This window comes from Salmo trutta, chromosome 18, assembly GCF_901001165.1.
Source record: "Salmo trutta chromosome 18, fSalTru1.1, whole genome shotgun sequence".
NCBI classification, from domain to species: domain Eukaryota; kingdom Metazoa; phylum Chordata; class Actinopteri; order Salmoniformes; family Salmonidae; genus Salmo; species Salmo trutta.
This window is the reverse complement of record NC_042974.1, coordinates 19,949,695-20,202,153: the sequence shown is the minus strand read 5'-3', so window position 1 is coordinate 20,202,153 and position 252,459 is coordinate 19,949,695. Positions and strand designations below refer to the sequence as shown.

General features: G+C 42.7%; 2 protein-coding genes across 4 annotated transcripts; one reads left to right on the top strand and one right to left on the bottom strand.

Annotated features, from left to right (window-relative positions):
• The first annotated feature begins 15,990 nt into the window (after positions 1–15,990).
• On the top strand, positions 15,991–211,691 carry wdfy4 (WDFY family member 4). 2 transcript variants are annotated; one of them, XM_029697915.1, is made up of 65 exons: positions 15,991–16,294; positions 21,105–21,437; positions 22,548–22,659; positions 23,478–23,689; positions 24,180–24,308; positions 24,675–24,864; positions 43,555–43,744; positions 44,151–44,311; positions 45,737–45,969; positions 46,272–46,402; positions 50,851–50,966; positions 51,071–51,172; positions 51,410–51,600; positions 53,392–53,625; positions 53,749–54,272; positions 55,684–55,774; positions 56,023–56,237; positions 56,490–56,593; positions 56,934–57,183; positions 57,399–57,475; positions 57,659–57,877; positions 68,211–68,389; positions 68,602–68,833; positions 69,108–69,253; positions 79,309–79,420; positions 82,216–82,406; positions 82,720–82,875; positions 83,476–83,549; positions 83,680–83,841; positions 84,015–84,103; positions 86,603–86,699; positions 86,809–87,011; positions 88,569–88,735; positions 88,985–89,110; positions 89,300–89,452; positions 89,559–89,696; positions 103,974–104,100; positions 104,297–104,448; positions 104,808–105,046; positions 107,166–107,287; positions 107,398–107,580; positions 107,856–107,965; positions 118,876–118,953; positions 119,154–119,345; positions 126,114–126,180; positions 126,435–126,643; positions 132,422–132,570; positions 132,739–132,859; positions 133,024–133,109; positions 133,237–133,299; positions 153,956–153,998; positions 154,228–154,347; positions 155,916–156,033; positions 156,170–156,279; positions 160,540–160,690; positions 160,772–160,863; positions 165,400–165,624; positions 165,791–165,911; positions 192,067–192,224; positions 192,405–192,563; positions 192,656–192,835; positions 193,706–193,909; positions 194,526–194,616; positions 210,267–210,393; positions 211,103–211,691. In XM_029697915.1, exons 1-65 carry the CDS (start codon positions 16,280–16,282, stop codon positions 211,164–211,166), a joined length of 9,915 nt encoding a protein of 3,304 aa, XP_029553775.1. In that variant the 5' UTR covers positions 15,991–16,279; the 3' UTR covers positions 211,167–211,691. The 2 variants fall into 2 exon arrangements, with proteins under 2 accessions (XP_029553775.1, XP_029553774.1); XM_029697914.1 differs by having other exon boundaries at positions 15,992–16,294; positions 21,099–21,437.
• Positions 211,692–216,603: 4,912 nt separating this feature from the next.
• LOC115152960 (V-set and transmembrane domain-containing protein 4) lies at positions 216,604–238,583 on the bottom strand. Of its 2 annotated transcripts, none has more exons than XM_029697913.1 (8): positions 238,527–238,583; positions 231,349–231,807; positions 219,565–219,615; positions 219,288–219,398; positions 218,908–218,941; positions 218,565–218,704; positions 218,210–218,283; positions 216,604–217,462 (listed from the first exon to the last, which is right to left on the bottom strand). In XM_029697913.1, exons 2-8 carry the CDS (start codon positions 231,758–231,760, stop codon positions 217,280–217,282), a joined length of 1,005 nt encoding a protein of 334 aa, XP_029553773.1. In that variant the 5' UTR covers positions 231,761–231,807; positions 238,527–238,583; the 3' UTR covers positions 216,604–217,279. The 2 variants fall into 2 exon arrangements, with proteins under 2 accessions (XP_029553773.1, XP_029553772.1); XM_029697912.1 differs by lacking the exon at positions 238,527–238,583 and adding an exon at positions 237,950–238,440.
• Between the last annotated feature and the right edge of the window lie 13,876 nt (positions 238,584–252,459).

Sequence of the window (252,459 nt, the reverse complement as noted above, 5' to 3'; positions counted from 1 at the left end):
AGAGGCAGGCTTCTCCATACACACGGCACTAGTATTACAAATGTATAGCAATTATGTGAGAGTTAAAGAGTGACTGACCCTAAAAAACAACTAATCCGTTTGAAAATGGCCAATATGGCATCGGCATGAGTCAGAAAAATGTATTAAAGTGTCAAAATTGACTACAATGTGTAAATAGGATAATATTGGTCCTAATGTCAGTCTCGTCTAAAACTGAGTTTGGAACCTGAGTGTGTCACAACGAGTAAATGAAGGTTGGGTTTGGATTACAATAATAACAACAATTTATGCCCTCCTTTGCCAAGTTCCATGTGCAAATCGCCCCTCCGCCCACAGTTTCCCTCTGGCTCCAGTTCGACAATGAAGAGGTGGATTTGGCACATGCGCACTTGTTTAAAAACAATACTTAGATTATTTCCAGACAAGGGATGGGCATTTTACCTTTTTTGACTGTTCGAGTACTAGAGTACTCAACAACAAAAATATATACATAAAAATGTGCGCATTTATCTATATGTCAACAGTGAGCAGCAATGCCTAATTTATCATAACCATTACAGATAGTGAATCCTAATTGCTAAATTGCCTCATACTGTACATTGTGCTCCAGTCCATACTGTCAAAAACAAGTTTAATTTAAGAAAACCACAAGTGGGGCTCTTATTGCTCAATCTAATTTGTGCTCATAGGCCTAACAGACACATGCTTAAACTCGCAAACTTTTGATAGACTTTAACAGCTGCATATTATCAAGATATCAAAGCACAAAGTTAACAATATGCCTATACCTAATTTCTTGAAAAGGCCTATAGCAGTATTCAGCAAGATTAAGGAGTATTGCATTAATTGGAATGACTGCAAATCTGACAGACTTTTGTTTTTATTTAAAGATATAGCCTAATTGTATTATTACCTGTAGTAGAAGACAATGGGTTAGAAGAAGCCTACATTACCAACCCAAAAAGTAAAATGCAACATCCATTTATGTCCAGCTATGTAAACTCTTAACATTGATTTACCCTGCAATAGATGTTGTTCAATTGGTAAAATTAATTTGTGTCTTCTTCTAATGTCTCTTAATATGCAACTCCACCACTTTTCAACCAAATTTGTATTATATCCAGCACAATACCGGTGTCTACATACACAGTTTATTAGGTACACCCATCTAGTACCTGGCTAGTACCTCCAGAACAGTCTGAATTCATTGGGGAATGGAAATGTTTCTCAATTGGTATCAAGGTACCTTACGTGTGCCAGGAAAACATTCCCCACACCATTACATCTCCGCCACCAGCCTGTACCGTTAACACTGGGCAGGATGGGGCCATGGACTCATGCTGCTTACGCCAAATCCTGACTCAACAGGAACCGGTATTCATAGAACCAGGCAAAGCTTTTACACTCCTCAATTGTCCAGTATTGGAGCCGCTTCTTCTCGTTTTTGGCTGATAGGAGTGGAACCCGGTGTGGTCGTCTGCTGCAATAGCCCATCCATGACAAGGCTCGACGAGTTGTGCGTGTCGAGATACCATTCGGCGCACCGCTGTTTTACTTTGCCGTTATTTGTCTGTTTGTGGCCCGCCTGTTAGCTTGCATGATCCTTGCCATTCTCCTTCAACCTCTCATCAATGAGCTATTTTTCTCCCACAAGACTGCTGCTGACTGGATGTTTTTTGTTTATAGCACTGTTCTCGGGGAACCCTAGACACTGTAGTGTGTGAAAATCTCAGAAGGCCGACCGTTTCTGAGATACTGGAACCGGCGCGCATGGCACCGAAGATCATACTGCGCTCAAAGTCGTTTAGGTCACTCGTTTTTGCCCATTCTAACGTTCAATTGAACAGTAACTGAATGCCTCGATGCCTGTCTGTCTGCTTAATATAGCAAGCCACGGCCATGTGACTCACTGTCTGTAGGAGACTGTCTGCTCCTACAGGAGAGTATGTGAACTGGCCAGGAGTGTATGTGAAAACGGTGCATTTCTACGTTTTGTAGAATAAATATATAAAGTTAAAAAGTTATACGTGATGACATAATCAAAAGTAAAACAAAAAAACTTTTTCAAACATTATGAGAGTTGCAGTGATGTGGGGAAAAAGGAAATACCTTCCCTCTGGATAGAAACTCGTTTATAAAAGAACAATTTATAAAATACATTTTTTTCTGTATCTATTTTTCTTACTTCTAACCCTACCCTGTAATGTCACAGATAAGCATTTTTTAGGACCGTTCTTATCCTTTCAACCACAGATCATAGAACTGTGCAGTTTTCACATAAATAGACACTGTTATTGTGCTGGAGACAAGGACTATAAAGTTGAAGAGTAGCGGAATTCCCCTTTAAGGCGAAGTGCGGTTCTCCTTTAATTACTTCTCCACCCTTTGAGAAAGCTACAACTGAATGAAAAACTGCAGCATTACACAAAGTGATTGCCTTTGATGTAGACTACAGTCACTTCTAAACTCTTACATAGTTCCTGGAGTGCATATTTAGTGTGAATAAACAACCAGTACTTGTGAAGTAATGATCATTACTATGGACATATTTCCTCAGCTTACGTGTAGAGAACAGTGGCATGAATTCATGAATGCCAAGGGAAGCCAGGCTTTCCCAAAACAATTGACCAAGAAAAAAACATACAAAATACTGTATCTTTCGTCTCTCTGTGTTTCATAAATGTACTTCAATTCGCAAGAGGCTGAATGTATCTTCCCGGAGAAAGCATCTGAGCGAACAAAACAGCGCCCCTCTGTCTCAGTAGGTGTAGATTTATTTATCTGATACTGTCTGGTCAGAAAGAGTAAGACATTGTTGCCACCAATAGCATTGAATGCAAGGGAAGCCAGCGAGCATTTGGCCTCCCTTGATGAAAAAATAATAGCCAATCAGCGTTGAGCTAAACTGAGTAAGCTCAGCTGTGAATGGTCCTGGCCCATCAAAAAAACGTGTCAATGGAAGCCAGTTTGGATTTGGCTTCAGACCAATCACATAACAAGCCAAACGTCATTATCGACCCCCAAAAAATGTATTGTTGTATCTTGTGTTGTTGTCTTCCGGTATCTAGCTAGAATTGTCCCTTTCCTAAATTAGACATGGATGGAGATAGGGATTTGGTATTGTGGTTTTACTTAATTCTTTGTACTGGCCAATGATTATAATGGCGATTCTGATCCAACCATAAATTCATACATTGTGCCCCTTGGCTGAGAAGATGGAAGTTCAACATGAATCTAGGTGTACCGTAATTTCCGGACTATTAAGCGCACCTGAATATAAGCCGCACCCACTGAATTAAAAAAATAAATATATTTTGAACATAAATAAGCCGCACATGTCTATAAGCCGCAGGTGCCTACCGGTACATTGAAACAAATTAACTTTACACAGGCTTTAACGAAACACGGCTTGTAACAAAAATAAATAGGCTTTAACGAAACATGGCTTGTAACAAAAAATAAAAAATTAGCAGTAAGCTTTAGTTGTCTTTTTGCACTGAGTCAATTCCTCACGCTGCTGTTTCCAACGTCTTATCATCGACTCATTAAGACCAAGCTCCCGTGCAGCAGCTCTATTTCCTTTTCCAACAGCCAGATCAATCACCTTCAACTTGAAAGCTGCATCATATGCATTTCTCCGTGTCTTTGCCACGATGAGGGTGACAAAATCACTACCGTAATCAGAATGATGGGAAGTTTGAGAGCGCTCGATTTAATCTAAACAGTAAACCAAAAAGTTGTTTGACCTTAACCCGTTCGGCAATTTCATTGGTCTAATGAAAGCTTCATGCCGGCAAAAAACTGAGCACGTCACAGAATGTGTTTTTTTGTAGAAAAAAAAATTGAAAGTGGGAAAAATCCATATATTAGCCCCATCATTGTTTAAGCCGCGAGGTTCAAAGCTGGGAAAAACGTTGCGGCTTATAGTGCGGAATTTATGGTAGTATGCTAATCTTAACTAGCTGGCCTGGTGCATCGTCGCCCATGAAAGGTAGTTAGGCTAGCGTGCAAGCATTTTAGCCAGGTAGCCTAGGATAACAAAAATTAAAGGTGTGTACTATATGACAGTCATAGACCATATAGTCAACATGAAAGAGGAGGATTACATTGGTGTTTCTCTACAGGCAGGGTGAGTCAACATGTTTTTTCTACTTGCATGTACACACACGTACACACACACACACACATGTACACACACACACACACACACACACACACACACACACACACAAATCAGTACCATGGACAGCCACATCATATTTACCTGACGTTGATTGGACTAAATCGTTTTTGGCATCTTTTAGTTATCACTGTATTAGATTAAGCATAAGTGATTCGATTATGTTAAAACGGTGCTGGAATAGTGGCGGCAGCTCCTGTTTTCTTTGCGACTTGCGGTAAACATTACCTTGCTTGACCATGCTGTAGGTCATGTAACTGTTAGTTACATGCAATATGTTTTGTAGACTTCAACAGACAGATGTTGTTGCTCTCCTGTTTTGTAATTAAACATATATGTGGTTGAATTTATTCTGCAATTGTGTCTTCTTATTGTCTCGGCCTTAGGCCTATTAAAAAAAACAACTATGTTTTAAGCACAGGAGGTTGGTGGCACCTTAATTGGGGAGGACGGGCTCGTGCTAATGGCTGGAGCGGAAACAGTGGAATGGTATCAAATACATCAAACACAGCCTCCACTGGTTCTAAGTGAGAATAGGCATTGGTCTGAAGCCGAAAAACAAAGGAAATTCACATGAGTACTACAGTGCCTATTCCACCAATGCTCTACCAAGGTTTTCCAGCACACAGCTTTGACTTACTGCAGTAGCTCTATTGGTATTGTACTTCAAACTATGTGTAGGCAAGTTGCTTGGGATTCAAACCTTCTCAAACATACTAATTAGAGCAGGTGTTTCCACAATAATGTGATTTGTACCGCACTCAAGGTAAAGTATTGGATTCTTCACACATTATCTCCTTAAGACATTATCTTGGTTCTAGGGGGCAGTATTTTCACAGCCGGATAAAAAACATACCCGATTTAAACTGGTTACTGCTCTTGCCCAGAAACGAGAATATGCATATTATTATTAGATTTGGATAGAAAACACTCTAAAGTTTCTAAAACTGTTTGAATGGTGTCTGTGAGTATAACAGAACTCATATGGCAGTCAAAACCCTGAGACAAATCCTAACAGGAAGTGGAAATCTGATGTGTGGAATCACTTTCAAGCCTTTGCCTATGAAACACACAGTGAGATAGGATTCATTTATTCATTCATTTAGTGGGTACTCTTTCATTCCGAAACGTTTTGTAAGACAATGCAATCGTCCGCCTTGAATATTATTGAAGTTCTGATTGAAAATGGCCCTAAAGATTTATGCTATACAACGTTTGACATGTTTGAACGAATTACTTTCGTGGCGACATGTTCCGCGCGCTTCGTACATTTTGAGTAGCCTTCGGAACGCGCTAACAAGAAGGAGCTATTTGGACATAAATTATGAACTTCTTCGAACAAAACAACATTTGTTGTGGACCTGGGATTTCTGGAAGTGCCTTCTGATGGAGATAATCAAAGGTAAGGGAATATTTACAATAGTATATTTGATTTTAGATGGTTCCAAGATGGCGCTAGTCTGTATCGCCTAGCCTATTTTTCTGAGCATAGTGCCTTGTTTATTGCAAAGTGTGATTTCCCAGTAAAATTATTTTGAAATCTGGCAATGCGGTTGCATTCACAAGATGTTAATCTATAATTCTTTGAATGACATTATTATATTTTACCAATGTTTTCGAATAGTAATTTTGTAAATTGTAGCGCTGATTCACCGGCAGTTTTGGAGGCTAAATATTTTCTGAACATCACCGCCATTGTAAAATGCTGTTTTTGGATATAAATATGAACTTGATAGAACAAAAAATGCATGTATTGTCTAACATAATGTCCTAGGAGTGTCATCTGATGAAGATTGTCAAGGGTTAGTGCATAATTTTAGCTGGTTTTCTGCTTTTGGTGACGCCTGTCTTTGCATTGAAAATAGCTGTGTGTAATGTTTTGTCAATGTACTGTCCTAACATAATCTAACTTTATGCTTTTGCCGAAAAGCCTTTTTGAAATCGGACAACGTGGTTAGATTAAGGAGATGTTTATCTTTCAAAGGGTGTAAAATAGTTGATTGTTTGAGAAATTTAAATTATTAGATTTTTGCAGTTTTGAATTTCGCACCATGTATCTTGTCAAGCAATCCCGTTACCGGGATCCGAACGGGAAGGGGTGGCCCCAACAGGTTTTAAGCTACCTTTTCATGCTTTTTTAAAAATAAATAAATGCAAGCTTTGCTTTTATACTTAGACCTTCAGGCTTGATTGAGCTGTTTTGTCGTGTAGTAACGAGTTTCATGCCCATATTTCTTTATTTTAGCAAAACATGTAATGAAAAAATAATCATAATAACATCCTTTTTTGATAAGTAGGTGCCCAACATAACAACAGGTGGTGGTGTGTTGGACACAGTAGCTCAGATAGATGAGCTACTATGCCTGCCTGCATTCCTGATTTCTGTTATTGTTAGCTTACCTATAGTATGTAATATTGAATTAAGCTCAGAACCACTTGTGTTTCAAACATGGTCCTGTTTTATCAATTGCTGTGCTGATCAATGGATAGTTTTTTACCTCTGTCAAAATAATATGTAGCTTAGCTATATTTGTACAATAAGACACATTTACAATAGGCCTATATCTAAAAATACATACAGCCAAATTATATAGATACAGTGCCTTCGGATTCAGACCACTTGACTTTTTCCACATTTTGTTAGGTTACAGCCTTAATCTAAAATTAATTAAGTAAATTTTTTTCCTCAACAATCTACACACAATACCCCATAATGTTTTTAACCCTTTTTTATAAATGTTGTCTAATTTAGATATATTTTTAAATGGAAGTATTTAATTTACAGGTGAATGTTTCTTTTTATTTATTTATGATTTATGATGTAAAACAAAAAAGCTAGGAAGGTGTGTTATGTTGTCGTGTCACACTAATGAAGGGTAGAGTATTTTTGTAAGATAATTTTATACTACCTGTATCTATGAAGGTGGCTGAAACCAAGGCTCTGAAGAAGAACATCCAGGGGGCTCTCCCACAGGGTTTAATTTGCCCATCCACCTCCCCTGCGACGGCTGGTTTCTTCTTCGTGGTCTTTGTCCGTGTATAGACTACAATGCCATCACCACCAATGCCATCACCACCAAGTACCGCTACCCCCTCCCGGCCACCATTGAACAGCTCCCCGGGGCCTAGGTTTTTACCAAGCTGGACCTATGGAGTGCCTACAATTTGATCCGCATCCGGGAGGGGGATGAATGGAAGACGGCCTTCAGCATGGTGTCTGGGCACTCTGAGTACTTGGTGATGTCTTATGGTTTAGCCAATGATTCATCGTTGTTCCTTGCATTCTTAAACGAGATGTTTCGGGATATGCTTGGGCGCCAAGTGGTCGTGTATATTGACTATATCCTGATCTACTTGGCCAACTTGGAGGAGCACATCGCCCACGTCCGGGTAGTCCTGGGATGCATCCTGGAGAATCATCTGTACGTGAAAGCGGAGAAGTGCCAGTTCCATCAGGTCGCTGTCTCCTTGGGATATCAGATCAGCCCGCAGTGAGTAGTTATGGAGGAAAGGAAGGTAGATGCAGTCAGGTCATGGCCAGTCCCAACCACCATAAAGGGTTTGCCAACTTTTACCGCCGCTTCATCAGGAACTTCAGCACCATCACCTCTCCTCTCAACTCTCTCCTCAAAGGTGATTCCCGTAAGTTGGCATGGAATCCTGCAGCTGATGAGGCCTTCTGCCTGCTGAAGGGGCATTTCACCTCTGCCCGTTGCTGAAACATCCAGACCCTACACGGCCCTACGTGGTGGAGGTGGACAGCTCAGAAGTGGGCGTGGGGGCCGTCCTATCACAATGCCAAGGTAATCCACAAAAACTGTATCCATGTGCAGACTACTCTAAAAAACTGTCTCCTGCAGAGAGGAACTATGACATCGGTGATCGGGAGCACCTGGCGGTGAAGTTGGCATTAGAGGATTGGAGACACTGGCTGGACACGGACCGGTTTCTCATCCTCACCAACCATTGGATCTTGGAGTACATACGGACAGCGAGACAGTTGAACTTGCGCCAAGCAAGGTGGGCCCTTTTCTTTACTAGATTCAACTTCACCTTGGCCTTCTGCCCAGGTTCAAAGTACATCAAAGCCGATGCCCTGTCCCAACTTCACGATTCAGGAGAGGTTCTTGTCCTGAGTGGTCCCATCATACCGCCCTCCTGAATCGTTGCCTCCATGCTCTGGGACGTGGATATCCGTCAGGTTCTGAGGAGGGAACCGCCACCGGCTACCTCTCCTCCGGAGCGCACCTACATTCCCACAGAGGTAAGGGATCGGCTTTATACCTGGGCGCACACATCCCTTGCTGCTGGACACCCAGGTATCACCTGTACCACTCAGTCCATCTCCATTAAGTACTGGTTGCCCACCTTGGTATTGGACGTCTCCTGCAATGTCAACTCCTGCTCTGTATGTGCCCAAACCAGTTTTCCCTGGAACGCACCAGCAGGGAAACTCCTTCCCCTCCCCGTGCCTCAGCAGACTTGGATCCATCTGTCGACACATTTTGTCACTGATCTTCCCCTGTTTGATGGTTTCACCACTGTTATGGTTGATGTGGACAGATTCTTCAAATGCTGTCATTTTATCCCTCTCTCTGGTCTCTGTACTGCTCTCCAGGACGCTGAGGCACTGTTTCAGCAGGTCTTCCCACACTATGGCCTTCAGGAGGATATCGTCTTCGACTGTGATCCCCAATTCACGTCACGTGTATGGAGACCCTTCATGGAGAAGATGGGGGTTATGGTCATCCTCACATATGGGTACCGGCCTCAGTTCAATGGGCAAGTGTAGTGGACCAACCAGGAGCTGGGGAGGTTGCTGAAGAGTCACTGTCAGGACCGTCAGAGGGAGTGGGCCCGATTTCTTCCCTGGGTGGAGTACGCCCAGAACTCACTTCGTCACTCCTCCACCTTGTTGTCTCCCTTCCAGTGCGTGTTGGGGTACTAGCTGTCCCTGGCTCTGTGGACCCAGAGCCAGACCGAAGCCCCTGCAGTGGATGAGTGGTGCCGGCATGCAGGAGAGGTTTGGGAAGCTGCCCACTTGAGGCTCTAATGCACCATCTGGTGCAAGAAGGAGCAGGCGGACCGCCACCGCAGTGAGGCACCAGTTTTCCATTTTGGTGATCACATCTGGCTCTCCACCAAGAACCTCCTGCTCTGCCTGCCCTGCAGAAGCTGAGCCCCCAGTTTGTGGGGCCATTCAAAGTCCTCTTGAGGGTCAATGAGGTAATTACCGATTAGAGCTTCCCAAAGACTATAGGATCTCACAATTTTTTCACGTTTCCCTCCTCAGGCTGGTGGTTCCTGGTCCCCTTGCTGATGCCGTCCCCCACGACACCCCTCCACTTCCCCTGGACATCGAGTGTAGTCCTGCCAATGCTGTCAGGTCCCTTCTGAACTCCAGACATCGTGGGGGTCGGCTCCAGTACCTGGTGGACTGGAAGGGGTACGGTCCAGAGGGGAGGTGTTGGGTTCCAGCGGACGTCAATCTAGATCCCAACATAATCCGAGACTTCCACCTTTGCCGTCCGGACCAGCCCGCTCCTCGTCCTTCGGTGCCGTCCTCCTGGTCAGCGTCGTCCTGCGGCTTGAGCTACGCATCCACTCCCGCTCCTCCTGTCACGTCCACTCCCTCTTCGGCGCTCTGTCGCCGGTCTACTAACCACTGGTCCTCGCAACCCATCCATTATGCACACCTGTGCCTCATTAGGTACACCTGGACTTCATCACCTTCGTGATTACTTCCCCTTTATATAGCACTCCGTTGTTATCATCCACCAGGCAATATTGTTTATGTTTCCATGTTTAGACGCTTTTCTTGTTTTATATCGTTCAATGTTCTTCGTCATTAAACTCACTAATTGCTCTTGCTCTCTGACTCCCTGCATCTACGTTACACTGACAGATTTTCTATCTGCGTGATCTCAAACAGCCTACTGTCACTCACAGATTCACAGATTAGCAGCAATTAAACTTTAACAAAGCGGAATCAGGAAATGAATGCCCACTCTCCATTGCTATTCATTGCAGATCCCGCCTTCATTCTGCTTTGATCAACCTTATTTTGCCTCGGTGTGTGAATCTGGTCCGGCGATAGGCTACTTTGTTTTATAGAGGAGCCGGTACGCAATTCCCCCCAAAATTTGAAGTGCTAATATGGCGCTCTGGACAGCTCCATGTCATAGTCCGTGTATGTAGGTGGCAGGCGCAGGAGAAAAACAGGGTGGTTTAAAAAATGGAATATTTATTTCCAAAACCAACGTAGAAAAGAATCCGGGTAAAACAATAACCCGTCGCAAACCGATATAGAAACAACACGTACATAATAAACAAACAATCACCGACAGAGAAATGAGGGGAATCAGAGGGTTAAATACACAACATATAATTACTGGGATATGAAACATGTGTGTAAAGAGACCAGACAAAACCAATGGAAAATGAAAAACTGATCAATGGTGGCGAGAAGGCTGGTGACGTCGACCGCCGAACACCACCCGAACAAGGAGGGGCATCAACTTCAGTAGAAGTCGTGACAGTACCCCCCCCCCTGACGCGCGGCTCCAGCAGTGCGTCGACACCGGCCTCGGGGACGACCCGGAGGGCGAGGCGCCGGGCGATCCGGATGGAGACGATGGAACTCGCTCAGCATGGAAGGATCTAACACGTCCTCCACCAGAACCCAGCATCTCTCCTCCGGACCGTACCCCTCCCAGTCCACGAGGTACTGAAGACCCCTCGCCCGACGTCTCGAATCCAGGATGGATCGAACGGAGTACGCCGGGGCCCCCTCAATGTCCAGAGGGGGCGGAGGAACCTCCCGCACCTCGGCCTCCTGGAGCGGGCCAGCCACCACCGGCCTGAGGAGAGACACATGGAACGAGGGGTTAATGCGGTAATTGGGGGGAAGCTTTAACCTATAACATACCCCTTTCAATCTCCTCAGGACTTTAAACGGCCCCACAAACCACGGACTCAGCTTCCGGCAGGGCAGGCGGAGGGGCAGGTTTTGGGTCGAGAGCCAGACCCTGTCCCCCGGTGCAAACACCGGGGCCTCACTGCGGCGACGGTCTGCACCAGCTTTTTGACGTTGTACGGCGCGCTGAAGGCGGACGTGAGCTGCGTCCCAGGTCTCCTCCGCGCGCCGGAACCAGTGGTCCACCGCAGGAGCCTCGGTCTGGCTCTGATGCCAAGGGGCCAGAACCGGCTGATAACCTAACACACACTGAAACGGAGTGAGGTTAGTGGAGGAGTGGCGGAGCGAGTTCTGAGCCATCTCTGCCCAGGGCACAAACTCCGCCCACTCCCCCGGCCGATCCTAGCAATAAGACCTCAGAAACCTACCCACATCCTGATTAACTCTCTCCACCTGCCCGTTACTTTCGGGGTGAAAACCCGAGGTAAGGCTAACCGAGACCCCCAGACGTTCCATGAACGCCTTCCAAACCCTTGACGTGAACTGGGGTCCTCGATCAGACACTATATCCTCAGGCACCCCGTAGTGCCGAAAGATGTGTGTAAACAGAGCCTCCGCCGTCTGTAGGGCCGTAGGGAGACCGGGCAAAGGGAGGAGACGACAGGACTTAGAAAAGCGATCCACAACGACCAGGATCGTGGTGTTACCTTGTGATGGTGGAAGATCGGTTATAAAATCCACCGACAAGTGCGACCACGGCCGCTGTGGAACGGGTAAGGGTTGCAACTTACCCCTGCGTAGGTGTCTAGGAGCCTTGCACTGGGCGCACACCGAGCAGGAGGAAACATAAACCCTCACGTCCTTAGCTAAGGTGGGCCACCAGTATTTCCCACTAAGACAGCGCATTGTCCGACCAATCCCAGGATGACCAGAGGAGGGTGACGTGTGAGCCCAGTAGATCAATCGGTCGCGGACAGCGGACGGAACGTACAGACGCCCAGCTGGACACTGAGGGGGAACGGGCTCTGCACGTGACGCCCGCTCAATGTCCGTGTCCAGCTCCCAGACCACTGGTGCCACCAAACAAGAGGCTGGGATGATGGGAGTGGGATCCATGGACCGCTCCTCTGTGTCATACAGCCGGGACAGTGCGTCTGCCTTGACGTCCTGGGAACCTGGTCTATAAGAGAGGGTAACCACAAAACGGGTGAAAAACATGGCCCACCTTGCCTGGCGAGGATTCAGTCTCCTCGCCTCCCGGATGTACTCCAGATTGCGGTGGTCAGTCCAGATGAGAAAAGGGTGTTTAGCCCTCTCAAGCCAGTGTCTCCACACTGTCAGAGCCCTGACGACAGCCAACAGCTCCCTGTCCCCCACATCATAGTTTTCCTCCGCCGGGCTGAGCTTCTTCGAGAAGAAGGCACAGGGGCGGAGCTTAGGTGGCGTACCCGAACGCTGAGAGAGCACAGCTCCTATCCCAGCCTCAGATGCGTCCACCTCCACTATGAATTGCAGAGAGGGATCCGGATGAGCCAACACAGGAGCCGAGGTAAACAGAGCCTTCAGTTTCCTAAACGCCCTATCCGCCCCAGCTGACCACTGCAAGCACACCGGACCCCCCTTCAGCAGTGAGGTAATGGGAGCAGCTATCTGACCAAAACCCCGGATAAATCTCCGGTAGTAATTGGCAAACCCTAAAAATCGCTGCATCTCCTTTACCGTGGTGGGAGTCGGCCAATTATGCACGGCTGTAATACGGTCACTCTCCATCTCCACTCCTGACGTAGATAGGCGATATTCTAAGAAAGAGATGGACTGTTTAAAGAACAAGCATTTCTCAGCCTTGACATACAGGTCATGCTCCAACAGGCGACCAAGCACTTTGCGCACCAGGGACACATGCTCGGCGCGTGTAGCGGAGTAAATCAGAATGTCATCGATATACACCACTACACCCTGCCCGTGCAGGTCCCTGAAAATCTCATCGACAAAAGATTGGAAGACTGATGGAGCATTTTTTAACCCATACGGCATGACAAGGTACTCATAATGCCCTGAGGTGGTACTAAATGCTGTCTTCCACTCGTCTCCATCTCGGATACGCACCAGGTTATACGCACTCCTGAGATCCAGTTTTGTGAAGAAGCGCGTGCCGTGCATTAATTCAATCACCGGGGCGATCAGAGGTAGCGGGTAACTGTACCCCACTGTAATTTTATTAAGACCTCGATAATCAATGCACGGTCGCAGACCCCCATCCTTCTTCTTCACAAAAAAGAAACTCGAGGAGACGGGTGAGATGGAGGGCCTAATGTATCCCTGACGCAGGGATTCGGAAACATATGTCTCCATAGCCACCGTCTCCGCTTGCGACAGGGGATACACGTGACTCTTGGGAAGTGCAGCGTCTGCCATGAGATTTATCGCACAATCTCCCTGTCGATGAGGTGGTAATTGAGTCGCCTTCTTTTTACAGAAGGCGAGAGCCAAATCGGCATATTCAGGGGGAATGTGCACGGTGGAGACCTGGTCTGGACTTTCCACCGTAGTAGCACCAACGGAAACCCCTACACACCTACCTGAGCACTCTCGCGACCACCCCGTAAGAGCCCTCTGTGGCCAAGGGGTTATGACTAGTTAACCAGGGAAGACCCAGCACCACCAGATACGCAGGAGTGTCGATAAGGAAAAGACTAATTTTCTCCTTGTGACCCCCCTGCGTAACCATAGTCAATGGAGCCGTGGCCTCCCTAATCAACCCTGACCCTAATGGTCGACTATCTAAGGTGTGAATGGGAAAAGGTACTTTCACCGGTACAATAGGGATCCCTAAACTATGAGCCAACGTTTGATCAATAAAGTTCCCAGCCGCGCCTGAATCTACTAGTGCCTTATGCTGGGAATGAGGGGAAAAATCAGGAAAAGTGACAGACACAAATATATGAGCAACAGAGGGCTCTGGATGAGAATGGTGCCTACTCACCTGGGGTGGCGCCAGAGCGCCCTGCCTGTTACCTCGATTCCCAGAAGAACCTGCCCGGCACCGACCAGTAGTGTGTCCTCTGCGGTCACTGATGGTACGCGAGCGGGAACTCCCTCCGGTCTCCCTGTGCACCCTCTCTCCTGGCTCCATGGTTATAGGAGAGGGGGTGCAGGAGGATGAAACCACCAGACCCCGATCTGGACGTCCACGAGCAGCCAGCCCGTTGTCCAACTGGATGGACAGATCCACCAGCTGGTCGAAGGTTAGGGTGGTGTCTCTACAGGCCAGCTCCCGACGGACGTCCTCCCGCAGACTGCAGCGATAATGATCTATCAGGGCCCCGTGATTCCATCCTGCACCGGCTGCCAGGGTCCTGAACTCCAATGCGAAATCCTGGGTGCTCCTCGTCTCCTGCCTCAGATGGTAGAGGCGCTCACCCGTCGCTCTGCCCTCAGGTGGATGGTCGAAGACTGCCCGGAAACGGCGGATGAACTCCTCATATCGGTCCAACGCCTTATCTCCTCCTTCAACCATAGCGCTGGCCCATTCCAGGGCTCTCCCGGTGAGGCACGAGACGAGGGCAAAAATCTTCTCTCGGTCTGATGGTACTGGGTGGACCGTGGCCAGAGAAAGTTCTAATTGGAGCAGGAAACCCCGGCAGTTGGCAGTACTTCCGTCGTAACCCCGAGGCATGGCTAGACGGATACCACCCGGTTCAGGTTGACAAGGGGTGTTTTGGATCGACCCCGGTTGGGCTGGTGGAGGTGCTGGCTGAATCTCCCGTCTCTCTAAGCGGTCCATCAGCTGAACAGCGCGATCCATAGCAGCGCATAGATGTAATAGTCTTTCTGCATTCTTCTGGATGCGCTCCTCCACCTCCCTGTCCGGGATCTCTTCTCCTGCTGACTTCAAAAAATTGGTCGGTGATTCTGTCATAGTCCGTGTATGTAGGTGGCAGGGAAGTCAGGCGCAGGAGAAAAACAGAGTGGTTTAAAAAATGGAATATTTATTTCCAAAACCAACGTAGAAAAGAATCCGGGTAAAACAATAACCCGTCGCACACCGATATAGAAACAACGCGTACATAACAAATAAACAATCACCGACAGAGAAATGAGGGGAATCAGAGGGTTAAATACACAACATATAATTACTGGGATATGAAACAGGTGTGTAAAGAGACCAGACAAAACCAATGGAAAATGAAAAACTGATCAATGGTGGCTAGAAGGCCGGTGACGTCGACCGCCGAACACCACCCGAACAAGGAGGGGCATCAACTTCAGTAGAAGTCGTGACACTCCAGCCCAAGTCATGCACTGACCATTACGCTATGAATCCTGATTTTAACACCTTGACTTCGACAGACCAGAGTTAGTTCCAAAATTATTTTGTTCATTCACTCAATAGTGATTGCATGTTTATTTATCTTGTTTGGATAGAATATAATAGTGTAAAACAATTGATTTGTTGTAAACATACTAATTTCATCAAGAAGTTAACCATGTTAGCAAGCATTTTTTTATATTTTGACTGCACGCTGCTGGCTGGCTGCAACCTGATCTCATAGCATTTAGTATTATTCTGTATGTAAATCTGAGACACTCCATTTAGTATGATATGTTACGCAATTATCACAACACAGGTTGTAATATGGCTTTTTTTCTGGCGATTTTACCCACACATCGCTACTGGTAGGGAAGTGCTAATCATAGGAAAAAATATGTTGTTGATGTTTGGCAACACGTTTGTCCTGCTTTCATTACTCCTCATCAGCACAAGTAACATGACAGGTCTATAAAAAGCCAAACAGGTCTCTATTGCAGTCAAAATGTGGAGTGGCGAGAGCTGGGAGGGTTCTGCTATAGTTACCAGAACAACAGGGTTTTTCACTTCTGCTTTCGGCTCGTAGGAAATGAAGCACATGACCTGGCCCTGCTGATGTAAGACGGAGCAAAGTTCAAATCAGCCCACTCTTGCTCTCTCTCTGCAGATTACTGAGGGGACTGCTGTAGTGGAGGAGACACAGATTAGTGAGAGGTTTGAGGACTCACACACTGTACTAAAGGGCTAGAGAAGTCATGTCCCTAATGGTCAAAGCCTGCATGCCCTGACATGGGAACAGAGAGAGGGAAAGAGAGAGAGAACCCTTGTTTGGATTTAACAACTCCGATCCCCCTGGCTGTCAGTGGACTCATAGATGACTCTCACACAGGTAGGTACAGTTACAGTATATGCTATGGGCCTGCTCTGAGACTAGACTTGTCAGGCTGTCTTTGTACCAGGATGAGGTTTTATTACAGTGAGGTTGTATTATAGTGAAGTTTTTACTTTTTTTGTGTTTGGGAGAACAGGTTTATGTTCTCGTGAACAGACATATTGCTCCTCCACTCAATACTGCTTTGCTGTACTGGAACAAACCAGTTCTGTCATGGTATGAGGAAGAGCTCAGCAAAAGGGAAAGAGAGAGAGAGGGCTAGAGAGAAAGAACAGCGCTTGGTCCCCTTACATGGTTTTCACAGTTCAACTTCATGTGAAGCTCATTCTCATTACTCAGTTATGTTTAAATCTGTCTCTGTGTGTACCAATAGAGCAGGGATAATGGGCAGCACAAAAGGCCCTGTGTGTACGTGTGTGTGTGTTCGCTCGATCACCGTAGTTCCTAAACACATCACCCCCCCCCCACACACACAAACACACGGGACAACCAGTATGAGCAAACAGAAGCAGATTTCCTTCCCTTCAGCAAGCCCAGTGTTACATCACAAGACAACAATTACATCCTAATGTGACTGTGAACAGCTGATAGGGAGAGGGTGTGCGTGTGTTCCCTCACCGCTGTGTGGGAGACTAGCACGAGCTGTAGAAGGATTAGTCAGTGATGTCATAAATCTCAACATTCTTCAGAAATTAAAGTGCCGGTGATCCAAAAGGTGAGCTACACTCTCAATGAATTGAACCAAATGATTTGAACAGTTGGCTGGCTCCCAGGTATACGTTTGTGTTGCATTTCATTCTAACCCCTTACTGTTCTTATCTCTTTATAGTGCACTTTCAAATCACACCCTTAAGGAGTTCATTAGGCACACTTAGTTCCTTTGGCGTGTTCCAGTTTGTCTTTATTGTGAGTCACATGGTGACTATATGTTACACTCGTCGTTTGAATGAGGAGACCAAGGTGCAGAGTGGTAGGCGTACATAATTTCCTTTAATAATGAACACCAACAAAACAAGAAAATGCAAAACCGAACATAAGGTTCTGCAAGGCTAGACAGCACAATGCAAAAACAAGATCCCACAATCTCAGGTGGGAAAAAGGGCTGCCTAAGTATGATCCCCAATCAGAGACAACGATAAACAGCTGCCTCTGATTGGCAACCATACTAGGCCAACAACAAAATATAAACATAGATTTGCCCACCCAAGTCACCCTCTGACCTAACCAAATAGAGAATAAAACAGACTCTCTAAGGTCAGGGCGTGACAGTACCCCCCCAAAGGTGCGGACTCCGGCCGCAAACCTGAACCTATAGGAGAGGGTGCGGGTGGGCATCTCATCTCGGTGGAGGCTCTGGTGCGGGACGCAGACCCCACTCTGCTTGAGGCTCCCCCCACTTCGGTGGCGCCTCTGGTGCGGGGATCGTCACCGGGGACTCCGGACCGTAGATCGTCGTCGCGGACTCTGGACCATAGATCATCGTCGCGGACCATGGATCACTGGTGGAGGCTCCGGACCGGTGGAACGTCGCTGCAGGCTCCGTACCGGGGACCCCCGCTGGAGGCTCCGGACCGGGGACCCCTGCTGGAGGCTCCGGTCCGGGGACCGTTGCTGCAGGCTCCGGACCGGGGACCGTCGCTGCAGGCTCCGTACCGGGGACCGTCGCTGGAGACTCCGGACCGCGGACCGTCGCTGGAGACTCCGGACCTTGGCTCGTCTCTGAAGGCTTTGGGCCATGGATCTTCACTGGAGGCTTCGTGCCATGGATCATCACTGCAGGCTTCGGGCCATGGATCATCACTGGAGGCTTCGTGCCATGGATCGTCACTGGAGGCTTCAGGCCATGGACCGTCTCCGGAGGTTCTGGACTGGGAACTGTCGCCGGAAGCTCTGGACTGGGAAGGCGCACTGGAGGCCTGGTGCGTGGAGCAGGGACAGGTGGCACCAGACTGGTGACACGCACCTCAGGGCGAGTGCGGGGAGCAGGCACAGGACATACCTGACTGGGGACACGCACTTCAGGAAGAGTGCGAGGAGCAGGCACAGGACGTACTGGGCTGTGGAGGCACACTGTAGACCTGGTGCGTAGAACCGGTGCAGGATATACTGGACCATGGAGGCGCACTGGAGGTCTGGAGCGTAGAGCTGGCACAACCCATCCTGGCTGGATACTCACTTTAGCCCGGAAAGTGCGGGGCGCTGGCACAGGACACACTGGGCTGTGAAGGCGCACTGGCGACACAGTGCGTAGAGCTGGCGCAGGATATCCTGGCCCGAGGAGGCACACTGGAGACCAGGAGCGCTGAGCCGGCACAACCCGTCCTGGCTGAATGCTCACTTTCGCACAGCAAGTGCAAGGAGCTGGCACAGAACGCACCGGGCTGTGGATGTGCAATGGAGACACATCTCCGCAAAACATGGTGCCTGACTGGTCCCACGTTCCTCACGGCGACTGTCTTGCTCCAGACAACAATGCATCTACTCTACCTCATCACCTCCCCTCAACTACCTCACAATACTCCTCGCTCAGTCTATCCCAATATTCCTCCTCGCTCTCAGACTTGCCCCTCGGCTTCGCCGACCAACCCGTGTGCCCCCTCAAAAAAACATTTGGGGCTGCCTCTCGGGCTTCTGTCATGGTCGTGAACTTCGGAGTTGCCGTTGATCCTCTTTCGCTGCCTCCGCCTGCTTCCATGGCAGGGTCTTGTCCCCTGCCATAACTTCCTCCCATGTCCATGATGTCCTCCACTCCCTTTTCTCCCGGGCCCAGGATGTCTGCTCCTCCTGGCCACGCTGCTTGGTCCTTTGGTGGTGGGATGTTCTGTTACGCTCGTCGTTTGAATGAGGAGACCAAGGTGCAGCGTGGTAGGCGTACATCATTTCCTTTAACCTACTCAACAGCCAGTGTAATCCCATGGCGCGATATTCAAATACCTTAGAAATGCTATTACTTAAATTTCTAAAAACATATGACTATTTTACACCATTTTAAAGACAAGACTCTCGTTAATCTAACCACACTGTCCGATTTCAAAAAGGCTTTACAACGAAAGCAAAACATTAGATTATGTCAGCAGAGTACCCAGCCAGAAATAATCAGACACCTATTTTTCAAGCTAGCATATAATGTCACATAAACTCAAACCAAAGCTAAATGCAGCACTAACCCTTGATGATCTTCATCAGATGACAATCCTAGGACATTATGTTATACAATACATGCATGTTTTGTTCAATCAAGTTCATATTTATATCAAAAACCAGCTTTTTACATTAGCATGTGACTAGCATGTGACTAGCATTCCCACCGAACACTTCCGGTGAATTTACTAAATTACTCACGATAAACGTTCACAAAAAACATAACAATTATTTTAAGAATTATAGATACAGAACTCCTTTATGCACTCGCTATGTCCGATTTTAAAATAGCTTTTTGGTGAAAGCACATTTTGCAATATTCTGAGTAGATAGCCCGGCCATCACAGGCTAGCTATTTTGACACCCACCAAGTGTGGTACTCACCAAGCTCCGATTTACTATTAGAAAAGTTTGATTACCTTTGCTGTTCTTTGTCAGAATGCACTCACAGGACTTCTACTTCAATAACAAATGTTGTTTTGGTTACAAATAATCCATAGTTATGTTCAAATATCTTCTGTTTTGTTCGTGCGTTCAAGACACTATCCGAAGGGTAAAGAAGGGTGACGCGCCCGACGCGTTTCGTGACAAAAAATGTCAAAATATTCCATTACCGTACTTCGAAGCATGTCAAACGCTGTTTAAAATCAATTTTTATGCTATTTTTCTCGTAAAAAAAGCATTAATATTCCGACCGGGAGTCGTTGTTTTCGTTCAAAGAGAGAGAAAGTAAACATGGTGTCGGCTCGTGTACGCGCCTCCAGTCTCATTGTCCTCGGATCGACCATTATCCAAATGCGCTAATGTTTTTCAGCCAGGGCCTGCAAAGCCACCATTCATCGTTCTGGCGCCTTCTGAGAGCCTATGGGAGCATTAGAAAATGTCACGTTTTGCCAGAGATCCCCTGTTTTGGTTAGAGATGATCAAGAAGGCCAAGATATAGTCAGAGAGAGCGCTTCCTGTTTGGAATCTTCTCAGGTTTTGGCCTGCCAAATGAGTTCTGTTATACTCACAGACACCATTCAAACAGTTTTAGAAACTTTAGGGTGTTTTCTATCCAAATCAAACAATTATATGCATATTCTACTTACTGGGCAGGAGTAGTAACCAGATTAAATCGGGTACGTTTTTTATCCTGCTCCCTATCCCCAACAGGTTAATAATGAACACCAACAAAACAAGAAAATGCAAAACCGAACGCAAGGTTCTGTAGGGCTAGACAGCACAATGCAAAAACAAGATTCCACAATCTCAAGTGGGAAAAAGGGCTGCCTAAATATGATCCCCAATCAGAGACAACGATAAACAGCTGCCTCTGATTGGGAACCATACTAGGCCAACAAAGAAATATAAACATAGATTTGCCCACCCAAGTCACACCCTGACCTAACCAAATAGAGAATAAAACAGACTCTCTAAGGTCAGGGCGTGACACTATATCTCATTAAAAGAAAATTGAGAATACTCAGAGGTCTGCGTTTATTGTTGGAACTAGGGTTGTGAAATTCCAGAAACGTATCTCCCGCCATGATTCCCGCCAAGCTTATTTGCTCCTGATTCTGGGAATCCTCCAACCTGTTTTACCCCCCCGCCCCTTCCTCTTTCCGTCTCTCTCTTTCTCTATTTCACCCTGTGTCTCTCCTCTCTGTTTGTCTGTCAGGAGCAGATGGCTGACGTGGAGAGGATCAACAAGGAGACAGGGGAGCTGAGCGCTTCAGGGGAGCTAGCTGCCCCCCTGGATCTGAAGGAGGGAGGGGGGGAGAGAAGAGGTGGAGGACCCCAGCCCCATCCCCTACTGGTCCTCCGAGAGATGCTCCAACAGATGGAGACACACACACACAAGGATAGTATGAACACCTCTGGCCAGAAACACACACACCTCTCCCCTGACCACACACATACCCAAAAGGAAACCATGGACCAGAGCGAGATAGACACACCCCTCCCCCTCGACCAAAAAGAGGAACACTTGCTCCGAGTCCTGCCTCTCTACATACAGGTACAGTACTGTGGTATCTCTGGTCCCATATGTGTTTGTGCGATCTTGCCAACTTCTGTGGTTATTGTCATGCCAAACAGCCACAGGAGTTGGCTATATGTCACAAACAGATGTGGAAGCAGGCTAGGTATCCCCTTGCTATCTTTCTCTCTAACTATAGGAAATGGCCATTATCAGATCATGTTGGTTGACTGATGATAAAGTCACTTCTTTACTATAACCCAATCAGAGACCCTTTGACCATGCTTATAGACAAACTGATAGGATTTATCCTACGATTTGCTCCCATAATAGCAAGTTAATGACAATGACAATCATCATGGCAAGTACTGTCCTTTGGCTGAATTCCAGCACTGATCTGTGTGCCCATTGAGCAGGCTGCTGTGTGTGTGCATGTGCTCGCGCGACGAGCGTGTGCGCACGCGTGTGCGCTTGTGCGTGCGCATTGATCTGGTTAGAACCATGGTGATAACTGTAGCCACAGGCGTAAGCAGTCTCTGAGTCTTTCCCTTGAACTAAAGGAGTGAGTTTTCACGTGTGACTGGTGTGTGTATGCGCACACACACACACACACACACACACACACACACACACACACACACACACACACACACACACACACACACACACACACACACACACACACACACACACACACACATACACATAAACACACACACACATAAACACACACACAGGCTCCATGATCTGCGCAATGGGATTTCACCAGTATATAGGGGCCCATTCAAACACATCACCCATATCCATATCTTCTTACAGGTTTCAATACATTTGGTGTTGTGTATTTGTATTGTTGGTATTGTATGTCTGGTATTTGTGTAGTTGTTATTTGGTGTATCTGATTCTGCAGTGCATAAAAAGAGAAACGAAACCTGCATCTGTACTTCTGCTGAATACTAATTCGTTGCATCCACTATTCCAGTCTGCCTCGGTTCAGGTTTTTATCTGTATCAATACATTTACTGCAGTAAGACTATTCACTGTAAAGTAAACTAGCAGCACTCAATCCTAGCCAAACCTAACTACAGTAACCATCTCTCCCTCTCTCTCTCTCTCTCCCTTCCCTCTCTCCCTCTCTTTCTACTGTAGGTATGTGAAAGTGGTGGTGGAACAGAGGAGCTGGATCTGAGGAGTCTAGCTGCTCTGACTGCAGACACTGTGGTCTCCAACATCCATGACATACTGGCAGAAAAACCTGCAGGTATTTTATGGTCATCATGCCTTTATTAGGGTTATGGCATGACTTCCCTCTGTGTTCTGCTCCACTAGAGTTCTCTTCAGTCATATTTCTCTGATAAGCTTTACTGGGTTACTGCAGGTTATTAGAAGGAAGTGTGTGCGAGCGTGACTGTTTGTGTGTGAGCATGCTTGCATGTTAGTACTACCTGACTTCTTAAGAGAAGTGGATACTTCTGTTTTTAATTCCAAACTATGTTTTAGTGTTGTACTGTATGTCATGTTTCTCTGTTAGCTGTGTGTTTCTCTGCTGTACCAGAACCTCTATACAGATAACATAGTGTCTTGAAGTTATTGGTTTAATAGTTTAGTGTTTACATACCAGCACAGTACAGTAACTGTACTAGAGCAACTCTTTAGAAAGTCACCAATACAGTGTGGTTTAGAAACTCAGTCAAACTGAATAACAAAACAGAAATATACCACATGCAGACCTTGGTGTTTGAGACTAGAAAGTGAGAGTAGTTTCAGTGGTTGTTAAAAATACTATTACTATTTTTACCCTCTGCGTTAGAACAGGCTCTCTGAGAACTCTGTTAGTAAGTGTGCTTTCAGTTTGAAGGTAAGGGTTTCCTTTCCTATCCACTAGGCCCTTCAAGTAGATCTAAAAGGAATGGCTACATACAGTGTAAGAAATATGGTAGTAGCTACTCCACCTTGCCCTTTGATAAGCTTCAGTGTCTAAGGTTAGGTGTTATGGGGTTGTTCCTGGACAGATTTGTATGTGTTTCTAAGCCTTGGGTGTATCTGTGATTCGAACCCCTGTTGTGTCTCCTCTCCTAGAGGAGGCTCGCTACGAGGTGCAGCAGTTCTTCCAGAGAAGAGACGAGACGGACAACACAGAAGAAATAGACAACAGTGAGATAGACAGCAGGGAGACAGACAGGACAGAGGAGACAGACAGGGGAGAGTCACACAGCCAGACAACACAGACAGACAATGCAGGATGGCTTCTGTTGAAGACTCTGTCTTTCCTGACTGCTACAAACTCTACCGTGAGTGAAGTTAAACACGTTTGAATCTAAAGCATGGCTACCCTGACCCTTTAACAGACTGACTGTGGTTTATCACATTATAGTTTATCCTGTGTACTGTAGTCTGAAGTCCTAGGTAACTGGAAGTGAAACCATCTGGAAACTCCCAGTGTTGTTTAGTTAAATGATGATTCAGTGTGTGTTAATTAGTTAATAAATCAGAGTTGGCCCAGTGGCAAGCCCCTCACAGACAGACATCTCCTTGGTGGCATATTTTTAGTAAGCAATGCAATGTCTGTGTTTTTGTTGACAGTTACAAGTTTTAAAGGCAAGTCATAAAAGCTTATCAGATTTCTAAGAGTAAAAGTTCCTTCTGTTTTATTTTATTTTGTTTTTTTCTCTCTTTAGGAATTGCTGTCTTCAATAAAGCCAGGTTATATTGTGTTCTCTTTCTCTGGGAGGTGATTTGGTCAGTAATATCAGATTGTTGTGTGTTCTTCATTATTTTTAGGAATTGATGTCTGTAGTAAAGCCAGGTCTGCCGGCGGCCCTGGTGAAGTGTCTCTACTTGCTAGTGTGTCTACCGGCCCGGAAGGAGAGAGCAGCAGTAGAGGAGACCTTTCAAGAACTGCTCATACAGGTGAGTCCTCTAGTCTATTTCAGCGGTATCCTCAAGGTTAGAGAGGCTGGCCAGTAAGAGAATGGTTGTCTGTTCGAATCCCAGTGCTGATAGAGAATATCAGTCCATAGTGAACAGTGCTGGCAATAGAATCTCAGGTGGTCCATTGTAGCTCAGTTAGTAGAGCATGGCGCTTTGGTGCTTACAATAGTGGGTTTGGTTCCCGGGACCAACCATATGTAAAAAAAAGGTATGCACACATGACTAAGTTGCTTTGTATAAATGCGTTTGCTAAATGATGTATATTATTATTAATATACAGTGTGCCACCTACTGTCATGTGACCTTGATCAAGGCACTTAACCCCTAACCTCCTCTCCTCCTTAGGTCCTGTTACAGCTGTGCAGTCACCCTTCCAGTGTGGAGGAGATGGTGGAGACTGAGGAGTTGCAGTGTCTGATCATCTCGCTCACATCACTACACGACCAGACTAGTGCCCCCTGGAGGCACCAGGCATCACGTGTCCTCAGAGCTGTCTCTGCTGCTAAGACACCCAATACCGTCCCCTTCCTACAGGGTGAGCTGAAGTGTAAATATTCTAATTTTAGTAGTCAATTACACTAATATATTCAGTATTAGTGGCCCATGCAAGAATCAAACCCACAAGCTTGTTGTTGCAACCACTGTGTTCAAAACAAAAAACATGGTTCTCGTGTAGGTATTGAACAGGAGTTGAGTTGAGAAGAAAGGGCTGACATTATCATCAGAGTCAACCAACATGATCTGATCATGGCCATTTCCTATTATTATTATTTTTTAAATGTTTGCCTAATCAATGCAACACTGGTTTTTGATTGCAACATACAATTCCTCAATTGAGAGTGGTAGAGAGTCTGTATCAGTTTAGCTTCAATTATTGGTTGGATATTTTTCCCATCAGTGATGTAAACCAAAATTGGTTCTGTGAAAGTTCCCAGAACATTCCTTAGGTGGTGGCAAATGTTCTCATAACCAAATAACTGACCAGTTGTGGTGATGATTGTAGAATATTTGTATAAAACATTCACCTGATGTTGCAACAACGCTCCTAGAAAACATTAATTCTGTTCTTTAAAGGTTCCCAGAATGTTTAATTAGGTTGTGGGAACAGTCTGCTGAGAACACTGTGTGAACATCATATTAGATATGTTCCCAAAACATCAAAATTGTCCAGTTGGGCGGACGATTCTGCAATGTTTATTTTTGGGTGCAGAAAAACATTCACAGACTGTTTCATTAGGTTGTTGAAACATCATGTGGACATGGCAAGAGATATGGTCCCAAAACACAAACATTATTACAATATTTCTATTAGGTTGCAAAAAAAGATTTGCCTGATGTTGCAAGAACATTCCCAAAACACATTTTTTCTGTCCTTTAAAAGTTCCTAAAACATTTATTTAGGTTGTGGGAATATTGTGAAGATATGACAAGAGATATGACAAGAGGATTCCCAAAACACTAAAACTGTTTAGTTGTGCTGACATTCAGATAATGTTTGTATCAGGGTGCAAAAAACTTTCCTTTGATGTTGCAAGAATGTTGACAGAACATCCTTTCTGAGTTCTTTAAAGGTTCCCCGAATTTTTAATGAGGTTGTGGGAACAGTGTGGGTACATTACAAGAAATAGGTTTCCAAAACACAAAATATGCTCAGTTGCGATGACATTCATACAATGTTTAAGTTAGGTTGCACAGGATATTATCTTAATGCTGTAAGAATGAAATACATTTGTATGCTGTTCATAGCATATTTGTTTTAGATTTAACATAATGTTCAATTGATGTTCGGGCAATATACATTTTACCTGGTCTTGGAGGTCCTCATAACATTTCAAGAACATTAAGAACATTATATATTTAAGTTTTACCTAATACAGATGTAGGATCTTAATTTGATCACTCTTCTGTTGCTGAGAATTTTCCAGCACTACAGGAAACGCAAACTTGTAGTGTATTTGAGTTTTGAAAAGGCTTCTTAAGTTTGTAATTTCCACTTTGAAATGTCTGACTTTATTTGCCCTAATGAACCATTTATCCACCCCTACAGAAATGTCCATTATTTATAATGAACATAAAAATTGACATTTCCTGTTGCCACAGGATGATTTTCCTGCTGTAACAAACTGGCTCAATTAAGATCAAACATCTGTATAACCACAACATTCTCAGCATGCGAATTTGTTGCTCCATAAAGTATAAGAAAGCAAATTGGAATGCCTCCCCAAATTATGTTTCTCTCCATATTTAATAGTAATTCACATTTGAGGAATGTATTGTCGATGATATAGGGACACATGGCATTTTAATTTAATTCATAGAACATTCGAATAGCATTTAATCATACAAATGCAACCATATTTTCTTACACTTCATACTGATGTCAGATCTTAATTTGACCTTTTTTGTCACAGAAGGAAAATAATGCAGCAGCAGGAGGATTTTAATGAATATTGAATATTTAGAATTGCCTGGGGGGGCAGCTGGGGTATGGTGTATGGTGTTTGTAGGCTTTACAATAACTTAGACTGCAGGTCCACTGGGCGTTAGTTCAAGTAGCCTATTTAGGCTACGTGCAGGCTACGTGCAGGCTACAGTGCGTCTCATGTGGATTATAATACATTTACATATTTGTAGGGGGTACATGTATTTTTCATTAGGGGAATTGTTTTTATTTGTATAAATTGTTTTATTATATGTTCAATGCAACCAATAGGCTGAGTAAGGTGTTGGTTTCTTCAGTGCCTGTGTGGTCCACCGGTTACAGCTGGTGACCCTGACACTCATATGCCAGAGTCGGCATGGGTTTGAATCTAACTCACTACCATCAGATTTTTTTTGTGGAACTAGTACTAGTTACGCTCTGTGGGTTGTACTGAGTGCTCTTACTCAAGTAATTTCTAAAGGAAATTTTTACTCCATTACATTTTACCAAATAACTTCAGTTACATAGATTTATATTATTATATCATCACTGTCGGATGAAAACCTCACAACTCAACATTTGATGATTTACATTTTTTTGCATGAATGTATACTATTGGTTCCCCTTTTCAAGTTTTATGTTTATGGCACGTCTGTATGAACATTTCATGACCCCTTGACCAATGAAATGTATTCAAATTTGCTTGTCATCAAAACTCTTAAATCAATTGGCTCTGTCGTGGAAATTCAACATTTCCATCACAGCTCTCAAAGTTGTTCATCAAACCCTGTATCTCCACCAAGGCTCTTGAAGTGAAGCGCAGGTGTTCACACCTGAGGATATTTTTGTTCATGGGTTCTTACAGTTTACAAGAAGTTGTAAACAATTACCAAACTAAATTTGTAACTAGTACTTAATATGGCTAGGGGTTCTGCTAGCGGAACATTTCCACAACATCCGGTGAAATTGCAGAGCGGGAAATACAAAAAAATGGATTAGAAATATTTAACTTTCATACATTCACAAGTGCAATACAGCAAATTAAAGCTTACCTTCTTGTTAATCTAGCCACCGTGTCAGATTTCAAAAAGGCTTTACGGCGAAAGCAAGCCATGCGATTATCTGAGGACAGCACCCCATCAAACAAACACATATGACAAGACAATCACATTTCAACCCGCCAGGCGCGGCACAAAACTCAGAAATAACGATATAATTCATGCCTTTGAAGAACTTCTTCTGTTGGCACTCCAATATGTCCCATAAACATCACAAATGGTCCTTTTGTGTAATTAATTCCGTCGTTATATCTCCAAAATGTTCATTTATTTGACGCGTTTGATTCAGAAAAACACCGGTTCCAACTCGGCCAATATGAATAAATTACCTGTAAACGCTGTCCAAACATTTCAAACAACTTTCCTAATCCAACATTAGGTATTTTAAAACGTAAATAATCAATACAATTTAAGACGGGATAAACTGTGTTCAATTCCCAGATAAAAACAACATGAAGCGCGTGACTTGGAGCGCACATGAAAACAGTAGAGAGCATAAGGCTGGAACCTCGTTCTGAATAGCCGTACTTCTTCATTTCACTAAAGAAAAACATCAACCAATTTCTAAAGACTGTTGACATCTAGTGGAAGCAATAGGAACTGCAACCAAGTGCCACAAAAATCTAGGTTCCCATAGAAATCCAATTGAAAACAGAGTCACCTCAACAACAAAAACATTCCTGGATGGTTTGTCCTCGGGGTTTTGCCTGCCAAATAAGTTGTGTAATACTCACAGACATTATTTTAGCAGTTGTAGAAACTTTAGAGTGTTTTCTATCCAAATCTACCAATTATATGCCTCTCCTAGCTTTTGGGCCTGAGTAGCAGGCAGTTTACTTTGGGCATGCTTTTCATCCGGACGTGAAAATACCGCCCCCTATACCAAACAGGTTATTAAGTAGTTTTCTGACCGTATACTTTTTTACTCTTACTTGAGTAGTTTCTTAAGCGGACTACTTTTACTTGAGTTCATTTCAAACTAAGTAATAGTACTTTTACTTCAGTACAGATTTTCAGTACTCTACCCACCTCTGCAAATGATATATATAAAATGTGTGCAAGCATCCACACTGGAAGAAATCTTATCGTTCCACAGTAGACCTACATCTGTCAATCATCTGATAGCCCAAATCAGCTCATCAACTCAGCCAGGGAAACACAAACAGTAGCCTATTATCAGTTTTCACACCTTTCATTATGTGACAATGGATAGGTTAACGGGTTGCCTACAAAATGTAGACTATTGGAATATGATCAATTAACAAAGGGCCTATTGCAACCATTGATGGCACTAGATTATCACCGGCTGATGTTTCATTAACTATTAATATGCGCTAAATTCACCCGCACAGCTGATCTCAATTTCAACCATTATAGGTCACCTCATTACCGCTCCCTAAAAGCTGATGTCAGTGATACCTGTGGTGGTTCATTTCTTTACTCTCAAATGAGGAGAGACAAACTTATCACAGAAGTCAGAGTTATACTTAAACTAAATCTTTAATAGTGAGAGCTTTGCAATGGCGATGTCTGGTCTCTGATGATTCGTTGCGAGCGGTGAGACAAAAGTACAAAGGTCTTTTATAGCCAAGATACACCCCTTTCAACCTACATGACGAACAACAGATATATAGAATGGGTCACAAGGTTAAGATCTGTATGAAAGATACCTATAATACATAGCAGACAGTATCTGCTGTGTCAACAGTTTTCATTGTATAGAGCAGTGTCTGGCCCTCCGACTCCAAACTGGAACCATCTCTCCCTGGTGCGGTATAGAACAGAAACATTAACCCATGCTCTGGAATGCTCTTTAGGTTTTATCACCCAAAAGACATCGTAAATCTCCTGTCAGTGTTATCTCCCAGAGGCCCATCCTCAGTAGAACACACACACAATAGTTAAGAATACTCTATTCTGTTGAATAAAACAACCATTTGCTGCAATAGAAGTATTATAACATAATCTTGTAATTTTGCCACCATATACCTTAGTCAAAGATCTGTATATAATGACAAGATGCTCATGTCTATAACAATGGGAGTCGTTGTCCCAAAGGCAGGAAGGCAGGCGAGAAGTTTAGGTCTGCATATTAAGCCCATAGAAACGCATTGGGCTTATTCGCCTCTTCCTCTCTTTCTTAGTCCTGCTTGCAACCAAAGTCTTTCAAGATATGTTCGTCCTCTGGTTGGTGTTGTCATTGGAACAACTTAGTAATTTTTTTAACAGACTAAGGGCCATTTATCTATTTGACAAGCATTCCGTACAAAATAAATAAAGTATTTCTGCGTTTACCACGGCTAATCTACTATAGCAATTTACCCGACAACTTCTATGAATGAAAACTGTTGGTGTAGCCTGCTGTTATTATTTTATTTGTTTCCTATTTATGTTATCCAAAGTGTCTGGTATGGTAGTTTCTTATCAATATCGGGGATAAAATATCCCTGGACTGTCCATATTTGAAATGTGTAACTAAATCAAGTAAATCGGTAGGATTGAGTTATTTGTGCCAGAAGGTCATGGGTTGGAATCAAACCCATGGCAAGGCTATATTTACGCACTGAAGACAGCGGCCCTAACCACTAGACCACACCAGGCCACGATTAAACTCAATTTGGACAGTTAATTCGTAACTTTAGGATACACTTCACACTTGTATGTCGTAGCTTAGTGGAAACCAATATCTATCTTGTGATATTAAGATATATTTAACGATGGTGGTTGATGTGTATGGCTGCATTTCAGATACATTTTAGCACATTTGAATGTTGCAGTAATAGGACCTAAGCCTAGTGTTTGAGCGAGCGAGAATATTACTCTGATAGCAGGCCTGATCCCAATGACTCGACTGCCCCTGCACGGAGAGAAAGATAACTGCTCATTTTCAAGGAATCACAAGGCTCAATAGAATTTCCTCATGCAGCAAGAAAATTCTCTGCAACAAGAACGATCAAGTTAAGATCCGACATCTGTATGTTGACAAACTGCACAATATTTAATTCATAGGACATTTGAACAGCATTTAATCATACAAACAAAAACATACATTTTTTACACTTCATATGTTGACAATCTTCACATATGAGGTTTGAACCCTTAATGGGTTTTTTCTCAGTATATAGCCACGGCAGTATAGTCAATCAGGAATTCCATGCTTCATTTTTAACCTTATTAGACATAACTAACCCAGGAAAATACCAGTAACTGGGTTATTCACCATCACTTCACCATCCTCTTTATACAGTGCTTTCAGAAAGTATTCACACCCCTCACTTTTTCCACATTTTGTTGTGTTACAGCCTGAATTTAAAATGTATTACATTTAGATTTTGTGTCACTGGCCTACACACAATACCCCATAACGTCAAAGTGGAATTTTGTTTGTAGAAAATGTGTGAAATTAATAAAGTACCTAATGATGAAATGTCTTCAGTCAATAAGTATTGAACCCCTTTGATATGGCAAGCCTAAATAAGTTCAGATGTGCTTAACAAATCACAAGATTTGCATGGACTCATTCCGTGTTTAATAGTAGTGGTTAACATGATTTATGAATGACTACCCCATCTCTGTACCCTACATATATACAATTATATGTCAGTTCCCTTTAATTGAGTAGTGAATTTCAAGCACAGATTCAACCACAAAGACCAAGGAGGTTTTTCAATAGCTCGCAAAGAAGGGTACCGATTGGTAGATTTGTAAAAATATAAAAAGCAGGTGCTGAATATCCCTTTGGGCATGGTGAAATTATTAACAACACTTTGGATGGTGTATTAATACACCCAATCACTACAAAGATACAGGCATCCTTCCTAACTCAGTTGCCGGAGAGGAAGGAAACTGCTTAGGGTTTTCACTATGAGGCCAATTCTAAAACACTTACAGAGTTTAATGGTTGTGATATGAGAACTCAGGATGGATCACCAAAATTGTACTTACTCCACAATACTAACCTAAATGACAGAGTGAATAAAAATATTCCAAAATATGTATCCTGTTTGCAACAAGGCACTTAAGTAATACTGCAATAAATGTGGCAAAGAAATACATTTTTTGTCCTAAATACAAAGTGTTTGGGGAAATCCAACACAACACATACATTTCAAGCATGGTGGTGGCAGCATCAAGGGTATGCTTGTCATTGGCAAGGGCTAAGGAGTTTTTGGGGATAATCTCCACTGGAGTTGCTTACCAAGATGACATTGAATATTCCTGAGTGGCCTAGTTGTAATTTTGACCCAAATCAGCTTGAAAATCTATGTCAAGACTTGGAAATGGCTGTCTAGCAATGATCAACAGTCAAATTGACAGAGCTTGAAGAATTTTTAAAACAATAATGGGCAAATATTGTATAATCCAGATGTGCAAAACTCTTACGAGAATTACCCTAAAAGAGACACAGCTGTAATTGCTGCTAAAGGTGTGCCTACAAAGTATTCACTTTGTCATTACGGGGTATTATGTGTAGATGGGTGAGAAAACAATCTATTTAATCCTTTTTGCATTCAGGCTGTAACAAAACTAAATGTGGAATAAGTCAAGGGGCATGAATACTTTCTGAAGGGACTGTATGCTGCACACTTCTGGGCCCATCTTTACAAGGTATCCATGACTGAGTGCTGATCTAGGATCACTTTTGCAATGGGGGACTATTTCAAGCATCTCAAAGTAGGAATTATATTTGGTGCATTTTCTTAAGTGGAACAGTACATTTTTACACATTTTTCTTTTGTTTACAGTTAGTCTAAAATCTGCATTTCTGACTGGATTTACAAATATGAACGAAATAAAGACATCCTCTTTTTTAGTATACACTACATGACCAAAAGTATGTGGACAGCTGCTCCTCAAACATCTAATTTCAAAATCATGGGCATTAATATGGAGTTGGTCCCCCCTTTGCTGCTATAACAGCCTCCACTCTTCTGGGAAGGCGTTCCTGTCACGTCCTGGCCAGTATAAGGTTAATTGTTTTGTAGTTTGGTCAGGACGTGGCAGAGGGTATTTGTTTTATGTGGTTCAGGGTGGTGTGTTTTGTTAAAAGGGTGGTTGATTTAGTAATTCCGGGTGTTGGTTTATGTTTAGGTATTTCTATGTGGAGTCTAGTGAGTGTATGTCTATGTTTGGTTAATTGGGGTTGGGACTCTCAGTTGAAGGCAGGTGTTGTCTATCTGCCTTTGTTTGAGAGTCCCATATAGTAGGGTGTGTTTGTGTTTGGTATTTGTGGGTGATTGTTCTGTGTTGAGCTTTGCTTGGCCAGACTGTTTGTAGTTGTTCGTTCGTTCTTTTGTTTTTGTTATTTTGTACGTTCATTATTGGAAGTTAATACATCTCAAGATGAGCATACACATACCTGCTGCGTTTTGGTCCTCCTTCACCGACGACAACCGTGACAGTTCCACTAGATGTTGGGAAATTGCTGTGGGGACTTGCTTCCATTCAGCCACAAGAGCATTCGTGAGTTTGGGTACTGATGTTGGGCGATTAGACCTGGCTCGCAGTCGGTGTTCCAATTCATCCCAAAAGTGTTTGATGGGGTTGAGGTCAAGGCTCTATGCAGGGAAGTCAAGTTCTTCCACACCAATCTCGACAAACCATTTCTGTATGGACCTCGAATTGTGCATGGGGGCATTGTCATGCTGAAACAGGAAAGGACCTTCCCCAAACTGTTGCCACAAAGTTGGAAGCACAGAATTGTCTAGAATGTCATTGTATGCTGTAGCGTTAAGATTTCCCTTCACTGGAACTAGCCCGAACCATGAAAACAGCCCCAGACCATGAAAAACAGCCCCAGACCATTATTCCTCCTCAACCAAACTTTACAGTTGGCACTATGCATTGGGGCAGGTAGCGTTCTCCGGGCATCCGCCAAACCCAGATTTGTCTGTCGGACCACCAGATGGTGAAGTGTGATTCATTACTCCAGAGAACGCATTTCAACTGCTCCAGAGTCCAATGGTGGCGAGCTTTACACCACTTCAGCCGACGCTTGGCCTTGTGCATGGTGAACTTAGGCTTTTGTGTCGCTGCTCGGTCATGGAAACCCATTTCATTAAGCTCCCAACGAACAGTTCTTGTGCAGACTTTGCTTCCAGAGGCAGTTTGGATCTCGGTAGTGAGTGTTGCAACCCGAGGACAGATGATTTTTACGTGCTACATGCTTCAGCACTCGGCGGTCCCGTTCTGTGAGCTTGTGTGGCCTACCACTTTGCGACTGATTCGTTGTTGCTCCTAGACGCTTCCACTTCACAATAACAGCATTTACAGTTGGCCAGGGAAGCTCTATCAGGGCAGTGATTTGACTAACTGACTTGTTGGAAAGGTGGCATCCTATGACAGTGACACGTTGAAAGTTCTTCAGTAAGGCCATTCTACTGCCAATGCTTGTCTATGGAGATTGCATGACTGTGTGCTCAATTTTATACACCTGTCAGCAACAGGTGTGGCTGAAATAGTAAAATCCACTAATTTGAAGGGGTGTCCACATACTTTTGTATATACAGTGCCTTCGGGGAAATATTCAGAACCCTTGACTTTTTCCACATTTTGTTACGTTACAGCCTTATTCTAAAATGGATTAAATAAAAACATTTCCCCAGCAATCTACTCACAATACCCCATAATGACAAAGTGAGGTTCTTAAAAGGTTCTTAAAAATGTGTGTTAATAAAAAATAAAAAAACTTATTTACATAAGTATTCAGACCCTTTGCTATGAGACTCGAAATTGAGCTCAGGTGCATCCTGTCTCCATTGATCATCCTTGAGACGTTTCTACAACTTGATTGGAGTCCACCTGTGGTAAATTCAACTGATTGGACATGATTTGGAAAGGCACATACCTGTCTATATAAGGTCCCACAGTTGACAGTGCATGTCAGTGCAAAAACCAAGCCGTTATGTCAAAGGAATTCTCCGTAGAGCTAGTGTCGAGGCACCAATCTGGGGAAGGGTACCAAAAAATGTATGCAGCATTGAAGGTCGCCAATAACACAGTGGCCTCCATCATTCTTAAATGGAAGAAGTTTGGAACCACCAAGACTCTTCCTAGAGCTGGCCGCCAGGACAAACGGAGCAATCGGGGGAGAAGGGCCTTGGTCAGGGAGGTGACCAAGGCCCGATGGTCACTCTGACAGAGCACTAAAGTTCCTCTGTGGAGATGGGAGAACCTTCCAGAAGGACAACCATCTCTGCAGCACTCCACCAATCAGGCCTTTATGGTAGAGTGGCCAGACGGAAGCCACTCCTCAGTAAAAGGCACATGACAGCCGACTTGGAGTTTGCCAAAAGGCACCTAAAGACTCTCAGACCATGAGAAACAAGATTCTCTGGTCTGATGAAACCAAGATTGAACTCTTTGATCTGAATGCCAAGCGTCACGTCTGGAGGAAACCTGGCAGAATCCCTACAGTGAAGCATGGTTGTGGCAGCATCATGCTGTGGTTTGTTTTTCAGCGGCAGAGACTTGGAGACTAGTCAGGATTGAAGGAAAGATGAACGGAGCAAATTACAGAGAGATCCTTGATGAAAACCTGCTCCAGAGCGTTCAGGAACTCCTCATACTGGGGTGAAAGGTTCACCTTCCAACAGGACAATGACTATAAGCACACAGCCAAGACAACGCAGGAGTGGCTTCGGGATAAGTCTCTGAATGTTCAGGGCCTGATCTTGAACCCGATCGAACATCTCTGGAGAGACCTAAAAATAGCTGTGTAGCGACGCTCCTCAACCAACTTGACAGAGCTTGAGAGGATTTGCAGAGAAGAAAGGGAGAAACTCCCCAAATACAGGTGTGCGAAGCTTGTAGCGTCATACCCAAGAAGACTCGAGGTTGTAAACGCAGCCAAAGGTGCTTCAACTGTCACGTCCTGACCAGTAAAAGGGGTTATTTGTTATTGTAGTTTGGTCAGGACGTGGCAGGGGGTATTTGTTTTATGTGGTTCGGGCTGGTTGTGTTAGTAGTTGGGTGTTTGATTTATTATTCCGGGTTTTGAGCACTGTTCTATGTTAATGTATTTCTATGTTTAGTCTAGTCATTTGTATTTCTATGTTTAGTTAATTGGGGGTTGGACTCTCAATTGGAGGCAGGTGTTTTCTAGTTGCCTCTGATTGTCCTATAAATAGGTATGTGTTTGTGTTAGTATTTTGTGGGAGATTGTTCTTGTTTAGCTATGTGTGCCTGACAAGACTGCCAAGTTCGTTTTGTGTTTTGTATATGTTTTTTGGTGTTTTTCCTTCTTCACATAAATAAAAGAAGATGAGTGTACATTTTCCCGCTGCGTCTTGGTCTCAACCCTACGACAACCGTGACAGAATCTCCCACCAACCAAGGACCAAGCAGCGGGGTAAGGAGCAACGGAAAAATTATATGGACTATCAGGGGAATTGGACATGGGAGGAGATTCTGGATGGGGCTGGACCATGGCACCAGGCTGGGGACTACCGTCTCCCACCGGAGGAGATAGAAGCAGCCAAGGCAGAGAGGCGCCGGTATGAAGCGATATATGCGCTGATAAAGCATGAGAGGCAGCCCCAATACTTTTTTGGGGGGGGTCACATGGGTAGGTTGGCTAGGCCAGGCAGTAGACCTAAGCCAGCTCCCCGTGCTTATTATGGGAAGCAGGTGGAGAAGAGAGCGCCGGAGTATGCGGAAGTGCGCACGATTTCGCCCATGCGCACACGCAGTCCGGTGCGATTGATCCCAGCCTCTCGCAAGTGCCGTGCTACAGTGGGCATCCAGCCTGGAAGAAGGATGCCTGCGCAGCGCATCTGGCCACCGGTGCGCCTCCTAGGTCCAGGCTACCCTACGCCTGCTCTACGCACTGCAACCATCAGGCCCCTGCACAGCCCAGTTCGCCCTGTGCCAGCACTTCTCTCGTGCAGGGCTACTAGTTCCATCCAGCCAGGACGGGTTGTGCAGGAGGTGCGATCGAGACCGCCAGTGCGCCTCCACGGCCCGGTATATTCAGTACCAGCACCACGCACCAGGCCTCCAGTGCGTCAGTCCAGTCCAATTCAGCCTGTTCCCGCTCCTCGCACTAGCCTTAAAGTGCGTGTCTCCAGTCTGGTAGCTCCACTACCAGCCCCACGCATTAGGCTTCCAGTGCATCAGTCCAGTCCAATTCAGCCTGTTCCCGCTCCTCGCACTAGCCTTAAAGTGCGTGTCTCCAGTCTGGTAGCTCCACTACCAGCACCACGCATTAGGCTTCCAGTGCATCAGCCCAGTCCTATTCAGCCTGTTCCCGCTCCTCACACTAGCCTTAAAGTGCGTGTCTCCAGTCTGGTACCTCCACTACCAGCCCCACGCACTAGGCTTCCAGTGCGTCAGCTCAGTCCAGAGTGTCCGACGACAGTACTCCGTCCAGAGTGTCCGACGACAGTGCCCCGTCCAGAGTGTCCGAAGACAGTACCCCGTCCAGAGTGTCCGAAGACAGTGCCCCGTCCAAAGTGTCCGACGACAGTACCCCGTCCAGTGTCCGACGACAGTGCCCCGTCCAATGTGTGCGGCGACAGTGATCCATCCAGAGTATCCGGCAACAGTACCCCGTCCAGAGTATCCGGCAACAGTACCCGGTCCAGAGTATCCGGCAACAGTACCCCGTCCAGAGTATCCGGCAACAGTACCCCATCCAGAGTATCCGGCAACAGTGTATAGTCCGGAACCAAGTGAGACGGCCTACAGTCCGGAACCGAATGAGATGGCCTACAGTCCGGAACCGAGTGAGACGACCTACAGTCAGGAACCGAGTGAGTCTGCCTACAGTCCGGAACCGAGTGAGTCTGCCTACAGTCCGGAACCGAGGGAGTCTGCCTACAGCCTGGAACCGAGTGAGTCTGCTACAGTCCAGAGCTCCTAGAGTCGTCCTACAGTCCAGAGCTCATAGAGTCGTCCTACAGTCTAGAGCTCATAGAATATAGTACAGGGTCTACAGTGACATGTGTCAGGCCGAGGTATTTGGGAGGAGTGGACTGGTCTGGGGGTGGTCTTAGGCCCGAGCCTAAGCCACCTCCAATGTAAGAGGTTTGGGGAGGGGTGGGTGTATGCACGAGTGCCGTCGGTGACGGCAGCCACCCTCCCTTCCCTCCCTTTAGTTTAGGGGATTTATTTTTGTTTTGGGGTGATTTTTGTTTATTTGTGGGGGGGGGGGGGGGGGGGGTACTGTCACGTCCTGACCAGTAAAAGGGGTTATTTGTTATTGTAGTTTGGTCAGGACGTGGCAAGGGGTATTTGTTTTATGTGGTTCGGGCTGGTTGTGTTAGTAGTTGGGTGTTTGATTTATTATTCCGGGTTTTGGGCACTGTTCTATGTTCATGTACTTCTATGTTTAGTCTAGTCATTTGTATTTCTATGTTTAGTTAATTGGGGGTTGGACTCTCAATTGGAGGCAGGTGTTTTCTAGTTGCCTCTGATTGAGGGTCCTATAAATAGGTATGTGTTTGTGTTAGTATTTTGTGGGAGATTGTTCTTGTTTAGCTATGTGTGCCTGACAAGACTGTCAAGTTCGTTTTGTGTGGTACTAAATTTTATTGGTACTAAATTTGCAAAGATTTCTAAAAAAACGTTTTTTGCTCTGTCAGTATGAGGTGTTGTGTGTAGATTGATGAGTAATTTTTATTTATTTAATCCATTTTAGAATATGGCTGTAACGTAACAAAATTTGTAAAAAAGGAAGGGGTCTGAATACTGTCCGAATGCACTGTATATATTTCCATTAATATGTCTTCATGTAGTTAATCCTTTACAATAGTTTATGCACTATTTATCAAGCATTTATCAAGCCCATCAGGACATAGAGCATAATTTTGGAGCTATTAAAATTTTCCTATTCTCTTCATATGCTGTGTACTTGTAACACTGTATTTTATGATTGTCCTTCTTCATCACGTTTTGAAAGTCTAATAAAATGTGATTTGGAAATTGAGAAAAGGTTAAATAGTTTTCTTATTTATACTGAACAAAAATATAAACACAACATGCAAGAACTTCGAAGATTTTAGTGAGTTATAGTTCATATAAGGAAATCAGTTAATTGAAATAAATTCAATAGGCTCTAATCTATGGATTTCACATGACTGGTAATACAGATATGCATCTGTTGGTCACAGATACCTTAAAAGAAGGTAGGGGTGTGGATCAGAAAAATAGTCAATATTATGGTATGACCATAATTTGCCTCATGCATCATGACACATCTCCTTCGCATGGACTTTATCAAACTGTTGATTGTGGCCTGTGGAATGTTGTTCTACTCCTCTTCAACAGCTTTGCGAAGTTGCTGGATGTTGGGGGGAAATGGAACACACTGTTGTACACAATCCAGAGCATTCCAAACATGCTCAATGGGTGACATGTCTGGTGAGTATGCAGGCCATGGAAGAACTGGGACATTTTCAGCTTCCAGGAATTGTGTACAGATCCTTGCGACATGGGGCCGTGCATTATCATGCTGAAACATGAGGTGATGTTGGTGGATGAATGGCAAGACATTGGGATCAGAATCTCATCACGGTATCTCTGTGTATTCAAATTGCCATCGATAAAATGTAATTGTGTTTGTTGTCCGTAGCTTATTCCTGCCAATACCATAACCCCACCACCACCATTGAGCACTCTGTTCACAACTTGACATCAGCAAACTGCTCGCCCACATGACGCCATACACATGCTCTGCGGACATTCCTGCTGTTAGCATGCCAATTGCACGCTCCCTCAAAACCCGATACATCTGTTCCATTGTGTTGTGTGACAAAACTGCACATTTTAGCCTTTTGTCTTCAGCACAAGCTGCACCTATGTAATTAATCAGCTTCTTGATATGCCTAACTGTCAGGTGGATGGATTATCTTGGCAAAGGAGAAATGCTCAATAACAGGAATGTAAACAAATTTGTACTCAAAAATTGAGAGAAATTAGCTTTTTGTGCGTATGGAAAGTTTCTGGGATCTTTTATTTCAGCTCATGAAACATGGGACCAACACTTTACATATTGGGTTTATATTTTTGTGTGGTGTAGTTTGAAGGTTATGAGTCTGTATTTAAGAAGGATATGAAAACACAAGAATATGAGTTAAAGGCTTTCAACATCTGTGGTGAAGAAAGAAAATCATAAAATACAGTGTTATAAGTGCACAGCATATGAAGTGAAAAGGGACATTTTAATTACAAGGCCACAGCTATCCTCTTGTGACGCAGAGGGTTCATGATCTGGCTGCAGATCCAAAGATTGCAGGTTCAATCCACCATTTTCTTTAACCATGTTTCTTTTGAAAAAAAAGTGAAATAGAGGCTCAGATATACTCTACTAAAAGAGTATATTTCGTCCAGTTGTATAAATCCAGTCAGAAATACAGTGGTGGAAAAAGTATCCAGTTGTCATCCTTACAGAACCTTACAGAAAATGATCCAGTAAAATACTACTTGAGTAAAAGTCTATACGTTTTTGGTTTTAAATATACTTAAGTATCAAAAGTAAAAGTACGAATAATAAAAAAAATCCTAATATTAAGAAAACCAGATGGAACAATTTTCTTGTTTTTTTTATGGATAGCCAGGGGCACACTCCAACACTCAGACATAATTTACAAACAAAGCATTTGTGTTTAGTGAGTCTGACAGATCAGAGGTCATTTTTTGTGTAAAAATTGACTCTTCAACTTTAAAAAACGCACCCTATATAATTCCTACTTTGAGATGATTGATATGGTCACCCCTGGCTTATTTTTCATGATCTGAAAAGCGAGAGCAAAAGTGAAACCTGAAATCAGCACATAGTCTTGGATACCTTGTAAATATCGGCCCAGAAGTACACAGCATATAAAGAGGATGGGCGAAGTGATTGATGGTGAATAACCATATTTCGATGGGTTTGTTTTGTCTAAGAAGGCTAAAAAGGAAGCATAGAATTCCTGATTGACCATACTGCCATGGCTATATACTGATAAAAGAAAATGTAAGAGTGGTCCCTGGTGGCGCAGAGGATAAAAGACCTGGTTAAACATTGTGGGAATAAATGATGTTCAAATGTCCTATGAATTAAATAATGTGCAGATTGTCAGCATAAGTGTAACATATATGGTTGTGTTTATATGATTAAATTCTGTTCAAATGTCCTATGAATGAAATAATGTGCAGGTTATCAACATATGAAGTGTAAAAAATATGGTTGCGTTTGTATGATTAAATTCTATTCAAATGTCCTATAAATGAAATTAAAATGCCATGTGTCTCTATATCACCTACAATACTGTCCTCAAATGCAAATTGAAAACAAATCTGGAGAGAGAATTAATGGGGATGTAGTCCAAGGTCAAACGTAAATATAACATTTTATAAATGTTCTTGAAATGTTTTGAGTAACAAACCTCCAAGACAAGGTAAAATGTATATTGCGTGAACATCAATGGAATAATATATTAAACCTAAAACAAATATGATATGAACATCATAAAAACTGACTTATTTAATTCTTACAACATTAAGGGAATGTCCTGTGCAACCTGGGGTGTCAGGCATCCTAGTGGTTAGAGCATTGGACCAGTAACCAAAAGGTTGCTGGATCAATTCCCCTGGCTGACAAGGTAAAAGTCTGTTGTTCTGCCCCTGAACCCACTGTTCCCCGTTAGACCGTCATTGTAAGTAAGAATTTGTTCTTATTATTGTACATAATAAATTGTTCTTATCTGACTTGCCTAGTAAAATGTTATCACAACTGAGCATATTTTATGTTTTGGGAACATATCTCTTGTAATGTACCTACACTGTTCATACAACCTAATTACATGTTCTGGGAACCTTTAAAGGCTGTTCTGTCAACATTCTTGCAACATCAAAGAAACGTGTTGTGCACCCTGATACAAACATTATCTGAATGTCAGCACAACTGGACAGTTTTTGTGTTTTGGAAATATACCTCTTGTCACGTCCCCGCAATGTTACCACAATCTAATGGAACATAATGGGAATACTATGGATCATTTTGCTATTTGATTTTGAATTTTAGGACCCATCTAGGTATCTATTTTTTGTAGTTATTATTTGATAAAATATTGAATTTTGAACCATCTAAATATTGAACCATCTAAAAACAATTCTGTATGTTAGCTTAGACGACTTAGATTTTTAGAGGTTAATTTGGTTATAGAAACGTTCTTCCAACATTGGGCGGATGTTTTATACAAACATTCTATAATCATCACCACAAATTAACAGTTTTTGTGTTATGAGAACATTTGCTGCGACCTAACGAATGTTCTAGGAACTTTCACAGAACCAATTTTGGTTTTCTGGTAAAACATTACTGGTACATTGTGTTATTACGTAAACAGGAAACCTAACAAGAACTTTTGAGGAATTTTATGTGGTGGTTGTTGGACAAAAAATACTAGAACTTAATGGGAATCTTAGGTAATGTTATAGGAATGTTCCCAGTTTGCTGGGATGCAGTAATCACCAGAACATTAAGACCACTCACCTTATTGATGGGATGATTTTCCTCTCTCAGGAACGTGGGTAAAGATAAGCAGCAGTCACCAGAGCCCCAGGTCTCATGACAAACACAGAAGTAGACATTCACATGATATCCACTCAGACCTCATTATCTACTTAGCTGTTCCCATACACAGCCCAGAGCACAGAACATGACTGTTGTCTGGTTTGTTTTGGCGATCGTTATTAGTTTGTTTTGGTCATGGAGGACATATGTAAGGGATAATCAACGAGGGGCTATGCATTCTATGGAAAGTCAGGAATGTGCGAAATGTGTGTTCCGCAACGCGCTAGTGGAGTGAAACGGAACTTACATTCCACAGAGCTGCATATTTTCCAGAGAATGCAGAGCCCATAGTTGAATATCCTTTTTATACCATGGCTATAATTTAACACATTTCCGCAAGAAATGTGTTCATTTACAGGTAGAAATGTGTTCAACATCCACTGAAGTAGCTAGCAAGTTTACTAGATACAGTAGCTACAGTAGTTGCCTTGGTAACCAAGTCTGTTTGCTAGTTTAGCTAACCTAACCATCAGTCTTAGCTTGCTATTATGAAAATCGAATTCAACAATGTCAACAATGTTTACAATTTAACTTTTGCTTTCAAAAATAGCTCAAACAATGAACATGTAAGATTGAAATAGCCATTGAATTCTACCGTGCTGATATACCGGCCGTTAGAGGAAAATAATGTACGCTTTAGAATGCCCTTCAAGCCAATCAGAAATGAGCATTTAATAGTGCCACTGTATTTTTTATTTTTTACTTAACCTTTATTTAACTAAGCAAGCCAGTTAAGATCAAAGTCTTATTTACAATGATGGCCTACCCCGGCCAAACCTTAACCCGGATGACCCTGGGCCAATTGTGCACAGCCCTATGGGACTCCCAATCACAGCCGGTTGTGATACAGCCTGGAATATAATCAATGTACTGTGCTAGTGTTTTATTTAATTCTATGGTTTTGGTAATGATGAGCAGTTTGCTTTGGTGATGATTATCAGTTTGTTTTGGTGATGATGGGTGATTTGTTTTGGTGATGGTGGAGGCATTCAGGCAATGTGTCTGGTGTGTATTTTTGAATTACTCAACGTATGACTCATTGACCCTGTAACCCCTTCTCTCTCTCTCTCTCTCTCTCTCTCTCTCTCTCTCTCTCTCTCTCTCTCTCTCTCTCTCTCTCTCTCTCTCTCTCTCTCTCGCTCTCATATATATATGTATATATATTCTATTTTTCCACTCTCTCCTCAGCTAAGAACTGTGTGCGTATCTGTATTCAGAACCTGCAGCGTATCAGTGATCGTGCCCCAGCTCCAGTCCTAGCTGAGGTGGCTGTCACAGTGTTTAGCTTCATCAGAGACTCCTACCAGCTCAACCCTGCTCTGTTCACCGAGCTTGAAAATAACAATGGGTACACTGTCTTACAGGCCATCATGACCCGGTGAGTTAGAGAGAAGGAGATGGGGGAGGGAATTGAGGGAGAAAGAGAGGGTGAGGAAGGATGATGGTGAGGGAGAGAAAGTGAGTGGTTGAAGGTGGGAGGGAGAGGGACAGAGTGAAAACATCTGTCTTTATTGAAAGCGTCAGTAGGGGAAATTATCCAGATTTCTTGGAAATAAGGCTTCCTGGAATGAAGGTGCGTGCAACAGACATAATGTAATTTGATTTATTTTGGGATTAAAGCCAATTCTGCCCACAACACAATGCTATTTATGTCTCTGCAGTTTGTCTGCTTACAGATATATGGCTACAAATAATATTTTATCTTTCACTTTACATCTAAACCCTTTACTGTGTCTCTTTCACCCTCTCTCCATACCATTAATTCCAACTTTTCACTATGGCAGGTGTGAGGAGGGTGTGCCTGCGGAGGAGTTTGGTCCAGTAGAGGACCTGTTATCTCTGCTAGCATCTTTGTGTCTCTTTGGGAGGTCAGAGCTGAAGGTGGCTCTCTGTGTCACCAACCCTCAGCCACCTGGCTTCAAGTTTGACCCCTCACTCACCACAGGTAAGAAAACACTTCCTTCTATTCTCCCCCCTCCCACCCCCGTTTCCCCCACACTTTTCAAGAACAAATGTAGGTGGGTTACTGGGAAACCTTGTGTGCCTCCCACCTCCAAACACTCTCTACCCCTTCTAACACTCTTCCCTTGTACTCCCCAAACAGTCTCCTTCTCCCCTCCCTTGCTCCACCTCTCAGGTTAACTGGAGCCATGAGGTGATTATGTCTAAGATGATGAAGTGGAGTCTGCAGTCCTAACTCTGTTAACAGACACACTGCATTCATAAAACACCACCACACAGAGGCTACCCATCTATCACACACACACACACACACACACACACACACACACACACACACACACACACACACACACACACACACACACACACACACACACACACACACACACACACACACACACACACACAGAGCCCATCTATCACTTACAGGAGCACCTCTCTCACCAGCGTTGAGACAAGGGTGTTTTAGGATGATCTTATTTGTCTGTGATGTGATTTTCATTACAGGTGAAAATTAATCTTATTACAAACTACTTATATATTTATTTACCACAAACATATCCATGTCCCCGCTCCTAAATCTAAGACCATCTCGGAATATTCTGACAATGCTGTGCTTCCAAACTTTATCAGTCCGGATAATGATGTTTTCCCAATGTTTTTATGCAACTTAACATATTCGTTTTCTATCAATCTATGTGAGCGTAACTCGATTCCCTTGGTTATTTTCTCCCGTTTAGGTTAATTGTTCAACCATCTATGGAATTGGAATTATGGAATTGAGCAAAATATGATAAATGGTTCCTAAACTAAAACATAACTTTGCTTAAATTGACCTTTGAGTATGCCATAAGATTATTTTCACATTGATATTACTTTGTCAGCTGCATAAGAATGTATTTCCAGTCCCCTTCTCAGTCAATATCAAACACAAAACAAACATATTTTTCCAGGTAGGGAAAGTGGTCATAGACACTATAACTAACCAGCCCAGCCAGTGTTTTTCTATTTGAAACAAATCCTCATTGACTGAACCTTTTTTGGGGGTGTCTGTCTCTCTTCTTCTAGCTAGGGGAAACACTGCTCCTAGTTTATTACACTTTTACATATCTGTCTCTATCTGAGCCTAGTTAACCTTCTGCTTCAGGCTTTGTGTCCTTGTGTCATAAGATGCAGTGCAGAGGGGGGAGAAGGGTATTCTTCAAGGAGGTGACCAAGAACCGGATGGTCACTTTTTATATATATATATATATTTTAAATAAATCCCACAAAAATATTTTCCTATGTGTTCTCAGTTCCTAACAAATTACAGGAAGGAGATGATGAGAGGATTAAGGCACTTAGTATTTTGAGATTCCCACAATAATGTATAGTTTTTTTCACTCATTTTTAACCCCTGTACTTCCAGGCTCCGCGGTAAGGAACCTATCAGCGTTCCGTTTGCTCCAGGGTTCCTTCCAGCGGTCAGAGGACTGTGTTTTCTGCTGCCAGATCCTAAGCACCATCAGGACTGTGTGGTCATGGAACAGGGCCAACTTCTTCCTGTTAGAGTGGACTGTTCAATCACTGGCTCAGCTAGCTCAGTGTGTGTCGAAGAAACCACCTCCTGTACACAGACTGTTCTTCTCTATGTTAGAGATGGTGGGTTGAGTGACACATGCACGTGTGGGCAAGCAGGCACATACACACACATGCGAGCACAAGCACACACACTTGCATGCACGCAAGGAAACTACACTTGTTATGTACATACACACAAAATCCGCATCAGAATCTATCAATGTCCTGTCATTCAAGAAAGCTATCCCCTTAACAAGCTCTACATTTATAGTTCTCCATATGTCCATTATGTTTAATTAATTCAGCAATTGATATTTTGGTAAAATACTTATCTGTTGATTCACCACTATTGACTGAACTATCCCGTTAATGTGTCTGTCCAGGTGGCATTCCATCTTAACTACATCCCCCACGAGGCTGTGTGTGCGGTGCAGGCTGTGCTGAAGCAGGGCTGGGCAGGGGCCGTGGCCAGAGAGGCACAGTTTGGAGTGGCTGCCCTCGGCTGCTTCCACAGGTTTAAATTAAGCAATAAACTTTATTGATCCCCAGAGGTTAAATTGGATTCGTCCCCAGTATAAGACACATTGATTATTTTATAAATGACTCTATGACTGGGATGATACAATATGCACTCAGTGGACAGTTTATTAGGTACACTTCCCCACACCAGTACGCCACCAGCCTGTACTGTTGACACCAGGCAGGATGGGGCCATGGACTCATGCTGTTTACGCCAAATCCTGACTCTGCCATCAGCATGAAGCAACAGGAACCGGGATTCGTCGGACCTGGCAATGTTTTTCCACGCTTCAATTGTCCAGTGTTGGTGATCGTGTGCCCATTGGAGCCTCTTAATCTGCTGTAATAGCCCATCCGTGACAAGGACCGACAAGTTGTGCGTTCCGAGATGCCGTTCTGCACACCACTGTTGTACTGCGCTGTTATTTGCCTATTTATGTCCCGCCTGTGAGCTTGCATGAGTCTTGCCATTCTCCTTCGACCTCCCTCATCAACGATCTGTTTTCGCCCACAGGAATGCAGCTGATTTTGAGCATCATACCATGCTCAAAGTCGCTTAGGTCACTCGTTTTGCTAATTTCAACGTTCAATCGAACAGTAACTGAATGCCTCGATGCCTCTCTGCCTACTTTATATAGCAAGCCACAGCCACGTGACTCACTGTCTGTACGAGTAAACCATTTTAGTGAATGGGGTGGTGTACCTAAAAAACTGGCCCCTGAGTGTATATTTCTAGTACTTTTTCACAGTATACAGTGCATTCAGAAAGTATTCAGACCCCTTGACTTTTCCCACATTTTGTTACGTTAAAGCATATTTTGAATATTTATTGAATTGTTGTTTTTCTCATCAATCTACACACAATACCCCATAATGACAAAAGCTCAACTTTGGATTCATCAGACTAGAGAACCTTGTTTCTCATGTTCAGAGTCCTTTAGGTGCCTTTTAGTAACTCCAAGCGAGCTGTTATGTGCCTTTTTCTGAGGAGTTGGTTCTGTCTGAAGACCATAAAGGCCTGATTGGTGGAGTCCTTCTGGAAGGTTCTCCCATCTCCACAGAGGAACTCTGGAGCTCTGTCAGAGTGACCATCGGGCCTCCCGTGTGGCACAGTGGTCTAAGGCATTGCACCGCAGTGCTAGCTGTGCCACTAGAGATCCTGGTTCGAGTCCAGGCTCTGTCGCAGTCGGCCGCGACCGGGAGACTCGTGGAGACAACTGGGCACAATTGGCCCAGCGTCATCTGGGTTAGAGGAGGGTTTGGCCGTCAGGGATGTTCTTGTCCCATCACGCTCTAGCAACTCCTGTGGCGGGCTGGGTGCAATGCACGCTGACACGGGCACCAGGTGTATGGTGTTTCCCCCGACACATTGGTGCGGCTGGCTTCCGGGTTAAGCGTGCATTGTGTCAAGAAGCAGTGCGGCTTGGTTGGATTGTGTTTCGGAGGACGCTCCGCTCTCGACCTTCGCCTCTCCCAAGTCCGTACAGGAGTTGCAACGATGGGACAAGACTGTAACTACCAATTGAATAACATGAAATTGGGGAGAAAAATAAATATATTAAAAAAAGTGACCATCGGGTTCTTGGTCACCTTCTTGAAGAATGCCCTTCTCCCCCGATTGCTCAGTTTAGCTAGGCGGCCAGCTCTAGGAAGAGTCTTGGTGGTTCCAAACTTCTTCCATTTAAGAATGATGGAGTTCTTGGGGACCTTCAATGCCGCAGATATTTTTTGGTAGCCCGTGCCTCGACACACACAATCCTGTCTCGTCGCTCTACAGAGAATACCTTCAATCTCATGGCTTGGTTTTTGCTCTGACATGCACTGTCAACTGTGGGACCTTATATAGACTGGTGTGGGCCTTTCCAAATCATGTCAAATCAATTGAATTTACCACAGGTGGACTCCAATAAAGTTGTAGAAACATCTCAAGGATGAAAAATGGAAACAGGATGCACCTGAGCTCAATTTCGAGACTCATAGCAAGGTTCTGAATACTTATGTAAATAAGGTATTTCTGTTTTTAATTTTTAATACATTGGCAAAAAACTGAAACCTGTTTTCCCTTCGTCATTATGGGGTATTGTGTGTAGATGAGGGAAATACATGATTTAATACATTTTAGAATAAGTGTAACGTCGATGCAGGGAGTCAGGAATCATGTGCAGTTAGTGAGTGTAATATGAACCAACATAGAACGATACAATACAAGGAAACGTCTGACAAGGAAACATAACCAAAACTGCCTGATAACTGATAACAAAAGAGTGCTATATAAAGGGCATCAGTGAGTAATTAAGTCCAGGTGTGACTGATGATGAGATGCAGGTGTGCGTAAAGATGGGTTGCCAGGACCGGTGCTTAGTAGACCGGCGACGTTGAGCGCCGGAGAGGGGGAGCGGGAGTAGACCTGACAGTACAGGCGGTGCAGGGGCGGGTTCCCTCCCCAGAGCCTGGCGGATGTCCATAACTACGTCCCAAAACACTGGGCCAATGATACGGGAGGACCGATTGATGAGCTGGCGGACACTCACAGGGCCCTCTACTGATGTGGAAACACAGGGAGCGGGAAAGCAGGTCCTCCGACATCCTGGTCCCCAGGTGGTAATCCTCCTCTCTGACCAGGAGATGGTGGGATTATGGAGTTGGAGCCACAGGAGGCCAAGGATGACTTTGTGCACGGGTGCGGAGGTGAAGAGGAAGGAAAGGTTTTCCTGGTGCTTTGGTCCCACGGTGAGGGTGAGTGGAACTGTGACGTGCATAATAGTGCCGGATCCCAATGGTCGTATATCCAACGCTTGGACCGGAAATGGAGAAGAGAGCGGGTATGAGGTGATGTGCAGGGAGGAGGCAAAGGTCTTGTCAATAAAATTCCCTGTGTCACTAGAACCCTTTAGAGCTGTAGAAACAATAGATGAGGGACAGCCTCCTAGTGAAATCGATACTGAAAAAGGTTTGACGGAAATTGATGATGATGGAGTACTCACGCCTAACCCAGGAAGTCCCTCTGCTCTCGTGGATTCCGGGTTGGGACGTACCAGACACCGTTGAAGCTGGCCGCAATAGGGACAGAGCTCTAACTGCCTCCAATGGCGTTGCTCAGCCGCGGGGAAGCGTGTGGCCATGGGTTCAGGCTCTGGCCAACGAAGGAGGGAGAGAGGCGAGGGGGTGCCGACACTCCCGAAGAAGGTTATCCAGACAGATGGCCATCGTGATGAGTGTGTCCAAGGTTAGATTTTCATCTCAGCAAGCCATCTCCGTCTGGACTTCTTTGCGCAATCCTCTTCAGAATAGGGTGCAGAGCGCCGGCTCATTCCATCCACTGGATGCTGCCACTGTCCTCTCTGCCCTCTAGTGGATGGTGGAAGACCCCTCTGAACAGAGCCATGAACCCCTCATTGGAACCCAGATCCTCTTCTCTCCCAGACGGCCATAGCCCACTCCAACGCCCGTCTGGTCAGCAGGGAAATAACCGTGGCAACCTTGGACCTCTCCATGGCAACCTTGGACCTCTCCATGGTGGGAACTCCCAACTGATGAGTGAAATAGAGGGAGCACTGGAGTAGGAAACCACGGCATTTGGAGGGAGACCCGTGATATTTGTCCGGGAGGGACAAACAGGCATCGCTGACCTCGGTGGACTGTTGGATGGGCTGGGGTGCTGGCACGCTGGGTCGAATTGTGGTAGAGAATCCTCCACTTGTTGGAGATGGTGCCTTTCCGGAAATGTCGAGATGTTGAAGAGCGTGGAGGACCTCATCCATAGCCGTCCCCAGTTGTGCCAGGTGTTCATAGTGTTGGCGAAGTAGGTGTCCCTGTTCGCTGACTATCTGGGAGATGTACTGATTAACTGATGCTTCCTTATGTTGAGGCAGTATTCTGTAACGTCGATTCAGGGAGTCAAGAAGCAGGTGCAGTTAGTGAGTTTAATATGAACGAACATAGAATGATACAAAACAAGAGAAACGTCTGACAAGGAAACATAACCAATACTGCCTGATAACTGATAACAAAAAAAATTATATTAAGGGTAAGTAGTCAGGGAGTAATGAAGTCCAGGTGTGACTGATGATGAGACGCAGGTGTGCGTAAAGATGGGCTTCCAGGACCAGTGGTTAGTAGACCTGTGACGTTGAGCGCCGGAGAGGGAGAGTGGGAGTAGACGTGGCAAGGCTGAAACGTAACAAAATGTGGAAAATTCAAGGGGTCTGAATACCTTCCAAATGCACTGTATATCCAGTTACTCATTGTGCATTTATAACTTGTGTAATAATTTTTATATTACTTTTTATATTACTCTTTTTTTTACTCTGAATTGTTGGGAAGGGTCCGTAAGTAAGCTTTTCACTGTTAGTCTTCACCAGTTTACGAAGCATGTGACAAATCAAATTTGATTGGATTTGACTTTAGTTTAAAATATACAAAATCTCTTCCATTCCTCTTCAGGTTGACAGTGCGTAGTGGTCTGCTAGCGGAAGTTCTCAGTGATGGAGGTCTGTTGGATCTTCTGCTTGGAGAACTACGTAGGAGGGCCAAGACACTCAGGAAGGCTAGAGGAGCAGGTACGTGTATATTATTGTAACAATGATGTTACCACATATAGACTTATATAGAGCCTATAGAGCCTTTCACTCTTCCTCACAGTGATCTCTTCTCTCTCTGTCAGGTCCCCATGATCAGTCAGCTGTAGAGGACAATGAGAGAGCTCTCACCACCAGCATGCTCACAGTAGTGGCTGCCCTCACCCTACGCTCCATCAGAAACACAGGTAAGTGTCGGAATCTGGTCTAGCGGTAGTACAACCAACATTTCCCCCAAAGGCACTGGTCCGATCCCTGGGTCCACCACTAGCCACCTTCCTCTCTGTATTCCACTCTCATCTGTCTCCCCTCGCTTTTATATCTGCGTCTATCCAAAGAAATGCTATGATCTATCAGGTACACACATCCGATCACTTTCCAGCTCTCCCCCGCTCTCTCGCTTTCTCTCTCCCCCTCTCTCTCAGTGTCAGTCCGTGACCTTGGGATGGTTCCCTACATAAAGATCTTTCTAGATGAGGAGCAGTACAGAGGACCAACCCTCAGCATCCTGGAGCAGCTGTCAGAGATAAACCCTGACGAGTTTATGTCTACGGCTATAGGAGCTCTCTGTTCCTCTACACAACAGGAGCTGGGGCTCAAACAAGACCTGCTGCAGGTACACACATTGATCTCTCTCTAATGTTTTATGGATTATTGTCAAAAACACATTTTGCTAAAGCATGAGGAGAAACGACAGCCAACAAAAACACGTGAGGGTCTCGACTAATCTGCAGATTTCATTTTCACGTCAAATTTTAACAAATTGTAACATGTTTAAAACATAATAAGGCAGTGAATTTGTTATCCCATCCTCCAGGAGCCTTATTGCATTATAGACAAATGCAGATTGATTAGCTGATACAGGTTTAGCTGTTAGCCGGGGCGCTATTTGATTACCCCTCCAGCCCTGTGCTGTAGCTCTATGAAGATTAGGACCTCTATCACATCAGAGAATGCCTGATAAACCTGATTAGGTCTAAGTGAGTTAGCGACTTACTGTTCGTGTCTATTTTTATAGATCAGAATGAGAGGGGTACTAACTCGCAGACGATATATGTGTGTGTGTATGGGTGTGTGTGTGTGTGGTGGTGGGGTGTTTGTGTGTTTGGTGTGTGTGCGAGTGTGTGTATTTGTATACGAGTTTGTGTGTGTGTGTGTGTGCGAGTGTGTCTATGTGTGTTAACTTGATTAAAGCAGGTGGCAGTCAGATTTAGTGTGACCTGGTTTGGCGTGTGTTGAGAGCCATTGTGATTAGTCTAGTTCTTGTTAATCACATTTCTCTCTGCGTTCTGCCACACACATTACCTATCAGATGGATTAGACCACTAAATTAGATGAAGCTAATCACATTTAGCTTAGTCCTCAACAACGGTTACCCCAAATAATTTATGATTTTTTTATTTATTTATGTCAGGACTATTTTTCATCCCTTCATGACCTGCTTGTTTTAATTGGCTGAATAGAACGGAAGAGATAAGCTCGCATTTTGCTTTGTTTACTTCTTGATAGGCAATTGAATGCATTATACATTATTACTCAAAATGTTTATACAGTGCCTAGTGAAAGTCTACACACCCCTTGCACAGATTCACATTTTGCTGCCTTAAAAAAAATATGTCTTGATTGGGTATGTCCCCACACCCCATAGTTTATACTTGGTGGAAGCACCTTTGGCAGCAATTACAATGACTTTCCAAGAGGCGTTGAGTGTTCCTGAGTGGTCTACTCTCAGTCCTGACTTGAGTCTGCTTGAAAATCAAAGACAAGGTTTCAAAATTACTGTCCATCAATGATTCCCAACCAAATTTACTGAGCTTGAGCAATTTTGACAAAAACAATGAACATATGTTGCCTTAAGAGTTGTGCAAAGTTGGTAGAATCTTATTCAAAATTCAAAAATACTGTTTACATTTTTTATACATTTAGAAAATGTTCTACAATGTTTCTTTCACTTTGAAAGTGGAGCAGGTTGTGTAGATAACTAGTAAAAAAGGCAACAAAAAAAACAGTGCAAGACTTTCACTAGGCATTGTACATATCTAGATGTTGGTCTCTGATGCCTTTGTGACAACATATTCCCAAACCTCAAACATCTCAAACATCTCAAAGAGAATACTGTGTGTGAGCTGAATAGTTTGATCCAGGCTATTCTGTTTGTGCTGTCTGTAAAGGGTTAATTCTGTATGGGTCAAGTTCAAGGACCTCAATCTATGTCTGTAATCTTGTCATATAATCTTCTCAATAGCCATGTTAACCGGACTTTCTCGATCTGCCTCATCCATAGAACTGTATAATATAACATAGTCTACCTTGTTTGTTAGATAGTCAGAGAGGACTAAAGCACAAATGGAGCGAGACGTGTGTGTGCATATTTTCTGTAACTGAACTCTCTCTCTCTGTTCTCCAGTCAGTTTTGAAGGTTCTGGAGAGCCCTAACAGTTGGGGGGCGTTTCGACGTGCGAGGGGCTTCACCGGCCTGCTGTCCCTGGTGGTGGACATGGAGGGGGCTCTGAGTGACCCCCCTCAGGGTGGGGTGTGGGGTGCTATGGGGCAGCAGGGGATACTAGACCTCCTCTTCCTCACCCTACACACCCTCGCCCTAGCTGTCCACGTACACCCTGTCAACTCACACCAGTTCCAGGTATGTAACACCACTGTACTGTGATGTCATTCATTCAAATAAGGTGTCAAATAACCTCATAAGCCAAAGGATGGGTTGTATGAATGTGACCAGAAATGAAAATAATTCATTAATTTGTTCCAGGCTGAAGGGTTCTACGAGAGGCTGGCTGAAGCCTTACTACGGCTGGGTTGTTTCCAGACTGAGGGCCAGGAGGCGACAGAGATGATGGAGGGCCACGCTGGGGGTATGATGAGTAGGGGCCTGGGCCAGAGATGGGGTCAGAGAGGAACAGAGGACAATCATTCTTTTGGGAGGAGCTTCCACCAGTTTCTGGAGCTGTCTGAGACCCCTGTGCTCACCTCCCTCTCTTCCACCTCCAAGCCACCCCTGCCTCCCCCTTTACAGACCTGTATCAGGCTCCTCTCCTACCTGTACCAATTAGCTACAGGGACCTACGCTGCCCTTGAGATGACAGCTGGACATGTGGGAGAGAAGAGAGAGGAGGGGGGAGATGGGGAGACCCAGGGGGATGGTGGTGGAGGAGAGAGGCTGCAGACTGTGCCACCAACCCCACAGACTTCACAGACACCAGAGGATGAACTACAAGGGGGATCCAGACCTGCAGCCCACAGCGTCGCTGTTGTCTGCTCTGAGACTAACTACAGGTGGAACTGTTGTTTATTGTTAAAGAGATACACTATTGTACCAGAGTATCTCTATTTCAATGTCCATCTATATCTCTCTATCTCCCTTTCTACCTCCTTCTCCTTTCCTTCTCCTTCTCCACCTCCCTTTCCATCTTCACCTCCCTACATATCTCAGTGGTTTTCTTCTAAGCTTTTAGAGTGCATTCAGAAAGTATTCAGACATCAGATCTGGGGAAGGGTACCAAAAACTGTCTGCAGCATTGAAAGTCCCAAGTAACACAGTGGCCTCCATCATTGTTATTTTGGAACAACCAAGACTTTTCCTAGAGCTGGCCGCCCAGCCAATCTGAGCAATCGGAGGAGAAGGCCTTGTTCACGGAGGTGACAGAGCTCCAGAGTTCCTCTGTTGAGATGGGAGAAACTTCCAGAAGGACAACCATCTCTGCGGCACTCCACCAATCAGGCCTTTATGGTAGAGTGGCCAGACGGAAGCCACTCCTCAATAAAAGGCACATGACAACCTGCTTGGAGTTTTCCAAAAGGCACCTAAAGGACTCTCAGACCATGAGAAACAAGATTCTCTGGTCTGATAAACCAAGATTGAACTCTTTGGGCTGAATGCCAAGCTTCACATCTTGAGGAAACCTGGCACCATCCCTACAGCGAAACATGATGGTGGCAGCATCATGCTTTGGGGATGTGTGTCAGCGACAGGGACTGGGACACTAGTCAGGATCAAGGGAATGATGAATGGAGCAAAGTACAGAGAGATCTTTGATTAAAACCTGCTCCAGAGCGCTCAGGACCTCATACTGGGGCGAAGGTTTACTTCCTAACAGGACAACAACGTTAAGCACACAGCCAAGACAACGCAGGAGTGGCTTCGGGACAAGTGTCTGAATATCCTTGAGTGGCCCAGCCAGAACCCGATCGAACATCTATGGAGATGCCTGAAAATAGCTGTGTAGCGACGCTCCCCAACGAACCTGAAAGAGCTTGAGAGAATCTTCAGAGAAGAATTGGAGAAACTCCCCAAATACAGGTGTGCCAAGTTTGTAGCGTCATACCAAAGAAGATGCGAGGCTGTAACCACTACCAAAAGTGTTTCAATACTTATGTAAATGTGATATTTCATTTTTTTTTATACGTTTGCAAAAAATTCTAAAAACCTTTGTTTTTGCTTTGTCATTATGGGTTATTGTGTGTAAATTGATGTGGGGGGGAAAGTATTTAATCCATTTTAAAATAAGGCTGTAACGTATCAAAATGTGGAAAAAGTCAAGGGTTTTGAATACTTTCCGAATCTACTGTATGTTCCAGGTTGTTGCATGAGTGTTAATTTCTCTCGTATCCAATGTACCAGAGGCCAAGCAAGATTGCTTCATATTATAATCACTTTATAACTATGTGATACTATATATCTGTCCAGGTTTACCTGTGACCAGACCATACTGCATCCTGGAGCCCTCAGGGTCATCATGATTCTCCTGCCTCATGTCTTTACTGCAGAGGATCCACAGGTAACCTATCAGCAGACCGACTACACTGCTCTGTCATATGCAGGAATCAATTCAGGAATCAACTCAGTTCAGTTAGATTTAATTCACGCTGTATTGCTCTTTCATATTATGTAGAATCAGTTAATTGTAATTCAACTCAGTTCAATTGGATTACTCATAGCTCCTCTCTTCTCAGACTGCTTTGCTGTCATTTGAATTTGACTCAATTTGGTTAAATTGAATTCTTCATCACTCCTCCTCTCCCCCAGCTGTCAGTGGAGGTCCAGTACTCAGTAGCCCACCACCTGCAGGTGATGGTAACATCAGAGAAGAACCGGCAGATCGTCTGCAAGGGGGGTTTGGTGTCCACTCTACTAACCCACTGTCGAAGCATCCTGCTCAGGCCGGACCACCCACTATACCTGCCTGACACACGCATTCTGGAGAAAATCTCCTCACACTCCATCTCCCACATAGACCTCAGGTCAGCTGCTTTTCTTGGCACCAAGCTTGGGTGTGTATATTAGGCACCAAATGGCAGAAAATTTACTGAAACAGGGAAGGACTATCTGGATACGCGTTTCCGTTTTCTGATTCAAGAAGTTTTAAAACATTGTCCCTCTGTTGATCTCACTACCCACCGTTGAGGAATCTTTTTTGTATTTAAAATGGATAGTTCACCCCAAAATCAAAGCTTGACGAATGTTATCTTACCTCTTATTTCCTTCTTCTTCAGGCGTTTCTTGTGTCTTTGTGATCCTCTGATGTGCCAAGCTAACAAAATTGCTGCCACCTCTGCTCCAGAATCCAACACACAATGCCCCTTTTCTCCCTCCAATGGTAAAGATACAGAACTTTTATCTGATTTTAACCATTTAATTTGAGTCCTGCACTAGCACTGTTGATTCAACTAATAAGGGCATAATTATATGACCATTTGAATCAGCTGTGCTAATTCTAGAATACATCAAAGAAGTGGACTGGCTAGGGGTACACGAGGAGAGGTTTGGGAAACACTGGTCTAGAGGAAGCAGACAGCATTTGAAATGTTGCACATCTGTGTTCCAAAAAGTGTAGCTTTTAACTTTAGGCCTACACTGTGTGTAGTCTTTACATGTAATTCTGTAATTACTAATGAAATAAACATGGTTGTAATCGTATAATTAATCTAATTTTGCAGACCACAGCCCAGAGAAGACAGACAGCTTAACAGACAGTGAGAGCACCACTCGCTCCATCATGAAGACATTGAAATGCTCTTTTAGCCTGCTGAGCTCCTCTCCTCCTATTGGCTCTCCTGTCGGCCAGCCCCTTCCCCTGCACCAAATCATTAGCCTTGTCTCCATGACGTCATCAAGGAGCTTCCGACCACACCGAGTCTCCACCTCTCCGGCCTTTGTGGAGTTTGATATGACTGAGAGCGGCTATGGGTGAGTCCACTGTACTGGGTAGGTTGGAAGTGGGATGGGTTCTGGTAGGTTTGCATAGGATTCCAATGATTCACTAACCTGATCCCAGATCTGTTTGTGCTGTCTTGCCAACTTCTATGGTCATTGTCATACAAAATGTTCTGTTGCACACCATTGATTTGACAATGATGTGTGTCTCTGTGTGTGTGTGCATGTCTGTGTGTGTGTGTTTTCAGCTGTCTTTTTCTACCATCCCTGGCTACAGTGAAAGGTGTCAATGCTGACTCCATCCCAATAGGGGGAATAGGAGGAGGTAAGACAGGAGGGGAGGGAGTTCACCTAGTACTGTATCAACTACGTTTTACTTTTAACAACTATATGTTTACCTATTTTACTTGTTTAAATGGATTTGCTTTGAAAATGCTGTATGACCTATGTTTGGTTTACTTTATCTCTGCTTGTCCCCTCTCCTCCTCCTCCTTTTCCATTCAACCAGACTGTCGTGGTTTCCCTCCGGCAGCAGGCCTGTCATATTCCTGCTGGTTCCTGATCAGCAGGTTCAGTTCAGCCTGTGATTCCCACCCGATCTGGCTGCTGTCTATAGTGCGCCATATGTCCCGTGCCGAACAGCAGTACGTCTGTCTGTCTGTCTCCGTCTCAGCCAGCGACGGATGTTTGGTCATCTCCACTGAGGAGGAGCCCTTCACCTTCCTGGGTAAAGATATGCTAAAGAGACATTGGAATGACCTAAACCTGTGCTGTAATGTTTTCTTTGGCACAATATGCTATTTACTCAAAAATACACCAATCTCAAACCAACCTCTAGACCAGGGGTGTCAAACTCATTTTTGGAGGGCCTAGTGTGTTGGTTCTTGGTGTTTCCTTTCAATTAAGACCCAGACAACCAGGTGAGGGGAGTTTCTTACTAATCAGTGACATTAATTCATCAATCAAGTCCAAGGGAGGAGCGGAAACCCACAGACACTCGGACCTCCGTGGAATGAATTAGACACGTGCTTTAGAACAATGTTCCTGCTAAGATGTGCGTGTGCACGCATTTCCTCCAGGAATGCCATGCAGAAGAAAGGCAGTGCCACACAGAAACGCAAGAGATTGAACTTCACTGAGTTCGCCCCATTAGTTTACACTATATACACTACAACACCTACACAATCAAGGGTTTTTCTTTATATTTTCCTATTTTCTACATTGTAGAATAATAGTGAAGATATCAAAACTATGAAATAACACATATGTAATCATGTAACCAAAGAAGTGTTCAACAAATCAAAATATATTTTAGATTGTTGATTCTTCAAATAGCCACATTTTACCTTGATGTCAGCTTTGCACACTCTTGGCATTCTCTCAACCTTTTTCATGATGTATCAAACAATCAATCAATCAAATGTATTTATAAAACCCTTTTACATCAGCCAATGTCACAAAGTGCTATACAGAAACCCAGCCTAAAACCCCAAACAGCAAGCAATGCAGATGTAGAAGCACGGTGGCTAGGAAAAACTCCCAAGAAAGGCAGGAACCTAGGAAGAAACCTAGAGAGGAACCAGGCTCTGAGGGGTGACCAGTCCTCTTCTGGCTGTGCCGGTGGAGATTATAACAATACATGGCCAAGATTTTCAAACATTCATAGATAACCAGCAGGGTCAAATAATAATAATCACAGTGGTTGTACAGGGTGCAACAGGTCAGCACCTCAGGAGTAAATGTCAGTTAGCTTTTCTTAGCCGATCATTCAGAGTCAGAGACAGCAGGTGCGGTAGAGAGTCGAAAACAGCTTATCCGGGACAAGGTAGCATGTCCAGTGAACAGGTCAGAGTTCCGTAGCCGCAGGCAGAACAGTTGAAACTGGAGCAGCAGCACGACCAGGTGGACTGGGGACAGCAAGGACTCATCAGGCCAGGTAGTCCTGAGGCATGGTCCTAGGGCTCAGGTCCTCGGAGAGAAGAGAAGGAGAGAAAGAGAGAAAGAGAGAAAGAGAGAAAGAGAGAGAATTAGAGGGAGCATACTAAAATTCACACAGGGCACCAGATAAGAGGAGAAATACTCCAGATATAACAGACTGACCCTAGCCCTCCGACACATAAACTATTGTAGCATAATTACTGGAGGCTGAGACAGGAAGGGTCAGGAGACACTGTGGCCCCGTCCAACTATACCCCCGGAGAGGGCCAACCAGGTAGGATATAACCCCACCCACTTTGCCAAAGCACAGCCCCCACACCACTAGAGGCATATCTTAAACCACCAACTAATAGCCCACAAAGATCTCCCCCAAGGCCTGATCCCGAGGGGGGCGCCAACCCAGACAGGAAGATCACGTCATAGCCTCAACCCACTCAAGTGATGCACCCCTCCTTGGGACGGCATGGATGAGCACCAGTAAGCCAGTGACTCAGCCCCCATCATAGGGTTAGAGGCAGAGAATCCCAGTGGAAAGAGGGGAACCAGCTGGGCAGAGACAGCAAGGGTGGCTCGTCGCTCCAGTGCCTTTCCGTTCACCTTCACACCCCTGGGCCAGACTACACTTAATCATAGGACCTACTGAAGAGATGAGTCTTCAATAAAGACTTAAAGGTTGTGATCGAGTCTGCTTCTCTCACATGGAAAGGCAGACCATTCCATAAAACTGGAGCTCTGTAGGAGAAAGCCCTGCCTCCAGCTGTTTGCTTACAAATTCTAGGAATAATAAGGAGGCTTGCGTCTTGTAACAGTAGCTTACATGTAGGTATGTACGGCAGGACCGAATCGGAAAGATAGATAGGAGCAAGCCCATGTAATGCTTTGTAGGTTAGCAGTAAAACCTTGAAATCAGCCATAGCCTTAACAGGAAGCCAGTGTAGAGAGGCTAGCACTGGAGTAATATGATCAAATATTTTGGTTCTAGTCAAGATTCTAGCAGCCGTGTTTAGCACTAACTGAAGTTTATTTTGTGCTTTATCAGGGTAGCCGGAAAATAGAGTACTGCAGTAGTCTAATCTAGAAGTGACAAAAGCATGAATTAACTTTTCTGCATTATTGTTGGACAGAACGTTTCTGATTTTTGCAATGTTACATAGATGAAAAAAAGCTGTCCTTGAAACAGTCTTGATATGTTCGTCAAAAGAGAGATCAGGGTCCAGAGTAACACCAAGGTCTTTTACAGTTTTTTTTAGAGGACTGTACAACCATCAAGATTAATTGTCAGATCCAACAGAAGATCTCTATGTTTCTTGGGACCTAGAACTAGCATCTCTGTCTTGTCCAAGTTTAAAAGTACAAATTTGGCACCCATCCAATTCCTTATGTCTGAAATACAGGCTTCCAGTGAGGGCAATTTTGGGGCTTCACCATGTTTCATCGAAATGTATCGTCCTCATAGCAGTGAAAGGTGGAGGGAGTCTGGAAAGGCATCTTGGAATCTTTGGGTTGTCTGAGAATTTATAGCACTGCTTTTGAAGATCCTTGGTTGGGGTCTGAACAGATTATTTGTTGTGATTGCAAACATAATAAAACGGTGGTCCGATAGTCCAGGATTCTGAGGAAAAACATTTAGATACACAATATTTATTCCACGGGACAAAACTAGGTCCAGAGTATGACTGTGGCAGTGAGTAGGTCCGGAGACATGTTGGACAAAACCGACAGTCGATGATACCTCCGAAAGCCTTTTGGAGTGGGTCTGTGGACTTTTCCATGTGAATATTAAAGTCACCAAAAATGTGAATATTATCTGCCATGACTACAAGGTTTGATAGCAATTCAGGGAACTCAGTGAGGATCGCTGTATACGGCCCAGGAGGCCTGTAAACAGTAGCTATAAAAGGTGATTGAGTAGGCTGCATAGATTTCATGACGAGAAGCTCGAAAGACGAAAAGACAGCCAGTTTTTTTGTAAATCGATATATGGTATTTTAAATGTTAGCAACACCTCCGCCTTTGCGGGATATGGTCACTAGTGTAACCAGGAGGAGAGGCCTCATTTTACACAGTAAATTAATCATGCTTAAAAGCCATGTTTCAGTCAGGCCAATCACATCAAGATTATGATCAGTGATTATTTCATTGACTATAACTGCCTTGGAAGTGAGGGATCTAACATTAACCTCTCTAGGGGAGGTGGGACGAAATCGTCCCACACTATTCAACAGCCAGTGAAAAATCAGAGCGCCAAATTTAAAACCACAAAATGTCACAATTCAAAGTTGTCAAACATAGGACTATTTTACACCATTTTATAGATACACTCTCCTGAATCGAACCACGTTGTCCGATTTACAAAAGGCTTTACAATGAAAGCAAAACATTAGATTATGTTAGGAGAGTACATAGACACAATTAATCACACAGCCATTTTCCAAGCAAGCATATATGTCACATAAACCCAAACCATAGCTAAATGCAGCACTAACCTTTGATGATCTTCATCAGAGGACACTCCTAGGACATTATGTTATACAATACATGCATGTTTAGTTCAATCAAGTTCATATTTATATCAAAAAACAGCTTTTTACATTAGCATGTGACGTTCAGAACTAGCATACCCACCGCAAACTTCCGGTGAATTTACTAAATTACTCATGATAAACGTTGACAAAATACATAACAATTATTTTAAGAATTATAGATACAGCACTCCTTTATGCAATCGCTATGTCCGATTTTAAAATAGCTTTTCGGCGAAAGCACATTTTGCAATATTCTGAGTACATAGCTCGGCCATCACGGCTAGCTATTTTGACATCCGCCAACTTCGGGGTCACCTAAAAATTGTATTACCTTTGCTGTTCTTCGTCAGAATGCACTTCCAGGACTTCTACTTCAACAACAAATGTTGTTTTGGTTCCAAATAATCCATAGTTATATTGAAATAGCTCCGTTTTGTTTGTGCGTTGAGGTCACTATCCGAAGGGTGACGCGCGAGCGCATTTCGTGACAATAAAATTCAAAATATTCCATTACCGTACTTCGAAGCATGTCAAACGCTGTTTAAAATCAATTTTTATGCTATTTTTCTCGTAAAATAGCGATAATATTCCAACCGGGCGACGTTGTATTCATTCAAAGGCTGAAAGAAAAAAATGGAGTAGTCTCGTGGACGTGCATCTCCAGTGTCACTGTTCTCAGCCTGTCCACTCACAAACAGAGCTGCTGTACTTAGCCCAGAGACTGCAGACACCCCATTACACTTTCTGGCGCCTTCTGAGAGCGGTAATCTGTTTGTTAACTTGGCTTTCGAAGACCTTAGAAAGGCAGGGTAGGATAGATATAGGCCTGTAGCAGTTTGGGTCTAGAGTGTCTGACCCCACTTTGAAGAGGGGAATGATTGCGGCAGCTTTCCAATCTTTGGGCATCTCAGACGATATGAAAGAGAGGTTGAACAGGCTAGTAATAGGGGTTGCAACAATCTCGGCAGATAATTTTAGAAAGAGCGGGTCCAGAATGTCTAGCCCGGCTGATTTGTATGGGTCCAGATTTTGCAGCTCTTTCAGATCATCAGCTATCTGGATTTGAGTGAATGAGAAATGGGGAGGCTTGGGCGAATTGCTGTGGGGGGTGGAGGGCTGTTGATCGGGGTATAGGGGTAGCCAGGTGGAATGCATGGCCAGTCGTAGAAAAATACTTATTGAAATTCTCAATTATAGTGGATTTATCGGTGGTGACAGTGTTTCCTAGCCTCAGCGCAGTGGGCAGCTGGGAGGAGGTGCTCTTATTCTCCATGGACTTTACAGTGTCCCAGAACCTTTTTGAATTTGTGCTACAGGATGTAAATTTCTGTTTAAAAAAGCAAGCCTTAGCTTTCCTAACTGCCTGTGTATATTGGTTCCTAACTTCCCTGAAAAGTTGCATATCACGGGGGCTATTCGATGCTAATGCAGAACGCCACAGGATGTTTTTGTGCTGGTCAAGGTCAGTCAGGTCTGGAGAGAACCAAGGGCTATATCTGTTCCTGGTTTTAAATTTTTTGAATGGGGCATGCTTATTTAAGATGGTGAGATGGTATTATGTGTACAGCGACTGCAATTAGAAGGCATAATGTTAATGTTACTACTTAGCTTTGGCTGGTGGAGGTCCTGTAGAACCATGTCAAGATAAAGCGTCCAGGGGGAAAAAGTTGTATGAAAAAAGTCGAGCGAGGGAAAAAAATAAATATATAAAACAGTAATTAAAAAGTAAAAACCGTGAAGTTGGCAGGTAGCAAAGTAACGCTAGCAACAAAGCGCACAGCAGCACGTAAACAAGTTCCCAAGTTGTGACAGGAAATTACGTCAGCAGTGATACCTGTGTGTCAGGCGCACCTTCTTGGAAAGGTTTACAGAATGTAGTCACCTGGAAGTTCATTTGTGGAATTTATTTTCTTCTTAATGCGTTTGAGGCAATCAGTTGTGTTGTGACAAGGAAGGGGGTTATACAGAAGATAGCCCTATTTGGTAAAAGTCCATATTATGGCAAGAACAGCTCAAATAAGCAAAGCGAAATTACTTTCAGACATGAATGTCAGTCAATACGGAAAATTTCAAGAACTTCGAAAGTTTCTTCAATTTCAGTCGCAAAAACCATCAAGCGCTATGATGAAACTGGCTCTTATGACGACCCTCACAGGAATGGAAGACCCAGAGTTACCTCTGTTGCAGAGGATAAGTTCATGAGAGTTACCAGCACTGAAATTGCAGCCCAAATAAATGCTTCACAGAGTTCAAGTAACAGACACATCTCAACATCAACTGTTCAGAGGAGACTGTGTGAATGAGGCCTTCATGGTCGAATTGCTGCAAAGAAACCACTACTAAAGGACACCAATGAGAAGAAGAGATTTGCTTGGGCCAAGAAACACGAGCAATGGACATTAGACCGGTGGAAATTTGTCCTTTGGTCTGGAGTCCAAATTGGAGATTTTTGGTTCCAACCGCTGTGTTTTTATGAGACGCGGTGTGGGTGAACGGATGGTCTCCGCATGTATATTTCCCACCGTAAAGCATGGAGGAGGAGGTGTTATGGTGTGGGGGTGCTTTGCTGGTGACACTGTCTGTGATTTATTTACAATTCAAGGCACACTTAACCAGCATGGCTACCACAGCATTCTGCAGCGATACGCCATCCTATCTGGTTTGGGCTTCGTGGGACTATCATTTGTTTTTCAACAGGACAATGACCACAATCACACCTCCAGGCTGTGTAAGGGCTATTTGACCAAGAACGAGAGTGATGGAATGCTGCATTAGATGACCTGTCCTCCACAATCCCCGACCTCAACCAATTTGAGATGGTTTGGGATGAGTCGAACCGCAGAGTGAAGGAAAAGCAGCCAACAAGTGCTCAGCATATGTGGGTACTCCTTCAAGACTGTTGGAAAAGCATTCCAAGTCAAGCTGGTTGAGAGAATGCCAAAAGTGTGCAAAGCTGTCATCAAGGCAAAGGGTGGCTATTGGAAGAATCTCAAATATAAAATATATTTTGATTTGTTTAACACTTTTTTCGTTACTACATGATTCCATATGTGTTATTTCATAGTTGTAATGTCTTCACTATTATTCTACAGTGTAGGAAATAGTAAAGATAAAGAAAAACCCTTGAATGAGTAGGTGTTCAAAAATGTTTGACCGGTAGTGTAGATCAATGTTTTTTCTGTGATCGGATCAACATTATATCAACCGCTTTTCAATGAAACAAACCAAAACAAATCTAAATTTGCAAGATTGAGTCTATGATTTTGTTGTAGGCAGAGCCAAAGCGCAACGGAGTAGAATTCTATTGGCTGGGGTAGCTGACTAGCAGGCTTCAATCATGCTTTTCAGATCAGAGCTGCGCTTGTGCGCATTTGTTCATATTCTTTGCTAGTTAGCGAGTTATTAGCCCAGTTTTATCTAAGAATAGAGCAGCAATGGGGAAATACGGCTTTTCTAAAAGAGCACAAAACGCGTCAGCTACATTTCAAGCTGTCTTTGAAAACCTATTCAGGTAAAAAGTTGATGTCTTAATTAAAGGGGCAGTGTTTGAAATTGAAATTGTGTTTTTTTTTACATGGGATAAAAGTAGAGACTCAGAGCTAGAAAATGGTATATCATACACTGCAGTTGAGGAACAATGGGAAAGTAATTATTCCTTGAAAGTTGATTAATGTTTAGGTACACCTACTGGAGAGCTCTTCTTTGTCTACACCAATTCAGCATCGTTCACACTCTTTTAAGCCTTAGCCCCACCCTTCTATTTAAAGAGTCACATGAGGCCATGTGGTAAACACATGCTATATCAAACAGAATGTAAGTGCATTTGTCACATGCACAGGATACAGAACGTGTAAATATACTGCTCAAAAAAATAAAGGGAACACTTAAACAACACAATGTAACTCCAAGTCAATCACACTTCTGTGAAATCAAACTGTCCACTTAGGAAGCACCACTGATTAGCAATAAATTTCACATGTTGTTGTGCAAATGGAATAGACAACAGGTGGAAATTATAGGCAATAAGCAAGACACCCCCAATAAAGGAGTGGTTCTGCAGGTGGAGACCACAGACCACTTCTCAGTTCCTATGCTTCCTGGCTGATGTTTTGGTCACTTTTGAATGCTGGCGGTGCTTTCACTCTAGTGGTAGCATGAGACGGAGTCTACAACCCACACAAGTGGCTCAAGTAGTGCAGCTTATCCAGGATGGCACATCAATGCGAGCTGTGGCAAGAAGGTTTGATGTGTCTGTCAGCGTAGTGTCCAGAGCATGGAGGCGCGAGCAGGAGACAGGCCAGTACATCAGGAGACGTGGAGGAGGCCGTAGGAGGGCAACAACCCAGCAGCAGGACCGCTACCTCCGCCTTTGTGCAAGGAGGAGCAGGAGGAGCACTGCCAGAGCCCTGCAAAATGACCTCCAGCAGGCCACAAATGTGCATGTGTCTGCTCAAACGGTCAGAAACAGACTCCATGAGAGTGGTGTGAGGGCCCGACGTCCACAGGTGGGGGTTGTGCTTATAGCCCAACACCATGCAGGACGTTTGGCATTTGCCAGAGAACACCAAGATTGGCAAATTCGCCACTGGTGCCCTGTGCTCTTCACAGATGAAATCAGGTTCACACTGAGCACATGTGACAGACGTGACAGAGTCTGGAGACGCCGTGGAGAACGTTCTGCTGCCTGCAACATCCTCCAGCATGACCGGTTTGGCGGTGGGTCAGTCATGGTGTGGGGTGGCATTTCTTTGGGGGGCCACACAGCCCTCCATGTGCTCGCCAGAGGTAGCCTGACTGCCATTAGGTACCGAGATGAGATCCTCAGACCCCTTGTGAGACCATATGCTGGTGCGGTTGGCCCTGGGTTCCTCCTAATGCAAGACAATGCTAGACCTCATGTGGCTGGAGTGTGTCAGCAGTTCCTGCAAGAGGAAGGCATTGATGCTATAGACTGGCCCGCCCGTTCCCCAGACCTAAATCCAATTGAGCACATCTGGGACATCATGTCTCGCTCCATCCCCCAATGCCACGTTGCACCACAGACTGTCCAGGAGTTGGCGGATGCTTTAGTCCAGGTCTGGGAGGAGATCCCTAAGGAGACCATCCGCCACCTCATCAGGAGCATGCCCAGGCGTTGTAGGGAGGTCATACAGGCACATGGAGGCCACACACACTACTGAGCCTCATTTTGACTTGTTTTAAGGACATTACATCAAAGTTGGATTAGCCTGTAGTGTGGTTTTCCACTTTAATTTTGAGTGTGACTCCAAACCCAGACCTCCATGGGTTGATAAATTGGATTTCCATTGATTATTTTTGTGTGATTTTGTTGTCAGCACATTCAACTATGTAAAGAAATTTTATAAGATTATTTCTTTCATTCAGATCTAGGATGTGTTGTTTAAGTGTTCCCTTTATTTTTTTGAGCAGTGTAGTACAGTGAAGTGGTTGCTTACATAGTAGCCATATCAAAAACAGAAAGTGTCTAAATTGATGGGTCATGTGAAGGAAATGCTATAACAACCCCCCAGCCACATCTACTGTAGCTAAGTGGATGGGTCACTATTGTCTTGACATGTACACATCTTAATGAAATACAATAGATGGCTGTAATCACCCCCAGACACACCTGGCTGATTTGATGGGTCATCTAATAATCCGGCAGAGGTGGAGTCTTTTGTTTAGACATGTAGCTAGCTAGCTAAACAATGAACTGGCATAATCCCAACTCATACTACTACCAATACAAATATTGTCATAGCTGTGGAAAGAATCTTCAGGTAGCTAACAAACTATGTGCAAAGTTAGCTAGCTAACATTAGGCTATAACTAGCAATGAAAATGGCTTTCTGATTCAAATAATATTACTACACAGACTAATTTAATATTTATGGATGGAATACAAGTTTGTTATTAAGGCACATGAAAGTTCACATGTTCCAGAAGGCATTTCTATAAAAAAAAAACACTATTTATAAAAAAAATAGATGTTTACGTTCAAATCCCGCTCCTGTGAAGTAGTGACGTGCAACATACGCCTAGTTTCCTGAAATGAGTCACATATAGGTTACTGTAGGCTATATCATAGAAATCAAAAGCTATATCCATGTGAAAATGTTATGGGATTTGCTCCATTGGTTTTGTTGGTAGGCCTACATTATGCTCAAATATACACAATAGACTATTTATTGGCTACTGTTTAGAACTGTAAGGGTCTTTGGCATCATTAAATTGAAGACTGGTAGCTCTCATGCTTGAAAAGGTTGTAGACCCCTGCCCTACACCCTGTGCACTTGGAAATTTGAAAGGATTTGATTGGTATAAACATTATGATATAACTTCCAACTATCTTATGACAGGGCAAGGAAGAGAGATTACCATTATTGCTTACACCAGTCAAATTCTCTCAGATATCCACAAGTGGTCTAGGGGTCAATTTGGGATTGGGGCTACGATTGCTTTGAATGACCTAATTTTAGAAAGATTTAGCAAAAGGTGGATTTTTGTCATTTTAGTTGATTACTGTTTGATCTGGACTGCAACTCCTTCTGTGTTTGATTGATTGTTGTATTAATTGATTGATGTATTAATTGCCAGATATGATGGAGCCAGAGGTGCGGCCCCCCAGCCCCCTGCCAGGTTCTCTGAGGTTCAAATGCTCCAGTCAGCTGACCCCAGGTCAGTGGCACCATCTGGCCATTGTCATGGCGAAGGACGTGAAGAAGAGCTGTAAGGTCACGGCCCACCTCAATGGGAAACTGGTGGGAGCAGCAAAGGTACAGGAGCAGGAGAGAGTAAATTCATACATTTTACATTGAAAGATGATCGAATAAACTTCTGTTGTGTTGGAGGCCATTGGCGATTTTTCCGCTGCTACTGTGAATTTTAGCTGTAGCTCATGTCATTGGTTGAAGTACTGTCTACTCCTTTACTCACTCTGTGCTGTGAAAATTCAGAGAACTCTCTATGTGTTCTGATTCACTGTCAGATGCTGTACATCCAACCGTTCCCGGGTCAGTACGTTTCCATGGAACCCACGGCGGTGATTGACGTGTGTGCCTTCATTGGAACGCCGTCTCTATGGAAACAGCACGCTTCGTTGGTGTGGCGTGTCGGGCCCACCTACCTGTTTGAGGAAGTGCTGAGTCCAGGGGCTGTAGGAGTCATCTACAACCAGGGAACAGCCTACTTGGGAAACTACCTGGCTCTACGCAACACAGGTGTTTGTCTGATCATTACCTGGCCATGGACTCAAGACCGTGTAGTCAATTTACTTAAATCTTGCAGATACTGTATAATACATTATGATTCCTTTAGCATCTACGACCCCTTATAATGTATTAGAATCATCTCATGATGACCTTGACTATATGCCAGCCATTTTGAGTCAGTTGTGTTTCCAGAAATACAGAAACATATTTGAGTCAGTTGTGTTACCAATGTCAGTTTGACCAGGATTTGTGTCTCACAATGTAATTCTGTGTGTTCCTCCAGGCTCTGGCCCAGACCCCATCCCTCTCAGGCTGGTCCCTGAGGAGAGGATCTCATTTGGTATCAACCCGGCTGTAGCAACTTTAACCACGGTAGCAGAGATACGAGAAAGCTACAACGAGGTGGACTGCCGTCTCATCGCCAAAGAGGTAAAGAGGGTCCAGCGCTGTCTTCATGATGTCCGATCAGAAATATGGGGTCCTAATAATCACCCCAAACAACCACAAACAACCATAAACAGGTAACGCAAACAACCACAAACAGGTACCCCAAACAACCTAAAACAACCACAAACAACCCGAAACATACCCTAAACAACCACAAACAATGAGAAGCATCCAACTGCAGATATGCGCGCTGAGGCCACCTGCCGGGTATTCCAGAAAGATGGTTGAAAAAATTCAGGATTCCCTGAACATAACTTCCTTCTCTTAACCTGATAAGGGAGTCTTGGATTTCTTTGTTCTAGAATGGCTGCTTCTCGTTTAAGTAATTAGGCTAAGCAAAGCACAGATTGGTTGGTCCGACTACTCGCGGGTACGCAACATTCAAAAAGGTCCTCATGTCGATGACAGAAAAACCTTAGATATGGAGTCAAAAGACAGAGTCCAATATTTCAAGTCTATAACAAGAAACAATTGTCACAACATACAATGAATATGTTCACAAATTTACTACGGATGTAATTCACCGATACACATCGGTCCCCAATTCAAATGTTTAAGATATGACTGCATTGGACCCCAAGAAAATAGATTCAAACATTATGAATCATTGATTTTGCTCATATTACTTTCTTTCTACCTAGTGAAAAATGCCTAATCTTTTGTGACAACTGATGCGCCCTGTCCTTCAGCGTCAAACTAAGTATGTAGTTGTGTTGACAGTCATTGATATTCAAGTCATTTTGCGTTTCCAGTTCCTTATATTTGAAGATGTATTATTTAGCTAATTATCCTTTCTTCTAATGCTGTCTAATCTATTTATAAAATTCAATAAATAGAAAGTTGAATACTAATTATTTTACACCATTCCCTATCTTGAATGGTATAGTGTAGTTTATTTCTTTATGAACTGTTGTATTTTATTGTTTTACTATATCTTTTTTTATTACAATCCCTACCATGTATAGTGTTGGGTATTCCATTATTCGACTCCTCTATGGGAATTTGTAATATTTAGAATAGCCATGGAGTAGTCTTGGTGTCTCGGAACATTTGGTTATCAATGTACAGTTTATCGACTACGAGAGCTACATGTTTCCCTTTTAATCTATTCTCCTTGGAGAGTGGGTACAGAACAGGATGGTGCCCTCATTGATTGTGTCTGCGCTAGGGCTGGGAATTGCCAGGGACCTCACAACATGATATTATCACGATACTTAGGTGCCATGACGTTATGTATTGCGGTTCGATACTGTGATTTTATTGCGATTCGATGTTCCAAACATACAGTGTTTCTTACCATATGTATGCTGCAGAGGGACATGAGAGAGTTATGAGAAAATTTGTTTTGATCATGGAAATAAAAGTGCTGAAAACTCCCTATTGGCTCCCTATTTAAGGGAGAACAGGCTATGAAGGAACAATACTGGAGTTTTGGTGCAGGTACAGCCTGCACCAAAACAATAACATTGCGATATTGTCAGGTTTTACCTGGAAACCTGATAGTGTGCAATGAACGAGAGAGCTTGTTTTTTTGTTTTAGTGCCCTTTGGATTGGTGATGTTTGAAAAATTATATGGTTCAAAGAAATTATGTAAAAGAGGTGGTAAACAAATCAGGGTGGTCAGGGCTGATTAGTTGAAATACTCTAAATCGAGAAATGTTGTGACTAAACAAAACAAAAAATATGAAATTATATTACCAAACCAAGATAAATGACATAAAACACAATGGAAAAAGACTTTGGAGTACCTAAATGATATCATGGGCAGAAAACCCAATTAATCTCTATCGTTCATTGAAGTTGATGGCTAATTTTTAACAAAACCTTACGATATTGCCAATCATTTCAATGACTATTTCACTTCTAAAGTGGACAAACTCAGAAGTTAAATTACAACATTGAACAGTGAACCATCCGATTTTTGTATAAAATTTCTAATAATGAATGAGAATGATTGATGTTTTGATTTTGGCCAAGTTAATAGGTAGAAAAACTATTGTTATCCATCAATAATGATAAGCCACAAAGTATAGACAACCTTGATGGGAAACTATTGAGAATGGTATCACACTGTATTGCCACCCCTATTTGCTATGTCTTTAACCAAAGCCTAAAGGAGTGTGTGTGTTCACATGTGTGGAAGGAAGCTATAGCAAAACACCCTTTCCTGGCTCTAACAGCCGCCCAATCAGTTTCCTGCATGTTCTTAGTAAACTGATGGAGAGAATTGTGTTTGACCAAATATAATACTCTTTTTCATAGAAGAAGTTAACCCTTTAGACCCCAGTAGAATTATAGAATGCTGCTGTAGCTTACTGAGGTTTTTCAAGATAAAGCTCATGTTCTCACACATTTAAAACAAACAGACATAGCAAAAAAAAGTTAACTTAGTTTTAAAGAGTACAACCTCTCTTTAATGACACCGCGTTCATGTCAATAGTGTAACACTTTGGGCTTCGTGGGTGTGGAGTCAGGCGCAGGAAGCAGTAAAATGTTTGGTACAATATGTAATTTAATAAGTACTGAAAACCGAGGAAATATGTCCAAACACAACAGGGCGAAACAATAACCCCGAAGTCCAAAATACATGTACCACAAAACATACAAAGTGACGACACGTAACAAGCCCGCACACAGAACAGGTGGCGAGGCGGGCTTAAATAATACAACTAATTACTAATGGGAAACAGGTGTAACTCATAAAGACATAACTAACAGAAAAAGGGATCGATGGCAGCTAGTAGGCCGGTGACGACGACCGCCGAGCGCCAGAAGGATAACAATTTGTTATCCTTCTGTGGCATCTCTATCAAAAATACAGCATCTCTGCTTTAATGTGACATTTTCTAAGGCTTCCATTGGCTCTCAGAAGGCGCCAGAAAGTGGAATGACGTCTCTCCAGTCTCTGGGCGAAAAACAGGAGGAGAATTTGTTAGTGGTCAGGCTGAGAACAGTGACACTGGAGATGCGCGTTCATGTGAATTCTCCATGTTTTTCTTTCTCTCTTTGAATGAATACAACGTCGCCCGGTTGGAATATTATCGCTATTTTACAAGAAAAATCGCATAAAAATTGATTTTAAACAGCGTTTGACATGCTTCGAAGTACGGTAATGGAATATTTTGAAATGTTTTGTCACGAAATGCGCTCGCGCGTCACCCTTCGGATACTGACATGAACGCACGAACAAAACGGAGGTATTTGGATATAACTATGGATTATTTGGAACCAAAACAACATTTGTTGTTGAAGTAGAAGTCCTGGGAGTGCATTCTGACGAAGAACAGCAAAAGTAATCCAATTTTTCTTATAGTAAATCTAAGTTTGGTGAGGGCCAAACTTGGTGGGTGTCAAATTAGCTAGCCGTGATGGCCGGGCTATCTACTCAGAATATTGCAAAATGTGCTTTCACCGAAAAGCTATTTTAAAATCTGACACCGCGATTGCATAAATGAGTTCTGTATCTATCATTCTTAAAATAATTGTTATGCATTTTGTGAACGTTAATCGTGAGTAATTTAGTAAATTCACCGGAAGTTTTCGGTGGGTATGCTAGTTCTGAACATCACATGCTAATGTAAAAAGCTGGTTTTTGATATAAATATGAACTTGATTGAACAAAACATGCATGTATTGTATAACATAATGTCCTAGGAGTGTCCTCTGATGAAGATCATCAAAGGTTAGTGCTGCATTTAGCTGTGGTTTTGGTTTTTGTGACATATATGCTTGCTTTGAAAATGGCTGTGTGATTCTTTTTGGCAGGGTACTCTCCTGACATAATCTAATGTTTTGCTTTCACTGTAAAGCCTTTTTGAAATCGGACAGTGTGGTTAGATTAACGAGTCTTGTCTTTAAAATGGTGTAAAATAGTCATATGTTTGAGAAATTTAAGTTATAGCATTTATGAGGTATTTGTATTTCGCGCCACGCGATTCCACTGGCTGTTGACTAGGTGGGACGCAAGCCCAGGGAGGTTAATATTTCACAATGTCACTTTAGTGTTTGCATTCAGCCTACAACATGTCATGGATCTTCTGGAAGCATGCCCCATCCTGCAAAGTGGCACAGAACACTTAGAGCACCCAAAGGAGCCTGCTTTCAAATTAGTTACAACTCAGTCCACACGCACTGGTGCCGCACTCTTGGCTCCCCTCTTCATGCCACTGTAGCCATATCACAATGTGAATGCACAAGCTGCATTTTGAATGCCTTCAGGGACCAGTGTCTGCGGTTTCTAGGAAGGGGATTTTGCAGGGTCCCCCACACAATGTACTTATTTATGATGACAATGTTGAGCTTCCCCCAAAACACATACTTCCACTATTTTCAGCCTGTGCGTCCAACATTGTAATAGCTCCTCAATTGGTCAAGATGGTCAACCTTGGCCATTTTCTTGTTGTAATCCATTACAAGCTCTGGAACAGATATAACTTCCTACCACTTTTTAAAACGACTTACTTTTACTAGCATTTAAAAGCAGTTGGAGACCACTGAAGGAGTGTTGTATGGCATTGAAGCACGTCGGGAGGTTTGTTAACACAGTGTCCAAAGAAGGGCCAGAAGTATACAGAATGGTGTCGTCTGCGTAGAGGTGGATCAGAGAATCACCAGCAGCAAGATCAACATCATTGATGTATACAGAGAAAAGAGTCGGCCCAAGAATTGAACCCTGTGGCACCCCCATAGAGACTGCCAGAGGTCCGGACAACAGGCCATCCGATTTGACACACTGAACTCTATCTGAGAAGTAGTTGGTGAACCAGGCGAGGCAGTCATTTGAGAAAACAAGGCTGTTGAGTCTGCTGATAAGAATGTGGTGATTGACAGAGTCGAAAGCCTTGGCCAGGTTGATGAAAACGGCTGCACAGTATTGTCTTTTATCGATGGCGGTAATGATATCGTTTAGGACCTTGAGCGTGGCTGAAGGCTAAGCTTTCAAATAATAGGAAAACAAGGCAATGTATAGCATATTAGTATCTGCACCTAGCAGAATTTACAAACCATAACCTAAGCCCAACAGATAAACACTAATTATTCTAGCCTTCATTTCGGTGGCTATTTGTCTGTTTAGCTAGCTAGTGAAAGTGACAGCTGAGGTTGACGCTTCGTGAGTGCAGCCCATGTTTACCGCTACACACAACTGTTCTTGCCTGACAGACTAACTAATTTGCTAGCTAGCTTGCTACAGCAAGCAGCTTGGGCCATTTCCATGTAATTTACATTGGTAGAAACAAGAATAAACAACCAACTAGTTAGCTGACTATACTTAGCTAAACACTTCAACAATTTCCATGCTCCACCGCTGATGTGCTTGCCTGTACCAACCAAGTTATTATGACAATCTATTCCCCAAGTTTCACTGCATCGACAACACCAAAAAAAGTCAAATGACAGCATACCCTGTTTCCGGTTTCTGGTTGATGACAACAGCCACGCGAATACAACAACAGGTTGTTTGCAAGTTAATTTTGCGATATTGACATGTACATTATTTTAAGAAAACAAGGCCATTCTCGGCCACTATAGTAATTTATAGAAAGTCAGTTGACGGCCGCTATGGGTTCTAAATAGTCAACTGCTGACTGTCACCATGCATATAGAGAAGGGCACTCAACTTGTACTGCACTGATTTAGATGACAGATGATTGGTTAACCCTTTTGATGCATACAATCACATATTTGTGATAATTGTTGAATGGTCCTTGCAGTGTACCATCGCAAATATGTGATTGGAACAGTAGCTACAGAACATATGATGCAACAAACATGTTCAAACAGCATTGTTGTCTGAAAAGCATCTAAACAATGTTTTGTACTGATGGGAAATAAAGGTCTTTACAACTTTATCCCTCAATTTCACCTTTTATTGTAAAAGATAAACTCAAACTTTATCATCCAAGCATCACACGGAACACATCCACAGCCAAACTCATTCCATAAACCAGTCTAAATAACAGGTTGCGCTGACAAAAAAACTAAACATAAGTTAGCAACCTAATAGCTACATTACATTTACATTTTAGTCATTTAGCAGACGCTCTTATCCAGAACGACTTACAGTAGTGAATGTATACATTTCAATTCATTTCATACATTTTTTTTTTGAATTCGTAGCTAGACTTGTTTACAATGTACTACATCTCTGGTTAGAAAAATTGAGAAATGTAATATTGTTTAGAAAAGAGATGCGTGTCAGCGAAGCTAACATGAACTAAATTCTTTATGATGGCAGCCATGTTTGTTTGACAAGTGAAAACTCCCTAATCCCAGAATGCCAATCACTATAATACGCAAACAAACAAAGTCAAAGATGGCTGCGTCCTTTGCCAGAAAAATATGAACTGAGTTTGGCCACTTTTCAGCTATTCCAAATCTTCAATGTACTTGTTACAGTGTATACAATAACCGAAGCATATGACTTGACAAATTGTTTACAGTTTTGGACAAATCACAAAGCAAATAAAATATTATCACCCCACAGATCATCACCCCAAATACAAGCCTACTGCCTAGCCTAACTGTAGCGCAAAAGCTAAACAGGGTTGCCAGATATGGGTTAAACCATTTTAGGGGGGAACATTTCATTTGTGGGAGATTTGAAGTCCATAGGGGGTAGAAATGGGGAAGGTATTGTTATGTGATGCAGGAAATATTACTATGATGGGGGATTTCTCAATAAATGGTGGGGCAAACACAGGAGGAGTTTATATACTAAATAAAAAAACCTGCTCGAGCTTCCCCGGTCAACTGTAAGTGCTGTTATTGTGAAGTGGAAATGTCTAGGATTAACAACGTTGAGCCACGGAGTGGTAGGCCCCACAAGCTCACAGAATGGGACCGCCAAGCGCTGACACACGTAGCATGTAAAAATCGTCTGTCTTCGGTTGCAACAGTCACTACCGAGTTCAAAAACTCCCTCTGGAAGCAATGTCAGCACAAGAACCGAAATGTTCGTCGGGAGCTTCATAAAATAGGTTTCCATGGCTGAGCAGCCGCACACACGCCTCAGATCACCATGTGCAATGCCAAGCATTGGCTGGAGTGGTGTAAAGCTCGCCGCCATTGGACTCTGGAGCAGTGCAAACACGTTCTCTGGAGTGATTAATCACGCTTCACCATCTGGCAGTCCGATGGATGAATCTGTGTTTGGCAGATGCTAGAAGAACGCTACCTGCCCCAATGCATAGTGCCAACTGTAAAGTTTGGTGGAGGAGGAATAATGGTCTGGGGCTGGTTTTCATGATTCAGGGTAGGCCTCTTAGATCCAGTGAAGGGAAATCTTAATGCTACAGCATACAATAACATTCTAGACGATTCTGTGCTTTTTTTACACATTTTTTTCCTCATCAATCTACACAGAATACCACATAATGACAAAGCAAAAACAGTTTTTTAGAAATTTTTGGAAATGTATAAAAAAATTACAACTGAAATATTACATTTACATAAGTATTCAGACCCTTTACTCAGTACTTTTTTGAAGCACCTTTGGCAGCAATTACAGCCTTGAGTCTTCTTGGGTATGATGCTATAAGCTTGGTACACCTGTATTTTGGGAGTTTGTCCCATTCTTCTCTCCAGATCCTCTCAAGCTTTGCCAGGTTGGAAGGGGAGCATCGCTGCACAGCTATTTTCAGGCCTTTCCAGAGATGTTCAATCGTGTTCAAGTCCGGGTTCTGGTTGCGCCACTCAAGGACATTCAGAGACTTGTCCCAAAGCTACTCCTGCATTGTCTTGGCTGTGTGCTTAGGGTCGTTCTCCTGTTGGAAGGTGAATGTTTGCCCCAGTCTGAGGTCCTGAGCGCTCTGGAGCAGGTTTTCATCAAGGATCTCTCTGTAATTTGCTCCGTTCATCTTTCCCTCGATCCTGACTAGTCTCCCAGTTCCTGCCGCTGAAAAACATCCCCACAGCATGATGCTTCCACCACCATGCTTCACCGTAGGGATGGTGCCCTTGGCATGGTTGTCCTTCTGGAAAATTCTCCCATCACCACAGAGGAACTCTGAAGCTTTGTCAGAGTGACCATCGGGTTCTTGGTCACCTCCCTGACCAAAGTGCTTCTCCACCGATTACTCCGTTTGGCTGGATGGCCAGCTGTAGGAGGAGTCTTGGTGGTTCCAAACTTCTTCCATTTAAGAATGATGGAGGTCACTGTGTTCTTGGGGACCTTCAATGCCGCAGACATTTTTTGGTACCCTTCCCCAGATCTATGCCTCGACATAATCCTGTCTCGGAGTTCTACGGACAATTCCTTCAACCTCATGGCTTGGTTTTTGCTCTGACACTCACTTTCAACTCTGGGACCTTATCTATATAAGACAGGTGTGTGCCTTACCAAATCATGACCAACCCATTGAATTTACCACTGGTGGACTCCAATCAAGTTGTAGAAACATATCAAGGATGATCAATGGATACAGGATGCACCTGTGATCAATTTCGAGTCTCATAGCTAAAGGTCTGAATACAGACTACTCAGGATCAAGGGAAAGATGAACGGAGCAAATTACAGAGAGATCCTTGATGAAAACCTGCTTTAGAGTGCTCAGGACCTTGGTCTTTTACCAAATAGGGCTATCTTCTGTATACCACCCCTACCAACTGGCTCAAATGCATTAAGAAGGAAAGAAATTCTACAAATTAACTTTAACATTTCAAGTAACACCTGTTAGTTGAAATGCATTCCAGGTGACTACCTCATGAAGCTGGTTGAGAGATTGCCAAGAGTGTGCAAAGCTGTCATCAAGGCTAAGGGTTGCCACTTCGAAGAATCTAAAATATAAAAAATATTTTGATTTGTTTTACACTTTTTTGGTTACTACATGATTCAATGTGTTATTTCATAGTGTTGATGTGTTCACTATTATTCTATAATGTAGAAAATAGTAAACATAAAGAAAAACCCTGGAATGAGTTGGTGTATCCAAACTTTTGACTGGTACTGAAAATATTTTTTAAATCCCCTTGATCAGAGCTAGTGACAGATTATAGCTCTGGTCCAGAGCATTAGAGCACTACAGGCACCCATACCAACTGAGACACATGTTTTTTTACCTTTATTTAACTAGGCAAGTCAGTTAAGAACAAATTCTTATTTTCAATGACGGCCTAGTAACAGTGCCTTGTTCAGGGGCAGAACAACAGATTTTTACCTTGTCAGCTCAGGGATTTGATCTTGCAACCTTCCGGTTACTAGTCCAACACTCTAACCAATAGGCTACCTGCCGTCCAGGGTTAAGGTTTGGGCTATGAGGTTCGCAGACCAAGTGCCCTAAGCGTGCATAATCTGCAGCTGGATGCTTCCCTATTGTTAATGGTTGTTTGGGGTATCTATTTGGGGTTGTTTGTAGTTGTTTTGCATTGTTTGTGATTGTTTGCGTTACCTGTTTGTGGTTGTTTGGGGTACCTGTTTGTGGTTGTTTGGGGTACCTGTTTATGGTGGTTGTTTGGGGTGATTAGTAGGACCCCATATTTCTGATGTGGGGTTATTTGGGGTACTTGTTTGGGGTTGGCATATGCATATAATTAATAGAATCGGCTTGGAACCTCTAACGCTGGCAATTTGACTGGTAAACTCATGGGTACACTCAAAATGGCTGCCTGGTATTGTGATGCAATCTTTTCCATGGTCATGTAGAACGTTCATTCAAATTATGTTAACTGATGTGAATTAACAAATCACATCACATATTGATTGGTCCACTTCCTGCTTTTACTTCCTGCTTTGCTCCTATGGGTATACTCGCAATGGCCGCCAGTCCACCCATTATGCCATCATTGAAAGGACGCCAGTTCTATTCATTCTATTTCTATGGTTTGTGTTTGTTTGGGGTTGTTTGGAGTACCTATTTGTGGTTGTTTGGTGTATATGTTTGTGGTTGTTTGGGGATATTTGGGGTAACTGTTTGGGGTGATTAGTAGGACCGGGGAAGTCTTGACAATACCTGATCAGAAAAATATAGGGCCCAGGGCTGTCCTGTCACTACTGAGAGCGTAACAAATTGTATGTTGTCTCCTGTGTGTTCTATTTCAGATGGGAATCACGTCCAGGGATAACTCCACCCCTGTGTTCCTGTCTCAAAACATCAGCCACCACCTGACTGGCACTGCACGCACCATAGGAGCTGCACTGGTTGGACACTTTGGTAAACAACCAACAGCGCATTCATTGAAATTAATTTGGTGGACTTAACTGTTGTGGAAGACGTGTGAAATTGTATTTGTGTAAAGGGAAACTTTCGTATTCGGATCATATTATTTTCTAAGACTAACAAAATACACAGTTTAACCCTTTACACTCGTGGGAATTGGCCTATATGGATATGGATAGGGCTAAATTGAAATGTTTCTTACAGAATAAATATGAAATGCATAACCATGGTAGCAATTGAAAGGGAACAGTTTGGAGACAAGGTGAGTACACAACAGGTCACCTGAGACAAGACCGATTCCAAACATGGCACTGTTGATTTTATGTCCATTTTACATTTACAGAAAATACTCTGGATGCATTCAGTAGCATTTCCTGGACAACAAAATGACAAGAGTTTGAGTGAGAGGACTAACTGGTGTCTCCAAGTGGCAACACACCTCTCCAAAGTGTGCACAGTCGCTAAGCAATTTCAATGCACTTTTTATGCCTTAACGAAGAGTATAACTTTAAGGTACTTTTTTGAGCTTTCCTGGCTGTGCCGTTGAGGAACTAGAGCAAGCACACTTGTAGTTGTTTTGGAACACAACTCTGCTACCCCTCCATCACACAATTACTGTTATTGTTTACGCAATCCAAAAATGGTCTATTCTAAATCGCAATATGGGTCAGGTGGACATGATTTGAAAGCCTGTTCTAATGCCAACATGACTAGCTAAGTTACAAAATATGATCTTATGGTGTTAGGCTTTCACAAGGCAATTCAGAGAAACACATCTTATTTTTGGTGCGCATAGAAAGGAGTCATGAGTGCATTCAGGGGCGTGTGAATTGTCTTCACAATAAATAAACAAATAAGTCAATTATGTTCAGAACAACCCAGGGTATTACACAGTGGCTGTCAGTGCCGTTAAAGATGTGGAAGGCCATTTTTTTTTTCATGAGCATGGCCTTATTTGTATTAGAGCATATTGAATGACTCTCATTCATATTCCATTCACTCAGCTCAACGTAACATCGATAGATTTAGGCTACTACATGATACTCAAATTTTCCCTATACCCATCATGAAGTTGCTATAACCTAGCCTATGAATGAAGGTTTACAACGTTGGTGCACACAGGTTCGAGAGACAAATTTGAGGTGACAGACAGTGACTTTCAATATCACCTTGCAAACTCTTGCCTGCATCTAGCTGATATAACTTGTTCTCAACTAGCCTACCTGGTTAAATAAAGGTGAAATAAAAATAAAATAAAAAATATTGGGTGTAATCATTAGTCCAACAGTTGCAAACGAGAGTTTCTATTGGACAAATTCAGGTATGTTTATCCCCGTTTTGTTCCGTTTAAGAAAGGTTTTTCAACAAAATCAGCGGAATGAATACACCCATGATCACGCGTAAACACAGTTCACTTTCATAGCAGCCACGTTGTATTCCTTCTCGCATCTAAGTGCTTTCCTCCTCTTACCTCTTCCCTTCGCTTTTGGACTTCAATGCACAACACATCAGCTGTATGTGACCAGGTGAAAAAAACTTTCCAAGCCAAACCGCTACACACAGCCTACATCGTTGTCATCATATTAGCTAAGGTAACGTCTTAGTCAGCATAGATAATTGAGCTAATGCGTTAGTAAACCCTTGCTTCTCCTTCATTTTGGAAGAAATTAATTTGTTCAGAACTGTTCAACTATTGTTTTTCACATTCTATACACTACAGTGCTAACTAGCTGTAGTTTATGCTTTCAGTACTATATTCATTCTCTGATCCTTTGATTGGGTGGACAACATGTCAGTTGATGCTGCAAGAGCTCTGATTGGCTGGAGGATGTCCTCCAGAAGTTCTTATAATTAGTGTGTAAGTCGGTGGAAGGGGGTGAGAACAATGAACCTCCTAGGTTTTGTATTGAAGTCAATGTACCCAGAGGAGGACGGAAGCTAGCTTTCCTCCGGCAATACCATGGTGCTACCCTATGGAGTGCTGTTGAGGCTACTGTAGAACTTCTTTGCAAAATAGTGTGTTTTAATCAATTATTTGGTGACTTGATTATATTTAGGTTAGTTTTATCTAAAAAGGATAACTTTTTTAATGTTTTACAATTTACATTTTTATGAAATTCACTGAGGAGGATGGTCCTCCCCTTCCTCCTCTGAGGAGCCTCCACTGGTATGACGGCATGTCATATTGTAACTCTACATCATCTTGTAACTCTACATCTTGTAACTCTACATCCAACTCTACATCTTGTAACTCTGCATAAATGTTGACACTGTATATGACATGAGTTTTATGATTTGGAGATGTGAAGTATACATTTGGACTCACAGGTGTTTGACTTGCTTGTTTTACATCAAAGCGGTATTTATTATAGTCCTCAACATCTCATCTTTCAAAATACATTGAGTCATCTTAATTTACAGCATTTTCCACACTCAGACAACAAAACATTAGCAAAAGTTGCCCAATTACCGGGAGACGGGGGCAACGTCTGAGTGAGGGAAATGCTGAAAATTAAGATGACTCGATGCAGTGTCAAGTTTAGAACGGATATCCGTTAAAACACATACAGTGCTGAGAAGCGCAGAGCCAGAGCTCTGATGTTATTGTTCAGCCACTACGTTCAAATTTTGTCACTTATTAGTGCCCAAATCTGACATTTCCATTCCTTATACTGGTACGAGTGTAAAGAGTTAAGAAATGTAAGTGTGCTTTCATCAGAGGTCAATCTGTATGGTACTATTAACTGTTCACAGTATACAGTTTGAACGTGTGTTGTGGTGTCGGTCAGGAGTGCGGACGTTCGCTCCCAGCAGCGCAGGGGATGGCTTTCTGTACCTTGGTGGGCCGGTGGTGATCCTAAGCATGGTTGCTATGGCGGCAGACGACGGAGCGCTGTACGCAGCAGTGAAAGTTCTGCTGTCTGTGTTGGAGACAAGCCCTGCCATGGAGCGGGAGATGACACGCATCAACGGCTACAAGGTAGGTACAACCCAAACACCTGTCATTAAAGTCGTGTTCATTAGGCACCAAATGGAATAAAATGGACTGAAACGGAGTGATTAACTGGACTTCTCTTGCAAAATGTTTTAAAATGTTTTCCACTGCATCCCCTAATGAACACAACCCAGTCAGGTCTTTACGAAACGGAATGGATAGAATTTTGGCGCCTCATGACATATCTGTACAGCCCAAACTTCTGGATGCCCCCAAACGTAGATGACAGTAATTACATTAAAAAGTGGTTGCCTTGGGATGATGACTCTGTTCCTCATCTCCTCCTCCCTGTCTCTAGCTCCTAGCATTCCTGCTGAAGATTAAGAGCGGTGTGTTGAGCAGTAGAACCTTTCAGCTGGTGCTGTCTCTGTCTGGTTCAGTGGACCACCTGGGATCTGGAGCCGCTTGTCTACACAACAGACCCGCCTTCAATGCCCTGCTCTGTGACCTGGAGGTACCGTACTACCACCAGCCCTACACCAACCCTACATTCCCAAATCAACTCCTAGAGCTGATAACTAGACACCACCTGTTATATATAGACTGGGTGTACAAAATATTAGGAACACTTGCTCTTTCCATGACATAGACTGACCAGGTGAATCCAGGTGAAAGCTATCATCCCTTATTGCTGTCACTTGTTAAATCCACTTCAATCAGTGTATATGAAGGGACAATTGAGACATGGATTGTGTATGTGTGTTATTCAAAGGGTGAATGGGCAAGACAACATATATAAGTGCCTTTGAACGGGGTATGGAAGTAGGTGCCAGGCGCACCAGTTTGAGTGTGTCAAGAACTGCAATGTTGCTCGGTTTTTCATGATCAACAGTTTCCCGTATGTATCAGGAATGGTCCACCACCCAAAGGACATCCAGCCACTTTGACACAACTGTGGGAAGCATTTGAGTCAACATGGGCCAGCATCCCTGTGGAATGCTTTTGACACCTTGTAGAGTCCATGCCCTGACGAATTGTTGTGAGGGGGGGGGGGGGGGGGGGGGTGCAACTCAATATTAGGAAGGTGTTCTAACATTTGCTCCTTCCCTTGAAGGTGTGGAAGAACACTGCGGAAAGTCTGGACCTGTCAGTTCTCAATCACTTTGCTGAAATCCTGAAATCATCAAGGTAGAGTATCTTCATGAGCCATCAAAACAAAATGTTGTGCTACCCTTGTTAAAATTACACACTTACTTTACTTCAACCACAAGTAAATTGAACAAGGAACTTCTGCACCTCCCCCCACCCTTTCCCCCAGTGGTGACCATGGTAATGCAAAGGCCATGCATAACCTGGGTCTGGTGCCTAAACTGCTCTTCCTATTGGCTGACCCCATGGTGACCCCCAGGAAAGTAAAGGTTGCCATCTGTATCATCACTAACCTGCTTAGAGGACACTTCACCTCCACCGACATACGCAGGTACACACACACACACCTCTGTGTCACAGGCATATGCAGTACACACATAGGAAATACTCATCTGTGTTTCATTTTAGCGTTGTCTTTCATGGGACAGCCATTCATTCTTCTTAGTGTGCTGTGTGTATGTCACTAGTGTACTAAACCAAGTGTGTGTTTTCTATTTGTTCCAGACTTGGCCTCTTCCTGGTGTACACTGTGCCTCCCCCAAGTGTGAGTGAAAGCTCTGGACTCTCTGACTCTCTTGATGAGGAAACCAAAGGTACAGCCCCACAAGTAGCTAATAGCTCTATTCCAGTTCAGCCTAGTCTCGCGTGGACAGATGCACGTAAACTGGTGACATAGTGTTTAACAGACCGTGGGATTCGATGACAAACAAGGAACTTGGTTCCAGCACACATTTTTTTTCAGATAAATTCTGATTTTGCAGGTGTCTGCGTCTTTCTAATTTCGGTAGGAGAGGGGACATTTGGCCCATAGACTTGTCCGTAACTTGCAGAGAGGTTGGAGCTACCGCCCTGCTTCCACTCCTCGTTCTAGTATTGTCTAACACGTCTCACCCAGAACTTAATCGAGCATCTGACGGCACATTTTAGTTCTAGCCTAACCCTAATCACATCCCTAATGCCCACACAGAAATCTAATTAGCATAACAACTAAAATCCCCATCAAAATCTGTCTGTTTAAATTAGAGATATCTGTTTTTTTTGCAATCTACCACATCCACCGATGTCAGCCTTCCGCATCTGCGGTGGAAGGTGGCAGAGCTACAGCAGTGTTTGTCAGACCAGGAGACATCCCGAAAATCGGTCTTCTCACGAAAACGTATCTAGAGTCCAAACGGTTTGGCCTAGAAACTAATATGACCCCTCTGTGGAAAGACAAACATGATGGTGTTCTATGCTTTACTCTACGACCCCCACAAGAGTCACGGGACTCGTCTGAAGTCGGTACGGCCGATTTGTCAATTTCTGTCTGTAGCGTCCGAACAGTTTAGGTTACACACTAATGTGACCCCAACATCGAAAGGTGAGACTCTCACAATCACGTTGGTTGTTTTGCTCTAGGATGCCCACAAGCCTCACAAGACTTGTCTGAACATAGCCCAGTACCAGTTTTAAAAAATATATGGAAGTACAGTATACCCTTAGTGTACAAAATATTAAGAACACCTGTTCATAGACTGAACAGGTAAATCCAGGTGAACACTATGATCTCTTATTGATGTCACTTGTTAAATCCACTTCAATCAGTGTAGATGAAGGGGAGGAGACAGGTTTTAAGAAGGATTTTTAAGCATTGAGACAATTGAGACATGGTTTGTGAATGTGTGCCATTCAGAGGGTGAATGGGCAAGATATAATATTGAAGTGCCTTTGAACGGGGTATGGAAGTAGGTGCCAGGCGCACCAGTTTGAGTGTGTCAAGAACTGCAATGTTGCTGGGTTTTTCATGCTCTACAGTTTCCCATGTGTATCAAGAATGGTCCACCACACAAAAGACATCCAGCCAACTTGACATAACTGTGGAAAGCATTGGAGTCAACATGGGCCAGCATCCTTGTGGAACGCTTTTGATACCTTGTAGAGTGCATGCACCATCTAATTAAAGCTGTTCTGAAGTAAAATGGGGTGCAACTCAATATTAGCAGGGTGTTCCTGATGTTTTGTACATCCAGTATATATGGAAGTACTTTAGTGACATAAAAAAGGGCTTAAATATGGGTAAAAAACACATAAATAATTTCCTGATCCTTGTTATATGTCTCAGATATCCACTCAGTCTCCAGGTTATTAGGTACACCATCCCGTTCACAAAAATGGTTAGATCCTACAGACAGGGAGTCACATGGCTGTGGCTTGCTATATAAAGCAGGCTGACAGTCAACAAGGCATTCAGTTACTGTTCGATTGAATGTTAGGTAATTTGTTTTGCCCATTCTAAGTGACTTTGACCGTGATGTGATCGTTGGTGCCAGGCGCGCCGTATGCAATATCTCAGAAATGGCAGGCCTCTTGGACTTTTCACACATGACAGTGTCTAGGGTTTAACGATAATGGTGCGACAAACAAAAAACATCCAGTCAGTGACAGCCCTGTGGGCAAAAACAGCTCATTGATGAGCAGTCAAGGGAGCTCAAGAATCGTGCAAGCTAACAGGTGGGCCACAAAGAGACAAATAACAGCGCAGTACAACAGTGGTGTGCAGAACGGCATCTCGGAACGCAGAACATGTTGGTCCTTGTCACGGATGGGCTATTGCAGCACCATCCTGCCTGGCCCCATCCTGCCTTGTGTCAACTATTGGTGGTGGTGTAATGGTGTGGGGAATGTTTCCTGACACACGTTTGGTCCCTTGATACCGATTGAGCAGCGTTTCCCTGAAGAATCCAGGCTGTTCTGGTGGCAAAGGGAGGTCCGACCTGGTTCTAGATGGTTGAACCTAATACACTGACCACTGAGTGGAGGACAGACACAAAACTTACTTCCTTTTGCCATGTATGAATATGTTGTTCAATGCATTTCTATGGGCTAACAGCAGTAAGACTAAATTCAACAATTTTTTTGTGTATTTTTTTTATACTTACAGGGGACCTAAAATTCAAAATCAATTAGCTAAATGATCCATGGTATGGTCATCTTAAAACAATTACATATATTAGCTTAGTAGAAACCCATCCCCGGGCCCCTTAGACCTTAGGGGTTAACCATTACCCCAACCACTGTCAGTGTATAGTAATTCTCTCCTCTCTCTCCTGTAGCTCATAGTTTCAGTCCAGCCAGACCAGTGTGGGTCCGTAATCAACTGCTGTCTTCTCTCTGTGACCTCATCAGCTCAGACAGTCTTCTCACTGCAGAGTGAGTACCTGCAGGGTCAAACCGCTCACCATAGGGTTAACATGGGTTTCAATGGAACTACTGCATTTTTAACATGTTTGTTCTACTGTGTGTGTGTGTCCACCTGCAGTGAGCAGAAAGAGCTGATCCAGACACTGGGCAGTGATTGGTTCCTGTTGTTCCTGCAGCCCCGCCTCCACTCTTCCACCCTGTGCCTAGGGCTCCGCCTACTCACACTCCTCCTGGCCAATCAGAGCGAGCGGAACAGCTTCAGAGAGGGCGTGTTCCCAGGCACCCTAGTAGAGAGCCTGGATGAACCCTCTGTTGTCATAGGTACGATATACTTTTGTTTAGATACTGTATGTTTTATAGTTCATTAACATGATTTGTATTACATTTCATAAACACGTTGTTAATTATTTTGACCCAGTCTTTCATTCTATTCATTCCACGTTGCAATGTTAAAGAAATCATTGGCATGTAGCTAGCTAGCTAGCAGAGGATCAATAATGACGAGAGACAAGAACTTCAATAAATAGGCCTAATGATTTAATAAATCATTTATACTGAACAAAAATATAAACGCAACATGTAAAGTGTTGGTCCCATGTTTCATGAGCTGAAATTAAAGATCCCCAAATACTTCCATACGGACAAAACGCTTATTTCTCTCAAAAATGTTTTTTCAAATTTGTCTACATGTGTTGGGGACAGTAAAAGGCCACTCTAAAATGTACATTTATTTCCTACACAACACAATGCCACAGATGTCTGAAGTTTTGAGGGAGTGTGCAATTGGCATGATGTCCATCAGAGAATTTCCACCAGAGCTGTTGCGAGAGAATTCAAAGTACATTTCTCGACCATAAGCAGCCTCCAACTTCGTTTTAGAGTACTTGTCAGTATGTCCAGAATGGCCTCACAACCGCAGACCACATGTAACCACGCCAGCCCAGGACCTTCACATCTGGCTTCTTCACCTGCAGGATCATCTGAGACCTACTAGACACCTGATGAACTGAGGAGTATTTCTGTCTGTAATAAAGCCCTTTTGTGCGGAAAAACTCATTCTAATTGGCAGGTCCTGGCTCCCCAGTGGGTGGGGTGGGCCTGGCTCCCAAGTAGGTGGGCCCACCCATGGCTGCGCTCCTGCCCAGTCATGTGAAATCCATAGACTTGGGACTAATGAATTGAATTAAATTGACTGTTTTCTTATATGAACATTGACTGTTTTCTTATATGAACTGTTACTCAGTAAAATCGTTGAAATTGTTGAATGTTGCATTTATATTTTTATTCAGTATATAACTAGGCAACAAGAACTTAATGATTTGATGAATAATGTATAAATAGGCAACAACCAGCTGATTGTCAAGTCAACAATATAGTTATGGAGGATAGCTAGGCTAAAGGCAAGCTAACACACAAAACATCAAGCAGCTGAAATGACTGCAAACTGTGTGCACATTTGTTTCTTTTACCATAATTTCTTTATCGCCATTTCTTTGTTTATATCCTTTATAATGATCCTGATAACTGAATTTGCCTTGCTCAGAGAAGCTGTCAGTCACGCCTGTGGGAGAATGGATGTTAACAGGCATTACCTGTGGAATGCGGGTATTGTGGTGCTATAGCTCCCTGCTATCAACCAATCAGCATCCAGGATCCAAACAACCCGTTTTCTAAATGTTTACATTACATGAGTAGATATGCAAAGAAGTTTATACTCTCATCGTGTCGACTGTGTAGACTTACTCTCTAATCAATAGATTGTTGTTTTGTGTACTACCCTCCAACCGAATGTATTGTAAAACACCTTAAATACCCACCGTAGTCTGGCACCGGTGATGTATTCTTTCCTTTAATGTATTGTATGGTATTTGTTTTTAGACAACCTGAGAGCTTATGAGTGGTCCTATGAGTGTCAGAGTGTCACCTGCGCAGGCTTTGACGTGCTGCAAAGGCTTCTGGTCCACCAGGCTCACCTGCCTCAGGTGTACGGAGCGCTGGCCTCTCTACTGCTGGGGAAGAGAGGAGGAGAAACACCTGCCGGACAGGTAACATGACACTAACCTGGATATAAAGTAGTTAAAGTACAGTAAAGTGACTTAAGTTACATTGAAGTGAAATGGCAAGATATTAGGAGCATTTTAATAGGGCTCCTACCACTCCGGTTATTTTGCACAATTCAATTCTCATGATTAACTGTAAAGTAAATCAAACAAAGCTAAATCTATTTTGGCATCCATGAGATGATTCCTGTGTTGGACTTTAAACGTGTATGTCCTCTGTGGTCTCCTCTGTAGCTGGATCTGGATGAAGTTCTGCAGGCAGTGATTGACAGCACAGCGTACACAAACTCTGCTCCCCTACAGCTGTGTTCAAAGTCTGCAGCGATGCTACTGGAGCTGGTCAAGGCCATCATCACACAGGTGAGACAACTGGGTTCAAAACATAACACAGAAATGATTTTACATTCTCACTCTGAGACAATTGCGCTAATGTAGTCTCAAAGCACTTAACATTGTAAATGGTTACTATTAATGGCATCAGTTTGAACTTACTATACACCCTTCCTCAATCTAAATACTGTCCTGTTTGTTGTCGCTCTCCATGTATAGCGGTCATCTGCCGCTGATGCATCTTGGGAGTTGCAGTTTCCCGGCAGTGTGATGCAGTTCCTCTGTCTGGTACACAATCACCGCTCCCGAGACCCACTATGGACGTCTCCAGAGTTTCTACACACACTTGCCAGCACTGTGTTTCCCCCTGAGGTGTGTGTGTCTTTCTCCTCCTCTACTTCATCTTTCTTCTGTAGTGGCATCAGACCTATGATGGGGGTTTTGATAAATAGTAATATTCTTGCTCTCGTCTCCTCAGAGTGAAGAGGAGGTGCCTAAGTGGGTGTGTCAGCCAACCAGGAAGCAGGTGTGTGACTTCATCCGTATCCTCTTAATGGACAGCCTGCTCAACGTGCCTGCCAAAGAACACATACACCCCCTACTGCTGCTACTGGAGGTATACACACACACACACACACACACACACACACACACACACACACACACACACACACACACACACACACACACACACACACACACACACACACAGGTGAGGTAAACTTCTATGGGCTACGTGTGACGCTAGCGTCCCACCTGTGGGACACAGCCAGTGAAATATCAGGGCGGAAAATTTATTCAAAATAATCCACATTTATGTAGAAATACCTCCGTTTTGTTCGTGCGTTCAGATCACTTATCCAAAGGCATAACACGCGAGCGCGGAATGAGAGACGAAAAGTCAAAATGTTCCATTACCGTACTGAGAAGCATGTCAAACGCTGTTTAAAATCAATCTTTATGGTATTTTTAACTTAAAATTGCGATAATATTCTAACCAGACAATAGCATATTCATTCAAGAAGAAAAAGAAGGAACGGCGTGCTCGCGTGACCGTGCATATCCAATCACTTTGTTGCCAGGCAGACCACTCAGTGAATGAGCTCCTATACTCTGCCCAGTGACAGGAGAATGCTCAAACCACTTTCTGAAGGCTTTAGACAGCCAATGGAAGCCTTAGGAAGTGCAACGTCACCCCACAGAAACTGTAGCTTCGATAGAGAATCAACAGAAGGACAACGAATTGTCAGACAGGGCACTTCCTGCATGGAATCTTCTCAGGTGTTTGCCTGCCATATGAGTTCTGTTATACTCACAGACACAATTCAAACAGTTTTAGAAACTTCAGAGTGTTTTCCATCCAAATCTACTAATAATATGCATATTCTGGTTTCTGGGCCAGAGTAGTAACCTGTTTAAATTGGGTACGTTTTTCATCCGGCCGTGAAAATACTGCCCCCTAGCCCAGACAGGTTAATAAACGACTGTATTCCCCTGTTTTATCCAGGAGGTGCCGCTCTTGGCCCAGTTATAAGACAGAGGGAGAGTATTCATTGAGTACCTTAGCATGCACACTAATAATTCAATATTTAACAGATTATGGCAGTAGGCCAAGTATGGCAATAGTCATGTAAACACTTTACTCTGCTTATCTTAAATCAGCATAAGGTCAAAATCCAAGTAAGCATACACTGATTAAAACACCTGGTTTTCTTAGCAACCTTTATAATTATTAGGACATGTAAGCAGCTTAAAACCTCTTATGGGCAGGTGGGACGGTAGCGTCCCAACATCCGGTGAAATTGCAGAGCGCGAAATTCAAACTACAGTATTATAAATATTTAACTTTCATAAAATCACAAGTGTAAACACATCAAATTAAAGCTTTACTTCTTGTTAATCCAGCCGCTGTGTCAGATTTCAAAAAGGCTTTATGGCGAAAGCACACCATGCGATTATCTGAGGACAGCGCCCCGCATACAAACACATGAAAAACATACTTCTTAAAGGAGAGTCTTGGCTTTAAAATGGTGTAAAATAGTCATATGTTTGAAAAATTGAAGTTTTGGGATTTTTGAGGACTTTGTAATTCGCGCCATGCCCTATCATTGGATATTGGAGCGGTGTTCCGCTAGCGGAACATCTAGATGTAAGAGGTTAATGAGTTACAATCTTCCGACTTAAAACCTGTTAGGGCTAGGGGGCAGTATTTACACGGCCGGATAAAAAACGTACCCGATTTAATCTGGTTACAGCTCCTGCCCAGTAACTAGAATATGCATATAATTATTGGCTTTGGATAGAAAACACCCTAAAGTTTCTAAAACTGTTTGAATGGTGTCTGTGAGTATAACAGAACTCATATGGCAGGCAAAAACCTGAGAAGATTCCATGCAGGAAGTGGCCTGTCTGACAAGTTGTTGTTCTTCTTGCCTCTGTTTATTGAAGACTGAGGATCTTTGCTGTAACGTGACCCTTCCTACGGCTCCCATAGGCTCTCAGAGCCTGGGAAAAAACTGAACGATATCGAGGCAGCCCCAGGCTGAAACACATTATCGCTTTTGACAAGTGGCCGATCAGAGGACAATGGGCTTAGGCGCGTGCCCGAGTCGACCTCATGCTTTATTTTCTTTCGTCTGTTTACCTAATTGCAGATTCCCGGTCGGAATATTATTTCTTTTTTACGAGAAAAATGGCATACAAATTGATTTTAAACAGCGGTTGACATGAGGTCGAAACGGAACACAGCGGAACACATCCTCATTCATGTTTCCATCACAACTCCACTTTTGCGCAGCTGATGCTGGCTATTTAATTGGGAATTAAAAGGGGAAGCTCCCTATTGGAAGGAGAAGCACTAATTAATTAAGAATTAAAGGGATAGCGCCCTATTTGAAGGAGAAGCACTGAGACGGTTCAGAAACATTCAGGGCCGTCACACACCCCCTCCCCTGGAAAAAGCCGACCATTGCCCTGGAAGGCACATCTTGGTCGGGGAAACCGAGAAAGGTCTCCTCATCACTTTCCTCTACAAAAATATTAATTACTTTTTGGTGCTCACGCTCCTCAGCCAAGGGGTCACAGGCCTTAAGGCGTGAGACTTCTGGGTCTGGGAATCCGAGAAAAGTCTCCTCACTTTCCTCTTCAAAGATCTCCAGGACCTTGCGGCGCTCAATCTCCTCAAATTCCTCAGCCGAGGGGTAACAGGCCTTAAGGCGTGAGACATGGACAACGCGCATATCTTCACCTGTGTCCTCTTTCACCACTCGATAGTTCAAAGGGCCACTCTGCTCCACAATCCTATATGGTCCTTGCCATTTAGGAGCGAGCTTGGCCGAGAAGAATTGTTCAGCTTTTGAATAAGGATGAGAGCGAAGCCACACCCGATCACGAAGCTGGAACTGCATGTCTCGTCTCTTCTTATCATAATTTCGCTTCTGCTTGAGTCGAGCCTGGATCATGTTCTTTGAGACAAGAGCTCTCAAGTTGTGGAGATGGACTACCTGGTCATAGCAAGCAGCGTCTGGAGTAACCTGCTGGGGCTGTAGCACCATCTCCAAGGGTCCTCGGAGGGGACGACTCAGGTTCAGCTCTGCAGGTGTGACTCCAGTGGACTCTTGCACAGCAGAATTCAGGGCAAATCGAAAATCGTGAAGGTGCTTGTCCCAGTGTTTGTGCTGGGTCCCTACATAGGAAGCAACCATTGTTTTCAAGGTTCGATTAACTCTCTCAGTGAGGTTGGTCTGTGGGTGATAGGCCGTGGTCAACTTCTGTCTCAGGTTCCATCTTTGACAGGTCTCCTCAAAGAGATCAGAGACGAATTGGGAACCTCGATCAGACAGGATGTAATCAGGCACTACCCAGCGAGTCAGGATCTCTTTCGTAAGGATGTTAGAGACTGTCCTTGCTGTGGCCTGACGCAGGGCAAAGAGCTCCACCCACTTGGAATAGTAATCAACAAAAACAAGCATGTACACATTCTGATTGGAGCTTCTAGGAAATGGACCCATCAAATCCACTCCTAATATTTCCCAAGGTCGGGTAACCACAGTTTTCTGCCACTTGCCGGCAGGCTTTCTACCTTCTGGTTTGTACATTTGACAAACCTGACAGTTTCGGATGTGTGACTTCACATCCATGCTCAGATGTGGCCAGTACAGTAATGCTTGCAACCGCTTGTAGGTTTTGAACCTGCCCAAATGACCAACTAATGGGTATTCATGGAAATGTTGCAGCAGTTGAAGGCGTAGAGTTTCAGGTATGTACATTTGGTATAGTGTTCTGTGAGGTAGTTGTACAACGCGGTAGACTTTGTCTTCAATGATGGTCAGCTTGGTGGTAGGATTGACCATCTTTTCTCCATCTTCCAGAATAGTCTGGTACAAAGCCTGTACTTCTGGATCATCCTGTTGGGCTTTCCAAATGGCCTCATCAGAGATGGGAAAGTCAGTTTTGGGTGAGTCTTGCCTGCTTGACAGGACAGTAGCACATGTAAGATGAGGGCCACCATTACCACCAGCAGGAGCTCTGGATAAGGCATCTGGAACAGTGTTGTATTTTCCTTTCCTGTATTCTACTGCAAAGGTGAACTCTTGCAACCGTAGAGCCCATCTGATAAGTCTGGTGCTTGGTTTGTTGGTCTTGAACACCCACACAAGGGAGGAATGGTCAGTGACCACAGTGAAGTGTCTTCCCTCCAGGTAGTACCTCCACTTTTCCAAAGCCCAGACAACTGCAAGGCACTCTTGCTCGGTTGTGGAGTAGTTCCGTTCTGCTCCATTCAATGTTCGACTGGCGAACGCTAGCACTTCTTCAGTGCCAAGTCCAGTCTGTTGGACTAGGACAGCACCAAGTCCAACATCACTTGCATCAGTGTAAACAACAAAAGGGCAATCAAAGTTGGGATGACCCAAAATGGGAGGTGTGACGAGGTGTCGTTTCAGGGTTTCAAAAGAGGTCTGGCACTCTGCCGTCCATCGGAATTTCGCACCTTTTCGCTTCAATGCGTTGAGGGGTTCTGCCACCTGGGAGAAGTTCAACACAAACCGATGGTACCATCCAGCCATCCCAAGGAACCGTTGAAGGGCCTTGAGTGTGGTTGGGACAGGGAAATCTTGTACCGCCTTGGTCTTTTCGGGATCCACATGAGTGCCGTCAAAAGACACAATATGGCCAAGGAACTTCAGGGAGGTTTGGCAGAAGTTGCTCTTCTTCATGTTCAATGTCAGACCAGCTTCCCTTAGCTTGTCCAACACTGCTTGAAGATCTTGAAAGTGTTGTTCTCTGGTCTGGGAGTAGATAATTATATCGTCCAGGTAGACGAAACAGATCTTCCCTTTGAGCTCACCTAACGCAATCTCCATCAGTCTTTGGAAAGTGGCAGGTGCATTCTTTAATGCAAAAGGCATCACCTTAAAGGAAAACAAGCCCTCGGCACAGACAAAAGCCGTCTTATCCTTGCTTTCCTGGTCCATCTCAACCTGCCAATAGCCACTATTGAGGTCAAGGGTAGTGAACACAACCGCACCAGACAATGACTCCAGGATCTCTTGGATGGTGGGAAGAGGATAGGCATCAGTCTGGGAAATCTTGTTGGTCTTCCTATAGTCCACACAAAATCTAAGACCACCGGTCTTTTTTGGGATGAGGACAACAGGAGCAGCCCAGGGAGAGGATGAACGTTCAATTATATTTTGTGTCAACATATCATTAATGAGTCCATTTTGGATGATTAGCTTTGCTGGGGACAAACGATATGGCTTCTGCTTGATCGGCATTTCCTGTGTAAGGAATATTTTGTGCTTCAGAAGCCCGGTACGTCCCAGCTTTGAAGTACATACATCAGCGTTATTCTGCAGTTGTTCCAACAGCCTTAACTCCTCTGGCTGTTCCAGCTGAGCTCTTCTCACAGCCTGTAAAAGGAGATCATCCGAAGGATTATCAAGGGTTAGTGGTACTGGAGCAATGGCAGAGAAGACTGCCACATTTGGACCCCAATCATGTAACTTTGTAGCTTCTGACTGGAAGAAATGCTTCTTGCTCGGATTGTATGGAAACCAGTAGCAATTGTGTGCGATATCAATCTGGACACCACTGAAGTACATGAAATCAATTCCCAACACGACAGGAAAAGCAAGGTTCTTGGTTTGTAGGATAACAGAAGGAATCATATAGGAGTGGTTACACAGGCGGAACTCTACCTCACTCCATCCAAGTGGTCGTTTAGCCTCACCATCAGCCAGATAGAGTGGACCTTCTGTCCACGGCTTCAAGTTGTAGTGTTGACCTTTAACCTCCTTCCACAGTTTCTCATTGAGCAGTGTGTAGGATGACCCGGTGTCCAGGATGGCTCTTCCTGTCCATGGACCTATGGACAGGGGTACCACCAGTTGGTGCGGTATTAACTGAAAGGAAGGGGATGTCGATGGGGGGGCGTAGGCAGTGACTCTTGGGGTTTCAACTCTGGTCAAAGCACCCAGAGTAGGATGGTCGTTCATGCGAAGGGAGTTAGGTGTGTTGGCCTGTTGTGATTTGTGGTTTCTGGAAGGGTTTACTTGATATGGTCTTGGACATGTGGCTGAAGAATGTCCCTTTTGGCTACATCTCCAACAGAACATGGGAGGTGTCTTGGCTGGATACTCTGGCTGTTGTTGATGGTCTGGCTTGGGTAACGGTTTGGGTGTCTGTTTCTTTCTCTGTTCATATTGCTGTTGGCATTCTCTGTCCTTCTCAAACTGCTGTCCCAGGCGAACCAGTCCATCAACAGTGGTGACTCTTTCTCTGAGTTGACTGGCTAGTAGTGGGTTGATGTTCTTCAAGATTAATTTAATGACCTCTTCCTCCTCAATGCCAGGTTTCCACCTTCTGCACAGGGAGTGGTAACCGCATGCAAAGTCACGGATACTCTCTTTCTCTCTTTGCACTTGATTCCTGACTCTGTCTGCCAGCTCATCTGTGTAGTCCTCAGACAGAAATGCAGAGGAAAACTTGGCCTCAAAGTCAGCCCAGGAGTTAGTGGTGAGACGTGCCACATCCCACCAGTCTCGAGCTGTCCCATGCAACACATTCCTCAATGTGGCAAGGAGTTCTTCGTCAGCCAGGGGATTGAGGGCAAGAAAGACACGACATCTTTCCAGATACATTAGCGGATCAGGACTGTCATCCTTTTTCCCAAAGGTGGGAAATTGCAATTTAATGGGCATCGCCCCCACATGACATCTAATCAAATCACCATGAACAAAAGAGCTAGGAGGGATTGAGGAAGTAGAGGGTGAGGGAGTTATCGGACCATGAAAATGAACACCAGGATGCATGGTGGATTGCATCCTGCAAGGGGTGGCTGCAGCATGGCCTCGTCTTAGCTGTTCTGAGGTTCCAGCTTGGCCCTCAGTGGTCTGAACAGAAGTGGACACCAGAGAAGCTCTGTGCAAGGAGTTGTGCCTAATGGAGGCCATGTCAACAGACACGTCATCCAACATTTTAACACAATTAGAGAGCTCTTTCTGCAAGTGGTCTACAGTGTTAACCAGAGGAGAAAAAACAGAACTAACGTCCTTGAGGACCTCTGTGTGATGATGTTGCAGGCGCCACTGGAGAGTGGCAGTGAGTTGGGTTTGTTGGTAGTCAAACTGCCTGTCCATGGCACCAGTAACATCCCATCTTCCACTCTCACTGAGCTCTGTCAGCGTGTGGGTTAGAGTGCTCAGTGAGTTTCTGAATTCCATGGCACTCTGTTGTTGCTCTTCACTCAGACATTTGAATATATGGTGGATTAAAGTTTGGAGATGTTGTTGAGTCCGACGAATATCAAGGATGTCATGTTGTAAGACTATAACCTCTGGAGATAAACCAGACAATGGAGGAAGGTTGGGCGTCAGAGGGAGGGCTAGCTCAGTACTTCCACACAGATCCATGTCAATAAGGGAGTAGCTGGTTAGACCTCCTGTGGCCTGTGGTCCAGACCGAGCCTTCAGATTCCCAGGGCTCTGGCCCAAATCAACTCCATTAACATTATGATTTGTATTGTCGGCTCGATGGTCAGACTGGCCCTGTGTATTCCCATTGACCGGTATGATATGGATGAGCACATTTTCTTGGGGTGAATCCATTGTTTTAATTCCACACAAAAGATTTGCTTTGGTTATTTCTCAATGTTGAGGTCCCATCTGGGGTGCCATTTTTTATGTAACAGTTTTGACTTGAGGTTATAATTTATAGGGGTGCCAGGTAGGTTGTGCCTACCAGAGAAAATATTAGGTTCTCCTTTTAGTTTGATAGGGAATGAGTCCCATCTGGTCCGTCAAGTCTACACCAATACAAAGGACTCATGTAAATGTCAGGATGGAAATACACTTTTCATGAACCCTTAAAACAATGGAAATAACTGCAAAACAACTGTATTCTTTTGCGTGGTTGTATTAACAACATAAATGATCACACACACAACACTATAACAATAATGAGCTTTAAACAGCTCTAGTTCCTCCAGAAATGTCCTGTACCTCGGGCCTAAAAAGAGTCCAGCCCGGTAAACAAGTTCAGGGAACTCAAGTGACCTTAGTCACGCAATGTTTGTCCGTTCATAAAGTGTAGTGTAAATCCAGTGTCAATCGGACCATCATAATAACAAATATTCTACCACAACTATAAAGCGTATCACATCTTAGTAAGTCCTCAACTACAACTAACTACATAAATCATCACGGTATACATCACACCCAAAACAAATGAAATACCGTATACAAAAAAGGTTGTAGTCAGTCGGTCAGTCAGAGAAGCCAATCCGCCGACAGATCTCCAGCGGAGAAAGGCCACGAAAACCAACGGAGGTGTAGTCCACGGAGGCAAAGAGTGGATCCGATCCTGGGTAGATTTTCTATTAGGCTACACAAAGCACACTTTTACAGCAACACAACAAACGGAAGAGAGAAGCTTCAGAACTGAGGGTCGAACACATCCTCATTCATGTTTCCATCACAACTCCACTTTTGCGCAGCTGATGCTGGCTATTTAATTGGGAATTAAAAGGGGAAGCGCCCTATTGGAAGGAGAAGCACTGAGACGGTTCAGAAACATTCAGGGCCGTCACACGATGCACCAAGTCTGGAAGCAACCAGACCCTGAACAGATTCTACCCCCAAGCCATAAGACGGCTAAATAGTTAACCAATAGCTACCCGGGCTATCTGCATTTACCATATTTGCACTCACTCTTTTGACTCATCACATACGCTGCTGTTACTGTTTATTATCTATCCTGTTGCATAGTAATTTATCCCTACGTATATGTACATATCTACCTCAATTGCCTCATACCCCCACATTAACTCGGTACTGGCACCCTGTACATATAGCCAAGTTATCATTACTCATTTTGTATTTATTCCTTGTGTTATTATTTTTATATTATTTGTAAAAAATACATCTGCATTGTTGGGAAGGGCCCGTAAGAAAGCATTTCACTGTTAGTCTACACCTTTTATTTATGGAGCATTTGACGAATAACATTTTATTTTATTTGACTTCCAGTCATTTTGCTAATGCTAGTTAGCATTGGCTTGCGAAACTACCTCTAACTTATTTCATATTTTACACAGAGGCATAAAAATGTCTACTAGTTCATCTGACTCTGGGGAAGTAGATAAAGGATCTCATTGCCAAAATCCCGAAGTATACCTTTAAAAAGGATCCGCCCCATTTTTCTAATTTTTCACCTAAAATGACATACCCAAATCTAACTGCCTGTAGCTTAGGACCATCAACATGGCATGAAAAGGGATGCCAGTAAGGGGAGAGGAAAAGTTCACCATTTGGCCCACCAGAGTACTCGCTCCTACCGGTGAGCCTGGTCTTTTAGTGGACAGGTGAAGACAAAATGACTAGTAGTCCCACAATAGAGGAAGCTCTTAGTGGGAAGCCTGTATAGCCATTAAGCTGGAGACAGTCTAGCTCTCCCTCGTTGCATGCGCTCGGGAAGAGGTGAATCGGCAGTCTTCGGAGGCTCTCGGGGGAACTCGAGTAGCCTAAGTTTCTCTTGGCAGCGGAGCCGCCGGGGACTTCTGGGATACCTCGGAGGTGAGGTGGAATCGAAACTCCTCTCATTCCTTCGTTCCCGTAGTCACCCATCGATCCGAATGGTCAAGGCGATGAGCGAGTCGAGATCCGTTGGTAGTTCCCGGGCTGCAAGCTCATCCATTTTTCCTCCGATAATCCGTGTAGGAACATGTTGAACAGCGCTTCCGGGTTCCAAGCACTCTCAGCTGCCAACATGTGGAAATACACTGCGTAGTCTGACACACTATGGGAGTCATGATGTAGCTGGAGCAGCTTGCGAGCATCCTCTCTCCCGGACAACAGGGAATCAAACACCTTCCGAACCTCCTCCACGAACTCCTCCAGACTGAGGCAGACGCCGGATTGTTGCTTCCACATCGCCGTGGCCCAGGCGAGTGCCCTCCCGGGAGCACTGGGAGCACTGGGAGAGAAAAGCCCGGCAGGTTCTGGAATCTCCAGCGTAGTGCTCTTAAAGAGGTAAGCGGGGTTCTCAGGACACTGGGGTAGGCTGCCTAACAGACAACCCACAGAATTTCTCCAGCAATGTGTTTAACGCTCGGACATGGCGTTCAGCCAAGGTTTGGAACCCTTCCATAAGACCACGAAGCAACTCCTCGTGACTTCCAATGATGGCTCCTTGGGAGGAGAGGGCGTTGTGGACCTGGTCTTAGTCTGCTGGGTCAGTAATGGCCAGTTCGTACTATCAGGTTTCAGGTATGACCCAGATGTAGACAATGTCGAAGAAACAACATTTTATTTCTAGTACAGAGGCAGGTATTGCATTGCTTGCTGTTTGGGGTTTTAGGCTGGGTTTCTGTACAGCACTTTGAGATTTCAGCTGATGTACGAAGGGCTATATAAATACATTTGATTTGATTTGATTTGTCAAAGGCAGGCAGAGGTCAGTAATCCATAAAGGGTGCAACAGGTCCAGAACAGCAGGCAGTCTCAGGGCAGGCAGGGGTCAATAATCCAGTGAGATGGGGCAAGGTAAGAACGACAGGCAGGCTCAGGATTAAGGCAGGCAGGATGGTCAAAACCGGGAAGGACTAGAAAACAGGAGCAATAACAGACAGGAGCAGGTGAACAAACGCTGGTAGGTTTCACGAAACAAAACTAATTGGCAACAGACAAACGGAGAACAAAGTTATAAATACACTGGGGATAATGGGGAAGATGGGCGACACCTGGAGGGAGTGAAGACAAGCACAAAGACAGGTGAAACAGATCAGGATGTGATTCCGTGTCCTTACTCAACATTGACAGGAGCGCTACAAACAAAAGAAAATGAATAAATTGACGAATCGTAAATGGAATGAAATAAACCAAAACTTGTTCCTCACAATGTATCCTAGGTTGTGCAGTCCTCAGACAACGTTGTCCACTCCGACAATGACAATGGTAAAAGACTAATAATAATATATTGAATGCATTAACAGAAATAACCTTAACCAAACAAACATTGTAGATTAGAAATGATGGGAATTAACGGTAAATGTACTACTGGTGACACTGGTGTGCCATCCCCGCAGCCTCCGCAATGGATTAGTTCACTGGGACAGGCGTGAATCAGACAGGTGTCTCATCTGCCATAAGAAAATATATATGCTGTACTAGTCAAAAGTTTGGACACGCCTACTCATTCCAGGGTTTTTCTTTATTTGTACAATTTTTTACATTGTAGAATAATGGTGAAGACATCAAAACTATGAAATAACACATATGGAATCATATAGTAACCCAAAAAAGTGTTACAAAAAATCTAAATATATTTATTCAAAGTAGCTACTCTTTGCCTTGATGACAGCTTTGCACACTCTTGGCATTTTCTCAACCAGCTTCATGAGCTGGTTGAGAAAATTATTATTGGCCTTCTCAAAGGTGAATGCATTTCAATTGAAAGGTGTGCCTTGTTAAAAGTTATTGTGGAATTTCTTTCCATATTAATGCATTTGAGCCAATCAGTTGTGTTGTGACAAGGTAGGGTTGGTATCCAGAAGATAGCCCTATTTGGTAAAATAGTCCATATTATGGCAAGAGCAGCTCAAATAAGCAAAGAGAAACAACAGTCCATCATTACTTTTAGACATAAAGGTCAGTCAATACGGAAAATGTCAAGAACTTTTAATATTTCTTCAAGTGCAGTCGCAAAAACCATCAAGCACTGTGATGAAACTCTCATGAGGACCGCCACAGGAAAGGAAGACCCAGAGTTACCTCTGCTGCAGAGGATAAGTTCATTAGAGTTTCCAGGCTCAGAAATTGCAGCCCAAATAAATGCTTCACAGGGTTCAAGTAACTGACACATCTCAACATATACTGTTCAGAGGAGACCGCGTGAATCAGGCCTTCATGGTTGAATTGCTGCAAAGAAACTACGAAAGGACACCAATGAGAAGAAGAGACTTGCTTGGGCCAAGAAACACAAGCAATGGACATTAGAGCGGTGGAAATCTGTCCTTTGGTCTGATGAGTCCAAATGTTTGATTTTTGGTTCCAACTGCCGTTAGTTTGTGAGACACAGAGTAGGTGAACGGATGATCTCCGCATGTGTGGTTCCCACCGTGAAGCATTGCGGAGGAGGTGTGATGGTTTGGGGGTGCTTTGCTGGTGACACTGTCACTGATTTATTTAGAATTCAAGGCACACTTAACCAGCATGGCTACCACAGCATTCTGCAGTGATACGGCAAACCATCTGGTTTGCGCTTAGTTGGACTGTCATTTGTTTTTCAACAGGACAATGACCCAACCCACCTCCAGACTATGTAAGGGCTATTTGACCAAGAAGGAGAGTGATGGAGTCAGATGCTTCAGATGACCTGGCCTCCACAATCACCCGACCTCAACCCAATTGAGATGATTTGGGATGAGTTGGACTTCAGTGTGATGGAGAAGCAGCCAACAACTGCTCAGCATATGTGGAAACTCTTTCAAGATTGTTGGAAAAGCATTCCAGGTGAAGCTGGTTGAGAGAATACCAAGTGTGCAAAGCTGTCATCAAGGCAAAGGGTGGCTACTTTGCAGAATATAGAATATAAAATGTATTTTGATATTTGTATCACTTTTTTGGTTGCTTTGGGATTCCATATATGTCTTATTATAGTTTTAATGTCTTCACTATTATTCTACAATGTAGAAAATAGTAAAATAAAGAAAGATCCTTGAATGAGTTGGTGTGTCTAAACTTTTGACTGGTACTGTATATTTACGACTGCTCGACTAAAAGAAGATTTGTCGACCAACAGCCTAGCTACCAGTCGATTAAATGGGGTCAGCCCAACCTGGATTGTACAATATTTGCACATTATTCTTTCCTCAGTTCTTCAAGCTCTGTCAAGTTGGTTGTTGATCTTTGCTAGATAGACATTTTCAAGTCTGCCATAGATTTTCAAGACAATTTAAGTTAAAACTGTAACTAGGCCACTCAGGAACATTCAATGTCATTTTGGTAAGCCATTCCAATGTATTTTTGGCCTTGTGTTTTAGGTTATTGGCCTTCTCAAAGGTGAATTTGTCTCCCAGTGTCTGTTGGAAAGCAGACTGAATCAGGTTTTACTCTAGGAAATTACATTTAAAAAACTCCCTAGTTCTTGCCAATGACAAGCATACCCATAACATGATGCAGCCACCACCATGGTTGAAAATTTGAAGTGGTACTCAGTGATGTGTTGTGTTGGATTTGCCCCAAACATAGTGCTTTGTATTCAGGACATAATGTTTCTATCTTTGCCACATGCTTTGCAGTTTTACTTTAGTGCCTTATTGTAAACAGGATGCATATTCAGTACAGGCTTCCTTCTTTTCGATCTGTCATTTAGGTAAGTATTGTGGAGTAACAACAATGTTGTTGACCCATCCACAGTTCTTCTATCAGAGCCATTAAACTCTGTAACTGTTTTATAGTCACCGTTGGCCTCTGTCAGAGTCTAGGTGATGTGGGTAAGAAGGAGTCAGGCGCAGGACACAGAGATGAGCAATAATAATAACTTGAACGCCGCCCGAACAAGGAGAGGCACCAACTTTGGCGGAAGTCGTGACAGCCTCAAGGTTGAAACCCCTGAGCTCTCCGGCAACTGAGTTAGGAAGGACGCCTGTATCTTTGTAGTGACGGTGTATTGATACACCATCTAAAGTGTAATAATTTCACCATGCTCAATAGGATATGTCAGCTTTTTTTTACCCATCTTCCAATAGATGCCCTTCTTTGCGGGGCATTGGAAAACCTCCCTGGTCTTTGTGGTTGAACCTGTGTTTGAAATTCACTGAGGCAGCTTACAGATAATTGTATGTGTGGGGTACAGAGATGAGGTAGTCATAAAAAAATGATGTTGAGTCCATACAACTTATTATATGACTTGTTAAGCTTTATTTTTGACTCCTGAACTTATTTAGGCTTGCCATAAAAAGGGGTTGAATACTTATTGAATCAAGATATTTCAGCTTTTCATTTTTTATATTAATTTGTAAAAATTGACATATGGGGTATTGTGTGTAGGCCAGTCAAAACAAAATCTAAATGTAATCCATTTTAAATTGAGGCTGTAACACAATTTTGTTTTGAAAAATTCAAGCGGTGTGAATACTTTCTGAAGGCAATGGATGTGTCAACTCAAAAACAGAATGCTTGTGGATCCAGAATAATAACGGGATATTGGTATGCATCTAAACGTGGTCCCTGTAGCTAAACACCAGGGGAGATAGAGAGAAGACAGGGATGGCTGCTATCTTAGGAGCACATGTTCAACCCTGTGTGTGTGTGTGTGTGTGTGTGTGTGTGTGTGTGTGTGTGTGTGTGTGTGTGTGTGTGTGTGCATGCGTGTGTGTGTGCGTGTGTTGCAGTATTCCCCAGAAGGAGCATCGTTGGAGCGGAGACAGGTCTTCCAGACTGAATTGATTGAGTTCTTCATGGAAATCATCCACATGACCAGCCAGGAGAATGGACATAACACACACCTCACCACACAGGGTAGAGCACACACGCACTCACACATGTCCACAAAGCATACATACACACAGGCACACAGACACACCTCACACATGCGCACACACTCGTGCACCTACACAGACACACACGCACACAATCACAAAATAATTTCCCATGCAAATGGACAATAAAATATTGTATCATGTCACTCAACAGATCTTTCTCCCTCTGTCATCAGAGTCAAACTCCCAGAGACCTGAGGGGCAGATGGCCACACTGATGGAGAACATGGTGCTTTTCAGTCAGAAGTTTCTGGAGAAACTCTACAGCGGCATGTTTCTGGTTGAGCCAGTGAACCTGCTCACCTTCCTAGCTGACCAGATAGTGGTGGTGAGAAACACTCTGAATGCTATGTGCTGCCATGGGTGTAAGTAATGTTAAAGAATGTTCAGATAAAACTGTAATGTGAAACACAAACATGATTGTTCTTCATTTACCAAGTCAAGATTTGTCAGCTCTATTCAGCTATATTCATAACAATTCTGGTAGCGTTCCAGGCTGACTACGTTGCAGTCGCCTGCCCTATCTCACAACGCCTGGATAAGTGTTAAACAAATTAGCAGTCTGATGTCCGACTTCGAAGTCGGACATCATGCAACCACAATTCCACACAACGCGACTACAATGTAACACCGGCTTTCTGTTTATCTGCAACCATCTGAATGTTTTCACCTGCTGTTTCTTGTCAGGTGCTGGAGAAGGGCCTATCACAGAAAGAGAACACAGTTTCCTCCCTCTACACCAGCACCAACCGAGCCCTGCTCTACTTCCTGTCCCGCCCACAACGCACACAGGCCGAACAGGAAGCTGTCGTCAATACGCTGCGGGTGGTCATGGAGCGCTGGGATGTAGTCATGGCAACCTACAATGCCAACGTGAACTTCATTACCTGCCTGCTGCACTGTCTTCTGTTGATACGATCTGGCAGGTAGGTTACACACATACGTGTACACACACACACGTGTGCACGAGCACTCATACACACACAAACGTACACAGGGTGTTAAAAAGTCAGACCTATGATTGGCTTTATGATCATGGATGCTTTGTACAGTGGCGATTTTAGCATGTAAATCTTGGTGGGGCAAACTCCCACCCAATTGTTTTTATACGCAAGCCACTACACAACACAACACTAAACAATACATTAATTGCACTATAACGGTGACGAATGGTGCCCACAAACTGTTAGGTCCTACATAAAGCTGTCCCAACAGCAGAGCTTTCTTTTCAGCACCATGGAGTGAATGCTTACTGTTGCTACACCTGGCTATCATCGGAGTCTTGAAAAGATTTCTTCTGGCAATTGAGATGTACAAACTATGGCATAAGGGAACGATGAGCGGATAACTCTTACTGACAGTTGTGGCTGCTTTGCGTGATGTATTGATGTCTCTATCTTTGTGAGTTTGTCTGTGCCTAATAATGTTTGTACCATGTTTTGTGCTGCTACCATGTTGTGCTGCTGCCATGTTGTGTTACTACCATGTTGTGTTTCTACCATGCTATGTTGTCATGTGTTGCTGCCATGCTATGTTGTTGTCTTAGGTTTCTCTTTATGTAGTGTTGTGGTGTCTCTCTTGTCGTGATGTGGGTTTTGATGTATAATTTTAAATCCCAACCCCTGTCCCCGCAGTTACCAAATTATTAGGGTGAGGCACATGGTCTACTATCAGCTTACTACACAACATACACTTAGTATTACTTTCTTAGCTACAGTATACATATCTCCCTGGCTTATTACATAATTTATGCAGCAGCATACAATACATTTTTTGACTCACCTTGTTGTGGTGTGCTCATTTGAACATGAAGGTGGCACAGCGGTCCTTCTTGTGGGCAAATTTTGTCATCAATGTGTGGCATTCTCTGAATTTATGGTGCTTTCAAGACAACTGGGAACTCTGAAAAAAACAAGATTGAATCATGACATCAGTGATCTTCAGGTCGGACCTTTAGAAAGAGGCCTGAGTTCCCGACTTGGAATTTCCGACTTGGAATACCGTTCTAAACATATCTTCCCAGTCGGAGCAAATCTTTTTCAGATTGACCAGTTGTTTTGAACTCACTGAAGTCTGAGATTTCCCAGTTCCGAGTTTCCAGTTGTTTTGAATGCGGCAGAAGTCATGCTGGATTGACAGCATGGCCAATGTATTCAACCTTTTCTGGCCCATGGTGTTGCATGAGAAAATGTATCCTTTTGAGCTTGGAAAAGAGACCTTAAACCCAGACTTGGACCACTAGCAGGCTAGTGATTGCTTTGCAAAGCTTGCAGTTAGCCCCTGATTCCTTCCAAACCACTCTTTGTTGAATTTGCGATTTCCTACTTGTTGTGTAATGTTTATGTCCAATGGCCGATGAGCACCGATACGTTTTATCTATAATTTATTTCATCTATAATGGATTTGCCAGTAGATTGTCAACTTGATTCATGATTCACTACTTGTCTAGCTTGCTAGCTAAGATTTTGAAAGTATGATGTTGACATGATCAGTCCAATCAAAGCTACGGTAAAGCTACGTGATTTGACGGAATTTTATCTGTGGCCATTGACCTTCAGCCTTCTTGGATGGGCATTTCTAATGTAAATCTATGGCAGCACTCAAGGGGCTTGAAGTTTCAAACTCTCCCTGTACATTTAGCGGTGACGGAGTGTCCCTTGAAGTGACAGAACACTGAGCCAATCACAGCGCAACTAGAGAAAATTACCAACCACTATTTTCTGCTGGCTGCCCCACCACCACAGAAACCACTGAGCTAGGCTGAAACACCTGTATTTTGGAGCTGTCTTAATCAAGAAAGCAAAAAAGAGACCATGTTTGTATTAACTCAAAGATTTTTTTTTTTTAATTTTGCAAACTGATTTGTGACATGTATTCATGCCAAAATAATGTGCAAAACAGACAACAAAAATTGTGTATGTATATATATATTTATTATTATTGTTATTATTATTATCAGCCCCACCTGCCCTGAATGACGCGTTGCCACTGGCTTTGTATTAATTGTAGGTCTATGCTATGGGATATTGTTTGTGTGCCCTACAGCTACCCAGAAGGCTTTGGGTTTGAAAGGCACAAGAAACACCAGCGGAGAATCCTGTCTCATCTGTTCCCTCTCAAGACCAGCCACACTACCACACTCAGCCAAGTACCTGATTCAGACACAGGTAGGACTGTGTGTGCATGTGTGACAGTAGTGACAGCTGAGCTGATGTCCCTGGTCAAGGCCTGCATCCATAACCCATGAGATTGAGCTGAATGTGTGTGTGTGTTACAGAGCTGATGTCCCTAGCAGAGTCTGTGTGGTCTAAGATCCTGACTGAGAGACGCACCATTCTAGAAGACACCTATAAGATTGAGCTCTCAGCTAATCAGACGCAGAGGATGGGACCTGTCAGCATGAGTGACATCAGCCCGCTGTGGGAGGAGACAGCACTCAAGGTGTGGCAGTTATACACAGGTGAGACCACACACAGGCATGGACGTAGACAGACATCACTCGGGTATACACACAGGTGAAACCACACACATTAATGGACGTACATACACATCACTCAGGTATACACACAGGTGAGACGCAGGCCTGCACAGAATATCAGATCTTTATGCCTGAAAAAGTGAACCACATCAGTATGATCTACTGATCTTGTAATATGCTCAGGCCTGCACTTGTATTTGTACTTTTATTTGCACTTGTATGTCTGACTGAAGGATTGATGGTTTTTGTCCCGTCAGGCAATGTGAAGAGGAAGCTGACTAGCACCATCCAGAGGAAAGATGGTGTAATCAGCTCTGCTATTCGCTCTGTCCACAAACGACTGGGGAGAGAAACTGGCACTGTGGAGGTAACACACACACACACACGCACGTACTCACATGCACACGCACGTACTCACACGCACACACACACACACACACACACACACACACACACACACACACACACACACACACACACACACACACACACACACACACACACACTCATCATGAATCATCATCATCACAGGAGAAGGTGCATGAGATGGAGCCAACGTTTCACCTATCAAAATGTGTATGATAGTTTGGGAGGTATGAAGTAAAGCCAAACTACACTGGACAAGTAGCGTAAGCATAGTGTGGGTGTGTTTGTGTTTGTTGGTATTACTATACTTTTGAGGACCTTGAGTGTGTGTGTCCTTAGGGGAGTGTCGGTTCATTAGCTACATGACCTCTTTGTCACACACATTCCCCTAAACACCCTCACACACGCAGACACATGCACACACAGACACATACACACACTGTCTTGCATAGCTAACCTTGTGGGGACACAAAATTCAGTCCCATTCAAAATCTTTTTTTACCTTAACCCCAAAACCTAACCTTAACACTAACCCTAAAACTAACCCTAGCTCCTAACCCTAACGCTAAACCTAATTCTAATGCTAATTTTAACCTTAATCCACTAGAAATAGTATTTGACCTTGTGGGGAAAAACAAAACGTCCCCAGTTGGTCAACTGTTTGTTTACTATTCTTCTGGGGACGTCTAGTCCCCACAAGTATAGTCAAACACGTCCACATGCACCTAAAGCTCCACACACACACCAATGTCACTGTGCTGTGTGCGTTGGTCCGTCCAGCCCTGTGGGTGTGTTTTGATTATTTCTGTAAATGGATCTGGATTGTCCCATCTGACCACCCCTCAGTGGGCCCAGTAATTGATATCTGTTCGTTTTATCTGCAGTAATACACAGACACACACACACACACTCAGGCTGCTGTTGAAGGTTAAAGACGTGCTTTTTGTTGTTTTCCTCCCGAAACACGCTTCCCACATCATTATTTCCTCCTGCAGATGAAGACGTCGCACCATCTGGATCAGGACGTAGAGACGTATTACTCATGCGCACAGGCATGAAATTACAGCGTCTGTCTGTCTTTCAGTCTTGCCCCACAAACTCTGTTTGTTGTGTGTGTGTGTCTGTGCATGTCTCTCCCTTCCTCTGTGTGTGTGTGTGTGTGTGTGTGTGTGTGTGTGTGTGTGTGTGTGCGTGCGTGCGTGCGTGTCTCGGACCACCTAAACAGGCGTTGGTAATTTTAGTGGTACAAATCTGATGAAAACATGATTCATTTTGTGTTCTTCTTTATCATATCATCTGCTGACAGACCATCTACTGCTTGATGAATGGTCTCTACCTTCTGAAAGGCAGAGCAGTCAGGAAATAGGATTTAACAGAATATATTTTTCAGCACAGAAAATCGGTATTCTCATGTAATAGTCTGTAGCTACTGAACGGTTTGACCTACAACACTATTATGACCACTTTATGGAATGGGGAGACTTTCACAAACACTATGTGTCAGGAGACTCGACTGAAGTGCACCTGCTCTAGAGTGCTCAGGATCTCAGACTGGGGGTGAAGGTTCACCTTCACTGACCCTAAACACACAGCCAAGACAACGCAGGAGTGGCTTTCGGACAAGTCTCCGAATGTGCCCAAGAACACTAAGGTAACACTAAGGTAACCTGCCTAAATGACTACCAACCCGTAGCACTCACGTCTGTAGCTACGAAGTGCTTTGAAAGGCTGGTCATGGCTCACGTCAACACCATTATACCAGAAACCCCAACTCCAATTTGCATACCGCCCCAACAGATCCACAGATGATGCAATGTCTATTGCACTCCACACTGACCTTTCCCACCTGGACAAAAGGAACACCTTATGTGAGAATGTTATTCATTGACTACAGCTCAGTGTTCAACACCATGGTGCCCTCAAAGCTCATTACTAAGCTAAGGACCATGGGACTGAACACCTCCCTCTGCAACTGGATCCTGGACGTCCTGACGGCCATCCCCAGGTGGTAAGGGTAGGTAACAACACATCTGCCATGCTGATCCTCAACAGGGGGGCCCCTCAGGGGTGCGTGCTCAGTCCCCTCCTATACTCCCTGTTCACTCATGACTGCATGGCCAGGCACAACTCCAGTGGTAGGCTTGATCACAGACAACAATGAGACAGCCTATAGGGAGGAGGTCAGAGACCTGGCACCACACGGCCAACTGTAGTGGAACAGGTTGAGAGCTTCAAGTTTCTTGGTGTCCACATCACCAACAAACTGTCATGGTCCAAACACACCAAGACAGTCGTGAAGAGGGCACGACAAAGCCTATTCCCCCTCAGGAAACTGAAAAAATGTGGCATGGGTCCTCAGATCCTCAAAAGGTTCTACAGCTGCACCATCGAGAGCATCCTGACTGGTTGCATCACTGCCTGGTATGATAGCTGCTCAGCCTCTGACCGCAAGGTGCTACAGAGGGTAGTGTGTACGGCCCAGTACATCACTGGGGCCAAGCTTCCTGCCATCCAGGACCTCTATACCAGGCAGTGTCAGAGGAAGGCCCTAAAAATTGTCAAAGACTCCAGCTACCATAGTCACAGACTGTTCTGTCTACTACCGCACGGGAAGTGTTACCAGAGCACCAAGTCTAGGACCAAAATATTTCTTAACAGCTTCTACCCCAATGCCATAAGACTCCTGAACAGCGAATAAATTGGCTACCCTGACTATTTGCATTGCCCCCCCTCCTCTTTTACTCTGCTTGTATTCTCTGTTTATTTTCTATGCATAGCCACTTTAACTCTACCTACATGTACATATTACCTCAATTACCTTGACTAAACAGTGGCCCCGCACATTGACTCTGTACTGGTACCCCCTGTATATAGCCTCGCTATTGTTATTTTACTGCTGCTCTTTATTTTTTTGTTACTTTAATTTTCCATTTTTCACTTAACCAACAATGCATTTTTAAGAAAAATAAGTGTTAAGGGCTTGTAAGTAAACATTTCACTGTGAGGTCTACACCTGTTGTATTCAGCGAATGTGACAAATAACATTTGATTTGATTTGATGTCCTTGAGTGGCCCAGCCAGAGCCCGGACTTGAACCCAATCAAACATCTCTGAAGAGACCTGAAAATAGCTGTGCAGCAACACTGCCCATATAAGTTGACAGAGCTTGAGAGCATCTGCAGAGAAGAATGGGAGAAACTCCCCAAATACAGGTGTGCCAAGCTTATAGTGTCATACCCAAGAAGACTGTTTTTGCTTTATCATTATGGGGTATTGTGTGTAGATTGATGAAGAAAAACAACAACAATTGAATAATTTGTAGAATAAGGCTGTTACTTAGCAAAATGTGGAAAAAGTAAAGAGGTCAGAATACTTTCTGAAGGCACTGTATATATTTCCCGAGTTTTTAAATATATCTCTTAGATTTAGGACAGACATTTCAAAACTTTGTTTCTTATGATTTATTTTGCGTATTATTTTTGCCTATTTATTTTTGCCTATTATTTTGTACATTTTCCCACTGACAAAGAAATGATCAATCTATAATTTTATTGGTAGGTTTATTTGAACAGTGAGAGACAGAATAACAACAAAAAAATCCACAAAAACACATGTCAAAAATGTTATAAATTGATTTGCATTTTAATGAGGGAAATAAGTATTTGACACCCTCTGCAAAACATGACTTAGTACTTGGTGGCAAAACCCTTGTTGGCAATCAAAGAGGTCAGACGTTTCTTGTAGTTGGCCACCAGGTTTGCACACATCTCAGGAGGGATTTTGTCCCACTCCTCTTTGCAGATCTTCCCCAAGTCATTAAGGTTTCGAGGCTGACGTTTGGCAACTCGAACCTTCAGCTCCCTCCACAGATTTTCTATGGGATTAAGGTCTGGAGACTGGCTAGGCCACTCCAGGACCTTAATGTGCTTCTTCTTGAGCCACTCCTTTGTTGCCTTGGCCGTGTGTTTTGGGTCATTGTCATGCTGGAATACCCATCCACGACCCATTTTCAATGCCCTGGCTGAGGGAAAGAGGTTCTCACCCAAGATTTGACGGTACATGGCCCCGTCCATCGTCCCTTTGATGCGGTGAAGTTGTCCTGTCCCCTTAGCAGAAAAACACCCCCAAAGCATAATGTTTCCACCTCCATGTTTGACGGTGGGGATGGTGTTCTTGGGGTCATAGGCAGCATTCCTCCTCCTCCAACCACGGCGAGTTGAGTTGATGCCAAAGAGCTCCATTTTGGTCTCATCTGACCACAACACTTTCACCCAGTTGTCCTCTGAATCATTCAGATGTTCATTGGTAAACTTCAGACGGGCATGTATATGTGCTTTCTTGAGCAGGGGGACCTTGCAGGTGCTGCAGGATTTCAGTCCTTCACGGCGTAGTGTGTTACCAATTGTTTTCTTGGTGACTATGGTCCCAGCTGCCTTGAGATCATTGACAAGATCCTCCCGTGTAGTTCTGGGCTGATTCCTCACCGTTCTCATGATCATTGCAACTCCACGAGGTGAGATCTTGCGTGGAGCCCCAGGCCGAGGGAGATTGACAGATCTTTTGTGTTTCTTCCATTTGCGAATAATCGCACCAACTGTTGTCACCTTCTCACCAAACTGCTTGGCGATGGTCTTGTAGCCCATTCCAGCCTCGTGTAGGTCTACAATCTTGTCCCTGACATCCTTGGAGAGCTCTTTGGTCTTGGCTATGGTGGAGAGTTTGGAATCTGATTGATTGATTGCTTCTGTGGACAGATATCTTTTATACAGGTAACAAACTGAGATTAGGAGCCCCCCCTTTAAGAGTGTGCGCCTAATCTCAGCTCGCTACCTGTATAAAAGACACCTGGGAGCCCGAAATCTTTCTGATTGAGAGGGGATCAAATACTTATTTCCCTGATTAAAATGCAAATCAATTTCTAGCATTTTTGACATGCGTTTTCTGCTGGAGATCAAATACTTTTTTCCCTCACTGTAATGCGTTTCTATGGGCTTTAGTAGTAAAGGACAACATCTATATGTTATCCAAATTTTTATATATATATTTTTATATCCTAAAGATCCTGAAATTCAAAATCAAATACAGTTGAAGTCGGAATTTTACATTCAGTTAGGTTGGAGTCATTGAATCTCATTTTTCAACCACTCCACAAATTTCTTGTTAACAAACTATTGTTTTGGCAAGTCGGTTAGGACATCTACTTTGTGCATGACACAATTTTTCCAACAATTGTTTACAGACAGATTATTTCACTTATAATTCACTGTATCACAATTCCAGTGGGTCAGAAGTTTACATACACTAAGTTGACTGTGCCTTTAAACAGCTTGGAAAATTCCAGAAAATTATGTAATGTATGTAATAAGCTTCTGATAGGCTAATTTACATAATTTGAGTCAATTGGAGGTGTACCTGCGGATGTATTTCAAGGCCTACCTTCAAACTCAGTGCCTCTTTGCTTGACATCATGGGGAAATCAGCCAAGACCTCAGAAAAAAAAATGTGTAGACCTCCACAAGTCTGGTTCATCCTTATGAGCAATTTCCAAATGCCTGGAGGTACCACGTTCATCTGTACAAACAATAGTATGCAAGTACAAAAACCATGGGAGGACGCTGTCGTCATTCCGCTCAGGAAGGAGACGCGTTCTGTCTCCTAGAGATGAATGTACTTTGATGCGAAAAGTGCAAATTAATCCCAGAACAACAGCAAAGGACCTTGTGAAGATGCTGGAGGAAACAGGTATAAAAGTATCTATATCCACAGTAAAATTTGTCCGATATCGACATAACCTGAAAGGCCGCTCAGCAAGGAAGAAGCCACTGCTCCAAAACCACCATAAAAAAGCCAGACTACGGTTTGCAACTGCACATGGGGACAAAGATCATACTTTTTGGAGAAATGTCCTCTGGTCTGATGAAACAAAAATAGAACTGTTTGTCCATAATGACCATCGTTATGTTTGGAGGAAAAAAGGGGAGGCTTTCAAGCCGAAGAACACCATCCCAACCATGAAGCACGGTGGTGGCAGCATCATGTTGTGGGGGTGCTTTGCTGCAGGAGGGACTGGTGCAATTCACAAAATAGATGGCGTCACGAGGAAGGAAAATTATGTGGATATATTGATGCAACATCTCAAGACATCAGTCAGGAAGTTAAAGCTTGGTCGCAAATGGGTCTTCCAAATGGACAATGACCCCAAGCATACTTCCAAAGTTGTGGCAAAATGGCTTAAGGACAACAAAGTCAAGGTTTTGGAGTGGCCATCACAAAGCCCTGACCTCAATCCTATCGAAAATGTGTGGGCAGAACTGAAAACGTGTGTGCGAGCAAGGAGGCCTGCAAACCTTACTCAGTTACACCAGCTCTGTCAGGAGGAATGGGCCAAAATTCACCCAACTTATTGTGGGAAGCTTGTGGAAGGCTACCCGAAACATTTGACCCAAGTTAAACAATTTAAAGACAATGCTACCAAATACAAATTGAGTGTATGTAAACTTCTGACCCAGTATGAATTTGATGAAAGAAATAAAAGCTGAAGTAAATAATTCTCTACTATTTTTCTGACATTTCACATTCTTAAAATAAAGTGGTGATCCTAACTGACCCACGACAGGGAATTTTGAGTAGGATTAAATGTCAGGAATTGTGAAAAACTGAGTTTAAATGTATTTGGTTAAGGTGTATGTAAACTTCCGACTTCAACTGTAGCTAAATGATCCAATGCATGACCATCTTAAAACAACCCCCCCCCCCCACCCCCCCAACGTCTTAGACACAAAATAATTTAGATAGTACAATACCTCCCGTTTCCACTCTTTTTCGGACCACCTTCTTCCTCTTTCTGTCCTAGTGTGTGAAGATGACTACAGGTGAGTGTAGGATTGTAACCGCTTTTCATTGGTGCCTTAGACAAGGTGCCCATGGTAAATGTTACAGATAGCAGCAGCATACTGCATGAAGAGACTGACAGACAGACTGGAAGCAGTCAAATGCTTTCAGTGATTCAGCAGCGTTCTATAATTCTATCTGTGTCTTCACATTATAAAGAGAATTAATAGGACTAATAATCACGTTAAGTTCATTACCAGTCACTGCCAGCACACAGAGAAGTTGACATTACACACACACACATACACACACACAATCATCAGAGTTGGTGCGTTGCTGAGAAGTCATTAAAATGGAAATGAGAGTGTGTGATGTTGTGATGTTAATTGCATAGGGGAAGAGATGAGTTATTTAATGCAGTGTTTAAAGAGCCAATGAGGTTGCTATCTGCTAATTAAGGTAATAAATGCTATATATTACTTATGTTTGTCCAAATGAAGAAATAAAATTATAGATGGTGGTGACGGCAGCAACGTTGTGTTTATCTTTTAAAATGTGGCTTTATTTGATCAACTTTATTAGGCCCATTCCTTCTCTCTCTTTAATATTTCTTCAATTTCGTTTCCAATTCTTCTTTCATTTGTTTCTGTCTTCTATACTGTATTGTCACATTTTTGCCTGCTTTTGGAATGCCATATACAGTCACTAGGGTTTCAATCTGTATCAGGGATGAGAGTTCAAGCTCTTGGGGTTTGGGGGCGGGGGTGTACTAAGCTAACATATTGAATTGTTTTAATATGGTCATAACATGGATCATTCAGCTGTTTGATTTTGAATTTTAGTACCCCTTTAGGTATAAAAATATTGTATAAAAAATATATTTGATAAAATATTGAATTCGGCCTTTACTACTATAGCCCATAGAAACACATTGAATAACACATTCATAAATGGCAAAAAAAGACAGTAAAAAATAAATCATAAGGAATAAGGTTTTGAAGTGTCTGTCCTATGTCTGTCCTATATCTAGAAAGCTCAGGTAATATTTTTGTTTTTTTTGGACACATTTATCCTCTTATTTTTGTTGGCACAAACCTACCTCCATACTTCCACTCGTTTGTATGGGTTTCCTTCAGATGTGTCCCATGACAGTTGTGGGGGTTGTAGAGCAAACCGGAGAAATAGTTTGTAGGCCAACCCTTTTGGACTCTATAGACATTTTCGTGAGATGACCGATTTTCAGAATGTCTCATGGTCAGTCAAACACTGCTGTAGCTCGGCCATCTTTCACCCCAGATGCGGAAGGCCAAACTTAAACTGACAGATATTGATGGGGATTTTGTGATTATGTTATTTTGAATGACGCACGAGGATTTTATATTCTGTTTCTTTTTTTTACAAAAAATAAGTATTTATTAAACTATGCATTTATTTCCCCAGGTGGAGGCAGTAGAGCAGAGAAATATGATTTCCAATACCACAAAGAAATTGAGTTAGCCGTGCACGACCATGACTGAAGCTCAAGTCTGCAGCATGTTCATTTAGTCTGTAATGTTCTGTCTGTAACCGACTGAAATGTGCGTTCTCGGTCACACGTTATGGCAGGAGATGTGTTGTTTCACCCTCTCAGTGTGGCCTATGTTGAGATGATTGTCTTAATGATTATGTGAGTTGTGCCAATGTGAGTCCTAAGTGTCACTACCTAGCGCTAATGTAGTAGAAGGACATGCACACACACAAAGACACACACAAGGACGCACACAGACACACCACTGCACCCTGCCCACTGCCGCAGCGTACCACTGAGATATTAATGTTTACGCTAATTAGATCACAGACACCAAAGGTTTAGATCCATAGACAGTATTATTGGAAAGCTGTGTAGCCACTAGCTTATTTCACCCACTGAATGCAATTTATATGAGCTGTAATTATATGAGTGTATGGTAATTTCATGATGAAACAAACAATACTAATATGAATACGCAGTATGGGAAGTGGCTGTTTTAGGCTACAGAATGGTCATAAGGAAAAGATGGGACATTGTTTTTCATACAGAATTATTGAGGTGTGTTGTTTTTACACACACAGTACTGTAGAACTGGTCTAAATGATCACTGAACATTGATTATAATTTTCTGTTTTTTCAGTGATTTGTTAGGTATTTGTTTTATGATGTAACCCACTTTGAGGGATAGTCTTAGTAGTGTTGCCTGACGACTCAAACTGAATCCTTTCGCTTCTTTATGTTCGCTACATACACTATATGACCAAAGTATGTGGACACCTGCTCGTTGAAGATCTCATTCCAAAATCATGGCCATTAATATGGAGTTGGTTTCTTCTTTGCTGCTTTAACACTCTTCTTTCAACTAGATGTTGGAACATTACTGCTGGGACTTGCTTTCAGCCACAAGAGCATTATTGAGGTTGGGCACTGATGTTGGGCAATTAGGCCTCGCTAGCGGTCGGCGGTTCAATTCATCCCAATGGTGTTCGATGGGGTTGTAGTCAGGGCTCTTTGTAGGCCAGTCAAGTTCTTTAACACCGATCTCGACAAACCATTTCTGTATGGACCTCGCTTTCTGCACAGGGGCATTGTGATAAGGAAACAGGAAAGGGCCTTCCCTAAACTGTTGCCATAAAGTTGGAAGCACAGAATCATCTAGAATTTCATTGTATGCTGTAGAGTTAAGATTTCCCTTCACTGGAACTAATGGGCCTAGCCCAACCATTCCTCCTCCACCAAACTTTACAGTTGGTACTATGCATTGGGACAGGTAAACCCAGATTTGTCCATCGGACTGCCAGAGAACGCTTTTCCACTGCTCCAGAGTCCAATGACGGTGAGGTTTACACCACTCCAGCCGACGCTTGGCTCGTGTGCGGCTGCTCGGCCATGGAAACCAATTCATGAAGCTCCCGACGAACAGTTCTTATGCTGACGTTCTTCCAGAGGCAGTTTGGAACTTGTTAAGTGAGTGTTGCAACCAAGGACAGATGATTTTTCCATGCTACTTCTCGGCTGAGCAGTTGTTCCACTTCACAATAACATAACTTACAGTTGACCGGGGCAGCTCTAGCAGGTTAGAAAGGTGGCAGAAAGGTAAAGTTGGAAGCACAATCAGAACAGTCTTAGACTGCTATTGTTGAAGTAATTTGTGCTGATGTCAAAATTAGGTATGTTGTACAAAAAAGTAATCCGCGATTCATCTCTAACCAGAGTATCAAAGCCAATGACACATTGTCTTTTATTTTATTATATTTTTTTAACCCTTTTTCATGGTATCCAATTGGTAGTTACAGTCTTGTCCCATCGCTGCAACTCTCGTATGGACTCGGGGGAGGCGAAGGTCGAGAGCCATGCGTCATCCTAAACACAACCCAGCCAAGCTGCACTGCTTCTTGACACAACGCCCGCCTAACCCGGAAGCCAGCTGCACCGATGTGCCTGTACACCTGGCGACCGTGTCAGCATGCATTGCGCCCGGCCCACCACAGGAGTCACTAGTGAGCGATGGGACAAGAACATCCCTGCCGGCCAAACCCTCCCCTAACCCGGACAACGCTGGGCCAATTGTGCTCCGCCTCATGGGTCTCCCGGTCACGGCCGGCTGCGACAGAGCCTGGACTCGAACCAGGATCTTTAGTGGCACAGCTCGCACTGTGATGCAGTGCCTTAGACCACTGTGCCACTTGGGAGGCTAATGACATCTTCTGAACGCCACTTTAAGCACGTGTGTTCAGGCTCTGGCCCAACCCATTGGTTTCTGGGACCAATCAGAACAGTTAGAATGTGTTTGCGATACTCAGATCCAGACTCATTACGGAGAAGAAACTACAAGTGGCATAGCGTTTGGCCAGAGCTCTGACATTGTTCATTTATATATTCCTAATTCCATTCCTTTACTTAGATTTGTGTGTATTGGGTATATGTTGTGAAATTGTTAGATATTACTTGTTACTTGTTACTGCACTGTCGGAGCTAGAAACAATAACTACACCCGCAATAACATCGGCTAAACGTGTATGTGACCAATAACATTTGATTTGTCTCTCTGTCTCTCTCCTCCTTTCTAGGAGTTCCTGTCTTGTATGGAGGCCCATTTGAAGAGAGGTCAGGAGATGTTTGAGAAGCTGAGGAAGAACCACACACAGGTACTGCGAGATCTTTTGTGCCAGTATAGAATGTGATTGAACAGCCTATTCCTACAGTATTCCTATTACGTTCCCCGAGCATAATTTTACATTCCTCATAATTCTGACATGCATCTAATGTTCCCCATACGTAATTTTCACGCTCTTCTTATCTCCCCCAACGTTTTTTTTTTACATTCCTTTCCCTCTCTCTCCTGCAGCTGTGTGCTTATGAGTGGAAGCGTTTGGGGACTATGTGGCTGTGTGTGGAGGAGGAGCTGCTAAGGGAGAGGGGTGTGTTCGGCCCGGGGCCGGGGGTGGTGCTGACACGAGGCTGGGTCCAGGATGCAGCTGAGGGCCCCAACCGCACCAGGCCTCGCATCCGCAGGAGAGCCCAGCGACGCTCCAAACGGGTACTGGCACTTACTGTATACCATAGCTGTCTCACTCAACTGTATCTCTCTCTCTTCCCTCTTTGTCAGCCTCTCTCTCTACGAGTCTATAGCTTTCTCTCTCTTTCCGTCTCTCTCCATGAGGTTTTACATCGTTACGTCATTAATGAACACAGTTACAATGATTAATTTAAGACAATTCTACTTGAATCAGTACCAAACTTTGATTATGTGAAGTCCTCCTGGCATGTGGACACTGGGGAACGTATTCATTAAGCAACATTTCAAAGTAGAATTGCTGATCTATGACCAGTTTTGCCTTTGAAATCACCGGCACAAATCATCGGCTCAGCTAAATGAACTAGTGCCCAGTTGAAACCAGTTGTTTTATGAGTGTAATGGCTGTTCTTTGAGTAGTGTGTAACAAATAAAATAAAACTGTATTTGTCACATGCGCTGAATACAACAGGTGTAGACCATACAGTGAAATGCTTACTTACAAGCCCTTAACCAACAATACAGTTTCAAGAAAATATACAAAAAAAGTAAGAGATAATTAAAGAGCAGCAGTGAATAACAATAGCGGGGCTATATACAGGGGGTACCGGTACAGAGTCAATGTCAATGTGCGGGGGCACCGGTGTCGAGGTAATTGAGGTAATATGTACATGTAGGTAGAGTTATTAAAGTGACTATGCATAGATAATAACAGAGAGTAGCAGCAGCGTTCCAGGGGGGGGGCAATGGTTTGGGGGTAGAATCTATTTAGGAACCTCTTGGACCTTGACTTGGCGCTCCGGTACCGCTTGCTGTGCGGTAGCAGAGGCAACAGTCTATGACTAGGGTGGCTGGAGTCTTTGACAATTTTTAGGGCATTCCTCTGACACCGCCTGGTATAGAGGTCCTGGATGGCAGGAAGCTTGACCCTGGTGATCTACTGGGCCGTACTCAGTACCCTCTGTAGTGCCTTGCCGAGCAGTTGCCATACCAGGCAGTGATGCAACCCGTCAGGATGCTCTCGATGGTGCAGCTGTAGAACTTTTTGAGGATCTGGAGTCGTGCCTGGCCGTGCAGTCATGAGTGAACAGGGAGTACAGGAGGGGGCTGAGCACGCACCCCTGAGGGGCCCCCGTGTTGAGGATCAGCGTGGTGGATGTGTTGTTACCATCTGGGGGGGCGGCCCGTCAGGAAGTCCAGAATCCAGTTGCAGAGGGAGGTGTTTAGTCCCAGGGTCCTTAGCTTAGTGATGAGCTTTGAGGGCACTATGGTGTTGAACGCTGAGCTGTAGTCAATCAATAGCATTCTCACATAGGAATACCTGGGATAGGATTAAGTAATCCTTCTAACCCCCCCCCAAAAAAAATATATAGATGTACTATTGTAAAGTGGTTGTTCCACTGGATATCATAAGGTGAATGCACCAATTTGTAACTCGCTCTGAATAAGAGTGTCTGCTAAATGACGTAAATGTAAATGTGTTATTTTTGTCCAGGTGTGAAAGGGCAGTGTGGAGTGCAATAGAGATTGCATCATCTGTGGATCTGTTGGTGCTGTATGCAAATTGGAGTGGGTCTAGGGTTTCTGAAAAAATGGTGTTGATGTGAGCCATGACCAGCCTTTCAAAGCATTTCATGGCTACAGACGTGAGATCTACAGGTTGGTAGTCATTTAGGCAGGTTACCTTCGTGTTCTTGGGCACAGGGACTATGGTGGTCTGCTTGAAGCATGTTGGTATTACAGAGTCAGACAGGGAGAGGTTGAAAATGTCAGTGAAGACACTTGCCAGTTGGTCAGTGCATGCTCGGAGTACATGTCCTGGTTATCCGTCTGGACCTGCGGTCTTGTGAATGTTGACCTTTTTGAGTCTTAATCACATTGACTGCGGAGAGTGTGATCACACGGTCGTCCGGAACAGCTGATGCTCTCATGTATGTTTCAGTGTTACTTGCTTCAAAGTGAGCATATAAGTTATTTAGCTCATCTGGTTGGCTTGTGTCACTGGGCAGCTCTTGTCTGTGCTTCCCTTTGTAGTCTGTAATAGTTTGCAAGCCTTGCCACATCCGATGAGCGTCGGATCCGGTGTAGTACGATTTCATCTTAGTCCTGTATTGATGCATTGCCTGTTTGATGGTTCATTGGAGGGCAGAGCGAGATTTCTTATAAGCTTCCGGGTTAGAGTCCCGCTCCTGGAAGCTTCTGGTTGGGGTATGCACTCCCGTACCAAGATGGCGTAGCAGTTGGACATCTGTTTTGTCTTGTCCCGTCCCTTGTATATCGTTTTCTTCGCACATATTTCGTATATATTTTTTTAAATGTTTAATCTCAATTTCCATCTACGGACTGAACATACTCTCCTGAGATCCGCCTCACCCAATGTGGTACGGATCTGCTATTTTTTATACTTTAGAACCCGGAACCTCCATCAGAAGCTAGCCAGCTATCTAGAGCATATCGGACTGCTTTTTCTCTACCACATTTCCGGATTACTACCGCAAGCTCTGAACCTTTACACCGGAGCTAGCTAGCTGCTATCTGAGTGGCTACTCCTGGCTAATGTCTCTGTCCCGAAGCAAGCACCAGTTAGCCTGGAGCTAGCCTCGAGCTAGGCCCATCTCCCGGCTAGCCGAAGACATCCATCAGCCAAATCCTCGGCTGCAATACCTCTTTTGCCAATGTGCCTGGACCCTTTACTGCCGACACAGAGCCCCGCCGATCCATCACGACTGGTCTGCCAACGTAACCGTCCGAGGGGGTTTCAACAGGCTCTTCTATTGCGACGTCCCCCGGAGGCCTATCTGCTAGCCTGCTAGCCCCGGCCCGCTAGCTGTCTGAATCGCCGTGTCTCCAGTTTGCCGAGCAACTCACTGCACCCTATGATCACTCGGCTACATATGCCTCTCCTTAATGTCAATATGCCTTGTCTATTGCTGTTTTGGTTAGTGATTATTGTCTTATTTCACTGTAGAGCCTCCAGCCCTGCTTAATATGCCTTAGCTAGCCCTTTTGTTCCACCCCCCCCACACATGCGGTGACTTCACCTGGCTTAAATGGTGCTTCTAGAGACAAAACCTCTCTCATCGTCACTCAATGCCTAGGTTTACTTCCACTGTACTCACATCCAACCATACCCTTGTCTGTACATCATGCCTTGAATCTATTCTTCCGCGCCCAGAAATATCATCCTTTTACTCTCTGTTCCGAACACACTAGACGACCAGTTCTTATTGCCTTTAGCCGTACCCTTATCCTACTCCTCCTCTGTTCCTCTGGTGATGTCATGAATCCCGCTTCCTGAGTCTGTTTTCTGCCTGAGCTGCCTGTTTTCTGTTTTGGAGTTGTTTCCTGAGGTTTCTGAACACACCCTGTCTGGTTGCTGGGCGACGAAGCTAGGCGGGTGATCTCTCGATTACTCGCAGCTGCATCTCATCAGCCATCTGCACACCTGGTCCTGATCATCACCTCTTCTCTTCATAAGCTCTGGCCTGACATCCATTCCCTGCCGGATCGTTAGCATTGAACAGTATGTTGTGTCAGCGTATCAAGCCTCATGTTACCAGAGTTAGTTTTGTTGTTCTGTACTTTTTGCCGGTTACTCACCCCCGTTTACTCTGTCTACAGTCATCCTCCCGGAACATTCACCCCCCTTACCTGGTCATCAGTGGTTTCAGTGACATCATTGGATCTGCCTATTCACTCTCATCAACTCACCTCCGCTGCCGCTCCGTCTCCTGGATTATTCTATTTTCACCTCGAGTCTGTAAATAAATACTCACCTTAATTTTACTCACCTTGTCCTGGTCTGCTTCTGGGTTCAGCTTTTGAGAATCGTGACAGGTGATGTAGCGGTTAACCCAAGCCCTGCAGCTCCCAGCATCACTCCCATTCCCCAGGCGCTCTCATTTGTTGACTTCTGTAACCGTAATAGCGTTGGATTCATGCATGTTAACATTAAAAGCCTCCTCCCTAAGTTTGTTTTATTCACTGCTTTAACACTCTCCGCCAACCCGGATGTCCTAGACGTATCTGAATCCTGGCTTAGGAAGGTCACCAAAAATCCTGAAATTTCCATCCCTAACTATAAAATTTTTCGACAAGATAGTACTGCCAAAGGGGGCGGAGCTGCAATCTACAGCAGAGATAGCCTGCAGAGTTCTGTCATACTATCCATGTCTGTGCCCAAACAATTCGAGCTTCTACTTTTAAAAATCCCCCTTTCCAGAAACAAGTCTCTCACCATTGCCGCTTGTTATAGACCCCCTTCAGCCACCAGCTGTGCCTTGGACACCATATGTGAATTGATTGCCCCCATCTATCTTCAGAGTTCGTACGGTTAGGTGACCTAAACTGGGACATGCTTAACATCCCGGCCATCCTACAATCTTAACTAGATGCCCTCAATCTCACACAAATTATCACGGAACCTTCCAGGTACAACCCTAAATCCGTAACCATGGGCATCCTCTTAGATATCATCCTAACCAACTTGCCCTCTAAATATACCTCTGCTGTCTTCAACCAGGATCTCAGTGAACACTGCCTCATTGCCTGCGAGCATAATGGGTCCACTGTCAAACACTTCAGCGAGCAGGCCTATCTAATCGACCTGGCCCGGGTATCCTGGAAGGATATTGACCTCATCCCGTCAGTAGAGGATGCCTGCTTGCTCTTCAAGAGTGCTTTTCTCACCGTCTTAAATAAGCATGCCCCATTCAAAAAATATAGAACTTAGAACAGATATAGCCCTTGGTTCACCCCAGACTTGACTGCCCTTGACCAGCATAAAAACATCCTGTGGCGTTCTGCAATAGCATCAAATAGCCCCCGTGATATGCAACTTTTCAGGGAAGTCAGGAAAGCTAAGGCTAGATTTTTCAAACAAAAATGTGCATCCTGTAGAACTAATTCAAAAAGTTTTGGAACACTGTAAAGTCCATGGAGAATACGACCACCTCCTCCCAGCTTCCCACTGCACTAAGGATAGGAAACACTGTCACCACCGATAAATCTCAGATAATTGATCATTTCAATAAGCATTTTTCCATGGCTGGCCATGCTTTCCACCTGGCTACCCCTACCCCGGCCAACAGCTCCATGCAGCAACTTGCCCAAGCCCCCTCCCCCACCCCGCTTGTCCTTCACCCAAATCCAGACAGCTGATGTTCTGAAAGAGCTGCAAAATCTGGATCTCTACAAATCAGCTGGGCTAGACACTCTGGACCCTCTCTTTCTAAAATGATACGCCAAAATTGTTGCAACCCCTATTACTAGCCTTTTGAACCTCTTTCGTATCGTCTGAGATCCCCAAAGATTGGAAAGCTGCCGCGGTCATCCCTCTCTTCAAAGGGGGAGACAATCTAGAACCAAACTCTTATAGTCCTATATCCATCCTGCCCTGCCTTTCTAAAATCTTTGAAAGCCAAGTTAACAAACAGATCACCAACCATTTCGAATCCCACCGTACCTTCTCCACTATGCAATCTGGTTTCTGAGCTGGTCATGGGTGCACCTCAGCCACGCTCAAGGTCCTAAACGATATCATAACCGCCATCAGTAAAAGACAGTATTGTGCAGCCGTCTTCATCGACCTGGCCAAGGCTTTCGTCAATCCCCACATTCTTGTTGGCAGACTCAACAGCCTTGGCTTCTCAAATGACTGCATCGCCTGGTTCAGGCGAACTACTTCTCAGATAGAGTTCAGTGTGTCAAATCGGAGGGCCTGTTGTCCGAACCTCTGGCAGTCTCTATGGGGGTGCCACAGGGTTCAATTCTCGGGCTGACTCTATTCTCTGTATATATCAATGATGTCGCTCTTGCTGCTGGTGATTCTCTGATCCACCTCTACGCAGACGACACCATTATGTATACATCTGGCCCTTCTTTGGACACTGTGCTAACAAACCTCCAAACGAGCTTCAACGCCATACAACACTCCTTCCGTGGCCTCCAACTGCTTTTAAATGCTAGTAAAACTAAGTGCATGCTCTTCAACCAATTGCTGCCCGCACTCTCCCGCCCGACTAGCATCACTACTCTGGACGGTCCTGACTTAGAATATGTGGACAACTTCAAATACCTAGGTGTCTGGTTAGACTGTAAACTCTCCTTCCAGACTCACATTAAGCATCTCCAATCCAAAATTAAATCAAGAATGGGCTTCCTATTTTGAAACAAAGCCTCCTTCTCTCTTGCTGCCAAACATACCCTCGTAAAACTGACTATGATGCCGATCCTTGACTTTGGCGATGTCATTTACAAAATAGCCTCCAACACTCTACTCAGCAAACTGGATGCAGTCTATCACAGTGCCATCCATTTTGTCACCAAAGCCCCATATACTACCCACCATTGAGACCTGTATGCTCTCGATGGCTGGTCCTCACTACATATTCATCGCTAAACCCACTGGCTCCAGGTCATCTATACGTCTTTGCTATGTAAAGCTCCGCCTTATCTCAGCTCACTGGTCACAATAGCAGCACCCACCCGTAGCATACGCTCCAGCAGGTATATTTCACTGGTCATCCCCAAAGCCAACACCTCCTTTGGCCGCCTTTCCTTCCAGTTCTCTGCTGCCAATGACTGGAACGAATTGCAAAAATCACTAAAGTTGGAGACTTACAGTTGAAGTCGGGAGTTTACATACACCTTAGCCAAATACATTTAAACTCAGTTTAACTCAGCAAAAAAATTAAGAAAATAGCATGGTTGGTTGAGAGCCGATAAGATGGCAGCCCTCCCCTACGGCGCCATTGTGATTGCTTCATCTGTCCTCTCTCTGTTGCTGTGTAGTTGGCAGATATGTGTGTGAGAAATAGTCTGCCAGAGGAGAGCAAAGGAAGGACAGAGACTGACTCAGGTAAGACCACAGACACACACCTGACATAATATAAAATGTCATTTAGCAGACAATTTTATCCAAAGCAACTTGTGTGCATCCATTTTTTGTATGGGTGGCCCCAGTGGGAATCGAACCAACGATCTTGGCATTGCAAGCACTGTGCTCTACCAACATAGCACCTGTGCCCACACTCATTTACATTTACATTTAAGTCATTTAGCAGACGCTCTTATCCAGAGCGACTTACTCATGTGTCTCTGTGTGTGTTCCAGAGTCAAGGATCCTGTTTGAGCCAGGGACAGAGGAAGAGGATGGTGGAGAGGACTGTAACCGCCTAACCTTTTTCCCTGTCCTGACTGAGACTACTGCACCTCTCACTGAGCCCTCCCCCCCAGCGTCCACCACCCCTGAGCCCTGCTCACATACACACACCTGCAGCCACACACACATCGTACTACAGGAGCTGGAGCCTGAGGAAGAGGTGAGTGTGTGTGTGTGTGTGTCAGGTTGTATACTGGTTAAATAATGTATTTTTAGCAACCAGAAAAATACATATTTATCATGTTTTAATCAGATCTGACCAGATATCAAACAAAATGTGACGTCTTTCCCATGAGGTCTTGATCTTGTCATAAAAAAGACGTCTTTAACATGTTGTAACAAAGACCAGTTGGTTGTAATCCAGTATGACATCTTCTCAACCAGAAAAGTCCCACACTTTGAGAGAGATCTATATTTTTTTATCATCCAGATAGTCAATGGGATTCCAATACCTCCCATCTGCTATCAGAATCTCATCTGTTATAGTTAGTTTAATGTGTGTATTTGTGTTAGTCAGTGGTAACCCTGTGCTGTTTAAAGCTCAGACAACGAGCAGAGTGTTTTACTAATGTTTCTGACAGAAGAATTAACAAAAAAAACAGCAAGAGGTTATATCAACCGTCTCTCAGCTAGCTGGCTGATGTGGCTGTGTGTCCGGATGAGCTGTTGTCAGATACACAGGCCTTTACACGCTTATTAATCCAGGAGCACTATTCTTAGAGCCACCCCCCCTCCCCCTCCCCCAACACACACAAACACAATCTTTGGCATGATTAGACTGCCACTGCCGATAGTGTGATTATGATGTTAATGTTTCTTGGGAGAAATCAATGGTATGACATTAGCATCTCAATCAATAAGAACCCTCCTATCCTCCACTTCACTCCTCCACTGCTCTCTCTCTCTCTCCTCCACCTCTCCTTCTCTTCCCTTCTATGTTCCACTCATCCTTTCCTCAGTTCACCTGATGTCCTCCTCTTTTCTTCCCTTTTTCCTCCTCTCTCTCCATTAGTTGAATCACTTCAGCTTGATAATTCATAGTCACTTTAGTTAGGGTCTCTGTAGGTTGTAGGCATATTATTGTGGGGTGTTCTTCTGTTGGCAATAAATATATGTTTTTGTTACGCCCCTGAAAAAGGGGAGAAATAATCACGAGAGTGATACGGTATTGTTTCCTCAATAACCTTTAGTGCAATCATTTTACAAAAGTAACACATTTTACAGAACAACAGATCTACAGGAAATAGGTAGTTTTGTAGGGTACAAGGCTTATTCAAGTCACAACAGTATACACTGTGATTCACTGAAACATATACTAATTTCAATATAACTGTCAAGCACAAAGCTTTAACTCAGTAAACCATAACTCAATTTATCAACAGTCAATAAAGTGTTTGAAAAACCATTATACAAATAACACCGCAAAAGATCTTATTAACAACGCACATGTTCATTCACGATCGACATGAAATGGCAGCTACTCTCAGTACGAAGCTAGCCTTCGCTGCAACCGAGCAGGGCTCATATTACTCTCTGCAAACTTAACTCTAACTTCCTCAAGATGTTACTAAGACACACCTTAAACACTCTTGACATGTTAGCGAGTTATTACATTTAAATTACTCCGTTTTATCATCACTAACGTACCTGAAAAAGGGGAGAAATAATCACGAGAGTGATACGGTATTGTTTCCTCAATAACCTTTAGTGCAATGAGGAAAAACCCACGATTTCCCCGCGAACTTGGGTGGAGACCAGAGCAATTGATCTCAGGCTCATAGATTAAGAGCATTTAGTAGATCACAGATTAACACTTTTCCCCTTCAATTAGGCACCACAAAATAAAGTAATCAATACAACGTCTACACATTCCTTTTACAATTCTTACCCTTTGTACGATTGACGGATTTTAACTTTTTAACACCATTATATGAATGTTATCAATCTCTATCAACTAATACAGAATGCATGATCTTTTTAACCTTAGATGTTTTAAGATCCTCACATACTATGAACTTACTAATACTTTTTAATGTATAACAGGCTATGAGTATTTACTTTAACCTGTCACATTTTTTCTACATCAATTACACTGTGTGAGTGTGCGTGTGGTGTGTGTGCGTGTGAGCACTCGTTCGTGTTTGTTCAGTGTGTTCAGACGAGAGGCTCTGATCACTTAGCAGGTTTCCTATTGTGTGTGTGGCAGTGATTAATTTCCTTAATAATCACTAGGCCCCTCTCTCTCCCAGTGTGTGTGATTTGATTAGTATTCATTGTTAGAGGCCTGCATGTGTGCGCGCACCTGCCCCTCCCTGTCTCTCTCCCTCTCTCGGCCCCAAGGGACCCACCACCCAAAAACCATATGGGGCACCAACACACCATATGGTTTTTGGGTGGTGGGTCCCTTGGGGCCGAGAGAGGGAGAGAGACAGGGAGGGGCAGGTGCACGCACACATGCATGCACACACTCACGCACAGTGGTAAATGAGGGGAGACAATAGAATTAGTCACACATAATCACACTCGTAGCAGTGACTGTCTTCAGAGTCACATAATACAAGCATCAGGGTCCATTCAGGCTCTGAGTCTAGCTGGAGCACTGCCATCTTGGTGAAAAGGGGGACAGTTTCTCACTTATCCATCAATCAATGTTAATAATCTGAAAAATGAAGTGGTGACTGTGTCGTTTTAATCATGATGAAGATGTGTGATTAAAATGATCAATCATGTGCAGCCTGGAGTGGTGATGTCTTTACGTCCCATGGGAGCATAAGGGTAGACGTGGGCTGGGTTTCATGGTTTGCACATTACTTTTTGAAACTTTACCATGGAACATCTCTGGTTACCTAATACATACACCTCTCCTCTAACTGACCTAAATAACTTGTAAACCTAAGTGTATGTACCAGTGGAGGCTGCTGATGGGACGATGGCTCATAATAATGGCTGAAACAGAGCAAATGGAATGGCATCAAATAATGTGTTGGATATAATTTATACCATTCCACTAATTCCACTCCAGTCATTAACATAAGCCCATTCTCCCCAATTAAGGTGCTACCAACCTCTGGTGGTATGTTTGTGACTGGTGGATGCTGCTGGGTGTGAATGTGATATAGGGGAATTACAATGGAAATGTAAGACAAGTTGCTGAGGTGGAAACCATATTAACAGGTCATGTTAAAGCAAAGTCAACCAGCAGAGTGTTTTAATAATGTTAATAAATTAATTAAAAAAAACAGTATATGGTTGCATCAACTGTCTCCTAGCTAGTTGGCATGTGTGTGTGTCCTGCTGAGCCGTTGTCAGATACACAGGCATTTACACGCTTATTAATCCAGGAGCACAGCACCCCCCCCACACACAAACTTTAACATGATTAGACTTCCACCGCCGATAGTGTGATTATGATGGTAATGTTTCTGGGGAGAAATCAATGGTATGACATTAGCCTCTCAGTCAATAAACCATTAAGTTGAAACTCTAGTGGGATTAAACTCCACACGATTCAAGGTATGAATCTTACCTAATGAAATCCATGGCGGGTGGTACTGTAAAAAGTCTATATTGTACCCCATGTTACCTATTAAGGGCGATAACTGTAGATGACCGTGTAGCTTTATTCATCTCAGGGAAATGTAGCGAAACAAGGTAGATTTATTCACATCAGGGGAATTTAGCTAAACAAGGTTGCTTTATTTACGTCAGGAGAATTTAGAGAAACAAGGTAGCTGTATTCATGTCAGGAGAAGTGAACAAGGTTGCTACATTCGTCTGTGAATCACATAATTGTGCATAGTATTGACCTCAAACAGAACAAACAAGGACACGGATGGTTCGTGATGTTGTGAGATCCTCTCTGATGTTTACTGAAAGATTGGTGGAATCTGTGTGGGTAGCTGGACAGGTAGGATGACAAACAGTGAAGGTGAACAGGTGGTCAGGGGTCAGGTGACAGAGGAATGGATGAGGAGGCAGCAGGAATCCCTTTAACCATGAAGTGGTATATTTACTGGGTGGTCTGTGCTGCATAACAAAGGAAACAGAATAACATGTATCCAATCAAATTCATAATCACAAAGATCAAATCATAACAATCATTCATTATTAACATAATTAGGGAATTCAGCAATCCAGTTCAATAAGAAGTCAATAGGAATCATCCTTGAGTCATTTAGGCTGGTAACAATTTCTCATAATAATGAGAAGAATAATACAAATAATTCAAACAGTGATCGGTTATTCAATCTATTATCCCCATTAGTTTGATATCAGAATTGATCAGTTCAGCAAACAATGACGTTTCATATTTCACCCTTTCAAGTTTGTCTTCATATGTACATGTAATTTCATTACATAATACCATATATCGATGGCATAATTGGCCTGTGATGATCTATAGGGCCGTGATCATTGACCATTTACATTACACAATAGGTTTGAAGCGTACGCTCCAAGCCGCGCTCCGCGGTAATAACTATAAACAATAACTGATGGCCCGCTCTCCCGATCGAAACAGATAGTTCAGGTGAAAGGTTCAGATGAAAGGTAACAGATTCGGTGGATTTACGTGGATTCATGGACGCACAACACTTCGGGATTAGATGGAGTTAAGGAAGAGAAAGCAGTGAGATCGGGCGATGGTGATTTCCTCCTTTTATGGAGCTGAGATCTGTCGGAGATTTCCACCTGACCTAATTAAAGTGCCCCTGGCCCAGCTGAGCAAGTGGCCATGAATTAAAGGATTCTTCCACCAACTCCATGGGCCTTTTCGGAAATGTAGTGAAACAAGGTAGCTCTATTCATGTCAGGGGAATTTAGCAAAACAAGGTTGCTTTATTTACGTCAGGAGAATTTAGAGAAACAAGGTTGTTACATTCGACTATGAATCACATTATTATGCATAGTATTGACGTCAAATAGAACAAACAAGGACACGGATGGTTTGTGATGTTGTGAGATTCTCTCTGGTGTTCACAGATCGACTGGTGCTATGCGATTTAGGATATCAGGACGTGCTTGGTCAAAGCAATTGTAACAGTAGGGCAAAGGATCGCAATATATGGGAAAATAATGGCTGCAGTGTTGCTGTTATAATGAGTACATGAGGCATGGAATGTTAAGGCATAAATGTATGAACGCGTGTATTCTTATTTTAAATTGATGTAGTTCTGTCCTTGTGCTGTACTTGTCTATTAACCCCCTAAGGTTGATGTCTGCGCCCCCCATGGAAATCTAATTAGCATAACAAAAACAATCCCCATAAAAATGTCAGTTTAAGCTAGAGATATCTATTTTGCATTGTATGCGTCTCAATCAACCGCATCCGCCTATGTCACACTTACGCATCTGCGGTGAAAGGTGACTGAGCTAGAGCTGTCAGACCATTAGACACCCCGAAAATCGATCTTCTCACAAAATCATCTGTTGCATCCAAATGTTTTGACAAACTATTACCCCTCTGTGGTAAGATGAGACGCTCACGAACACAATGGTGTTCTCCATTTTGCTCTATGACCCCCACAAGCATCTTGGGACTCGCCTGAAGTTGGTACAGCCAATCTGCCAACTTCTGTCTCTAGCGTCCATACAGTTTGGGCTATACACTAATACGACTCTCACGAACAGGTACATGTCAGTTGTTTTGCTCTAGGACACCCACAGGCCTCACAAGACTTGTCTGAAAGTCCCCTGGTACCAGTTGAAAAAATGAATGGAAGTACTGTATATACATGTTTAGTGCCAAAAATAAGGTATTAAATACATGTACAAAAATATATATAGACGTTTCCTGATCTTTCTTGTATCTTTCAGATATAGGACAGACACTTCAGAACTATCATGATGTAACACTGATTGTGAATATAACCTTTATTTATCAATATAACCTTGACTTTTCATTTATAATTATGATTTGTTGTGTCCTCTCTCCCCCAAGGTTAAAGCGAAGGTGTGTGTGGTGGTGGTCAGTGGGCTGTCTGTAACAGAGGGGCTTCTGTTGTTTGGGACAGAAAGTCTGTACATGTGTGAGGGCTTCACCCTAACCCCCACAGGAGATGTCTGCTGCAGAAAACACCACCCCACTGGGTACTGTGTGTGCGTGTGTCCGTACGTGTGGTTGTGTTTGTGAGAGATAGAGATGAGTTGGACAATGTCTGTGTGTACTTACATATAGGGAGGTTACATACTATACTATTGAATATTAATGATTATGAACTGTTGTTCACACCCCGTATTGTTCACTCTTTCCCCCAGTGTGCGTGACGCGTTCGTTTCCAGTATGTTGACTAAAGACATGTCTTCATCCAGCCCCAGCTGCAAACGATGGCCCTACCAGGACATAAGAGATGTCCGCTTTATGCGTTTCCTTCTAGAGGTGAACTTACACGGCACATCTGAAATGGCACCTATTCAGTCTACTTTTTGGAGTAAAATGTTAAAACATATATATTTCTCCGTCTGCATGTTGGTGTGTTTCATGTGTCTATTACAAAGTTGTTGCAATGTTGTAGAAACGTTTCCCGTTTTCTGACACCTCAGGAAAATGCGCTGGAGATCTTTATGCAGAACGGATACTCTACTTTCCTGGTTTTCTTCAACAAAGACCATGTGTCTGCTTTTAAAAGGTAAGAGATGGAGAGAGATAGGAAAACATGGAGAGAGAGATTGAGAGTGTGGCTTTATGGGACAGGTTTGATCTTCTTTTTCTTTCCCTCTATCTCTCTGTTTTTCCATTCCTACTACTTTCTATAGGCTGTGTTCAGTGGTGCCAGCATTGATAGGTAGAGGGGTTGCTGAGGTCATAACTAATATCAGGTGAGTGTGGACACATACACAACAAGTACAGTTGAGGTCGGAAGTTTACATACACCTTAGCCAAGTACATTTAAACTAAGTTTTTCACAATTCCTGACATTTAATCCTAGTAAAAATTCCCTGTCTTGTATCAGTTAGGATCACCACTTCATTTTAAGAATGTGAAATGTCAGAATAATAGTAGAGAGAATTATTTATTTCAGCTTTTATTTCTTTCATCACATTCCCAGTGGGTCAGAAGTTTACATACACTAAATTAGTATTTGGTAGCATTGCCTTTAAATTGTTTAACTTGGGTCAAACGTTTCAGGTAGCCTTCCACAAGCTTCCCACAATAAGTTGGGTGAATTTTGGCCCATTCCTCCTGACAGAGCTGGCGTTTGCAGGCCTCCTTGCTCTCACACACTTTTTCAGTTCTGCCCTCAAATGTTCTATAGGATTGAGGTCAGGGCTTTGTGATGGCCACTCCAAAACCTTGACTTTGTTGTCCTTAAGCCATTTTGCCACAACTTTGGAAGTATGCTTGTGGTCATTGTCCATTCGGAAGATCCATTTGCGACCAAGCTTTAACTTCCTGACTGATGTCTTGAGATGTTGCTTTCAATATATCCACATACTTTTCCTGATCATGATGCCATCTATTTTGTGAAGTGCACCAGTCCCTCCTGCAGCAAAGCACCCCCCACAACATGATGCTGCCACCCCCATGCTTCACGGTTGGGATGTTTGGCTTGCAAGCCTCCCCCTTTTTCATCCATGTAACAGTTCTATTTTTGTTTCATCAGACCAGAGGTAATTTCTCCAAAAGTACAATCTTTGTCCCGATGTGCAGTTGCAAACCATAGTCTGGCTTTTTTATGGCGGTTTTGGAGCAGTGGCTTCTTCCTTGCTGAGTGGCCTTTCAGGTTATGTCGATATCGGACAAATTTTACTGTGGATATAGATACTTTTGTACCTGTTTCCTCCAGCATCTTCACAAGGTCCTTTGCTGTTGTTCTGGAATTGATTTGCACTTTTCGCATCAAAGTACGTTCATCTCCAGGAGACAGAATGCGTCTCCTTCCTGAGCGGTATGACGGCAGCGTCCTCCCATGGTGTTTATACTTGCGTACTATTGTTTGCACAGATGAACATGGTACCTTCAGACATTTGGAAATTGCTCACAAGGATGAACCAGACTTGTGAAGGTCTACAATTTTTTTCTGAGGTCTTGGCTGATTTCTTTTGATTTTCCCATGATGTCGAGCAAAGGGGCCCTGAGTTTGAAGGTAGGCCTTGAAATACATCCACAGGTACACCTCCAATTGACTCAAATTATGTAAATTAGCCTATCAGAAGCTTCTAAACCCATGACATAATTTTCTGTCATTTTCCAAGCTGTTCAAAGGCACAGTCAACTTAGTGTATGTAAACTTCTGACCCACTGGAATTGTGATACAGTGAATTATAAGTTAAATAATCTGTCTGTAAACAATTGTTGGAAAAATTACTTGTGTCATGCACAAAGTAGATGTCCTAACCAACTTGCCAAAACTATAGTTTGTTAACAAGAAATTTGTGGAGTGGTTGAAAAACGAGTTTTAATGACTTCAACCTCAGTGCATGTAAACTTCCGACTCCAACTGTAGATACACTGCATGGCCAAAAGTAGGTGGACACCCCTTCAAATTAGTGGACTCGGCTATTTCAGCCACACCCATTGCTGACAGGTGTATAAAATTGAGCACACAGTCATGCAATCTCAATAGACAAACATTAGCAGTAAAATGGCCAAACGGAAGTGCTCAGTGACTTTCAACATGGCACCGTCATAGGATGCCACTTTTCCAACATGTCAGTTCGTCAAATTTCTTCCCTGCTAGAATTTTCCCAGTCAACTATAAGTGTTGTACTGTTGAAGTGGAATCGTCAATGAGCAACACTGGCTCAGTTGCGAAGTGGTAGGCCACAGAAGCTCACAGAATGGGACCGCCGAGTGCTAAAGCGTGAAGCACATAAAAATTGTCTGTCCTCGGTTGCAACACTCACTACCGAGTTCCAAACTGCCTCTGGAAGCAAAGTCAGCACAATAACCTTTCTTCGAATGATTCATAAAATGGGTTTGTGTGGCTGAGCAGCGCACACAGGTATAAGATCACCATGCGCAATGCCAAGCGTCAACTGGAATGGTGTAAAGCTCACATCCAGTGGACTTTGGAGCAGTGGAAATGCGTTCTTTGGAGTGATGAATCACGCTTCACCATCTGGCAGTCCGATGGATGAATCTGGGTTTGGCGGATGCCAGGAGAATGCTACCTTCCCTAATACATAGTGCCAACTGTGAAGTTTGGTGAAGGAGGAATAATGGTCTGGTGCTGTTTTTCATGGTTCGGTCTAGGCCCTTTTGTACTACAGCATACAATGACATTCTAGACGATTCTCTGCTTCCAACTTTGTGGCAACTGTTTGGGGAAGGCCCTTTCCTATTTCAGTATGATAATGCCCCCGTGCACAAAGCGAGCTCCATACTGAAATCGTTTGTCGAGATCGTCCAGATCGGTGTGGAAGGTCTTGACTGGCTTGCACAGAGCCCTGACCTCAACCCCATCAAACACCTTTGGGATGAATTGTAACGCCGACTGCAGGCCAGGCCTAATCCCCCGACCTCACTAATGCTCTTGTGGCTGAAGGGAAGAAAGTCCCTGCAGCACTGTTCCAACATCTAGTGGAAAGCCTTCCCTGGAGAGTGGAGGCTGTTATAGCAGCAAACAGAAGACCAACTTCTATATAGTAGAAACAGAAAATATACTGCAAATTATCATTCGTTATTTCAACATTTTACAACATGAATACTGAAGCCATCTTTCGTCATGGCCTGTGGAATCATTGTTTCACAAGTAAAATAATACGTTCCTGTAAATGCAGCTAATGTTCATTTTCAATTTTCACAAACAGTGACACAGCGCCAGGTGCTGTACAGGTGCTGACCAGACATGACTTCGATAGAAAAGTATATCTATTATAAAATTTCAACTGCAACATGTTGTCCATTTTGTTGGTTTGGGCAATGTGCATTTGGATTAATCACCACATCATAGAACTGTGCTAAATTGCACATTGGCTATGTAGAACTACAGCATATCCAGTTGTTCATTGGCTGTCCTTGAGTGTCAAACCTCTCCCTAGGCCACGATTGGTCACTCCTCCACTGTTTCTGATTAACTTGGGCCAGTGGGTTGAACGTAATCAGCCTGGAGTACAGACCGCTTCTGCCCTCCGCATCCCGCTCTCCTCCGTACCTCTTCAGATAGGACCCACACAGACTCTTCTCTTTAGCCAGGTACACCCGCTCCTCCAGCCCCCCTTTACCCCTCGATGCCCCCCAAATTTCCCTGGGTGTAGGAGAAAGGATTCCTCTTCGTGTTTAGTCTGGTAATGCTCAGTAACACCTTGATAAACTCAGGCAGGGATGGGAACAGGTTATCAAACAGCCGCAGCTCATGGATGCTACAAAGCCCCACTGTGGTTGGAGGTAGGGTGTCCAGGAAGTTCATGCCCAGGTTGAAGCTCCATAGGGGGCTAGGTTGCCCAGCGAGGGGGGTAGATCCACGGAGGTCAGGTGGTTGTTGGATAGGTAGAGGTGCGACAGCGCCACCAGTTAGCCGAGGGTCTCCAGTATGGCCTCCAACTGGTTGCTAAGGATATTCAGCCAGCAGAGCGGGACCAGGTCACCCGGACGACCACAAAGGTAATAGATTTTACTAAATTGTGGCATCCTCGATTGCTTCATGTAGGCATGTGCTTGGTCCTTAATAAAAAGAAAAAAAAGTAGACTCAGCAATATGGCAATCATACACAGCGGGGTGACAGACATCAACAACAACAGAATCTAAATCTACCAGGACAGGTATGATTGGCTCCTTCCAATCAAATCAAATTTTTATTTGTCACATGCGTCGAATACAACAGGTGTAGGTAGACCTTACAGTGAAATGATTACTTACAAGCCCTTTACCAACAATGCAGTTTTAAGAAAAATAAGTGTTAAGAAGGTATTTACAAAAAAAACTGAAGTAAAAAATGTATAAATAAAATAAAAATACAGAAGAAAAATAACAAATAATTAAGGAGCAACAATAAAATAACAGTAGCGTGGCTATATACAGGGGGTACCGGTACAGAGTCAATGTGCGGGGCACAGGTTGTTGAGGTAATTGAGGTAATATGTACATGTGCGGGAGGGGGGGCAACAATGCAAATAGTCTGGGTAGCCATCCATTTGATTAGCTGTTCAGGAGTCTTATGGCTTGAGAGTAGAAGCTGTTAAGAAGCTTTTTAGACCTAGACTCGGCGCTCCAATACCGCTTGCTGTGTGGTAGCAGAGAGAACAGTCTATGACTAGGGTGGCTGGAGTCTTTGGCAATTTTTAGGGCCTTCCTCTGACATCACCTGGTATAGAGGTCCTGGATGGCAGGACGCTTGGCCCCCATGATGTACTGGGCCGTACTCAGTACCCTCTGTAGTGCCTTGCGGTCGGAGGCCGAGCAGTTGTCATACCAGGTGGTGATGCAACCAGTCAGGTTGCTCTCGATGATGCAGCTGTATAACTTTTTGAGGATCTGAGGACCCATGCAAAATCTTTTCAGTCTCCTGAGGAGGAATAGTCATTGTCGTGCCCGAATGTCTTGGTGTGTTTAGACCATGGTAGTTTGTTGGTGATGTGGACACCAAGGAACTTGAAGCTCTCATCCTGCTCCACTACACCCCCGTCGATGAGAATGGGGCGTGATCGCGTGATCGGTCCTCCTTTTGCTGTAGTCCACAATCATCTCCTTTGTCTTGATCATGTTTAGGGAGAGTTTGTTATCCTGGCACCACACTGCCAGGTCTCTGACCTCCTCCCTATAGGCTGTCTCATCATTGTCGGTGATCAGGCCTACCACTGTTGTGTCGTCAGCAAACTTAATGATGGTGTTGGAGTCGTGCTTGGCCATCCAGTCATGGGTGAACAGGGAGTACAGGAGGGGACTGAGCATGCACCCCTCAGGGGCCCCCATGTTGAGGATCAGCATGGCAGATGTGTTGTTACCTACCCTTACCACCTGGGGGCGGCCCGTCAGGAAGTCCAGGATCCAGTTGCAGAGGGAGGTGTTTAGCCCCAGGATCCTTAGCTTAGTGTTGAGCTTTGATGGCACTATGGTGCTGAACGATGCCTCAAGGCATGCATCAATTCTTTGCCAATTTTTAAAAATTTTTATTTCACCTTTATTTGAATTCTTTCCTTCCACTGTGTATTATGATATTATTGTGTGAGTCTGTGGTCAAGTGAACTAAATAAAGTAAATAAATGCAGATTAAGTCTGGTAGCTACTTGAGTTGGTTGTGCCTGAGGTACAGCTCTTCGAGGACTGGTAGTTTTGAGGAGACACTTGGGGAAGATGGCGATGCCCATATTACTGAGGTCCAGTCTACGGCAGCCTTCAGCGGTCACACGCACAGCCTTCTTGGCCATCTTCAGAGTCACTTTCTTCCCCTTAGCACCTCCTCCCTTTTTTACGACTTTAGCATTGGTACTGCAGGGAGACACGGTAAAAACAATCAATAACATTTTATCATTGATCATCCAGCTGTCAACGGCATCCAAGACTGCGTAGCTTGTTTCAGTACCAAAGGTGCCCAGCTGGGGCGTGCGTGTGTCGTATGAATCCTCCCTGCAAAGTAACTGAGTACCAAACCATATTGAGCTGTTCGTGTGCGTGTGTACATGTGTGCGTGAGAGAGAAAGAGTGAGAGTAAAACGAGAGGGCTGATGTTATTTACACAGGAACACTAGGTGTTCATGTCTGGCCTGGGGTGGGAGTGAGGGATCCATGCTCTCTGTAGAATGAGAGAAATGTAGACCTGTGTGTGTGTGTGTGTGTGTGTGTGTGTGTGTGTGTGTGTGTGTGTGTGTGTGTGTGTGTGTGTGTGTGTGTGTGTGTGTGTGTGTATGTATGCCTGTTCACTCATTGCAGCCTGGGCTTGCTTCTCTAATTAAGGCTAATGCAAGGGAAAAACAGAAGAGAGGTGGCAGAACAGACACAGAGTTATACATAAGATAATACTGGCAAACAAATGAGTGGTGAGGCTTCCACAAGATTCAGCTTTTATTTTATTTATTTATTTTTACCCCTTTTTCTCCCCAATTGGTAGTTACAGGCCTGTCCCATCGCTGCAACTCCCGTACAGACTCGGGAGAGGTGAAGGTCGAGAGCCGTGCCTCCTCCAAAACACAACCCAGCCAAGCCGCACTGCTTCTTGACACAACGCCCGCTTAATCCTGTTAGGGCTAGGGGGCAGTATTGACACGGCCGGATACAAAAACGTGCCCGATTTAATCTGGTTACTACTCCTGCCCAGTAACTAGAATATGCATATAATTATTGGCTTTGGATAGAAAACACCCTAAAGTTTCTAAAACTGTTTGAATGGTGTCTGTGAGTATAACAGAACTCATATGGCAGGCAAAACCCTGAGACAAATCCTGACAGGAAACTGAAATCTGATGTGTGGATATCACTTCAAACATTTGCCATTGAAACACACAGGGGCTTGTGGATCATTTAGCACTTCCTATGGCTTCCACTAGATGTCCCCAGTCTTTACAAAGTGGTTTGAGTCTCCTACTATCAAAAAAGACTGAAAGAGAGCCTGTTTATCTTGGTCACAGGGGATGGGCCATTACCATGGTGACGTCGGCGCCCATGGGTACTCTCCCTTTTCGAAACGTTTTGAAAGACAATGCAACCGTCCCAATGGAATATTATTGAAGCCCTGGTTGAAAAAGCCCCTAAAGATTTATGTTATACTACGTTTGACATGTTTGAACGAACTTAAATATATATTTTTTGCTCATTCCTGACGACAAGTCAGACGCACACGGTATATTTTCACTAGCCTTCGGAGTGCGCTAACACTATTGGGACATAAATTATTAACTTTTTTGAACAAAACTACATTTGTTATGGACCTGGGATTCCTAGAAGTGCCTTCTGATAAAGATAATCAAAGGTAAGGGATTATTTACAATAGTATTTTTGATGGTTGATCGTTCCAAGATGGCTCCAACATTTATAGCCTAGACTTTTTTTCTGGGCATACCACATCGTTTATTGCAAAGTGTGATTTCCCAGTAAAGTTATTTTTAAATCTGGCAAAGAGATGGCATTCAAGACATGTTAATCTATAAGTCTTTGAATGACAATATTACATTTTAACAATGTTTTCGAATAGTAATTTTGTAAATTGTAGCGCTAATAAACCGGAAGCATTTGAGGCAAAAGATTTTCTGAACGTCATGCGCCGATGTAAAATGCTGTTTTTATATATAAATATGAACTTTATCGAACAAAAAATGCATGTGTTGTGTAACATGATGTCCTAGGCGTGTCATCTGATGAAGGTTGTCAAAGGTTAGTGCTGCATTTAGCTGTGTTTTGGGTATTTGTGATGCATGCTAGTTGCTTTGAAAATGGCTGTGTGATTATTTCTGGCTGGGTACTCTGCTGACATAATCTAATGTTTTGCTTTTGCTGTAAAGCCTTTTTGAAATCGGACAACGTGGTTCGATTCAGGAGAGGTGTATCTATAAAACGGTGTAAAATAGTCATATGTTTGAGAAATTGAAGTTATAGCATTTATGAGGTTTTGCATTTAGCGCGACGCGATTCCACTGGCTGTTGATTAGGGTGGAACGCAAGCGTCGCACTGGCCCAGAGAGGTTAAAAAACTTCGTAGGGCTAGGCGTCCCGCCAGCGGGACACCTGTCGACAACTTCCGATGAAATTGGAGGGCGGTCAATTCAAGTAAATAATCATAAAATTATGGATATTAAACATTTAGGTACATACAAGTGTCTTATATTGGTTAAATGCTTAAAGTCTTCATCTATCTGCATTGTCCGATTTACAATAGGCTTTACAACGAAAGCATGCCATGCGATTGTTTGAAGACGACGCCCTTCATCAAAAATATATTTTAACCAGCATAGGCTTCATAAAATCACAAATAGCATTGAAATATTCACTTACTTTTCGAAAATCTTCCTCTGATTTGCAATCCAAAGGATCCCAACTACAACATACATGGTCGTTGTGTTAGATAAAATCCTTCTTTATATCCCAAAAAGTCAGTTTAGTTGGCGCCATCGATTTGAGTAATCGACTCGTTCAACATGCAGAGAAAGGAATCCAAAAAGCTACCGCTAAACTTTGTTAAAACAAGTCAAAATACATTTCTATTTAATCCTCAGGTACCCTAAAATGTAATTAAACTATAATATTTCATACGGAAAGAAGTATGTTCAATAGAAAATCAAAATTAGCAGGTACGCATCCTCTTGGTCGCACGCGCAAAGACTGATTTCCAACTCTGACTCCCAGTACTAAAACTCAAAATTCTTCCTTGTTTGGGAAGGAACAAGCCTGAAACCTTGAACAAAGACTGTTGACATCTACTGGAAGCCATAGGAATTGTAATCTGGGAGCTGGATTTGGATATGAACCTATACGTTCCATTGGAAGAGCATAGGCTCTCAAAAAAGAAAATGTTCCCGTTTTTTGTTGTTGTTGATTTTCTCCTACCATATCAATTGTGTTATAGTCTCATACATTATTTTAACATTTCTACAAACTTCAAAGTGTTTTCTAACCAATGGTACCAATTATATGCATATCCTGGCTTCTGGGCCTGAGTAACAGGCAGTTTACTTTGGGCACGTCAGTCAGACAGGAAGTGGAGAAAAATAGACCCTAGCCTGAATTTTAACCCAGAAGCCAGCCGCACCAATGTGTCAGAGGAAACACCGTACACCTGGCGACTGTGTCAGCATGCATTTTGTCTGGCCCGCCACAGGAGTCACTAGTGCGCGATGGGACAAGAACATCCCTGCCAGCCAAATCCTCCCCTACCCCGGACGACGCTGGGCCAATTGTGCGCCACCCCATGGGTCTCCCGGTCACGGCCAGCTGCGACAGAGCCTGGACTCCAACCAGGATCTCTAGTGGCACAGCTAGCACCACGATGCAGTGCCTTAGACCACTGCGCCACTCGGGAGGCCCACAAGATCCAGCTTGTTGAACTGGGAAGCCTCTCCCAGGTGGAGAGTGTGTGTGCTTGTGTGAAAAGAGACTGAGTCAAATCAGGACTTTGATAAATTACAGTTAGGGCTCTGCTCCTCTCACAGAGAGCAGAGCGTTTGTGTTTGTGTGTGTGTGTGTGTGTGTGTGTAGCAGAGTGTGCAGGTGTGTGTGTGCCTCAGAGAGCAGAGTGTGTCTGTATTAAAGCCCTAAGGCCCTCTATCACCTCATTAATCATATTGAGGATCACAGAGAAGGGATTCACCATCGCTTGTTTCCACTACAACCTCCTGTAGAAAATTATTGCTTGCAATTACTACCTGCAATTATACTTTCCTGTACAGCAGGACAAATGCAATGATTGATTTAGGCTGCTTTCTACAAAATAATGTGGTAAAGAGTTACTGGAGATAGAAATTGGATATACTTCAGATGGCTCTTGATTTGTGAAATCAAGTGTATGACTTTATATGAGTATCATATAACCCAGAGATATCTGTAAATTAGAAGGAGAACATTTACTACAAGTCTGCTGTTTAGACATTATTTCTGGGCCGTATGAGTGAGAAATAACTCAATATTACTGCTGTTTCTGAGCTTAGTTAAGCAACCTGTCCGGATTAAGCCCATGTCCATTATTAGATGAAATTTAAGGGCTTTTCACACGACTGAGCTGAAGCAAGCTGAGTCAAAGCAAGCTGTACTGAGCCCGCCTGTTTACATACACATCAACCATAGTTGTGTAAACCAAGCCTGCATAGTTTGTACTGTTATGTACAAAACAGTTATGTACTGTAGTAATATATGATGATAAGTACTTACCATTTTCTATTTACAGTAGATCGAAGAGGTTCAACCAGTTGATATGGCCTGCAAAGTTAGGTGTCAGTGTAGTCTGTCAGCAGCTCCAGTTAACTGGCCATTCCATACCACCTGAGAGCTCTTCCATTGGTTCACACACACAAACACACAGTATTAACTACCCAGCAAACCGGGAACATTCCCGGAACATTAGCTAAGATTCCCATTAAGTGCTAGTTAGGGTTTTATTTAACATTAGCATGATAAAATCCCCAAAACGTTCAGAGAATGGGTGCAAAATATTCATGTGATGTTACAAGAATGTTACAAGGGAAATTGAGGCTCAGTTATACTCTACTAAAAGAGAGTAAATATTTATTTAGTCAAAATTTATAAATCCAGTCAAATGCAGCATTTGACTAACTGAAAAAATAAAAATAAACATTATCTAAAAATGGACTGTTCAACTTTTAAAGAACGCACCCGGTATGATTCCGAAATGTGTTCTGGGAAAGTTCTTGAAATATCATGTGAATGTTTTTTGCATACTAAAAGAAACATTGTAGATCATCCACACAACTGGACAGTTTTTGTATTTTGGGAACATATCTTTGATGTCCCCACATTGTTCTCACCAGACTGTTCCCACAACCTAATGAAACATTCTGGGAACCTTTAAAGAACAGATTAAATGTGTTCTAGGAACGCTCCTGCAACATCAGGCAAATGTTTTCTACAAACATTCTATGAGAACATTTGCCGTGACCGAACAAATGTTCTGGGAACTTGCACAGAACCTATTTTTGTTTGCTGGGTACACATTACACACACTCATCTCCACTAGGGCTGTTGCGGTGACCGTTGGTCACGAGTCATTTAAAAAAAAAAACTAGGCAAGTCAGTTAAGAACAAATTCTTATTTACAATGACGGCCTAGGAACAGTGGGTTAACTGCCTTGTTCAGGGGCAGAACAACAGATTATTACCTTGTCAGCTTGGGGATTTGATATAGCAACCGCTTAGTCACGGTATTTCGGCTACTCCAAGCTCTGATGCTGCTGATGGTCATTAGTAGTCTACCAAATGTGCTAACTGCCTGGTACTCAGTACTCTATTGTCCCTCTAATCTATGCAAGTGTCAGCGAAAATCTAATCATGTTGTGCAACATTTCTATAGACTATGCAATTGCATGAGAAAACACAGTGATGGCCTCTATTTAAAAAAGGAGGATCCTATCAGCTTTCTATATGCTAGGCCTACTATATTTACAGTACTTCTCAACTTTCCTAATATTAAGCACATTGCTTATCTTTACAACAGGAGTATAGCCTACCTGGCTGGCATGACGATGAACCATTAGAAAAGTGTCCTCAATTTGCTATTTTAAGTGCATAGATGACATTTATTTTTTCCCCTTCAACCGTTTCGAGACAGGTGCATGCATGATAATGGTCCAGTCTAAATCAAAACAAATTTCACACATTATATTTCTTTTGTATATGTAAAGACATGATTAAATCAGGAATAGTCTGATGGGTGACAATATTAGCCTATCACTTGTGAAATAAATGTTATCACTTGTGTATGATGCCCAGCATTGGCAAGAAACAAAGCCTTTTTTGCAACTTTTTCTAATCCTGGTCACACACCTCATGTAGCCTAGCCCATTAAGTAGCCAAATAACTTCTTAAAATTAAGCACCTTAATCCGCTTTACAAGGGGTGTAGAGCCTAGCTGGCATACATAAGCAGTGCCTGAGTTTTGGGGAAGATAATTTTCACCATAAAAATACGCCTTAATAATTAAAGATTACATGCATAATTGCATTTGCGGTCACTTTTGACAGTGGTGTTTTCCAGCTAATGGAAATTGATACTGCTGTGTGCGCATTGCTGCGCGTATAATGTTAAGACACAGCCTAATATTTTATCAACATGTTAAGGTAAACGTTCCGATCTGTTGTGTCAGCCTCATTGTGTAAAAATTGTTTTTACATTTTTTTTATTTCACGTTTATTTATCCAGGTAGGCTAGTTGAGAACAAGTTCTCATTTACAACTGCGACCTGGCCAAGATAAAGCAATGCAGTGCGACACAAACAACAACACAGAGTTACACATGGAATAAACAAGCGTACAGTCAATAACACAATAGAAAAAAAAGAAAGTCTATATACAGTATGTGCAAATGGTTTGAGGAGGTAAGGCAAAAAGTAGGCCATAGTAACAGAGTAATTACAATTTAGCAAATTATCACTGGAGTGATAGATGAGCAGATGATGATGTGCAAGTAGAAATACTGGTGTGCAAAAGAGCAGAAAAGTAAATAAAACAATATGGGGATGTGGTAGGTAGATTGGGTGGGCTATGTACAGCTGCAGCGATTGGTTAGCTGCTCAGATAGCTGATGTTTAAAGTTAGTATGTCTTCAGCTTCAGCGATTTTTGCAATTCATTCCAGTCATTGGCAGCAGAGAACTGGAAGGAAAGGCGGCCAAAGGAGGTTTTGGCTTTGGGGATGACCAGTGAGATATACCTGCTGGAGCGCATGCTACGGGTGGGTGTTGTTATCGTGACCAATAAGCTGAGATAAGGCGGAGCTTTACCTAGCATAGACTTATAGATGACATGGAGCCAGTGGGTCTGGCGACGAATATGTAGCGAGGGCCAGCCGACGACTGCATACAGGTCGCAGTGGTAGATGGTATAAGGGGCTTTGGTGACGAAACGGATGGCACTGTGAAAAAATAAATAAATGACTGCACCCAGTTTGCTGAGTAGAGTATTGGAAGCTATTTTGTAAATGACATCGCTGAAATCGAGGATCGGTAGGATGGTCAGTTTTATGAGGGTATGTTTGGCAGCGTGAGTGAATGAGGCTTTGTTGTGAAATAGGAAGCTGATTCTAGATTTAATTTTGTATTGGAGATGTTTAATATGAGTCTGGAAGGAGAGTTTACAGTCTAACCAGACACCTAGGTATTTGTAGTTGTCCACATATTCTAAGTCAGGACCGCCCAGAGTAGTGATGCTAGTCGGGCGGGCGGGTGCAGGCAGCGAACGTTTGAAAAGCATGCATTTGGTTTTACTGGCGTTTAAGATCAGTTGGACGCCACGGAAGGGGTGTTGTATGGCATTGAAGCTCGTTTGGAGGTTGGTAAACACAGTGTCCTAAGAAGGGCCAGATGTATACAGAATGGTGTCGTCTGCATAGAGGTGGATCAGGGAATCCCCAGCAGCAAGAGCGACATCGTTGATATATACAGAGAAAAGAGTCAGCCCAAGAATTGAACCCTGTGGTACCTCCATAGAGACTCCCAGAGGTCCGGACAACAGGCCCTCCGATTTGACACACTGCTCTGTCGGAGAAGTAGTTGGTGAGCCAGGTGAGGCAGTCATTTGAGAAACCAAAGCTGCGCTTGCGTCCCACCTACTCAACAGCCAGTTGAATCCCGTGGCGCGTTATTCAAATACCTTAGAAATGCTATTACTTCAATTTCTCAAACATATGACTATTTTACAGCATTTTAAAGACAAGACTCTCGTTAATCTAACCACACTGTCCGATTTCAAAAAGGCTTTACAAAAAAAGCAAAACATTAGATTATGTCAGCAGAGTACCCAGCCAGAAATAATCAGACACCCATTTTTCAAGCTAGCATATAATGTCACATAAACCCAAACCACAGCTAAATGCAGCACTAACCTTTGATGATCTTCATCAGATGACAATCTTAGGACATTATGTTATACAATACATGCATGTCTGTTCAATCAAGTTCATATTTATATCAAAAACCAGCTTTTTACATTAGCAGGTGACTAGCATGTGACTAGCATTCCCACCGAACACTTCCGGTGAATTTACTAAATTACTCATGATAAACGTTCACAAAAAACATAACAATTATTTAAAAAATTATAGATACAGAACTCCTCTATGCACTCGATATGTCTGATTTTAAAATAGCTTTTCGGTGAAAGCACATTTTGCAATATTCTAAGTAGATAGCCCGGCATCACAGGGCTAGCTATTTAGACACCCAGCAAGTTTAGCATTCACCAAAGTCAGATTTACTATAAGAAAAATGTTATTACCTTTGCTGTCTTCGTCAGAATGCACTCCCAGGACTTCTACTTCAATAACAAATGTTGGTTTGGTCCCAAATAACCCATAGTTATGTTCCAACAGCGGTGTTTTGTTCGTGCGTTCAAGACACTATCCGAAGGGTAAATAAGGGTTACGAGCATTGCGCATTTCGTGACAAAAAAATTCTAAATATTCCATTACCGTACTTCGAAGCATGTCAACTGCTGTTTAAAATCAATTTTTATGCCACTTTTCTCGTAAAAAAGCGATAATATTCTGACCGGCAAAGCCTGTTTACATTCAACGAGAGAAAAAGTAAAAGCATGCTATCCCCTCATGCACGAGCCTCGTCTAATGGCCGTCTGATAGAGCACTTGCCAAACGAGCAAATGTGTTTCAGCCTGGGCATTGAATTACGTCATTCAGCTTTTTCCAGGGTTCTGAGAGCCTATGGGAGCCGTAGGAAGTGTCACGTTACAGCAAAGATCCTAAATGTTCAATAAACAGAGGCAAGAAGAACAACCACTTGTCAGACAGGCCACTTCCTGGTGAGAATCTTCTCAGGTTTTTGCCTGCCATATGAGTTCTGTTATACTCACAGACACCATTCAAACAGTTTTAGAAACTTTAGGGTGTTTTCTATCAAAAGCCAATAATTATATGCATATTCTAGTTACTGGGCAGGAGTAGTAACCAGATTAAATCGGGTACGTTTTTTATCCGGCCGTGTAAATACTGCCCCCTATCCCCAACAGGATAACAGGCAGCAAAAATGAGACTCATTTTTAAAAGTAGAAGCTCAAACTGTTTGGGCATAGACCTGGAAAGTATGACAGAACTTTGCAGGCTATCTCTGGAGTAGATTACAACTCTTCCCCCTTTGGCAGTTCTCTCTTGACGGAAAATGTTGTAGTTGGGTATGGAATTCTCAGAATTTTTGGTGGCCTTCTTAAGCCAGGATTCAGACACAGCAAGGACATTAGGGTTTGCGGAGTGTGCTAAAGCAGTGAGTAAAACAAACTTAGGGAGGAGGCTTCTGATGTTAACATGCATGAAACCAAGGCTTTTTCAGTTACAGAAGTCAACAAATGAGAGTGCCTGTTGACACGCAGGGCCTGGGTTAACCTCCACATCACCCGAGGATCAGATGAGGAGTAGGATGAGGGTATGGCTAAAGGCTATCAAAGCTGGTCGTCTAGTGCGTTGGGGACAGAGAATAAAAGGAGCAGATTTCTGGATAAGGTGGAATAGATTCAGGGCATAATGTACAGACAGGGGTATGGTGGGGTGCGGGTACAGTGGAGGTAAACCCAGGCACCAAGTGATGATAAGAGAGGTTGCATCTCTGGACACACTAGTTATACTGGGTGAGGACACCACATGTGTGGGAGGTGGGACAAAGGCGGTAGCTGAAGCATGTTGCGTGGGACTAGGGGCACCACAGTAAACTAAAACAATGATAACTATCCTAATCAACAGTATACAAGGCATATTGAGAGACATAAAGTGAGGCATAAAGCAATCACAGATGTTGATTGGGAGAGCTAGCTAAGACAACAATGGGTAAGACAACAGCTAATCAGCTAAGACAACAACAACTGGTAAAATGGCGATGAATGGGCAGAGAGGGTCAGTTAACGACACACAGGGCCTGAGTTCAAGGCTGGGGCCGACAGATAAACAAAAAAATAAACAACATGGAGTACCGTGAGTCCAGCAGGCATCAGCTATGTAGCCAAGTGATCATAGGGTCCAGTGAACAACAATAGATGGAACAGGGAAGCCGCGGGGTAGTCGTTACTACGCTAGCACGCAGGAGACACAGCGTTTAAAGTTAGCAGGCCGGGGTTAGTAGAAGCGTCTGCTCCGACGTCCGGCAAAGGCCGGTTGAGGGCACTGTGGATGGAGTTCCGTTGGCAGACCAGTCGTGGTGGTACGGCGGGGCGCCGTGTCGACAAAGGGTCCAGGCCAGATGGCGAAAGATTTATTGTAGTTGTAGTAATTTTGTTTGCTAGCCGGGAGATGCGCCTGTCTCGCGGCTAACTGGTGCTAGCTTCGGGGCATTAGCCACTATAGCCACTCAGTAGCAGCTAGCTAGCAGCAATGATCTGATGCAAATGTCCAAAGCTTCGGGGCTGGGTCACTCGGTGGCAGCTAGCTAGCTGTGATGATCAGGAGTAATAGTCCAGGGCTTATGGCAGGAATCCGGCGTTGTAGTGGAGAAAACAGTACGATACTCGCAGGCTGGCAAGTATTATACAGGCTAAAAAAATGTCTGGTGTGTGTGTGGAAGGTAAATGCCGATAGCAGTGGCTGACAATGACTAAATAGCTAGTAGCTAATTAGCTGGTTAGCTTCTGATGGCGGTTCTGGCTATAAGGTCTAAAAAAATAGAGGATCCGTATCACGTTGGGTGAGGTGGGTTACCGGAAGGTATATTTTATTTAAAAATAGAAAAAAGATAGAAAATAAGTTGAAATATATATACAAAAAAAGACGAAGAATACAAATAAGTACATGAGAATGACAAACCTCGTCTGCACTGCTACGCCATCTTGGAACATTGATGCGAGTGGTTGTATTAATTTGGGATCTATTCCATACCACAACTGTCCCAGACTATGTTTGGAATATTTATTTCTCGCACAGAATAGAATAGGTCAACTTTTGTAATACGGGGGATAGTAGATTGACATAGGCTAGTGTTCGTTAAGCCTACTCATCTTGTTGGCTGACGAAAAGGAAATGTGGACAGTTCTTCCAACATCGTCAATATGCACCTCTGAATTGGAAAACAATGTGCGCAGTTTTCGTCCTGGATGTGTCTGTATTCACTTGTAGCTTATGAGAGAGACCTGATCACGTGATGGAGTGCTATGTGAGTGAGAGGTACTTCGGATTACGCAGCACTCAGGGAGAGGCATGGATTTTTTAGGGTGCATTATGGCCACACAAAGAGGATTCCGCTGGGAAATGTGAGGCATTATCAAGTGCTTGTCAAATTGTGAATGAGAGACTGATGAAGTGTGTACAGCCTATTTATGCCTTTCAAGCTACTTTTTTTCATCATTAGAGTCGCATCAGGCAGCCTTACAATGTATTAAAAATCAAAACATGTAGCCCAACATTTGTAGAACAACTAAAGTTACATTAATAACTCTAAATTAAGCATATAGGAGTACCTAATTCTTTGTTAACCACTCAACACAGAATAGCCGCATGTGCACACTCTCTCAAATCATTTGGAGAAAATATACTTTCTATTTTTTCAGATTTGTTCAGTTGTATTCTTCATACTATAAAATAATGCCAAGGAATTCTAAGCAAATCTTGTCTGCTAAATTAACTAGTGTTGCCCACAGCTTTATGGCATAGCCAGACCAGGACCTAACATAAGGACAACTCAGAGTCCTGAAATGGGCAACATTTTCTTCATATAATTTTTCTTTAGACCTGTCTAAAATAAATAATGGATTTATTGTAAATGTGTAGGCTATGTTACATGGATTTATTACACTTTTTAAAATGTAGATGTTCCAAAGGTCTGCATCAGTGGCTTGTAGGCTATTTGTGGAAGCCAGGAGATGCTAAATGTGTTTATGTTAATTAATGGTCAATTACCAGTTATTTGCTTGACAATCACAGGCTGACTAAATGTTGTGACCGCCACAGCCCTAATCTCCACCTTTTAAAACATTCCCCTTTCTGTTCCTAACAATCCTAGAAAATGCATCCTGCACTGCATCTTGCAATTGCAAACCACTTCTGTTGTTATGCTTTGTGTCCTACATCAGAATATAGTTTATAGTACTATCAAACCTGAAAACACCTTTTGTATGCGGATAAATAGATTTAGAGTAGAGTCAAGTCCTGAAATATGCACACTGTCTCTCAACGCCCCAGTCACACCCTCCCTCTACAGAGGAGGGCAGGAAAATGTTTCTCTTGTTTAATGATGTTACTAAGCAACTGACTTTATAGCCATTTTACTGCCCCAGAGACAGAGACAGACAGGTGTGTTACTGCCACAAAGTAAGAGGGAAATTTCAGCAGCAGTTAAAATGTAATGTTCTCCCAAATCAGATTGCCATAGACACAGTGTAGCTTAATCACAATGATTATATTGCAGACTTTCGTTGTTAAAATGAGATATTTAGTGTAAGTAGTGCTCAGTAGTTGACAGGTCTCCCCCCCTCTTTTAAACCCTGGCTTAATGATCATGATATTACAGTTGAATTAGAAAACAGTGGGAGAGGAAACTTATATGCCTCTATGGCTTAGTAAGAGTTATTCTCTTTTGAAAAGCAGGAAACACACACACACATACATACACGTGTGCACACACATGCACGCACCTTTCCAATGTGTAGTGAAGGCTCCTTAGCGGCTTTACATCTTCAAGCACCTGTTTCAAAAAAACAATATAAAGCATTGGCTCACCTGTCATACAGTAGTAGCCTGTTCTGTGTTTGACCAACAACAGTGTCTGATCATATTCTATGTAAGATTTGTGTAGTCTTGGGGGACAAAAATAACAAATTCCCTGTAAACCCATAGATGGCACAATACACTACTCCGCTACACTATACCATTCTGTCACACCCTGATCTGTTTCACATGTCTTTGCACTTGTCTCCACCCCCCTCTGGGTGTCGCCCATCTTCCCCATTATCCACTGTGTATTTATACCTGTCTTCTCTGTTTGTCTGTTGCCAGTTTGTTTTCTTCGTGAAACCTACCAGCATTTGTTCCCCTGCTCCTGTCTGTTTCTTGGTCCTGTTTTGCCCTTTCTGCCTGCCGTGACCCTGAGCCTGCCTGCTGTTCTATACCTTGTCTCACCTCACTGGATTATTGACCCCTGGCTGCCCTGACCCTGAGACTGCCTGGCGTTCTGGACCGTTTGCACCCTCTCTGGATTACTGACCCCCGCCTGCCTTTGACCTGTCGTTTCCCTGCCCCGCATTAGAAATAAACTTTTGTTTCTTCGACATTGTCTGCATCTGGATCATACCTGAAATGTTATGCATACACTACTTTGAGAACTCACCTAACACACCCTAAAAGATGCTTACAGCTGGGTCTCCTTGTTTTAGTTTTTTTAAACACACAGTAACACACACTATCTTTCACACACAAACTCTTCTCTCCCCACTCACCACTGCTCTGCTCTGAAGTTTGAAGTTTAACTCTCACGGTGGGTTGCACCAACATGGATTAACTCTTAAACTGGTTTAAATCAAGATTTATCTAGAAATATTGTTGCACCAAACTTTAAACATAGTTTAAAATTTATCCTAGTTAAATTCCTCTAAAATGAGTTTAATTCTTACTTTAAATGTGTTTGGGCCAATCAGTTGTGTTGTGACAAGGTAGGGGTGGTAAACAGAAGATAGCCCTATTTGGTATAACACCAAGTCCAACGACAGTCCATCATTACTTTAAGATATGATGGTCAGTCATTCCTGAAATTTTCAAGAACTTTGAAAGTTTCTTCAAGTGCAGTCGCAAAAACCATCAAGCGCTATGATGAAACTGGCTCTCATGAGGACCGCCACAGGAAAGGAAGACCCAGAGTTACCTTTGCTGCAGAGGATAAGTTCATTAGAGTTAACATCCTCAGAAATTGCAGCCCAAATAAATGCTTCACAGAGTTAAAGTAACAGACACGTCTCAACATGAACTGTTCAGAGGAGACTGCGTGAATCCGGCCTTCGTGGTCGAATGGCTGCAAAGAAACCACTACGAAAGGAAATCAATAATAAGAAGAGACTGGCTTGGGCCAAGAAACACAAGCAATGGACATTAGATTAGTGGAAATCTGTCCTTTGGTCTGATGAGTCCAAATTTGAGATTTTTGGTTCCGACTGCCGTGCCTTTGTGAGACGCAGAGTAGGTGAACTTAGGATTTCCACGTGTGGTTCCCACCGTGAAGCATGGAGGAGGAGGTGTGATGGTATGGAGGTGCTTTGCTGGTGACACTGTCTGTGATTTATTTAGAATTCAAGGCACACTTAACCAGCATAGCTACCACAGCATTCTGCAGCGATACTCCATCCCATCTGGTTTGCACTTAGTGGGACTATCATTTGTTTTTCAACAGGACAATGACCCAACACACCTCCAGGCTATGTAAGGGCTATTTGACCAAGAAGGAGAATGATGGAGTGCTGCGCCAGATTACTTGGCCTCCATAATCACAAGACCTCAACCCAATTGAGTTGGTTTGGGATGAGTTGGACCGCAGAATGAAGGAAAAGCAGTCAACAAGTGCGCAGAATATGTGGGAACTCCTTCAAGACTGTTGGAAAAGCATTCCAGGTGAAGCTGGTTTAGAGAATGCCAAGAGTGTGCAAAGCTGTCATCAAGGCAAAGGGTGGCTACTTTGAAGAATCTCTAATATAAAATATATTTTGATTTGTTTAACACTTTTTTGGTTACTACATGATACCATATGTGTTATTTCATAGTTGTGATGTCTTCACTATGATTCTACAATGTAGAAAATAGTAAAAATAATTAAAAACCTTGGAATGAGTAGGTGTGTTCAAACTTTTGAATGGTACTGTAGGTCATGACTAACATGAGCTTGTCGAGTAGCCTATGTAAACTGGTGGATGTGGCTTAATGCAGTTGACAGTTGATATTCTGATGCTCTGTTGTTGTGTTATTCAGGAAGACTCCAGTGATGGAGAAGACTGCGCAGGTGAAATGGCAGGTACTGTACTGTTTGACATCATTGATAGTGATCTACTGAGAACTTCCGTTTTTCTATGACTGACAAAAGTTTGTATTTATTGTAAACGTGGCAAACATCATATTTTGATATTCTTAACAGCTTCTAGTATTATCAACATGATATATCATGCATGTGTGTGTTCTCTCTGACAGCGCATTATTATCTAAATACAGATTGTGTTTGTTTGTTTGCTCTTTTACTCTGACAGCGTGGGGACATTAGTAATTTTGAGTACTTGATGCATTTGAACACTCTGGCTGGTAGAACCTATAATGACCTCATGCAGTACCCCGTCTTCCCCTGGGTCCTAGCTGACTACAAGTCAGAGGTGAGGATTAATACTGTCTGTCTTTCTCTCTGTGTCCATCTCTGTCTCTGTATGTCTCATATCTGTAATAATACTGGCTGTGTAACTACTTATTTAACCTAATTTTGTCATAAAGAGCACATGTTCAACTTAATAACAAGCATGATTTCCCATCTCAAGAAGTTCAATTAAGAAAAAGGACTATATGGAAGCTTGTGTGCATCAGGGAGAGGCAATTGAATGCAAGTTTAACCAAAAATGTGAACTTGTTTAAACATTTCTAGCCTATCTACCTATATGTAATAGGGTTGACGTGTTATGTCCCGACACACTCAGTTTTCCATCACAACACACCACAAAATGGCCAAATAGAGTATAATCAGCATGCCTTCTTCTACACAATGATTTAACTATAAGATGCTTCTTTTGAGAAAATAATGTACAAAATTCAAGTTTTACCAAATTAAAACGAGAGTTCAGTTCACTTTACAGTGAACCTTAAATCTGAGGGACAAATGTAAATTAATCACTATTCACATTAAAGCTGCAATATCTAACTTTTTGGGCAACCCAACTAAATTCACATAGAACTTTTTGTTATAAATCTATCACTCTCATTGAAAGAAAGTCTAAAAAGTGGTTGAACTGTTCTATTTGTGCTATTTCTATGCTTCCCATTCTTAGGTTTTGTTTGTGCAACTTTAACTTTCAGTTTTGTACACCAGCTTCAAACAGCTTAAAATATAATATTTGGGGTTATGGAAAATGTATTTCCCAGCGGTTTAGATGGTACAATGATTCTCTACATTATACTTGCTTATTTTGTCACAAACTGAAATTAGGCTAAATATTCAAATTTTAGCAACCAGGAAATGGCAGAGCGATTTCTATATAGTGCATCTTTAAATAAGTAAATAACTAGGGCTTTACAATGATGGTGAAAACGTAGGTAAAATCTTGGGGTTAAGGGATTTAAAATCTTCCTTGAAGTTGGACAAACAGGATGTGGGACAGCCAATAATGGGATTTTCTTTAATGAAAACACTCTGCTATTGGAATTTCTAACATGGTTTAGTTAGAGCATAGATGTATGTGATCCAACTGTTTTATCAGTATTTACACAAATAATGTTTGAAGGATATGATAGGCACTCTATTCGTGGAATGACCTGGCTCTTTATGGTAGTTATGCTGTCGACGTCAGGAGGATATGATTTGAGAGCACTAGTTGGCTCCAAAAGTGGTAAGTAGCTTTGACTGCATGCTCAGCTGACTGTGCATTCAGAGCCATCCAGTAGCTAACCACACTACAAACTTTATTTTACCAGGTTCCTGTGAAGCAATTATAATGACAGTCCACCACAACATGCTCGATTAGTAAGGGGTAGTCTGTTTAATTTCATTGTGTATTAAAAACACAGTTTATTATCATTGTGAGGGGTTTTCTCCAGTGGTTTGAAACGGCAATTGGGCTTCCTGGGAAAACTTTGATCGAGGTTGCAGCAGTAACCAAGGGGACAGGGCTTAGCGAAGGGTGAATTGTTATATTATTGATTGCATATTTACATCTCATATACTATTTATTGATAGACCCTGGATCTGACCAAACCGGCGACATTTCGTGACCTTTCGAAACCAATGGGAGCCCAGACAGAGAAGAGGAGAGACATGTTTATTCAGAGATTTAATGAAGTGGAAAATAGTGAAGGTAGTGTACCATACCATGTGCTGATGTTGTACTAATACATACCCCTACTGCAACAACTCAACACTTTAATTTCACATTACAGGATGCATTTTGTGTTGTATTGGTGATTCATGGCTGAGTATTTTGGCTATTCTAGGTGACCTGGCAATGAGGTGTCACTACTGTACCCACTATTCTTCGGCCATCATCGTGTCGTCCTTCCTCGTTCGGATGGAACCCTTCTCACACACCTTTCTGACCCTACAGGTGAGAGGTCAAGGTTCAGCTGCTCTGATTGGCTCATTACATCTTGGCATGTGCCCCCATTGGCCAGTGTTTTTCAACCAAGGTCCAGGAGAGCTACAGGGTGTGCAGGCTTTTTTCCAGACCAACCCTAACACACCTGATTCAGCCAGTTGGTCATTTGAAGTTGTATTCGTGCTAGGCTGGAACAGAGGCCTGTACATACTGTAGCTCTTTTTTTCCCATAGTACTGTTTTACTGGTGTATGCTGAGCTAAAGAGCAAGCACAGTACATTAAATACAACACATATTTTACCAGAAAATGTCGAAATAGTATTTCTGGCTTTTCTGTAGATGTCATAAAACAAATAATCCTTCTTAAAAATATTATCTGGTACTTTTGTATATTTTTTAGCCAGTAGTTCTGAAAGTAGCGCTCACAAGCAAAAAGTGGTCCCTGAAAATTGCGTACTACGTCACATATGTGCACCACGTCATTGCTCTCTCTCTATCGCTCTGCTGTATGTACATCTTGCTAGCTGTTACTCAAATGGCAAGGCGCTGAAGCTCATTGGCTAGAACTGGAATTGCTAGGGGGCTGGCCCACGTTAGGGAAAATGGCGCAGCACAGCTTCCAGAAAAACAGTCGCTTTCAAACTAGAGATTTTGTGGCTAATTGAGGCAAGACAATAATTCTGCTCATAGATTATGCATGTATGAACTACCAAAGTTGCGGAGCATGTCTTTAACGACTGCCTCCTTATTTTGGACTCGCTGGTTTCCATATCAACTTTTTAATTTAGAAACAAATTAATTTAAATGAGATTTCAATATATACTGAACAAAAATATAAATGCAACATGCAACAATTTCAATGATGTTACAGTTTGTATAAGGAAATCAGTCCATTGAAATAAATTAATTAGACCCATTAAATCCGATGGATTTCACATGACTGGGAATATAGATATGCATCTGTTGGTCAGTATCTGGTGTGACCACCACACTTTGCATAGAGTTGATCAGGCTGTTGATTGTGGAATGTTCTCCCACTCCTTTTCAATGGCTGTGCGAAGTTGCTGGATATTGGCCGGAACTGACACACACTGTCGTACACGTCAATCCAGAGCATCCCAAACGTGCTCAATGGGTGACAGGTCTGGTAAGTATGTAGGCCATGGAAGAACTGGGACATTTTCAGCTTTCAGGATTTGTGTACAGATCCTTGCGACGTGGAACCGTGCATTATCATGCTTAAACATGAGGTGATGACAGCAGATGAATGGCACAACAACGGGCCACAGGATCTTGTCATGGTATCTCTGTGCATTCAAATTGCCATTGATAAAATGCAATTGTGTTCATTGTCCGTAGCTTATGCCTGCCCAACTATAACCCAACCTCCACCACGGGGCACTCTATTCACAATGTTGACATCAGCAAACTGCTCGCACACACGACGCCGGTTGGACGTACTGCCAAATTCTCTAAAGCGACTTTGGAGTCGGCTTATGGTAGAGAAATTAACATTAAATTCTCTGGCAAAAGCTCTGGTTAACATTCCTGCAGTCAGCATGCCCTCAAAACTTGAGACATCTGTGGCATTGTGTGGTGTGACAAAATGGCACATTTCAGAGTGGCCTTTTATTGTCCCCAGCATAAGGTTAACCTGTGTAATGATCATTCTGTTTAATCAGCTTCTTGATATGCCACACCTGTCAGATAGATGGATTATCTTGGCAAAGGAGAAATGCTCACTAACAGGGATGTAAACAAATTTGTGGACAAAATGTGAGAGAAATAATATTTTTGTGCCTATGGAACTTTTCTGTGATCTTTTTTTTCAGCTCATTAAACATGGGCCCAACACTTTATATGTTGTGTTTATATACAGTCGTATGAAAAAGTTTGGGCACCCCTGACAATTTCCATGATTTCCATTTATAAATAATTGGGTGTTTGGATCAGCAATTTCATTTTGATCTATAAAATAACTGATGGACACAGTAATATTTCACTAGTGAAATGAGGTTTATTGGATTAACAGAAAATGTGCCATATGCATCAAAACAAAATTAGACAGGTGCATAAATTTGGGCACCCCAATAGAAAAATCACATCAATATTTAGTAGAGCCTCCTTTTGCTAAAATAACAGCCTCTAGACGCTTCCTATAGCCTCTAATGAGTGTGTGGATTCTGGATGAAGGTATTTTGGACCATTCCTCCTTACAAAACATCTCCAGTTCAGTTAGGTTTGATGGTTGCTGAGCATGGACAGCCCGCTTCAAATCATCCCACAGATTCTCAATGATATTCAGGTCTGGGGACTGGGATGGCCTGTCCAGAACATTGTACTTGTTCCTCTGCATAAATGCCTGGGTAGATTTTGAGCAGTGTTTTGGGTCATTGTCTTGTTGAAATATCCAGCCCCAGCGTAACTTCAACTTTGTGACTGATTCTTCAACATTATTCACAAGAATCTGCTGATATTGAGTGGAATCCATGCGACCCTCAACTTTAACAAGATTCCCAGTACCGGCACTGACCACACAGCCCCACAGCATGATGGAACCCCCACCAAATTATACTGTGGGTAGCAAGTGTTTTTCTTGGAACGCTGTGTTCTTTTGCCGCCATGCATAACGTCCCTTGTTATGACCAAATAACTCAATCTTTGTTTCATCAGTCCACAGCACCATATTCCAAAATGAAGCTGGCTTGTCCAAATGTGCGTTTGCATACCTCAAGCGACTCTGTTTGTGGCGTGTGTGCAGAAAAGGCTTCTTCCGCATCACTCTCCCATACAGCTTCTCCTTGTGCAAAGTGCGCTGAATTGTTGAATGATGCACAGTGACACCATCTGCAGCAAGATGATGTTGTAGGTCTTTGGAGGTGGTCTGTGGGCTGTTTTTGACCGTTCTCACCATCCTTCGTCTTTGCCTCACCGATATTTTACTTGGCCTGCCACTTCTGGCCTTAACAAGAACTGTGCCTGTGGTCTTCCATTTCCTCACTATGTTCCTCACAGTGGACACTGACAGCTTACATCTCTGCGATAGCTTTTTGTAGCCTTCCTCTATACCATAATGTTGAACCATCTTTGTTTTCAGGTCATTTGAGAGTTGTTTTGAGGCCCCCATGTTGCCACTCTTCAGAGGAGAGTCAAAGAGAACAACAACTTGCAATTGGCCACCTTAAATACATTTTCTCATGATTGGATGCACTTGTCTATGAAGTTCAAGGCTTAATGAGCTCACCAAACCAATTGTGTGTTCCAATTAATCAGTGCTAAGTAGTTACAGGTATTCAAATCAACAGAATGACAAGGGTGCCCACATTTTTGCATAGCCTATTTTTCACATCTGATTTAATTTCATACAACTTAATATTGCTACACTAAAAATCTTTGTCTGGACAATACCCAAGTACTCAGCTTTTATTAGAAAATGAATGGCATGCCACTGTGATCATTTTCTGTGACGACAGAGTAAATTATTAAGCAGCCTCAGAGGGGTGCCCAAACTTTTTCATACGACTGTATGTGTTCAGTGTATATTAAGCAAATAAATGTGGTAACATTACAAAACAAAAGAACAATCCCATTTGGTTGTAAAAGCTGCTGATTTACAGTCTAGGAATCCAATTGATGCTAATGAGAAGGTCTGCATATTTGATAGTCATCATCAAACAATAAAACTATCAAGATATTAGCTTGTTGAAAACACAGTGCTCACTTTTTCCTTCCAACCCCAGACTAGTATGTGCAGTTGCAGTAATATCTATAACTTGATTTATGTCCCTAACAGAGTTTAGCCAGTATGGGTGTTATTCTCATTGAATGAAGGTAATTGTTTTGCAGTAAATTACATTGCTCCTCATGGCATCTCTATCAGGAGGTTAGAGGATTTTATGAAAAAATTAAAAGCTTCAGTCAACGTCTGGCAGATATTTCCTCTCTCCAACGTAATAGAATGAAACGTGTTTAATATGGTTTAGGTTACTTTATTAAATGTTTCTATTCCAAAATTTGGTTTCCAATGAAAAACGCTGCATCTTCTGCCATTACGCACACATGTGCACGCATGTGTGCAGGCAAGAGCACGCGGACATACTGTACATTCTTACCCACTTCTTATGTCAATCCAGCCACACAAAGGTACAGGTAGCTTAAGTAACAATGACATGCCTGTGTGAGTGACTGAGTGGACAGCTTGAGTTGATGTCTCTCTCTCTCTCTCTCTCTCTGTCTCTTTCTCTCTCTCTCTGTCTCTCTCTCTCTCAGGGAGGGTATGACATAGCAGAGAGGATGTTCCATAGCGTGAAGAAGGACTGGGACTCCGCCTCCAGAGACAACATGAGTGATGTCAGAGAGCTGATCCCAGAGTTCTACTACCTACCTGACTTCCTGGTTAACACAAACCACTTCAAACTAGGTGTGTATTGTGTGTGTGTGTGTGTGTGTGTGTTTTGACGGTGAATATGTATTTTGAAGATGGTTGTGTGTGTGTCTCCAGGCTGTATGCAGGACGGTACCACTCTAGGGGACGTTGTCCTCCCTCCCTGGGCTAAGGGAGACCCCCGGGAGTTCATCAGAGTTCACCGAGAGGTCAGTTGCCTTTCACGCATGCTGTTAGTTGTACACCAAACATATCTGCTAGTCTGCCGACCATGTAAAGTTGCCATGAATACAAGAAGTACAGTAAGATGAAACATTTACTGTTAAATTTATATTTTTTGTATTTTTTCACCTGAGAAACATTCCCACAAACACCCACAGTGCATCACCCCTGGAGAAGTTTAGGGGTTAAGTGCCTTTCTTGAGAGCACAATGGCTGGAGATAGCACAGGGATGGGGGATGTCGGTTCTTGTCATTCTAATTCTATATTTTAAGGACTGACTGTTCTCAGTGTGCTAGTGTTTTAGCTGTTATCCATCTTAGTGGAGACATCCCTTATTCTTTAGGCCCAGTCACTTCTTAACAATGTTAAAGAAAGGGGTAAACATTCATGCTGTCCCGTTAAGTTGGGCTCGGGGTTGAACCAGAATGAGTGAAATTATTTTCTGCACTTAAATAGATAATCAGCTCTTGTTCTGCTCATCAAGAAATGCCTATTATAAATGGGTTAAAGGCTTGTTTTACTGTGTTTAAAACCACTGGCATTACAGGATAACAGGCTTTTCAGAGCCATTAAGAACACACACAATACACTCTCTCATAACTCTGTTACTACTGCCTGACACTCGGGATGAATGCCTGCTCTCTCTCTCTCTCTCTCTCTCTCTCTCTCTCTCATTCTCTCTCTATTTTCTGCTAGATTTCCTCCCCCTCCCCTCCACTCCAGGCCTGTATGGTCTTTATCAGTCTGAAATCTCATAAAATCTCATATTGCCTCCAATTCCCACCAAATGAGCTGTTTTAGCTGCATGTTTTGTTCTTCCTGATATGCAAATGAACTCCATATGGAATAATATATGGAACAATATGAACAATAGAAAGCAGTTATGCGACTGAGATCTGTTGTTATTAAGGTCTCCTTAACGGAGACTTCTGGTCATAATGTCCACTATTTCTAATGTTCAAAACATGTCTCTAATTCAAGCTAATTCAAGGCAAATGATTCTGTGATTCGGTCGTGATGAGAGTATTAGCTCACAACATTTTCCTGCTCCTCACTTTTAAATGGACTTATGTAGGAAATCACACCTGTGTAATCTGATAGATACTGGGCTTTCTAACGAGTTTCTGTTTCCTTTTTCACACTTTGAGTTATAATTCAGAGGTTGTAAAAGGCTTAGATTTGTTTGTATCTCATACTGTTGCAGATTAATGATGGTTTTAGGGTTAACTCTCATATTCCGAGTTTCTCCTGGTTTGTATGTGGCTAGAAGGTCCTCCTCGTACATTTTCATATATTCAACTATACTGTAAATGCCAGTCAACAAAGAATTGGATGTTTCTTGAGCGCATTTATATTACTGTGTGTGTGTGCATGTGTCTGTCTGTCTGTCCATCCATCCGTATGTTCATACAGTGGTTGCTCAACTAAAAGTTTTGAGATTATGCTGCGGGACATAGAGGTAATTTGTGGTTTAGTACGATACCCTGCGTCACTGCTTCATTGCTCCAGACCACCGCAAGGGGGAGTTAGAGCCCTGATTATTCTTTTGGTTCCCAAGCCTGAGAGCCATATAGATTGCAAAATAATTGGGAAGAGATTTTCAATGGCACGTTTTATGAATTGAAGCAACATTTTCCGTTCCCCCTGAACAATAGTGTAAGAATTGCTTGTCCTCTGTCTTGCACGCACACCCAAAAAAATACACATATTTTTTGTTTCTACTTGATCAGAACAAGCTGTTACTGGATTGTAGCGTATTACTTACTAAAACTGTTGTAACACTAAGGTTTCAATTCTAAGAGAAACGAAAATGACCTGGACCTGGATGCCATGTACAGTATTATAGTCTCTAAAAGGAAAAATATTACCACTGTCTCTTGCGCATGTCATTTTCCTTTTTATGATGCATCCTTATTTACAAAGCGATTATTATTAGATATACTCACAGCGCACATTTGTAAACCTCAAACTCTAAAAGTAATTGGAAAGGTAGATGCAAATTATTTGTGACATTGTGGTTACAATAAAGAATGTAAACAAGATGCTGTTTTTATTTATAGTAGTGATGGACAGCTGGAGGCATTTTGAAAACAGGTTTTCAAACACCTGTTTTTCACATGTAAGTGTAGCCCATCATGCAAACAATGTTTCCTATTAGCAGGACAATAGACTCTTCATAGCCTGGCTACTGTAGGTGAGAAATCCCCCAATTTGCAATGTATTTGATGCTTACGTACTCTAAGGTGTTATTTTTCTAACTCAAGGCCTCATGCAACCGCAAAATATCGGAGAACCATATAGATTGCAAAATAGATGGGAAGAGATTCCAACTCACATGGTTTATGAATTGACACACAACTCTTCATAGCCCAGCTGCTGTAGGCGCGAAAATCCCCCAACAGTTCTTCATCAACATCTTTATGCTTTCATTCAAAAGCAGATGTTTATTTACACTACATTGTAGTTGCACTTCCCCCCAGCGCCACGACCACAGGTCAAACCTTGCTGAGATGATCAATGTACTTGTTGCATTGTTGTATCGTCAATTTCTCAAGCCAAAACATCTTGATGGCCTTCACCGGTTGGTGCGGCAGGTAGCCTAGTGTTTAGAGCATTGGGCCAGTAACCAAAAAGTTGCTCGATCGAATCCCCGAGCTGACAAGGTAAAATTCTGTCATTCTAACCCCTGAACAAGGCAGTTAACCCACTGTTCCTAGGCTGTCATTGTAAATAAGAATTTGTTCTTAACTGACTTGCCTAGTTAAATAAAGATAAAATAAAACCAGTTCATCTTCGCTTGTACTGTAGGCTTGGCAGAGTTACGGACTCATGTTTTCAGTTGATGCCAAACAAGTTAGATTGGGTTTAAATCAGGAGACCTATACATGTAGAGATGAAATACATATTTTCAGATATACTGTAGGCCTATCATAGGTGTTGTAGATCTTTTATTTATTTATTTATATTTTACTACATAAAGGTCTACTTACTCTGCTGGCGTCTTGACGCAGTTTATGCCCTCATTAGCAATGCAAAACCGGGCGGCAGTGTGTTTTGGGTCATTGTCTGCATTTGGAGAAGAAAAAAATACATTTAGCCTAACAGCCAATATTAGGTACAATAATATAAATATAAATGTTTAGTTATGTTTAGGCCTATGTAAATAGGCCTAAACATAACAAAATAATGCTATAAGTTGTCCTTCATCTGCTTGATGAAATCTTCCATCACCTCTGTGACAATGCTGCGGCCTGGTCCCTCTGCCTGTCTTTTCTTCAGTGTGCTGAAGTGCAGTAGCCTTCCAGATGACAAGTCCAAATCGAACAACTCAAGCATCTTAGTAAAGGCCTCAAATTTCTCCACCATGTCCACGACTGTTTCCCTCTTCCTTGTAGCTGCAGATTTAACCCGTTTAAGTTACAGAATATGTCTGCAAAAAAAGCTGTGTGTGCAGCTTGCTGTTAACGATTCAATGTTTCTGTGCCGGGTCTCTATGGGGTGGGAAGACCACTGAAAGTTAATAATAATTCGTCTGAGATTGAATTATTTGCAAAAAGCAATATTTTCATTGCAAATAAGACACACTGACTTGGCATTGGAAAAAGATGGAGAGATGAATGTGTACATTCTTCTCTGAAACTTAGATTTTCATTATTCACCTTTCTTCTTGATACTTTTTGATAGCAACATTTTATCTTGCTATCAAGCAAATTGTTCTGAACAAATGTGGATGTTAAAAAAAGTAGTGTAGCCTACAGTAGTCTACGTAGACCTGTTTTTCCCCACCAATCAATGCACAGAGAAATAATAATAATTGAATAGAGACAATGATTTTATGAGCGTAATCAGATCAAAATGATTATCTTATTGTCACGGCATTATTATGCACTAATCATATGTGTTAAACATGTTACATTTGTAGTGTAGGCCAATTAATTGTGCTAATGTTATATACTTATTATGTTCTGGCCCGCCGTCATCCAATTGTTATAATAGAATTTGAAGCAATAGCCTACCGGGTAACTGTTTTAGCACCGTTTCACGCTGCTCTGAGACAAGCATGGGGACTGGTCTTGATAAATCAATGAGATTTTTTTTTTCACTGAATCGCTGTTTGGGTATTGGTTAGCCTACAATTAGGGTGTGGAAACGGTCATGTTGTACAGTGCCAGGGTTTCGTTTTTCATTTTTCTTGGAATAGAAACACCATAATGTTAATCAAATTTTTTAAGTTAAATTTAAAATCAATCCCATATACTATGTTCTTACAAAAAAGTTTAGAAATTCTCTAGTACAGCCAATATTACAAAAAGTTATGCTTCTCAAATATGCCCTCTCGTGGTCAAACTAGCACTAACTAGCATTAATGGCAACAATGGCTGACAATTATATAACGTGCCATAGAATTCTGAGGCAGCCCGCAAGGTGTGTTGCAGTATAACACAACTTTTACAGGAAGAACCACTGTATGTGGGTGCATGTGCGTTTGTGTTGTATCTTACTATTTTGCTCTGTCCCCCAGGCTCTGGAGTGTGAGTATGTTAGCTCCCACCTCCACCTGTGGATCGACCTGATCTTTGGGCACTGCCAGCAGGGACCAGCCGCTGTAGAGTCCCTTAACACATTCCACCCCTACTTCTACGCCCAGAGAGGGAAAGGGACACGGGGTCAGGATGCACTCAGAGACCCCCTTATCAAGAGCACCATCCAGGGATACGTCAATAACTTTGGACAGGTTCCCAAACAGGTAGGAAGGAGAGAAGCCTTGACCATCTACCATTACACATATCTAGTAGTTACTGGTTGTAGAAATTGGGTATATTTCAGTTGGCTCTTGATTTGTGCCAGATTTAGCCAGTGATGGCCAAAGTGAGGGTTGTCTCTATGAATGACCTCTACCCTTTGACCCTCAGCTGTTCAACAAGCCCCACCCTCCTCGTGCCGGCTCCAAAAAGGAGGGATCAGCACCCGCCCAGCCAACTCCCTTTTTCTTCAGACTGGACAAGCTCAAACCCTCCATTCAACCATTCAAAGGTAAAGTTCCAATTATAAAACTATCATAACGTTACTCAAACCCTCTGTACCACCCTCAACACTGTCTAGCACTATTCAATCCCAACAAACCGTATCCAAGCACTTCCCTAACAATACCCAAAAACAGTAGAATCAGGAGTGCTGTGCTTTACTTTTCTGGCTTTATTGTCCCTGTGGAGAATTGTTTTTGCAGTACTATGTGGAAATCACAGAAGGCTGCTGAGAGGAGGACGTCTCATAATAATGAATGGAATGGTATCAAACCCATGGAAACCATGTGCTTGATGAGTTCGATTACCATTCCAAAAATTCAGTTCCAGCCATTGCTATGAGCCCGTCCTCCCCAATTAAGGTGCCACCAATCTCCTGTGAATATTTAAAAGGCATTACAAAGAACTAGACTTGTATACAGAAGTGCGCGCGTATGCAGTGTGTGTACGCAAGAAAGACTCCTGTATTTAATCATTTTCATTCACCTTATTATTTCAAAATAACGTTTTTGTACCTCAATTATTTTATCTAACAGCGTTCCTCAATTATTTTATATGCTAGATGGGCCAGGTCCATAGGGAGCAATAGGAAGAGGTTGGCTAGACACTCTTCATAGGGTAATTTACCCAGACGGACTTAGAAACAGCACACACACACAGATCTGCTACTACGGACCTACAGTATGGAGATGGACCCACCAGCGAAGTCTTGCTTAATAATCGGAATAGCCATTCTGAAGGAGATGAGCTGAATGTGTGTGTATTTTGAGGCGATTCATACCTTCCTGCATATTACATCTCATAGTGTTGCCTGATCAAGAAGCATGTAGAGATGAATAGAGAGAAAGATATTAAGGTGATATTATTAAGGGTAATGCTGAAACATTCTCCAGGCTCTTTCTGCTTCCAGGGGATTTCGAAGGTAAAGGTGGCGATAGGAAAATAAAGATTTTTCCCATCCAGGTTGGAGCAGATCAATTAAAGGCACAATTACAGGAAGCCAGATACACCTTTATAAGGATCAGGATGTTTGTGTATGTGTACCCCCTAGGGCAGGGTGGCAGTGTATGGTCTGCAATGCAATATGGGATATTAATTGAATTGAATGAAATTCAGCAGAAGTTGGGAAACTCTCTGTAATGTGATTGTTTTGAAGTAGGACAACTATTATTATTTTCCCAGGTAATTTGATCCATATACTTGGTGGTAGGTGGCAGAGAATAAGTGTAGCCGATACTACGCCACCTAAGTTTACTAAGGAACTCTTTCCATAAAAATATAGCACACAGATACAAACAATCTGGTGGGAGCTTGCAACCTGGTTCACACAGACTGGAGGCCGAGCCTGAAATAACGTCAGGAGATTTTATGGAGTTTTTATTTATTTACCTTTATTTAACTAGGCAGGTCAGTTAAGAACAAATTCTTATTTTCAATGACGGCGGCCTAGGAACAGTGGGTTAACTGCCTTGTTCAGGGGCAGAACAACATATTTTACCTTGTCAGCTCGGGGATTCGATCTTGCAACCTTTCGGTTATTAGTCCAACCTCTAACCAATAGGTTACCTGCCGCCCGTAACGAGTTCTAGGGGAGTCGTATAAGGGCCACTCGTAACATCCATATAACTGCATGACAGAGAAAACTGGTGACAGTATGATTGTCTGAATCACTGAATAACTCGGTCTATCAGTCTATATTATATCGTCAGGAATAACAGAAATTCAACCGGCTCAAGGACTAAACTTACTCAAATCAAAATGGTGCCAAATACTAAAGAAAAAACTATTCAAATCAATAGCTAAATTTAAACAAATGTTATTTGCGTAACCCTGGTTCTGATAATATGTGCGAGATATCTCACTATGGGGATTTGCTTTAGTGGATTCTCTAACTGAAGTACCAATCACAGTCTGTTGGAGACAGACTGGTCATTCTCTATCATGCCTCTCTTCATTGTGCTCTAGCGAGCACAGTGAAATATCTCACTCATATTATCATAGAACCATGGTTATGCAAGTAAACCTACGTTCTATTTAAAATATATTGTTTCGATATCTCACTATGGGGATATAGACTACCCCGTATCGAGACATGCTCTCCAAAGCCAGACTATTTCCAACACTATCACCCTTCAGAAGCTCTGACACTAAGGAAGTATGCACCAACAAAAGTGCAGGGAGAGGTGCAGGTAAAAACCTCATAAATGTATCAGGTGTGGTTCAAATAGGTGAGGTGAGGACGGCTCATAATAATGGAACGGAATGAATGGAATGGCATCAACACATGGAAAGCATGTGTTTGTTGTATTTGATACCATTGTGGACTGATCTGTTGTGTAGCTCACTCGCTTGCAGGCGGGCAGGCGGTAAAGCGGCACAGAAGGAGAGGTATTACCACTCCGCACTTTCCAACGGCTGTCAGGAAGCCTCAAGCGCAATAGAAAATTCCCAAGACTGGGCTAAAGGCCTGGAGACTAGGCACCTGGAGACTAGGCGCAAGCGATGCGCATACTCTACCAATGACATGCGCAGACCAGCTGGCTGGAGTGTTTACAAACATATTCAATCTCTCCCTCTCCCTATCCCAGTCTTCTGTCCCCACATGATTCAATATGTCCACCATTGTTCCTGTACCCATGAAAGCAAAGGTAACTGAACTAAATGACTATCGCCCCGTAGCACTCACTTCTGTCATCATGAAGTGCTTTGAGAGGCTAGTTAAGGATCATATCACCTCTACCTTACCTGATACTCTAGACCCACTTTAATGTGCATATAGCCCCAATAGATCCACAGACGATGCAATTGTCACCATAATGCACACTGCCGTATCCCATCTGGACAAGAGGAATACCTATGTAAGAATGCTGGTCATTGACTATAGCTCAGCATTCAATACCATAGTACCCTCCAAGCTCATCATTAAGCTTGGGGCCCTGAGTCTGAACCCTGCCCTGTGCAACTGGGTCCTGGACTTCCTGACGGGCCAGCCCCAGGCAGGGAAGGTTGGAAACAACACCCCCACTTCGCTGATGCTTAACACAGGGACCCCACAAGGGTGCGTGCTCAGCCCCCTCCTGTACTCCTTGCTCACCCATGACTGCATGGCCACGCATGCCTCCATTTCAATCATTACGTTTACAGACGACACAACAGTTGTAGGCCTGATTACCAACAATGACGAGAAAGACTATAGAGAGGAGGTGAGGACCCTGGCGGAGTGGTGCCAGGAAAATAACCTCTCCCTCAACGTCAACAAAATGAAAGAGCTGATCGTGGACTTCAGGAAACAGCAGAGACAGCAGTGGAGAAGGTGTTCGGCACACAGAGAGTGTGGTGAAGAAGGCGCAACAGCATCTCTTCAACCTCAGGAGGCTGAAGAAATTCGGCTTGGCCCCTAAGATCCTCAAACTTTAACAGATGCACAATTGAGAGCATCCGCTCGAGCTGTATTTCCACCTGGTACGGCAACAGCACTGCCCACAACTCTCCCCAACACATCTCCCCAACACATGTCACAGGACGGCCGAAAAGATCATCAAGGACATCAACCACCCGAGCCACGTCCTGTTCACCCTGCTACCATCCAGAAGGTGAGGTCAGTACAGATGAATCAAAGCTGGGACCAAGAGACTAAAAAACAGCTTCTATCACAAGGAAATCAGACTATAGCCATTGACTATAGTCAATAGCCATCACTAGCCTGCACCTTAGAGGCTCCTGCCCAATATACATTGACATGGAATCACTGGTCACTTTATAAATGGAACACTAGTCACTGTAATAATGTTTACATACTGCTTTACTCATTTCAAATGTATATACTGTATTCTATTCTACTGTATTTTAGTCAATGCCACGTCCACATTGCTCGTCCTAATATTTATATATTTTTTAACTCCGTTCTTTTACTTTAGACTTGTGTGTATTGTTGTGAATTGTTAGATATTACTGCACTGTTGGAGCTAGGAACACAAGCATCTCACTACACCTGCAGTAACATCTGCTAAATATGTGTATGTGACCAATACAATTTCATGTGATTTGATATAACCATACTGTGTAACTATCAGAGCCTGCATGACAGGCCAAGATAGTGGTTTAAACGGACTTTGGCAGAAATTATCTATTCAGGTCATATCACTTCTCAGAAATCCTGTCTTAGGTCAGTTAGGATCACCACTTTATTTTAAGAATGTGAAATGTGAGAATAATAGTAGAGAGAATGATTTACTTCAGCTTTTATTTCTTTCATCACATTCCCAATGGGTCAGAAGTTTACATACACTCAATTAGTATTTGGTAGCATTGCCTTTAAATTGTTTAACTTGGGTCAAACGTTTTGGGTAACCTTCCACAAGCTTCCCACAATAAGTTGGGAGAATTTTGGCCCATTCCTCCTGACAGAGCTGGTGTAACTGAGTCAGGTTTGTAAACCTCCTTGCTCGCAAACACGTTTTCAGTTCTGCCCACAATTTTTCTATAGGTTTGAGGTCAGGGCTTTGTGATGGCCACTCCAATACCTTGACTTTGTTGTCCTTAAGCCATTTTGCCACAACTTTGGAAGTATGCTTGGGGTCATTGTCCATTTGGAAGACCCATTTGCGACCAAGCTTTAACTTCCTGACTGATGTATTGAGATGTTGCTTCAATATATCCACATACTCTTCCTCCTCATGATGCCATCTATTTTGTGAAGTGCACCAGACCCTCCTGCAGCAAAGCACCCCCACAACATTATGCTGCAAACCCCATGCTTCACGGTTGGAATGGTGTTCTTCGGCTTGAAAGCCTCCCCCTTTTTCCTCCAAACATAAGAATGGTCCTAATGGTCAAACAGTTCTATTTTTGTTTCTTTAGACCAGAAGACATTTCTTCAAAAAGTATGATCTTTGTCCCCATGTGCAGTTGCAAACCGTAGTCTGGCTTTTTTATGGTGGTTTTGGAGCAGTGGCTTCTTCCTTGCTGAGTGGCCTTTCAGGATATGTCGATATAGGACTTGTTTTACTGTGAACATAGACATTTCTATACCTGTTTCCTCCAGCATCTTCATAAGGTCCTTTGCTGCTGTTCTTGGATTGATTTGCATTTTTCACACCAAAGTACGTTCACCTCTAGGAGACAGAACGCGCCTCCTTCCTGAGTGGTATGATGGCTGCGTGGTCCCATGGTGTTTATACTTGCGTACTATTGTTTGTACAGATGAATGTGGTACCTGCAGGCATTTGGAAATTGCTCCCAAGGATGAACCAGACTTGTGGAGGTCTACAATTGGCTGATTTCTTTTGAGTTTCCCATGATGTCAAGCGAAGAAGCACTGAGTTTGAAGGTAGGCCTTGAAATACATCCACAGGTACACCTCCAATTGACTCAAATTATGTCAATTAGCTTATCAGAAACTTCTAAAGCCATGACATAATTTTCTGGAATTTTCCAAGCTGTTTAAAGGCACAGTCAACTTAGTGTATGTATACTTCTGACCCACTGGAATTGTCATACAGTGAATTATGAATAAAATAATCTGTCTGTTAACAATTGTTGGAAAAATTACTTGTGTCATACACAAAGTAGATGTCCTAACCGACTTGCCCGAACTATAGTTTGTTAACAATAAATTTGTGTGGTTGAAAAACGAGTTTTAATGACGCCAACCTAAGTGTATGTAAACGTCCGACTGTATGTGACATTGTGTTGTGTGACAAAACTGCACATTTTAGAGTGGCCTTGTATTGTCCAGGTGCACCTGTGTAATGATCATGCTGTTTAATTAGCTTCTTAATTTGCGACACCTGTCAGGTGGATGGATTATCTTGGCAAAGGAGAAATGCTCACTAACAGGGATATAAACAAATTTGTGCACAAAATGTGAGAGAAATAATATTTTTGGGCGCATGGACATTTCTGGGATCTTTTGTTTCAGCTCATGAAACATGGGACCAACCCTTTACATGTACCTTTTATGTTTTGTTCAGTATATTTACCAGTCTTATGGCTTGGGGATAGAATCTGTTCAGAAGCCTTTTGGTCCCAGACTTAGCGCTCCGGTACCGTTTACTGTGCGGTAGCAAAAGGAACAGTATATAACATGGGTGGCTGATGTCTTTGAAAATGTTTAGGGCCTTCCTCTGACACCATCTGGTATAGAGGTCCTGGACGACAGGGAGTACGGCCCCGAGTAATGTACTGGGCCGTGCGCACTACCCTTTGTAGCGCCTTGCGGTCGGATGACGAGCAACTGCCATACCAAGTGGTGATGAAGCCAGTCAATATGCTCTCAATGGTGCAGCTGTATAACTTTTTGAGGATCTAAAGGGCCCATGCCACTTTTTTTCAGGGAGAGTGAGAAGAGGCATAGTTGTGCCCACTTCATGACTGTGTTGTTGTGTTTGGACCATGATAGGTCCTTAGGTATGTAGGGGGTAGATCAGCTATAATTTTGCAGATTGATAAAAGTCACAATCTGTAATTGTCTGCATCATTTCCAATCCCCCAGATATATTATTTTGGAAATATATATTATTTGAAATATATATTTCCTTTGTTATTTTCACCTAACCCTACCCTAATTGGAGTAAACTAATGTACAACAATACTTCTATTTCTAGCTTATTCATACTATATACATTTTACGGACACAGTATATTTTACATTAGATATCTTTTGTTTGTTTTTAGTCCAAGCATTCAGCTACCCTCAACCCATCCCATTAATCTCTGAAGAACCTCCAGTTTTAATTTCTAGCTGCCATATATTTTTCCACTGTGCTGTGCTGAAGCTTTCTATTCTCATAGTTTCTACAGATTGTAAATCACCCAGCATTCTATTTGCAGAGTCAGCTTCAAGTAACTGTTTTTCAGCAATTCCCGAACCTGCGACCAAAAACAAGCTACATATGGGCAGTACCAAAACAAGTGATTTAATAATTCTGTCTCTTTGCAGCACTATACAGTACCAGTCAAAAGTTTGGACACGCCTTCTCATTCAAGGGTTTTTCTACATTGTAGAATAATAGTGAAGACATCAAAACTATGAAATAACACATATGGAATCATGTAGTAACCAAAAAAAAGTGTTAAACCTCTTGAAGCGCTGATCCCGTAATCGGGATCAACATCCAGCGAAAAATCAGAGCGCCATATTCATAACCAAATGTAATAATTTCTGTTTCTCAAACATAGGACTATTTTACACCGTTTTATAGATACACTTCTCCTGAATCGAACCACGTTGTCCGATTTCAAAAGGCTTTACAGCGAAAGCAAAACATTACATTATGTTAGGAGAGTACATTGTCAAAATAGCCACACCGCCATTTTCCGACCAACCACATGCATCACAAATAACCAAAACACAGCTAAATGAAGCACTAACCTTTGACAATCTTCATCAGATGACACTCCTAGGACATCATGTTACACAATACATGCATTCTTTTGTTCGATAAAGTTCATATTTATATATAAAAACAGCATTTTACATCGGCGCGTGATGTTCAGAAAATATTTTCCCTCAAATGCATCCGGTGAATTAGCGCTACAATTTACTAAATTACTATTCAAAAACATTTTTAAAATGTAATATTGTGATTCAAAGAATTATAGATTAACATCTCGTGAATGCAACCGCATTGCCAGATTTAAAAATAACTTTACTGGGAAATCACACTTTGCAATAAACGAGGTGCTGTGCTCAGAAAAATAGGCTAGGCGATACAGGTTAGCTCCATCTTGGAACCATCTAAAATCAAATATACTATTGTAAATATTCCCTTACCTTTGATTATCTTCATCAGAAGGCACTTCCAGGAATCCCAGGTCCACAACAAATGTAGTTTTGTTCGAAAAAGTTAATAATTTATGTCCCAATAGCTCCTTCTTGTTAGCGCGTTCCGATGGCTACTCAAAATGTACTGAAGCGCGCGGGACTTGTCGTCACGAATGTGCAAAAAATATATATTTCCGTTTGTTCAAACATGTCAAACGTTGTATAACATAAATCTTTAGGGCTTTTTTCAATCAGAGTTTCAATAATATTCAAGGCGGATGATTGCATTGTCTTACTAAATGTTTCGGAACGAAAGGGTACCCACGGACGCCCGCATCATAGTAGTAATGGCCCTCCCCCTATGACCAACTTTCCAGGCCTCTCGTTCGGTCAGTTTTTACCGGAGAAGACTCAAACCACTTTGTAAAGACTGTTGACATCTAGTGGAAGCCTTAGGAAGTGCTCAATGAATCCTAACTCACGGTGTGTTTCATAGGCAAAGACTTGAAAGTGATTCCACAAATCAGAATTCCACTTCCTGTTAGGCTCTGTCTCGGGGTTTTGACTGCCATATGAGTTCTGTTATACTCACAGACACCATTCAAACAGTTTTAGAAACTTTAGAGTGTTTTCTATCCCAATCTACTAATTATATGCATAGCCTAGCTTCTGAGTTTGAGTAGGAGGTCATTTAAAATGGGCACGTATTTTTTTCAAAATTTGCTGTTGCGCCCCCTATCCTTAATGTGCGTCAAGAGGTTTTAATAAACAAATCAAAATATATTTTATATGAGATTCTTCCAAGTAGCTTTACCTGGAACACTTTTCCAACAGTCTTGAAGGAGTTCCCACATATGCTGAGCACTTGTTGGCTGCTTTTCCTTCACTCTGCGGTCCAACTCATCCCAAAGCAATTGAGTTGAGGTCAGATGATTGTGGCGGGCAGGTCATCTGATGCATCACTCCATCACTCTCCACTAATATGCCCAATCTCTTATTGTCCGAGTGTGACTCCCTCCCCATGGGTTACTGCAAGCAGTGTTGCCAGCACTGCCACTACCTGGGTGGGGGTACTCCACTGGAATTCCCACCAGTTAGGTACAAGGTCATCAAGGTTCTCATTAGCAGCTTTGAGAAAATCCTTGAATATTATGCTCAGCCTTCCGGGGGCTTTGGTTTTTGGACCTACCCTGCCAGGCAGGCTCAGACTCTTGAGGGGGTGGTGCTGCTTTAGTGGGTCTCTGCATTCACCTTTCTGTCATGGCTGCATAGCCCTATAAAACAGATAAGGACTTCTACTTAGTGGTTGGGTCACGCAAGTGGGTGTCTAGGATATGATAGGACAAAAATAAACAAACTGTACAGTTGTATTTTTATTTGAAAATGTATGTTCCATATCAGCACAAAAGTGAAGACTCTCGCTCTGTCACAACTCCTGCTCTCAGACAAACATGGGCTCTGGCATTTGCAACCATGTTCCTTACTCAAAACACACAGCCATCCCATCTTCCAACACACCTGCTTCACCTTCTTTCTTACGCATGTCACACTTCTGCCGCATGGCAACGACAGAGTGCCCAGACAACTCCTTGGGTGTCACAGGGGCATCCAGGGGCTAGACAGGCTTAACCTCTCTAGTACATGTGGGACGAACTCGTCCCACCTACGTAACAGCCACTGAAATCCAGTGGCGCGATTTTTGAATCGTTAGAAATGCTATAACTTCAATTTCTCAAACATATGACTATTTCACAGCTATTTAAAGACAAGAATCTCGTTAATCTAACCCCACTGTCCGATTTCAAAAAGGCTTTACAACAAAAGCAAAACATTAGATTATGTCAGCAGAGTACCCAGCCAGAAATAATCACACAGCCATTTTTCAAGCTAGCATATCATGTCACATAAACCCAAACCACAGCTAAATGCAGCACTAACCTTTTATAATCTTCATCAGATGACACACCTAGGACATTGTGTTATACAATACATGCATGTCTGTTCAATCAAGTTCATATTTATATCAAAAACCAGCTTTTTACATTAGCATGTGACGTTCAGAAAAAGCATAACCACCGCAAACTTCCGGTGAATTTACTAACAGTTTGCTAAATTACTCACGATAAACGTTCACAAAAAGCATAACAATTATTTTAAGAATTATAGATACATTACCCCTCTATGCACTCGATATGTCCGATTTTAAAATAGCTTTTCGGATGAAGCACATTTTGCAATAATCTAAGTACATAGCCCGGCATTACAGGGCTAGCTATTTAGACACCCACCCAGGTCAGCCTCCACCAAAATCACATTTCCTATAAGAAAGATGTTCTTACCTTGCTTGTTCTTCATCAGAATACACTGCCAGGACTTCTACTTCAATAACAAATGTTGGTTTGGTCCCAAATAATCCATCGTTATGTTCCAACAGCGACGTTTTGTTCGTGAGTTCTAGAATGCTTTTTCGCGGTGTCGCGCATGGCGCATTGGCGTGTCAAAAATGTCTAAATATTCCATTACCGTACTTCGAAGCATGTCAACCGCTGTTTAAAACCAATTTTTATGCCATTTATGTCATAGAGAAGTGTTAATATTCCGACCGGGAGTATGCATTGAGCCTAAACAGCCGAATAAAATTTCTCCTCAGAAGCGACTCATGCACGCGCATCATTGAAAGGTCCTCCGAGCATCCACTTACAAAAGGCGATAATATATTTCAACCTGAGGTTCCCTCGTAAACCTTCAGTTATTTCGCGGGCTCTGAGAGCCTATTGGAGCCCTGGGAATTGTCACGTTACAGCTAAGATCCTTACTTTTCAATAAAAAGAGGTAAGACGCACGACTCCTTGTCAGACAGGGTACTTCCTGCTTGAAACCTTGTCAGGTTTTTGCCTGCCATAGGAGTTCTGTTATACTCACAGACACCATTCAAACAGTTTTAGAAAATTCAGAGTGTTTTCTATCCAAACCTGAACAATAATATGCATATTCTAGCTTCTGAGTTGGTGTAGGAGGCCGTTAAAAATGGGAACATATTTTTTCCAAAATTCTCAATACTGCCCCCTATACCAAACAGGTTAACCGAAGTGCCCTCCCACTAACACCAGGCTCATGGTTCAACCATAGCCTTTGATGGCGCTATGGGAAGCACGGCAGTTAAGGTCTGTAATCATATGGATCTCATCCGTGTTGGGTTGAGGTGGTCAGGCAGAGATGGCTCCACCGAAAAAGTGTAAAAACCCAGATTTCTCCATTCCTACTATGTCCAGGAAAGTGGCGCCCTTACCTGGATCTTGCTGGAGAGGGCCTTGTACCATGAGCTCTTGGCCTCCCTGAGACAAGCTGGTATCTTGGGAAGCAGTTGCATGACAGGGGCCGAACCGAATGGAAGTCTCTTCCCATTGTACAGATTCATTAAGCAATTCTGGTCCCACAAGGCAGCCGGCCACTCGATGCCGAGTTTGGCTGTGGCTCACTTGAAAACGTCAAAGAGACCAAATTCCAGGAGGGGAGATTTGCAGCTCCTCTGTCCTGGGGGCAGGGAGACAGGGATTAGAGGTGGTGGAAGATAGGTGTCTTCACCCACCATCTCAGTTTCAAAGTTGAGGATACGCACAAGATTAATCCCATCATTGTCCTTGTCATCCCCTAGCTCGCCATCCCTTGGCACCAAGTCATCAGACAGTGAGGGGGTGGAATCAAGGCTATCCATAACCTCGCCCCAACTGGGCTTGGCTGTGGGAGACTGAGCCTCCACCTCAGCCGGTGGCTTAGAAGCGAGGGAGGGGTTAGAGATAGTGTAGCATTTGAGCCTCCTTCTCAAACCCGCTCTAGTCATTACTTTACAATGCTTGCTGGACTCGGGATGTCCAGTGCTGCCTGATCATGTTCCCGTCCCAGGCAATCGATGCACAGAAGGTGAAAATCCTACCCAGCAATCATAGAACCGCAAGCACAAGAGTGATGGGGTTTCAAGTGCCTAGGTAGGTTCACTCTGGGATGGGGCAGCAGTAGCCATTGTACAGGGCAGGGCTTGCAGATATGAAGACACCTGTTAGGTGTGAGCAAGCTAGCTAGAATCCTTGTGGCTAATACTAGCTAGGGTAAGCACCGTCTGAATGCTAAGTCACGAGGCTAGTAATGTGTTAGCTAGCTAGCAGTTACCTTGTGGCCAAGGTGTGCTGTAGCTAGTAAGGTGCTAGCCGAAGGGAACCTTGTGGGGGCTGTTCTCTTTTGGGTAGATATACTCCCATTACGTAGAGCCGTGAGGCAACAAGTTGGTATTAATAACACAAACGAGTAAATGTAGGTGAAAATTACATGACAAAAGGGAAAAAGCAATAGTACCATGTTGCAGGTAGTAATGCTGGTGTTGTTAGTTAGCTTTCCAGCTACCTGGGCAAGTTAGTTCGGTGAGGGCTAACCAAGTCTCGATAGCTAGCCTGTGACTCTCGGCACCACCAGAGACTGAAAATGAATTCTACTCGAAGCAAAACATTCCTTTTGGTCAGTACCGACTACATTCGGTAGTGTCAACCTCGCGGTTTGCCAGAGAACAGTTCAGTAGGAGACAGAAATCATTCTGAGGAGAGCTTCAGGAGCATTCGAGAACTCTTTGCAAGGAAGAGAGGCGAGAATGACCAGAGTCGCGTCTTATGAAGAGGAGAGGGGCTCAACTCATTTGTTACTCGACCCGTCTGTCTCCAACAGACGCTGTGATTGGTACCTCAGTTAGAGAATCGGATAGAGTGAATCCCCATAGTGAGATATCGAAACGATATATGTGACTCGATTCAGGAAACTAGGTGTATGTCGCAAGTCACCACTTCACAGGAGAGCCGTTTGAACGTAAACACATTTTTTTAATCAAAATGCGTTTTTTGGCAGAAATGCCTTTTCGAACATGTGAACCTTCATGTGCTTTAATAACAAACTTATATGCCATCCGTAGATTATGAGATTTGTTGGTTAAAAACTTCTTAGGGATAGGCGTCCCGCTATCTGGGAGCCTTCCCTGTAGCTCAGTTGGTAGAGCATGGTGTTTGCAACGCCAGGGTTGTGGGTTCGATTCCCACGGGGGGCCAGCACAGAAAACATTTTATGAAATTGTATGAAATGTATGCATTCACTACTGTAAGTCGCTCTGGATAAGAGCGTCTGCTAAATGACTAAAATGTAATGTAAATGTAAATGAATTACATAGAACCCATAGCTTTCCATTATAAAATCCAGTTGGTTTTTCCTTAAAATTTTGCCTGCCATATCAATTGTGTTTTAGTCTGAGACATTTTTTTTAAAATTTCTAGAAGCTTCAAAGTGTTTTCTATCCAATGCTACCAATTATATGCATATCCTGGCTTCTGGGCCTGAGTAACATGATAGCTAAAGAGATGGAGAAAACACTTGTCTCCGGATTACATCTTCAAACTAAGGTTAACTGTGGTATGGCATTCCTGACAGGGAGATGCGTTCATGATGCATGTTGATGTATACAGGTAAGATAGCGCTAGCTAGCTACACTTTCAGGTATTACACATTTCTAATTTTGACAGAAAGTGGTTTCATTTCAAGCTAATGTGTACTGTTAGCTAGCTAGCTAACGTTAGTTGGGTGGCTCCCTAGCTGACGTTATTATTTGTTTCCCAGAGCCGTTTGTTTTTCTAGTTAGAGCCTAATGTTAGCTAGCTAACAATGGACCTGGTTGGTTAGCCCCCAGCACTGTGGCATTGTTGGCACATTGTTCATTGTTGCTTGGCTCGTTAGCTGGCTCATTGGCTAACATTACATGACGTGTGTGATCTTAAACGTTGTTTACCTGTTTGGTTTTATTTATTTTTTAACAATATGTTTATTGTTTTTTCTTCTTTAAAACTTCTTATGGATCAAATCCCGTTAACGGGATCGATTTGACAACATCTGGTGAAATTGCAAAGCGCGAAATTCAAAAGCAATTATTAGAAATATTTCACTTTCATACATTCACAAGTGCAATACACCAAATTAAAGCTTAACGTCTTGTTAATCTAGCCACCGTGTCAGATTTCAAAAAGGCTTTACGGCGAAAGCAAACCATGCAATTATCTGAGGACAGAGCCCAGAATACCAATACATGAAAATCAGATTTCAACCCGCCAGGCGCGACACAAAACTCAGAAATAACGATATAATTCATGCCTTACCTTTGAAGAGCTTCTTCTGTTGGCACTCCAATATGTCCCATAAACATCACAAATGGTCCTTTTGTTCGATTAATTCCATCTTTATATCTCCAAAATGTCAATTTATTTGGCACGTTTGATTTAGAAACACACCGATTCCAACTCGCCCAGCATGACTACAAAATATCTAATAAGTTACCTGTTTACGTTGTACAAACATATCAAACAACTTTCCTAATCCAACTTTAGATATTTTAAAACGTAAATAATCAATAAAATTTAAGATGGGATAAACTGTGTTCAATACCGGATAAAAACAACATGAAGCGCATGACCTGGAGCGCGCATCAAAACAGTATAGTCCATTCGGCTGGACCCTCGTTCTGAATAGCAGTACTTATTCATTTCTCTAAAGAAAAACATCAACCAATTTATAAAGACTGTTGACATCTAGTGGAAACTATAGGAACTGCAAGGATATTTCTATTAAAACGGACTTGCCATAGAAAACCAATGGACAACAGATTGACCTAAAAAATAAAAATCCCTGTATGGATTGTGCCAAATCAGTTCTGTTATACTCACAGACATTATTCAAATAGTTTTAGAAACTTCAGAGTGTTTTTTTATCCAAATCTACTAATAATATGCATATCCTAGCTTCTGGGCCTGAGTAGCAGGCAGTTTACTTTGGGCATGCTTTTCATCCGGACGTGAAAATACCGCCCCCTATCCCAGAGAGGTTTTAACAAGATCAAATCAAATGTATTTATATAGCCCTTCTTACATCAGCTGATATCTCAAAGTGCTGTACAGAAACCCAGCCTAAAACCCCAAACAGCAAGCAATGCAGGTGTAGAAGCACGGTGGCTAGGAAAAACTCCCTAGAAAGGCCAAAACCTAGGAAGAAACCTAGAGAGGAACCAGGCTATGAGGGGTGGCCAGTCCTCTTCTGGCTGTGCCGGGTGGAGATTATAACAGCACATGGCCAAGATGTTCAAATGTTCATAAATGACCGGCATGGTCAAATAATAATAAGCATAGTAGTTGTCGAGGGTGCAACAAGTCAGTAACACAAGAGTAAGTGTCAGTTGGCTTTTTCATAGCCAATCTTTGAGAGTATCTCTACCGCTCCTGCTATCTCTAGAGAGTTGAAAACAGCAGGTCTGGGACAGGTAGCACGTCCAGTGAACAGGTCAGAGTTCCAGCAGGTCTGGGACAGCAGGTCTGGGACAGGTAGCACGTCCGGTGAACAGGTCAGGGTTCCATAGCCGCAGGCAGAACAGTTGGAACTGGAGCAGCAGCACGCCAGGTGGACTGGGGACAGCAAGGAGTCATCAAGCCAGGTAGTCCTGAGGCATGGTCCTAGGGCTCAGGTCCTCTGAGAGAAATAAAGAAAGAAAGAGAGAAAGAGAGAATTAGAGAGAACATATTTTAAATTCACACAGGACACTGGAAAAGACAAGAGAAATACTCCAGATGTGCCAGACTGACACTAGCCCCCCGACACATAACCTACTGCAGCATAAATACTGGAGCCTGAGACAGGAGGGGTCAGGAGAAACTGTGGCCCCATCCGATGAAACCCCCGGACAGGGCCAAACAGGTAGGATATAACCCCACCCACTTTGCCAAAGCACAGCCCCCACACCACTGGAGGGATATCTCCAACCAGCAACTTACCATCCCGAGACAAGGCAGAGTATAGCCTACAAAGATCTCTGCCACGGCACAAACCAAGGGGGGGCGCCAACCCAGACAGGAAGACCACGTCAGTGACTCAACCCACTCAAGTGACGCACCTCTCCCAGGGACGGCATGGAAGAGCCCCAGTAAGCCAGTGACTCAGCCCCTGTAATAGGGGTAGAGGCAGAGAATCCCAGTGGAGAGAGGGGAACCGGCCAGGCAGAGAAAGCAAGGGCGGTTCGTTGCTCCAGCCTTTCCGTTCACCTTCACACCCCTGGGCCAGACTACACTTAATCATAGGACCTACTGAAGAGATGTGTCTTCAGTAAAGACTTAAAGGTTGAGACTGAGTCTGCGTCTCTCACATGGGTAAGCAGACTATTCCATAAAAATGGAGCTCTATAGGAGAAAGCCCTGCTTCCAGCTGTTTGCTTAGAAATTCTTGGGACAATTAGGAGGCCAGCGTCTTGTGACCGTAGCGTACGTGTAGGTATGTACGGCAGGACCAAATCAGAAAGATAGGTAGGAGCAAGCCCATGTAATGCTTTGTAGGTTAGCAGTAAAACCTTGAAATCAGCCCTTGCCTTAACAGGAAGCCAGTGTAGGGAGGCTAGCACTGGAATAATATGATCACATTTTTTGGTTCTAATCAGGATTCTAGCAGCCGTATTTAGCACAAACTGAAGTTTATTTATGCTTTATCCGGGTAGTCGGAAAGTAGAGCGTTGCAGTAGTCCAAACCTAGAAGTAACAAAGGCATGGATACATTTTTCTGTGTCATTTTTGGACAGAAAGTTTCTGATTTTTGCAATGTTACGTAGATGGAAAAAAGCTGTCCTTGAAACAGTCTTGATATATTCTTCAAAAGAGAGATCAGGGTCCAGAGTAACACCGAGGTCCTTCACAGTTTTATTTGAGATGACTGTACAACCATCCAGATTAATTGTCAGATTCAACAGAAGATCTCTTTGTTTCTTGGGACCTAGAACAAGCATCTCTGTTTTGTCCGAGTTTAAAAGCAGAAAGTTTGCAGCCATCCACTTCCTTATGTCTGAGACACAGGCTTCTAGCGAGGGCAATTTTGGGGCTTCACCATGTTTCATTGAAATGTACAGCTGTGTGTCATCCGCATAGCAGTGAAATTTAACATTATGTTTTCGAATGACATCCCCAAGAGGTAAAATATATAGTGAAAACAATAGTGGTCGTAAAACGGAACCTTGAGGAACACTGAAATTTACAGTTGATTTGTCAGAAGACAAACCATTCACAGAGACAAACTGATGTCTTTCCGACAGATAAGTTGTAAACCAGGCCAGGACTTGTTCATGTAGACCAATTTGGGTTTCCAATCTCTCCAAAAGGATGTGGTAATGGATGGTATCAAAAGCAGCACTAAGATCTAGGAACACGAGGACAGATGCAGAACCTCGGTCTGACGTCATTAAAAGGTAATGTACCACCTACACAAGTGCAGTCTCAGTGCTATGATGGTGTCTAAAACCAGACTGAAGCGTTTCATATACATTGTTTGTCTTCAGGAAGGCAGTGAGTTGCTGCGCAACAGCTTTTTCAAAAATGTTTGAGAGGAATGGAAGATTCGATATAGGCCGATAGTTTTTTATAATTTCTGGGTCAAGATTTGGCTTTTACAAGAGAGGCTTTATTACTGCCACTTTTAGTGAGTTTGGTACACATCCGGTGGATAGAGAGACGTTTATTATGTTCAACATAGGAGGACCAAGCACAGAAAGCAGCTCTTTCAGTAGTTTAGTTGGAATAGGGTCCAGTATGCAGCTTGAAGGTTTAGAGGCCATGATTATTTTCATCATTGTGTCAAGAGATATACACTGCTCAAAAAATAAAGGGAACACATAAAATACACAATGTAACTCCAAGTCAATCACACTTCTGTGAAATCAAACTGTCCACCTAGGAAGCAACACTGATTGACAATAAATTTCACATGCTGTTGTGCAAATGGAATAGACAACAGGTGGAAATTATAGGCAATTAGCAAGACACCCCCAATAAAGGAGTGGTTCTGCAGGTGGTGACCACAGACCACTTCTCAGTTCCTATGCTTCCTGGCTGATGTTTTGGTCACTTTTGAATGCTGGCGGTGCTTTCACTCTAGTGGTAGCATGAGACGGATTCTACAACCCACACAAGTGGCTCAGGTAGTGCAGCTCATCCAGGATGGCACATTAATGCGAGCTGTGGCAAGAAGGTTTGCTGTGTCTGTCAGCGTAGTGTGCAGAGCATGGAGGCGCTACCAGGAGACAGGCCAGTACATCAGGAGACGTGGAGGAGGCCGTAGGAGGGCAACAACCCAGCAGCAGGACAGCTACCTCTGCCTTTGTGCAGGAGGAGCACTGCCAGAGCCCTGCAAAATGACCTCCAGCAGGCCACAAATGTGCATGTGTCTGCTCAAACGGTCAGAAACAGACTCCATGAAGGTGGTATGAGGGCCCGACGTCCACAGGTGGGGGTTGTGCTTACAGCCCAACACCGTGCAGGACGTTTGGCATTTGCCAGAGAACACCAAGATTGGCAAATTCGCCACTGGCGCCCTGTGCTCTTCACAGATGAAAGCAGGTTCACACTGAGCACATGTGACAGATGTGACAGAGTCTGGAGACGCCGTGGAGAATGTTCTGCTGCCTGCAACATCCTCCAGCATGACCGGTTTGCGGTGGGTCAGTCATGGTGTGGGGTGGCATTTCTTTGGGGGGCTGCACAGCCCTCCATGTGCTCGCCAGAGGTAGCCTGACTGCCATTAGGTACCGAGATGAGATCCTCAGACCCCTTGTGAGACCATATGCTGGTGCGGTTGGCCCTGGCTTCCTCCTAATGCAAGACAATGCGAGACCTCATGTGGCTGGAGTGTGTCAGCAGTTCCTGCAAGAGGAAGGCATTGATGCTATGGACTGGCCCGCCCCTTCCCCAGACCTGAATCCAATTGAGCACATCTGGGACATCATGTCTTGCTCCATCCACCAATGCCACGTTGCACCACAGACTGTCCAGGAGTTGGCGCATGCTTTAGTCCAGGTCTGGGAGGAGATCCCTCAGGAGACCATCCGCCACCTCATCAGGAGCATGCCCAGGCGTTGTAGGGAGGTCATACAGGCACGTGGAGGCTACACACACTACTGAGCCTCATTTTGACTTGTTTTAAGGACATTACATCAAAGTTGGATCATCCTGTAGTGTGGTTTTCCACTTTAATTTTGAGTGTGACTCCAAATCCAGACCTCCATGGGTTGATAAATTGGATTTCCATTGATTATTTTTGTGTGATTTTGTTGTCAGCACATTCAACTATGTAAAGAAAAAAGTATTTAATAAGATTATTTCATTCATTCAGATCTAGGATGTGTTATTTTAGTGTTCCCTTTATTTTTTTGAGCAGTGTAGTACTAAAACACTTTAGTGTCTCCCTTGATCCTAGGTCCTGGCAGAGTTGTGCAGACTCAGGACAACGGAGCTTTGGAGGAATGCGCAAATTTAAAGAGGAGTCCGTAATTTGCTTTCTAATGATCATGATCTTTTCCTCAAAGAAGTTCATGAATTCATTACTGCTGAAGTGAAAGCCATCCTCCCTTGGGGAATGCTGCTTTTTAGTTAGCTTTGCAACTGTATCAAAAAGAAACTTTGGATTGTTCTTATTTTCCTCAATTAAGTTGGAAAAATAGGATGATCGAGCAGCAGTGAGGGGTCTTCGATACTGCACGGTACTGTCTTTCCAAGCTAGTCGGAAGACTTACAGTTTGATGTGGCACCATTTCCGTTCCATTTTTCTGGAAGCTTGCTTCAGAGCTCGTGTATTTTCTGTATACCAGGGAGCTAGTTTCTTATGACAAATGTTTTTAGTTTTTAGGGGTGCAACTGCATCTAGGGTATTGCGCAAGGTTAAATTGAGTTCCTCAGTTAGGTGGTTCACTGATTTTTGTCCTCTGACGTCCTTGGGCAGGCAGAGGGAGTCTGGAAGGGCATCAAGGAATCTTTGGGTTGTCTGAGAATTTATAGCATGACTTTTAATGATTATTTGTTGCGATTGCAAACGTAATAAAATGGTGGTCTGATAGTCCAGGATTATGAGGAAAAACATTAAGATCCACAACATTTATTCCATGGGACAAAGCTAGGTCCAGAGTATGACTGTGGCAGTGAGTAGGTCCAGAGACATGTTGGACAAAACCCACTGAGTCGATGATGGCTCCGAAAGCCTTTTGGAGTGGGTCTGTGGACTTTTCCATGTGAATATTAAAGTCACCAAAAATTAGAATATTATCTCTGATGACTACAAGGTCCGATAGGAATTCAGGGAACTCAGTGAGGACGCTGCATATGGCCCAGGAGGCCTGTAAACAGTAGCTTTAAAAAGTGATTGAGTAGTCTGCATAGATTTCATGACTAGAAGCTCAAAAGACGAAATCGTCGTTGTTGTTTTTTTTTTGTAAATTGAAATTTGCTATCGTAAATGTTAGCAACACCTCCGCCTTTGCGGGATGCGCGGGGGATATGGTCACTAGTGTAACCAGGGGGTGAGGCCTCATTTAACACAGTAAATTCATCAGGCTTAAGCCATGTTTCAGTCAGGCCAATCACATCAAGATTATGATCAGTGATTAGTTCATTGACTATAACTGCCTTTGAAGTGAGGGATCTAACATTAAGTAGCCCCACAATCTCTTTCAATAATGGCAGGAATGGAGGAGGTCTTTATACTAGTGAGATTGCTAAGGCGAACACCGCCATCTTTAATTTTGCCCAACCTAGGTCGAGGCACAGACACGGTCTCAATGGGGATAGCTGAGCTGACTACACTGACTGTGCTAGTGGCAGACTCCACTAAGCTGGCAGGCTGGCTAACAGCCTGCTGCCTGGCCTGCACCCTATTTCATTGTGGAGCTAGAGGAGTTAGAGCCCTGTCTATGTTCGTAGATATGGTGAGAGCACCCCTCCAGCTAGGATGGAGTCCGTCACTCCTCAACAGCCCAGGCTTGGTCCTGTTTGTGGGTGAGTCCCAGAAAGAGGGCCAATTATCTACAAATGCTATCTTTTGGGAGGGGCAGAAAACAGTTTTCAACCAGCGATTGAGTTGTGAGACTCTGCTGTAGAGCTCATCACTCCCCCTAACTGGGAGGGGGCCAGAGACAATTACTCAATGCCGACACATCTTTCTAGCTGATTTACATGCTGAAGCTATGTTGCGCTTGGTGACCTCTTGACTGTTTCATCCTAACATCGTTGGTGCCGACGTGGATAACAATATCTCTATACTCTCTACACTCGCCAGTTTTAGCTTTAGCCAGCACCGTCTTTAGATTAGCCTTAACGTTGGTGGCCTTGCCCCCTGGTAAACAGTGTATGATCGCTGGATGATTCGTTTTAAGTCTAATACTGCGGGTAATGGAGTCAGCAATGACTAGGGTTTTCAATTTTTCAGAGCTAATGGTGGGAGGCTTCGGCGTCTCAGACCCCATAACGGGAGGAGCAGAGACCAGAGAAATCTCGGCCTCTGACTCCGACTCGCTTAATGGGGAGAACCGATTGAAAGTTTCTGTCGGCTGAATAAGCGACACCGGTTGAGCATTCCTACAGCGTTTCCCTCCAGAAGCCATGAGAAAGTTGTCTGGCTGCGGGGACCGTGTGAGGGGGTTTATACTAACGTTACTATCTGTACTTACTGGTGGCACAGACGCTGTTTCATCCTTTCCTACACTGAAATTACCCTTGCCTAACAATTGCGTCTGAAGCTGGGCTTGCAGCACCGCTATCCTCGCCGTAAGGCGATCGTTCTCCTGTATATTATGAGTACAACGACTACAATTAGTAGGCATCATGTTCATGTTACTACTTAGCTTCGGCTGTTTGAAGTCCTGACGAACCATGTCCAGATAAAACCGCCGGGGTGAAAAAGTTGAATGAAAAAAGTTGAGTGAGGGAAAAACAAAAAATATACTGTAATCAAAAAGTAAAAACCGTGAAGTAGTCAGGTAGCAAAGTAAGATTGGCAACAAAACGCACAGCAGCACGTAAACAAGTCTGCAAGTTGTGACCGGAAAAACCTAGTTGAGGAAAAAAGATAGTTGAGGATAGTTGAGTCAAGAAACATAAGCAGAAATATTACATTAAAAAATAACAGCAAAAACCACATCAAAAGTTAACAGCAACAAAAAATATATATTTTTTAAATTATGAAGCATGTAAGACAAAACAAACGTGTTACAGAAGCATAAAACCACCAAAAGTCAATTTTACAGTGGTCTGATCCAATAGGATAGAACATATTTGGGACAAATTTCATTTGAAGCACAGCGCCACAAGCCAATCGGATATCTCACCACCACCCCATATGCACACAAAGCATAGTACACTAGCCAGAGTTCCCTTCATTCGCCAATATTTCACCCACCCAATCACACTGCTCAACAAAATCCCAAAATTGGCCCCAAACATTTTCAAAAGTGTCTTGTTTACCCATAACCGTATGTTATATTTTCTATTGTTAGGCAAGACGACATTGGGCAATACTAGGCCTGTTCACATTTTTCCAGGCAAGAGCTTTCAAGCGTTTTGCTTGCAACAAGCACATATCTATAAGTGTTTGTACTTGGTTCTTTAGATGAGGATTGATTGGGAACAACCCCAGGATAAACACTTTGGGATGGAGAGGCAATTTTACTGTAATATTACTGTAATTTTACTATAATATGTGATACCTCCTCCCAAAAATCTAGAAGTTTCTCACAGTCCCACAGACAATGAAACAAAGTCCATTTAGAGTGATTGTCACGTCCTGACCAGCAGAGGGAGTAATTGTATTATATTTGGTCAGGACGTGGCAGAGGGGTATTTGGTTCATATGGTTCGGGTTGTGTGTGTTATTTAAAGGGTGTTTGGTTTATGTAGTCTGGGGTTTGAGTAATTGTTCTAGTGTTGGTTTTCTATGGTTTTCTAGTCTGTCTATTTCTGTGTGGTTTGTGTGGTTCCCGATCAGGAACAGCTGTACATCGTTGTTCCTGATTCGGAGTCATATATTAGATGCTTGTTTTACCCTGGGGATTTGTGGGTAGTTGTATTTCACACTGCTGTTATTATTTAGCCTGTGAATCTGTCATTCTTTGTTTTCTTGATTTTTTTCCGTGTTCACGTTTATTTAATAAATTATAATGATGAGCACGCAACCCGCTGTGCCTTGGTCCTCTCTCTCCTACGTCAGCCGTTACAGTGATTGCACTTGTAGCGTATATCTGAAACTGTACTATTAAGCTTTTTTAACTTAGCAGGACATACATATGTTCGATTCAACCAATTGTATTGCAATAATTTTAGCCGAGTATTCAGTCTGTCAGAGCCTGAGTACATATATACTACTCCATTCATCCAAGACTATGTCCTCCCGAATATCTTTCTTCCAAGAGTTCCGTTTGTGCGCAGAGGATTCGATTGACTGGCTCAAACTTGAAATACCTGTTTAGATAATACCGAAAGCAACAGTTTGAAAAATTTCCGAAAAATAGGTCAAAGTTTAACTTTACATTGCTATTGCCAGTTCTTCAGCATTGCTCCGTTTCCACCCCTCTGCCTAGCTTCTCAAGAAACTGCTCTGCCTCGGCTGGTGTTTCAAAAATGTAGTAACGGGTCTCCCACGGCGATCCTAGGCATGCTGGAAAGATGACTCCATACCGGATAGCCTTAGCCCGTAGCCACTGCTTGACACTGTCGAAGCGTTTCTGCTGCTTGTGGACTGACTTCCATGGAGAGATTTGGGAAGAACATAACTTGCTGATTCTTGTAGAGTACTCTCCCTTTCACCCTGGCTGCATTCACCACGCGCATCTTATCTTTATAGTTTAAGAACATCATTATCAGAGCCCTCAGGGGTGCGTTGGGGTTGTATCGTGGGCCAGAATTCCGATGAGCTCTTTCAATGATAAAAGTAGAGCGGAGTGGCTCCATCTCCAGAGCCTCGGGAAACCACCGCTCTAGGAATGAGCAAGCATCGGTCCCCTCAGCGCCTTCAGGGAGATGTACTAGTCTCAAGTTCGATCTCCTAATGTGGCCCTCCAAATCAACTAGTTTAGAGGTAAGCGATTCAACCTTTTCCTCAAGAGTGATGGTCGTTGCCTGCAGGGCTATAACGTTGTCTTCGCTTCCAGAGATGCGTACCTTAGCCTGAGAGATTTGCCCAGCACATTCTTTGACTTCATTTTTAACATTGTCCACTGCAGACAGTACATTTTCAAATTTGATATAGAATTATACATTAATATCTTTGATGGCCTTGAGGATTTCGGAGCTAACGGCACTGCACGTGTTTATCCCTTCAGTCCTGCTTCCACCACTAGCACATGAAGCTAGCACGGCATCTTCCTCCTCAGACTCTAAAATCGTTAAGTCTGGCTTTTGTGTGACTTTTCTTTGTCGGCATTGTGGGTTTTGGAAGCTAATAATCTATTACTGCATTTCCTGGTACATTAAGCTTAAACCTCCTGTTGTGTTCCTTTCATGTTAATTAATTCTGTGTTCCCGGTCCAAAATGACCACCCCATTATAGCTGATTATAAATCCACAATAATACATATATTATCACCTAATGTTGTGTTAGATCTTTTTATGAACTTAAGTTCTTGTGAACATTACACGTTTTGAACTTCTATTTGCTATTCATGGCCTGTAAGCCTCTGTCACGTTCTTGAAAATGATCGGACCAAGGCACAGCGTGAGTATAGTTCCACATATTTATTTAAGTGAAACTAACAAAACAAAACGTACAAAGACGGTGATGACGTAGTGCCCAAACACACTAACAATCAATCAATATCCCACAAAACACAGGTGGGGAAATAGCTACCTAAATATGATCCCCAATCAGAGTCAACGATAAACAGCTGCCTCTAATTGGGAACCATATTAGCACCAACATAGAAATAGACATACTAGATCACCCCCTAGTCACGCCCTGACCTACTACACCATAGAGAACCAAGGGCTCTCTATGGTCAGGGCGTGACAGCCCCATTGACATGAGCTCATACAACTAGTTTTTGAGTAGAAAAAAGCATAATGTATGGATTATTTTGACTATAACAAATATTCAGATGAAACATATTGTGCTATGTATCACAGACTACTTTGTGTCAAAGTTTAACAAGGTCTTTCTCCTCACCAGTGTCATGATCAAAGATATGATTAAGAGCCTCACATACAGTATATCGGTTGGTCATTGTGAGCAAGGCCTCAAAAAAGCTTTATATACCAGAGCTGCAAGAAAAGTTCTATATATTATTGAAACAATGTTGCGAGTGTTTGTGAGAATGCCAACAGGTGTGGTTCCCATAGGGGAAATATTCTATTGGGGAAAGGTTCCCGTGGAGGTTGCCATGGAAACCAAAAAGGGGATTTGAATTTAAATTTTTACCTTTATTTTACCAGGTAAGCCAGTTGAGAACAAGTTCTCATTTACAACTGTGACCTGGACAAGATAAAGCAAAGCAGTTAACACAAACAATACAGAGTTACACATGGGATAAACAAATGTACAGTCAATAACGCAATAGAAAAATCTATATACAGTGTGCAAATGTAGTAAGATTAGGGCGGTAAGGCAATAAATAGGCCATAGTGGCGAAATAATTACAATTTAGCAATTAAACACTGGAGTGATAGATGTGCAGAAGATGAATGTGCAAGTAGAGATACTGGGGTGCAAAGGAGCAAAATAAATAACAATATGGAGATGAGGTAGTTGGGTGGGCTATTTACAGATGGGCTGTGTACAGGTGCAGGTGTGTGTACAGGAGTGAGGTGTGTTTGTGTGTGCTCAAACACACATGCATGTGGGGGTCTGGGAGAGGAAGAGTATCCATCTGATGAATGGGCATGTACCTGAACAATTTTTTTTAAACTAATTGTAGTCCCTTTTTAATCCATATGACATAGGCTTACTGGCAGACCAAGTTTATTTGTATCCATCTCATATCATCATAGTCTCGGTTTAGATAGTAGATGCTTTTGTACTCTCTCTACTTTTTGTTTTCCTACATACCAGAGTTGCTTTCAAAAAAAAAATCTATATACATTTTAAGGAACTTTCAGATTTTTTATTGAACAAATAGAGAGAGGATGACAGTGGGGAAAGATAGAGAGAGAAGTTGTGTCAAAGTCCGGATTTGACCTATGTCGAAACCATAGATATGTGTGCCCAGGCTGCGGCATTACCGCTAATCCAGGCAGGCTACCAGAGTTGCTTTCTGATTTCTTTATTTTCTGTTGCCTGACCCAGTAGGCCAGATAGTTTTTGGGGACAGAGAGGTTCTTATCTTAGAGAACAACAAACCTTTCCTACGTCCCTCTATTCTCTCCATCTTTTCCTCTCCTCACCCTTTCCCTCTCGTCTCTTCCTCTCCCCCAGAGCTCCTTCGTGGTGCATTAGGCCAGGTGGTTTGTGTGGATAAAGAGGATCTGGACTTCTTTTACCTCCTTCGATTCATATCTCTTCTTCTCCTCACCCTTTCCCTCTTTTCTCTTCCTCCCCTTCAGAGCTGCTTCGTGGTCCTGTAGGCCAGGTGGTTTGTGTGGACAAAGAGGTTTTGGTCGTAGAGAAGAACAGACTACTGATCCCTCCTCTGTGGAATGTCTACTTCTCCTGGGGCTTCCCTGATAACTCCTGCTCATTCGGACACTACACCACTGAGAAAGTATGTACACAATGGAGGCCTTTTATTCACTTACTCACACTAACAAAGGTTCAATTAGATTGCCATCTATCCATCCATCATGAGGTAGCAACACGACATGAAGCTTTAAAGTTGGCCAAACCATTTCCAACATAGACAATGGGTAACATTTGTGTGTGTATTTCTATTTCCCTCTCCTAGACCTTTGCTGTATGCGAGAGTGTGTGTGACTGGGGGGAGATGCTGTGTGCAGCGTGTCCCAACCAAGCTACCATAGTCACTGCTGGGACCAGTTCAGTGGTGTGTGTGTGGGATGTTTCCATCAGCAAGGACAAACTCACTCACATGAAACTCAGACAGGTGTGTGTGATGTGGTATGAGTATGTATCTAGCCCAATACACAGTAAAATGTGTGTGTGTTTGATAAAGTGAATCTCATATTGGTCTCCCAGGCGCTGTATGGTCATACCGATGCAGTAACGTGTCTGGCGGTGTCTGGCGTTCATGGAGTGATAGCCAGCGGTTCTCGTGACCTCACCTGTATACTGTGGGACCTTGAGGAACTCAACTACATCACTCAGCTACCTGGACACAAGGCTAGCATCACAGCACTTGCTATCAATGACCTCACGGTGAGTCTACACTTTCTTTTACCTCTTTCACATCATTATCTCGCTCTCTCCCTCTCTCTTTTTTCTCTCTCTTTTTCTCCCCTCACAAGGCTAGAATCCATGTGCTAACTATCAACAACATCTGAGAGTTGACCTCTTTCTATACCTCCTTTTGTATCCGTCTATCGCTTTTCTTTCCACTTTCTATTTCTCTCTTTAGTGGGATCCTGTTGGATCCTGCCTGCTGACTGATAAACATGTAAAAAAAAAAAAAACACACAAGTACATAGGGACCATCATCGTTTAGCCAGTCTATTGCACGAGCATTCCTGGAACTCAGAATGAGGGAGGGAGGATTCCCTTTTCTGGCTGCACACACATCCTCTACTATTCTCGGTGCTCATAGGCCTACCATGTGTGTGGTCACTGATAGAGACACGTTTCCATTCATTCCCTCATTTGTTTGTATTTGTATTTATTAAGGATCCCCGTTAGCTGCTGCTTCCAATACATTCACAGATTTCACAACACACTCTGTGCCCTCAGGTCCCTACTCCACCACTACCAAATATCTACATGACTAAATCCATGTGTATGTAGATTGCGTATGTCATCATATGTATGTGTGTGTGTGTGTGTGCATGTGTCTGTGCCAATGTTTGTGTTGCTTCACAGTTCCGCTGTTCCATAAGGTGTTTTTTTAATCTGTTTTTTAAATCTAATTTTACTGCTTGCGACAGTTACTTGATGTGGAATAGAGTCCCATGTAGTCATGGTTCTATGTAGTATTGTGTGCCTCCCATAGTCTGTTCTGCACTTGGGGATTTGTTGCGTGGCCAACCCCTTTTACCTGTGTATGTGTGTATGTTAACCCTCTCCTCTCTCCTTCAGGGTGAGATAGCATCGTGTGCAGGGCCGGTCCTGTACCTGTGGAGTATGAAGGGTCAGTTACTCACCTGGCTCGACTCATCCTGTGGCTCTGATGTCACTTCCTGCAGCTCAGATGGGGACATCCTGTCTGTCTGCTTCACTCAGAGACACGAGTGGGATCCACGAAACGTTATAGTCACTGGCTGTGCTGACGGGATAGTGAGGGTAAGAGAGTGAGAGTGTGTGTTTGCTAGTTCTTATTCGACAACTGTGTATGTGTGTCTTGCCTACTACTTACTAAAACTACCTAATGTGTACTAATCACACTAAATACTATTTAGAACTTACTGTTTAGTAGAAATGTATGCAGTAAGCATCAAATATCAACATTCTAGGCTAACCCATAATGACAATGCGTCATATAATGCAAAATTGCATTGTTTCCTACCATTCGTTCATTTTGTACAATGGGTCCCCTTATTTGATTATCAGCTAATTATCAGCTTTTGTCAAACACAAGTGGGTTTGAACATACTTTTTTTCTCACTAGTGTGCAGCGGATTCTACTAAATGAAAGGCAGAGATGAGTTTGACATCCTGGCATTTAAAGCATATCTAATTTTTGAGATTTCATATACTATAAAACCTTATATTATCGCACAGTTCATCAGCCTACTACTTAGAACACAAGTACGAGTATTCGGACCCGGCCTGATTGTTTGTGTATGTGTGCATGCGCATCAGGGTGTTGTGGGAGGTTTGCGTGTGTATGCACGTGCCTATGTGCATGTGTGTCTGTGTTTAATGTGTTCAGTTATGTTGGATTGTTTGTGTGTAACAGATCTGGAGGACGGAGTACACTAGAACATCACCAGATCCTCCACAGCAGCCCACATCCCAAGGACAGGATCAGCCTGCAATGAACATAGACGGTAATGCTAATGCTAATTTCATGCTAATAACAACAAGACATAAATATTCCTCAAATGAGAAGAATATGATTTTTTTTAAACACATCTGGTTCATAATCAAATAAGTGCTTTTACACTCCCCCACATATTAATTTGGACAGTTAAGCTAAAACTTTTAATTTGGCTCTATACTTGAAGTCAAATGTTTCATATGAGGCGACAGAACAGAATGTCACATTTTATTCGAGGGTATTTTTATACATATCTGTTTTAGCGTTTTTAAAAATAAAGCACTTTATGTATCTAGTACCCCCATTTGAAGGTGTCATAAGAATTTGGACAACTCACTTAAAAGGGCTCTATTTTCGGCTGGTACTAGTGTCAAACACACGTTAGTTTGCATTTCGTCATGTAGAAACTGGCGCACTGCCATTTTTCAGCCCTAACACTATGTTTGGTAATATACCTGTCTAACATCAGTTCGCTTGCGCTGAGGTGGGAGGGATGGCACTATTTGAAGTGTGTCCTTTAAAACAAGTGCAAAAGTGACAATTTCATGTAGCGCTAATGGGAAGTTTTAAGACACACAAAAAGCAGATCTTAATAGTATCGCAGTTTATAAATGGATGGATTTTGAGAGCGGAAGTGCAGCCTATCCAGCCATGACGCACAGTGCCCATGGAAGGAGAGATGTGCCCTTTGTGCCTGTGAATCTCGTTTTTAGAAAACATAAAAAAATATTGGTTTCCCCCATTTTGTTTAATTTGAGTAAAAACAAAGCATAGGCTAATCAAGGCTGGTTTAGCAGCATTGCATAGGTGCGTCTATTTTATCCTTGCCATAAACCAAAAGTAGACTAAGAATAAAGGGGTTTTAAATGGTCTACTGAGGGTGCTTTTTAAATGGTCTACTAAGAGGTTTTTGCCCTCTTGCTTTTTCATTATTTACAATTCACATACCTGTATTTTGCTTGTTCACGTAGGCTATCCATCCACATTTTCAAAGAGCGCCCCTCGTCCGATTACCAGTCCAAACTATTCAGTCCTCCTATGATGCCATTTTTTTTGAGAATCTGCCTTGCACATAGGCAACGATGCAATTGACAGGAGCCTAGTATTTTGTAAAGACGTTTGAATTTTATGCATAAAGGTATTTAGGCCTACATGTGCACACAGTGCCATGGAACAAGGGAAGTGATTTATAATATCATGCTTCTTGAACCCCTTCCTATTTAGAAATATTGTTGTTTAAAAAAACAGATGGATTGTTTTTTGTTTAATTTAATTAAAAACCAAACTTATTAGAAAGATTCACCGTCCATGGGTTTATGGTGAGAACGTACATGGCTCGAATGCAATGTCTGGTATTTCTGGAGAAGTGCAAATATGATCTGTAAGATGGTTCCGTAATGTTTATAAAACATTATATTTGCAATGAGTGGACATTCCAATTTTCTCTTTATATTGGATCTTTATCCAGCTCCTGTGTAACGTTTGGACGTGCGTAAAACCCTCCATAGTCTAAATAGCCTTGTCTGTATTATATGCCCACGGGGAGCAATTATGGTGCCTGTAACTGTATTTAGACACACCTATTTCAAAGAAGTTGTTGTTTCGTTTTTTATCAGAATTTGATTTGAATCATACATGTCTTTTTAGGCCTTATCGATAGCCTAGTGAATTTAATCTTGCTTATTGACTATGTTTGCCTCGTCCTATGTTCAGACTGCAATTTACAGTCGGCCTAGCCCCTATATCAGTGTGAACGCTATAGCATATGTTTAACAATGGATTTCCATATTGAAGCAATTACAACAATGTGGACTGCAAATAGTCTAGATAGCAATTTGACTAGATGTTCAGGAGTCTTGGGGGTAGAAGCTGTTTAGATGCCTCTTGGACCTAGACTTGGTGACCCGGTACCGCTTGCCGTGCAGTAGCAGAGAAAACAGTCTATGACTAGGGTGGCTAGAGTCTTTGACACCGCCTAGTATAGAGGTCCTGGATGGCAGGAAGCTTGGCCCCAGTTATGTACTGGGCCGGTCGCACTACCCTATGGAGTGCCTTGCGGTTGGAGAAAGAGCAGTTGCCATACCAGGCAGTGATACAACCAGTCAGGATGCTCTCAGTGGTGCAGCTGTAGAATCTTTTGAGTATCTGAGGACCCATGCCAAAACTTTTCAGTCTCCTGAGGGGGAATAGGTGTTGTCGTGCCCTCTTCACAACTGTCTTGGTGTGCTTGGACCATGTTAGTTTGTTGTTGATGTGGACACCAAGGAGTTTGAAGCTCTCAAACTGCTTCAATGCAGCCCCGTCGATGAGAATGGGGGAGTGCTCAGTCCTCTTTTTCCTGTAGTCCACAATCATCTCCTTTGTCTTGATTACATTGAGGGAGAGGTTGTTATCTTGGCACCACACGGCCAGGTCTCTGACCTCCTCCCTATAGGCTGTCTCATCGTTGTCTGTGATCAGGCCTACCACTGTTGTGTCATAGGCAAATTTAATGATGGGTTGGAATCGTGGCAGTGCAGTCATGAGCGAACAAGGAGTACAGGAGGGGACTGAGCACGCACCCCTGCGGGGCTACTGTGTTGAGGATCAGCATGGTGGATGTGTTGTTACCTACCCTTACTACCTGGGGCGGTCCGTCAGGAAGTCCAGGATCCAGTTGCAGAGGGAGGTGTTTAGTCCCAGGGTCCTTAGCTTATTGATAAGCTTTGAGGGCACTATGGTGTTGAACGCTCAGCTGTAGTCAATGAATGGCATTCTCACATAGGTGTTCCTTCGTCCAAGTGGGAAAGGGCAGTGTGGAGTGCAATGGCGATTGCATCATCTGTGGATCTGTTGGGGAGGTATGCAAATTGGAGTGGGTCTAGGGTTTCTGGGATGATGGTGTTAATGTGAGCCATGACCTGCCTTTCAAGGCACTTCATGGCTACAGACGTGAGTGCTACGGGTCGGTAGTCATTTAGGCAGGTTACCTTAGTGTTTTTGGGCACAAGGACTATGGTGGTCTGCTTAATAAAAAACATGTTTGTATTACAGACTCGGAAAGGGAGAGGTTGAAAATGCCAGTTGGTCAGTGCATGCTCGCAGTATACGTCCTGGTAATCCGTCTGGCCCTGCGGCCTTGTAAATGTTGACCTTTTAAGAGGTCTTACTTACATCGGCTGTGGAGAGCGTGATCACACAGTCTTCCGGAACAGCTGGTGCTCTCATGTACTGTATGTTTTAGTGTTATTTTCCTCGATGCGAGCATCAAAGCAGTTTAGGTCATCTGGTAGGCTCGTGTCTACAGGAAGCTCTCGGCTGTGCTTCCCTTTGTAGTCTGTAATGGTTTGCAAGCCCTGCCACATCCGAGGAGCGTCAGAGCTGGTGTAGTACGATTCAATCTCAGTCCTGTATTGAAGCTTTGCCTGTTTGATGGTTCGTTGGAGGGGATAACGGGATTTCTTATAAGCTTTCGGGTTAGAGTCCCGCTCCTTGAAAGTGGTAGCTCTAGCCTTTAGCTCAGTGCGGATGCTGCCTGTAATCCATGGCTTCTGGTTGGGGTATGTACGTGCGGTCACTGTGGGGATGATGTCATTGATGCACTTATTGATAAAGCCAATGACAGATGTGGTGTACACCTCAATGCCATTGGAGGAAACCCTGGAACATATTCCAGTCTATGCTATCAAAACAGTCCTGTAGCTTAGCATCTGCTTCATCTGACCACTTTTTTATTGATCTTGTCACTGGTGCTTCCTGCTTTAATTTTTGCTTGTAAGCAGGAAACAGGAGGATAGAATTTTTATCAGATTTGCCAAATGGATGGCGAGGGAGAGCTTGTATGCATCTCTGTGTGTGGAGTATAGGTGGTCCAGAGTTCTTTTTGCTCTGGTTGCACATTTAACATGCTGATAGAAATTTGGTAAAACAGATTTAAGTTTCCCTGCATTAAAGTCCCTGGCTACTAGGAGCGACGACTCTGGTTGAGCATTTTCTTGTTTGCTTATGGCGGAATACAGCTCATTCAGTGCTGTCTTAGTGCCAGCCTCTGACTGTGGTGGTATGTAAACAGCTATAAAGAATACAGATGAAAACCCTCTCGGTAGGTAGTGTGGTCTACAGCTTATCATGAAAAACTCTACCTCAGGCGAGCAATAGCTCGAGACTCCTTTAGATATCGTGCACCAGCTGTTGTTTACAAAAATACATAGACAGCCGCCCCTTGTCTTACCAGACGCCGCTGTTCTATCCTGCCGGTACATCGTTTAGCCAGCCAACTGTATGTTGATGTTGTCGTTGTTCAGCCACGACTCCTTGAAGCATAAGATGTTACAGTTTTTAATGTCCCGTTGGTAGTTTAGTCTTCCACATAACTCGGCGATTTTATTGTCCAAAGATTGCAAGTTTGCTGGCAGAATGGAGGGAAGTGTGGGTTTATTCGATTGCCTGCGAATTCTCAGAAGGCAGCGGGACCTTCGTCCCCTCTTTCTCCGCCTCTTCACTCAGATCACAGGGATCAGGGCCTGTTCCCGAGGAAGCAGCGTATCCTTTGCTTCGGGCTCATCAGAGTCGTGAAGGGAAAAAGAGATTCTGCTAGTCCGAGGTGAGAAATCGCAATCCTGATGTCTAGAAGTTATTTTCGGTCATAAAAGATGGTAGTGGTAACATTATGTACAAAATAAGTAATAAAATAAGTTACAAACAACGCAAATAAGCAAAGAAAAAAACACAATCGGCTGGGGCACGTAAAACGTCTGCCATCTTATCCGGCGCCATCTTACAAAAGTTTGGACACACCTATTCATTCCAGGGTTTTTCTTTATTTTTACTATTTGCTACATTATAGAATAATAGTGAAGACATCAAACCTATGAAATAACATATATGTAATCATGTAGTAACCAAAAAAAGTTGAAAAAAAATCTAAATATATTTTATATTTGAGATTCTTCAAAGTAGCCTCCCTTTGCCTTGATGACAGCTTTGCACACTTGGCATTCTCTCAACCAGCTTCATGAGGTGGTCACCTGGAATGCCTTTCAATTAACAGGTGTGCCTTGTTAAAAGTGAATTTGTGGAAATTATTTCCTTCTTATTGCGTTTGAGCCAATCAGTTGTGCTGTAACAAGGTAGGGGTGGGTATACAGAAGCTAGACCTATTTGGTAAAATACCAAGTCCATATTATGGCAAGAACAGCTCAAATAAGCAAAGAGAAACGACAGTCCATCATTACCTTAAAACATGAAGGTCAGTCAATCCGGAAAATGTCAAGAACTTTGAAAGTTTCTTCAAGTGCAGTCGCAAAAACCATCAAGCGGTATGATGAAACTGGCTCTCATGAGGACCGCCACAGGAAAGGAAGATCCAGAGTTACCTCTGCTGCAGAGGATAAGTTCATTAGAGTTACCGTTCTCAGAAATTGCAGCCCAAATAAGTACTTCAGAGTTCAATTAACAGACACATCTCAACATCAACTGTACAGTGGAGATTGCGTGAATCTTGAATGAGTTCCCACATATTCTGAGCACTTGTTGGCTGCTTTTCCTTCCCTCTACGGTCCAACTCATCCCAAACCATTTCAGTTGGGTTGAGATTGGGTGATTGTGAAGGCCAGGACATCTGATGCAGCACTCCATCACTCTCCTTCTTGGTCAAATATCCCTTACACAGCCCGGAGGTGTGTTTTGGGTCATTGTCCTGTTGAAAAACAAATAATTATAGTCCCACTAAGCGCAAACCAGATGGGATAGAGTATCGCTGCAGAATGTTGTGGTAGCCATGCTGGTTAAGAGTGCTTTGAATAGGGTTACACATTTTGGGGAATATTCAGAGGTGGAAACTGTCTGTGGAAATTAACGTTACTATACGGGATTTAACAGGAATTGACAGAAATATATGCAAATTAATAATAATACCATTTAAATGTAGATGTTTTTTGCATTGGATATATTTACCATATCGTATGAAGACAGAAACATAAACATTTTACCTTATCATAAGTAGACATGATTGCAAATTATTAAATCCTTCCAATAGAAATAAAATGTAAAAAATGGTTACGAATTGAACTTTAATTAAATGAGTTGACTCTTTACATGGGATGATTTCACTAAAAAACAAAAGGGAATATTGAATGATCCCCAATGATCCATTGCATCTCCCAAAAACGTTTTCAACATACATCTGTAAAATGATAGTCGAGAAACTAAAGCTTTGGTTGTCTTCCTCTCAGGCTTCCATGTCTTCTCCCTGGACCTCATCAATGTCCACCCCTTGAACACCAGACTCTGAGTCCTCATCTTCACTGTCACTTTCCAACTTGTTGAGGATGGCTCGTTGTTAGGCTCAAAAAGCCTCAAATTTGCCCAGATGGCCACCAATTTTTCAACCCTTGTATTGGTCAGCCTGTTGCGTGCTTTGGTGTGTGTGTTCACAAACAAGGACCAGTTGCACTCTGGGGTGGTTGATGTTGGTGGGATTTGGACGATGATGGAGGCAACAGGGGAAAGAGCCTCAGATCCACAAAGTCCCTTCCACCAGGTGGCTGATGAGATATGTTGGCACGACTGCCATATTGCATCTCCATCCCAAAGCCCTTGCTTAGAAGTGTACTTCACCAGACTGCCAAGAACCATGCCCTCATCCAGGCCAAGGTGGCAAGACACGGTAGTGGTGACACCATAGGCCTTGTTGATCTCTGCACCAGACAGCATGCTCTTGCCAGCATACTTGGGGTCCAACATGTATGCTGCGGCGTGTATGGGCTTCAGGCAGAAGTCTTCATGCTTTTTGATCTATTTCAGAACTGCAGTTTCCTCTGCTTGGAGCAACAGTGAAGTGAGCAGGGCAGTACAGAATTCTTCACTTACATCTGCAAGCAGAGTCTGAACATCAGACAGGATGGTATTGTCTCCCTAAATCTGTGAAATGGCTACTGCTATATGTTTCAGGAGTTTCAGGCTGCTTACCACTCTCTCCCAAAATACATCATCCAGGAGGATCCTGGATGATGACTGTGATATGACTGTGATATGGCCATGTAATGAACACGATGGGAGACAGAGAGCTGGTTTCAAGCACAGGGCGCAGCAGGTGTTTCATTGTACGGGACCACAGATGGAGGCAGGTGGCTGGGTCCAGGGGCAGGCAGAAGGTCATACACAGGGGATCCAAAAAGGCTAAAGTACAGGCAGGGAATAGGCAAAAGGCGTCGTTAGTGAGGCAGGGCAAAACTATCATACACGGGAGGATTAAATCACGGGAAAAACAGAGCTCTGAATAGAAGTGTGTTACAAAACAAACAAAACCTCACAATGATGGGGTGCAAAGAACTGAACTAAATAGTGTGTGATAATGGCATACAGGTGTGTGAACAGGTGATCAGAATTCAGGTGATTGGGATCTGGAGAGTGAGCTGCGTTCATGGGATCTATATGTTTGAGAGTGTGAGCTGGAAAGTTGGCTGGAAAGTGAGCTGCATTCAGGGGATCTGCGTGTTTGAGTGTGTGAGTTGGAAGCAGACATTACAGGCCATTTCTTGGAGACTCCTTCCCTTCCAGGAGACTGTCAAACATGATGACAACACCACCCCAACGGGTGTTGCTGGGCAGCTTCAATGTGGTGCTCTTATTCTTCTCACTTTGCTTGGTGAGGTAGATAGCTGCTATAAAAATGGCCCTTCACATACCTAACCATTTCCTTGGCTCTCTTATAGAGTGTATCTATTTTTTTCAGTGCCATGATGTCCTTGAGGAGCAGATTCAATGCATGAGCAGCACAGCCAATGGGTGTGATGTGAGGGTAGGACTCCTCCACTTTAGACCAAGCAGCCTTCATGTTCTCAGCATTCTGTCACCAGTGCAAAGATCTTCTGTGGTCCAAGGTCATTGATGACTGCCTTCAGCTCATCTGCAATGTAGAGATCGGTGTGTCTGTTGTCCCTTGTGTCTGCGCTATTGTAGAATACTGGTTGAGGGGTGGAGATGATGTTGTTAATTATTCCTTGCCCATGAACATTTGACCACCCATCAGAGATGATTGCAACACAGTCTGCTTTCTCTATGATTTGCTTGACCTTCACTTGAACTCTGATGAACTCTGCATCCAGCAAATGAGTAGATAAAGCATGTCTGGTTGGAGGGGTGTATGCTGGGCGAAAAATGTTCAGAAATCTCTTCCAATACTCATTGCCTGTGAGCATCAGAGGTGAACCAGTTGCATACACAGCTCGAGCAAGACATTCATCAGCATTTCTCTGACTATGTTCTTCCATTGAGTCAAAAACTTCTGATTCCCGGAGAACCATGAGCTGTTGCTATCGATAAAGTGTCTGATTCATCATTTTTACCTTCGAATAGAAGTAGAGGGACTTTGTCAGAGGTTGCTTGTTGTGACTGCTGAGGGAACTTTATGCACTTGGCCAGATGATTCTGCACCTTTGTTGCATTCTTCAGATATGATTTGGCACAGCATTTTCAAATGTACACAGCTTTTCCTTCTACATTTGATGCAGTGAAATTTCTCCACACATCAGATGGCGTGGCATTTCCCTGTAAAAACAAAAAAACATTTTGTAAAAAAACAACAAATACAATTCCATGTACAGATAAATAGTTAAGCAGTTAGATTAAACAACTCATTTGTAAGATAAAAACAGGTTAATTAACACTCCTCAGTTAGTAGGCTCAAGCAAGCTAAAACCCACATGGTAGCAAAAACTAACTAGCAGAAATTGTTAAGCTAGAAATTATTTAAAAACACTTTGCTGTATACTACTATTTACTAGTTAACAAAAAATCATGTATGTCATATAAAATATATTCACCCCACCCAGTATTGTAATCAAAACTTACCAGAAAGTAGTCCTTGGCTCAGACATTGTAGTAGTGTGGGCTCAATAGCATCTCATTAGTGTGCAAGATCTTGAGAATCAGCTGTACATGTGATGGAAGAATGGACTGTGCAAGCAGAGGGTTTCAATTCCATTAATTTGGGGGTAGTTTAACCAAAATACAGTGGCTTGCGAAAGTATTCACCCCCCTTTTTCCTATTTTGTTGCCTTAAAACCTTCCGCTGGTGTACAGCAATATTTACAGTTGAAGTCGGAAGTTTACATACACTTAGGTTGGAGTCATTAAAACTTGTTTTTCAACCCTCCACAAATTTCTTGTTAACAAACTTTGTGCATGACACAAGTAATTTTTACAACAATTATTTACAGACAGATTACTTCACTTATAATTCACTGTATCACAATTCCAGTGGGTCAGAAGTTTACATACACTAAGTTGACTGTGCCTTTAACAGCTTGGAAAATTCCAGAAAAGGATGTCATGGATTTAGAAGCTTCTGATAGGCTAATTGACATCATTTGAGAAAATTGGAGGTGTATCTGTGGATGTATTTCAAGGCCTACCTTCGAACTCAGTGCCTCTTTGCTTGACATTATGGAAAAATCAAAAGAAATATGCCAAGACCACAGAATTTTTTTTAGACCTCCACACGTCTGGTTGATCCTTGAGAACAATGTCCAAATGCCTGAAGGTCCCACGTTCCACGTTCATCTGTACAAACAATAGTACGCAATACCTTGTGAAGATGCTGGAGGAAACAGGTACAAAAGTATCTATAGCCACAGTAAAACAAGTCCTATATCGACGTAACCTGAAAGGCCGCTCAGCAAGGAAGAAGCCACTGCTCCAAAACTGCCATAAAAAAAGCCAGACTACGGTTTGCAACTGCACATGGGGACAAAGATCGTACTTTTTGGAGAAATGTCCTCTGGTCGGATTAAACAAAAATAGAGCCGTTTGGCCATAATGACCATCGTTATGTTTGGAGGAAAAGGGGGAAGGCTTGCAAGCCGAAGAACATCATCCCAACCGTGAAGCATGGGGGTGGCAGCATCATTTTGTGGGGGTGCTTTGCTGCAGGAAGGACTGGTGCACTTCACAAAATAGATGTCGTCATGAGGGAGGAAAATGATGTGGATATATTGAAGCAACATCTCAAGACATCAGTCAGGAAGTTAAAGCTTGGTCACAAATGGGTCTTCCAAATGGACAATGACCCCAAGCATACTTCTAAAGTTGTGGCAAAATGGCTTAAAGTAGTCCTATGGACAGATACTCCAATCTCCGCTGTGGAGCTTTGCAGCTCCTTCAGGGTTATCTTTGGTCTCTTTATTGCCTCTCTGAATAATGCCCTCCATGCCTGGGCCATGAGTTTTGGTGGGCGGCCCTCTTTTGGCAGATTTGCTGTATTGCCATATTCTTTCTTTTTTTAACGGATTTAATGGTGCTCCGTGGGATGTTCAAAGTTCCGGATATTTTTTTATAACCCAACCTTGATCTATACTTCTCCACAACTTTGTCCCTGGCCTGTTTGTGGTGTTGCAGACTCTGGGGCCTTTCAGAATAGGTGTATATATATTGAGATCATGTGACACTTAGATTGCACACAGGTGGACTTTATTTAACTAATTATGTGACTTCTGAAGGTAATTGGTTGCACCAGATCTTATTTAGGGAATTCATAGCAAAGTGGGTAAATACATATGCACACACTACTTTTCCGTTTTTTGTTTTTTAGAAATTTTTTAAACAAGGTATTTTTTAATTTCACTTCACCAATTTGGACTATTTTGGGTATGTCCATTTCATGAAATCCCACCAAAAACGATTTAAATAACAGGATGTAATGCAACAAAATAGAAAAATGGCAAGTGGATGAATACTTTTGCAAGGCACTGTATAACACAAGACTTAGAATTGCCTTATGTGTATCCCACATAAAGGTTCACCGTTTATCAGCTAACTTTTTTGATGATTTTAAGCGAAATTCCCCAAATTCCTGGGCTTAACTTCCCATGGAAAATTTCCCGGAAAGTTTCCAACCCTAGCCTTGAATTCAAAATAAATCATGACAGTGTCGCCAGCAAACCACCCACACACCATCATACCTCCTCCTTCATGCTTCAAGGTGGGAACCAGACATGCGGAGCTCTTCCGTTCACCTACTCTGCGTTTCACAAAGACACGGCGGTTGGAACTAAAAATCTCAAATTTGGACACATTAGACCAAGGGACAGATTTCCACCTGTCTAATGTCCATTGCTTGTGTTTCTTGGCACAACCAAGTCTCTTATTATTATTGGTGTCCTTTAGTAGTGGATTCTTTGCAAAAATTAAACCATTAGGCCATATTCACACAGTCTCCTCTGAACAGTTGATGTTGAGATGTGTCTGTTACTTGAGAGGTGCAATCTCCGAGAGGTGCAATCTGGGGTGCAGTTAATTGCCAAAATCCTAGGCTGGTCACTCTAATGAACTTATCTTCTGCAGCAGAGGTAACTCTGGGTCCTCCTTTCCTTTGGTGGTCCTCATGAGAGCCAGTTTCATCAAAGCGTTTGATGGTTTTTGCGACTGCACTTGAAGAAACTTTTAAAGTTCTTGAAATTTTCCGGATTGACTGACCCTCATGTCTTAACCTCTCTGGGGTATGTGGGATGCTAGCGGGACACACTCGCCAACAGCCAGTGAAATAGCAGGGCAAAACAACAATCTCATAATTCACATTTCTCAGTATTATATACCATTTTAACCTGTTAGGGCTAGGGGGCAGTATTTACACGGCCGGATAAAAAACGTACCCGATTTAATCTGGTTACTACTCCTGCCCAGTAACTAGAATATGCATATAATTATTGGCTTTGGATAGAAAACACCCTAAAGTTTCTAAAACTGTTTGAATGGTGTCTGTGAGTATAACAGAACTCATATGGCAGGCAAAAACCTGAGAAGATTCCTTACAGGAAGTGCCCTCTCTGACAAGTTCTTGTTCTTCTTGACTCTGTTTATTGAAGACTGAGGATCTTTGCTGTAACGTGACACTTCCTACGGCTCCCATAGGCTCTCAGAACCCGGGAAAAAGCTGAATGATATCGAGGCAGCCCCAGGCTGAAACACATTAGCGCGTTTGGATAGTGGCCGATCAGAGGGCCATCAGACTAAGGCTCATGCACAAGGGGATCCCATGCTTTTACTTTCTCTCTCGTTGAATGTAAACAGGCTTTGCCGGTCGGAATATTATCGCTTTTTTACGAGAAAAACGGCATAAAAATTGATTTTAAACAGCGGTTGACATGCTTCGAAGTACGGTAATGGAATATTTAGAATTTTTTTGTCACGAAATGCGCCGTGCTCGTAACCCTTATTTACCCTTTCGGATAGTGTCTTGAACGCACGAACAAAACGCCGCTATTTGGATATAACAATGGATTATTTGGGACCAAACCAACATTTGTTATTGAAGTAGAAGTCCTGGGAGTGCATTCTGACGAAGACAGCAAAGGTAATAACATTTTTCTTATAGTAAATCTGACTTTGGTGAATGCTAAACTTGGTGGGTGTCTAAATAGCTAGCCCTGTGATGCCGGGCTATCTACTTAGAATATTGCAAAATGTGCTTTCACCGAAAAGCTATTTTAAAATCGGACATATCGAGTGCATAGAGGAGTTCTGTATCTCTAATTCTTAAAATAATTGTTATGTTTTTTGTGAACGTTTATCGTGAGTAATTTAGTAAATTCACCGGAAGTGTTCGGTGGGAATGCTATTCACATGCTAGTCACCTGCTAATGTAAAAAGCTGGTTTTTGATATAAATATGAACTTGATTGAACAAAACATGCATGTATTGTATAACATAATGTCCTAAGATTATCATCTGATGAAGATCATCAAAGGTTAGTGCTGCATTTAGCTGTGGTTTGGGTTTATGTGACATTATATGCTAGCTTGAAAAATGGGTGTCTGATTATTTCTGGCTGCTGACATAGTCTAATGTTTTGCTTTCGTTGTAAAGCCTTTTTGAAATCGGACAGTGTGGTTAGATTAACGAGAGTCTTGTCTTTAAAATGCTGTAAAATAGTAATATGTTTGAGAAATTGAAGTAATAGCATTTCTAAGGTATTTGAGTAACGCGCCACGGGATTCAACTGGCTGTTGAGTAGGTGGGACGCAAGCAAGCGTCCCACCTAGCCCAGAGAGGTTAAAGATACACTTCTCATTAATCCAACCACAGTGTCCGATTTCAAAAAGGCTTTACGGCGAAGCATAACATTATGTTAGGACATCGCCTAGTCAAGAAAAACCACACAGCCATTTTCCAAGCAAGGAGAGGCGTCACAAAAAAAACAGAAATACAGCTAAAATGAATCACTAACCTTTGATGATCTTCATCGGATGGCACTCATAGGACTTCATGCTACACAATACATGTATGTTTTGCTCGATAAAGTTCATATTTATATCCAAAAACCCCATTTTACATTGGCGTGTAATGTTCAGAAATGTTTTGCCTCCCAAAACTTCCGGTGAATGAGCACATCCATTTACAGAAATACTCATCATAAACGTTGATAAAATATACAACTATTATTCAAAGAATTATAGATACACTTCTCCTTAATGCAACCGCTGTGTCAGATTTCAAAAAAGCTTTACGGCGAAAGCAAACTTTGCAATAATCTGAGTACAGCGCTCAGACATCAAAACAAGCCATACAGATACCCGCCATTTTGGAGTCAACAGAAATGACAAAAATTACATTCTAAATATTCACTTACCTTTGCTCTTCATCGGAATGCACTCCCAGGCAACCCAGTTCCAGAATAAATGTTAGTTTTGTTCGATAAAGTTAATCTTTATGTCCAAATACCTCCATTTTGTTCGCGTTCAGTCGAGTAATCCAAATTCACTGTGCTCGCGCAGTAAGTTCAGACAAAGTCAAAAAAGTTATATTACAGTTCGTAGAAACATGTCAAACGATGTATAGAATCAATCTTTAGGATGTTTTTATCATAAATCTTCCATAATATTCCAACCGGACGATTCCTTTGACTTCAGAAATGGAAAGGAACACACCTAACTCTCACTGGAGCGGGCGCGATTGAGCTAATGTAATTTTCTCAGTCATCTGACTCCATATGCTCTTATTCTCTCCCCATTCACATTAGAAGCATGAAACAACGTTCTAAAGACTGTTGACATCTAGTGGAAGCCGTAGGAATTGCAAAATGACCCCACAGACACTGTGTATTAGATAGGCAATCACTTGAAAAACTACAAACCTCAGATTTCCACACTTCCTGGTTGGATTTTTTCTCAGGTTTTTGCCTGCCATATGAGTTCTGTTATACTCACAGACATTCAAACAGTTTTAGAAACTTCAGTGTTTTCTATCCAGACCTACTAATAATATGCATAGCCTACCTTCTGGGCCTGAGTAGCAGGCAGTTTACAACGGGCACGCTTTTCATCCGGACGTCAAAATACTGCCCCCTACCCAAGAGAGGTTAAAGTAATGATGGACTGTCATTTCTCTTTGTGTATTTGAGCTGTTCTTGTCATAATATGGACTTAGTCTTTAACTTTTACCAAATCTTCAGTATACCCACCCTTAAATTGTCAAAACACAACTGATTGGCTCAAACGCATTAAGATTGAAAGAAATTCCACAAATTAATTTTTAACAAGGTGCACCTGATAATTGAAATGCATGAAATTCATGAAACCTCATGAAGCTGGTTGAGAGAATACCAAGAGTGTGCAAAGTGTCATCAAGGCAAAGGGTGGCTACTTTGAAGAATCTCAAATATATTTATATTTTGATTTGTTTAACACTTTTTTGGTTATTACCTAATTCTGTTACTGTACATAAAGTGCTTTCATTTTAAAACGGTAAATCAGATATGTTTAAAAATACCCTCAAATACATTGTGACATTCTGTACTGTTGCCTCATATGAAACATTTTATCTCAAATGCTAGAGTATATAGCTAAATTAAAACTTTTAGCTTCACTGTCTAAATAAATATGCAGGGAAGTGATACTGTGATAGAAGTGAACTATGAGAGAGACTCAAATAACCAAATATTTTTCTGAGATATCTTCCATAGATATCTGTTTATATATGCTGTTAAGTGTGAGCTGATAATTCAGAGCCAACCATCTCTTAGTCTGACTGTTAGCTTCCAGAATCAAGTTTATAATAAAATGCTCCTTCCAAGATAACATCTAGCCTGGAATTATGGAGTTTTACAATTATTAAAGATACCGACAGTAAACGCTGATGAGCAATTCTGCTGATGTGTGTTCGGGCGCGCATGCATGCGTGAGCGTGTGTAATTTAGAATGCAATAATACCCAGCTGTTATTTGTTTATTGTCAGCTCATGGCAGTATTACCCTGGTACATTACAACAGAACAGTCCTGGTGTAACTGTGAGGTTTATTTAAGAGGGATTGTTCTCACTAACAGCCTGCTGACCATGTAATATACACTACTATAAATACAGCCTCTGATGCCTCTGAAGGTTTTGTGTTCCTTTAGTTTGTCAGGGTCAGAGGTTGAAAAAGACCCTGATCAACTACTTTAAAAATATATCCTTCCGTCCTCGAATAACTCTGACATGATTAGATGGGTGAAAGCGTAGAGACCCTGTTGTCTGTGTTGTTATATTATATTTTTGTTGTGTCCTTTACTATAGGTTTAGCAGGTCAGGTCTGAGAGAGACCTCTTGTGTTGTTGTTATACAGTATAACAGGAGATCCCCTGTACTGTAGGTCTAATAGTGCAGGACTGATTTTATACTGTTGTAATATTGTTAATTACTGTGTAGGAATGTCGGGTCTGAGTCAGAGTTGGGAGAGACACCTGGTGTTGTGTCGGCCGCTAAACAGGAGTGAAGCAGTGTCCAGACGGCGCTACAAGAACAACCCTGCAGTCACTGCTCTAGCCATGTCCAGGTACTGCATGCACACACCCCAAGAGACTTGCAGCTGTAATTGGTGCAAAAGGTGGCTCTACAAAGTATTGACTTTGGGGGGTGAATAGTTATGCACGCTCAAGTTCTCAGTTTTTTTTGTGTTATTTGTTGTTTGTTTCACAATAAAAATTATTTTGCATCTTCAAAGTGGTAGGCATGTTGTGTAAATCCAATGATACAAACCCCCCAAAAATCCATTGTAATTCCAGGCTGTAAGGCAATAAAATAGGAAAAATGCCAAGGGGTGTGAATACTTTCGCAAGCCACTGTACGTTCATGTGCGTGCGTTTTGTACCACTCCTTTTTGGGGGTCACAGGTCAAAAGGTTTGAAAACCACTGGGATAAAGGATAGTGGCAACAAATGGAGTTGGATTGAATATAGTAATGGTAGCCTACGGCATTTCTTATAATCTTCTTTTTTGACTGGAATTGTGTTGGTCATTGTAAATAAATGCAGCATTTATTCCAGCTCAAAATAGGTTTGGAAAATACTTAACTCCTCAGATTGTGCTGCTGTCCCCTATTCTTGTAATAATTGCTCAACGACTCTGTGAACCCGGTTGCGAGATTGTTTTTTGAGGTGTGTCCCTTTTGGAGTTTGAGCATATGCCCTCCAAAAGGTCTGTGCATGGCCATGATGCACACACAGCTATGATAAACCATTCAATGTATGCCTCTGTGTTTACAGGACCCATGCTACTCTGCTTGTTGGAGATGGCTGGGGTAGAGTCTTCACCTGGACCTGTGAGTGATGGGGAAGGAGCAGTTGGGTGTGTCTGTTTGTGCGTGCGTGCATGCGTGGGTGTGGTGCGTGTGCGTGGGTGGGTGCGTGCGTGCGTGGTGTGCGTGTGTGAGTTCCATACAACCAACAATACACCAAAACCCAGCCTGCACTTCAGGAACCTCTTATTGCACTGCACATGTGCACTCTTTCACCAGCCCCTGCCTCACCTCCAGACCGACCACCACACTCCAATCGTAGAGAGATGTTCTCTCTCTCAAAGTCTCCAGGCACAGGGAGGAAATGGAGAGAGGGGGATCAGGATTTTCTTTTTGAGTGTTTACAAACTATTTACACTTATTACAAGATTAACACATGACATGGAAGGAACAGATCAATGAATCATGTGGTTTCAACCTATATACAGATCGTACATTTCAATTTACTTTATAGTACTAACGTTTAGGTATTTTGTTGATGAATGTAACTGTGTTTGTGAAAGTAACTGTTTACACTGCATTCGGAAAGTATTCCGACCCCTTCACTTATTCTAAAATGGATTAAATAAAAAAGTCTCTTGAATCTGCACACAATACCCCATAAGGACAAAGCGAAAACAGGTTTTTAGAAATTTGTGCAAATGTATTATTTATGTATTTACATAAGTATTCAGACCCTTTGCTATGACACTCAAAATTGAGCTCAGGTTTGTCCTGTTACCATTGATCATCCTTGAGATGTTTCTACAACTTGATTGGGTCCACCTGTGGTAAATTAAATTTGTTTTTACAACTTGATTGAGTCCACCTGTGGTAAATTCATGCATGTCAGAGCAAAAACCAAGCCATGAGGTCAAAGGAATTGTCCGTAGAGCTCCGAGACAGGATTGTCTCGAGGCACAGATCTGGGGAAGTGTACCAAAAAATTCCTGCAGCATTAAAGGTCCCCAAGAACACTGTGGCCTCCATCATTCTTAAATGGAAGAAGTTTGGAACCACCAAGATTCTTCCTAGAGCTGGCCTCCCGGCCAAAGGGCAATTGAGGGAGAACGGCCTTGGTCAGGGAGGTGGCCAAGAACCCGATGGTCACTCTGACAGAGCTCCAGAGTTCCTCTGTGGGAGATGGGGGAACCTTCCAGAAGGTCAACCATCTCTGCAGCACTCCACCAATCAGGCCTTTATGGTGGAGTGGCCAGACGGAAGCCACTCCTCAGTAAAAGGCACATGACAGCCCGCTTGGAGTTTGCCAAAGGGCACCTAAAGGACTCTGACCATGAGAAACAAGATTATCTGGTCTGATAAGACCAAGACTGAAGTATTTAGCCTGAATGCCAAGCGTCACGTCTGGAGGAAACCTGGCACCATCCCAACAGTGATGCATGGTGGTGGCAGCATCATGCTGTGGGGATGTTTTTCAGTGATATGGACTGGGAAACTGGTCAGAAGAGACTAGTCAGGATCGAGGGAAAGATGAACAGAGCACAGTACAGAGAGATCCTTGATGAAAACCTGCTCCAGAGCACTCAGGACCTCATACTGGGGAGAAGGTTCACCTTCCAACAGGCAACAACCCTAAGCAGGCAGCAAAGACAATGCAGGAGTGGCTTCGGGACTAATCTTTTATTGTCCTTGAGTGGCCCAGCTAGAGCCCGGACTTGAACCCGATCGAACATCTCTGGAGAGACCTAAAAATAGCTGTGCAACAATGCTCCCCATCCAACCTGACAGAGCTTGAGAGGATCTGAAGAAAACAATGGGGAGAAACTCCCCAAATACAGGTGTGCCAAGCTTGTAGCATCATACCCAAGAAGACTCAAGGCTGTAATCGCTGCTAAAGTGCTTCGACAAAGTACTGAGTAAAGGGTCTGAATACTTATGTAAATGTAATATTTCCATTTATTATGTTTAATACATTTGCAAAAAAATCGAAACAGTTTTTGCTTTGTTATTATGGCGTATTGTGTGTAGATTGAGGAGGGGGAAAAACTATGTAATCCATTTTAGAATAAGGCTGTTATGTAACAAAATGTGGAAAAAGTGAAGGGGTCTGAATATTTTCCGAATGCACTGTATACAATGAATTGATTTGAATTATAATAACTCTTTGCTATTATTGTGGTGTCCTGGATCCTTTATTTGGAGTTGCTTTGGACACACAAACACAAACACACACACACTGAGCGTCAAAACAGGAAGTTCAATGTCAATACGACATTGTTTATTTCAGCCAATTACATAGAAAGTGGAACAAATAAACAAAACAGAATTACATTTAGAAAAAACTGTGGTCGTACGATCTAAGACTGTTGTTTACATGTGAAAGTATGCAGAGAACCAAAAAGCTGAGCCTGGATTTTTTCCCAGTAAACATGCACTGACAACATTTCCTGTTGAGTGGCCTGTTTATTACCAGTATGGTATGCTTCAGACCCAGATTTCTAACCAAGCATTCTCTAGACAGAGAGGGGGAGAGATGCATGTTAAGAGGGAAAATCCCAAACACAGCTCTCTCTCCGTCTTTTCCCCTCTCCCCATCTCTCCCTCCTTCACTATGCTCCATGGCTGCCCATAGAGGAGGGCTCCCAGCAAACTGGGAACATTCCCAGAACATTACCTAACATTCCCATTAAGTTCTAGTTAGATAAAATCCTAACATTATGATGATACAGTAACATCCCAAAAACATTCAATTTTCTTCAGAAAATGTTTTAAATTAAATATCCTTGATATTCTCCTAACGTTCACTAAAATGTTGTGCACAAAATCTGTAACCACAGAACATTCCCCAAACGTTCTCATTGGGTTTCCAGGTACTGTAATGTAATAACACAATGTACCAGTAATAATTTTAGAACATACTGCCGCAACAAAATGTGAACGCAATAGAAATGGTTCTCAGAAAACATTACTGGAACATTCTGCTAATGTTGATGGAGATTAAAAACACCCATAACAAGAAACAGGGAATATTCCCACAATGCTCTCATAAAGTTATAGTATGACGTTATGACATGATTGTTCCAATAACGTTCCCTAAACATTCTTCAGAAATCATGTCTGGATTCTATTAAATTAGTTCTGACATTACTGGAACATCCCGCTAACATTAATGGAGATGACATACGAGACACCTACTGTATAACATTGCTGCAATGTTCTGCTAATATTGATGTGTAATGTAACAAGTTTCCAAACTTTTAAACAAATGTCATTTCAGTCTTCTTACATCATCATATTTTATAAGAGTATTGTCCAAACATAGCTATATCTTTTTTAAAGACAGATTTGAACCTGCGATCTGCAGGCTACTTAGTCGGCTTTGCCACCAGGATCCTAATGTTTCTAGTGGATTTCCCTTTGTACTGAAATCCTTAAATCATAGTCCAAACTATGGCTATATGTCTTAGTACATATGCACATCTATGTAAACCTCACCATAAACTGCCAGGCAATAATTTGACAGGATTTCTGAAATCAAGTTTGTAGGAGAAATAAAATCCAAAACATCCAACTTTACAGTATATAAAGAAGATTAGTAGAGTAGGAAATAATAGACAATACTTATTTTTCAACATTTAGTCATCTTCACTTTTGCAAAGACAAAGACCACAACCTGGAAGTCAGAGTTAAGGTGTAAACAGCTTTAAATCTGTGTTAGTCCTAGTGGCCCAGTGGATTGATTCCAGGGATCGGTCAACAAAATATGCTAAAACTATGTTTGTACAATAACATTTCAGATAAATTGTCATGTGATTCCAAATAATTGCCATTTGTGTTTGTGCATAGATTGTTGTACAACTAACTTCCTCAACAGTAAGATAACATATGAACATGAACACATGGACTGGGGACAACTAGATTTTTATCATTCTGGGAACATTCTATAAACATTGAGGGAATGTTTTGTGCACCCTGATACAAACATTATAAGAATGTCATCACAACTGGACAGATTTTGGGAACCTATGTAGTGTAATGTACCCACTGTTCCCACATCCTAATGAAATATTCTGGGAAACCTTGAAGTACGCAGAATGGCTGTTCTGTTAACATTCTTGCAACCTCAAAGGAATGTTTTGTGCACCGTGGAACAAATATCTGAATGTCAGCACAACTGGACAGTTTTAGTGTTATAGGAACAAATATCTTGGCATATCCCACAATGTTCCCAAAACCTAAATAAATGTTTTAGGAAATTTGAAAGAACATAAAACATGTGTTCTGGGAAAGTTCTTGCAACATCAGACAAATGTTTTTTCTATGTAATAACAGCATTGTAATCATCAGCACAACTGGGCAGTGTTTGTGTTTTGGCAACATATCTCTTGTCATGCCCCCACAATGTTTCCACAACCTAAATAAATATGTTAGGAACTATTAAAGACCATAAAAACAATATTCTGGGAGTGTTCTTGTAACATCAGGTGAATGTTTTTTGCACCCTAAAAGAAACATTGTGTAATCTTCCACACAACTGGACAGTTTTGGTGTTTTGGCAAAAATACATTTTGTGATGTCACCACAATGTTCCCACAAGACTGTTTCCACAACCTAATGAAACATTCTGCGAACCTTTTAAAGAACAGACTAAATTGTGTAATGGGAAAGTTCTTACAACGTCAGGTGAATGTTTGAAACAAACACTACTGTTATGAGAACATTTGCCTCAACCTAGCGAATGTTCTGGGAACTTTTACAGAATTAATTTTGGTTTGCTGGGCTCTGTCTTTAACCTTTGAGCGTGATGCTAATTGTGCTAAGTGGAGTGGCTTAATAGACTGGAAAATAGTCCCATAACTCTCCCATAGAGCCAGCTATGACCTTCTCAGAGACAACAGTCCACGGCCGTTCTCTCTCCTCCACTGGCTTTATGATATTAAATGCCACACCGTTGGGTTCCTCAGAATAATTAAATCAAATAAATTATAGCACCTAGCCAGAACCATCTTGTAGTTTAAGCCAATTATAGTGCACTGTAAAGATAATTATTAAGCGTGATTACAATTCATTTAATTTGAATAAATGTTCCCATTAGAGGGTTCATCCCAGTCACTGACTCCACCTCCTCCTCCTTCATATCGCTCTTCTCGCTCTTTGCCCTCACTTTCTCTCTCTCGTTCTCTCCATCCATCCCATCACTCCATCCATCCTTCACAATCTGACCTTCACAAAATGGCCTCCTCCTTCACCCCTGGTGGGCAATAGAGCATGGAACCTCCTACCTCCGGGATGAGTCACATGTGTTTATGTCTGTGGTGTTTATGATGGGTGTGTTGTTGAAAATCTAGAACATAGACTGAAAATGAGGAGTGCTGCTGTGCTTAAATAAGATGTCTGTCTTTCTGTCCCATGAGATCTCTGTCTATTTCTAGTGTTTAGCCTTAGATTTTCTGCCATATATTTTCCTGATTACCCTGATGTAGATGTGGGTCTATATGCTCAAGAGAGTATAAAGAACATGGACAGTTGTTTACGAACACAAACAGTTTATTGAAACAGGAAACAAATATGAAAAGAAGGACCATATCATATGTATTTCAGGTTAAATTCAGTTATAAAATGATGTATACAGCAATTTATATATGAAACATCTCCACAATCGTTAGATACATTAGTAGCCTATTTACACATTTCAACATTAAACAGAGTTCCAATGCTTTCTGCCTGAGCCAACTTGTTGTTTTGCCAATATGTTTGCAATGTAATGATATACAGTAGCTAGCATGTAGCTAGCATTGTTGAATGCAGAAACAATTATTTTACACACATCTCTAACACAGAAAATCTGGCACCTAGACAAAACCACCAGCGATGCACACAAACAACACACAAAACCTCATAGATATTTCGTCAACAGAGTCAAGGTGTGAAGCAGGTTTTTCTTGTTTATCTCGTTGAGTCCTTTGAAATAATAATGGTTTGTTTAATGGATGTGATTCGGTGAACTATGCTCTGTCTGAAACCTCGAAGGTTCATAGCTTGTGCCAAAACTTTGGCTCAGCAGGCTAACACAGTCTATTGGCGCACATCAAAGGCCAAAAGGCAGTGCCAAAGATCCGATGAGTCTATGTACTGTATCTTGCCAGGTCGACTACACAAAAATATGTTTTCAAACTCAAAGTCCTTTCCTGGTTAAATAAGATATCTACAGCGGTTTCTCCCGGAATAGGATCTGGGCGTAGACAGTGTCAGAGCTGGAAGGGCTGGAGGCTAGAGGCTCAGGGATGGAGAGAGAAGACGGAGAGGTGGAGGAGGAGGGAGGTTCAGGTCTGGGTCGTACTAGCTCCAACTCTGCATACGTCAGGCTGTCCTCCTCATAGACGCTCGACTGGAAGAGAGGAGAGAAGTGGAAAAGGAGAGTTAAAGGTTGACATAGTTAAAACCTCTCTCCCTATAATTTGCAGTCATTGAAGGTATTTGTTTTATAACAGGATACCATTTAGTATAACAGGAGAACATTCTGTGTAGTGGAAGAACTGGACAGGGATCTAAGGAGGGGGAATTTTGTGTAGTGGTAGATCATTCGGTATAAAAGGACCTCTATCCCATATCCTCAGATCCCTTTCTAGTCACACTAATCCAATCAGCAATCTGCGGCGAGTGACTCCTTCCTGGCCAATCAAATTCAGATCAGGTGAATTACAACCAATTAGAGCAAGCCTTAGCTACCGACAGATTGAAAAATGATTGGTGATCCTCTGATTTTTTTTTGTTATGGTCAATATTTTATGACTGAATAAATAATTGTGTTGGGGAAGCAATAAAATTGACTAGAATTAGCAGGCTCATAACAGGAGGACAGAACAGCAATAATAACAGTAGAGAACACACACAACAGCCCTCTGAGACCAGCTCCCTTCTTAGCTTCTACGCCCAATAACTCAATTGAAAAATATAGGAAAATGTGCTTTTTAAATGTAAACCTTATACAATTTGTAACAAAAAGATTAAACTGAGAAAATTATTAATAAAGGATATGACTCAGAAGGCAGAAATCCTGTAATGTAATAATATAACATTACTAATGTGTTGTAATGGGCTGACTGTGTGGGTGAACAATAAGAGGAGCTCTTACCCTAACCGGCCTCCTGGGCTGGCTCTTTAAGCGTAGAGGTTTCCTGGGACTCTGTCTCTCTGCAGCTACAGGCACTGGAACAGAAGAACATGATTGATTTCTACTAGGTCGAAACTGTAATAGGTATTCTAAGTTCTTGTTTATCTAGGATTATCTATCTATTCTCATAGAAATACTAGAATGGACATTCCCATTCTGGTCAACGTTCTGTGCTGGTTGCGGACCGGTGCCCAATTTGGACATAGCCATGAATGTATTGTCAAATTGCCATGGTCTAAAGGGGTTTCCCGTTCTAGTCATTATATTTCAATGCTACTGTTTTGAGGTCATTCTTGAGTATACAGATGTATTGTACCTTTCTCTGGTATGTGTGGCGGTGTCTCCTCTGGTTCTCTGGGTGTGTCTCTCCTGCATGCTTTGTGTCTCTTCTCCTTCCTGTAGTTTCCAGAAGACAGGCTGGTGGAGCTCACTGAACTGGTCACCGTCTCTCCAGAGCTGGGGTTACACAGGAACAGCAGGGGTTAACATTAATGGGTGTTTAAGCAGCAACGACCATCAATCACCCTTGTAAGATATAAGTTATTTTAGAAAGACGTTGTCTAAATTGTATTAATCTATGATCTTCCAAGTTGTGTACAGTATTAATGTGAGTGTTAGCTATTGATCATGGAGATTATGAATTCATGGTAAAGACTTACCAGCTCTCTGGACACTTGACCAGGTAATAACTGGCTGTAGAGAAGAGAAGTCAGAGTTAGGGGCTAACAGGGGGCGGCAGGTAGCCTAGTGGTTAGAGCGTTGGACCAGTAACCGAAAGGTTGATAGATCGAATCCCCGAGCTGACAAGGTAAAAATATATTGTTCTGACCCTGAACATGGCAGTTAACCCACTGTTCCTAGGCTGTCATTGAAAAAAAAATTGTTCTTAACTGACTTGCCTAGTTAAATAAAGATAAAAAAACAATCATGGTACAGCATTACAGTGAAACACTGTTTCTTTCTGTAAACCAGGCACACAAGGCTACGAAACACAAGTAACGGGGAAGAAAAATTGTAACCTTTGAGTGTGTGTGTGTACCTTTTTTGAGTGTATGACGTGTGTGCAGGTACTGGCAGGTGAGGACCAGCGTGAACAGGAAGATGGAGAGCAGTCCCAAGGAGCAGAGGAGCACTGCACACAGGTACACATCTGGAACACACATACATGTTTTACTATCAAAGTGGGGACACATCTATAACACATCTGGAAGAGTAAGACAGGCACAGGAATGTCATGAAAGAAGTGTAACACTAGCGCTAATGTTGTCAGTACAGGACAATGATGGGCTGAGTAAAGACAGATGAGAAAACTCTACCTCCAAATAGACGCCACACTCCCTCATCGCTCCTGTCCAGTGGGATGTATACTGACATAAAAAGAGAACATTGGATACAGTAAGTGAAAAATCAGTAGACATTGGTAATATAAATGTCAAGTGCTTTATTTTACTCACCTGTGTGCAGGGTGGGCAGATTTAGCACTTTTTTAGACTTTTCAATTGGTTTCAATTGACATCAAGTTCACCTCAAGTGCTAAATCAAGTGTTTGTCATACTATTTTGTGTACTGTATGTATTTGACCCAGGTCTGAACATTAGCATTTCATCTAATGTAGTCTAAGAAACTCAATGAAAACAGTAGAGTGTTTGCTGAAGACAGAGGAAAACTGAAATATGTATGTTAGTGAAATGGTACATTCTTTGTGTGCATTCACCCATGGCAGCAGACAGACTCCCTCAGTGGTTTACAGAAATACACTGAAATACACCCAGGCCCAGACCGCCATCAGACTGAGGCAGAGAGAGATGACTGCAGGGCTTGCCAAACCCACACAACCCCACAAACAGGGCTGGCTGGAGAGTGAGGGGGTTCCCCCATCTTCAAGTCTACTGAGCTTGTGCGGGCGTGCACATATGAGTGTGTGCATGATTATGAATGAGTGTGTGCATGAATATGAACGTTTGTGGATATGAGTATGAATGTGTGTGGATATGAGTGTGCCAGATAAGGCTTTCAGTATGAGCCAAGGGCATTTAGGAGAACAGAGGAGAGGAGTGAGATTGAGGAGAGATGGAGGATAGACAAAGGAGAGGAGAGATGAGAGGTGTTCTACATACTTAGCCTCTGAACCTGTAAATGGGATTTTAATATGCCTCTTTAAAACAGGGAGTGATACAACATTAATACTCACTCACTTCAGTTAACCTGAGATGGCTTTCTATTCTTACCACCCATATAGCATATCTACTCCAGGTACATTGAGATAATGCTGTCATGTTTACATTTTTACCTAAATATTGACATTTACAGTATCTCAGTAATAGTTAGTGATATACTGTAGAGATAAAGCGCATACAGCTGTATTTGTCTGAACAGAGGCTAACCTTGCTGATAACTGAAGTGATGCGGAGGGCTGTTCCAAGAAAGATGAGGTACAGGCTTGTTAGTGAGGGGCTCACACACACAGACACAACACACGCATTACTAAATATTTATGTTTGAACATCTTGAAGAACGATCTGGCCTTAATGGCCATGTACTCTTATAATTTCCACCCAGCATAGCCAGAAGAGGACTGACCACCCCTCAGAGACAGGTTCCTCTCTAGGTTTCTTCCTAGGTTCCTACCTTTCTAGGGAGTTTTCCTAGCCACTGTACTTCTACATCTGCATTGCTTGCTCTTTGGGGTTTTAGGCTGGGTTTCTGTAAAAGCACTTTGTGACATCTGCTGATGTAAAAATAGCTTTATAAATACATTTATTGATTGATTGACATGGGCCGTGTCCGAAATCTGTCTCACCTACCACATACTAAAACTGCTTACTGTGTACTTATCATACTACACACTATTTATAACGTACTGTTTAGTAAAGCTGTATGTAGTAAGGAACAAATATCAAAATACTAGGCTCACCTATACTGAGGATGCATTATCTAATATGCAAATGCACTGTTTACCGCCATTTGTTCATTTTGGTACTGTGCATACCCTTATCTGATTATCAGCTGTTGTCAAACACACATGGATCTGAAAAGACGATTCTCTTCATCAATAGCGTGCAGTGAATTCTACAAGATGAAAAGCCGGAATGAGTATGACATCCTGGCATTTAAATCATACTCAATTTTCTAAATATCACATGGGCTACCATAAAAACGTTATATTTTAGCATACCCAATCAGTGTACTATTTAGAACACAGGTATGGATATTTGGACACAGCCATGGTTTCAGCTGTTTCTACTAGCCCTATAGCTTCTACATCAGACAGATGTGCATTGAGAATATAAAAGCATTTCTGAGGCCAGATGTTCAACCTTTTATACTGTTTGCTGTAGTCAAAAGGCAGTTGAACGATTGTATGTAACAGCACCAATGATGTCATATAAACATACTGAATGAAAGATTGTGTTCATGTCTATGAACAGCACTGACTGTTCTCCGCAACGTAGTTGAAAAGAGCAGAAGTCAGCATTTGACTGCAGACAGTGGTCTGGGGTGAGTGTGTGGGCGAGAGTTGGCCATCTCTCTGCTTGCTACAGCATCTCTGCTCTGACTGGTTTGGGTTAGGGTTTAGTGTGTGGGCAACAGTTGGCTATCTGGTATAGCATATTTGTTCCGAGGTGAGTGAGTGGGCTGTCTCAGCAGGGTGTAGTCTTTGTTTTCTGACTGAAAGGGACTGAGTTGAACAGTCAACTACACTTCATGTCTCGCCTCTCGCTCTCTTCTCTCCCCCCTCTCTCTTCCCCCCTTTCTCTTTCTCTCTCTCTTTCGTTCTCTCTCCCCCTCTCTCCCCTCTTTCTCTCTCTCTCTCTCTCTCTCTCTCTCTCTCTCTCTCTCTCTCTCTCTCTTTCGATCTTCCTTCAGACTGTCTTGCATGCGTTTTTCTACAGTAAGTACATTGCCAAAGGTTTATACAAAGTTGCCAATGTATTTGCAATTGATATAAACAAGCGACATATAAAAATATGCTTCAAATGAAAACAGAAATGACCGCATTAAAAAAGAAACAGTAGACTATTTGAATCAATTAGTTATATTTTGCTATTTGTAGGCTACTGTCTGTATTTGCCTCAATATATTTTATGATGTGTAACCTAACATGTGCGCAACGATGTGCCAAATCTGTGATTTTGTGCATTTTCATAGGCTAAGCATTATAATAAGCCGCCTCAATATTTGCAGCCGTAGGTAGAAATATCTCTGTGGGAGCTGATCCGTTGTCAGTATTGTGAAATAATTATAATGTTAAGGAAAGATTTGAATGGAGAAAGCTGATCCGTGAGCAGCACTCCCTTTCTTTCGATCCTACTCTATCATTATTGTTCCATCACTATCAGGAAACTGGGCCCGGGGGATTTTTTCATGCCACGACCCACTCATCCTGCTGTGTTGAGAATCCGGGGTCGTATTCATTGGGCACTAAACAGAGAAAAACAACCTTTCTGAAACAGGGAGGGACTACCTGAAGTTGTCCTCCAATAAGAATAGTTTTCCATTGCAAAATAGTTTTATTAGTCGTACAGGACGCACATGGTATACACTGTCCAGCTAAATGCTTACTTGCAGGTTCTTACTCGACAATGCAACAGCAATTAGAAATAATATAATAATAAGAACATAAAGTAAATGGCTCAGTAAAATAGAATAAACATTTTAACATAAGTATAATACAGGAAGGCAGAAGTTATAGTCCAATATTTACACATGTTTTGGGGACGGGGGGGGGGGATTAGGGGACAAGTGCGTAAATGATGCAGTATTTAGCAATAATAATAATAATAATAAGGTTTTCCTTAATGAATATAACACAAGTCTAAATGAGTTTGCCTGGGATCCTGGACCCAAGTACAAAAACAAGCTAGTTAGCTGACGTCAGGTAGAATTAATTTGCTAAAGACAAGTGAAAGCTAAATTATAGACTATTTTAATTTAATGGAAACCCAGGAATTCTCTGTAATTCACAAGGAAACACTGAATGGATGGAAGAAATTAGTCTGTCTCTCTGTGAGTCTAGCTTAACCCCAGTATGCTTCAGGCATTTCCATGTCAAAACAATGACTTCAAACAGCCAAAACCACACTGTGTGTGTGTGTGTGTGTGTGTGTGTGTGTGTGTGTGTGTGTGTGTGTGTGTGTGTGTGTGTGTGTGTGTGTGTGTGTGTGTGTGTGGCGTCGGTATGGAGATTTATATATATACTGTATATAGAAAACAATATACAAGTAGTGAGTCACAAACAAAAGATGTGTCGTGCAAATATAAAATGCTTTTAACTTTTAAATAAAAATCACAGTCTGTACATTTTCCCATATAGTTTTACAAAAATATGTCATGATCCAAAAGCAAATTAGTCAACAAATGATGATTCGCAAATAAATGCAAGACATTTTTTTCTGATTAACACGGCACACTTTACAAACATACTATGTTTGTTACTTTGCGAACACAACAGTTGTCAAATATGTTTTCGTGAATGTGACAACATTTGTGATTCAACAGATTACTTTTGTGATTTGCATTTTATGTATTTGTGACTTGCATTACATTTGTGACTGCCCTCCCATATTTACGATTTGGCTCACATATTTCTGAGTTGCTGTGCAGATCAAAACACAGCATGCATATTAGGACTTCCTCAGTTCTCATCATCCCTTTTAGGCAAAATATTTTTGTAATTTTTTTTAATGAATATATGGAATATTTTAATTTTAGCTATAAGTATAATGTTTATCTTTAACTTAAAATCTGTAGAAACTATGAGAATAGAGAGCTTCAGGACTTTTGTGAAATATCCCAGCACATGGCAAATTGAAATAAAATATGGATGGTGTTAAGAGATACAGTTGAAGTCGGAAGTTTACATACACTTAGGTTGGAGTCATTAAAACTAGTTTTTCAACCACTCCACAAATTTCTTGTGAACTAACTATAGTTTTGACAAGTCGGTTAGGACATCTACTTTGTGCATGACACAAGTCATTTTTCCAACAATTGCTTACAGACAGATTATTTCACTTATAATTCACTGTATTAAAATTCCAGTGGGTCAGAAGTTTACATACACGAAGTTGACTGTGTCTTTAAACAGCTTGGAAAATTCCAGAAAGTGATGTCATGGCTTTAGAAGCTTCTGATAGGCTAATTGACATAATTTGAGTCCATCGGAGGTGCACCTGTGGATGTATTTCAAGGCCTACCTTCAAACTCAGTGCCTCTTTGCTTGACATAATGGGAAAATCAAAAGAGATCAGCCAAGACCTCAGAAAAAAAATTGTAGACCTCCACAAGTCTGGTTCATCCTTGGGAGCAATTTCCAAATGCCTGAAGATATCACGTTCATCTGTACAAACAATAGTATGCAAGTAAAAACACCATGAGACCACGCAGCCGTCATACCTCTCAGGAAGGAGATGCGTTCTGTCTCCTAGAGATGAACGTACTTTGGTGCGAAAAGTGCAAATCAATCTCAGAACAACAGCAAAGGACCTTATGAAGATGCTGGAGGAAACAGGTACAAAAGTATCTATATCCACAGTAAAACGAGTCCTATATCGACATAACCTGAAAGGCCGCTCAGCGAGGAAGAAGCCACTGCTCCAAAATCGCCATAAAAAAGCCAGACTACGGTTTCAACTGCACATGGGGACAAAGATCATACTTTTTGGAGAAATGTCCGCTGGTCTGACGAAACAAAAATAGAACTGTTTGGCCATAATGACCATCATTATGTTTGGAGGAAAAAGGGGGAGGCTTGTAAGCCGAAAACACCATCCCAACCGTGAAGCACGGGGGTGGCAGCATCATGTTGTGGGGGTGCTTTGCTGCAGCAGAGGCTGGTGCACTTCACAATATAGATGGCATCATGAGGTAGGACAATTATGTGGATATATTTAAGCAAAATCTCAAGACATCTTGAGATATACCTTATGTATCTTATCTTATTTTGGTTTCAATCCAGAGAGGTTTGAAAAAGTATCTAGATCATCTATGAGGCTGTGGAGGGATCCAAATTGTGGATTTAAAGGAAAGCATGAATCATCAGCGTACAATGACTGTGGCAGTAGTAGTGTGCAGATGTGGGTGGGCATCTAATTTAATAAATCCATTGAGAATATACACAATCAAAATAAATCCATTATTCATTTGTTTAGACAGGTCCTAAGAAACATTATAAGGCTAATAAAATGCCTTTTCAAAACAATAGAATAGCATATTTTTTGTTTAATTAGGCCTGTCTGTGCAGCCATGGCTGCGCCATCCAAATGAAATCATAGTTTGATATTATGTTTATTTAACAGGCAAGACACAGCTACCCAATCACAGTCAACACACATATGTTATGGTAAGAATATAATGGAATTTAACAGAATAAAATACAACACATTTTTTTACCACACAACTTGTGTGACAGGAACGTGTGGAACTGCTGTCATATAAAAAAGTGATATTTTTAAACAGAGCCCAAGCCCATGCTTTTTTCATCTCTTTCTTACCCCCCACTCCGCTTTGTTAGGGAGCAGGCCTATGGTCTTACCTTCATCATGATACCGATTGAAAATGATAGAATTCCTATTTTCAAAAGCATGTGAGTCTCCTTCATATTTCAGAACCTCCACGGAGTTTTGGAGTTGCCTATATACGACTGAGCAAAATAATAGGCCTACACTTGATTTTGGCTACATTTTTGCATGCAAATGTTTCTGATCGGTGAGCAAATGAATAGATGAGCTATACCACCTCCACTTATTTGCCCAGCCAGAACCAGTTAAGCAAATAGCCTATACAGATGGAGATTCTGTGAAACAAAATCACATTGATTATCAGACAAGTCAATGAAGTCACAGGCTTTTGTTTGGGAGTAGGCCTATGCTACTAAGCGTCTACGCATGAAGAGCAAAATAATCCACTTGTTAAACTACATAACATGGCAAAATGCTCTAATAAATGAGCCAACTAGACAAGATGATCATGGGCAGCACTAACCTCAACTTAGCTAACATTTCCCCAGCCTAATTGTAGCCTAACCATCCAAACGGAAATTCACGGTTAACAAAAATCTGACATTTATTGATATATCAAGATGAGTCCCCACACTTGTCTAAAAGCAACACGATGGTGCTATCCCAATCAAAATGGCGCTGAAATCATCTCGATGACCACACATGGGTAAGCTATTGCTTCAAATTTATTACAAGGATTGGATCACTTTCGGAGTTCAGTAAGCAACAATTTGATACATGCTTTCAATTGGATTAGCCTACTTTATCCAATATTTTCATCATTCAGTGATATTTATTCCCACTGTAATTATTTATGGATCCATCCAGTTGTGGTTAAGAAAACAGTGCATGCTTAGTGGTGGGCTATGCGAAGAGATGGGTGAAGTGACATGCGTTGCAAAGTTTGGAACTGGCAGGAGGATGGTTAACCGGCGCTGCCTAGCAACCATCAAGAGTTTAAGGGTGTAGTGCGTGCCAAAACCGCATCAGCATTAGGGCTACGTTTCATATTAAGCTGTAGAACTTTACCGAAATGATTACAAGGTCGTTTGGCAGAAAGAAAAGTTTGGGCTTTGATACCGGCAACACCATTCAGATATAAAGAAAAAGCGGTAAAAAGTTGCCGGTATGATAAAATTGGCAGAAAAACGTATTACTATGAAATGGATAAAGCTTAGAGAGGAATCAGGCGCCGAGAAGTGGCCAATCCAGATTTAAAAGTACATGTGGCCATTAAGGCCAGATCGTTTTTCAAGATGTTCATAGATGACCCGCACGGTCAGATAATAACCATGATGGCTATAGAGTGTGCAACACTTCAAGATTCTAATGTCAGATGGCTTTTCATAGATTCAAAGTTTTAAAGTAAGGGATGGGGTTGTTATACTGCTCTAATCACCATAGGGTAGAGACTTACACAGCTATTGCAGCTATTGAACTCAATTTCAATGTTCTCCTAAACTTTGGTTTTATATATATATACACATAACCTTTATTTAACTAGGCAAGTCAGTTAAGAACAAATTATTATTTACAATGATGGCCTACCCCGGCCAAACCATAACTCGGACGACACTGGGCCAATTGTGCGACGCCCTATGGGATTCCCAATCACGGCTGGCTGTGATACAGCCTGGAATCGAACCAGGGTCTGTAGTGACGCCTCTATCACTGAGATGCAGTGCCTTAGAATGTGGCAGAGATGCGTTTTCCTTCCTTCCTGTTATAATAAAACATTTTGGCGCTGCCAGATTTTGAAATGGTTGGTTGGTAAGCCATTGGATCCTCCACATTGTACTGCTGGACAAAATGGCAGTGTCCCATTTGCTAACTGATGGTAGGCTACACTGAGGCACCAACGTTTGACTAACAACCAATGGTTGTTATCGCACCTTTGAATAGATAGATGAGTCAGTCTGCCCTCAAGCCCAGGCCAAATGTACTAAGCATTGGTGTCAAGTGACGAGTCAGACCCACTACTATTACTATTGTCACTGCTGCTGCTGCTACTGTTGTAAGTAAGCCTTGGACACGTAAGTTTTGTCCAAGCCAGAACGGCCCATCTCCAAATTCTGTAGTGTGAGGCAGCTTGACGTACAAGTAGACCTCTTGGACAGGACACTAGTCTGTCGTATGGCTTTACCCCCAATCTATCTCCTTAATGCTGAGTGCCAAGCAAAGAGGCATCAGTTCACATTTATTTAGTCTTTAGTATGACTCAACCAGAGATCGAACCCCCACCCTTCCAATCTTAGGGTGGACACTCTACCACTTCGCCACTGATTTGCTGCTACTGTTAAAGTCACTGTAATAGTAGCAGTAGTAGTAGTATAGAATACCCAAAGTCACACTGCAATAGTAGTAGTCTTAGTTGTATGACTGTAGAAGTTTTGTAGAAGGAGGAACTGAGGAAAATTGGCTTGAGAACTGAGGATGTCCTAATATTGATGCCGTATCATTAATCTGCGCAAACTGATCTGTAAAACGCAACTCACGAATAAGTGAGCCAACTTACATACTGTACACTGTATCATTTCTGATTGGCTTGAAGGCCATTTTAGAGTGTGCATTATTTCCCTATAATGCACAGTATCATTCAATGGCTATGAAGTTCATTCTTGCATGTTCTACAGTATGTTTCAGCTGCTTTTCAAAGCATAATTGAAGACATTATTGGCATTGTTGAATTTGCTTTTCATAATAGCAACTAGGACTGATAGTTTGGTTTGGTTAGTTAAGCTTACCAAGGCAACTACTGTAGCTATCACACAACTTGCTAGCTACTTCAGTGGATGTTGAACACATTTCTACCAGCAAATGAACACATTTCTAGAGGGGCTCTATACTATCTGTGAAAAATAATGCAACTCCGTGGAAGGTGAGTTCCACTCCGTTTGGAACACACATTCCACGTCATTCATTATTTTCCATATAAGGCATAGCCCCTCATTGATTATACCTTACTAATATACCAATAAAAAAGAGGTTTCCAAACCTCTCTGCCAATTACAGTTAGTTTTCAGTTTTCCCCTTCCCACTCCCCGATACTCCTAGTAAAATTCATACTTGAGAAATTGCTATTTGCTAAGAATACCTTTTTTGTTTCTTTTTGACCATTTTTATTTATAACAATCACAGTAAGGTACTTAATTGTTATCCAGAAATGATATGATATTGAGGTAAAAATGGCTGCATTGGACCTTTAAAAGTGCGTAAAGTTGTTATTCAACTTAAGAGACAAGTAGGAGAAAATGCCCATCGTTCCTCTTAAGACTTAGCCGCACCACACCCACACATGTAAACACATGAGTCAGCATGGCGTTGTCTTCCAGAAAGTATTATCTGGCAGCAATTAAAGTTGTGAGTCTTTCTGGAGTAAGTCTCTAAGAGCTTTCTACACCTGGATTGTGCAACATTTGCCCATTATTCTTTTCAAAATTTGTCAAACTCCGTCATATTGGTGGTTGATCATTGCTAGTTAACCATTTTCAGGTCTTGCTATAGAATTTCAAGCCTTTTTTTCAAGCAGATTTAAATAAAAACTATAACTCGGACACTCAGGGACATTCACTGCCTTCAGTGTATGTTTGGCCTTGTGTTTTAGGTAATTTTTCTGCTGAAAGGTGAAATCATCTCCCAGTGTTTGGTGGAAAGCAGACTGAACCAGGTTTTCCTCTAGGAAGTCCATTCCGTAAATGTTTTATCCTGAAAAACTGCCCAGTCCTTAACTCTATTACATTTATTTTTTATCCTGTAAAACTACCCAGTCATAAATTATTACAAGCATACCCATAACATGATGCAGCCATCACTATGCTTGAAAATATGAAGTGCTACTCAGTGTTGGATTTGACCCAAACATAATTATTTGTATTCAGACATTAGTACTGTAGTGCCTTGTTGCAATTTTTTAAAATTCTGTACAGGCTCCTTTTCATTCTGTCAATTAGGTTAGTATTGTGGAGTAACTACAATGTTGTTGATCCATCCTCAGTTTTCTCCTATCACAGCCTTTAAACTCTTTAACTGTTTAAAGTCACCATTGGGCTCATGGTGAAACCCCTGAGCGGTTTCCTTCCTTACCGGCAACTGAGTTAGGAAGGACACCTGTATCTTTGTAGTGACATGGATGTATTGATAAATCATTCAACGTGTAATTAATAACTTCACCATGCTCAAAGGGATATTCAATGTCTGCTTTTTAAATGTTTACCCATCTACCAACAGGTGCCCTTCTTTGTGAGGCATTGGAAAACCTCCCTGGTCTTTGTGGTTGAATCTGTGTTTGAAATGCACTGCTTGACTGAGGTACCTTACAGATAATTCTATGTGTGGGGTACAAAGATGAGATAGTCATTCAAAACTCATGTTAAACACTATTATTCCACACAAAGTGAGTCCATGAAACTTATTGTGACTTGTTAAGCAAATCTTTACTCCTGAACGTATTTAGGCTTGCCATAACAAAGGGGTTGATTACTTATTCACTCAAGACATTTCAGCATTTCACTTTTAATTCATTTGTAAAAAATAAATAAATCCCAAAACATAATTTCACTTTGACATTAGCCAGTGACAATTTGATCAATTTTAAATTCAGTCTGTAAAACAACAAAATGTGGAGAAAGTACTTTCTGCAGGCACTATATATACTGACTAAGGAAGCCTGTAACATGACAGACCAATCAGGACTCATATCTCGGCATGTGCAACCACTCCACTATTTCAGCCAGGAAGGATCCTTTCTTTCTCGCTGTATAGCGCAGTGCTTTCTACTTAGCTAAATTAGGCTCATAATTTAACATTTGTATACATATTTTCGTATCCTATTCAACTTTGTAAGTAAGCCACATGAAAGTTCAAGAAGGCATTTTTCTGCAAAACAGCCCTACTGTGAAGTAGGAACTGGCGTCAAACGCCTCAGATCCTGTAACCTGACACAAATGTTTTCACATTCACATTGTGTTTGCAAGGTAAGAAATCAACTACAGTAGTAATGTGCTGTGTTAATCAGAAAAAAATCTGTCTTGCATTTATTTGGTAATCAGCATTTCGTTTTTGACTAATTTGCTTTTGGATCATGGCATATGTTTGTGAAACTATAGGGGTATATTTAAAGACAGATTTTTTTATTTAAAAGTTCATTCTTTATTTGCACAAGACCTCTTTTGTTTGTGACTCCCTACTCATATATTTGAAACAATTTGATAGAAATCTATCTCCATACGTTGGTCCCAGGTCTCCCCATGCTTCATATTGTTAGCCTACAGGCATGTTTACTGTACATTGGCAGGAACATCTTATAGAGTGGAAATTATTGTGTGTGTGTATACACAAGTAGATAGTTTTACTGCTAGTCAGTTATCTGTGGCATAACAACCAGGGCCAGGATAGCTCTATTCTGAGAGCTGTGACTGTCTAGTGGTAACCTCTCTCTGATTTTGAGCTGAAGGAAACAGCTGTGTAACTGACCTTGAGACCATCCTTCTTTACATAGCCATAGAGAAATCCTGGGCAGTAACACACACACACACACAAGCACATGAACACACCCATCGGTACACATGAAAAAACACACATACACAACTCACATACTCTTACCAGTGAGCTGGGCTGCAGAGGTGCCATTAGACGAAGCCTTCCAGCTGTTTCTGTGTCTGCGTATCTCCTGGACCCTGCAGGTGTAGAACCCTCGGTCCCTTCGAGTCACATTCAGAACCAGCAGTCCATACACCTCTCCCTCCTCTGTCTTTCCCTCTCTCCCTTCTCTCTCCTCATACAGATGGAACTTGGGCTGGGAGAACCGGCAACTGTAGTTCCCATAGATCTGTATCTTCTTCATGGTCAACTTCACAATCAGCTGTTCAGGAAGAGGAGGAGAGGGGGATGGAGGGAGAGGAGGGAAAGAGGGAGGAGGAGGAGAGAAGAGCCATCGGAGGACGAGGAAGCTGTTGCTCCTCTTCTTCTGGGAGACGAGGCAGGACAGGGTCAGGTTCTCTCCCTCCCTAACCATGACAACTGGCCCAGGGGTCACGGTCACATTCAAGGCCTCACACACACCTGTGGGGACAAACACACACACACACACACATGCATGCACGCATACATGCCCACACACACACACACACACACACACACACACACCTACTCAGAGACTGTACTGACACTATTGCTCAAATCTACTCTATCTGAGATTCTAAATACATTATCACCTCTTGAATAACAACTAACATTCATACTGTAACACTCCAGTACATTTATAGATAAATAAAAATCCAGACAGGGTCTGGAGAGGTTTAAAAGAAGTCCATAGAGTTTGACTTGTTTACAGACTGTACACTTTCTAAAGGGGGGTTGTGTGTGTTGATGCCCAGTGCTGCCAGCTGGGTCAGGTCTGTTCAGGGGAGTCAGTCTGTCTGGAAACAATATGAACAATTTGCCAGAGGAGACAGAACAGCTACAGGTGGAACACATTTATCTACTGTACACTGAGAGAAAGGGGGAAGAGAGAAAAACAAGACAGGATAACAAGGACCATCTGTGTTCCGTAAATAGTGTGTGTGTGTGTGTGTGTGTGTGTGTGTGTGTGTGTGTGTGTGTGTGTGTGTGTGTGTGTGTGTGTGTGTGTGTGTGTGTGTGTGTGTGTGTGAGAGTGTTTACTATAGAGCTTTAGTCTTATTAATATTTCCTACCCCTAGTACCCCTACAGTCTGTCCATGGCCTGAGAGTTCATATGTTACACATTTCAGACAGGAAACGCCACGTATTAAATTAACCATTTATAAGAAAGATTACAATACATGCAATATGTTAGTCTTGGCATTAGGCTCTGCTCATTCAGGGTAGCTCACTGCCAGTGCATGCATATTGTTAAGATAATAATAATTACAGGCAGAGAGCATGCTATACTAATTCACCTGCAGGAAGGAAACACAGAACCAAAAAGGTGGAGGCTGGGATGGGTGGTGGGAAAGCAAGTAACAGACATGCATGCGAGTAACGCATGTTCCTGCAATAGCATGTCACCGAGAACACCAGTGTATAGTTTGCGCATGGCAGCCATCAGAGAAGTGTGTGCAGAACCTGGTGGACTAAATATGCTATCAGCTGATGCCAATACTCTGGTTTCCTGTATGAACTAGCACTGCGCATCATGCACATATGTTTACGTCATAACCACTAAAGGCTATATGATGCATGTTCACTGTAAATATGAATTGGTCTATGCATCTGATAAGTTACATCTGTAAAAAAAATTGTTTTAGTTGTTTCAACTAATTATTATTAAAACCTGTTGGGGCTAGGGGGCAGTATTTGCACGGCCGGATAAAAAACGTACCCGATTTAAACTGGTTACTACTCTTGCCCAGAAACGAGAATATGAATATAATTAGTAGATTTGGATAGAAAACACTCTAAAGTTTCTACAACTGTTTGAATGGTGTCTGTGAGTATAACATAACTCATATGGCAGGCCAAAACCTGAGAAGATTCCATACAGGAAGTGCCCTGTCTAACAATTTGTTGTCCTTCTGTTGCATCTCTATCGAAAATACAGCATCTGTGCTGTAACGTGACACTTTCTAAGGCTCCCATTGGCTCTCTAAAGCCGCCAGAAAGTGGAATGGGGTGTCTGCTGTCTCTGGGCAAAGTACAACAGCTCTGTTTGTGAGTGGTTAGCCTGGGGACAGTGAGACTGAGATGCGCGTTCACGAGAATTCTAAAAAAAATTCTTTCAGCCTTTGAATGAATACAACGTTGCCCGGTTGGAGTATTATCGCTATTTTACGAGAAAAATAGCATAAAAATGTATTTTAAACAGCGTTTGACATGCTTCTAAGTACGGTAATGGAATATTTTGAATTTTTTTGTCACGAAATGTACTCGCGCGTCACCCTTCGGATAGTGACCTGAACTCAAGAACAAAACGCAGCTATTTGAATATAACTATGGATTATTTGGAACCAAAACAACATTTGTTGTTGAAGTAGAAGTCCTGGGAGTGCATTCTGATGAAGAACAGCAAAGGTAATCCAATTTTTGTAATAGTAATTCTGAGTTTAGTGAGCCCCAAACTTGATGGCCGAGCTATGTACTCAGAATATTGCAAAATGTGCTTTCGCTGAAAAGCTATTTTAAAATCTGACACCGCGATTGCATAAAGGAGTTCTGTATCTATAATTCTTAAAATTATTGTTATGTATTTTGTGAACGTTTATCATGAGTAATTTAGTAAATTCACCGGAAGTTTTCAGTGGATATGCTGGTTCTGAACATCACATGCTAATGTAAAAAGCTGTTTTTTGATATAAATATGAACTTGATTGAACAAAACATGCATGAATTGTATAACATAATGTCCTAGGAGTGTCATCTGATGAAGATCATCAAAGGTTAGTGCTGCATTTAGCTGTGGTTTTGGTTTTTGTGACATATATGCTTGCTTTGAAAATGGCTGTGTGATTATTTTTGGCAGGGTACTCTCCTTACATAATCTAATGTTTTGCTTTCGCTGTAAAGCCTTTTTGAAATCTGACAATGTGGTTAGATTAACGAGAGTCTGGTCTTTAAAATGGTGTAAAATAGTCATATGTTTGAGAAATTGAAGTTATAGCATTTTTGAGGTATTTGAATTTCGCGCCACGCGATTCCACTGGCTGTTGACTAGGGTGGGACGCAAGCGTCCCACCTAGTCCAGGAAAGTTAAGTAACTGGTTCCATGGGCTTTTTTTTGTTTACTCAACAGTTCGGTGTTATCTGCTCAAAAAAAGTATATTAAAAACCATGTTTGTTTAACTTGTCTGTTCATTCAAGTATGAATTATTATTTGTGCTTCTTACCTAAGAAAGGCTGTGGAATTAGTTACACACACAGTGCTTTTAACATACAATGTTTTCAATTTACATATTTGACACACAGTTCATTACTATATTGCACATGCTCATTTAAACAGTAATTAATATTCAACATGTCTTCACATGGGAGTTGAACTCACAACCTCTTGATTCACAGCATTCCAATCAACCATGTCTGTGTCAATGCTTGATTTCACCTGTGTTGCTACACTTAGCAGTTCAAAGTAAATCTCAGCTCTGTTAAAAGTACACTCAAGAAAACTGATTTTATTGATCATAGTGATTAAGGAGTAACATTACAACTGAATAATGTGCCCCACCAACATTAGACAACTTTACAGAAAAAACAAAAATTGCTGAAATAAGTCAATGATAAGAGAATAGTAAGATTAACAGAAAATGAACACAGACATAGCTGTTTAGCAGCAAGATCAGAATGCCATGAACCAAGAGATTGTGAGTTCAAATCCAAGGTGAGGAAATGTTAAATAGTAATTACTGTATAAATTAACATGCACAATGTAATCATGTAAGTTCAACGCTTTGTATGTTAAAAGCCCTGTGTGAGTAACTAGTTACACAGCCTTTTTTAGTTAAGATGCTCAGATAATAATTTATAATTGAATGAAAAGACAAATTAAGTTTTCTCAAGTTGGAGCTGTCTTGGCCAACTACTGTTTTTTTTAGTTCAGGTAGCACTATCACGGCCATCGTAAGGATTGGACCAAAATGCAGCGGGTACGTGAATGGTCACATTAACTTTTATTGAGAACACGACACAAAACCAGAAAACGAAAAAAAAACGAACGACAGCTAAAGTTCTGCAGGCTAAAATACAGCAGTGCAAAAACAACTTCCCACAAAAGACAGGTGGAAAAAAGGGCTACCTAAGTATGGCTCCCAATCAGCAACAACAATGTACAGCTGTCCCTGATTGAGAGCCATACCAGGCTAACACAAAGAAATACATAACATAGAAATACAAAACATAGAAATAAAAAACATAGAACAATACCCAAAAACCCCGACAACACAAAACAAACACACCCCTGCCACGCCCTAACCAAACTACAATAACAAATAACCCCTTATACTGGTCAGGACGTGGCAAACACTTGGACCGAAAAGTTGAATTAACAACAAAATGGCTCTGGAACCAGTTACTTAAGAATAATTAGTTGAAACAACTAGATTTATTTTGCAGTGTATGTACGGAATATCTTTATGTCATAACCATGTTCATATGTTGTCCATAACCACGTCATAGAGACAAAAGCCCACAGGTCATCATACATGGGCTCTGGACAAAAGTAGTGCACTATTCGGAATAGGGTGACACAGTGAAGTCAGAACAAGGGCTGAATTCAACCAACCAAACCACAGCTATGTCTGCGATGTTTCTTTGTTTACAAAACCACTGCACGCACACACACACACACACACACACACACACACACACACACACGCACATCTCTGTAGCTCAGTTGGTAGAGCATGGCGCTTGCAACGCCAGGATAGTGGGTTCCACCCATACGTAAAACATGTATGCACAAATGACTGTAAGTCACTTTGGATAAAAGCATCTGCTCAATGGAATATACTATATATATATATATACCTAGCTTATATACTTTTGATATGTGTTGATTTTGAGACGCTTGCACTCTGAACTTCAAAACTGATATATGAGGAGTTTGTGACTGCTAATCTCCTGTTGCTGACAGATGGTAGATACAGTGCCTTGCAAAAGTATAACAAAGTGGGATTAAAATTAATTGAATTATGATTTTTATTTGTCAAAAATCTACACAAAATACTCTAATGTCAAAGTGGAAGTTCATAACTAAAATATAGTCATTGCATAAGTATTCAGACCCTTTGTTTAGGCAAGCCTAAATTAGTTCAGGAGTAACATGTGGCTTAACAAATCACATAATAAGTTACATGGAGTCACTCTGTGTGAAATAATAGGGGTTGACAGGATTTTTGAATGTCTAGACATTCCTCTGTCCCCCATACATCCAACATCTGTAAGGTCAATCAGTAAACTATTGAATTTCAAGCACAGATTCAACTACAAAGACCCAGGGAGCTTTTTGAAAGCCTCATAAAAAGGGCAGTGATTGGTAGATGGGTAACAATAACAAATCAGACATTTATTATCTCTTCATGCATGGTCAAGTTAATAATTATGCTGTGGATCATATATTCAACCACCCAGACACATCAAAGATAGTCATCCTTCTGAACTGAGCTGCAGGACAGGAATTAAACTGCTCCAGGGATGTGATGGGAGAAAACAAGTGACTCCACAATAATGACCTAAATGACACGGTGAAAAGAAGAATAGAAATATACAAAATATGCCAAAACATGCATCTTGAATGCAACAAGGCACTAAAGTAATACTGCAAAAAAAAACATAGTAAAGGAATACACTTTTTGGCCTAATTGCAAAGCCTTGTGTTTGGGGCAAATCCAACACAACACATCACTGAGTATCTGCGTCCTTATTTTCAAACATGGTGGTGGCTGCGTCATAGTATAGGTATGCTTTACATCGGCAAATACTGGCCGGTTTTTAGGATTAAAAGAAATGGGATGGCGCTAAGCACAGTCTGCTTTAGTATGCTTTACACCAGAAACTGGGAGAATAATTCACCTTTAAGCAGGACAATAACCTCCAACACCAGGCGAAATCTAAACTGGAGTTGCTTACCAAGAAGACAGTGAATGTTCCTGAGTGGGCAAGTTACAGTATTGACTTAAATCTGCTTGAAAGTCTATGGCAAGACTTGATCCCCAACATCTTGACAGAGCTTGAAGAATTTTGAAAAGAATAATGGGAAAATATTTCACAATCCAGGTGTGCAAAGCAAGTATAGACTTACCCAAGAAGACTCATAGCTGCAATCAATGCCATAGGTGATTCTAAAATGTATTTGATGCATGGAGCCATATTTTAGGTATTTAATTTCTATGAATAATTTTTTTTATTAAGAGGTTCTTCCACAATTCCAATGAAATCAATTTTAATCCCCTTTGTAAGACAATAAAATGTGAAGAAATTCAAGGCGTCTGTATAGGGTGCTGTTTTGTTAATGTAAGAATGTTTGTATGGGATAACATATAAAACAGTGGTCTGACAATGTACTGTATAAGTTCACATGGTTGAGAGTGAAGAGTATCCTGACAATTCGAACTCAAGAATGTGCAAAGTATTTATTTGTTTATCCCTATTTATACAGAGATAAATTAACAGCAAGTAAGTACAGGGTAGTAGTATGTTAGTACAGAGGTAGTACAGTATGTGAATAAAGTGGTAGTATGTAAGTAGAGCACCTTACCTGCTATGAGAGCTCTAGTCAAGAGAACATACATTACAGAGGAGAAGTTCATTTTCCACAGTCAACCAATCCATAAACGCACACTGCACCTATACAATAAACTACGCAATACAACAAGATGTAGCTATACATCCAGACACAGCCACATAACAACTCTCCAGTAGTTACACCATCCTCCAGAGCCCAGGCCACCATCTAGCCTACTCTACTTTTCTCTCGTTTTGTCTCTTCTCTCTCATTTTCTTTCTCCGTTCCCAAAATCACTGTGTGTGTAATATGAAACAGTACATGCTCTGTTCTCACTTAGAAACTCCCCTCAGTTCTTTCTTTCTCATTCTCACTCTCTCTCTCTCTCCTTCCCCTGTTAAATGTAGGGAAATGTCGTTTCCTGAGTGGTGTTTTGGAACAGCCGCAGATTTCCAGCTGAAGCTGCCTAAGAAGCGTTAGGCAGGCCTTGTGTGTGTGTGTGTGTGTGTGTGTGTGTGTGTGTGTGTGTGTGTGTGTGTGTGTGTGTGTGTGTGTGTGTGTGTGTGTGTGTGTGTGTGTGTGTGTGTGTGCGCATGCATGTGTGTGTGACCTGTCCCTGTGTCTGTCTCTCCAACCGAATGGCAAGGTTCGTCTCAGGCTGTGGTCAGACTGGTCCAGTAGACTCCAGGCCTGCTGGTTTAATGGCCAGGCTAAAGTGCTGAGCTAGTATTACTGCTGGCTCTAGGCCATGCCTAGCCCACTAGTGTTACACAACACACAACCCTTTATATACTATGTCTAACGGCCTTCAGGAATCACTCTTTCAAAAATGTTTATATTTTCCAATTTCTGTTATATAGTGTTGTTTACTTTTCATGCAGATTAATCTGAAATCACATGTAGTTTACACCTTTCCCTCCTTCCCTTCCTCCCTTTATACTCTAGCTGATGACTCCACAATTGGCAGCCAACTCAGAGCTGAATTGTGGAATTCAGGAATAGAACACTGAAAATAATGACATTTCCAGCCTTTTTATGGTTGCATGATGACAGATAAAGGTTATAACCATGTGTAAGTGCATTTTATAAAGTGTTAATAACTGCAGGTAAAATTTGGCTTATTATTTGGCATGTACTGAACAGCTATCACATTATTTTGACCAATATGTTATAAAAGCTACCTTAATGTAAAGTGTTAGCACTTTGTCAAATGTGGCTGGTGTAACAGTCATGCAAACTTCACTTTTTCCAATGTTGTGCAGGATGACATTGAAAGCTCTTCCTACATTAACTCCTTTTGTAAAGATTAAGTTACTGTACAGCAACAGAACAATGTCATCCAACAGGTGGCGTCAAGCCTACTCGTCCCTCAACTGACAGTTGCAGACAGTTTGTCGCACTATCTGACGTAAGACAATGTTAATAGAATAGAATAGAGAAACCAGATGTGGAAATTCTTGGCAATGGTCACATGATGCTTTAAGACACCTTAAAATACAGTATATCACAGTGAAATGTGGAGCTCTCTGTACTGTCTCCCCTCCCAGAGGAATCAATTGATTCTGATTAACATGGGATGGAGGATAACAAACAGTTGATGCAAACAAAATGGTAGTATAAAGCTACTTGTAATCCAGGAGTAGGCATCTGGTCCTTAACATAAAACATAAGATTGACACACACACACACACACACACACACACACACACACACACACACGTTTGTATTCCCTGTTGCTACCTACTATGCTCCTCTCTGCCCCCCTGTGGTTAAAAGAGGCCACTTTTCACTTGGCTCACTTTTATACACCAGTACAACCATGGAATTAGATCTGGCTATTCAGATTATTCCAGAGAAAATTAAAAACCTGCGCTCACTGAAATAGTATTTAAATAAAAAAATTTAATGTCAGTAGAGGTCAAAGCAAACGTACGTGTTTCGGCGATAGCCTTCGTCAGCATTTGGATAACAATAGGCCTTCATGATATTTCAAATCAAATTGTATATGTCACATGCGCCGAATACAACGGGTGAAGACCTTAACCAATAATGCATTTTTAAGAAAAATAAGTGTTAAGAAAGTATTTACTAAAATAAACTGAAGTAAAAATATATATATAAAAAAAGAAGAAAAATAACAAATAATTAAGGAGCAACAATAAAATAACAGTAGCGAGGCTATATACAGGGGGTACCGGTACAGAGTCAATGTGCGGGGGCACAGGTAAGTTGAGATAATATGTACATGTAGGTAGAGGTAAAGTGACTATGCATGGATAATAAACAGAGAGTAGCAGCAGCGTAAAAATGGGGTGTGGGGCAATGCAAATAGTCCGGGTAGCCATTTGATTAGCTGTTCAGCAATCTTATGGCTTGTGGGTAGAAGCTGTTAAAAAGCCTTTTGGACCTAGACTTGGCGCTCCGATACCGCTTGCTGTGTGGCGGCAGAGAGAACAGTCTATGACTAGGGTGGCTGTAGTCTTTGGGAATTTTTAGAGCCTTCCTCTGACACCGCCAGGTATTGAGGTCCTGGATGGCAGGAAGCTTGGCCCCAGTGTTGTACTGGGCCGTACGCATTACCCTCTGTAGAGCCTTGCGGTCAGAGGCCGAGCAGTTGCCATACCAGGCGGTGATGCAACCAGTTAGGACGCTCTCGATGGTGCAGCTGTATAACTTTTTGTGGATCTGAGCACCCATGCCAAATATTTTCAGTCTCCTGAGGAGGAATAGGCTTTGTCGTGCCTTCTTCACAACTGTCTTGGTGTGTTTGGACCATGATAGTTTGTTGGTGATGTGGACACCAAGGAACTTGAAGCTCTCAACCTGCTCCACTACATCTCCGTCGATGAGAATGGGGGCGTGCTCGGTCCATCTTTTCCTGTAGTCCACAATCATCTCCTTTGTCTTGATCACGTTGAGGGAGAGGTTGTTATCCTGGCACCACACTGCCAGGTCTCTGACCTCCTTCTAATTGGAGGTCCCTCAGTCGAGCAGTGATTTTCAAACACAGATTCAACCACAAAGACCAGAGAGGTTTTCCAATGCCTCGCAAAGAAGGGCACCTATTGGTAGATGGGTCAAAACCCCAAAAAAGCAAACACTAAATATCCCTTTGAGAATGTTGAAGTTATTAATTACACTTTAGATGGTGTATCAATGCACCCAGTCACTGCAAAAATCCATGTTTAACTGTACTTTTAAAAAAAGTATAAATATTTACATTTTCTTGATCATCTTTTATTGAAAGTCTTAGCTTTTCACAAACTCAGGGTGAAAATAAGGTTTTTAAAGATTTAAAAAAATCACTGTACAATCTAAACCGATCTGAAATGTCAATAACCAAAAATATAGTATTTTCAGCTGTTTGAAGCTGATGTACAAAACCAACAGTAAAAAGATGCAAAAGTGAAAATTAACGACTGCAAAGAATAGAAATAGCACCCATAGCCAGGCCTACCGCTTATCAGACTTGCCTCCGATGAGAATGTCAGATCTACAACTCACATTTCTATGTGAATTTGGTCGGGTTGCCCACAAAGTTGCCTAGTGAACCTGCCTACTGTACTTGTTCGCAATGTCCCCATTCCAAGCACCCCCTGACGTACTGACCTCTGATGTCATAGTTCAGAGGTCAGACTGTGAAACAAATAGGGATGTGTGTGTGTGTGTGTGTGTGTGTGTGTGTGTGTGTGTGTGTGTGTGTGTGTGTGTGTGTGTGTGTGTGTGTGTGTGTGTGTGTGTGTGTGTGTGTGTGTGTGTGTGTTTGTTTGTGAGGTTGTGGATCAGGGGAAATTAAAGGAAAGGCATTTTCATCGCAGTTGTAGCTTCCAGGCCTCTGGGGGCAGTTGGCGCTCATTTAACTCGTTTGGGTCGTTTATACAGCAATGGAAAAGATACACACACAAACGCACACTAACAATAAAGAAAGAGTAGGAAAGAGAGAGGGTGATGATGTTGATTCAATAGAAGAGAGAGAGAGGGAGAGAAAGAGACCTAGAGAGACAACAGTAACAGTGTAGAGTGTGATTACTTAAACCTCCCTAATGAACTGTGGTAATTATCTGTGTGATAAAGACAGAGTCCCATTTCTGCTTCTGAGACATGGGGACAGTGGAGGAGGAGGAGGGGTAGCGTGTAGGTTCTCATTCCGTAGCTTTTTCTATAGAAAATGTGAGAAGGTTAAACGTCCTCATCACCATTAATGATTAGCATGAAGTGCTATGGTACCACAACCAGGACAGTTGTACTGTATCATGAACTGTATGTACAGTGAATTCAGAAAGTATTCATACCCCTTATCTTATTCCACATTTTGTTATGTTACAGCCTGAATTCAAAATGGATTCAATATTTTTTTTTCTCACACATCTACACACAATACCCCATAATGACAAAGTGAAAATATGTTTTAATACATTTTTGCAAATGTATAAAAATTAAATACAGAAATATCTAGTTTACACAAGTATTTACTGCCCTGAGTCAATACTTTGTAGAAGCACCTTTCGCAACGATTACAGGTGTGAGGCTATCTGGGTAAGTCTCTAAGAGCTTTCCACAACTTGATTGTGCAACATTTGCCATTATCTTTTTCAAAATTGTTCAAGCTCTGTCAAATTGCTTGTTGATCCTTGCTAGATTTTCAAGTAGATGTAAGTCAAATATTCACTGTCTTCTTGTTAAGCAACTCCAGTGTAAATTTGGCCTTGTGTTTTAGGTTATTGTCCTTTCTGAAAGATGAATTCATCTCCCAGTGTCTGGTGGAAAACAGACTGAACCAGGTTGTCCTCTAGAATTTTGCCTGTGCTTAGCTCTATTCCGTTTCTTTTTTATCCTGAAAACTCTCCAAAACTATGCTTGAAAATATGATGTGTGGTACTTAGTAATGTGTTGTGTTGGATTTGCTCCAAGCATAACACTTTGTATTCAGGACAAAAAGTTAATTCTACAGGCTTGTTTCTTTTCACTCTTTCAATTCGGTTAGTATTGTGGAGTAACTACAATGTTGTTGATCAAACCTAATTTTTCTTCTATCACAGCCATCAAACTCTGTACCTCTGTTTTACTCTGTTTTATAGTCACCATTGGCCTCATGGTGAAATCCCTGAGCGGTTTCCTTCCTCTCGGAAACTGAGTTATGAAGGACGCCTGCATTTTTGTAATGACTGCGTGTATTGATACACCATTCAAAGTGTAATTAATAACTTCACAATGCTCAAAGGGATATTCAATGTCTGCTTTTATAGTTTTACCCATCTACCAATAGGTGCCCTTCTTAGCGATGCATTGGAAAACCTCCCTGGTCTTTTTCACTTCTCAACTGAGGGACCTTACAGATAATTGTATGTGTTGGGTACAGAGATGAGGTAGTCATTCAAAAATCATGTTAGACATTATTAATGCACAGAGAGTGAGTGTGTGTGACTTAATATTTACTCCTGAACTTATGTACAATTGCCTTAAAAAAGGTGTTTATTACTTATTGACTCTAGACTTTTCATTTTTAATTCATTTGTAAAAATGTAAAAAAACATAATTCCACTTTGACATTATGGGTTATTCTGTGTAGGCCTGTGACAAAAACTAAATTTAATCAATTTGAAATTCAGACAATAACACAACAAAATGTGGAAAAAGTCTAGGGGTGTGAATACTTTCTGAAGGCACTGTACATACTATTGATTAATGAATCTACCCTTTTAGGAAGGAAAGAATGACCATGTCCGAATACGCATACTTGCGTTCTAAATAGTATGATTTTTGGGTATGCAAAAATAGAACGTTTTATAGTATGTGACATCTCGGAAATGTAGTATGCTTTAAATGAAAGGATGTCATACTAGTTTTGGCTTGTCATCTAGTAGAATTCGCTGCACACGATTGAGGAAGAGAATCATCTTTTTACACCCACGTGTATTTGACAACATGCTCTACAAACATTTACGAATGCCGTGGAACAAGCTCGATTGTGCATTACATGACGCATTCTCAGTATGGATGAGTAGTATATTGATATTTGTTGGTTACTGCATATGTTTTTACTAAACCGTACATTCTAAATGTTTTAAATAGTATATGGGCAAGACATGTTTCGGACACGGCGACTACACTCTTGGAAAAAAGGGTACCAAAAGGGTTCTTTGGCTGTCCCCATAGGAGAACCCTTTTTGATTCCAGATAGAACACTTTTTGTTTTTGGTTCCAGGTAGAACTCTTTTGGGTTCCAGGTAGAACCCTCTGTTGAAAGGGTTCTACCTTAAACCAAAAGGGTTCTACCTGGAACCAAAAAGGGTTATTCAAAGGGTTCCCCTATGGGGACAGCCGAAGAACCCTTTAAGGTTCTAGATAGCACCTTTTTTTCTAAGAGTGTACTTATCTAATGTGCAATTACGTTGATCCCCGCCATTTGTTCATTTTGGTACATCCCGTCCCCTCACCTGATTATCAGCTTTTGTCAGTACATCTGTGTCTCGAAAGACGATAATGTTCCTCAATAGTGAGCAGCGAATTCTACAAGATGAAAAGCCAAAATGAGTATGACATCCTGGCATTTAAAGCGTACTACAGCCACTGCTAGCTGTAGCCAACTTAAAGCCACTGCTAGCTAGCCAACTTTACCAACTAGCAGTACTGTAGAAACTAAATACATTACAACAGAACTATTTGATTAGTGTAATGTTAGCTAGCTACATAGTTGTCTCTGTATCAAAGATAAAGGTAAACGCAGCCACTGCTAGCTAGCCAACTCTACCAGCTAGCAGTACTGTATCATTTTTAGTCAAGATTTTTGCAACGTAAGCTTAACTTTCTGAACTTTCGAGTTGTGTGTCCACGTGTGTAGCTAGCAGGACTGACTTTGTGTTAGCTAGCCAACGTTTAATTACTTCTGCGTTATGAAAGGAACTAGACACGGACACGAATGATCCATTGGTAGTTTGTTGTAACCAAGTATTGGTGCTAACCGTGTGTTATTGGATGCTAGTTAGCTACGGCGTCATAGGATATGGTGCACTGGGTGGGTTTCACGGAAGAATACTGTACCAAGTTATCTAGCTGAATAAACTAAGTTTGAGCCTATTCCTGGAAACATTGAACCACTGTAGTTTACATCAATTATAATTTCTAAAGTGGAAGTTGGAAAAGTTATATTTGAGTGTTTCAGTGAATGGTTAGTGAGGGAGGCCCTGCTCTCTCGCTTCCCCAGTTGTTTAGTTAATTTTCATTCCAATCTCTTTTGCATTAGCGTAGCCTCTCCTGTAGCCTGTGAACTACGTGTCTGTCTATCCCTGTTCTCTCCTCTCTGCACAGGCCACACAAACGCTTCACACCGCATACTGCCACTCTAACCTGGTGGTCCCAGCGCGCACGACCCACGTGGAGTTCCAGGTCTCCGGCAGCCTCTGGAACTGCCGGTCCGCGGCCAACAAGGCAGAGTTCATCTCAGCCTATGCTACCCTCCAGTCCCTCAACTTCTTGGCACTGACGGAAACATGGATTACCACAGAAAACACTGCTACTCCTACTGCTCTCTCCTCGTCTGACCACGTGTTCTCGCATACCCCGAGAGCATCTGGTCAGCAGGGTGGTGGCACTGGAATCCTCATCTCTCCCAAGTGGACATTCTCTCTTTCTCCCCTGACCCATCTGTCGATCTCCTCCTTTGAATTCCGTGCTGTCACAGTCACTAGCCCATTCAAGCTTAAAACTTCTTAGGGCTAGGGGGCAGTATTGAGAATTTTGGAAAAAATATGTGCCCATTTTTAACTGCCTCCTACACCAACTCAGAAGCTAGAATATGCATAGTATTGTTCAGGTTTGGATAGAAAACACTCTGAATTTTCTAAAACTGTTTGAATGGTGTCTGTAAGTATAACATAACTCATATGGCAGTCAAAACTCTGAGACAAATTCTGACAGGAAGTGGATACCTGATGTGTTGAATTACCTTTAAGCCTATGCCATTGAAACACACAGGGGCTTATTAATCTTTGAGCACTTCCTATTGCTTCCACTAGATGTCACCAGTCTTTACAAAGTGTTTTGAGTCTTCTACTGTGAGATCTGACCGAACAAGAGCCATGGAACGGTGATGGCCGATTAGACTCTGGCGCGCGAGTTCATGTTGGGTACTCTCGTTCCAATACGTTTTAAAAGAGAACGCAATCGTCCGCCTTGAATATTATTCATGTTCTGGTTAAAAAAGGCACTAATGATTTATGCTATACAACGTTTGACATGTTTGAACGAACGTAAATATTATTTTCCCCCTCGTTCATGAAGTGAAGTCCGGCGGGCATAGATCATGTGCTAACAACACGGAGCTTTTTGGACATAAATGATGAGCTTTTTTGAACAAAACTACATTCGTTATGGACCTGGGATTCCTGGAAGTGACATCTGATGAAGAGAATCAAAGGTAATGGATTATTTACATAGTATTTTCGATTTTAGATCTCTCCAACATGGCGGTTAGTCTGTATCCCAAAGCGTATTTTTCTGGGCGCAGTGCTCAGATTATTGCAAAGTGTGATTTCCCAGTAAGGTTATTTTTAAATCTGGCAAGCCGGTTGCGTTCAAGAGATGTAAATCTATAATTCTTTGAATGACAATATAATATTTTACCAATGTTTTCGAATAGTAATTATTTAATTTGTTGTGCTGACTTGACTGCCGGTTATTGGAGGGAAACGATTTCCTGAACATCAACGCCAAAGTAAAACGCTGTTTTTGGATATAAATATGAACTTGATAGAACTAAAAATGCATGTATTGTCTAACATAATGTCCTAGGAGTGTCATCTGATGGAGATTGTCAAAGGTTAGTGCATAATTTTAGCTGATTTTCTGGTTTTGGTGACGCCTGTCTTTGAATTGACAAAACATTACACACAGCTATTGTCAATGTACTCTCCTAACATAATCTAACTTTATGCTTTCGCCGTAAAGCCTTTTTGAAATCGGACAACGTGGTTAGATTAACCTCTACGGGCTAGGGGGCAGCATTGAGAATTTTGGAAAAAATATGTGCCCATTTTTAACTGCCTCCTACACCAACTCAGAAGCTAGAATATGCATATTATTGTTCAGGTTTGGATAGAAAACACCCTAAAGTTTCTAAAACTGTTTGAATGGTGTCTGTGAGTATAACAGAACTCCTATGGCAGGCAAAAACCTGAGAAGGTTTCATGCAGGAAGTACCCTGTCTGACAAGGTTTTGTTGTTCTTGCTTCTGTTTACTGAAGAGTCAGGGTCTTAGCTGTAACGTGACAATTCCTAGGGCTCCAATAGGCTCTCAGAACCCGGGAAAAACCTGAACGATGACGAGGCAGCCTCAGGCTGAAACACAGAATCCCCTTTTCCAAGTGTCCCATCAGAGGACAATAGAATTAGGCGCGTGCGCGATTCGACCCGTGGAGTATTTTCCTTCGGCTGTTTAGCTAATTGCAGATTCCCGGTCGGAATATTATCGCTTTTCTACGAGATAAATTGCATAAAAATTGATTTTAAACAGCGGTTGTCATGCTTCGAAGTACGGTAATGGAATATTTAGAATTTTTTTGTCACGTTCTGGGCCATGCGCACGACCGTGATTTAGCATTCTGATAGTGTCTAGAACGCACGAACAAAACGCCGCTGTTTGGATATAACGATGGATTATTTGGGACCAAACCTACATTTGTTATTGTAGTAGAAGTCCTGGGAGTGCATTCTGACGAAGAACAGGAAAGGTAAGACCATTTTTCTTATAGGAAATGTGATTTTGGTGAAGGCTAAACTTGCCGGGTGTCTAAATAGCTAGCCCGTGATGGCTGGGCTATGTACTTAGAATGTTGCAAAATGTGCTTCATCCGAAAAGCTATTTTAAAATCGGACATATCGAGTGCATAGAGGAGTAATGTATCTATAATTCTTAAAATAATTGTTATGCTTTTTGTGAACGTTTATCGTGATTAATTTAGCAAATTGTTAGTAAATTCTCCGGAAGTTTGCGGGGGGTATGCTTTTTCTGAACGTCACATGCTAATGTAAAAAGCTGGTTTTTGATATAAATATGAACTTGATTGAACAGACATGCATGTATTGTATAACATAATGTCCTAGGTGTGTCATCTGATGAAGATCATAAAAGGTTAGTGCTGCATTTAGCTGTTGTTTAGGTTTTTGTGACATTATATACTAGCTTGAAAAATGGGTGTCTGATTATTTCTGGATGGGTACTCTGCTGACATAATCTAATGTTTTGCTTTCGTTGTAAAGCCTTTTTGAAATCGGACAGTGTGGTTAGATTAACGAGAGTCTTGTCTTTAAATAGCTGTAAAATAGTCATATGTTTGAGAAATTGAAGTAATAGCATTTCAAACGTTTTAAAAATCGCGCCACAGGATTACACTGGCTGTTACGTAGGTGGGACGAATTCGTCCCGCCGGTCCCATAGAGGTTAATTAACATCCTTATCATTTATCGCCCTCCAGGTTCCCTTGGAGAGTTCATCAATGAGCTTGACGCCTCGATAAGTTCCTTTCCTGAGGATGGCTCACCCCTCACAATTCTGGGTGACTTTAACCTCCCTACGTCTACCTTTGACTAATTTCTCTCTGCCTCCTTCTTTCCACTCCTCTCTTCTTTTGACCTCACCCTCTCACCGTCCCGTCCCCCCCTACTCACAAGGCAGGCAATACACTTGACCTCACCTTTACTAGATGCTGTTCTTCTACTAATCTCACTGCACCTCCCCTCCAAGTCTCCGACCACTACCTTGTATCCTTTTCCCTCTCGCTCTCCTCCAACACTACTCACTCTGCCCCTACTCAGATGGTATTGCGCTGTCGCAACCTTCGCTCTCTCTCTCCTGCTACTCTCTCCTCTTCCATCCTATCATCTCTTCCCTCTGCTCAATCCTTCTCCAACCAATCTCCTGATTCTGCCTCCTCAACCCTCCTATACTCCCTTTCTGCATCCTTTGACTCTCTATGTCCCCTATCCTCCCGGCCGGCTCGGTCCTCCCCTCCTGCTCCGTGGCTTGACGACTCATTGCGAGCTCACAGAACAGGGCTCCGGGCAGCCGAGCGGAAATGGAAGAAAACTAGCCTCCCTGCGGACCTGGCATCTTTTCACTCCTTTCTCTCCACATTTTCTTCCTCTGTTTCTGCTGCTAAAGCCACTTTCTACCACTCTAAATTCCAAGCATCTGCATCTAACCCTAGGAAGTTCTTGGCCACCTTCTCCTCCCTCCTGAATCCCCCCCCCTCTCTGCGGATGACTTCGTCAACCATTTTGTAAAGAAGGTTGACGATAGCCGATCCTCGTTTGTTAAGTCAAACGACACCGCTGGTCCTGCTCACATTGCCCTACCCTATGCTTTGACCTCTTTCTCCCCTCTCTCTCCAGATGAAATCTTGCGACTTGTGACGGCCGGCCGCCCAACAACATGCCCGCTTGACCCTATCCCCTCCTCTCTTCTCCAGACCATTTCCGGAGACCTTCTCCCTTACCTCACCTCACTCATCAACTCATCCTTGACCGCTGGTTACGTCCCTTCCGTCTTCAAGAGAGCGAGAGTTGCACCCCTTCTCAAAAAACCTACACTCGCTCCCTCCGATGTCAACAACTACAGACCAGTATCCCTTCTTTCTTTTCTCTCCAAAACTCTTGAGTGTGCCGTCCTTGGCCAGCTCTCTTGCTATCTCTCTCAGAATGACCTTCTTGATGCAAATCAGTCAGGTTTCAAGACTGGTCATTCAACTGAGACTGCTCTTCTCTGTGTCACGGAGGCTCTCCGCACTGCTAAAGCTAACTCTCTCTCCTCTGCTCTCATCCTTCTAGACCTATCTGCTGCCTTTGATACTGTGAACCATCAGATCCTCCTCTCCACCCTCTCCGAGTTGGGCATCTCTGGCGCGGCTCACTCTTGGATTGCGTCCTACCTGACAGGTCGCTCCTACCAGGTGGCGTTGCGAGAATCAGTCTCCGCACCACGTGCTCTCACCACTGGTGTCCCCCAGGGCTCAGTTCTAGGCCCTCTCCTATTCTCGCTATACACCAAGTCACTTGGCTCTGTCATATCCTCACTTGGTCTCTCCTATCATTGCTACGCAGTCGACATACAATTCATCTTCTCCTTTCCCCCTTCTGATAACCAGGTGGCGAATCGCATCTCTGCATGTCTGGCAGAGATATCAGTGTGGATGACGGATCACCACCTCAAGCTGAACCTCGGCAAGATGAAGCTGCTCTTCCTCCCGGGGAAGGACTGCCCATTCAATGATCTCGCCATCACGGTTGACAACTCCATTGTGTCCTCCTCCCAGAGTGCTAATAGCCTTGGCGTGACCCTGGACAACACCCTGTCACTCTCCGCTAACATCACGGCAGTGACCCGATCCTGTAGGTTCATGCTCTACAACATTCGCAGTGTACGACCCTGCCTTACACAGGAAGCGGCGCAAGTCCTAATCCAGGCACTTGTCATCTCCCGTCTGGATTACTGCAACTCCCTGTTGGCAGGGCTCCCTGCCTGTGCCATTAAACCCCTACAACTCATCCAGAACGCCACAGCCCGTCTGGTGTTCAACCTTCCCAAGTTCTCTCACGTCACCCCGCTCCTCTGCACACTCCACTGGCTTCCAGTTGAAGCTCGCATCTGCTACAAGACTATTGTGCTTGCCTATGGAGCTGTGAGGGGAACGGCACCTCCGTACCTTCAGGCTCTGATCAGTCCCTACACCCAAAGAAGGGCACTGCGTTCATGCACCTCTGGCCTGCTCGCCTCCCTATCTCTGCGGAAGCACAGTTCCCGCTCAGCCCAGTCAAAACTGTTCACTGCTCTGGCACCCCAATGGTGGAACAAGCTCCCTCACGACGCCAGGACAGCGGAGTCAATCACCACCTTCCGGAGACATCTGAAACCCCACCTCTTTAAGGAATACCTGGGATAGGATAAAGTAATCCTTCTAACCACCCCCCCTCCCCCTATCCTCCCCCCCCAAAATATATATATGTACTATTGTAAAGTGGTTGTTCCACTGGATATCATAAGGTGAATGCACCAATTTGTAAGTCGCTCTGGATAAGAGCATCTGCTAAATGACGTAAATGTAAATGTATATTTTTGGAATTTCACATACAGTACTATAAAACTTTTTTCGCATACCCAAAGTGCCTACTATTTAGAACGCAAGTATTGGTATTTGGACACGGACACTGTCTTATTTCTAGACACATACATTCGATAATGGTTGTAGGTTGTGTAAAGGTATGCTGCAGATTAGAGAGATCAGCCAGATTCCACCAGCAGTCATAAGTATTCACCCCCCTTGGATCCCTTCACATTTTATTGTGTTACTAAGTGGGATTGAAATTTATTTCATTGGGATATTTTTGTCAACAATGTACACCAAATATTTTGCAATGTCAAAGTGGAGAAAAAATTCTAACATTGAAAAAAATATATATGACAAAAATGAAACACAAATAAATCTTGATTGGCAGCTATTACAATTTTCTGTCTTTTGGTGTAAGGGCTCGAATCAATCCGTATAGCAGATGTTCTGCATTATAGTGCGACAGACATTTTCAAGTCTTGCCTTATATTTTCAAGCAGATTCATGTCAAACTATAACTAGGGCAACTCAGGAACATCCAATGTCTTCTTGGTAAGCAACGGCAGAAAATATTTGGCCTTGTGTTTTGGGTGATTATCCTATTGATGTAAGCAGACTGAAGCAGGTTTTCATCTAGGATGTTGCCTGTGCTTAGCTCCATCCCGTTTCTTTTAATTCTGAAGAACACGCCAGTCTTTACTGAAGTCAAGCAAACCCATAACATGATGCAGTCACCACCATGCTTGAAAATATGGAGGCAGTTACTGATGTGTTGTGATGGATTTGCCCCAAGCATAACGCTTTGCGTTTACACTATAGGCCAAAAAGTGTATTCCTTTGCCGTGCTTTTGCAGTATTACTTCAGTACCTTCTTGCAAACAGGATGAATGTTTCGGAATATGTATATTCTGTATAGGCTTCTTTTTTTTCAGACTGTCGTTTACTGTAGGTCATTATTGTAGACTAACTACAATGGTCTTCATCCATCCTCAGTTTTCTCCCATCACAGCAATAGCCACTATGGTAATTCCACGTCTCTTCTTATCAGCGAGCCGTTTCCAGTGCGTTGTCAGGCAATGCCAAGAGGGATCAAATTCATAAAAAATTTAACAAATTTGTTAAAGCTTTAGCAATGCGCTGGTGAATAAAAAAAAAAGTTTTTGTTTTTTACAAGTGTTTCCACATAGCATAACCATTACAAAGCTGATGCTAGCTAGCTAGCCTCTTCCATAGACTTGGCATGGCTGGTTAGCTAGCTAACATCAGAGCCTTCTGGCTAATATCATAGTCTATATCTATTATCTAACATTGAGTAACAGGTCTATGTCCTTGTCATGTTAGTTGAGGCTAACATTAGTTTACAAAATTATTTTTTGCTCAGGTGTGTATTTGGCTGGCTTTGCTATTTAGCTAAGCTAAGACCTCATTGTTCAAGTTGGTAAT

What these genes read in the sequence shown, in the direction of transcription:
- wdfy4 (XM_029697914.1), top strand. An exon ending in TACCGTCCCCTTCCTACAGG is followed by an intron (nt 24,865 to 43,554) that starts GTGAGCTGAAGT and finishes CTCTCTCCTCAG; the next exon opens with CTAAGAACTGTGTGCGTATC. An exon ending in GACACTACACCACTGAGAAA is followed by an intron (nt 192,225 to 192,404) that starts GTATGTACACAA and finishes TCCCTCTCCTAG; the next exon opens with ACCTTTGCTGTATGCGAGAG.
- LOC115152960 (XM_029697912.1), bottom strand. Translation starts at nt 238,001, where the DNA reads ATGAACTTCTCCTCTGTAATGTATGTTCTCTTGACTAGAGCTCTCATA. An exon ending in GACTAGAGCTCTCATAGCAG is followed by an intron (nt 231,808 to 237,949) that starts GTAAGGTGCTCT and finishes TTGTCCCCACAG; the next exon opens with GTGTGTGTGAGGCCTTGAAT. An exon ending in ACGTCATACACTCAAAAAAG is followed by an intron (nt 218,942 to 219,287) that starts GTACACACACAC and finishes TCTTCTCTACAG; the next exon opens with CCAGTTATTACCTGGTCAAG.